The following is a 272,706-nucleotide window of genomic DNA, read 5'->3' as shown; positions in this document are numbered from 1 at the left end:
CAGACTCACATCAAACATCTCCAATCCCAAGTTAAATCTAGAATTTACTTCCTACATCGCAACAAAGCATCTTTCACTCATGCTGCCAAACATACCCTCGTAAAACTGACCATCCTACCGATCCTCGACTTCGGCAATGTCATTTACAAAATAGCCTCCAATACCCTACTCAACAAATTGGATGCAGTCTATCACAGTGCCATCTGTTTTGTCACCAAAGCCACATATACTACCCACCACTGTGACCTGTACGCTCTCGTTGGCTGGCTCTCGTTGGCTGGCCCTCGCTTCATACTCGTCGCCAATCCCACTGGCTCCTGGTCATCTACAAGACCCTGCTAGGTAAAGTTCCCCCTTATCTCAGCTTGCTGGTCACGATAGCAGCACTCACCTGTAGCACGCGCTCCAACAGGTATATCTCTCTGGTCACCCCCAAAGCCAATTCCTCCTTCGGCCGCCTCTCCTTCCAGTTTTCTGCTGCCAATGACTGGAATGAACTACAAAAATCTCTGAAACTGGAAACACTTATCTCCCTCACTAGCTTTAAGCGCCAGCTGTCAGAGCAGCTCACAGACTACTGCACCTGTACATAGCCCATCTATAATTTAGCCAAAACAACTACCTCTTCCCCTACTGCATTTATTTATTTTGCTCCTTTGCACCCCATTATTTCTATTTCTACTTTGCACTTTCTTCCACTGCAAATCTACCATTCCAGTGTTTTACTTGCTATATTGTATTTACTTCGCCACCATGGCCTTTTTTGCCTTTACCTCCCTTATCTCACCTCATTTGCTCACTTTGTATATAGACTTATTTTTCTACTATATTATTGACTGTATGTTTGCTTTACTCCATGTGTAACTCTGTGTTGTTGTATGTGTCAAACTGCTTGCTTTATCTTGGCAAGGTCGCAATTCTAAATGAGAACTTGTTCTCAACTTGCCTACCTGGTTAAATAAAGGTGAAATAAATAAATAAATAAAAACACGAGGTATGTTTATTTGTTAAACATATATTTTGTGACTGCGCGTTTTTGCACTTTTTGCAAATTGGCTGGAGGTTTTGACGCAGATGCGTCCGACTGTTGGTTTATCCTGCCTCAATAAAGCGTGCGCCTGTTCACAACCCTCTGCTCTCCTGCACCTGACTTCACTGCCAGTACACACACCCTTAACAATAGCATTGTAAAAGTAATCCAATTAACAACCCAAATAGCACTGTAACCGTAACCCAAATACAATTTATACATACAGTTTATACACCCTATGAATTTACACAAGATATACTAAGAATGATATGTACAGCAGTAGATATAAACTCAGCAAAAAAAGAAACGTCCCTTTTTCAGGACAATGTCTTTCAAAGATAATTCGTAAAAATCAAAATAACTTCACAGATCTTCATTGTAAAGGGTTTAAACACTGTTTCCAATGATTGTTCAATGAACCATAAACAATTAATGAACATGCACCTTGGAACGGTCATTAAGACACTAACAGCTTACAGAGGGCAGGCAATTAAGGTCACAGTTATGAAAACTTAGGACACTAAAGGGGCCTTTCTACTGACTCTGAAAAACACCAAAAGAAAGATGCTCAGGGTCCCTGCTCATCTGCGTGAATGTGCCTTAGGCATGCTGCAAGTAGGCATGAGGACTGCAGATGTGGCCAGGGCAATACATTGCAATGTCCGTACTGTGAGACACCTAAGACAGCGCTACAGGGAGACAGGATGGACAGCTGATTGTCCTCGCAGTGGCAGACCATGTGTAACAACACCTGCACAGGATCGGTACATCCGAACATCACACCTGCGGGACAGGTACAGGATGGCAACAACAACTACCCGAGTTACACCAGGAATGCACAATCCCTTCATCAGTGCTCAGACTGTCCGCAATAGGCTGAGAGAGGCTGGACTGAGGGCTTGTTGGCCTGTTGTAAGGCAGGTCCTCACCAGACATCACTGGCAACAACGTCGCCAATAGGCACAAACCCACCGTTGCTGGACCAAACAGGACTTGCAAAAAGTGCTCTTCACTGACGAGTCGCGGTTTTGTCTTACCAGCGGTGATGGTCGGATTCGCGTTTATCGTCGAAGGAATGAGCCTTCGACAATAAACCGAGGCCTGTACTCTGGAGCGGGATCGATTTGGAGGTGGAGGGGCCGTCATGGTCTGGGGCGGTGTGTCACAGCATCATCGGACTGAGCTTGTTGTCATTGCAGGCAATCTCAACGCTGTGCGTTACTGGGACGACATCCTCCTCCCTCATGTGGTACCCTACCTGCAGGCTCATCCTGACATGACTCTCCAGCATGACAATGCCACCAGTCATACTGCTCGTTCTGTGCATGATTTCCTGCAAGACAGGAATGTCAGTGTTCTGCCATGGCCAGCGAATAGCCCGGATCTCAAACCCATTGAGCACATATGGGACCTGCTGGGTTGGAGTACTTAATGCAGCTGGTGGCCACACCAGATACTGACTGTTACTTTTGATTTTGCCCCCCCTCCCTTTTGTTCAGGGACACACAATTCCATTTCTGTTCGTCACACGTCTGTGGAACTTGTTCAGTTTATGTCTCGGTTGCTGAATCTTATGTTAATACAAATATTTACACATGTTAAGTTTGCTGAAAATAAACACAGTTGACAGTGAGAGGATGTTTCTTTTTTTGCTGAGTTTACTAAGAATGATATGTACAGCAGTGCATATATTAGAGTGTGCTATGTCAAGCATCCAGCAAATAAATATGTGGTGTGTATAAACAGTGTAACTGAAATGCAATGTACAGTACTAGAAGTATTGGAATGTATTATGTCGAGAATACAGTATTTAAATACACAGTACAAAATCCCATGACAAAATCGATAGAACTGTAGGAACCTAGCTTCCGGACCAGAGTCAGGAATATGAATATATATTTATGTGAATGGTGGGTATAGACAAACAATCCTTTATCTGATTTTGTTTTGCTTCCTATCTAAGTTTGCTGTGGGTTTTACTTTTGTTTGCCTCTTAGTGGGCAAATTTAGTGGGCACTCGTGGTAGCTGTCTTTTAGGTTCCAGTTGTTGTTGCTAGTCAACTTTCAGTGGACACCCCCATGAGTGTCCTTCAGAACCCTTCCTACACCCCCACCCCATTTGTTAGTTTCCTCTTCTGTTTGAGCAACATTTTGGGTTTTCTTGCTGGGGAACGTAACACCCCAAAGAGCAAGCAATTTCAGATGTAGAAGCACGGTGGCTAGGTAAAACTCCGTAGAAAGACAGGAACCTAGGAAGAAATCTAGAGAGGAAACTGTGCTGCTGATCCAATCAGGTGGACTGGGGACAGGGACAACCATACGTTGTCAGGCCAGGTAGTCTTGAGGCATGGTCCTAGGTCTCCAGGTCCTCTGAGAAGGGGGGGGGGGAGAGAGAGAGAGAGAGAGGGAGGGAGAGAGAGAGGGAGGGAGAGATGGGAGAATTAGGAGTATACTTATCACACAGGACACCATATAAGACAGGAGAATAATACCAGATAGGACAGACTGACTAGCCCCCCGGCAGACAGACTATTGCAGCATAGATACTGGAGACTGAGACCAGGGGGTTGAGGGACACGGTACCCCTGGACAGAGCCAACCAGGCAGGATATTACCCCAGCCACTTTGCCAAAGTACAACCCCCACACCAGCAGAGGGATATCAAGAGACCACCAACTTACTGCCATGAGTAATGGCGGAGTATAACCCATGAAGATCTCCCCCACTGCACGAGCCCGAGGGGGTGCCAAACCAGACAAGAAGATCCCTTCAGTGACTCAACCCACTCAAGTCGAGTTTAATGAACAAATATCTGGTACGATGTGGTGCACCCCTCCTAGGGACGGAATGGGAGAGCACTAGCAAGCCAGTGACTCAGAGGGTTAGAGGCAGAGAATCCCAGTGGACAGAGGGGAGCCGGCCAGGTAGAGACAGCAAAGGTGGTTCGTCACTCCAGTGCCTTGCCGTTCACCTACTGAAGAGATGAGACTCTCACATGGATCATTCCATAAAAATGTTGCTCTAGATGGCCAGGAGATAGAAGTTGTTTTCAATCTCTCATCCCAGTTTTGATGCACCTGTACTATCTCCACCTTCTAGATGGTAGTGGGGTGAACATGCCATGGCTTGGGTGGCTGAGGTCCATGATTAACTTCTTGGCCTTCCTGTGACACTGCGTGCTGTAGATGTCCTGGAGGGAAAGCAGTGTGCACCCGCTGATGTGTTGAGCTGACCAAGGGATAGTTGTAAGCCCTTGGGATGGAGGTAACCCTGTGATAAAGTCTACGGACAGGTGGGACCAGGTCCGGCTGGGGATGGGCAGAGGTTGGAGCAACCCAGACAGTCGTTGTTGTGAGGACTTGCGTTGGGCACAGGTGGAACAGGCCGCAACAAAGGATCTCACATCCTCAATCATGTTGGGCCACCAGAATTTCCTCCTCAGGAACTCCAGTGTCTGATTTACCTCTGGATGCCCTGACAATTTAGAGGAGTGTCCACATTGTAGTACTGGGAACAGGCTGATTGCAGAACGTAAAGTCTATTAGTGGGTCTCCTGCTGGGGTCAGGTTCTCGGGTCTGGGCTTGTCGGACCGTGGTCTCAATACTCTATTTCACAGGGGCCACAATGCGGGAGCTGAAGATGATGGGATCAGAATCCCTCTCCTCATTAGAGACATCGTCTTGCGGGACAGGGCGTCTGATTTCTGATTCTGGATCCCGGGCGATAGGCTAGTGTGAAAACGAACCTGTTAAAAGACAGAGCCCACCTAGCATGGCGAGCGTTCAACCTCTTGGCTTCTTGAATGTAGACCAAGTTCTTATGGTCCGTCCAGATCACGAAAGGATGAGGTGCCCCCTCCAACCAGTGTCTCCACCCTTCAAGGTACCACTTAACTGCCAAGAGCTCCTGGTTGCCTACATTATAGTTGCATTCCGCTGGCGTGAACTGCTTGGAGAGAAATTCACATGGGTGTAGTTTTTTTGCCCTCCTCGTTCTGCTGTGAAAGGACCGCCCCTGCTCCGGTGTCCGAGGCATCTACCACAAAGGGACGAGTAGGATCAGGATGAACGAGGATGTGTCCAGAGGTGAAACGTCCCTTGAGCTCCATGAATGCCCTGTTAACCTCAGGAGTCCAACAAAAATGGGTCTGGGACTTGAGGGTTAGTACTGTGAGAGGTGCTGCCACCGCACCAAAGTTGTGTATAAAGCTCCTGTAAAATTGGCAAACCCGAGGAACCGCTGGACCTGCTTGAGTAAGGTGGGACGGGGCCAGTCGGCGACCGCCTCAACCTTTACAGTGTCCATTTGGATGCCTGCGGTAGAAATAATGTGATCCATTAAGGAAACTTGGGATACGTGGAACTCACACTTTGGATACGTGGTACTCACACTTCTTGACATATAGTTGGCTCTGCAGGTGGCATCTCAGGACTTGAGACGCTCCTGCACGGTGGTTCTTGGGAGCAGTGATCAAAAGAGAACTAAGAGTCTCTGAGTGGTTCACCCCAACCTGCAGTAGAATGGGCTGGGTCTGATATTCAACCTGGCCGGAGCCGATGGTCAGGTGGCCGGAGCCGATGGCCATCGAGAGCTTGAATCTGCAGAGGGATGGGACATTTCACGCAGGGGATTTGTAATTCTCTGGTGAAGTCTTGGTCAATGAAATTATCCGTGGCCCTGGAGTCCACGAAGGCTTGAATGTGGTGCTGATGGTTGTCCCAATGGAGGTTTGCGGGTAGTGTCAGACGGTGACTGGGTAGCTGGAGTGTAACAGCACAGCTGGTCAGGTTCCTGGTGAGCCCCTGCATTTCCTGTCAACTCTGGGCATGTAGAACGGAGATGGCCGAGACCTCCGCAGTAGAGGCAGCAGCCGCCACGCATGCACCTGTCACGTTCCTGAGTGCTTAGACGTGTGCGTTCCAGCTGCCTAGGCTCCTCAAAGTTGGGCTCAGGGGGCTTGAGGTGCTCCGGAAACTGGGATACGGGTGTGGTGTCAAAAAGGCGCTGTCTCACACATTCTCGGATGCGGTTGTCAATCCTGATGGCCTGTGTTATCAGGGACTCGAGGTCCTGGCGGCGAGGGTTCAGAACTCAATAGTGAAGTCAGCCACTGGTCTAGCCTCTTGGGGAAGGTAGAACAGTTGGCTAGCTGCTTCTCATCCGCCGACTGGCTGGTTGAAGACTCGTCGCAGCTCGGCAGTGAAAGATAATATGGAGTTGCAGGTTGCTGTTCCAACACCGCCGTTGCCCACCCCAGGACCTTGCCCGAGAGTAGAGAGATGATGTAGACAATCATGGCCCAATTGGTGTGGAACGAGGAGGACTGTAGCTCGAACACCAGAGAGCACTGAGTGAGGAACCACTTGCCTCCTCCCGTGTGGCCGCCATAATGTTCGGGGTCTGGGATCTTGGGTTACCGTTTCAGGTTCCCTGGAGGAACTAAGGCAATGCCTGTTGCACTGGGCAATGAGACTTGGGCATTGGCTCCTCCTGAGTTAGGGTTTGGCCGTGGTTGGAGGGAATCGGTAAGTGCCCGGAGGGTCTCAAATATTTGGTGAAGTTGTTCTTGCTGCCGCCCCAGCGGTGCTCCTTCTTGGGTTATAGCATTCTGGATCTGGCTGATCTCTGATGGGTCCATGTTGAGGCAGAAGCTTGCTGTGATGTGCTGAGGTTGGACCCAGGTGCAGAGAAGAGACCAGATGAGGAATCTGTGTTTAAGGATAAACATAATACTTTACTGAGACACGTTAGCTGCAGGATCACAGTACACTCGAAAACTCACTCAGGAAACGAACACACGGTAAACAATTCAAGCTTTGGACAACAGAAAACACACCTCTCTTAACCTCTCTGGGCCAGTGGGACGTTTGCGTCCCACCCTAGTCAACAGCCAGTGGAATCGCGTGGCGTGAAATACAAATACCTAAAAAATGCTATAACTTCAATTTCTCAAACATATGACGATTTTACACCATTTTAAAGATAAGACTCTCGTTAATCTAACCACATTGTCCGATTTCAAAAAGGCTTTACAGCGAAAGCAAAACATTAGATTATGTCAGGAGAGTACCCTGCCAAAAATAATCACAGAGCCATTTTCAAAGCAAGCATATATGTCACAAAAACCAAAACCACAGCTAAATGCAGCACTAACCTTTGATGATCTTCATCAGATGACACTCCTAGGACATTATGTTACACAATACATGCATGTTTTGTTCAATCAAGTTCATATTTATATCAAAAACCAGCTTTTTACATTAGCATGTGACGTTCAGAACTAGCATACCCACCCAAAACTTCCGGTGAATTTACTAAATTACTCATGATAAACGTTGACAAAATACATAACAATTATTTTAAGAATTATAGATACAGAACTCCTTTATGCAAACGCTATGTCAGATTTTAAAATAGCTTTTCGGCGAAAGCACATTTTGCAATATTCTGAGTACATAGCTCGGCCATCACAGGCTAGCTAATTTGACACCCACCAAGTTTGGGGCAACCTAAACTCAGAATTACTATTAGAAAAATTGGATTACCTTTGCTGTTCTTCGTCAGAATGCACTCCCAGGACTTCTATTTAAACAACAAATGTTGTTATGGTTCCAAATAATCCATAGTTATATCCAAATACCTCGGTGTTATTCGTGCGCTCAGGTCACTATCTGAAGGGTAACGCGCGAGCGCATTTCGTGACAAAAAAATGTCAAAATATTCCATTACCGTACTTAGAAGCATGTCAAACGCTGTTTAAAATCAACTTTTATGCTATTTTTCTCATAAAATAGCGATAATATTCCAACCGGACAACGTTGTATTCATTCAAAGACTGAAATAAAAAAATTGAGAAGTCTCGTGAACGCGCATCTCAGTCTCACTGTCCCCAGGCAGGACATTTACAAACTCTGCTGCTGTACTTTGCCCAGAGACAAGAGACACGCCAATCCGCTTTCTGAACGCTTTAGAGAGCCAATGGAAGCCTGAGAAAGTGTCACGTAACAGCACAGATGCAACAGGACAACAAATTGTCAGACAGGGCACTTCCTGCATGGAATCTTCTCAGGTTTTGGCCTGCCATATGAGTTCTGTTATACTCACAGACACCATTCAAACAGTTTTAGAAACTTTAGGGTGTTTTCTATCCAAATCTACTAATTATATGCATATTCTCATTTCTGGGCAAGAGTAGAAACCAGTTTAAATCAGGTACGTTTTTTATCCGGCTGTGAAAATACTGCCCCCTAGCCCCAACAGGTTAACAGGAAAATCCTAATGAGTAGATTGTACACACCTGAGTGTTGTTACCGTCTCTAGGACTGTCCCTGCCACCCTCTGGTGACAGGTGGAACCATGACACCTTGTGAAGGTTAACACGCTTGAATGTCTTACTCACATCGGCCACAGAGATTGGGAGGACACAGTCCTCATGAGTGACAGCGACCCTCGTCAATGGCTGGCTGTTGTTTTCCATGAGCGGCGAAGGTGTTTAGTTTGTCCCTTTATAAACCGTGATTGTCTGGAGTCCCTGCCACATGTGTCTCTTGATTGAGCCATTGAATTGTCCACTTTCCCTGTACTGTTGTTTTGCCTCTTCTATTGCCTTACGGAGGTCAAAGCTGGTCTGTTTGTACAAGTTCATGACCTTGCCATGACCTTGCTGTCGTTAAATGCGGTGGTTTGCCCTTTCAGTTTTGTGCGAATTCTGCCATCTATCCACTGTTTGTGGTTTGGATAAGATCTAATCTAATCAATAAACATCTTCTTTGCACTTCCTAATGAACCCAGTCACCGAGTTAGTGTACACGTCGATTCCCTTCCCAGAGGCGAGCCGGAACATTTCCCTGTCCCCGTGATCAAACAGTCTTGAAGAATGGATTCCGATTGGTCACACCAATGTTGAACACTCTTTACCACAGGAGATTCCTGATTAAGTTTCTGCCTATAGGCGGAGAGGTGCAGGATGGAGGCGTGATCTGATTTCCCAAAAGTAGGTTCTTGTAGCCGTCCCCAAAGGGAGAGGAGCAATGGTCAAGCGTGTTCTCTCAGGCTTTAGCACAGGATATGTGTTTGCACAGAGTCCAGTGTAGTTCCTTTAGCGCTGTTGTGGTGTCATCTTGGGGGGGAATATACACGGCAGTGACAATAATCAAGAAAATTCTCTCTGGAGGTAATGCAGTCGACATTTGCTAAGGTATTCTAGAGAACAAAATGATTTGAGTTCCTGTACGTTACCACAACCACACCGTGAGTTGTTAATCATGAGACAAACCCATCCATATCTGTTTTTCCCGGAGAGTTCGTTCTTCCTGTTATCGCAAAGAACGGAGAACCCCTCTGGCTATATGGATGGGGACAATATATCTGGAGAGAGCCATGCTTCCATAAAACAGAGTATGTTACAGTCCCTTATGTCTCAATGAAAGGAGATCCTCTACCATATTACCCAAACTTGTCCTTTCTTTGACGGTCCATGAGGGAGTGAACAAGTGCACACTTTGGCAAGGAGCTAGAGGGAGAAATGGAATTGGCCTAATGTTGCTTGCATGTTTTACTTGCAAGGCCGGAATTCAATCATAGTGTGCATACAACCTTTGCTTCAGAAACAATTATGGCACATTATGGCACTCCAGCAACAATAAAGAGTAATGTTGATATTGTCCTATTCTGGTATCCTTATTAGAAATCACCTTATAGCTAGAATCCTTTGTAGAAACAATATCAAAGCGACCACCTCGCCTCTGTTTTGGTAAAAAGCTGAGGGATAGGCCTGTAGAAATGTAGCCACTTTCAAGTTCATAGACATAGCCATGGATTCAAGGAATGACCATCACTAGGTTTCAATCCAATTTGTGATAGATTTCCACCAGAGATGTGTTCCCATCAAACTCACTTATTGTGGATACAAGTCTGCGAGTGATGAAGTAGTACATATAAAAATAAGGTTTGTTATTAAATTCCCATGTGCCCAATGAAAAATACAAGTTAAATTGGTTTCCTTCGCATTTTCAACTCTTCTGATGATTTTGTCACAAAAACGTATATAAGTATATACTATTATATATACTATAGCAAATGTGCCCACTCTAGTCTTGGCATGTGTGCTGTAGCCAAAAGCCTGCAGATACAGTGTTTATTGGCTACCAACATTCGAATATCATGGATATGAGCGTTATTGTTTTTATTTGTCCAATGGCAGCCAACCATCCATCATCATGTCACAAGAATAAGACCCTTGATATTTATTGGAACGAAACATCAGGCTCATCACTGCACTTTCACCACCCTGTGAAGTTCATCAGAACTGATTTCATCTGAAGTCCTAATAAACGGCATGGTTTCCCGAGTCATAGTGGGAGGACCACACAACATATGTTACCTAGTTCATTTTACCAACACAAAAAGATCCCACCATGTCAAACTAACAAATTGTCTGTCGGTATTTATAAAATTGTTACCCCATATCCTGTTTAATTCAGCCTAGTCGTGACTTTTTTAATGCGTTTAATGATATCAACGTTTTAGTTGTAACCATGTTTTAAGGCTGACAGTGTTTGCTTACATTTACATTGTTTACAAACGTTGGAGTAAAACAAACTTATTTTGGGTTCTAATTGGGTCAAACAGCTGAACTAAGCTCATGAGGAATGTATACGTTACAGTGAGCGCCAAAAGTATTCGTACACCCTGAGGAAGGCACAGTGATGCCGAAACATTTGTAAATACCCATTCAATTGCTGGGAGTTTATACATGGAGTGTGAGACTTTATTTTGATAGTTTATTGTTTTTCGCCATTAGTCAGCACCTCCACACAAACACATTTTTCTGGGTGTGCTCCAGCTCATGGTTTTGAATCTACGTTACAGTGAGCCCCAAATGTATTCGGACAGTGACAATTTTGTTGTTGTTTTGGCTCTTAACTCCAGCACTTTGTATTTGAACGATACAATGACTGAGGTTAAAGTGCAGACTGTCAGCTTTAATTTGAGGGTATTTTCATCCATATGGGGGGAACCATTTAGAAATGAAAGCACTTGTTGTACATAGTCTCCCCATTTCAGGGGACCAAAAGTATTGGGACAAATTCACAAATATGTGTATTCAAGTAGTCAAAAGTTTTAGTATTTGGTCCCATATTCCTAGCATGCAATGATTAAATCGAGCATGTGAATCTACAAACTTGTTGGGTGCATTTGCTGTTTGTTTTTGTTGTGTTTCTGCTTGTTTTTGTGCCCAATAACAGGGGAGGTTAGCATTTTTGGTGGTGTATGATATTTGTGCATCTGTAACGTTTTCACTCATCATTATTCACGATTCACTCAGGACTATCCGTAATCATGGTAGCATCCACATTAATGTAGAAGTGTTTAGAATGTATTATTCATTTATACGTCCCAAAAAAATCTAGCAACAGCACAGCAGATACTAGCTTTATAAATGATATTGGCATTGTTTAGTGATGTTGACTGATGTGTTCACCAACTTTCAAATTAAAACTTTTACTAAGCAATTCAGTGTTGAGTCAACAATGCTAAATAAAAATACATCTGGTAAAAATAGATAAATAGATTTTTGTTTTAATACATTTTTTAAAATAAATAATACTCAATCATTAAGCATATGTACACCATAATGAATTGGATGAATTCAAACAATTGCAAAACAATTTGAGTAGTTGTGTTACATAAATCATCAAGATACAGCAGAGACACTCTTTTACTGTGGAGCAGTTGATCTTTTGAATCTTTTCATCAAGCTCTGTTTTATATATTTAGTTTTGAAACTGTATATCAGTGGATTGATCAGGGGAGGGAGCAGGCTATACAACATGATAATAACAATACGTAAATCAGTACTGAATCTAATACCGATATTACTGGACAGATAAATAAAACACCTGGGGAGATAATACAGGGCAATGATGATCAGCTGACCACTGCAGGTAGAAAGGGTTTTGAGGCGGCCTTGGGTGCTCGCAATCTGAACAACTGCCACAATAATAGAGCAATATGAGAATATAATAAAAGCAAGAGGTCCCAGTAATACCACCATTGCTACAACAAAAGCAGGAAAACTATAAGGGGCCCTATCAGTGCATGCAAGCATTGTTATAGCGATATGATCACAGTAGCACTGCATGATTTTGTTTGAGTCACAGTAAGGAAGAGGATAGGCCCTAATTACCATCATCAATGGGCCGGCTTTCGCAACAATCCACGCAGTGGCACTGAGAATATGAATAGTGGAGTTTTTGATAATCATTGGATATCTGAGCGGAAAACAGATTGAAACATATCGGTCTAAAGCCATTATAAATAGAATGTATGAATTTACAGTTCCAAAATAGTGCACTAAGTACATCTGGACAAAACAACCTGTGAATGAAATGGCTCCTGCTTGAAACCAATACCTGGCAATAATCTTTGGTAATGTGGTGGTGCTAAAGAGAATATCAGAAACAACCAGATGTAAAATAACAAAATACATGGGTTTGTGGAGATCCCGGTCTGTTGCGAACAATACAAGAATAATAACATTTCCTACTGCAGTGCAAAAATACACCAAGAATAATACAGTTGAGGCAAGGCCGTAGAACTCTGGCTGAAGTCCAGGGAACCCAACGATAATAAACTCTGTCACAAAGCTGTGATTCCCAGCTGACATGATGATGGTCTCTTAGACAACCTGCGGAAATAAAGGATTAGTTAATTATTAAATCCAAATTTTCACAAACTTCAAAGTGTTTCCTTTCAAATGGTATCAAGAATATGCATGTCCTTGCTTCAGGTCCGATCCTTAATTAGCATCTTATTGATATTACAAGTGATATCAAGTTATTGATCACATTACATTTCCCACTACATATGACTGTCAAGATATTAGGACATGTAAAGAATATTACAAAAGTAATGAATTTTGCATAATAATTGTTTCAATACTGTTGACTGCATCGCCCAATTTGTGGCATGTCAATGCAAAAGCTGCACCTCACAACAAAGCCTTTCAATAAGCCTTTCATCTAAAAATTAGAGAACATATTCCATCTCATTCATATATTCAGAAAACACATTAAGAAGATGCATAAAGTGAGCTATCAAGACATGCCATGTAACTCCAGATCTGCATAGTAGTAAATCAGGGCTTAGCCAAGTCTGATGTCTGACACGGACACTTGCAGTGTCCATTTTATAATAACTGTTGACACCCCGTGACATAATTCTGCACCTGACCTTACTCCCTAAGGTAATTATACTCAAGGTGTTTGAGTGTTTTTCTCTTGTTCTTTGTCATGTAAACTCAGGGTCTTGAAAAAGTTTCTTTTTTTGCTGTCTTTCAAAGATCATTTGTAAAAATCCAAATAACTTTACAGATCTTCATTGTAAAGGGTTTAAACACTGTTTCCAATGCTTGTTCAATGAACCATAAACAATTAATGAACATACACCTGTGGAACGGTTGTTAAGACACTAACAGCTTACAGATGGTAGGCAATTAAGGTCACAGTTATAAAAACTTAGGACACTAAAGAGGCCTTTCTACTGACTCTGAAAAACACCAAAAGAAAGATGCCCAGGGTCCCTGCTCATCTGCGTGAACGTGCCTTAGGCAAGCTGCAAGGAGGCATGAGGACTGCAGATGTGGCCAGGGCAATACATTGCAATGTCCATACTGTGAGACACCTAAGACAGCGCTACAGGGAGACAGGACGGACAGCTGATCATCCTCGCATTGGCAGACCACACAGGATCGGTACATTCAAACATCACACTTGTGGGACAGGTACAGGATGGCAACAACAACTACCCGAGTTACACCAGGAATGCACAATCCCTCCATCAGTGCTCAGACTATCCGCAATAGGCTGAGAGAGGCTGGACTGAGGGCTTGTTGGCCTGTTGAAGGCAGGTCCACACCAGACATCACCGGCAACAAAGTCGCCAATGGGCACAAACCCACCGTCACTGGACCAGACAGGACTGGCAAAAAGTGCTCTTCACTGACGAGTCGCGGTTTTGTCTTACCAGAGGTGATGGTCGGATTCGCGTTTATCTTCGAAGGAATGAGTGTTACACTGAGTACTGTACTCTGGAGCGGGATCAATTTGGAGGTGGAGGGGCCGTCATGGTCTGGGGCTTTGTGTCACAGCATCATCGGACTGTCATTGCAGGCAATCTCAACGCTGTGCGTTACTGGGAAGACATCCTCCTCCCTCTTGTTACCCTTCCTGCAGGCTCATCCTGACATGACCCTCCAGCATGACAATGCCACCAGCCATACTGCTCGTTCTCTGCGTGATTTCCTGCACGACAGGAATGTCAGTGTTCTGCCATGGCCAGCGAATAGCCCGGATCTCAATCCCCTTGAGCAGATCTGGGACCTGTTGGATCGGAGGGTGAGGGCTAGGGCCATTCCCTTCCAGAAATGTCACATGTCTGTGGAACTTGTTCAGTTTATGTCTCAGTTGTTGAATCTTATGTTCATACAAATATTTACACATGTTTAGTTTGCTGAAGATAAACACAGTTGACAGTGAGATGACGTTTCTTTTTTTTGCTGAGTTTATTTATTTAAATCATGATGTAATGATGCAAAATATCTACACAAACAAAGACTATTCAAAGACACATTTTTATTTCATCATACTTATCAATTAAAAAAGCTTGGTAGTTACATATATGGTTACCTATCTTAATAAATAAAAACATATAATTTTTTGTTAGCTTTCTTAACCCATTTGTTCCCAGACATGCCACTATGGAAATCATATGCTATTACTAACCCTAACATGTAATCCATATAGTTTATAGTTTTAAGTTCCTTGGCATACACATCAGACAGACTGAAATGGTCCACCCACACAGACAGTGTGGTGAAAAAGGTACCTCTTCAACCTCAGGAGGCTGAAGAAATTTGGCTTGTCACCTAAAACCCTGACAAACTTTTACAGATGCACAACTGAGAGCATCCTGTTGGTCTGTATCACCGCCTGGTACGGCAACTGCACCGCCCACAACCGCAAGGCTCTCCAGAGGGTCGTGCGGTCTGCACAACATATCACTAGGGGCAAACTACCTGCCCTCCACGACACCTACAGCACCCGATGTTACAGGAAGGCCAAAAAGATCATCAAGGACAACAACCACCCGAGCCACTGCCTGTTCACCCGCTACCATCCAGAAGGCGAGGTCAGTACAGGTGCATCAAAGCTTGGACTGAGAGACTGAAAAACAGCTTCTATCTCACGGCCATCAGACTGTTAAACAGCAATCACTAACTCAGAGAGGCTGCTGCCTACATAGACTCAATAGTCACTTTAAACAATGCCACTTTAATAATGTTTACATATCTTACATTACTCATCTCATATATTTATACTGTATCTTATACCATCTATTGCATCTTGCCTATGCCGCTCAGCCATCGCTCATCCATATATTTATATGTACATATTCTTATTCCATTCCTTTAGATTTGTGTGTATTAGGTAGTTGTTGGGGAATTGTTAGACTACTTTTTACTGCACTGTCAGAACTAGAAGCACAAGCATTTCGCTACACTCGCATTAACATCTGCTAACCACATGTATGTGACCAATAAATTTGATTTGATATAGCTTTTTCTACTAAAAAGTCAAAAAGTATGTTTTATTATGACCGATGGAAACATACAGTGCTCTGCCTATAATAAAATTAAGTCCCCATTCCTCAGCCCCAATATCTGTATACATCAGCCCACTTACCCACACTCATAAACCCAATTACCCATGCACCCCAGGCCTGTCACCCCCATGTCCTAACCCTAAAACCCATATGCCAATACCCTGTTGATACAATCATGTACTAATTCACCCATATCCTAGACCTAAATACCCTATTTGTTATTCATAGACCCCAGTTCCTTTGCCAATACACTTCATTCCTGTTACTTGCTTATCTCAGCCCTTTTACCCACTTAGGCCTGTATTCCCTAAGTAACCAACAGTAACCTACATCCAGCTATTCGCTACACACCCCAACCCTGTTATTTGCATATATCAGTCCTGTGACCTCTGACCTGTATATGATAATAATTTCATATATAAACTCATAGTACAGTTTTATAACATGTGCCCAAATCACTTTTTTATTATCACATATATATATATACTACCGTTCAAAAGTTTGGGGTCACTTAGAAATGTCCTTGTCTTTGAAAGAAAAGCAATTTTTTTGGTTCATTAAAATAACAAAATAAGGAATAACGAAGATAATGATCAAATTGATCAGAAATACAGTGTAGACATTGTTAATGTTGTAAATAACTATTGTAGCTGGAAACGGCTGATTTTTAAAAAATGGAATATCTACATAGGCGTGCAGAGGCCCATTATCAGCAACCATCACTCCTGTGTTTCAATGGCACGTTGTGTTAGCTAATCTAAGTTTGTCATTTTAAAAGGCTAATTGATCATTACAAAACCCTTTTGCAATTACGTTAGCACAGCTGAAAACTGTTGTTCTGATTAAAGAAGCAATAAAACTAAGCTCTCTTGTTAAAGACACATAGTTGGTGGATGACACTCTGACCAGACTGGCATTGGATGTCTCTGAATTTAAACAATTTCTGACTTTCTTAAAGTGAACCACCTTCTCTCAGCCACTTGAGAAATCGCACGTCATGATTCTCATTAGACAACTACTGCCTATTGGTATCCAAAAACAGGTGTAAAAACTGCACACTGGAACATGCATACATGCTGATTGGCTCAAAGGCCTATAAGGCACATAAAGACTGACATATTTCAGTGACCAGCCCTGCAGTTGTCCTTGGTCTGTAATTGCTTGAATTGGACTCTGCATCCTTTCATGGGTAAACTGCAATCATTGAGGGCCAAATCCCTAATTTGATAACCCAATCTCTCTCATACTGTAAGTATTGCATTGATGACAATGGTGAATTCCATGCACAGATCTCAAGATAGGACCTATACCTGTGGGGACATTCCTTCCTCCTCCACTTTATACAGTCACCACCAAAATTATTGGCACCCTTGTTAAATATGAGCAAAAAATGCTCTATAAAATAAATAACACAAATACTAAGCTACATTGTATGCAAACATTTTTTAAATTATATTTTTTTATACTAACACAGTTGTTATTTTCTTTAACAAGTAATAAAAAAAACCTGATTGGTGTCAAAATGATTGGCACCCATAACCATTCTTTTAAATAAAATCAAATAGTCTGTTCTACTGTAAATCTCAGTTTGAAGTAGCTGTATTTTGGCGGGTTGAGAGTTTGGGCCGTACGCAGTACCCTCTGTAGTGCCTTATGGTCAGATGCCGAGCAGTTGCCATACCAGGCGGTGATGCAACCGTTCAGGATGCTCTCAATGGTGCAGCTGTAGAATCTTTTGACGATCTGGGGACCATTTGCCAAATCCTTTCAGTTTCCTGAGAGGGAAAAGGTGTTATCGTGCCCTCTTCACGACTGTCTTGGTGTGTTTGGAACATGGTAGTTTGTTGGTGATGTGGACACCAAGGAACTTAACTCTCAACCCGCTCCACTACAGCCCCGCCGATGTTAATGGGGGCCTGTTCGGCCCGCCTTTTCAAAGGATGTCAAGAATCTAGGAAGATTCTGTAAGGAGGAAAGGTCACCTCCCAACACGTTCTTCAATCTCATGAAACATTATAGAAAAAGGCTGAGTACACAAAGTATTTTTTTCTCATCTTTATCAAGGGTGCCAATAATTTTGGTTGTTAATTGATTATGTCTTTGGCTGCAACCTTTTTAATATTGCATTCCCTTGATCTCCCTTCTCTCTCAACCTTTCATACTCTGTGAGTAGGTTTGGACAAGTTGTTATTCATTAGTGCAGTCCACTTTTCACAGACAGTGCAGTGCCAGGGGATCGCTAAGGGTCAATGGGAAAGTATATCATGTATTCCCAAAGCCCATCTTGTCTAATGATATTAGTAAACCGTTTAGAAATCCCCTAGGAAGAAAAGGAAGCAGCAGCCTGTTAAACGACCCCAGAGGGGTTCCAGTATTAATCATTTGATAAAATAGGTAACATCCCCTGCGACTGTTATGAGATGTGATGTTCTGAAATGTGAGCAGACCAAGACAAGAAAGTGTGTATGAGCTTTCACAGGCAGTGTGCATCGCCCATTCATAACCATAATAGCAGCAACTTTAATGGGCTACTGTAGAAAAAGACTAACACCATGATTTGGTTACCTTATCTTTCAACATGAAAAGCCAGATAATGGTGAAATAAGGACAGGAGGAAGTCCTATTAAAAAGAGAATGCAATTATTATTTTCACTTTATAGTAAACCGTATAGGGCTTTGTTATCCCAAATCATATTATTTGATAATCCTTTCTTGGGCCTGGTAAAAGTGGTTCAAAGTCTATGGTGTAGTTATAATAAAGATACACCTTGAGAAGAAATACACTTCAACTAAACAAAAAGGGACAAAATGTAGACAAACAATTGCTTAGTTATTATGATATAGTATGTATAGAGTATGAATATAATTTGTTGAGAGAAGGTCCAAGACCATTGTTTGCACATGCATAGTGAAATCAGAACAGCAAAACAGGAACACACACACACTCCTCACTAATCACACACAAGGGAACATAGTGTATGAGAGAGACACTAATTAGACAGTAATCCTTAAAGACTTAATTTGTTGTATGTTGTTGAAAGACAGGGGTTGCCTCTGAGAAACATATACAGTACAAACAAATGTATCTGTCTAGCAAGAACATGGCACAACACATCAGACACATGTACCCTAATACATAATAGCTACTTATGTTTTATATTCAGTATTTTCACTTGAAATATATTTTTGTTGGGACAAATCATCAGAGGAAGTTTTAAGGGAACTAGAAACTTAAATGACTACTTTTCAACCAGTAGGCATCATAGGTACCTGACGATCAGGAAAGCATTAGCCTCGTATGAATGGTAAACCTACATCTCAGAGCTGTAGGTAGATGACAGGTTATCCACAATGTGGTCCTTTGTAGCTCCGTTGGTAGGTCATGGCGTTCGTAACGCTGGGGCAGTGCAAACAATTCCCGGGACCAACCAAATGTAACATAAATGCACACAAGTTGCTTATTAATGGCTAAATGGCATACAGGAATATTTAATTTAATTTCACATGATCAACCTAGTGTCCATGCAAAAGTCATGAAGTGTGACAATGAGTGACAGAGTACTGACTGGATCGACTGCCTGCCACCAGAATGACTGCATCCAACCACTCCATTCAGTTACATGCCGAGCAATACAATTAAGCAATAAGGCCTGAGTAGGTGTGGTATATGGCCAATATACCACGGCGAAGGGCTGTTCGTATACATGATGCAATGCAGAGTGCCTGGATACAGCCCTTTGCCGTGGTATATTGGCCATATACCACAAACCCCCGAGGTGCCTTATTGATATTATCAACAGGTTCCCACATAATTAGACCAGTAAAAGTTATTTTTTGTTATACCCATAGTATTTACGGTCTGATATAGTACGCCTATCAGCCAATCAGCTTTCAGGGCTTGAACTACCGGGTTTATGAGTAAGCAATAAGGCCGGAGGGGGTGTGGTATTTAAGTGATAATGGCCTCGAAGCCGGTGTTTGGAGGATATATTGACACGGTTTGCCAGCCCTCGACTTCGCCTCGGGCCTAACAACACCCGTGCCAATATATCCTCCCAATATCAGCTTCTCGGGCATTACCACTTAATTTGGCCAACTGTTAGAATTCTGAATATTGTTCTAGTTCTAGAAATTAATTTAAGTAGCATTGTTTCAATATTTCCTACATATATGTAATGTTAATGAGGCGCTAACATGGCTGCCATAGAATTTTGAAGTGTCATGTAAATGCTAATTCTATACCAGGGATGAGCAACTTTGATGGGGTGGGAGCCACAAAAACTGTAAACCCCTCAATAAGGGGCCACAGTGGATTGCGGGTCTACGTACCCACATCCATTGTCACGCCTGCACCCGCTCCCCCTCTCTGGTGCTTGAGGTCACCAGGCTGTCCATCATTATGCACACCTGTCACCATCATTACGCGCATCAGAGTTTCATTGGACTCACCTGGACTCATTGACTTTGTTGATTTTCCCCTCTATATCTGTCTGTTCCTCAGTTTGATCCCCATGTCAGCATTAATGTTTTATTTCCCCTGTCCAGATGCTCTGTTGGGGGTTGCCTTTGCCTTTGTGGCTGTTATTCCTCTCCCTTACTACCACTCAACCCTCAAATACACCTTCTGTCATTATGCTGCTTTAGTGAGAGCCACTTGTGTCAATCCCAGCTCCTATTTCAATATGATAATCATTGTCATCTTCTTTCTCCTGTTTGGCATGTTCTGTTTTATTTGCCTGTCCTACGTATGGATCATATTTGCTATGGTTATTGTCCTCCAAGAACGACAAGAGGAAGATGTACAGCACTTACTTCAGTTACTTGATAGTGGTAGTGTGCCATCATGTTCCTTTATTTGTTTGTGTAGTCTTGACCAGGCTAGGCGTGGTGCTGACCTTGGAAGAGCGTCATGGCTTGATGATCGGGGCTATTCTCGAACCCTCTCTTGTAAATCTCTTTGTATACTGTATAAGAACCAAAGAGATCAAAAACTAAATGTTGAAGATTTTAAACAAAGTTAAGCTCACTGAATAAAAAAAAAGGTTTATTGAAGTCATCTCTTTGTTGTGTAGCTTACTGTATGAGTGAATGTGTAAAAACGTGTCAGTTGCCGTGCTCTGTAGAAGCATGCTAGCCTACAGTATGTTTTCATTTCATTTTTACTATGTTCTCTATTGGCAATAACAGACATGAGGTATAAATCAATTCAAATCTGATATAAAACTTGCTTTCATGTTTGCATCAGCCTTCTGTCAGGTGGCCTAACTCTGATGAATGGAATTGGGACATATGTCTCTTCAGATTACATTCTAAGTCGTCCACACGTCATCAACCTACAGTAGCTCAATTAGCTGTGGAACACCTGAGCAGTTCTACGGTGCCATCCATTTTGTAGTATACTTCATGAAGAGTAAATAAATTGCACATAAGATTTAGTTTATTCAACCTAGGCAAAACATATTGATGTTTTAGATTTTTCCTGAGAAAAACAATTAAATTGCAATATCATATGCCATTTAGCAAATGCTTTTGTCTCAAGCGACTTACAGTCATGCATGTATACATTTAGTACCGTTGGTCCCAGGATTGAACCCACTATCAAGGCGTTGCAGAGTTCCATGCTCCACCAACTGAGCTACAGAGGAAGGGTGTTATTTGTCTTACAGTAAATGACCACTTTGATTTTGTTTTTATACATCACATTACATCTGTAAGTCATTTAGCAGACACACCATCCTGAATGACTGGCTAAAATGTAAATCCTCCCTGTCTAGGCCTAGTCCCTGCCCCTGGAGTGATTCAAGGAGTGAATAGTCAGTTAACACTCCATTATCTCATGTGTAATTGAAATCTCAGGACACCAATGGCAGCATTAGTTAGTCTAATGATTTATTTTGGGATGTATTGATGCGTGTAGTTTTCAGCATGATGTCTATTGAGACACATTTAAAAACAAAGCATGACTGTTCTTTCTGACCTGCAAACAACTTAATGGTCATGATTCTAACCCCCATATGACATGCTGGTAATATTTCAGACTTCAATACATTGTGGTGCTCATGATAAAGACATCTTAATCTGGATGTAATTTGGTTACCTGAAGTCCAATGTCATTTTGTATCAGAAATATTGTAATTATAATGTTGCAAAAGCTGACTGCAGCACCAATTTTAGTGCCGGGTTTCACACTCTTAGTTATCAAGGTAAAATAAGTGTTAGTCATTGACATTGATTCTCCATCACCCGACCTCAACCCAATTAAGATGGTTTGTGATGAGTTGGACAGTGAAGGAAAGGCAGCCAAAAAGTGCTCAGCATAGAGTGAGGGAAAAAAGTATTTGATCCCCTGCTGATTTTGTACATTTACCCACTGACAAAGAAATGATCAGTCTATAATTTTAATGGTAGGTTTATTTGAACAGTGAGAGAGAATAACAACAAAAAAATCCAGAAAAACACATGTCAAAAATGTTATAAATTGATTTACATTTTAATGAGGGAAATAAGTATTTGACCCCCTCTCAATCAGAAATATTTCTGGCTCCCAGGTGTCTTTTATAAAGGTACCGAGCTTAGATTAGGAGCACACTCTTAAAGGGAGTGCTCCGAATCTCAGCTTGTTACCTGTATAAAAGACATCTGTCCACAGAAGCAATCAATCAATCAGATTCCAAACTCTCCACCATGGCCAAGACCAAAGAGCTCTCCAAGGATGTCAGGGATAAGATTGTAGAGCTACACAAGGCTGGAATGGGCTACAAGACCATTGCCAAGCAGCTTGGTGAGAAGGTGACAACAGTTGGTGCGATTATTCGCAAATGGAAGAAACACAAAATAACTGTCAATCTCCCTCGGCCTGGGGCTCCATGCAAGATCTCACCTCGTGGAGTTGCAATGATCATGAGAACGGTGAGGAATCAGCCCAGAACTACACGGGAGGATCTTGTCAATGATCTCAAGGCAGCTGGGACCATAGGCACCAAGAAAACAATTGCTAACACACTATGCCGTGAAGGACTGAAATCCTGCAGCGCCCGCAAGGTCCCCCTGCTCAAGAAAGCACATATTCATGCCCGTCTGAAGTTTGCCAATGAACATCTGAATGATTCAGAGGACAACTGGGTGAAAGTGTTGTGGTCAGATGAGACCAAAATGGAGCTCTTTGGCATCAACTCAACTCGCCGTGTTTGGAGGAGGAGGAATGCTGCCTATGACCCAAGAACACCATCCCCACCGTCAAACATGGAGGTGGAAACATTATGCTTTGGGGGTGTTTTTCTGCTAAGGGGACAGGACAACTTCACCGCATCAAAGGGACGATGGACGGGGCCATGTACCGTCAAATCTTGGGTGAGAACCTCATTCCCTCAACCAGGGCATTGAAAATGGGTCGTGGATGGGTATTCCAGCATGACAATGACCCAAAATACACGGCCAAGGCAAAGGAGTGGCTCAAGAAGAAGCACATTAAGGTCCTGGAGTGGCCTAGCCCGTCTCCAGACCTTGATCCCATATAAAATCTGTGGAGGGAGCTGAAGGTTCGAGTTGCCAAACGTCAGCCTCAAAACCTTAATGACTTGGAGAAGATCTGCAAAGAGGAGTGGGACAAAATCCCTCCTCAGATGTGTGCAACCCTGGTGGCCAACTACAAGAAACGTCTGACCTCTGTGATTGCCAACAAGGGTTTTGCCACCAAGTACTAAGTCATGTTTTGCAGAGGGGTCAAATACTTATTTCCCTCATTAAAATGCAAATCAATTTAACATTTTTCACATGCTTTTTTCTGGATTGTTTTGTTATTCTGTCTCTCACTGTTCAAATAAACCTACCATTAAAATTATAGACTGATCATTTCTTTGTCAGTGGGAAACGTACAAAATCAGCTGCGGATCAAATACTTTTTTCCTTCACTGTACGTAGGAACCCTTTTCAAGATGTTTGGAAAAGCATTACAAGTGAACTGGTTGAGAGAATGCCAAGACTGTGCAAACCTGTCAAGGCAAAGGGTGGCTACTTTGAAGAATCTCAAATAAAAAATATATTTTGATTTGTTTAATACTTTTTTGGTTACTACATGATTCCATATGTGTTATTTCATAGTTTTTATGTCGTCGCTATTATTCTACAATGTAGAAAGTAGTCAAAATAAGGAAAAACCTTGGAGTGGGTACGTGTGTCCAAACTTTTGTCTGGTACTGTATGATAATGTATGTATGATCATGTATGTTTGGGTTGTACAATATGATAATGCATGTTTTTGGATGCATAATGTATTTTTGTATGTATGATAATGTATATTTTGAATGTATGTTTTGGATGTATGATATTGTACTGTCACGGTTGTCGTAAGGAGGAGCGGACCAACATAGAAATACAAAACTAGAACATGAACATAGAAATACAAAACATAGAAAAACACCCCCTGTCACACGCTGACCTACTCTACCATAGAAAATAACATCTTACTATGGTTAGGACGTGACATGTACTGTATGTTTCGCTAACACTGTTTCTTGACTTTTGAATTATGACTCACATTCTTGTACATTTCACGGTACACTTTATAATACATTTCATGAATAGTCTATTAGAAATATTTACATTATCGTAAATGTTACAAATGCTTCTAAATAGATTTGAAGGACTCCTATTATATCACTGGCTCATAATATTTTTTCAGCTTAAACTACGTACAGCTCTGAAAACATATGGTGTACCATGGGATGCCTTTCCAGGCTCCCACCTTCTTGCAAAGTTGATCTCCTCTAACAGAATAGCTGGACTTGTATCCTTAATTCATAAGAAATTATCTTCAGATAATGGCAACACCCTACAGTACCTTACCTATCTCATAGAAGTGAGAAAGAGACCAAGAGAACCTTGGGCTCAAATGGGACTGGCCCATGGTATGGAACAACATTTATTCTTCATCTAGAAACCTTTCCCATCAGCTGGACTTATTTCACTTAGACTGAAACTACTGCTTGTAGATAATGATCAACATTACAGATGCTCTTGTTCTGAAACAGGAAACTTTCTGCATATTTTTTGACACTGTTTTCACTGTGGATTGCTTTGGAAACACATTTCAGGTCAAATTCAAAGTAAGATATTTCCATTATGCTCTGTTCTTATGCTCTGTCCCAAACACATAACTACACTGCTCCTTAATAGTTATGTATATTTACCACAGAATACAAGAACTGCAACACTATGTATTTTTCTTTTTCTTTTATATCTTTTAATTGATTTATTCCTCGTTTTATCTCTTTTATTCCTCGTTTATCCCCTTGCGTACTGCTTGTATTAACTGCTTATATGTTACCTTATACTGAATATATTAAAAACAAATAAATAATTGTTCAAATTTTCTTTTAAATAAATTGTAGTGATTATAAAGATTATGAATGCTTACAAATGCTTACAAATAGTTACAAATATGTATTTATTAAAGGTTTATAAATCATTTATTAATCCTTATTCATGAAATGTATTAGTGTTACTCATTTTACCTTTGAACAGAGCCCTACAGTGTGTCTCTGCCAGTGAATATGTTTTTGTGCCATCTAGTGGAACTAATGAATGTATGTTATTTGATTAGAGTTGAACTCTTTCAACGTAAATACTGTAAATCTAGATACTTTGCAAAACTTAACCTCTGTGCCATAATTGTATGTGATGATCACTATATGTGACAAATACCTGTACTCACTCATCATTCCCTGTACTGTCAGTTATCATAATGATTTTACCTGGATATGCTGTACTTTTCTGTTAATAGATTTATTTTATTTTTGAAATGTAATCTTTAACTAGGCAAGTCAGTTAAGAACAAATTCTTTATGGTGGATGCAACATGAATTTTTCCAGTTATTATTATTATTATTATTATATATAAACACTCCATTATTACAGCTGTGGCATAAAAACTTGTATCTGAAAAGCACCAAAAAAATGATTTGAAAATTAGAAGTTTGAATTGTATTAATTTACCACAATAAAATATGTATATCTATTATATGCAAATATTAAGTGTTCAACAGAAGAATAGTCAGACACTGTTTTATTGCAATTATCTCAAGAGTTAGAGTGTTCATAAAACTATTAACAGAACATGTTGAAATTAAATAGATACAAAATGCAAGGGGAAAGTCACCTTACTTGGAAACTTTTCTTATATCTACAGTTCTTGAGTCTTTGCTGCAGATTTGAAAATACGATCAACAACTCCACGCAAAGTCTCATTTGTGGGAAGTAACTTTTGTCTTTACAAACAGTTTGATGATTTTCTCCCGCAGCTCCTCTGTCTTTAGGCTGTAGATTATAGGATTGAGCATGGGTGGCAGGGTGACAGACACAGTGAGGATGGCAGTCAGGAGGTCTGAGGATTGCACCAAGCGCAGGTTACCTAGGAGGGAAGGGACAAACAGACACACATCCAGTGGCTTTGAGATGTTGATTGATAGTATTAACAGTAAATGATGATATTCAGCTAAAATAAGAAGGAACTTGCGCACTGAGACATGCTGTACGCTCCCACTTGTCATAGCCTAACAACCAGACAACTCAGATGTGCGGCAGGTAGCCTAGTGGTTAAGAGGTTTGGACCAGTAACTGAAAGGTTGCTGGTTTGAATCCCCGAGCTATGTGAAAAATATGTCAATGTGCCCTTGAGCAAGGCACTTAGCATCTACTAAAATGCAATGTGCTAGTGCTCTTTTGAATGACAATTTATACAGTACAGTAAACACACACTTGGGGGCAAATTAGTCAGAGTCCTCCTTCATTCCTGATCTACACTTAGGGAGCATACAGTTTACAGCAGGTATAAAAGTTGTGGCGAAGAGCACATAAACATTTCGCTGAACCTTTTATACCTGTGGGAAACTGTGAACATGACGAATATATTTGATTTGATTTTGAAGTCTACAGTCATCCCTGTGTTTACCTAGGACGTAGGCCAGGATGATAGGGAGGTAGTACACCAGTACCAGCAGCAGATGGGTGAGACAGGTGTGGAAGGCTTTCCACCGCTGGGTAGTCGAGGCAAACTTCAGCACTGCAACCACCACCACAGCATAGGTGAAGATGATGAAGGACAGGGGGCCTAACAGGACAGCCAGAGTTTTAGCTGTTGCTAGTTTCCTGTTGAAAGAGATGTCAGAGCAGGCCAGTCTGTATACAGGGCCGTGCTCACAGCAGCAGCTCTGCACCACCCTAGAGGCACAGTAAGGCAGGCTAGAGGCCAGGGCAACAGGGTAGACCTCCAAGAGGAACGCCAGGGTCCAGATCCCTAGCAGGATGAGCAGCATCCTCAGGTTGGTGTTGATAGTGAGGTAACGCAGAGGGAAACAAATGGCTATCACACGGTCGTACGCTAGGAGAGCCAGGGAGAAGGACTCCATATCACCAAATAAATGCATGAAGAACATCTGAGAAAAACACGTCCCAAAGGAGACGTAGTTCAGGTTGAACACAAATACAGGCACCATCTGGGGGATGATAACACTGTTCAAAGAGATGTCCACCACAGCTAAATTGCACACTGCAACATATTTGGGATTTTGAAGGCTTGGGTTCATCATGAAGACTGCTAACAGAACAAAGTTACCCATTAGAGTGATGATGTATATTATAGAGAGAGCTAGGATGAGGTAGTTCTTATTGCCCAGTGTGTGGAAGGCTGTGATGTAGAATCCATCATCTGATGACCCCGTTCCATTGTAAAGCACAGAAAAAACCATTTCAGGGGCCACTGTGTGTCTGGAAGAGAAATACAGATTACTGAAATGGAAAATCAATCAAAATCCAAGTTATCCGATGTTACAAAATGAAGTGACTAAGGCAAGACCATCTCAAACTAAGCAGCCTTCCTGTTCATTTTATACCTCTCCGACACAATTTTACAATAATACTGAACACCCACTGTACCAACATCAATAATACTGAACACCCACTGTACCAACATCAATAATACTGAACACCCACTGTACCAACATCAATAATACTGAACACTCACTGTACCAACATCAATAATACTGAACACCCACTGTACTAACATCAATAATACTGAACACCCACTGTACCAACATCAATAATACTGAACACCCACTGTACTAACATCAATAATACTGAACACCCACTGTACCAACATCAATAATACTGAACACCCACTGTACCAACATCAATAATACTGAACACCCACTGTACCTCTGCTTTTAACAACGTTTTGTAAGCAGTCTTTGTGTGAACTGAAGGAAAATTAGACAAATCCACCATTATAAAGAGTTGTGATCAAGAATGCAATCGTCATTTGGGTTTAATTAGAGTGAGAAAACAAGTACATATATAAATATATATTAACGACTCATTAAAGGTAATGTTGTTAATAGATGAGGACCTAATTATCACCATCTTATTTTATCATATCAGGGCTTAATTATCTCTTTTGACTAATGTTTACACTCATTAGGTTCTCTGTTTATGACAACAACAATTAAGGATAATCTAGTTTAAACCGCTGAGTTCTGCCTCCAGGGAAAGGTTCATGACAATAAGGATAATCTAGTTTAAACCGCTGAGTTCTGCCTCCAGGGAAAGGTTCATGACAATAAACACCAACCTGAGCCTTTTGGTCTTCCCATTTGCCTTTTCTAACTCTTGTTCTGGCCTCCCTGTAAAAACATTTCAAAACCCCTGGCTTATCTTGACATCTCTTCTAAACCCATACACTATCCCTGACCGTTGGAAGGGCGTTTGAGCAATGTAAAATGAATAAAAAAATGTATGTTATGTGAACTTGCAAAACAAATGGCAGAGTTGATCAAACAACCAGTTAAAATACAGTGTTTGCTTAAAATACATATGTTCTCTATAACATATTTCCCGGTGTGCTATTCAGCAAGTTGCAATTCACTTGTCAGGGACCAGTTGACAACTAAAACGTATATTTCAGAGTCTGAAATATGCATCAAATGCATTAAACCAGGTGTAGCAATAAAGTACAGTGCCTTCAGAAAGTATTCATACCCCTTGACTTATTCCACATGTTCTATCCCATCTATACACAATAGCCCATAATGACAAACTAATAAAATGTTTTTCGAAATGTTTGCAAATTAATTGAAAATGAAATACAGCAATATCTTATTTACATAACTATTTACACCCCTTAGTCAATACATTGTAGAAGCACCTTTGACAGCAATTACAGCTGTGAGTTTGTTCAACATTGTATTGTGCAACATTTGCCCATTATTCTTTTCAAAATTCTTAAATCTCTGTCAAATTGTTTCTTGACCATTGCTAGACAACCATTCTGTAATGCGTGTATATGGGAGGCGAAGTCAAGTGCAGGAGAGCGGAGTATAATAAACAGGCACACTTTAATACCGGTTACCAAAATATAGCATATAACACATACAAGTGCCAAAAACACGGTCTAAAACAAAAGTGCAACGCCTGACAAATAATCCACGTAACAAATAACAATCACTCACAAATACAACATGGGGAACAGAGGGTTAAATAATAAACAAGTGATTGGTGAGTGAAGCCAGGTGTGATAAGACAAAGACAGAACAAATGGAAAATGAAAAGTGGATCGGCGGTGGCTAGAAAGCCGGTGACGTCGACCGCCGAACGCCGCCCGAACAAGGAGAGGGACCGACTTCGGTGGAAGTCGGGACACATTCTCAAGTCTTGCCATAGATTTTCAAGTAGATTTAACCCTTGTGTAGTCTTAACATTCTGTATACTGACCCGCGTTCACTAAACCTCTAAAATAAAGTAGCGTAATTGAATTTGAAACCCCAAATCTATTTTGCATGAAGAAACAACCTGTCATTCATCACAAACTTTGTGAAAATCTGGGTTTTCCCTCTTCACAATGCAGAAAGACTGCAATTAATCAGTGGACACCACTCGTTTTTATTACAACACACCTGTCAAAATTGTTTTCTTTACTAAAGTAGAGGTTTATTATTATTATTATTGCTAAAGGTACTGCATAGATGTAAACATACATTTTTTAGTAAGAGATAGCACTTGTATAGCCTAAGAAAGTAGCAAAAATGTGCAGAAAGTAGTTTTGAATGCATTTTATTGAAGGGAAACATAGTGATATATTCTTATATATTGTACAATGAGGAATTCAACTAGAAAATACTAGTCTTCTCCCATTTTTTTAACCATTGACCCACCCACAAGGTGTATAAACAACAACAAATAAGAAAATCAGATAAAAGATACAAAACAAAAACGTGAAGAACATAAATCAATCAACTCTAATTAGCACATGTAGGACAGTATGCAAGTGTGTGTGCATGGACTTTGCAGATGTATTTCTCACATGTGCAGCACATAGTATTTGTTTTACAGTCCTTCTTTGGGGGGCAGACATGGCATCTCCTCCTCTTGCCTGCCCCAGCTGCAGCCTCAGGTGGATCAGGACAAGATTCAGCCCCCTGAAGAGCTTTCACAAGCGCTGCAGAGGCTGCTGTGTGGGGGAGGCACTCCCTTCTTTGAATGTGTGGAGTTACAAGTGTCTTTCCCAGCTGTTCAAGGAACACCCTCCTGTTGTTCCACTTATCAGGCATCCAGGTAGGGTTGATCTTGTTCCGCTTATCAGGCATCCAGGTAGGGTTGATCTTGTTCCACTTATCAGGCATCCAGGTAGTGTTGATCTTGTTCCGCTTATCAGGCATCCAGGTAGGGTTGATCTTGTTCCGCTTATCAGGCATCCAGGTAGGGTTGATCTTGTTCCACTTATCAGGCATCCAGGTAGTGTTGATCTTGTTCCACTTATCAGGCATCCAGGTAGGGTTGATCTTGTTCCGCTTATCAGGCATCCAGGTAGGGTTGATCTTGTTCCGCTTATCAGGCATCCAGGTAGTGTTGATCTTGTTCCACTTATCAGGCATCCAGGTAGGGTTGATCTTGTTCCACTTATCAGGCATCCAGGTAGGGTTGATCTTGTTCCACTTATCAGGCATCCAGGTAGGGTTGATCTTGTTCCACTTATCAGGCATCCAGGTAGGGTTGATCTTGTTCCACTTATCAGGCATCCAGCTAGTGTTGATCTTGTTCCACTTATCAGGCATCCAGGTAGGGTTGATCTTGTTCTGCTTATCAGGCATCCAGGTAGGGTTGATCTTGTTGCATGTCACAAAGGCATTGTATGAGGACACATCAATGATGTAATGGAAGATGACCAGGGGCCAGCGGACAGTCATCCTCCTGCAGCTGTAAGTTCCAATCACCTTGCTCAGGTTGTCCACGCCTCCTTTGTTGTGGTTGTAGTCCAGGATGATGGCTGGCTTCCTGTCCTCACGATCACTGATCTCAACCGTTTTGTGCAGTGTGCTCAGGAGGACCACATTCTTGTTCCTCTTTGGGAGGTAAGAAACTAGAGTGGTGGTGGGAGTGAGGGAAAACTTTGATGAGAAGGCCTCTCTCCTCCTTGTTGCGAGGACTGCAGGGAGGAGCTCAGGCTTGTTCTTTCTAACTGTGCCAACCATGGTGATCTTCCTCTTCAGGAGCTGCTGGCTGAGTTAATAAGAGGTGAAGAAATTGTCACACGTGACATTGTGACCCCTCAGTCCATCTGTCACATCAAGCACAACCCGCATCCCCTGGTTCTTCTCCGGGCCTCCACTGGTCGGCTTCCCTGTGTAGACTTGCATCTTCCAAGCGTAGCTGGATTGTGCGTAACAGGCCACCTGATGACATACTTGGCTGGCTTGCTGGGCATATACTGCCGGAAAGGACTGCAACCTTTTGACAAAAGAGATTACTATCAGTAATTAGTATCAGTGTCACAGAAAAAGATTACATAAATCAATGATATACAGCAATACATAATAAAATTAACAGTGAAAATCTCTTACATTACAGATATGAAAATAAAAATGTACCTCTGAATGGAACCAGTTGCCCATCCACTGTTACTTCAGGCCCAGGGTTGTAGAGGTATAGCAGACGCTCCACCCACTTCTCCCAGACCTCTCTTATGGCCGCCAGTTTGTCTCTAACACGTCTTGCAGGTCTTGACTCATGGTTATCAAATCGTAGCATTCTTGAGAAAGAAAGTGTGAAAGATTTTCAGTGGCATCGTGGCACGGAAAATCACCCTTCCACTCTCTGCATCCCAGAGACTACATGTAGCCTCGCCTCGGGACCTATACACACCCACTAAGATTAGCAGCCCTATGTAGGCACGCAGGTCAATCTCATCCATCCTTTTCCAGTTGTCTCCATATTTACGGAAACCCTCCAAATTTGTCATCTCCAGGATGATTTTTTTGATGGCTGGTGTGATGAACATGTAGAATGTTGAGGTGATGTTCTGGGCATGGGCAGCTGCATGTCTTGTGGGCCCTGGGGTCATCCTTATGACATGTTGTGCTGCTATCCTGCCCTGGTTGTCATATGGTGACAAGGACCATGTTATTTTGCTGTTCTTTGACAAAAATGTCTCTTTCAGCTTGGGGCATTTCTTCTTCATCTGAAGATGATGCATCATGCTCTGGGTTGTATTCTCCCCCATCTTCTTCTTCAGGTACCTCCTCCTCTTCTAAATCATTGTTCTCTTGTTCCTCCTGGACATCTGAAAAAAACAGATCTACGACCTGTTGTTCACTGAAACGTGCACTCATGGCTTCAGCAAAGAGAGAACTGGGGGGACTGTCATCTGCAGCACCCATATAGCCTCTGACTGCATTTCCCATTAGTAAACAATGCTTTCAAGAAATGTTTATTTTTTCTGAAATTTTGTTTCTTTTATTTGTTTTTATTTTGTCTGTGAACTTGAGTCATGTGTGGGGTCGTGGAGGGGAGATGCTGCACGTGCACAATAACGTTTTAGTTTTGTCTGAGTTTAATCAGTAGCACACAATCTCAATTTCTCATTGTGTGTGTGTGTCTTTGTGGTGTGTAAATTATTTTATAACTGCCAGGTCAAAAATGACCCTAAGACATACTTTGTAACGGGTGTCGTAAGGATCAGACCAAAACGCAGCGGGAACGTGTATATTCATTTTCTTTTTAATGTTGAAGAAGGAAAACAAACAAATCACGTATACAAAAACAATAAACAACACTAAACAGTCCTGTCAGGTGTACAGTCACAAAACAGGAGACAACTACCCACAAATCCCATAGGAAAAACACCCCTCTTAAATAAGACCTTCAATTAGAAGCAACGAGGAGCAGCTGCTTCCAATTGAAGGTCAACCCCATTAACTAAACATAGACATAGAAAGACTAGAACTAACATAGAAATAAACTAACAAGAACATAGCCCAAAAACCCCGGAACACTCTAAACAAACACCCCTCTTACATAATAACATAACCCAACAAACCCCGAACCACATAAAACAAACACCCCCTGCCACGTCCTGACCAAACTACAATAACAAATAACCCCTTTACTGGTCAGAACGTGACAGTCTTTGTACCCTGGTGGTGTACAGCTTTCATGGAAATATGAACAAAGGCGATGTCTCACTTTTTCTAATGTTGAGGTCACTCTAGAAAAAGTAATACAATTTCAAGTTGAGAAAATATCATTTAGGGGGTTTTCTCTGCTGTTAAACATAGTGGCCGGTCATTTGTGACCCTTAAGACAACACAAGGGTTAAGTCAAAAGTGTAACTTGGCCACTCAGGAACATTGACTGTCTTCTTGGTAAGTACCTCTAGTATAGATTTGGCCTTGTGTTCTAGGTTATTGTCCTGCAGATATGAAAGGAATTGATTTCCCAGTGTCTCGTGGAAAGCAGAAATAACCTATCAAGACTCAGGATATGACACAGGAGACAGAAGGTTCAATACACCGAGTAGTTTATTAAACCATAGGGGCCAGGCAAAGGGCAGGTCGAGACAGGCAGAGGTTTGTAACCAGGTCAGAGTCAGATAGATACAGTACGGCAGGCAGGCTCGGGGTCAGGGCAGGCAGAAATGGTCGGAACCGGGAGGACTAGGAAACAGGAACTAGAGAAATAGGAGTACAGAAAAACAACCTGGTAGACTTGACGAGACAAGACGAACTGGCAACAGACAAACAAAAACGGAGCTATAAATGCACAGGGGATAATGGGGAGAATGGGAGACACCTGGAGGGGGGTGGAGACAAGCACAAGACAGGTGAAACAGATCAGGCTGTGACAGAACCAGGTTTTCCTCTAGGATTTCGTCTGTGCTTAGCTCTGTATTTATCCTGAAAAACATCCCATTCCTTAACTATTACAAGCATACCCATAATGTCATGCAGCCACCACTATGCTTGAAAATATGAGGAGTGGTACTCAGTTATTGTCACACCTACTCCCGCTCCCCCTCTTTGGCGCTCGAGGGCGCCAGGCTTCCCTTCATTACGCACACCTGTCACCGTCATTTCGCTCATCTGCGCTCATTGGACTCCCCTGGACTCCTTCACGTTTTTGAATGCCCCCTCTATAACTGCCTGTTCCTCAGTTGTGTTCCCCATTTTAGCATTAATGTAGTAATGTAATGTTGCTGCCCCTGTCCAGACGCTATTCTTGTTTTTGTTATATGTCCATTTTCCTTTACATGTTCTCTACCTGTACTTGATTCTCGTCTCCAGCATCGGTCCTCACAGTAATGTGTTGTATTGGATTTTCCCCAAACATAACACTTTGTTTCCAGGACAAAAATGTAATTGCTTTGCCACATGTTTTGCAGTGTTCCTTTAGTGCCTTGCTGCAAACAGGTTAGTGTTGTGGAGTAAGTACAATGTTGTTGATCCATCCTCAGTTTTCTCCTATCACAGCCGTAAAACTCTGTAACTGTTTTAAAGTCACCTTTGGCCTCCTGGTGAAATCCCTGAGTGGTTTCCTTCCTCCCCGGCAACTGAGTTAGGAAGGACTGTATCTTTGTAGAGTATTGGGTGTATTGACACACCATCCAAAGTGTAATTAATGATTTCACCATGCTCAAAGGGATATTCAATGTCTGCCTTTTACATTTTTTTTACCCATCTACCAGTAGGTGCCCTTCTTTGCGAGGCATTGGTAAAACTTCCTGGTCTTTGTGATTGAGTCTGTTTCTGTGTGGGGTACAGAGAGTTAGTCATTCCAACAATTTTTTAAACACTATTATTACTGCACACAGAGTGAGTCCATGGAACTTATTATGTGACTTGTTAAGCAAATTATTACTCCTGGAGGAGGTCAGAGTCCTGGCAGTGTGGTGCCAGGACGACAACCTCTCCCTCAACGTGAGCAAGACAAATGAGCTGATCGTGGACAACAGGAAAAGGAAGATCAAACATGCCCCCATTCACATCGACGAGGCTGTAGTGGAGTTGGTCTAGAGTTTCAAGTTTCAACAAACTATCATGGTCCAAACACACCAAGACAGTCGTGAAGAGGGCACGACAACACATTTTCCTCTCAGGAGACTGGAAAGATTTGGGATGGGTCCCCAGATCCTCAAAGAGTTCTACAGCTGCACCATCGAGAGTATCTTGACCGGTTGCATCACCGCCTGTCATAGACTGTTCCCTCTGCTACCGCACAGCAAGTGGTACCGGAGCACCAAGTCTGTTTTAAAAAATATATATATTTCACCTTTCTTTAACCAGGTAGGCCAGTTGAGAACAAGTTCTCATTTACAACTGCGACCTGGCCAAGATAAAGCAAAGCAGTGCGACAAAAACAACACAGTTACACATGGGATAAACAAACACACACTCATTAACACAATATAAACATCTATATACAGTGTGTGCAAATGTAGTAAGATTAGGGAGGTAAGGCAATAAATAGGCCATAGTAGCGAAATAATTACAATATAGCAATTAAACACTGGAGTGATAGATGTGCAGAAGATGAATGTGCAAGTAGAGATACTGGGGTGCAAAGGAGCAAACAAATATATAACAATATGGGGATGAGGTAGTTGGGTGTGCTATTTACAGATGGGCTGTGTACAGGTACAGTGATTGGTAAGCTGCTCTAACAGCTGATGCTTAAAGATAGTGAGGGAGATATGACTCTAGCTTCAGTGATTTTTGCAATTCATTCCAGTCATTGGCAGCAGAGAACTGGAAGGAAAGGCGGCCAAAAGAGGAGTTGGCTTTTGCATCCTCTGGTGGCTTATTGATTGGGCATTATCAATATCACTACAACTCAAACACCCTCTCTACCATTCTGTGCTGTGTGTGTGTGTGTGTGTGTGTGTGTGTGTGTGTGTGTGTGTGTGTGTGTGTGTGTGTGTGTGTGTGTGTGTGTGTGTGTGTGTGTGTGTGTGTGTGTGTGTGTTTAGAATCAGATACACTCTTAATTAACCTCTCTGGGACATGTGGGACGCTAGCGTCCCACCTGCGGAACACACTGCCAACAGCCAGTGAAATAGCAGGGCGGCAAATTCAAAACAGCAAAAATCTCATAATTCAAATTTCTCAAACATACAACTATTATATCCCATTTAAAGATAATCTTCTCGTTAATCCAACCACAGTGTCCGATTTCAAAAAGGCTTTATGGCAAAAGCATAACATTAGATTATGTTAGGACAGCCAAACAAGAAAAACCACACAGCCATTTTCCAAGCAAGGAGAGGCATCACAAAAACCAGAAATACAGCTAAAATGAATCACTAACCTTTGATGATCTTCATCAGATGACACTCCCAGAACTCAATGTTACACAATACATGTATGTTTTGTTCAATAAAGTTCATATTTATATCCAAAAACCCCATTTTACATTGGCGTGTGATGTTCAGAAATGTTTTGCCTCCCAAAGCTTCCGGTGAATGTGCACATCAATTTACAAAAATACTCATCATAAACATTGATAAAATTTACAACAGTTATTGAAAGAATTATTTATATACTTCTCCTTAATGCAACCACTGTGTCAGATTTCAAAATAGCTTTACGGCAAAAGCACATTGTTCAATATTCTGAGTACAGAGCTCAGCCATCAAAGCAAGCTATACAGTTACCCGCCAAGTTCTGGAGTCAACTAAACTCAGAAATAGTATTATAAATCTTCACTTACCTTTGCTGATCTTCGTCGGAATGCACTCCCAGGACTCCCACAAGAAATGTTTGTTTTGTTTGATAAACTCCATATTTATGTCCAAATACCTCCTTTTGTTCGCGCGTTCAGATCACTAATCCAAAGGCATAATGCGCGAGCACAAAAAGTCAAATAGTTCCATTACCGTTCGTAGAAACATGTCAAACGATGTTTACAATCAATCCTTAGGGTCTTTTTAACATAAATCTTTGATAATATTCCAACCGGACAATAGCGTATTCATTACAGAGGAAAAAGAAGGAGCGGCGCGCCTGCGTGACCGCGCAGTAAACAACTCATTGTTCCCAGGCTTGAGACAGCTCTTATTCTCTCCCCAGTAACAGTAGAAGCATGAAACAAGGTTCTAAAGACTGTTGACATCTAGTGGAAGCCTTAGGAAGTGAAAAATGACCCCACAGACACTGTAGTTTGGAAAGGCAATCAGTTGAAAAACTACAAACCACTTCCTGGTTGGATTTTTTCTCAGGTTTTTGCCTGCCATATGAGTTCTGTTATACTCACAGACATCATTCAAACAGTTTTAGAAACTTCAGAGTGGTTCCTATCCAAATCTAATAATATGCATATCCTACCTTCTGGGCCCGAGTAGCAGGCAGTTTACTCTGGGCACGTCATTCATCTGAATTTCCGAATACTGCCCCCTGTCACTAAAAAGTTAAGAAAGTGGGACAAAGAATAAGGGGTCTGTATAAGGGACATGAATCACGAAAGAGGATTAAAAACAGCACACAAACGTACAGGATAACTGTGATATATCAGACATTATAGGTATGACAAAGAAAAAAAATGTTTTACTGGTCTTATGTTGGTAACCATTTTATAATAGCAATAAGGCACCTTGGGGGTTTGTGGTATATGGCCAATATACCACTGCTAAGGGCTGTATCTAGGCACTCGTCGTGCAGAGAACAGTATTTAGGCATGGAATATTGGGCATATACCACACCCTCAGGCCTTATTGCTTCATTATACAATCTAATCTACTGATAACATACTAACATACTAACTTATTCTGAATATAAAAAACACATTTACATTGTGCATGTGTGTTACTGAATTCCCTGTTCACTAAACTCGGAAAGACTTGATAAGATCAACGGAGCTGTGTTAGAAGAATCATAGTGTGAAGAGAGGAGTAGGTAGAGTCTCTCAGTGAAGGTGCAGCCAGTGAGCTGTGTTAGAAGAATCATAGTGTGAAGAGAGGAGTAGGTAGAGTCTCTCAGTGAAGGTGCAGCCATTGAATGAGTAGATTGGGCTCCACATTCTAAAAGGATACCTCCCCCTCCTCATAATCTACTAACACCCCCACCTTCAGAGGCTTCTCTCTCAGGGAGAGAATAATAAAGCTAGGCCCAGAGTGAACAGAGTATTCCTTATTTTTCAGGCCCACAGTCCAGTATCCATTTGCTTTACTCAGTTGTTCACTTCCATGTCAACGGACTCTCTGTACATTCCTAAAGCCCAGCCAGTCTTCTTCTTCACCTGCACCTCATAGTAGAAACTCCCTTAGGAGAATCCCTAATTTCCTCAAACATAGCGATTATTATAAAACCTCTGTGGGTTAGCAGGTAGATTCTGAGGTAAACTACATGACCAAAAGTAGGTTGACACCTGCTCGTCGAACATCTCATTCCAAAATCATGGGCATTAATATGGAGTTGGTCCCCCCTTTGCTGCTATAACAGCATCCACTCTTCTGGAAGGCTTTCCACTAGATGTTGGAAAATTGGTGCGGGGACTTGCTTCCATTCAGCCACAAGAGCATTAGTGTAGTCGGGCACTGACGTAGGGCAATTAGGACTGGCTCGCAGTCGGCGTTCCAATTCATCCCAAAGGTGTTCATTGGGGTTGAGGTCAGGGCTCTGTGCAGGCCAGTTAAGTTCTTCCATACTGATCTTGACAAAGCATTTCTGTATGGACCTCGCTTTGAGCATGGGGATATTGTCATGCTGAAACCGGAAAGGGCCTTCCCCAAACTGTTGCCACAAATTAGGAAGCACAGAATCGTCTAGAATGTCATTGTATGCTGTAGCGTTAAGATTTCCTTCACTGGAATTAAGGGGCCTAGCCCGAACCATGAAAAGCAGTCCCAGAACATTATTCCTCCTCCACCAAACTTTACAGTTGGCACTATCCATTTGGGCAGGTAGCATTCTCCTGGCATCCGCCAAACCCAGATTCTTCCGTCGGACTGCCAGATGGTGAAGCGTGATTCATCACTCCAGAGAACGCATTTCAACTGTTCCAGAGTCCATTGGCGGCGATTCCATTTCACAATAACAGGACTTACAGTTGACCAGGGAAACTTTAGCAGGGCAGAAATTTGACGAACTGACTTGTTGGAAAGGTGGCATCCTATGACGGTCCCACGTTGAAAGTCACTGAGCTATTCAGTATGGACAATTCTACTGCCAATGTTTATCTCTGGAGAGTGCATGGCTGTGTGCTCAATTTTATACACCTGTCAGTAACGGGTGTGGCTGAAATAGCCGAATCCACTTATTTGAAGGGGTGAGATGGATGAGATACAGCATGTCTTCAAGAAACTTCTCCATCTCTTTATTGAGTGTTTTTCGGCTCTCTTCAGTCACCACACCCAGACCACTGTGAACACTGGTCTCAGACCTACATCTACATATCTACCTCAATTGCCTTGTACCCCTGCACATCGACTCGGTACTGGTACCCCGTAAATATAGCCAAGCTATTGTTACTCATTGATTTACTTGTCTCAAACAAAATAAAAATGTTAAAACCGCAACAAAAAAATCCATAGTCAAGCAACTTGTCTCATGAGTCAGAAGAATTTCCCTAACACATACTTTTAAGTTGATTATACTGGTAACACTTTACTTGACACCCAGCGTCATAACACGTTATGAGACGGTCATAACCATGTCATAATATGTCATAACAGCTGACATAACTTGTTGTAACATATATTGTATTATTTTATGGCTGGTTATGACACCTACATAAGTGTCAAAACCCATGTTTATTAAAATGTGTTTTTTCCCTGACAAAAAGTGACCTTTCGTTTTAAGGTTTGTTTCTTAAGTCCTTTGTTGTTGATGTAATTACATTCTTTACAGTCATGATTGTAAATAACATGTCATAATATGGTCATAACACTGTCATGACACATGCTGTATATTTAGACCTGTTGTGACATATAATGCTTCTTGACAGTATCATAAAGTGTATTTTCTTAGTCCAAGTAAAATGACACAGGATGGACATAATGCTGCTTGACAGTGTCATAAAGTGTATTTTCTTAGTCCAAGTAAAGTGACATTGCATGATCATAATGCTTCATGACATTGTCATAAAGTGGATTTTCTGCATGTTATTTAAAATCATGACTGTAAAGAATTTAATTACATCAACAACAAACGACTTAAGAAACAAACTTTCAAACAAAAGGTAACTTTTTGCCAGGGAAAAACACATTTTAATATACATGGGTTTTGACAATCTTATGTAGGTGTCATAACTTATATTGCGTTATTTTATGTCTGGTTATGTCAGCTGTTATGACATATTATGACATGATTATGACCAAGTCATAATGTCTTATGACGCTGGGTGTCAAGTAAAGTGTAAAGTAAAGTGTAAAGTTAAGTTGAGACCTAGTTACTTTTTGAGTTGGGCCACCTAAAAAACAAAGTACATTGTAACCAAAGCCATTCCAGCTGAGTTGTAGTTGGTCAAGTGCTCCCACTCGTTCACAGATGGCTGACTCAATAACCTGAGGCTCTTGCTGTCAACCATTCCCTAGAGGTCCATTACCAGTGCTAAGTAGGGAGGGAGGTAGAAGGACCCAGGAGGGGAGTATGTGTGACACACCCTTCCTATCAACTCTGCTGTAAACAAAGCAATCATTAACCTAATGAGCAAAGTTTCAAAGAAAGCAAACATTGTGGTTGCTACTGTATACACATGTACTCTTCAATAACAAGGCCTAAGGTGAGGAGAGACCCTCCAATGACACGAGTTCATCTAGGCAGCCAATGAGGTGCAAGCTATGATGACACCACTGTGTCTTCTAATTCCATTGGGTGCTTTGTCGGAGCAACATCTCAAAGATTCATTTCAGTTGTAACAGAGACGACAGACAGAGAGGACCTCACACTACAGAGCTCATTACAGAAATGTATCAACAGTTATATGTACAGATATATTTTATTTTCTGTTCAGGCACAGTAGAAGATGACAATACTACACATTTGCTGTCTAGTGTATACAAAGCACACTGAATAAATCCTTATGGGAGTCTACTGAATAAGAGTTCATGTTTATTCCTTTCATGGGTCAGCCGTCAACAAAACACCTTTTCAACAGTTTGTTAACTGTAATATGCACATTATGAGGCTGCAATTCACGTTGTGAACCTCATGCTCAATGTTAAGATTGAACATTTTGAGACACAATTGCCCCAGATTCAATTTACCTGTGTAACACTGCTGTTTGTAATATTTTCAAATGAGGATACTATATTTCCTCAATGACCAAGTCTTTCTATAAGCAATATATATGTAATGCATTGCACCATAAATGCAAAATAGGCATATAGTTTACAAAGGTTCTCATTAAAGCCAGGAGGTTTTATGAACGCTTATAGCAAACTATTCAACTGTCTCCTCATCTTTGGTGAAATAAGACATAAATGAACAGAAATTAGCTGACAAAACGAGAGGAAAGGCTCCACCACTCAAGACAATCTAATTAAAGTTCAATTGTTCTTTGCTGCCATCTTTTGACCTTTGAGTGTGACATACATTTTATATATATATATATATATATATATACAAAATATCGTATAAATCATGTTTTTATTTATTTATTATTTAACCTTTATTTAACTAGGTAAGTCAGTTAAGAACAAATTCTTATTTACAATGACGGCCTGTTGAATTCCACTGTAAAACCCTTGAATAAAATAGCCTATTGTAACCCAGTCTTTTCTTTATGTTTTGCTATGCGAGTGCTTTATCTGCAGGATATTTCCATGGCTTTATGTTTTGCTATGCGAGTGCTTTATCTGCAGGATATTTCCATGGCTTTATGTTTTGCTATGCGAGTGCTTTATCTGCAGGATATTTCCATGGCTTTATGTTTTGCTATGCGAGTGCTTTATCTGCAGGATATTTCCATGGCTTTATGTTTTGCTATGCGAGTGCTTTATCTGCAGGATATTTCCATGGCTTTGCTCTGACAAAGGCCTGAACAACCATGGCCCTGCCAGACCATGTCTGCAGCAGATCTGGGTTCAAATACATTTGTATTGGAGTATTTGTTAATTAAATGTTTGAGTATTTGTTATTTAAATAATTGAGTATTTTCCGTTCTTATAAATATGCATGCAACAACATGTTTCCATAAGTATTAACTCTGATGTACTGCACTGTACATCTACAGTGCAAGGCTATCAGTGATGAACAATTCCTATACATTTAAGTCAATGTTTGATGGGACTTTTTTCAACTCTTCAAAGCTGGTCTGATGCTGTCGTGAGGTTCAACACTACAGGAGGATGGGGAATCGAACAACAGATGTACTTGACAGTTTTTTTTATAACGGGAAAAATAGACGTCCTCTGAAGGGAAATATTTGACAGTCCTAATAGGCTCTCTCGTCTACACTGTTTGGTAATCTGGCTTTGCTTGCGGTTATAGCTTTACACAGAAATCGACACAGGCCTTTGTATCTGTTCCTTCTGAACTTATCCATCAATGACTTGATCGATATCAGTGCCATGATTCCAAGGGTCATGTCGGATGTATTGTCTGAGGATAGGAATATCAGTTACTCAGCATGCATGGTTCAGGCTTTCTGTATTCATATGTATGGCGGAGCAACACTTATCATGTTGTTTATCATGTCTTTTGATCTCTACATACAGTACCAGTCAAAAGTTTGGACACACCTACTCATTCAAGGGTTTTTCTTTCTATTTATTCTATTCTTTCTATTTATACCTATTATACATTTTTTACATTGTATAATAATAGTGATGAGATCAAAACTTTGAAAAAAACATATATGGAATCATGTAGTAACCAAAAAAGTGTTCAACAAATCATAAAATATTTTATATTTCAGATTCTTCAAAGTAGCCATGATTTGCCTTGATGACAGCTTTGCACACTCTTGGCATTCTCTCAACCAGTTTCATGAGGTAGTCACCTGGAATGCATTCAATTAACAGGTGTCCCTTGTTAAGTTAATTTATGGAATTTCTTTATGCGTTTGAGCCAATCAGTTGTGTTGTAACAAGGTAGGGGTGGTATACAGAAGATAGCCCTATTTGGTATAAGACCAGGTCCATATTATGGCAAGAACAGCTCAAATAAGCAAAGAGAAATGACAGTTCATCATTACTTTAAGACATGAAGGTCAGTCAATACGGAACATTTCAATAATTTTTTATGTTTCTTCAAGTGCTGTCGCAAAAACCATCAAGCGCTATGATGAAACTGGCTCTCATGAGGACAGCCACAGGAAAGATAGACCCAGAGTTACCTCTGCTGCAGAGGATAAGTTCATTACAGTTAACTTCAATGGGCTAGGTGGGACGCTAGCATCCCACCCGCGGTACACACTATCAACAGCCAGTGAAATAGCATGGCGCGAAATACAAAACAAATCTCATAATTTCATTTTCTCAAACAATCAACTATTTTACACCATTTTAAAGATAAACTTCTTGTTAATCTAACCACATTGTCTGATTTCAAAAAGGCTTTACGGCGAAAGCATAAAATGTTAGGACACAAACTTCACAAGAAAAAACACAGCCATTTTCCAAGCAAGGACATGCATCACAAAAAACAAAAATACAGCTAAAATATTCACTAACCTTTGATGATCTTCATCAGACGGCACTCATAGGACTTCATGTTACACGATACATGTTTGTTTTGCTCGATAAAGTTCATATTTATATCAAAAAAACAACATTTTACATTGGCGCGTGATGTTCAGAAAATGTATTCCCACCAAAACCTCCGGTGAATGAGCACATCAATTTACAAAAATACTCATCATAAACGTTGATAAAATTTACAACAGTTATTGAAAGAATTATAGATATACTTCTCCTTAATGCAACCGCTGTGTCAGATTTTAAAATAGCTTTACGGAGAAAGCACATTTTTCAATATTCTGAGTACACAGCTCAGCCATCAAAGCAAGCTATGCAGATACCCACCAAGTTCTGGGGTCAACTAAACTCAGAATTAGTATTATAAATATTATCTTACCTTTGCTGATCTTCGTCAGAATGCACTCCCAGGACTCCTACTTCCACATGAAATGTTATTTTTGTTCGAAATAATCCATATTTATGTCCAAATACCTCCATTTTGTTCATGCGTTCAGATCACTATCCAAAGGCATAACGCGCGAGCGTTAACCAGACACGAAAAGTCAAATAGTTCCATTACCATTCGTAGAAACATGTCAAACGTTATTTACAATCAATCCTTAGGGTCTTTTTAACATAAAACGTTGATAATATTCCAACCGGACAATAGCGTATTCATTACAGAGGAAAAAGAAGGAGCGGCGCGCCAAACGTGCCCGCGCAGTAAACAACTCACTGGTCCCAGGCAGTCCACTCATTGACTGAGCTCCTATTTTCTGCCTAGTAACAGGAGAAGGATGAAACACATTTCTTAAGGCTGTTGACAGCCAATGGAAGCCTTAGGAAGCGCAACGTGACCCCACAGACACTGTAGTTTCGATAGAAATTCAAAAGAAGAACTACAATTCTCAGATTTCCCACTTCCTGGTTGGATTTTTCTCAGGTTGTTGCCTGCCATATGAGTTCTGTTATACTCACAGATATCATTCAAACAGTTTTAGAAACTTCAGAGTGTTTTCTATCCAAATCTACTAAGAATATGCAAATATTTGACTCTGGGCCCGAGTATTAGGCAGTTTACTCTGGGCACGCTTTTCATCTGAAAATGAAAATACTGCCCCCTGTACCTTAAAAAGTTAACTGCACCTCAGATTGCAGCCCAAATAAATGCTTCACAGAGTTCAAGTAACAGACACATCTCAACATCAACTGTTCAGAGGAGACTGTGTGAATCAGGCCTTCATGGTCGAATTGCTGCAAAGAAACCACTACTAAAGGACACCAATAAGATGAAGAGACTTGATTGGCCCAAGAAACATGAGCAATGGACATTAAACCGGTGGAAATCTGTCCTTTGGTCTGATGACTCCAAATGTGATGTTTTTGGTTCCAACCGCCGTGTCTTTGTGAGACGCAGAGTAGGTGAACGGATTACTTCTGCATGTGTGGTTCCCACCATGAAGCATGGAGGAGGAGGTGTGATGGTGTGGGGGTGCTTTGCTGGTGACACTGTCTATGATTTGTTTTTTATTTAAGCACACTTAACTAGCATGGGTACCACAGCATTCTTCAGCAATACGCCATTCTATCTGGTTTGCACTTAGTGGGACTATCATTTGTTTTTCAACAGGACAATGACCCAAAAACACACCTCCAGCCTGTGTAAGGGCTATTTGACCAAGAAGGAGAGTGATGGAGTGCTACATCAGATGATCTGGCCTCCACAATCACCCAGCCTCAACCCAATTGAGATGGTTTGGTATGAGTTGGACCGCAGAGTGAAGGAACAGCAGCCAACAAGTGCTCAGCATATGTAGGAACTCCTTCAAGACTGCTGGAAAAGCTTTCTTCATGAAGCTTGTTGAGAGAATGCCAAGAGTGTGCAAAGCTGTCATCAAGGCAATGGTACTTTGACGAATCTCAAATATAAAATATATTTTGATTTGTTTAACACTTTTTTTGGTTACTATATGATTCCATATCTGTTATTTCATAGTGTTGATGTTTTCACTATTATTCTGCGATGTATTATTCTACAAACCCTTGAATGAGTAGGTATGTCCAAAGTTTTGACTGCTACTGTAGCTATCTGTCATCTGTTAAGGTACCACTCCATCATGACTGTTTGTAAGGCTCATTGCCTCTGCTTGGCTGATTTACTTTTTACTGATGGGGGCTCATGTTGCGTTTCCCTGTTTGTAAAACAGTTATCGTGAACATCTGTGGTGACAATGTGTCCCGGTTAAGACTGACCTGTGCAACAGACACCACAGTGAACAACCTCTATGGTTTATTTATCACAGGCATACTCCATAGGGAGTTTTTTTCCTGTGGTCTTCTCCTACTCATTCATTCTATTCACATGCTTTAAAAGTAGTGACTCTGATGCCAAGCTAAAGGCCTTACATACCTGTTCCACACACATGCTTGTATTTCCAATCTATTGGTTCTCAGGTATCATTGTTGTCCTTGTGTATTAAGACTAAAGAGATGACAGTGAAATTACTTCAGCTTTTCTCCATGTCAAAAGGCTCAGTTAGAGCAGTAAAAGTCAACCTTCATTCTTCATTGTTCTGTTTGTTATACACTGAGTGTACAAAACATTAAGAACTTTCCTAATATTGATTTTCACCCTTCCCTTTTGCCAAAAGAACAGCCTCAATTCATCGGGGCATGGACTATACAAGGTGTCGAAAATGTTCCACAGGGATGCTGGCCCATGTTGACTCCAATGCTTCCCACAGTTGGCTGGATGTCCTTTGAGTGGTGGGCCATTCTTGAAACACACGGAAACGGTTGAGCGTGAAAAACCCAGCAGCCTCGCAGTTCATGACACAAAATAAACTCTAGGAAAATAATACTCAAAGCATAGGGGCATCAATATATATTAGAAAGCATAGAGACATCAATATATATTAGAAACCATAGGGACATCAATATATATTAGAAACCATAGGGACGTCAATATATATTAGAACCCATAGGGACGTCAATATATATATTAGAACCCATAGGGACATCAATATATATCCATAGGGACAGCAATATATATAGAAAGCATTGGGACATCAATATATACTGCTCAAAAAAATAAAGGGAACGCTTAAACAACACAATGTAACTCCAAGTCAATCACACTTCTGTGAAATCAAACTGTCCACTTAGGAAGCAACACTGATTGACAATAAATTTCACATGCTGTTGTGCAAATGGAATAGACAACAGGTGGAAATTATAGGCAATAAGCAAGACACCCCCAATAAAGGAGTGGTTCTGCAGGTGGTAACCACAGACCACTTCTCAGTTCCTATGCTTCCTGGCTGATGTTTTGGTCACTTTTGAATGCTGGCGGTGCTTTCACTCAAGTGGTAGCATGAGACGGATTCTACAACCCACACAAGTGGCTCAGGTAGTGCAGCTCATCCAGGATGGCACATCAATGCGAGCTGTGGCAAGAAGGTTTGCTGTGTCTGTCAGCGTAGTGTCCAGAGCATGGAGGCGCTACCAGGAGACAGGCCAGTACATCAGGAGACGTGGAGGAGGCCGTAGGAGGGCAACAACCCAGCAGCAGGACCGCTACCTCCGCCTTTGTGCAAGGAGGAGCAGGAGGAGCACTGCCAGAGCCCTGCAAAATGACCTCCAGCAGGCCACAAATGTGCATGTGTCTGCTCAAACGGACAGAAACAGACTCCATGAGGGTGGTATGAGGGCCCGACGTCCACAGGTGGGGTTTGTGCTTACAGCCCAATACCGTGCAGGACGTTTGGCATTTGCCAGAGAACACCAAGATTGGCAAATTCGCCACTGGCGCCCTGTGCTCTTCACAGATGAAAGCAGGTTCACACTGAGCACATGTGACAGACGTGACAGTCTGGAGACGCCGTGGAGAACGTTCTGCTGCCTGCAACATCCTCAAGCATGACCGGTTTGGTGGTGGGTCAGTCATGGTGTGGGGTGGCATTTCTTTGGGGGGCCGCACAGCCCTCCATGTGCTCACCAGAGGTAGCCTGACTGCCATTAGGTACCGAGATGAGATCCTCAGACCCCTTGTGAGACCATATGCTGGTGCGGTTGGCCCTGGGTTCCTCCTAATGCAAGACAATGCTAGACCTCATGTGGCTGGAGTGTGTCAGCAGTTCCTGCAAGAGGAAGGCATTGATACTATGGACTGGCCCGCCCGTTCCCCAGATCTGAATCCAATTGAGCACATCTGGGACATCATGTCTCGCTCCATCCACCAACGCCACGTTGCACCACAGACTGTCCAGGAGTTGGCGGATGCTTTAGTCCAGGTCTGGGAGGAGATCCCTCAGGAGACCATCCGCCACCTCATCAGAAGCATGCCCAGGTGTTGTAGGGAGGTCATACATGCACGTGAAGGCCACACACACTACTGAGCCTCATTTTGACTTGTTTTAAGGACATTACATCAAAGTTGGATCAGCCTGTAGTGTGGTTTTCCACTTTAATTTTGAGTGTGACTCCAAACCAGACCTCCATGGGTTGATAAATTGGATTTCCATTTATTATTTTTGTGTGATTTTGTTGTCAGCACATTCAACTATGTAAAGAAAAAAGTATTTAATAAGATTATTTCTTTCATTCAGATCTAGGATGTGTTGTTTAAGTGTTCCCTTTATTTTATTGAGCAGTGTATGTACCATCCTGGATGAGCTGCACTACCTGAGCCACTTGTGTGGGTTGTAGACTCCGTCTCATGCTACCACTAGAGTGAAAGCACCACCAGCATTCAAAAGTGACCAAAACATCAGCCAGGAAGCATAGGAACTTAGAAGTGGTCTGTGGTCCCCACCTGCAGAACCACTCCTTTATTGGGGGTGTCTTGCTAATTGCCTATAATTTCCACCTGTTGTCTATTCCATTTGCACAACAGCATGTGAAATTTATTGTCAATCAGTGTTGCTTCCTAAGTGGACAGTTTGATTTCACAGTGTGATTGACTTGGAGTTACATTGTGTTGTTTAAGTGTTCCCTTTATTTGTTTGAGCAGTATATATATATATATATATATATATATATATATATATATATATATATATATATATATATATATGATGTCAATTTCAGATTCATGTAAGGTGATTGTGTTTTAAGTTACCTGAATTTCCACAAAAAGAAACAAACACATATTTAACCTTTAATATGTTTAAGTAGCAAATTCAATTTACTACACATTTTCATTTTTACTTTGGTTTTATTTATGAAAACTGTCGGCTGGAATACCACTTTTCTATTAACATCAAATTTATCATTTAAAAAAAAACATTTATTTCAAAAATGATTTCAATTTGTAAACCAAACTTTCCACTACTCTTTTCCTGACACATTTTCACTTTACATTTGTATTTCTAGCCTGTTTTAGTATTGTTTCATTTCTTTGATTCAGCCTGGAACTGAATTGAATCTGAGCTGTGATTACGGGTGTTACACAACCATCAGCAAATCTTCAGAAGCCACATTTATCCACTTGGGCTAAATCTGCCCGTCGTTTCTGAGAGGACGCTGATCAAATGCCTCTACTGGAGAATTTCCAGACTGAATCATTGACCTGAAACAACAGTGAAACACTGTGGATTCTAGGCTCTATTTTGTGCAAAACAAATACACTAGAGGGCGCTGTGAACTAATTCAGTTCATCAACATTGTTGTAATCGCTTACAACTGAAACACTAGGTCATTCATTACACAGCAGACACACTGATTTGAATATGATGTCATGTCTTTAATGTGACCAGACATAACATGACAGATGGAATGCATAGGCCGATATATAACCATTTGTTTTTGTATTAGCATTTGAGAATCCAGGGAAAGATTGCCAGAGTACTGTATTAATTGGACATTATTAAATTCAACGTTATTTTACCAAATCAGACCAATGTTGAAGATGTATATAGGAAATCAATTTATCAATTTTAGACATATTTCCACAGATCAATAAAAGTTTAGTCAAGATGAGTCCATGTCTCACGCCATCTGTGGTGTTGATCCATCTTTATACATGAATCCCCATGAACTAGGAAAGATAGGCACTATGTAATTTCATTATATTATTTAATGCATTTTAAAATGCAGACTATTATAACCATGATCAAAGATATCACAGGATGAATGACCTCTGTCATAGGGGGGCTTCAAATGGCTTTAAATGTCTCTCATAGTTTGATGTCTTTAGGAAGATCTTAATTTCACACTCCTCGTGTCCTCTCTCCTCGTCTCCTTCTCAAAACCCATTAGAGGAGAAGGTCACAGGGGAGGGACCTCTGACTTTCTCATCCAATGGGTTTTGAGAAGGAGACGAGGAGAGAGGAGAGAGGACACGAGGAGTAGGCAGTTAAGATCTTCCCATTGAAGACATGATTTACATTGTCTTGTGAAACCTTAACAATCCACAAAAAGCACAGGGTTAAAATTTATTTACGTTGACTGTTGTTGGTTGACCCAGACCGTTTTTAAGTGTATTTGTGGGTTTATTTAGTTTGTTGCAACAAAATCAGTCTCTGATTAACACTAGCATTCTAGGGCCTAAAATGAATGGCACCCAACAATGACTCTTATATAATTTCAAATCAGGTGAGTGATTTCTTGATACCCCGGGGTGTTTAATTGGTTTACTGGTTTTGGAATACAAGTGATAAATTTACAGTTATTATAAATAAAGACAACAACAATGGGTACATCAAGCTGCCACTCTGTAAAAAACTGCTAAATACCCTAAATACAATCGCACTGAGTAGATTGTGACAAATGTCAACAATTCATATAGTTTTGTATAAATGATGTAGTGGTTCTCTTCAAATCCATGTCTACTATTGAAAACATAGCCTAGGATGGAAAGATCTTTGTCTGCAAGAAATGCATTGCTTTTACTCTGATATCCTTTATTTTAAGACCATATATGATAGGATTTAAAGTTGGGGGGAAAATTAATGTGGAAACTCCTATGAGTCTCCGTAACTGCGGGGGAAATTGGCTCAGTCTGTATGAAATAATAGTGAGAAGCCCTAAACTCTCTAAGAGGAGAAAAATAATTAAATGTGTACCACAAGTCTGCAGAGCTTTGCTTTTAGTGTCAGCTGATCCTTTGTTTCTAAAACATGTGACAAGTATCTGAACGTAAGTGTAGAGAATGGTCCAAACAACTATGACCTGCATGAGGGCAGTAATAAAGAGTCCATAGATGTTATTGATTGCTGTGTTAGCACAGACCAGTTTCAACAGGGAGGGATTGTCACAGTAGGAGTGTGACATCAGAGATCTGCAGCGTGGTAATCGAAGCAGCAGGAAAAAGAGCACTCCAATCAAAAGCAAGTCACACACCCATAGCAGTGTGATGATTTTCCTGAGATGAGCATTGGTCATAGTTGTGTGGTACCTCAAAGGGGAACATATGGCAATGTATCTGTCATATGCCATAGCAGTCAGAATTAACACAGCTCCCGTTCCATAGACATGAATAAAGAAAGCTTGTGTGACACAAGCAGAGTATTGAATGGTCCCTGTGTCAAGTAAAAGCTCTTTGATGACCTGTGTAAAGAGTGCCGTGGAGCCTATAAGGTCGTTGATGGGTAGGTTTAGCAGCAGAAGGTACATGGGCTGGTGGAGACTCCTATTGAGGATGATGGTGAGAATCAGGACCAGATTACAGAAGAGAATGACCATATAGCTCAGTGTGGCGAAAACAAATGCGGAAAAGGCACTTTCAGGGGGGAGATTGAAGCCTTCTAGTGTCAAAACAGAAGACACATTTGAGAAGTCATCCATTTTCACGGATTCAGGTTTTCCTCTTCAAGCCTGTAGATGTACGACAACAACTGTTATGTTTACAATACATTTTAACAATTAAAACATTATTATAGTCACATTATGACAACTGATGAATAGTTGAGTCATTAATAAATCAATTAATCAATACATGTTAATAGTTCTAAATACTAGAACTATATAAAAAATTGACATAATTACATTACATTGACATTTATGTTAACAGAATACTGGAACAAGATTATGACCATGGATGAATAATGCTTGTTCATGGGGGGAAATCAACCTTTTACCTACAGTTGATTTTCCACAGCATAAAAATGATTTGCTTGTGACCAGGCTCCCCTTCTTTATAAAACTCAATGTAGTGAGTCATGACACCCAATTTTAAAACAAATCATATAGTGAGGAAATCACAGTAGAAAATGTATACAACTCACGCTTGACAGAAATCATTACCTGAATCTCTGAGAGAAACTAACTCTATCATATGACTTGGTAAGGTATTTATAGAGACCGTGAGGAACATTCGCCCTTCCTCTGAGATATCCAATAGTTGATCTTCAAATAATGGGTTAGTCTCTCAAGAGGGGTCATGTCTTGAAAAACATGTGTGACTCATTGTGAGGAACAACATACTGTAATTTAAACAGAAAAATAAATTAAAGTGCTTAACTATCCAGAACATAATTTTATGTTTAGCATTTTTATTTTTGTAGTAGTATGTTTTTTCAAGTATTCATTCACGCCACATCTCTTCCTCCGCATCGGCCCTACGACTGTGCTATCAACCTTCTCCCGGGCACCGCACTGCCTTGGGGGTGACTTTATTCCCTGTTGGGTCCGGAGACCAAAGCGGTGGAAGGGTGCATTGAGGATTATCTTGCTGCTGGGATTATGTGTCCATCTTCCTCCCCCGCCAGCGCAGGGTTCTTATTTGTGAAGAAGAAGGACAAGACCCTGCGTCCATGTATCGACTACCGGGGTCTTAATGACATTACGGTTAAAAAACGTTACCCGCTACCACTCATCTCCTCGGCTTTCGAGCCTCTCCAGGGGGCGGGTATCTTCTCCAAGTTGGACCTTTGGAACGCCTACTGTACCATCTGGTTTGGATACGGGAAGGAGACGAGTGGAAGAAAGCCTTTAACACGGCTAGCGGGCACTACGAGTACCTGGTGATTCCGTTCGGACTGACCAACGCTCCCGCAGTGTTCCAGGCCCTGTCCAATGCTGCGCTCCGTGACATGTTGAACCGATGTGTGTTTGACTACCTCGTCAATATCCTAATTTATTCCTGGTCAGCTCAAGAGCATGTCAAAAGCATGTCCTCCATCTCCAACAGGTCCTCCAGCGTGTCCTGGATAACCAGCTTTCGTGAAGGTGGAGAAATGTGAGTTCCATCGCTTCACCATCTCCTTCCTAGGATACGTCATCGCTGCAGGTAATACTCAGATGGACCCTGACAAGGTGAGAGCGATGGTAGATTGGCCTCAACCCACATCCAGGTTGCAGCTGCAACGTTTCCTGGGGTTTGCTCATTTCTACCGTTGTTTCATCCGGGGTTACATCACCCTTGCTTCCTCCCTCTCTGCACTCACCTCTCCCAAGGTTTCCGTTCATATGGTCTACAGCAGCTGACCAGGTGTTCTCAGACCTCAAGCAGCGATTCACTACAGCTCCCATCTTAATTCATCCGGACACGTCCCGTCAGTTCGTGGTGGAGGTCAATGCCTCAGATGTTGGAGTGGGAGCTGTACTGTCCAGCGTTCTGCCCAGGACCAGAAGCTGCATCTCTGTGTCTTCCTTTCCCATCGTCTTAACCCCGCTGAGAGGACTATGACGTGGGAAATTGAGAATTATTTGCAGTTAAGAAGGCATTTGAGGAGTGGACGCACTGGTTAGATGGGGCAGAACATCCATTCTTGGTGTGGACGGACCATAAGAACCTGGAATATCTCCGCACCGCCAAGTGCCTCAACTCCAGGCAGGTGAGATGGGCCCTGTTATTCACTCTTTTCCATTTCACTATCTCCCACCACCAAGAATGTGAAGTCTGGCGCACTCTCACGTCTGTACAGCCCCGCTACTACACCATTGGACCCCGAGATCATCCTCGCTGCACAGCTATTTTCAGGTCTCTCCAGAGATGTTCGATTGGGTTCAAGTCTGTGCTCTGACTGGGCCACTCAAGGACATTCAGAGACTTGTGCCGAAGCCACTCCTGCATTGTCTTGGCTATGTGCTTAGGGTTGTTGTTCCAGTTGGAAGGTGAACCTTCTCCCCCGTCTGAAGTCCTGAGCGCTCAGGAGCAGGTTTTCATCAAAGATCTCTCTTCACTTTAATCCGTTCATCTTTCCCTCGATCCTGACTTTCCTCCAGATGTGACGATTGGCATTCAGGCCAAAGAGTTCAATCTTGGTTTAATCAGACCAGAGAATCTTGTTTCTCATGGTCTCTGACTCCTTTAGGTGCCTTTAGGCATATTCAAAGCAGGCTGTCATGTGCCTTTTACTGAGGAGTGGCTTTCATCTGGCCACTCTACCATAAAGGCCTGATTGGTAGAGTGCTGCAGAGATGGTTGCCCTTCTGGAAGGTTCTCCTATCTCCACAGAGGAAATCTGGAGCTCTGTCAGAGTGACCATCGGGTTCTTGGTCACCTCCCTGACTAAGGCCCTTCTAAAACCTGTTTTTGCTTTGTCATTATAGGGTATTGTGTGTAGACGCTGAGGGAAACAAATTATTTAATCAATTTTAGAATAAGGCTGTAATGTAACAAAATGTGGAAAAAGGTAAGGGGTCTGAATACTTTCTGAATGCATTGTAGCTTTAAGATCCCTCAGTCGAGCAGAGAATTTCCAACGAAGACCAGTGTCTTGCAAAGAAGGGTACCTATTGGAAGATGGGTAAAAATGAAAAAGCAGGTATTGAATATCCCTTTGAGCATGGTGAACATACTAATTACACTTGAATAGGGTATCAATACACCCAGTCACTACAAAGATACAGGCGTCCTTCCTAACGCAGTTGCCGGAGAGGAAGGAAATCGTTCAGGGATTTCACCATGAGGCCAATGGTGACTTTAAAACAGTTACAGAGTTTAATGGCTGTGATAAGAGAGAACTGAGGATGGATCAACAACACAGGAGGTTGGTGGCACCTTAATTGGGGAGGACGGGCTCATGGTAATGTCACATAAATCTTCGTCGTCAGACGATATAGCGAAATCGTCGTCGGAGAACGTGGACCAATACGCAGAGGAGTTAGTGCTCATCATCTTAATTTATTAAATGAATGTGAACACGGAGAAAAAACAAGAAAACGAATAAAGACTAGTGACAGTTTTACAGGCAGAATAAACGCAGTGCAAAATACAACTACCCACAACCTACCAAACAAACACACACCTACTTATAGGACTCCCAATCAGAGGCAACTAGAAACACCTGCCTCCAATTGAGAGTCCAGCACCCAAAACTACACATAGAAAAACAAACCTAGAACCTATACCAAAACTAACACACCCCACTACACCACACACAAAACCCCACAATACAAAACAAATATACCTCTGCCACGTCCTGACCAAATATAATACAAATAATACCTAAATATTGGTCAGGACGTGACAGGTAATGGCTGGAGGGGAAAAAGTGGAGTGGTATCAAATCATAAAACACATGGTTTAATGCCATTTCATTTGCTCCTTTCCAGCCATTATTATGAGCCATCCTCCCCCCAGCAGCCTTCACTGATTAACAACATTGTAGTTACTCCACAATACTAGCCTAATTGCCAGAAAAGGAAGCCTGTACAGAAGAAAAATATTCCAAAACATGCATCCTTTTTGCAACATACCACCCTGCATCCCACTGCTAGCTTGCTTCTGAAGCTAAGCAGGGTTGGTCCTGGTTGGTCCCTGGATGGGAGACCAGTCGTTGCTGGAAGTGGTGTTGGAGGGCCAGTAGGAAGCACCATTTCCTCTGGTCTAAAAAAAAATATCCCAATGCCCCAGGGCAGTGTTTGGGGACATTGCCCTGTGTAGGGTGCCGTCTTTCAGATGGGACGTTAAACGGGTGTCCTGACTTTCTGTGGTCATGAAAGATCCCATGGCACTTATCATAAAAGTAGGGGTGTTAACCCTGGTGTCCTGGCTAAATTCCCAATCTGGCCCTCATACCATCATGGTCACCTAATCATCCAGGTAACAGTTGTCTCATTCATCCCCCCCTCCTCTTCCTTGTAACTATTCCCCAGGTTGTTACTGTAAATGAGAATGTGTTCTCAGTCAACTTACCTGGGAAAATAATGGAATACTGCAAACAATGTGGCAAAGCAATGAACTTTTTGTTCTGAATACAAAGTGTTATGTTTGGGGCAATTCCAATAGAACACATTATGTGGACTATGAATATGTGGACAACTACAAATACCTAGGTGTCTGGCTAGACTGTAAACTCTCCTTCCAGACTCATATCAAACATCTCCAATCCAAAATCAAATCTAGAATCGGCTTTCTGTTTCGCAACAAAGCCTCCTTCACTCACGCCGCCAAACTTACCCTAGTAAAACTGACTATCCTACCGATCCTCGACTTCGGCGATGTCATCTACAAAATCACTTCCAATACTCTACTCAGCAAACTGGATGCAGTCCATCACAGTGCCATCCGTTTTGTTACCAAAGCCCCTTATACCACCCACCACTGCGACCTGTATGCTCTAGTCAGCTGGCCCTCGCTACATATTCGTCACCAGACCCACTAGCTCCAGGTCATCTATAAGTCTATGCTAGGTTAAGCTCTGCCTTACCTCAGCTCACTGGTCACGATAACAATACCCACCCGTAGTACGCGCTCCAGCAGGTATATCTCACTGGTCATCCCCAAAGCCAACACCTCCTTTGGACGCCTTTCCTTCCAGTTCTCTTCTGCCAGAGACTGGAACGAACTGCAAAAATCGCTGAAGCTGGAGACTTACATTTCCCTCTCTAACTTTAAACATCAGCTATCTGAGCAACTAACCGATCGCTGCAGCTGTACATAGTCCATCTGTAAGTAGCCCACCCAATCTACCTACCTCATCCCCATATTGTTTTTTATTTACTTTTCTGCTCTTTTGCTCTCTCTCAACTAGCTTACCTGGTTAAATAAAGGTGAAATAATTTTTTTATTTTTTATTACTGAGTACCACTCTCCATATTTTCAAGCATAGTGGTAGCTGCATCGTGTTATGGGTATGCTTGTAATCATTAAGGACTGGAGAGATTTTTAGGATAAAAAATAAATGGCATGAAGCTAAGCACAGGCAAAATCCTAGAGGAAAACCTGGTTCAGTCTGCTTTCCACCAGACATTGGGAGATGATTTCATCTTTCAGCAGGACAATAACCTAAAACAATGCCAAATCTACACTGGAGTTGCTTACCAAGAAGACAATTAATGTTCCTGAGTGGCCGAGTTACAGGTTTAACTTAAATCTACTTGAAATTCTATGGCAAGACCTGAAAATGGTTGTCTAGCAATGATCAACAACCAATTTGACAGAGCTTGAAGAATTCTGAGAAGAATAATGGGAATGATGTAGCACAATCCAGATGTGGAAAGCTGTTAGAGACTTACCCAGAACAACTCTGTAATCACCGCCTAAGATGCTTCTACAAAGAAAGAAGACCCTTTAGAAAGGGTGTGAAATCTGTTGTAAATTAGATATTTATGTACTTCATTTTCAATACATTTTCAAAATGATCTAAAAACATGTTCACTTTGTCAATATGGGGCATTGTGTGTGCATATGGGTTAGCGCAGAGGCTGTTTGTCCTATTAGGAAGCCCACTCAATGCAGTTCACTATGTGTGCAGTTCACATCAGCTCAAGCACAAATATCACTGTAATGCCTACCTCTGAAAATCCTCCCAGTAAAGCAATAAAAAAATAAGAATCGCAGAAAATTGCAAAACAAATTGCCTACATTAACATATGTAGCCTAAGAAACAAAGTTCATGAAATCGATAACTTGCTACTAAAAGATAACGTTGTAACGGCCGTCGTACGTAGTGGACCAAGGCGCAGGGGTTGAGTGCTCATAATGACTTTTATTCAACACAAACGAAACAAAACAAGAAACCGATCGAACGAACAGTATTGCAGGCTAACACACAGCAGTGCAACAACAACTTCCCACAAAGGGGCAGGTGAAACAGGGCTACCTAAGTATGACTCTCAATCAGCAACAACGATGTACAGCTGTTCCAGATCGAGAGCCATACCAGGCCAACACAAAGAAATACACAACATAGAAAACCATAGAAATACAAAACAAGAACATTACCCAAAAACCCCGGAACACATAAATCAAACACCCCTCTTACATAAATACATATACCATTAAACCCCGAACCACATAAAACAAATACCCCTGCCACGTCCTGACCAAACTACAATAAACAATAACCCCTTATACTGGTCAGGACGTGACAAACATTCATATCCTGACTATCTTAATTAAGCAATAAGGCCCGAGGAGTTGTGGTATATGACCAATATGCCACGGCTAAGGGCTGTTCTTAGCCATGACGCATATCACAAACCCCGGAGGTGCCTTATTGCTAATATAAACTGGTTACCAACATAATTAGAGCAGTAAAAATTATTTTTCGGTCATACCCGTGGTACACGGTCTGATATACTATGGCTGTCAGCCAATCAGCATTCAGGGCTCGAACCACCCAGTTTATAAACTCACTTAGATAATACCTTTGACAATACAGTGCTAGCAATACATGGTTACAACATCTATAGAAAAGACAGAAATGTCAATGGGGATGGTGTTGCGGTTATTTTCATATTTCTGTGAAACTTAAATAGGATCTAGGGTCAAACGCTATTGAAGTAATGTGGCTACAGCTTCACCTGCGTCACCTAAAGCCAATTCTTGTGGGAAGTTGCTATAGACCATCAGGTGCTAAAAGTCAGTATTTGGATAATATGTGTGAAATGCTTGATAATTAGGTATATTTTCAGGGTGGCATAAATATTGATTGGCTTTCATTAAGCTGCCCACTCAAGAAAAATGTTCAAACTGTAATAAGTGCCTGCCACCTGGTTCAGGTTCTCAGTCAACCTACTGTACCAAGGTATTTACAAACAGCAGAGGAATGAAATCCTCCACATGTATTGATCACATCCTTCACTAATGCTGCAGAAATCTGCTCTAAAGCAGTATCCACATCCATTGGAAGTAGTGATCATAAAATAGTAGCCATATCTGGGAAAACCAAAGTTTCAAAGGCTGGGCCTAATATAGTGTATAAGTGTAACGCCCTGATCAGTTTCACCTGTCCTTGTGATTGTCTCCACCCCCTCCAGGTGTCTCTTATTTTCCCCAGTGTATGTATCCCTGTGTTTCCTGTCTCTCTGTGCCAGTTCGTCTTGTATGTTTCCAAAGTCAACCAGTGTTTTTCCCCATTCTCCTGTTTTTTGCATTCTCCTTTTTCTGGTCCTCCCGGTTTTGACCCTTGCCTGTTTTTGGACTTTGTACCCGCTTGCCTGAACATTCTACCTGCCTTGACCACAAGCCTGTCTGCCACTCTGTACCTCCTGGACTCCGATCTGGTTTTGACCTTTTTGCCTGTCCTCAACCATTCTCTTGCCTACCCCTTTGGATTAATAAACATTGTAAGACTCCAACCGTCTGCCTCCTGTGTCTGCATTTGGGTCTCGCTGTCACGACTCACTACAGTGATGGGTGGGTGAAGTCAGGCGCAGGAGACCACGTATATATAGTAGGGTGTTTATGTTCCTAGTTTCACAAAAATCCTTTACGGAAAAAATGAACAAGGAAAAAACGTACCAGACAAAAAACATACAATGTCCAACTCAAAAATAGTTTGAGTGCACTCCAGCAATGAAACAAACGTCCTCTACATAAAATAAATGTAGAAAACAAAAACACCCCACATAAACCCCCACGACAAGCAACAAACAAACAATCCCACACAAAAACCTAAACCCAGACAGCAAGACTAAATACCCCACTAATTACTAAACTCAAAACAGGTGTAACACAAAATCAGACAAAACCAAACGAAAAGGAAAAGAGGATTGGTAGCAGCTAGTAGGCCGGCGACGATGACCGCCGAGCGCCGCCCGAACGGGGAGAGGAGCAACCTTCGGTAGACTTCGTGACAGTACCCCCCCTGACGTGCAGCTCCCGCAGCACGCCGACGCCAGCCTCGAGGACGACCCGCAGGGCGAGGTTCAGGGCGATCCGGATGCAGTGTGTGGAACTCATGCAACAGTGATGGATCCTGGATGTCCTCCACCGGTACCCAGCACCTCTCCTCCGGACCGTACCCCTCCCAATCCACAAGGTACTGCAGGCCTCCCACCTGATGCCTGGAGTCCAAGATGGAACGGACTGTGTACGCTGGGGCCCCCCCGATGTCCAAGGGGGGTGGAGGGACCTCCCGCACCTCAACGTCCTGAAGTGGACCAGCTACCACCGGCTTGAGACACATGAGACGAGGTAGTAAGAGGGAAGCTCTAACCTATAACACACCCCGTTTATTCTCCTCAGGACTTTAAATGGCCCCACAAACCGCAGACTCAACTTCCGGCAGGGCAGTTGGAGGGGCAGGTTCAGAGTCGAGAGCCAGACCCGATCCCCCGGTGTGAACACAGGGGCCTCACTACGGTGGTGGTCAGCGCTCTCCTTCTGCCGTCCACCAGGCCGTTTAAGGGATTCCTGTACGGCTCTCCAGGTCTCCTTTGAGTGCTGCATCCAGTCCTCCACCGCAGGAGCCTCAGTCTGGCTCTGATGCCAGGGTACCAGGACCGGCTGGTAACCCAACACACACTGAAATGGCAACAGGTTAGTAGAAGAGTGGCGGAGAGAATTCTGAGCCATCTCGGCCCATGGCACCAACCTTGCCCACTCTCTTGGCCAGTCCTGGCAATAATTCTCTCAACCTGCCCATTACTTTCGGGATGAAAACCCGAGGTCAAACTAACCAAAACGCTCCATAAACGCCCTCCATTCCCGGGACGTAAACTGGGAACCCCGATCAGATACTACCGTAGTGCACCCCGTAGTGCCGGAAGACGTGAGTAAACAGGGCCTCCGCGGTCTGTAGGGCCGTAGGAAGACCGGGCAAAGGAAGGAGACGACAGGACTTAGAAAACCGATCCACAACAACCAGAATCGTAGTGTTCCCCTGAGACTGGGGGAGATCGGTGAGAAAATCCACCGACAGGTGGGACCAAGGCCGCTGTGGAACAGAGAGGGGCTGTAATTTCCCTCTAGGCAGGTGTCTAGGAGCCTTACACTGAGCGCACACCGAACAGGAGGAGACATAGAATCTCACGTCCCTTGCCAAGGTGGGCCACCAGTACTTCCCTCTAAGACCCCGCACCGTCCGCTCAATCCCTGAATGACCCGAGGAGGGTAACATGTGCGCCCACCTAATCAATCGATCACGAACACCAAGCGGAACGTACTTACGACCAGCAGGACACTGTGGTGGAGTTGGTTCTGACCGTGACGCCCGCTCGATGTCCGCATCCACCTCCCAGACCACCGGTGCCACCAAACAAGAAGCTGGAAGTATGGGAGTGGGATCGACTGACCGTTCCTCGGTATCGTAGAGAAGAGACAGTACGTCGGCCTTAGCGTTACGGGAACCTGGGATATACGAGATGGTAAAGTGGAATCTCGTGAAAAACATCGCCCACCTAGCTTGACGAGGATTCAGTCTCCTCGCTGCCCGGATGTATTCCAGATTACGGTGGTCAGTCAAGATGAGAAACGGGTGTTGCGCACCGTCAAGCCAATGTTTCCACACCTTCAAAGTCCTTACTACAGCCAGCAACTCCCGGTCCCCCACATCATTGTTTCGCTCCGCCGGGCTAAGCTTCTTAGAAAAGAAGGCACAGGGGCGGAGCTTAGATGGCGTACCCGAGCGCTGAGAGAGCACAGCTCCTATCTCAGTCTCAGACGCGTCCACCTCCACTATGAATTGCAAAGACGGATCCGGATGAGCCAACACAGGAGCCGAGGTAAACAGAGCCTTCAGTTTCCTAAAAGCCCTGTCCTCCCCAGCCAACCACTGCAAACGCACCGGACCCTCCTTCAATAGTGAGGTAATGGGAGCCACTACCTGACCAAAACCCCGGATAAACCTCCGGTAGTAATTGGCAAACCCTAAAAATCGCTGCACCTCCTTTAGCGTGGTTGGAGTCGGCCAATTATGCACGGCTGCAATGCGGTCAGTCTCCATCTCCACTCCTGACGTAGATATGCCATACCCTAAGAAGGAGACGGACTGTTGAAAGAACAGACATTTCTCAGCCTTGACATACAGGTCATGCTCCAACAGGCGACCAAGTACTCTGCGCACCAGGGACACATGCTCAGCACGTGTAGCGGAGTATATCAGAATGTCATCGATATACACCACTACACCCTGCCCGTGCAGGTCCCTGAAAATCTCGTCTACAAAAGATTGGAAGACTGATGGAGCATTCTTCAACCCGTATGGCATGACGAGGTACTCATAATGCCCTGAGGTGGTACTAAATGCTGTCTTCCACTCATCCAACTCTCGGATACGCACCAGATTGTACGCACTCCTGAGATCCAGTTTAGTGAAGAAGCGCGCCCCGTGCATTAACTCAATCGCCGTGGTGATCAGAGGTAGTGGGTAACTGTATCCCACCGTGATTTTATTTAGACCTCAATAATCAATGCACGGGCGCAGACCTCCATCCTTCTTCTTCACAAAAAAGAAACTCAAGGAGATGGGTGAAATGGAGGACCTAATGTACCCCTGATGCAGGGATTCGGAGATATATGTCTCCATAGCCACCTTCTCCACTTGCGACAGGGGATACACGTGACTCTTGGGAAGTGCAGCATCTACCATGAGATTTATCGCACAATCCCCCTGTGGATGGGGTGGTAATTGAGTCGCCTTCCTTTTACAGAAGGCGAGAGCCAAATCGGCATATTCAGGGGGAATGCGCACGGTGGAGACCTGGTCTGGACTTTCAACCATAGTAGCACCAACGGAACCCCTACGCACCTACCTGAGCACTCTCGCGACCACCCCGTGAGAGCCCTCTGTGGCCAAGAAAAAGTGGGGTAATGACTAGTTAACCAAGGTAGACCCAGCACCACGGGATACGCAGGAGAATCAATAAGGAAAATAAATAAAAAATTTGTGACCCCGCTGCGTCATCATACTCAAAGGAGCTGTGGCCTCCTTGATCAACCCTGACCCTAATGGTCGACTATCTAAGGTGTGAACGGGGAATGGAACATCCACGGGTACAATGGGGATCCCTAAAGTACGAGCAAGAGCTTGATCAATGAAATTCCCAGCCGCGCCTGAATCTACTAGCGCCTTATGCTGGGAACGCGGGGAAAATCAGGAAAAGTAACAGACACAAATATATGTGCAACAGAGGGCTCTGGATGAGAATGGTGCCTACTCACCTGGGGTGGCGCCAGAGCGCCCTGCCTGTTACCTCGATTCACAGAGGAACCCACCCGCCACCGACCAGCAGTGTGACCTCTGCGGCCACCAATGGTGCACGAGCGGGAATCCCCTCCAGTCTCCCTGTGCACCCTCCCTCCCAGTTCCATGGGAATAGGAGAGGGAGTGCGGGAGGATGGAACCACCAGACCCCGATCTGGACGTCCGCGAGCAGCCAGCAGGTTGTCCAGCCGGATGGACAGATCCACCAGCTGGTCGAAGGTGAGGGTGGTGTCTCTGCAGGCCAGCTCCTGACGGACGTCCTCACACAGACTCCAGCGGTAATGGTCAATCAGGGCCCTGTGATTCCATCCCGTACCAGCTGCCAGGGTTCTGAATTCCAGGGTGAAATCCTGGACGCTCCTCGTCTCCTCCCTCGGATGGTAGAGGCGCTCACCCACCGCTCTGCCCTCGGGTGGGTGGTCGAAAACTGCCCGAAAACGGCGGGTGAACTCCTCATAATGCTCCAACGCCGCATCTCCTTCTCCACAGACAGCGCTGGCCCATTCCAGGGCTCTCCCGGTGAGGCATGAGACGAGAGCGAAACTCTTCTCCCAGTCAGTGGGAACTGGGTGAACCGTGGCCAGACAAAGTTCTACTTCGAGTAAGAAACCCAGGCAGTTGGCAACACTCCCGTCGTAACCCTGAGGCAAGGCTAGACTGATGCCACCGGGTTCCGGTTGGCAGGGGACGCTTCGGATAGACCCCGGTTGGGCTGGTGGAGGCACTGGATGAATTCCCTGTCTCTCCCAGCGGTCCAGATTCTGGACAACGCGATCCATGGCAGCGCATAGATGGTGTAGCTTCTCCGCATTCTTCTGGATGCGCTCCTCCACCTCTCTGACCGGGGTATCTTCTCCTGCTGACTTCAATATACGGGTTGGTGATTCTGTCATATTCGTGTATTTTTTTTATTTTATTTAACCTTTATTTAACCAGGAAGGGGTCATTGAGATTTAAAATCTCTTTTTCAAGAGCGTCCTGGCCAAGATAGGCAGCGCCAAGTCATTACAAAAATTACAGACAAACAACATGAAAAACTACAAGTAATCTAGTAAAAACCATAGAATTCACAAGAGTATAACAAAATCAAAAACAGCAAATTAAAAACGTTGACATGTCAGGGAATCAGTCTCAAGATCATTCATCAGTGATTTAAAAATACCAATCGGGACAAGTTCTTCCAGTTTAAAAGTATTTTGCAAGGCATTCCAAGACGATGGCGCAGAGTACATAAAAGCCCTTTTACAAAATTCAGTTCGGACATTTGGAACAGTTAGCAGGATAAAGTCCCGCGAATGAAGAGAGTACCCACCACATTTCTGAACAATAAAAATGCCCAAATAAAAAGGTAGTAAACCCAAAATGGCTTTGTAAATAAAAGTATACCAGTGACTGAGCCTACGAGTGACTAGAGAAGGCCAGCCAAACCTGGTATACAAAGTGCAGTGGTGCGTAAGGGTTTTGCAGTTTAAGATAAATCTCAAAGTGCCATGGTAAAGGGTGTCAATTGATCTCAAACACTGAGTGGAAGCGTTCATATATAATATATCCCCATAGTCTAGTAAAGGCATAAATGTAGCTGATACTAGCCTCCTTCTGGCTTCAAAAGAAAAACAAGCCTTATTCCTAAAATAAAATCCTAATTTCAGTTAAAAAAAAATGTGTAAGTTGTTGAATATGCATTTTAAAAGAGAGGCCATCATCAATCAAAATTCCAAGATATTTATATGAGGTTACAACCTCAATCTCCTTGCCCTGACAGGTAGTTATAGGTGAAAGGTTCAGAGGTCTATTTCTTGCTTTAGAAAACACTATTAGTTTAGTTTTGTCAGTATTGAGGATAAGCTTCAATTGACACAAGGTATGTTGAACAGTATAAAAAGCAGTTTGCAAGTTCTGGAAAGCTTTTGTAAGAGATGAGGCACAACAGTAAATAACAGTATCATCAGCATAAAAAGGAAGTTGCGCATTTTGGGCATTTTTGTCTAAATTATTTATATAAATAGTGAATAAGAGAGGACCAAGTACAGAGCCTTGGGGCACACCATTAAAGTGCGGGCTTTAATGGTCCGGCGGTACCGAGTCAATGTGGGGGGTACAGTAGGTAGGGGTAAGGGTTATGGGTTATGCATAGATAATAAACAGCGAGTAGCAGCAGTGTAAAAACAAAGGGGGGTGGTGTCAATGTAAATAGTCCGGGAGGCCATTTGATAAATTGTTCAGCAGTCTTATAGCTTGGGGGTAGAAGCTGTTAAGGAGCCTTTTGGACCTAGACTTGACGCTCCGGTACGGCTTGCTGTGCGGTAGCAGAGAGAACAGTCTATGACTTGGGTGATCGGCCCTCCTTTTCCTGTAGTCCACAATCAGCTCCTCTGACCTCCTCCCTATAGTGTGTTTCATCATTGTCGGTGATCAGGCCTACCACTGTTGTCTTGTCAGCAAACTTAATGATGGTGTTGGAGTCGTGCTTGGCCACGCAGTCCTGGGTGAACAGGGAGTACAGGAGGGACTAAGCACGCACCCCTGAGGGGCCCCAGTGTTGAGGATAAGCTTACAGATGTGTTGTGGGCTTTGTGGGCACTATGGTGTTGAACGCTGAGCTGTAGTCAATGAACAGCATTCTCACATAGGTGTTCCTTTTGTCGAGGTGGGAAAGGGCAGTGTGGAGTGCGCTTGAGATTGCAGCATCTGTGGATCTGTTGGGGCGGTATGCGAATTGGAGTGGGTCTAGGGATTCAGGGATGATGGTGTTGATGTTTTTTATTTATTTATTTATTTCACCTTTATTTAACCAGGCAGGCCAGTTGAGAACAAGTTCTCATTTACAACTGTGACCTGGCCAAGATAAAGCAAAGCAGTGCGACAAAAACAACAACACAGAGTTAGTTACACATAAACAAATGTACAGTCAATAATGCAATAGGAAAATCTATGTACAGTGTGAGCAAATGTTAAAGAGTATGGAGGTAAGGCGCTCTGACAGCTGATGCTTAAAGTTAGAGAGGGAGATATACGACTCCAGCTTCAGTGAGTTTTGCAATTCGTTCCAGTAATTGGCAGTAGAGAACTGGAAGGAAAGGCGGCCAAAGGAAGTGTTGGCTTTGGGGACGACCAGTGAAATATACCTGCTGGAGCGCATCCTACGGGTGGGTGTTTGATTTGATTTTATTTTATTTGGATCTCTTTTAGTCCCCATTTGGACTAATCTTCCAAGAGTCCTTAAATATTAAAATACAATTTATATACGAACACATTTTCACATATAACACACTATTACAAACATACATAATATACTAACGTAATAAACCAATAAATAATCTATCTAAAAAATATGGATTCTTCATCTACTGTAATCCCACAACATTTCTGTGTATTATATTTAAATTGTTTTAAAATAATGTTTAAATGTATATATTGAAAGGTTTCTGGTTTGCTCAGTTAATTTATTCCATTTCTTAATTACTCTAAATCGAAATGTTCTTTTGCCTATTTCTCTTTTCTGTCTGGATAAAGCATAGATGGTGGACAATCTATTCCTAGTATTTACGGAATGTCTGTCTCTTACCAACTGATTACCGTTGTGAATTGTACTTGGCCGTTTTAAATTATGTATATTATGAAATAAAATAAGCATGTTTTTTTTTATTATCTTGTCGATTGATGACCAACCAAGAACATTGCGTATGACTGCAACAGAAAAACCATATCTCTCCACCGTAAAACTATCCTTGCTGCTTTGTTCTGTGCGATCTGCAGCCTCCTAACTTCACTTGATGATGCATTTCCCCAGACCACAGAACAGTAGTTCACTTGACTCTCAATTAAAGCTTGTGTTATTTGCTTAAGAATTTTTCCTTGTAAATATTTAGCTATCCATCTGATTATACATGCTGTTTTAATATTTCTTTTACATAGATTAGTTATTTGAGATGACCACGATATGCAGTTGTCTAGCTGCACTCCTAATAGTTTGGTTTCTGCCACTTCTTCAATTTGTACTCCTCCCATACTTAATTGTATCCCATGCTGTTTTGGCCTTTTCCTAGTGGAACAGACCAACATAACTTTGGTTTTCTTTGTGTTTAAAACAAGTTTATTCTGGCAAACCCACTCCCTAATATTCTCCAAATCTCCTTGTAAAGCTTGCTGTACCTGTTGAACCGATTGTCCTGCTGCATAAATTGTAGTATCATCTGCAAATATAGTAGCTGAGTTTCAGCTAGGGCATAGGAAAGGTCGTTGGTGTATATTAAATAAAGAAGTGGCCCAAGGCAGCTGCCCTGCGGTATTCCACAGTTTAAAGCATGAGGGGAAGAAAATGAACCATTGATATAGGTGGACTGTTTCCTGTCAGTTAGATATGACTGTACCCAATTCAATGCTACCTCCTTAAAACCATAATGCATTAATTTTGTCAAAATTATTTCATGATCCACTAAATCAAATGCTTCACTGAAATCTAAATATAGTACCCCCACAAACTTGCCATTATCCATAGCATTGAGCCACTGGTCAGTCATGTCAACCAATGCAGTGGTAGTGGAATGATTTTTGCGATAAGCATGCTGATTGGCTGTAATCAGATAATTATTTTCCATGTACTCTCATATTTGTCTACTCACAATACCCTCCAATATCTTACTGAGTGTAGGGAGTAGACTAATTGGTCGACTATTGGCAGGAGTTGTCACAACATCCACAGAAGGTGGCGCCTCTCCTTGGTCGAGCGGCGCTCGGCGGTCGTCGTCGCCGGTCTACTAGCTGCCACCGATCTGTGTTTCAGTGTCTGTTAGTTATGTCTGTTTTGTGATTGCACCTGTTTTGTGTTTGTCATTAGTGGGGGGTATTTAGTCTGTCTGTGTTTAGCTAGGATTCGTGCGGGATTGTTCTTTGTTACGTGTGGTGTTACGTTTATTGTATAGGCATTAAGGTTGCCGGGCTGCGCCCCGTCTGCCTTTTGAGCGGAGCTTCGTTTAGTCATTTTTTGACTGTTATGCTCTCAGCCATATATGGATTTTGCCATTGGATTATTAAATTAAGTTTGTTCCAACGGACCTCAGTCTCCTGCGCTTGACTCACTCCTTAAACGGTTCATCCCGCTCGTGACAGGAGTAGCAGGTTCTTTGCAGTCTTTCGGAATAGGACACAGTTTAGCATGCTTCCATACATTTGCAAACATCCCCTTTTCCAGTGACCAATTAAATATGTATCTCAGTGGAACTGCAATCTGGGGAACAGCACAGCGAAGCAAAAAATTGTCCATAAGATCATAACCTCTAGATTTCCCATCAGGTAATGACTTCAAAAGGTTTAACACCTCCTCCACTGACACCGTTTGCAGACTAAATGAGCAGATCTTGTTGCTCATAATATGATCATCAATCCATTGGACAATAGCTTGTTTGGAAGAATGTATGTTTACATTGTTGCTCAGTAAATTAATTTTCTTTGTGAAAAATTCTGCAAAATGATTGGCAATATCAACTGGTTTTGTTATTATTCTCCCATCAACCTCCACGCTAGATGGGCATGATGAGATAGATGTACCAAGTAAACCCTTAACTGTATTCCATACCTTTTTAGAATAATTTTTACAATCAATAAAAGCATTGTTGAAAAATAACTTTTTTTTCCTTCGATTCAATTTAACTGCATAATTACGCAATGTTCTATAATTCTGTTCATCAATTTCTGATTTTGATTTGGCTGCTAAGACTTTTAACATATTTCTTTGAGAAAAAGCTTCACCCAGTTCATCATCAATCCATGGAGATGGACGAGCACCAACTGTACTCTTTCTTACTGGGGCATGATGGTCCATTACCTCAGTGAGCAAATCAATAAAACATTCTGTAGCGTGATTTAAATCATCCTCTAGATAAATACTATGGTGACCAGTGAGCTGAGATAAGGCGGGGCTTTACCTAGCAAATACTTATAGATGACTTGGAGCCAGTGTGTTTGGTGACAAATATGTAGTGAGGGCCAGCCAAAGAGAGCATACGGGTCGCAGTGGTGGGTGGTTTATGGGGCTTTGGTGACAAAATAGATGGCACTGTGATCGACTACATCCAGTTTGCTGAGTAGAGTGTTGGAGGCTATTTTGTAAATGACATCGCCGAAGTCAAGGATCGGTAGGATAGTCAGTTTTACGAGGGTATGTTTGGCAGCATGAGTGAAGGAGGCTTTGTTGTGAAATAGGAAGCCAATTCTAGATTAAATTGTGGATTGGAGATGCTTAATTAATGTGAGTCTGGAAGGAGAGTTTACAGTTTAACCAGACACCTAGGTATTTGTATTTGTCCACTTATTCTAAGTCAGAACCGTCCAGAGTAATGATGCAGGTCGGGCAGGCGGGTGCGGGCAACAATCGGTTGAAGAGCATGCATTTAGTTTTTCTAGCATTTAAAAGCAGTTGGAGGCCAGGGAAGGAGTGTTGTATGGCATTGAAGCTCGTTTGGGGGTTTGTTAACACAGTGTCGAAAGAAGAGCCAGAAGTATACAGAATGTTGTCGTCTGCGTCGAGGTGAATCAGAGAATCACCAGTAGCAAGAGCGACATCATTAATATATACAGAGAAAAGATGCGGCCCGAGAATTCAACCCTGTGACACCCCCATAGAGACTGCCAGAGGTCCGGACAACAGACCCTCCGATTTGACACACTGAACTCTATCTGAGAAGTAGTTGGTGAACCAGGCGAGGCAGTCATTTGAGAATCCAAGGCTATTGAGTCTGCCCATAAGAATGTGGTGATTGACAGAGTCGAAGGCTAGGAAACACTATCACCACCGATAAATCTACGATAATCGATAAATTCAATAAGCATTTTTCTACGGCTGGCCATGCTTTCCACCTGGCTATCCCTACCCCGGCCAACAGCTCAGCACCACCTGCAGCAACTTGCCCAAGCCCCCCCGATTCTCCTTCACCCAAATCCAGACAGCTGATGTTTTGAATGAGCTGCAAAATCTGGATCCCTACAAATCAGCTGGGCTAGACAATCTGGACCCTCTCTTTCTAAAATTATCCACTGAAATTGTTGCAACTATATAATGCTAATGCAGAAAGCCACAGGATATTTAGTTGCTGGTCAAGGGCAGTCAAGTCTGGGGTGAACCAAGGGCTATATCTGTTCTTAGTTCTACATTTTTTGAATGGGGAATGCTAATTTAAGATGGCGAGGAAAGCACTTTTAAAGAGCAACCAGTCATCCTCTACTTCCGGGATGAGGTCAATATCCTTCTAAGATACCCGGGCCAGGTCAATTAGATAGGCATGCTTGCTGAAGTGTTTTAGGGAGCATTTGACAGTGATGAGGGGTGGTCGTTTGACCACGGACCCATTACGCATGCAGGCAATGAGGCAGTGATCACTGAGATCCTGGTTGAAGACAGCAGAGGTGTATTTAGAGGGCAAGTTGGTCAGGATGATATCTAAGAGGGTGCCCATGGTTATGGATTTATAGTTGTACCTGGTAGATTCCTTAATAATTTGTGTGAGATAGATGCCCTCAATCTTAGACTGTAGGATGGCCGGGATGTTAAGCATATCCCAGTTTAGGTCACCTAACTGTACGAACTCTGAAGATAGATGGGGCAGTCAATTCACATATGGTGTCAAAGAGCACAGCTATGGGCTGAAGGGGTCTATAACAAGCGGGAACGGTGAGAGACTTGTTTCTGGAAAGGTGGATTTTTAAAAGTAGAAGCTCGAATTGTATGGGCACAGACCTGGATAGTATTATACAACTCTGCAGGCTATCTCCGCAGTAGATTGCAACTCCACCCCCTTTGGTAGTTCTATCTTGTCGGAAGATGTTATAGTTAGGGATGGAAATGTAAGGATTTTTGGTGGCCTTCCTAAGCCATAATTCAGACATGGCTAGGACATCAGGGTTGGCGGAGTGTGCTAAAGCAGTGAATAAAACAAACTTGGGGAGGAGGCTTCTAATGTTAACATGCATAAAACCAAGGCTTTTACGGTTACAGAAGTCAACAAATGAGAGCGCCTGGGGAATGGGAGTGGAGCTAGGCACTGCAGGGCCGGGATTAACCTCTACATCACCAGAGGAACAGAGGAGTAGTAGTGTAAGGGTACGGCTAAAGGCTATAAGAACTGGTCGTCTAGTGCGTTCGGAACAGAGAATAAAAGGAGCAGATTTCTGGGCACGGAACAATAGATTCAAGGCATAATGTACAGACAAGGGTATGATAGGATGTGAGTACAGTGGAGGTAAATCTAGGCATTGATTGACGATGAGACAGAATTTGTCTCTAGGGTCACCAGGTGAGGTGAGGTCACCGCATGTGTGGGGGGTGAAACAAAAGGTCTATCTAAGGCATATTGGGTAGGGCTGGGGGCTCTACAGTGAAATAAGACAATAATTACTAACCAAAACAGCAATAGACAAGGCATATTGACATTAGGGAGAGGCATGTGTAGCCGAGTGATCATAGGGTCCAATGAGAAGCACTAGATGAGTCAGGGAGCCAATTCAGTAGTCGCTGCTACGCTAGGCGAGCTGGAGACACAGTGATTCAGACAGCTAGCGGGCAAGGAAGGGCAAGCAGATGGGCATCCGGTGGCGTCGCAACGAAAGTGCCTGTTAAAACCACCTCGGACGGTTACGTCGGCAGACCAGTCGTGATGGATCGTCGTGGCTCCGTGTCGGCAGTAAAGGGTCCAGGCCATTTAGCAAAAGAGGTATTGTAGCCCAATAATTGGCTGGTTGACCTCTTTGGCTAGCCGGCAGATGGCCCTAGCTCGAGGCAAGTAATGACCAGCCTTTCAAAGCATTTCATGGCTAAAGACATGAATGCTACGGGGCGGTAGTCATTTAGGCAGGTTACCTTCGCTTTCTTGGACAGCAGATAGCGATATACCTGTCATAAGCCATGGCAGTCAGGATAGTGAAGGAGCCAGCTCCTGAGCAGAGCCTGGGGGTAGCATACAGGGTAGGAGATAGACCTATTCTGCACCAGGATGCTCATCACCAGCTGAGAGAAGAAAGCTGTAGCACTCAGGACCGAGTTTGGGGAATCCTGATCTAGTTCATGATAACATTTTAAAACAACTGTATTGCAGTATTAACAGTGCTTCCAGAAAGTATTTACACCCATTGACTTTTTCCAAATGTTGTTGTTTTACAAGATGGGATTCAAATGGATTTAACTGTACATTTTTTTCAACGATTTACACAAAACACTCTGTAATGTCAAAGTGGAAGAAAAATGAAAAATGTGTAAATAATTAAAGAAAAATAAAACACTAATATATCATGATTACATAAGTATTCAACCCCCTGAGTCAAGACATCTTATAAACTGGGTGGTTTGAATCCTGAATGCTGATTGGCTGACAGACGTGGTATATCAGAACATATATCACTGGTATGACAAAACATTATTTTTACTGCTCTAATTACGTCGGTAATCAGTTTATAATAGTGATAAGGCAGCTCAGGGGTTTGTGATATATAGCCAATATACCACAGCTAAGGGCTGTGTCCAGGCACGTGCCTAAGAACAACCTTAGCCATGGTATATTGGCCATATACCACACCCCCTTGGGTCTTATTGCGTTGGCACCTTTCTGGGTAAGTCTTTACACACCTGGATTGTACAATATTTGCACATTATTCTTTTTAAATTCAAACTTTTTTAAGTTGGTTGTTGATCATTGCTAGACAGCCATTTTCATGTCCTGCCATAGATTTGATAGACGATTTAAGTCAAAACTGTAACTAGGCCACTCATGAACATTCAATGTCCTCTTGGTAAGCAGCTCCAGTTTATATTTGGCCTTGTGTTTTAGGTTATTGTCCTGCTGAAAGGTGAATTTCCCAGTGTCTGTTGGAAAGCAGACTGAACCAGGTTTTCCTCTAGGATTTTGCCTGTGCTTAGCTCTAATCAGTTTATTTCTATCATAAAAAAACTCCTTAGTCCTTGCTGATGACAAGCATACCCTAAACATGATGCAGCCACCACCATGCTTGTTAATACGAAGAGTGGTACTTAGTGATGTGTTGAATATTCCCCAAACATAACACTTTGTACTCAGGACATAAAGTTATTTTCTTTCCAACATTTTTTGAATGTTTTACATTAGAGCCACACATGTTCTACTGCTTGATCTCCTGTTCCTATTATAGAATATTAGCTCAAAAGTATTGTGGAGTTCCTGCACCTAAATATAAACAGTACCGACACCCAAAATGAGCACCGGCACCTATTTCAGTCAAAGTCAAGCACTGGTTCTACCCCTCCCATTGTTTGGCATTCAATGATGATAATGATATGTTGTGAGTAGGTAAACTAAGCCACGTTTTCGGTTGCTGACTTTCATAATCTATACACTTGCCAGTTATCTGTACACTTGAAATTTGTCTGAACTATCCTTTTAAAACCGCCCAATGTGAGTGAAACCAGTATGCATATCGGTAGACCAAGCTCAGACTGTCTAAGCTCAAAGTACTGTGGTGATTATAGATACAGCCCCGGAAGACAGGTAAACTGTGACAGAGAGACAAAAGGAAGTCCTCTTGGGTTTCCATGGTGCTGCTGTCCCGGTTGTGGAGTACAGCTGTAGTCACACCTGCCCCCTAACAGTCACACCTCCTAACCGAACAGTACACAACCACAAGGCCTTCCGAATGCCTTACTTAAAGGTCCAATGCAGCTGTTTTTATCTCAATATCAAATCATACATGGGTAGCTATTAAGTACCATGTTTTGTTTGTTTTCAATTAAAATGGTCAAAAAGAAACAAAAATAGCAAAGAGCAATTTCTCAATCAAGAATTTTGCTAGGACTGAGTCTTCTTAGTGGGGAGGGAAAAACTGTTATTAGCTGTTATTGGCAGAGATGTTTGGAACTATTTTTTATTGGTCTATTAACGAATTTACTGCCTGGTGAACAAAACGCCATCCCACCAAAACAGGCTGAAATGTTTTCAAACAGCTCTTACACTAAAAGGGCATTGCCATAATGTTCACAATTTCACAGTATTAAGTGTGGTAATATATATAAAACACAGAAAAATTACATTTTTGACTGCACTGGGCCTTTACGTCATAAACCATAAAGCTGTCTAAAGGCCTTAGTTAAATCATTGGGACTGGGTAAGATTACCAATTACACGTACAGCTGTCTCATAGTCTGCTCGAGTCCACAGACAAAAGAGGATTTCATAGACTGATGCAGTTCATTTTCAATTTAATAATTCGTAATCACATTCACATTCCTAATGACACTTATTGATAATGTGTCATAGGGTTTCTTGGCTGATTGAACAATATAACACAGCACCAAGTGGTTCAGTCTGGGTGGCTTGGGAACTACTCATTAATATGACAGAATTTTCCACGCTGAGGTCACCTTGCAATATATCAATTTATATGAAACAACTTTATGCATATATTAAAATATCACATAAAATATATGAGTAAAACAAACCTTTAAAAAGGCCACTGCCTAACATGTCCAGTTTACAAAATGAGATTGAATGGTATTCTGAAAACAAGTGAAGGAAGAATGGTATTGAACAGATGTTAGGTGTTTTACTATGACAGGGTATTGATCGGCCTACACTACATGAGCAGAGTCGATGTTGCCCCAAAACAGATTCATTTTCCATTTGATTAGCGGAGATATACGCATGAGCCCTAAGACACACAGGCAACCAGTGTGGAGCTGACATTCATGAAATGTTCACTTGAACGCTATCTTTTTCTTCCTCACCACCATGAAAAATGCTGATCTGATGTCCTTTGTTTTCATCCCATATATAATTGGATTAATAATTGGTAGGAGCAGATAGATCATCATACCGCACAGTTTCTGTGCATTATGAGGTATGTTCTGAAAGCGATATGACAGTATTACAAAGGTGGAAGTAAATTCAAAAAGGAGAAATGTCACTAGCTGAGCAACACAGGTGTTTACAGCCTTGCTCTTGGTGTCAGATTGTCGATTAATTATGCATATTACAAGAATGTTAATATAGGAAAATAGCTGAATACCAACACTGATAATCTGCATAAGCGCTGTCATAGCCAAACCATAAATGTTGTTAGCTGTGAGATCTTCTCCACATGAGAGGTGAAGTAGAGAGGGGTTGTCACAGTAGATATTTAGTATGTAAGCCTTGCACCTCTTAACTCGGGACTGAAGAGCAAACAGGGTCAGTATCATGGCCATGTCCAGGCCCCAAGCAGTTGATATAATAACACATAGTGTAAAAGGTGTCATTATCGAGGGGTATTGCAGTGGTTTGCAAATGGCAAAATATCTATCAATTGACATCGCTGCAAGTACAAAAAGCACACCACCCCCGTACATGTGGCAAAGAAAAGCTTGAAAAACACATGTGGGGTAGTACACAGAGTGAGTCTGAGTCACGATGTCTGACAACACCCTGGGTAGCATAGAGCTGATTCCTATCAGGTCATTCAGGGGGAGACTGAAGAGGATGTAAAACATGGGCTTGTGAAGAGTCCGCTGTGTGATGATCAACAGCATGATGGTCAGGTTACAGAAAATAGAGAACAGATAGAGCAGGAGACCCATGATGAACACAGGGTAGGTCATTGGGGAAGGGATGTCAAAACTGGCAATCTGCAAGTGGTAACTGACTGTTTGATTAAGAGTCTGGACCGACATCATCAAATACCTGTAAAGGAAGAAAAGCAAATCTAATGTACACATTTTAAAGTACTATTAAACTAATTGGTATTCAAATCTGACTCAATACTAGCAAAAATGTATTTAAAGCTAGTTAGCTCCAGCCTAGCTTAATGTAAGGTTCTTAGTAACATATTTACTGAATTATCAGATTGGTTATATTCAGTCATTGTAGATGGTGAATTGAAATGTAATCATATTGTAGTTTATAATTGTAAACATACATTGTCTTTATCTTAACATGTACTCTGCATTAAAGCAATGTGTATGTAAGTATACGGAATGTTATTCAGATGAGTGGTATAGCTTACCTGAGGTTTACCTGTCTGTCACGTTTTGTCTAAGAGCAAACTATGTTGCCATTCTTTCTGAACTAGTTGGAGCTGCGGCACTGGCAGAAATATTGCCCTAACTCGTTGTGCAGTAGTGAGTTATTTAAAGGAAACAGATTGATGTGATTGTAATCCCAGAGAACCACTCACACATTCTGACGTAACTCAAGACTAAGTCATTGGTTGTTGGGATGATTGCATGTTGATGTATTAATTACTGTATCTAAATACATGATGATGTCATGTTGTGGTAAATTACAGTGTAGGTATAACATTGGCTATGTGATCTATGAACACATTCTATACATACAAGACAGTATTAACATATATTTTAAACGTTAACACAAATAAAATGTCACTTTCTTTCTGAATTCAGTAATGACCTTTGAAAAGGCTTTATTGTAAAATCACAACATCAGCACATATTAACTACAACACTTCCAAAATCGCCCAAAATTACAATGGGCTCTATTCAATCAATACCAGCGATGTTCAGCTTTACTGTGTGATTGAAAATTAAAGGCAATGTTTCCGCTTTAGCGAAGACTGCATTCACAGTAAACGCTGCCTGCATACAGTGTGACGGCTGTATTGGAAATTCACTTTGACATTTATATCGCAGAATATGTTACGTTTCAGCTTTACAGATTGAATTGAGTCCAAAGTAGAAAATAAATTGTACATTTAGAAAACAATAAAATATTAAATAAAAATGTTATGTGGAAAAATACAAGCAGAATTACTCCTTGTGCTATACAAATCAAGGGCAATTTTTTTTATTTATATTATTTAATTTTAAGGGGCAATCTGCAGCTCAAACAATAACAAAGTCACAACTCACCACTGTTTTGGTAAACAGCCAACTTGCAGATGCTGTTATCCAAAGCCACTTATAGTCATACTTTCATACATTTTATGTACTATGAGTGGTCCCGGGAATCAAACCCACTATGCTGGCGTTACAAACACCATGCTTTACCAACTGAGCTAAAAAAGGGTCTGGATAACTGTAACCTTTCTCAAATTTATAGACTACGCTATAGATGCAAGAACTGACCATCCATGATATCAAAATGTTAGTTTTAACCATGAGTGTTTGTTTACAATTACATTGTTTACAATGGAGTGAAACAAGAGTATATGTTGGGTCCTGATGTGGGTACGACACTTTAACTAAGGTAATGAGGCATTTATAATTATACTGTATTCTTCAAGAACCAATGGTTATTATTAATTACGTTTAAAGTCCAAAAATGGATGTACCAATCACAGATTGGACCTTAACATATATTTTTGTAAGCGTTCCCTCCCATATTTTACCTTATTGTTTAACTTTGTATGTTTCCCTCTGGGAACATGTCTAAATGCTTTCTAAAGCTGAAAAAATGTCAATAAAAATACAAACAAAAAATACCAAGAAACCTTGAGATGTAAATAAAGATAAGGTGAAGGGATACAACTTAAAAGCACAATCTGTCATTTCAACAGCCAGTCACTTTGTTTGGTAAACTGAGAGATGGGCTGGGGATTCAGGGACTCCCAGTCCATGAGGTTGAAATGATAGTTTGATGAATGATTTAAAGCTATGGTTTACTTCAGCAATAAGGCCAGAAAGGGTGTGGTGTATGGCCAATATATCACAGTTCTAACACACGACGCAACGCGGAGTGCCCGGATACAGCCCTTAGCCGTAGTATATTGCATTTCGCTACACCTGCAATAACATCTGCTAAACACGTGTATGTGACCAATAACATTTGATTTGATTGCCAATATACCACAAACCCCCGAGGTGCCTTGTTGCTATTATAAACTGGTTACCAACGTAATCAGAGCAGTAAGAATAAATATTTAGTCACACCCGTGGTATACGGTTTGATATAGCACGACCCTCAGCCATGGTATATCAGCATTCAGGGCTCGAACCACCAAGCGTATAATGTACATTGCTTAGCAATACAAAGCACAGATATAGTGATGAACTACCAATAGGCAGTATTACGTAACTATTCCTATCATGTGTTCTGTGCAGAAACAATACACTGCCCCACATCTGGCCTAACTGTGACTGTAAACCATCATCACACACCATGTTTATAATTGGTTCAGACTGATACTTTGTTGAGAAATACTTTCAGTAGGGTGATTCGTATTTCACTTGCATTCAGCCCGTATACAATTGGATTCGTAAGTGGAGATACTAGAAAGATGAGCATGCCCATAATCTTTTGCAAGTCAGCTGAGACATTCTTGAATCTGTGTGATACAATTGTGAAGGTTCCTACAACCTCAAATATGAAGAATATGACCAACTGTGCCACACAGGTGTTCAAAGCCTTACTCTTAGCTTCTGACTTTCTTGTAACCAAGCAAGTGATCAGAATCTTCACATAGGAAAAAATCTGAATGGATACACTTATAATCTGCATGACTGCTGTGTTAAACAGTCCTATGACATTATTCAGTGTAGTATTACCACAGGTGAGTTTAAGAAGGGAGGGGTTATCACAAAACACATTCATTATGGAGGATCTACACCGGGGCAGCTTTATCTGCAGAGAGAACAGCAGTAGGATCAAGAGGAGGTCAAGACCCCAAACCAGTAAAATAATGAGCGACACATTCCTGGGTGTCATAATAGTACTGTACCTCAACGGCTGGCAGATGGCAACATAACGATCAAAGGCCATAGCCGCAAGAATAAAGAGAACCGCACCTCCGTACATGTGGAGCAAAAACCCCTGAATAACACATAGAGGGTAAAAGACAGTGTTTGTCTCAGTCACAATGTCTGACAGCACCTTTGGGAGCATTGCAGTGATTCCTATCAGATCGTTGAGAGGAAGATTGAAGAGAATAAAATACATGGGTTTGTGAAGGTTCCTTTGCATGACGATGACAGACAGTAAGGTCAGGTTGCAGAACACACCAAATGAATAGATAGCAATGCCCAGGAAAAAGATGGGATACTTTCCACCAGGTGGAATAAAGAATGGGTCCAGAGTTAACTTATAGCTGACGCTGAAGGATACGTTATCCATCAGAGCTCACCAGAGTGGTGCTGGAAACCTAGAGAGAACAATGTTGACAATGAGTCTAAGAACTATGTACATGAAATTGGCTACATGTTTAATATACAATACAATGCATCACCTTCCACGAACAGCACAGCATGAATCTTGAGAAGATGTAAGTGCCTCCAGGTTGGAGCGCTGCTTTGTACGTATTGGACTTTGAAGCGTTCTTTTATTGCTGCCTTCTGACTGCTATGACAGTCTTAGAATCCCATGAGACAGTGGAGCTTTGATTTACAGACAGGAAGCGGCTCCATGGTTGCCCATTCATTTTCATTGTAGCTAGGCGGGGGACGCAATTCTATCCAGGCGGAGAGATCGGCAGTGCTCATGCACGTGATTTATACAATATTTTTTGTATTATCCAGTAGTGAAAAAGGTGCTCAACTTTCATACTTGAGTATGAGTAAAGATACCTTCATGGGAAATGATTCAATTAAAAGTGACAGTCACCCAGTAAATTAGTATTTGAGTAAAAATCTAAAACTATCTGGTTTAAGATGTATTTAAGTAGTGTGGGGGGAAAGTACTCAATTGTCGTACTTGAGTAAAAGTCAAAAGTAAAAGTAAATTCTATACCGTACATCAAAATCCTTTAATTAAGCAAACCAAACGGCACAACAAAAACATTTTACAGGCAGACGGACACACTCCAACACTCAGACATCCTTTACAAAGACAGTATTTGTTTTTAGTGTGTCCACCAGATCAGAGGACGTAGAGATGACATTGCTTTATATTGATAGGTGTGTGAATTGGGTGATGTGGCTGTCCTGCCTAAGCATTCGAAATGTAACGAGTACTTTTGGGTGTCAGGGAAAATGTATGGGAGTAAAAAGTACATATTTTCATTAGAAATGTAGTGAAAAAGTTGTAAAAAATATACTCTTAAAATATCCTTAAAAAACCTAAGTAGCACTTTAAAGTATTTTTACTTAAGTATTTTACACCACTGGTATTATCAACTGTAAACTGTGAAACACAGAACCCAGCTCCCCTCAATGAATTTCATTAATTCATCCATTCATTTATTCATTAGTTAATGAATTCATTTATTCACTCATTAATTGATTCATTCATTCCTTACGATTACAGTAACATTTACTTTTTTACAGTACAATTCACTCAAAGTGAAACTTATACCATGACATTCAGGAGCTCCTCTACTGGGTACACGCCCACACATTTTTTATAGGCCTAATAGTAAAGACATGTCAATTAAACAAAAATATATGGACCTAATAGTAAAGACATGTCAATGAAATAAAAATATATGGACCTAATAGTAAAGACATGTCAATTACACCAAAATATATGGGCCTAATAGTAAAGACATGTCAATTAAACAAAATGTTGGGCCTAATAGTAAAGACATGTCAATTAAACAACAATTATGGGCCTAATAGTAAAGACATGTCAATAAAAATATATATATATATTGGCCTAATAGTAAAGACATGTCAATAAAAAATATGTATGGGCCTAATCATCCCCAGCTTACAATTGTCTCAGTTATCCCCCTCCTCTCCCCTGTAACTCTTCCCAGGTTGTTGCTGTACATGAGAGTCTGTTCTCAGTCAACTTACCTGGTAAAATAAGGGTCAAATAAAACAATTCATAAATAAAAATGTATGGGCCTAATAGTAAAGACATGTCAATAAAAAAACGGCAGGTAGCCTAGTGGTTGGGCCAGTAACAGTAAAGTTGCTAGACTGAATCCCAGAGCTGACAAGGTACAAATCACGTGAACAAGGCAGTTAACCCAATGTGCCTAGGCCATCATTGTAAATAAGAATTTGTTCTTAACTGACTTGTCTAGTTAAATAAAGGTTAAATAAAAAAAATAAAGATGTCAATTGACGTATTTTTTTATGTGGCATGAACACAATCAGTCACGATGTTTTCATCTGATTGTCAAACAAATCATTTAAAAAAGTAGGCTACCTGCACACGTTGGTCCACTACAAATCATTCCAGCTTCCAAACAGTGCACTGTGCACCCACCATGTGATGAATGGTAGGAGAAAGTGTGATGTCGTTCAACGATTTGCCTACACAGTGGTGTATATTCATGGGTGCCAATGGAAAATATAAAAAAATCTATTCATCTTTCTTGTCTCAAAATTGTCCTTCAATTTGCAAGTAGCTGAATCTATCTCAACAGAGAAAGTCAAGTCATGCTCCTTTTGACCAGACAGCATCCGATACATTGGCTACACATACAGGGGTGCTGTTTCTCTCACTCAAATGCGTTCTCTGGTGAGATTGACGTGTCTTGCTGTCGGCGGGCATCTCTGTCAAATGATCAATATGAACAGAGACCACCCCAATGTTTTGTTACCTGTAGAGGAGCTCATGTCTCATTCAGATGCCTTACCATCACTGCCCCTCCCCTTTCCTGTACATATACAATATCTAATAGAGTAACACATAGTTTATTTTCAAATATCACGGATATCTAAAAACAAGTTATTGATACATGTTTTATAATTATAATACTCTCTGTTACAAGTCAGGATGTCTCTTTTTAACTTTCACTGTCTTATAAAGGCCCCATCTAGTATTCCATGTTTTGACCATTATTAATCTAATACAGTTCACTGTGGCTACTTAATTCCATGATTACATCAGTTAGAAGAGACTGTGTCATCTTGGTGTAAAAAACATGTATTAATGAGCACCGTAGAGAGCTGATTAAATGATGTGTCATTAACTGTCTCTTGTTGTAATTAATCCATTGGGACTTCAGAAACCTCTTGCCAGTTATAGTTATTGGAGTCTTCATCTCTCGCTAATGAAGCATGTTGATAGAAAATACCACTGAGGCACCACGTTCAAGTTAAGCCTCTGCCTTATGGTTTGGTATTATTACACATATTTTGATTAGATAAATCATATAGATGATATCTCAAATGTCAATGCATTTCAATAGAGAGAAATGTATCTCCTAATCATAACACTGTTTTATTTAATTATCCATGCCTGTAGCCCAGGCATGCTCTAACCAGAACAGATATTAATCATAGGTTAAAAGTGAATATTGAATATCTGCTTGTCTCTATTACCCCTTCCGTTCTGATGTGTCAGGATGTCCGCAGAGAGAAACATTTATTAAGTATCTATTAAAACTAGAGGGGATAAGGGAATACGTGGACACTGACCGATGGGATTGCAGTGGAGACAAGCGGGCCTCTTTACCAAAGTGGCGTATAGAACTGGGGAATGGTCAGAAGGGATAAGTTAATCATCCCACCCAGGAGAAAGAGCCCTATTGGACAGGGAGGTGGTTAATTAATTGAATCAAGCTCTGGTCATTGTTAGAGGATGAAGGGTTAGGGTCAGGCCACCAGAACCTCTCTCATGACAGGAGGAATACTGTAGGATCCTGAGGGATGGAAGACTCCATGCCACTGACTAACTGTCCTCACTTTACCCACTGCTAGACCATCCTTCACAAACCCACTGAATTGGTGAGGAATTAGTTCTTCAAAAATATACAGTGCCTTCAGAAAGTATTCAAACCCCTTGACTTTTTCCAAATTTTGCTGTGTTACTGCCTGCATTTAAAGTCAATTCAATTTAGATTTTTTTTGTCACTGACCTACACATAGTACCCCATAATTTTCAATTATAATTGTTTTATTAATGAAAATCTGAAATGTCTTGAGTCAATATGTCACGTCGTTCGTCGGAAGGAGCGGACCAAAGTGCAGTGTGTGTATCGTTCCACATATTTTATTGAACTGTGAAACTATGCAATACATACACAAATAAACTAAAGAACGAAAACAACAAACCGTGACAAAGAGGTGCAACATACACTAACTCAAAAACAATCTCCCACAAACCCAGGCGGGAAAAACAACTACTTAAGTATGATCTCCAATTAGAGACAACGATGACCAGCTGCCTCTAATTGGAGATCATCCCAAAAAACAACAACATAGAAATACAAAAACTAGAACATAACAACATAACAACATAACAACAAAATCTAAACTAGAAAACCCCCCTGTCACGCCCTGACCTACTCTACCATAGAACGTAACAGCTTTCTATGTTCAGGACGCGACACAATAAGTATTCAACCCCTTTGTTATGGCAAGCCTAAATAAGTTCAGTAGTAATAATGTGCTTAACAAGTCACATAATAAGTTGTATGGACTTACGCTGTATGCAATAATGGTGTTTAAAATTAGTTTTGAATGACTACCTCATCTCTGTACCCCACATATACAATTATTTGTAAGGTCTCTCAGTCAAGCAGTGAATTTCAAACACAGATTCAACCACAAAGGCAAGGGAGGTTTTCCAATGCTTCACAAAGAATGGCACCTATTGGTAGATGGAAAAGTGGTGCGTGCATATGTATTCACCCCTTTGCTATGAAGCACCTAAATAAGATCTGGTGCAACCAATTACATTCAGAAATCACAAAATTAGTTAGATTGCACACAGGTGGACTTTATTCAAGTGTCACATGATCTGTCACATGATATCAGTATATATACACCTGTTCTGAAAGGCCCCAGAGTCTGCAACACCACTAAGCAATGGGCACCACCAAGCAAGCAGCACCATGAAGACCAAGGACCTCTCCAAACAGGTCATGGACAAAGTTGTGGAGAAGTACAGATCAGGGTTGGGTTATAAAAAAATATCTAAAACTTTGAACATCCCACGGAGCACCATTATAAAACAAATTGAAAGAATATGGCACCACAACAAACCTCCCAAGAGAGGGCCGAACACCAAAACTCACAGACCGGGCAAGGAGGGCATTAATCAGAGAGGCAACAAATAGACCAAAGCTACAAAGCTCCACAGCAGAGATTGGAGTATCTGTCCATTTAAGCCATGCACTCCACAGAGCTGGGCTTCACGGAAGAGTGGCCAGATAAATAGCCATTGCTTAAAGAAAAAAATAAGCAAACACATTTGGTGTTCTCCAAAAGGAATGTGGGAGACTCCCCAAACATATGGAAGAAGGTACTCTGGTCAGATGAGACTAAAATGTAGCTTTTTGGTCATCAAGGAAAACGCTATGCCTGGCGCAAACCCAACACCTCTCATCACCCCGAGGACAGCATCCCCACAGTGAAGCATCGTGGTGGCAGCATCATGCTGTGGTATGTTTTCATCGGCAGGGACTGGGAAACTGGTCAGAACTGAAGGAATGATGGATGGCACTAAATACAGGGAAATTCCTAAGGGAAACCTCTTTGTCTTCCAGAGATTTGAGACTGGGACGGAGGTTCACCTTCCAGCAGGACAATGACCCTAAGCATACTGCTAAAGCAACACTTGAGTGGTTTAAGGGGAACATTTAAATGTCTTGGAATGGCCTAGTCAAAGCCCAGACTTCAATCCAGCTGAGAATATGTGCTATGACTTAAAGATTGCTGTACACCAACGGAACCAATCCAACTTGAAGGAGCTGGAGCAATTTTGCCTTGATGAATGGGCAAAAATCCCAGTGACTAGATGTGCCAAGCTTATAGAGACATTCCCCAAGAGACTTGCAGCTGTAATTGCTGCAAAAGGTGGCTCTACAAAGTATTGACTTTTGAGGGGGTGATTTAAAAAAAAATACATATAAAATTAACCCTACCAAAATGTTAAAAAAAAAATATGTATACATTTTTTTTCAATTTAGGAACTCAACTTATTGTTGAGAGTTAGAGAATTTGAATACACAAGGTGCAATTTTGAAATTTGGTAGTTGTTTTTATAGATCTTTCAAAGAGATTATCTGGTACTTTTGTATACTTTTTAGCCAGTAGTTCTGAAAGTAGCAAGCCAAAGCGGTCTACTAAAATTGCATACTACGTCACATTATGTGCAGATATATGCACCACGTTTATGCTCTGTCTTTCCCTCTCCTGTGTGTGCATGATGTGCCTCTTACTTGCTGTCACTCATATGGCTCGTTGATCAAACTCAAATTGCTAGGGGGTTGGCCCACATGGGGGAATAATGAAGGGGAAATGGCACAACACATCTTCCTGAAAAACGGTCTCCTTCAAAGTAGGGATTTTCTGGATATTGAGGTAAAACAGTAATTCTGCTAAAATATTATTATGCATATTTTAACTTTTGTACACGTTTACACATCCAGACCAAACTGAGAGGTGTCAAACAAAAATACTTTGTAGTCGCCAAAGTTCCAGAGCATGGCATTAATACTGGTAATAAGAATGTGTTGTTAGGTGTCATGTTATACGGCTACAATTTACAGTGTGATTTTATGATTTTATGAATGCTTATTAAAAAGCTATTGTTTAAAAACCCTAAAAAGCTATTGTTTACCTTTTATATTTCTAAATACAAAATGTCTATTTGTTCGGCCCGTGGCCCACAAGCCCCAAAAGTTTGAGCACCTTGTTTTTTTTTATAAAACAGTTTGGATTATGCACGTATACTATTTTATACAGGAAATGTCGCCATACTAATTTGTTTTCCTCTCCATTGCATCGTTCCTTTCCCTGGTGGGGATTAGAGGGATCTTAGATAATCAGCCCTTTGTGTTTAGCCTGATTTGTTAAACGCTACAGTACATAGAGATCATGACGCTCATTAGTACTATAACAGCTTGACCAACAACGGAAAACAATGTCAGGTCACTATCACTTGACCCGCTGTCAATATCAAAAGTATGCACTTGCTCCACTTGGGTAATTTACAGTGAAATGATATAATTCAGAGGGCTTGCAGACAGGCGGAAATAGCTGTCATTTCACTGATCGAGGGCACAACATGATAGATCTAAGGCGTTGTTGAGAGTATGGCAGTAGGCCCCTATGGCACCATCCATAAAATTGTTACATATTTATACACATTGAGCATATAATGCATGGTCTAGTTTACCGATAATTAAACAGCATAACTTGGTTTATTGTTGCATATCTATGTACCATAAGGACTGAATAAAGCAACCAATGTACATTATCTCAGACACATACTGGGCTACAGCGGGGTGAAGGCCAGAATAATTAAATCACTTACAGTATCAGTATAAAATATCAGTATTTGATCTTACAGCTAGTCTGGTCCCAAAACTTTTTGTGATGTCTATCCAACTCCTATATGGAGTAATTGTCACACCAACCAGCCATGTTGGCCTGCATGGTGAGACAATGAAGACGGTGGAAACAGATCCAAGACCAGGCTAACAAACAGGTACACAATATCATTCAAAATCTAGTTGCCAGGTGGCTTCCGTTAGTGATCCCTCACACAATATTTTCAAAATCTTTAATGCATGACAATTTCCTTCTCAAGGGCCTCAAGATGAGTTGTCATTTCAATCAGCCTAAGTTTAGCTCTTGAGACTATGACGTGTGTCACGGTTGTTATAAGGAGTGGACCAAGATGCAGCGTTTTCGTAGTTCCACATATTTATTGACCGTGAAACTAAATGCCATACATAAATAAACTTGAATTTCAAAAGCAACAAACCGAGTCGCAGCGAGGACAACACACTACTCAAAAGACAATAACCCACAAACAACAATTAGAAACACCCCTACTATATATGACCTCCAATTAGAGGCAACGAGGACCAGCTGCCTCCAATTGAAGGTCAACCCAATAAACCCCAACCTAGAAATAGACAAACTAGAACTACAACATAGAAATAATAAACATGGAACAAACACAAAAACACCCCCTGTCACGCCCTGACCACTCTACCATAGAAAATAATAACTTATATTGGTCAGGACGTGACAACGTGAAAATTCACATGGTGATAACAGTGGAGGCTCCTCAGAGGAGGAAGGGGAGGACCATCCTCCTCAGTGATTTTCGTAAAAATAAAAATAGTGAAATGTTAAAGTTATCCTTTTTCGATAAAACTATGCTAAATATATTCACGTCACCAAATAATTGATTAAAACAAACTGTTTTGCAATGAAGGTCTATAGTAGCCTCAACAGCACTCTGTAGGGTAGCACCGTGGTGTAGCCGGAGTACAGCTAGCTTCCTTCCTCCTCTGGGTACATTGACTTCAATACAAAACCTAAGAGGCTCATGGTTCTCACCCCGTTCCATAGACTTACACAGTAATTATGACAACCTCCGCAGGACGTCCTCCAACCTGTCAGAGTTCTTGCTGCATGAACTGACATGTTGTCCACCCAATCAAAAGATCAGAGAATGAATCCAGTAGAGAAATTATAAGCTACAGCTAGCTAGCACTGCCCTGCATAAAATGTGGATGGGTAGTTGACTCAGAGGGAGAAAGACACTAGTCGAACAGTTTTAATTTATTTAAAAATAAAGGAGAAGCAGGAGAGAGAAAGCGAGAGAGCTAGCTATATTTTATTGTATTTTGTTCACTTACACCTACTTAGCTAGCGAATGCAGCTAGCTAGTTTAACCTACTCAAACACCAAACAGAGAGGGATGCTATGTTAGCTAGCTGGCTATGGCTATCCAACACTGGAACTGTTCCAAGTCAAGGTAAGCTTTTGGTTTTATGAATTTATTGCCACCGTGGCCCGCTGGTGTACCTGCTAAACTGTTTGCTGACTGCATGATTGTAGTGGGTTTACTAACACATTAGTTCTCATAGTTATATTCATTATGACGCCACTTTAGCTAATATGGTGACAACGATGTAGGCTGTGTGTGGTGGTTAGCTGATGTGACAGACAGCTGATGTGTTGTGCACTGAAGTCCACAAGCAAAGGGAAAAGATGATAGGAGGAGAGCGCGTAGATGCGAGAAGGAATTAACAAGCATGTTTGTATGTGACTGCTATGAAAGTGGACTGTGTTTTCGTGTGATCAGGGGTGTATTTATTCAGCCGATTCTGTTGAAAAAAGTTTCTTAAAATTGAAGCAACGAAGTCGGAATAAACATACCTGATTTTGTCCAATAGAAACTTCTATTTGCATCAGTTGGACTAATAATTACACCCTCTATCAGCTAGATGCAAGAGTATGTAAGGCAGGATTGAATATGTCACTGTCTATCACCTTGATTACACTCATTTTTCTCTTGACCTGTGCGTTGTAAACTTTCATTCATGGGGTAGGTTGTAACAACCTCATGATGGGTATGAGGAAAATTAGAGTGTCATGTAGTAGCCTAAACCTATCGATGTTACATTGAGCTGGGTGAATGGAATATGAATCACAGTCATCCAATATGCTGTAGTAGAAATGAATGGCCCCGACCGCCACTGGTTGATAATCACGTGACTTGATTGACATCAAATTAAGGATGTGTTTTAGATAAAAAGGATGTGGCCGATACCTGTGGCAGGATTGTCACTCTCTTCAGCAAGGTAAAGGTATGGCTTTAGAGGACTGCCTTTCTACAGGTTTTCCTCTTGACTGATTGCAGCTCTGGTACTCTTACTCACTCTGCCAAATGTGTTTATTGAGGTATTCAAAATGACTAGCAGCAATCAAAAAAGAGGATACAAACAGCATGTGCTAAAAGCTGTATTTACAATTGTTGTCTATAATAATCATTTTTATCTATATTTGTTTGTCTTCTTTTTTCAGATTCGCCCTGCATTGCTAAAAGGATGGACAACAACATGTCATTTCCAAGCCATATCCTTCAAATCCAGGGTTTTGAATTCTCACAGACATTCATGTATCCATTTTTTTTCTCCATGCTGTTTGTTTATCTCTCCCTCCTTGTGTCTAACATTGGTGTCCTGGTAGTCATCATCAAAGAAAGAAATTTGCACCAACCAATGTACATCCTCTTCTGTAACCTGTCTGTAAATGATCTGATTGGCAACACTGTCTTGTTGCCTCGCCTCATGGCTGATATTGTTTCAACTGAGAGGTTTATCACGTACAGCCAATGTGTTACTCAGGCCTTTTTCAGTCACATGTTTGGATCAGCCTCACATATGATACTGATCATTATGGCCTTTGACAGGTATGTGGCCATATGTTACCCGTTAAGGTACACATCAATAATGACAACCAAAACTGTAGTTACGCTGTCTGTGTCTGCTTGGGGGTCTTCACTTGTTTTAGTGTCTGTCCTACTGGGTCTCACCATAAGGCTATCCCGCTGCAGTTCAATCATTCGTAATGTTTATTGTGACAATGCATCATTGTTCAAGCTATCCTGTGAGAACGTTTCAATCAACAACATTTATGGACTCTTTTTCACAGTGCTGCTCTTTACTTCTTCAATGGGAAGCATAGCTGTCACTTATTTCAGGATTGCTGTGATTTGCTGGACCAAGAAAAGCAAGGAGCTGAACAACAGAGCATTGCAGACCTGTGCAAGCCACCTGGTGGTGTATCTCATTATGCTGTGGAGTGGGTTTCTAACCATCATATTGCATCGCTTTCCAGACTATCCATATTTGAGAAAACTGGCTTCTGTTCTATTTCATGTTGTCCCTGCTCATTTTAATCCAATTATCTACGGCATGCAAACAAAGTCATTGAGGCAGAAAATCATACAAATACTCTGTCGGAAAGTTACACACTCATGATACAGATATTACTTTGTAAATCAAATCGAAAGGCTTGATTATTCTGGTCCTAAAACACCCAAAACAAAATGGTTTGTATTTCAACAGATGCCAGTCTTAAAAGCTGTGTTCATGGTACTTCTCTAACATATTCATCATCTCCAGCACCAGCCCAACATCAAGATACAGTACGTGAAAATGATGCGTTTCTATGTCTTGTAGTCAAAAAGATAGAGGAAGATAAGTGTTTCCGATGACATCATCTGCTGTGTATCATGTGATTTGAACCAATTATGTGCAGGCAACGAGCACAAAAAGTTGTGGCAGCAATTGCAATATTTCCCTTTAAAGGTTATGTTTTGCCATTTTCACATATTTTGATGTTGGGGTGGTGATGGAGATGATGAATATGAAGTTTAAATAATTGTTTTATTACCCTTTAAAGGTTATGTTCTGTAAGATATTAAGAGGTATGAATGAGGGAACCGTAGAGGTGACAATGAGCACACGTTGTTAATCAGGCTTTCCTGTCTGTGTTTAGTCGTTACCTTGTTGCCAGTCAAAATGGTATCTCAATTGAGACCTCTAGTGTCTGTTAGCTGAAAATGCAGAGGGAAGTTGCAAGGATGCTCAAATCCAAGCCTGAAGGTCTGCAATACTGCTGGTTTTTAGGTGAATTGAGAGATTGTCACTGATGGCCAGAAATTCCACTCATCTGTAACGGATTCACTCTATAGAGCCAACCTGGAACAGAGAGACTGATAAAGAGCTTCCATCTCTAGCTGGCCTCCGCCCGGTACCCTGTCCTGAATCTTAGACACTGTCACTAATCGGCTACCAACCAGTACTCTACCCTGTACCTTAGAGACTGCTGCCCTATATACATACAGTAGTGAATAAATAATGTAATAATGTTTACATACTTTCTACTTTTAATATAAAGTGCCTTCAGAAAGTACTCACACCCCTTGACTTTTTCCACATTTTGTTGCGTTAAAGACTGAATTTAAAATACATTAAATTAAGATTTGGTGTCACTGGCCTACACACAATACCCCATAATGTCAAACTGGAATTATGTTTTTAGAAATCTTTACATATTAATAAAAAATTCTAAGCTGAAATGTCTTGAGTCAATAAGTATTCAACCCCTTTGTTATGGCAAGCCTAAATAAGTTCAGGAGTAAACATTAGCTTAACAAGTCACATAATAAGTTGCATCCACTCACTATGTGTGCAAAAATAGTGTTTTGCCTCTACAGGATTGGTGGGTCCCCCATGGAACAGTTGAGCTAATTTAGGCTAATGCAATTAGCATGAGGTTGTAAGTAATAAGAACATTTCCCAGGACATAGACATATCTGGTATTGGCAGAAAGCTTAAATTCGTGTTAATCTAACTGCACTGTCCAATTTACAGTAGCTATCCAGGCTGCGTCACATCCGGCCGTGATTGGGAGTCCCATAAGGCGGCTCACAACTGGCCCAGCATCGTCCAGGATTGGCCGGGGTAGGTCATCATTGTAAATAAGAATTTGTTCTTAATTGACTTGCCAAGTTAAATAAAGGATACATTTAAATAATAATAAAAACAATAATTACAGTGAAAGAATACCATGCTATTGTTTGAGGAGAGTGCACAGTTATGAACTTGAAAAGTTATTAATAAACCAATTAGGCACATTTGGGCAGTCTTGATACAAGATTTTGAACAGAAATGCAATGGTTCATTGGATCAGAAAAAACGGTGCACATACACTGCTGCCATCTAGTGGCCAAAATCTAAATTGCGCCTGGGCTGGAATAATACATGTTGGCCTTTCTCTTGCATTTAAAAGATCATGGTACAAAAAAACTATGTTTTTTAAAAATTATCTTTCACCAGATCGAAAGTATTATATTCTTCTACATTAATTTCACATTTCCACAATCGTCAAAGTGTTTCCTTTGAAATGGTATTAAGAATATGCATATCCTTGCTTCAGGTCCTCAGCTACAGGCAGTTACAGATGAAGTCGGAAGTTTACATACACCTTAGCCAAATACATTTAAACTCAGTTTTTCACAATTTCTGACATTTAATCCTAGTAAATATTCCCTGTCTTAGGTCAGTTAGGATCACCACTTTATTTTAAGAATGTGAAATGTAAAAAATAATAGCAGAGAGAATGATGTATTTCAGCTTTTAATTCATTCATCACATTCCCAGTGGGTCAGAAGCTTACATACACTCAATTAGTATTTGGTAGCATTGCCTTTAAAATTGTTTAACTTGGGTCAAACATTTCGGTTAGCCTTCCACAAGCTTCCCACAGTAAGTTGGGTGAATTTTGGTCCATTCCTCCTGACAAAGCTTGTGTAACTGAGTCAGGTTTGTAGGCCTCCTTGTTCGCACACGCTTTTTCAGTTCTGCCCACACATTTTCTATAGGGTTGAGGTCAGGGCTTTGTGATGGCCACTCCAATACCTTGACTTTGTTGTCCTTAAGCCATTTTGCCACAACTTTGGAAATGTGCTTGGGGTCATTGTCCATTTGGAAGACCCATTTGCAACCAAGCTTTAACTTCCTGAGTGATGTTTTGAGATGTTGCTTCAATATATCCACATAATTTTCCATCCTCATGATGCCATCTATTATGTGAAGCGCACCAGTCCCTCCTGCAGCAAAGCACCCCCACAACATGATGCTGCCACCCCTGTACTTCACGGTTGGGATGGTGTTCTTCGGCGTGTAAACCGTTTCCTTTTTCCTCCAAACATAACGATGGTCATTATGGCCAAACAGTTCTATTTTTGTTTCATCAGACCAGAGGACATTTCTCTCCCAAAAGTACGATCTTTGTCCCCATGTGCAGTTGCAAACCGTAGTCTGTTTTTTTATGGTGGTTTTGGAGCAGTGGCATCTTCCTTGCTGAGCTGCCTTTCAGGTTATGTCAATATAGGACTTGTTTTACTGTGGATATAGATACTTTTGTACCTGTTTCTTCCAGCATCTTCACAAGGATTGGTTTGCACTTTTTGCACCAAAGCACGTTCATCTCTAGGAGACAGAACGCGTATCCTTCCTGAGCGGTATGACGGCTGCGTGGTCCCATGGTGTTTATACTTGCGTACTGTTGTTTGTACAGATGAATGTGGTACCTTCAGGCATTTGGAAATTGCTCCCAAGGATGAACCAGACTTGTGGAGGTCTACAATTTATTTTCTGAGGTCTTGGCTGATTTCTTTTGATTTTCCCATGATGTCAAGCAAAGAGGCACTGAGTTTGAAGGTAGGCCTTGAAATATATCAAACTCAGTGCCTCTTTGCTTGACATCATGGGAAAATCAAAAGAAATCAGCCAAGACCTCAGAAAAAAATGGTTTGATTTGGAATTTGCAGTGTTGTCTAATGGTGAAATGTCTTTACCTGAACACCTATCAAACTAACTCTTATATAATCCTCAGCCTTAATAAAAAGTCATTATTTCATTATGTTATCATGTAACTTCTGTCACTCTTCAATTTAAAAAAGGTACACTATACACTGAGTATACCCCCCCCTGCCCTCAGAACATCATTAATTCATCGGGGCATGGACTCTACAAAGTGTTGAAAGCGTTCCACAGGGATGCTGGTCCATGTTGACTCCAATGTTTCCCACAGTTGTGTTATGTTGGCTGGATGTCCTTTGGGTGGTGGACCATTCTTGATACACACGGGAAACTGTTGATTGTGAAAATCCCAGCAGCGTTGCAGTTCTTGACACAAACTGGTGCGCCTGGAACCTACTACCATACCCCGTTCAAAGGCACTTAAATCTTTTGTCTTGCCCATTCACCCTCTGAATGACACACATCCACAATCCATGTCTCAATTGTCTCAAGGCTTAAAAATCCTTCTTTAACCTGTCACCTCCCAACATCTACACTGATTGAAGAGGATTTAACAAGTAACATTAATAAGGGGTCATAGCTTTCACCTGGATTCACCTGGATTCACCTGGTCAGGCTGTCATGGAAAGAGCAGGTGTTCTTAATGTTTTGTATGCTCAGTGTGTGTGTGTGTGTGTGTGTGTGTGTGTGTGTGTGTGTGTGTGTGTTTGTGTACATGTGTGTGTGAAACTACTGCATACAGATGTTCGCGTGTTCATAATAATGTCATAACAACTATGCTACTTAACAATCTATTCCTTTAAGTTACACTGTGTCCGACTATATGCTAGCTATGTAAATATATACCAGCATGTGTTTTAGACAGTGCTTCGTGGATGCATGCTCTTCGATGAAAATCTCATTCCTCTCATGATGTTTTTCAGATGTTTTTCAACCACTGGAGTTCAACATGAGCCTGTTTTCAGATTTCCTGATAGATGGACGGGAACACAGAGCTCACAGGAGATCTACACAGAGCTGGCCATCTTTCTTCTGTTGGTATACATCATGTTCGTCATCGTCAACAACATGATCATCACTGTGGTTATCATCACTCCAAACTTCACACATCAATGTATATTTTTCTCTGTAATCTGTCTCTCACCAATATTGTGATCACCACCAGTGTTCTACATAAAATGACATCAGTGTGTTTGTGGAATGATGTGTCCATTTCATTTGCAGGTCACTTCTTACAGATGTATACCTATTTGACATTCCAAACTACAGAGGGATTTCTCCTATGTGCTGTGGCCTACAACCGCTATGTTGCTAATCTGCAATCCTTTATGTTACAACAGCATTATGACAATCAAAGTGTGTGTTCCTGGCCTCAATAACATGGGCTTCCAGCATTGAATGTCATTCTTGCATCAAAACTACCTTTCCGTAGTCATCAGATAATGTATTGGTTTTGTGATTATCCTCCGACTGTTACATTGTCTGGTTGGAAACAATATTTTTGATAGATCTAGCCCTCGCATGTGCTTTATTTGTGATGTATGTTCCATTCACTGTCATAATTTGGTCATATTGTGAAATCATCAAATCCGTTTGAAAAATTGCCACATCTGAAGGGCGGAAAAAATACTTTCTCTACTTGCTCCTCTCATCTCATTGCTGTCATTACCTTCTACATTGCTTATTAATGTGTCTACATCAGTGCTAAATCATATCATATTCATCCCAATGTCATCATCTTGATGTCTATTGTCAACGGTGTTTAACTCCTCTTGTGAATCCACTTGTTTACAGTTTCAGGAACAAACAGATAGAGGCTTTTGTCCTGAAACTCCTGTCTCCAATAAAGTTATTCCATAATGCACCATGTTTACATTTCATTATTATTATTATTGACCCTGAGGAATATACAGGGATGCCGAAACGTTGGTAAATACCCATTGAGTTGCTGGGAGTTTGTATATGGATTGTGCAACTTTCTTTATTTGATAGTTTTGTCATGACGTTGGCCTGTGGGTAAGGTTTATGACCCCCCCATAAATACCTTTTTCCCTTCCCCTCTCTTTCTGACCCTACTGAAGGACTGCTGAATAGCCTGTGTTAAATATAGAGAGTCTGGGAACATCAAACAAATGGGGAAAGGAACCATATTTCAGTAATAAAACCAGTTGGAAATATGCTTTGGAACGTAATGAGTATGGATGTCAGTTCGGTTGTCATCTGAGACATTATGACTGATGACAGGACGACATAAACTGTACCTGGGAAAGTATACACCCTCTAGTTATCAGAGTCACATGGAATTGTTATGCAATTGAAATGTTTGATATTGAAATTGTTTGTTAGGAGATTAAATGTAATTTTAGCTTCCAAATGAGAGAATTAGGTTTTCATAAGGAAAGTGCCCTGCTTGATCAGTGGCCCACCCCTGTGAAGAGACAGGGGTTATAAACGATGAAACACATCCTTCCCCCTCTCCACTATATAAGCCTTTGACGAAAAGATAACCAGATGTTCCAGTACGTGAGGTCTGCAGCCTCTACGTTAGAAGGACACACGTCAAGTACAGAACTAAGCCAATCTCGGCGTGAGCTTTGGTGGCGAATGGTATGAATTTTGAGCTTATTCACTATAGGAGTGATACTTCCTAGCCGTTGAGTTAGCAGCGGTCGCTGTAGACGTGGGCTAGGAAAGGACGGACGACGGATCCAGTCTAACAAACAGACGAAGATACCACCACGTATCCAATTTACCACCAGAGACATTCTTCCGAGGACAGGAAGATCTGTTGGCCAACCCGGCAAGCATCTACGACCAATATACCAAAGCGCAGCTCAGAGTAAACATTTATTGCATTTTCCTTTTCCAAATGGGCGGTAATTTAGAATGCATAAGATAATGTATTTACGATAGCATAGCTGCTGTTTCTTTGTTCCTAAGTCTTCCCGCTCTTTCATTCAAGCCCTACCCCCTTTCCTTTGTGTAACCAGCCATCATACAGGTTTCGTCCACCAGGGACGTTTTCTGTATGACATCATTTGTATTCTGTGTATTTGTAATTCTGTGTGATTAGTTTAGGTATTTAGTAAATAAATAATTAAACCCAATTTTGTATTGCTGATTCAACTTGTTAGCCAGGGTTCGTGAAGATAGCCAAGAATTTACAACTTTCATTATGAGACTGAAAATAAGATAAGGGTTAATATTGACTGCTATCGATGTAAAATATGACTAAGTATTTTAAGAGTTTATTCGGAAGATACCGGCTCTATAAACGTTCTTCCGTGGTGCCCCGACTTTCTAGTTAATTACATTTACATGATTAGCTTAATCAGGTAATATTAATTACAGAGAAATAATTTTATAGGTTAGCATGTCATATACCTTAATCCGGCATAGCCAAAGACACAACAGTTTATAGATTTTATTATTTAACAATGAATAAGCAGGTCTGAATTGGAGAATATGATTCTGTTACTTAGACATGGTAAAAGATTTCTCCGCAAGGTAAAACCAATGTCTCTACATTTTGGGTAAAACCAATGTCTCTACATTTTGGGTAAAACCAATGTCTCTACATTTTGAGTAAAACCAATGTCTCTACATTTTGGGTAAAACCAATGTCTCTACATTTTGAGTAAAACCAATGTCTCTACATTTTGGGTAAAACCAATGTCTCTACATTTTGAGTAAAACCAATGTCTCTACATTTCAGGTTGATATTGACTTGAGCTTTCAGATTTGAAAACTATCACACACATTTAAACATCATTTTAAAAGGACATGTACAACTCCCTGCTGGCAACACAACTGTTTGTTTTATATCAGCATCTGCAGTTAATATCTAGCTAGCCAATGGAGTTTGTTAAGAGTTTGTTGAACATCTATCCATGCATATAGACATTTTAGAGGATCAAAATGAAGTGTTGGACATAATTAATCAGAAACGATGTACTCCAGTCATAAAGGAAAGGAAAGGAGGATAGCTAGTCAGTTGTACAACTGAATGCATTCAACTGAAATGTGTTTCTGCATTTAACCCAACCCTTCTCAATCAGAGGCAAAAATAATGATGCAACATGTGAAGGGCGGCACAGAAGAAAGTCATTATTATTATTTGTTTTAGCTCTGCTCTCATTTGCCACGAATGCCATGCACATATTACCAATCAATGCATGCTTGGGAGTTATTAGGCCAACTATTGTGTGAAACCCTGATTGGCTGGAATAATCCCAGGAAGCCAACTATGTTCTGAACTAGGAGAGAGCTTGCATTCAGAGGTGTGTGGAACCCCCTGGGCACTGCAGGAGAGCCATAAAACCAACAGAAACACAACACTTGTTCTCTAGATCAAGTCCACATGATGACCTGTACATTGAGATAAACTAGTCAGTCATATTGTCAACCCACTATCAGGTGTTTGATCTTTTCCATATTCCTCTGTGAATGAAGTCTTAAGTGAATTATTTTTTGCAAATTATTAAGCAGCATTGTTTTGTGTGCAGTACACAGACGGTAAGTGTTAATGTATGGTGGCAGGCATTTCAAACCATTGGTGTTGTTGGGCTAATTCAATACCAGATTCATCAATTCATCATTTGCATCAATGGCTATTCAAAATTGTTTATATTTAAATGTAGTGTATACTATAGAGATTCATTATTCATGTTTGTATGTCTTTTTTTTGTGTCTGTTCACAGAAATAGTCCAAATAATATCCAAATCTGGCGTGTCAACAACATAAATGCCCTGAATACAGCTTTCACAATGTAGAAAGTAAGTGTCTCATACAAAATAAGAACTATTTCTGTCTTTCTCAAGCAAATGCTGATATTGTGGACCTTAGTAAAAGGATCTTCCTTGACCTCCAGAAGACTCTTGCCTTCAAGCCAACGTGACAGTTGTGACTGAATTCCTCTTCATTGGGGTTGAGAGCGGGCTGAAAAACGTCTACCTAGAGCTGGCCATCTTCCTTTTGGTGGTCTACCAGATGATCCTGATTGGAAACCTCATCATACTTACCCTGGTGGCGACAGACCCCAAGCTGCAGTCAGCCATGTACATTTTCCTCAGCCACCTGTCCCTCGTAGACATTGTGATATCGACCAGTGTTCTGCCTAAGATGATATCAGTGAGTTTGTGGAATGACGTAACTATCTCCTACTCAGCGTGTTCCCTCCAGTTGTATGTGTATTTGTCATTTCAAACCGTCGAGAGCATGCTGCTGTGTGTCATGGCCTATGGCCGCTATGTCGCCATCTGCAATCCCTTACGCTACAGAAGCATTATCACTAACGCTTTGAACACACGACTGCGTCATTGCATCACTGCTGCATAACATTTTGCGCAGCTAGGCAACTATACTGATGCAGGTATATTTTGCAGATGGTCGCATGCCGGACACATGGAGGAGAGAATCATTTTCGCAGTATCCTCAAAACCGTGTCTTTTTGACACAACTGCTGACAGCTACAGGGACATAAACACAAAACATGCTGCTTGGAGACAAGTGTCCACGATAGTAGGATTGCCAGGTCAATTTAGTAGTGAGCTTGTGCTAGATGTGGCTAGTTAACGTTAGCTAGCTAGCTAACCTATCTTGCTAACCTAGCCAATGAGGTGTGTGTGTGTGAAAGAAATAGTCATATAAATTATGCTAGTTACTACCCCTGATAACTTTACCAAATAATCATGTTTGAAAGAGTGTGAATGTCAGATAAATGGTAATAGAAATGGTAGATACTACTGTACCCCTGATAATTTGGTCAGATAACCATGTATGTCTCTGTGTACAGTAGGTGACATGTTCATGATAGCTAACTAATAACTATAGTTATGATAGGTAATGGTTTGGCTTATATTATTAGAAGACTGTAGGAGGAAGTGGAGAGGACTCAGGGACAGGTATCAGAGAGAGAGAAGGGCAGAGAAAGAGAAGAAGAGGTCTGGTTCAGCAGCTTCAGGCCAGCAGCCTTGGCGCTTCTGCTACGTTCTTTCTTTTCTGGATCCATTTATTGTGCCTATGGCAACGAGTGGCAATTTTACAGCCAGACCCTCTACTACGTCATCCACAAGTGCGACCATCGCCTCCACCGGTGCAGCGAGACCCTCTACAACATCTACATGATCCACAAGTATGACCACCACCGGTGCAGCCATGGAAGATGATGAAATGGAGGAAGCACCTCTGGATCTAGGACCACCTGAGATTATTAACCTCATGGAAGTGACCACTGAACAGGATGTGGCCGTGGAGAGAAACAGAGAGAGAAACGAAGAGGAACAACTTCACACCAGGCGTCATCGGAGGTACCAGCCCCCAGATCCACTCAACTCATTTCGGCAGAGGCTCCTCCAAGCCGTCGAGAGGGATGCAGCCCAACCTGATGCTCACAGGAAGGAGGATGAAGAGACCCTCTTTGCCATGAGCCCGGTGCCAACCCTGAAGAGGCTGCCTCAGCAAAGAAAAGCAGCAGTCAAGGTTAAAATGTATCAGCTGCTTTTCGAAGCCGAGCTCAATGGTTCATTTTTTTTCTCTACATTACAGGTAGTGTCAAGTGTTGCGACAGTGAAGTAAAGTAGGTCATTTTTACAGTATACTCATGTAGGCTAATTGGTATTTCAGATCAAAGTATTAACCTCTACGGGCCACGGGGGCAGTATTGAGAATTTTGAAAGAAATATGTGCCCAGTTTTAACTGCCTCCTACACCAACTCAGAAGCTAGGATATGCATATTATTAACACATTCGGATAGAAAACACTCTGAATTTTCTAAAACAGTTTGAATGGTGTCTGTAAGTATAACAAAACTCATATTGCAGGCAAAAACCTGTGAAAAATAGATAAAAAAAAAAGAGAATTTTGTGACTGTACTATTTAGTGTCATTGTTTTAAAGATACCACAGTGAGAAAGGATTCAGTTCGCAACTCCTACTGCTTCCACTAGATGTCAACGATCTTTAGAAAGTTGTTTGAAGCATCTGTGATAAATACACACCGAATTAGAAAGCTTACAAGTTGACACGTCATCACTTCATTTTTTGCGCCTGCGCATGAATCTGAGAAGAGTGCCTTTGTCATTATCGTTTATTCTAGACACTTGATAGGTTGTGTGAAAATATTACTGATGTTTACTGATGTTTCACGTTAAAAATGGAACAAAAGATTAGTGCTAAACAACGTTTGACATGTTTAAACAAACGTAAATAGATTATTTACTAGGTTTTCTTTAGTTTTTCGACGTGACTTTACACTGCCCACCTCATTTTGTGGGAGCCTACTGAACGCTAACTATTTGGACATAAATTATGAACTTTGTCAAAAGAAACCACATTTGTTCTGGACCTGGGATCTCTGGCAGCGCCTTCTGATGGAGATAATCAAAGGTAAGGGGATATTTAGAATGTTATTATCGATATTAGATGATGCTAATGCTAACGGTATAGCTTAGCTTAGCTTAGCATATAGCTTATTGTTGTTAGCATAGTACCCAGTTTATACAAAATGTGATTTCCCAGTAAAGTTATTTTGAGATCTGGCCCTTCGGTAGCAATTACGAGATGATAATATATTATTCTTTGAATGACAATATTATAATTTACCAATGTTTTCGAATAGTAATTCCGTGATTTGTAATGCTGGATTCACTGGGTGCATTCGAGCCGAAAAAAATTCTGAATTTCACCGCGACTGTAAATGCTGTTTTTGGATATAAATATGAACTTGATGGAACTAAAAATGCATGTATTGTATAACATAATGTCCTATGAGTGTCATCTGATGCAGATTGTCAAAGGTAAGTGCATAATTCTAGCTAGTTTTCTGTCTGTTGATGCCCTTCTTTGAATTGGCTAAACATTACACGCAGCTATTGTCAATGTACTCTCCTCACATAACCTAACTTTATGCATTCTCCGTAATGCCTCTGAAAATCGGACAGCGTGGTTAGATTTAGGAGATATATCTTTCAAATGGAGGAAAATAGTTGATTATTTGATTTTTTGAAATGATTACTCTTGCAGTTTTGAATTCCCCGCCATGGTCACATGACAATGAATCCCAATACCGGGATAAGATCGGGATAAGATCCTCAACAGGTTTTAATATGAGGCAAATGTATAGCTGTTGTTTCTAGGTTAAAAAATATCCCAAAACAACAGTTTGCTGTCTAAATATTTGCCTGTCATATTCATCTTTTGATCTGAAATACAAATTCCATGAGTAAACAGCGAGTATTACCAACTTTACCGCACTGTTCCAATATTTATGCCTCTAACTACACTATACAAGCAGTATTTAGTTAACATAAATCTCACCTTTTATGGTGTTCTATTATGTTAAGCTTGTATGTGTTGTTTTTCTCTTCCCTTCCAGAGATGGAGTCAATTTAGCCGAGCAGCTCACAGGAAGGACAGGAAGAGGAGAGGAGTTGTCTGGTTGTTGTTTTGACCTCCCTTCATTGTACCTTTCTTTTCACACACGTCAGTTCCGTTTAAATTCAGTCAATTCATAAAGTAATTTGTTTATAAAGTCTTAGGATAGCATTCATTATTCGTGTTACTGTAAGGAGTGTGTACTGGCGGCAGAGAAGTCAGACGCAGGAGAACAAAAACTTTCCAAACGGCGTAGTTTAAAAACAAAAAAACTCACCGGAAAACAGAACAATCAAATAATGGGTACATAACCCGACGTACACCAGGACAGAAGTGCACAAGCACTTACAATAAACAATCACTGACAAGGACATGAGGGGGAACAGGGGGTTCAATACACAACATGTAATTGATGGAATTGGAACCAGGTGTGATGGAAGACAAGACAAAACCAAAGGAAAATGAAAAGAGGATCAGCAATGGCTAGAAGGTCGGTGACCTCGACCGCCGAACGCCGCCCGAACAAGGAGAGGGACCAACCTCGGTGGAAGTCGTGACAGTTACATAGATTTCTGAACTCACAGAATTGAAACTCATACACCGGAGAATTCACAGATGCTCTTGTTGGTCTCTTACGAGACTAAAGGTGAATATATTTCTTTCATTTAAAACCACTTGACAACCAGGGTGTTGAAACTTTTTGTGAAGTTATGTTCCATCAACTGGTCCATGACGTCCAGGGGCCATTTGTTTGTTTCGCTGTGTTATGGCTACACATTATTTTCTTTTTTCAGACACACACACACACCTCTCCTCCACTCCTCTCTGTACCTCAGATCTCCAGTGCCCTGCTCTCTCGCTCTTTATGGCCATGTCTGCAGTTCCCCTACTACATCTAGGCTTTATGAGTAGTCCCTGTATCTGTCTGCAGTTCCCCTACTACGTCTAGGCTTTATGAGTAGTCCCTGTATCTGTCTGCAGTTCCCCTACTACGTCTAGGCTTTATGAGTAGTCCCTGTATCTGTCTGCAGTTCCCCTACTACGTCTAGGCTTTATGAGTAGTCCCTGTATCTGTCTGCAGTTCCCCTACTACGTCTAGGCTTTATGAGTAGTCCCTGTATCTGTCTGCAGTTCCCCTACTACGTCTAGGCTTTATGAGTAGTCCCTGTATCTGTCTGCAGTTCCCCTACTACGTCTAGGCTTTATGAGTAGTCCCTGTATCTGTCTGCAGTTCCCCTACTACGTCTAGGCTTTATGAGTAGTCCCTGTATCTGTCTGCAGTTCCCCTACTACGTCTAGGCTTTATGAGTAGTCCCTGTATCTGTCTGCAGTTCCCCTACTACGTCTAGGCTTTATGAGTAGTCCCTGTATCTGTCTGCAGTTCCCCTACTACGTCTAGTCTTTATGAGTAGTCCCTGTATCTGTCTGCAGTTCCCCTACTACGTCTAGGCTTTATGAGTAGTCCCTGTATCTGTCTGCAGTTCCCCTACTACGTCTAGGCTTTATGAGTAGTCCCTGTATCTGTCTGAAGTTCCCCTACTACGTCTAGGCTTTATGAGTAGTCCCTGTATCTGTCTGTAGTTCCTCTACTACGTCTAGGCTTTATGAGTAGTCCCTGTATCTGTCTGCAGTTCCCCTACTACGTCTAGGCTTTATGAGTAGTCCCTGTATCTGTCTGCAGTTCCCCTACTACGTCTAGGCTTTATGAGTAGTCCCTGTATCTGTCTGCAGTTCCCCTACTACGTCTAGGCTTTATGAGTAGTCCCTGTATCTGTCTGCAGTTCCCCTACTACGTCTAGGCTGTATGAGTAGTCCCTGTATCTGTCTGCAGTTCCCCTACTACGTCTAGGCTTTATGAGTAGTCCCTGTATCTGTCTGCAGTTCCCCTACTACGTCTAGGCTTTATGAGTAGTCCCTGTATCTGTCTGCAGTTCCCCTACTACGTCTAGGCTTTATGAGTAGTCCCTGTATCTGTCTGCAGTTCCCCTACTACGTCTAGGCTTTATGAGTAGTCCCTGTATCTGTCTGCAGTTCCCCTACTACGTCTAGGCTTTATGAGTAGTCCCTGTATCTGTCTGCAGTTCCCCTACTACGTCTAGGCTTTATGAGTAGTCCCTGTATCTGTCTGCAGTTCCCCTACTACGTCTAGGCTTTATGAGTAGTCCCTGTATCTGTCTGCAGTTCCCCTACTACGTCTAGGCTTTATGAGTAGTCCCTGTATCTGTCTGCAGTTCCCCTACTACGTCTAGGCTTTATGAGTAGTCCCTGTATCTGTCTGCAGTTCCCCTACTACATCTAGGCTTTATGAGTAGTCCCTGTATCTGTCTGCAGTTTCCCTACTACGTCTAGGCTTTATGAGTAGTCCCTGTATCTGTCTGTAGTTCCCCTACTACGTCTAGGCTTTATGAGTAGTCCCTGTATCTGTCTGTAGTTCCCCTACTACGTCTAGGCTTTATGAGTAGTCCCTGTATCTGTCTGCAGTTCCCCTACTACGTCTAGGCTTTATGAGTAGTCCCTGTATCTGTCTGCAGTTCCCCTACTACGTCTAGGCTTTATGAGTAGTCCCTGTATCTGTCTGCAGTTCCCCTACTACGTCTAGGCTTTATGAGTAGTCCCTGTATCTGTCTGTAGTTCCCCTACTACGTCTAGGCTTCATGAGTAGTCCCTGTATCTGTCTGTAGTTCCCCTACTACGTCTAGGCTTTATGAGTAGTCCCTGTATCTGTCTGTAGTTCCCCTACTACGTCTAGGCTTTATGAGTAGTCCCTGTATCTGTCTGTAGTTCCTCTACTACGTCTAGACGTTATGAGTAGTCCCTGTATCTGTCTGTAGTTCCCCTACTACGTCTAGGCTTTATGAGTAGTCCCTGTATCTGTCTGCAGTTGTGCCAAAAATACATGCTCTTGTATGTTCTCTTACAGATTACAGGCTACACATTCATTTTTTAATTTTTTACACGCACACACCTCTTTCAATAGTTTAATTTTTTTATTTTATTTTACAACACACGTACCTATCATGTTCTTTCCTGTACTTGAATACTTATTAAACTATAATGTTTTCATAGTCAGTTGTTTCAGTTGTTTATTAATATCTGATTTAGACTTAATCTGCTTATTTCTTCCCTAAACCTTTGCAGATCTAAGACAAGATGAAAGTAAAAACACATTCTCTTCCTAATTTGTTTTTTTTCCACCTGTATTTTGTCAGGCCAGTGAACAGGGTGGTAAACTACTATTTATTATCCTACTAACTGTATGTCGTATAACCTTAATTAGTGCTCCTGCTCACCTGATGTACCGTGCCAGGTGTGTATAATACTGACGTTAATGAGAGAGGGAAGGGGTTAAGGTGTGGTCTTTACTCCCAAAAATATAGTTTTCAAATGAAGAGACAATGATACATAAAGTCATCTGGGGAAAAAATGCAATTTTATGGACAATGGTGGATGGTTCTTAAAATAACCTTTGTGTTATGGGGCTCTTAAAAGAGCTGTTTCACTCCATGGCATACTGCCATGGGACTTCACCTGCTGGCGATGAGAAGTAGGTGGTCAATTTCTCCCTCACCTGGAGTGCCTGTCTGGTGGCGTTGTTGGCACCTGCCCTGGTGACATCAGGTAGGTGACCATTTGGCGTGCCCATCTCCATCCGGAGCGGCTCCTGGAATGACCTCCGCAGGTAGTTGTGGAGAACACATGTGGCCTTCACGCAGGCATCGACATTTGAGGGGCTGAGACCAAGCACTCTCCGATACATTCTCCACCGGGCTGCCAGAATCCCAAAGGCGCAACCAACAACTGACCTTGCCCTGGACAGTCGTTTGTTAACCTCTCTAGGGTCGGCGGGACGAAATCGTCCCACCTACGTAACAGCCAGTGGAATCCTGTGGCGCGTTATTCAAATACCTTTGAAATGCTATTACTTCAATTTCTCAAACATATGACTATTTTACACCATTTTAAAGACAAGACTCTCGTTAATCTAACCACACTGTCCGATTTCAAAAAGGCTTTACAACGAAAGCAAAACATTAGATTATGTCAGCAGAGTACCCAGCCAGAAATAATCAGACACCCATTTTTCAAGCTAGCATATAATGTCACAAAAACCCAGAAGACAGCTAAATGCAGCACTAACCTTTGATGATCTTCATCAGATGACACACCTAGGACATTATGTTATATAATACATGCATGTTTTGTTCAATCAAGTTCATATTTATATCAAAAACCAGCTTTTTACATTAGCATGTGACGTTCAGAACTAGCATACCCCCCGCAAACTTCCGGTGAATTTACTAAAAATGTACTAAATTACTCACGATAAACGTTCACAAAAAGCATAACAATTATTTTAAGAATTATAGATACAGAACTCCTCTATGCACTCGATATGTCCGATTTTAAAATAGCTTTTCGGTGAAAGCACATTTTGCAATATTCTAAGTAGATAGCCCGGCATCACAGGGCTAGCTATTTAGACACCCAGCAAGTTTAGCACTCACCAAAGTCAGATTTACTATAAGAAAAATGTTATTACCTTTGGTGTTTTTCGTCAGAATGCATTCCCAGGAATTCTACTTCAATAACAAATGTTGGTTTGGTCCCAAATAATCCATAGTTATATCCAAACATAGGCGTTTTGTTCGTGCGTTCAAGACACTATCCGAAAGGGTAAAGAAGGGTGACGAGCACGACGCATTTCGTGACAAAAAAATTCTAAATATTCCATTACCGTACTTCGAAGCATGTCAACCGCTGTTTAAAATCAATTTTTATGCCATTTTTCTCGTAAAAAAGTGATAATATTCCGACCGGGAATCTGCGTTTAGGTAAAAAGCATGGGGTCGACTTGTGCACGCGCCTAAGCCCATTGTCCTCTGATCGGCCACTTGCCAAAAGCGCAAATGTGTTTCAGCCTGGGGCTGGAATTACATCGTTCAGCTTTTTCCCGCCTTCTGAGAGCCTATGGGAGCCGTAGGAAGTGTCACGTTACAGCAAAGATCCTCAGTCTTCAATAAACAGAGGCAAGAAGCTCAAGGAATGGTCAGACAGGCCACTTCCTGTAAGGAATCTTCTCAGGTTTTTGCCTGCCATATGAGTTCTGTTATACTCACAGACACCATTCAAACAGTTTTAGAAACTTTAGGGTGTTTTCTATCCAAAGCCAATAATTATATGCATATTCTGGGCAGTAGTAATAACCAGATTAAATCGGGTACGTTTTTTATCCGGCCGTGTAAATACTGCCCCCTACCCCCAACAGGTTAAAGATCCTTACAGGCTTTGGCAATGGCAGCTGGCGTCCAGCGTAGGGCCTCATGAGGTTGGGTCTAAAGGGAAGGCCTCGTCGTCGACGAAGACGTTGGGAACAGGTTCCAGGTCTTCAGCCCCAGGGAGTCATGCAGGTGGTGGAATCTCCAGGGTGCCATCCTGAAGTGCCTGGCCGAAGGCAGAGTCCCGGAGGGTTCCGCAATAACTTCCCTTGCCGTAAGCACCAACATCAACAACACGGAAACAGTAGATGGCATCTACTACAGCCAAGAGTGCAACTGAATATGTACCCGTGTAGTTGTAGAATTGCGAACCTGAGCACCGTGGAGCCTGGATTACTACATGTTTCCAGTTAATGGAGCCAAGACAGTTGGGGAAATTTCACCTCTCCAGGAACTCGGCAGCGATGGCCCTCCAGTCTTCCTCCTTGGGGACAGGCATGTATTCACCAACCAGACAGTCCCAAATGGCTTGTGCCACAGAGGGGACAATGCCTGCCACCGTGGACCGTCCAACTCGGAAGCTGAATCCGATGGTCCTGTAGGAGTCCCCTGTCGCCAAGAATCTGCAATATAATTCAAAATAATGATCAATATTGTGTGTAACTTGAATTCCACCCACATATTCTATCTACTCATATAGCTACCTCATTACAGTTTATTATGCTCTACTAATTATATTGTAATACTCATCAACCATCATTAACAATGCCTTGAAACAGTACAATTCAGTCTATGACTATATCAATAAACTGTAGCCCAGGCCAACTCTACTCTTAGAAAGAATGGTACTATCTACTTAAAAGGGTTCTCCGGCTGTCCCCATAGGAGATCCCTTTTTGGTTCCAAGTAGAACCCTATTGGATCCCATGTATAACATGTTCCCCAAAGGGTTATACCTGGAACCAAAAATGGTTATCTGATGGGGAAAGCAGAAGGACACTTTTGGAACCTTTTTCTCTGAGTGTATGTGAGTCCAATAAGAATGTAATGAATGACTGTAACTGTCTTGAACAACAATGGGTCCTGGAGAAGACTAGCCTACCTTCATCAGGGCAGAAGGCACCTCAACTTTCTTTTCATTTGGTAACATTGCATAATTAAATAAGGATTATAAATCAACTTTGGGAAAAGTTATAGTCCTAATGAACATTCTGTAAAAGTACATCTGATGTCAAATAGGGACTATTAACTAGAGAGCCCTTTAGCTAGCTAGGTTGAACATAAAAACAATGTATCAATATCAATCAATTATGGTATCAAAGGCTTTAAAAATGTACTAGAATGTACCTTACCGGAGAAAAATCGCCAGGCGTTCAACTGGGCTGATGGACTCCCGGTAGTTGGTATCCATCCGGGCGATCCTGGCTCCAACCATCTGGAGCAGGTGATCGAACTGGCTTCGGTCCAGACGAAAGTAACTTGGGAATTCCTCTCCAAACAGTCGAAGCTCTTGAATGAGACGGTGGAACTCCCCTGCCTGCTTTCAAGACTTTAACCATCTCTGGACCCACACAGACCTGCGCTTTCGGCGGGACTGGTCCCGGCCCAACAGCGCGATCAAGACCACCTTCCTCAACGTTGGTCTCATTGTTGAAAGATCCTACTCTGCTATCTTGACTATTTATTATTGCATTTCGCTCCAAAATTGCATTTTGTATGTCAATTAATTTGTGGAAGTCATCGAATAATAATATACTTGGCAAATAAATGAATAAAACATGTAAAGAAATTATGCAATTAAACTGTTTTTATTATGTAATCCCACATTTTTTTACTGGATATGTGTGTGCAACAGAAATTCAACATTCATATTTTGCTACGTTCTGTCAAGTCTACGCATAGAATTTGATGCATACTTCGATAAATCGATAAATCGAACGTATGCACCACACAGAACGCACTGCAACTGCCTCTGCAACACAATGCTGCAAGCAAACGCAGCGTTCCATTGGAAATGAATGTCATTCTGGTGTATCAAAACACAGTCGGTGTGATCGAAGCGTAAGAGACTGTGCGGTCTGTTGACTACAGCGGCATGGGCATCAGGACTCAGTTTTACCTGTCTTCTGTGTCATTTTCGCAGCACAATTGCCCTTCTGTAGCAACAAAATACATTTTTGGTTCTGTGACCTTCCTCCTGTAGTTTCACTGTCCTGTTCAGACACAACCTTTTTGATAGACGTGGCTCTTGTGTGAGCTTTAATAGCGATCTATTTCCCGTTCACTGTCATTATTTGGTCCTACTTCAGCATCATTGTAGCCGTCTGCAAGATTGCATCTTCAGAGGGCTTTCCCCGTGATGAGCAGGCTCATGGAAAACACCATGATGAAAAAGATCCACATGAAGAATCGGTCCAACACCTTCGCCACCTTCTTCCACTCCCCAGTCCTTTTCGCTGTGGCCCTCGTATCTCTGTAACAGTTGGCAATGTACTCAATATTTCGGAGGAGCTGCTGGTGCTGACAGGTGCACTGGGTCTTACACACCTCCTCTCTCCCTGTACTCCCTCCTACTCCACCATTCCGGCTCCTCCTGGCTGCAGCCAGCCCTGGCGAGTCCCCACAGTCCATGAACATGCCGTTTCTCCAGGCACTGTAGTGGTTGGTGGGGTTCCTCCCCAAGGAGCCGGTGGGGCTTATCAACTGATCTTCTGTCTCCTCAATTATTTTCTGGGTCATGCCATCTTGACCTCTTTCCACCTTCAGAATCAAGTCCTCTTGGACCGCTTGTCCGTTCATGGTGTAGTTGTTGTACCTCTGAGGGGTAGGTTGAGGTGGCGGGTCCGGTTTCTCAGGCTGGAAATACATGCAGTTCTCCCCTACTTCATACACAAAGCACACCCTAGCCACGTACTGCAGAATGAAGATCTTGGCCCACTTGGGCACAGGCTTGGCGTCTGGGCCACAGTGGTGGATGTTCGTGATAAAGATGGTCAGGGCCGTGGAGGCTGTTATCATGGTCATGTAGTACTTTCCTGTGGGACATTGAAAGAGGAACATGTATTATTGTCACTATCTAACATTGAATGGTACTGATGTCACTTTAAAGGTCCTGGTTTCCCCTTGACAGAGACAGTGCATGAAGTTCAATCAACTACAGTGTTACGGACATGTTCATCACTAGCTAAATGATTGCCCTCAGGGGTGGACTGGCCATTTGGCATTTCGGAAAATTTCAGATGGGCTGGTCCATTTTTAGCCGTGGGCCTGTCTCACTTGTTTTTTTTCTGCAAAATGATCATGATCTGGGTAGTAATGGGGGCCTCAAGGGAGAAAATAGTCTGATGTGGGGGACTCAAGTAAAATAATGGGCCAGTGTGTTAGAAATGTCAGGGCCGGTTTCTGGTCCCAGTCCACCCCTGATTGCCCTCACCAATAAGTGGCACATTCTCTGATGGAGGCATGGTTTCAGCGACCAGCAGCTGAAACACGGTGAGAGCCAGCATGACGGTGACGCCCAGGGACACCTTCTCCCCAGAGTCAGCCGGCAGGTAGAAGCCCAGCGGAGCCAGGAAGGAGATCATCACACACGGGATGAGCAGGTTGAACACGTAGAAGGAAGCCTTCCTCTTTAGTTGGAGAGTGTAGGTCAAATCAGGGTAAGGTTCAGCACAGCAGCCATACAGAATTATGTTCCTCTTGGCAGGCATCCCCAGCACCTGAGAACCAGGACCACAATGGCAATAAGTGATTCAGTCATTCATTCATTCATTGGGGAAAAGATGAACAGCGTTCAAAACAGAGGATAAGAAGTTAGACCGTGTTTCCCAATGGTATAAATATGTTAACTGTACTGTGTTTTTATCATCAAGGATTTTTTATTGAGTGTATTGTTGCAACTCTATGTATTTTAAATTGGTCAAATAAAAGTGATCAATTAATTCACCTCCCATTCCACATTCTCTACCAGGTCAGCCAGGTCGGCGTGGTCCATGGCATTCTGGAGGTCCATCTGGTTACCGTTGTAGGTCCAGGAGCTGTAGGTGAATCTGCACTGCTGGACATCAAACGGGAAGGATACGTCTACCTTACAGGAGCTCTTGGTGATAACCGGGGAGTCCCATATGATCTGGCCATCATAGCGGATAACCACATTAGTGTCCATGGAGCCTGTGAAATGGCTATCAGCACTGAAATACATACAGAGAGGTCACCTTTGGGAGAGGGAGGGAGGGAGGGAGGGAGAGGGAGAGATAGAGAGAGAGGGATAGAGAGAGCTAGAGAGAGGGGATAGAGAGAGAGCTAGAGAGAGAGCTAGAGAGAGAGAGCTAGACTAGCTAGACTAGCAAGACCAACCAGGCATGACTAGCAGGACCAACCAGGCATGACTAGCAGGACCAAACAGGCAAGACTAGCAGGACCAACCAGGCAAGACAAGCAGGACCAACCAGGCATGACTAGCAGGACCAACCAGGCATAATTAGCAGGACCAACCAGGCATGACTAGCAGGACCAACCAGGCATGACTAGCAGGACCAACCAGGCATGACTAGCAGGACCATTCAGGCATGACTAGCAGGACCAAGCAGGCATGACTAGCACGATCAACCAGGCATGACTTCCAGGACCAACCAGGCATGACTAGCAGGACAAACCAGGCATAACTACCAGGACCAACCAGGCATGACTAGCAGGACTAACCAGGCATGACTAGCAGGACCATTCAGGCATGACTAGCAGGACCAACCAGGCAAGACTAGCAGGACAAACCAGGCATGACTAGCAGGACCAAGCAGGCAAGACCAGCAGGACAAACCAGGCATGACTACCAGGACCAACCAGACATGACTTCCAGGACCAACCAGGCATGACTAGCAGGACCAACCAGACATGACTTCCAGGACCAACCAGGCATGACTAGCAGGACCAACCAGGCATAACTTCCAGGACCAACCAGGCATGACTAGCAGGACCAACCAGGAATGACTACCAGGACTAGCAGGACTAGCCAAAGGCACAAGAAAATCAATGGAAGAAGAGTGGATCCGTTATGAAAAGAGATAGCTCTTTTATGGGTTGCCTCCACTTTGTTTCTGCATTTTATAACCTTGATCTTTTATTGTCACATAGGTGCAGTGAAATGTGTTGTTTTACAGGCTCAGCAACAATAGTACAGCACTACTGGAGCAGATTTGTGTTAAGTGCTTTGCTCAAGGGCATATCGACAGATTTTTCACCTTTTCGGCTCGGGTATTCAAACTAGCGACCTTTCAGTTATTGGCTGAACAATCTAACCGCTAGGCTACCAGCCGCCAGTTACTTCCCAGATTCCCAGTACATACAGTAGTGTATAAAAAGCAGAAAAAAGACCAGAACACTCCCATGAATAAATGTCTTCAAGGAGTGTTCCGCTTGTCAAATCAAATCAAATCAAATCAAATTTATTTATATAGCCCTTCGTACATCAGCTGAAATCTCAAAGTGCTGTACAGAAACCCAGCCTAAAACCCCAAACAGCAAGCAATGCATGTGAAAGAAGCACGGTGGCTGGGAAAAACTCCCTAGGAAAAACTCCTGAGAAAGGCCAAAAACCTAGGAAGAAACCTAGAGAGGAACCAGGCTATGAGGGGAGGCCAGTCCTCTTCTGGCTGTGCCGGGTGGATATTATAACAGAACATGGTCAAGATGTTAAAATGTTCGTAAATGACCAGCATGGTCAAATAATAATAATCATAGTAATTGTCGAGGGTGCAACAAGCACGTCCGGTGAACAGGTCAGGGTTCCGTAGCCGCAGGCAGAACAGTTGAAACTGGAGCAGCAGCATGGCCAGGTGGACTGGGGACAGCAAGGAGTCATCATGCCAGGTAGTCCTGAGGCATGGTCCTAGGGCTCAGGTCCTCCGAGAGAAAGAAAGAAAGAGAGAAAGAGAGAATTAGAGAGAGCATATTTACATTCACACAGGACACCGGATAAGACAAGAGAATACTCCGGATGTAACAGACTGACCCTAGCCCCCCGACACATAAACTACTGCAGCATAAATACTGGAGGCTGAGACAGGAGGGATCAGAAGACACTGTGGCCCCATCCGATGATACCCCCGGACAGTGCCTTCACACTGACAACAAAGTTGATGTGTGGAATGGATTGTGGGAGCAACAGAGCTCTTTGATGAACCCAATACCAGTCCAACCTACTTGTTATATAAGACTATATCAGGTCTCCATACATAACTACTAGGTATACGGATGGTATCAAGTCCATCATAATCATCTTTACTCCAGGTGAGGTATGAGCCTACCCACACCTGTCGTATCCACACATATGCTGTTACGTCTGGTTACATCTGGTTACGTTCATCCTGCAACAGAGGGAACATGGTGAACAATGGCTTCATTTCACTAGTTATTAACTTAGCACTTAGAATATGACGTCTATTTCAAATGCCAAATGTGAATGTTAGAGATTTTTTTGGGATCTTTTTGGGAATCTCTTTATTATTGTTGTATTTCTGAAATAGCCATAGTTTAAACGTAAGAAAGCTGTTACCATGTCAATTATCTGTGAGAGGGTGATCTGCAGGGTCACATTGAGGAGGTTTTCTGTTTCCTCTACTGGTCTCAGGGCACTGGTGTAGTTAGTAAACAAATCATTCAGCAGCTTCTGGGCATACTTCCCATGAGGACACCAACAGGCTAGGACAGGGCATAGAGAACAGTCTCTGCTAAATGACTAAAATGACTCATATGTAATTTAAAAATGTATAAGAAAGAACATCATTCTCACCCAAACACCAAAACACAATCAATTTATTTTAATTTATTGAGCACTACATCATTGTCATACATTTACTCAAAAATGACAATCTGTGACAACCTGATGTCAGCCAGAACAAAGATATACAGGTAACTGACAAAATAAAGGAAACACCAACATAAAGTCTTAATAGCTGAGCCACCAGAACAGCTTCAATGCGCCTTGGCATAGATTTTACAAGTGTCTGGAACTCTATTGGAGAGATGTATTACCATTCTTCCATTAGATATTCCATCGTTTGGTGTTCTGTTGATGGTGGTGGAAAATGCTCTCATGAGCCACTTCAGAATTTCCCATAAGTGTTCAATTGGGTTTAAATCTGGTGACACACACACACACACACACACACACACACACACACACACACACACACACACACACACACATACAGAGATACATATCCCATCATGCTTACATGACCCAAGCATGATGGGGTGTTAATTGCTTAATTAACTCAGGAACAGCACCTGTGTGGAAGCACCTGCATTCAATATACAGTACTTTGTATCCCTCATCTACTCATGTGTTTCCTTTATTTTGTCAGTTACCTGTTCATGGGTAAAAGTCTCAGTGTGTCAGAGAACATGTGAACACATGGCAGATGGTGCAGAACACTGGGACATAGGGGGATTTGGGAGTAGATTACGCTTCTGATGCTATAGTAAGAGATCAAGTAAAGCTTCCATTATGAGCCAGCAGATGCAAATGAGGCATCTGTTGACCCCAAGCAGGGATATGTTGATACACACCCTAATCCATGGGACATTTGCCATATAATACCACCATAGAAAATAAACACAGATAGGCTATATTACACTCTGATAGACATACTGTACCCTGTTCTTGTAGGTTAAATGCAAAGTTTATTGTCACATAAACTGGATAGGTGCAGTGAAATGTGTTGTTTTACAGAGTCAGCCATAGTATGTATGGCACCCCTGGAGCACACTAGGGATAATTTCTTTGCTCAAGGGTACATCGACATATTTTTCACCTTATCTGCTCGGGTATTCGAATCAGCAACCTTTTGGTTATCGGCACGACGCTCTAAATGCTAGGCTACCTGCCACCCTAAAGTCCTTTATGCTGATTCTTTTTTCTTCATTTGTATAGAAAGATCAAATACTATTTGGATGAGTTTTCAACAAAATACAGTTGTGCAATCTTCTGCATACTTGGAATTTACTGGACCATTTCATTTTCTCTCCAATCTAAGATCCTGTTTCTTTGTATTATTATGTTGTTATGAGAATATATGGTTTTCCCATGTATTAAATTCTATGGTTTTTTTCTGAGAATTCATTTCAAATTCTTGACAAACATAACTGAGTTCAGAACACTGCCAGAAGCAACTGTTTACAGTGGTCTCAGTGGATTTGGGTGAGCCAGATATTACCCTGCTTCACTGTTTCAATAAAGCCTTTTGAGGAGGCTGTAGAAAAGGGCCACAGAATTAATTTACAGTACCAGTCAAAAGTTTGGACACACCTACTCATTCCAGGGTTTTTCTCTATTTTTATTCTTTTCTACATTGTAGAATAATAGTGAAGACATCAAAACTATAAAATATGACACCACTTGTCACAACACAACTGAATGGCTCAAACGCATTAAGAAGGAAAGAAATTCCACAAATTAACTTTTAACAAGGCACACCTGTTAATTGAAATGCATTCCAGCTGGTTGAGAGAATGCCAAGAATGCCAGAATCTCAAATATAAAATATATTTTGATTTGTTGAACACTTTTTTGGTTATTACATGATTCCATGTGTGTTATTTCATAGTTTTGATGTCTTCACTATTATTCAACAATGTAAACAATGGTTAAAAAAAACCCCACCTTGAATGAGTCAGTGTGTCCAAGGTTTTGACTGGTACTGTGAATAAGATGATACCTAAACAACTGGCAGGAAGATCCTGCCTCCTGCCTGGGAAACAGCTGTCTAATCAGAATCTGACTGGGACAGAGGAAATAATCAGCCACTGTAGATGTCACAATGATTCATCATTAAGAGACCATTAATAATGTAGTTTACATCAGTTACTTCAGTAACTCTTAATGTAATACAAATCCAACAAGCTATCTGTCAAGAGGCTACTCTAAACCAGTCATGAAACCATTTAAACTCTTAATGTAATACAAATCCAACAAGCTATCTGTCAAGAGGCTACTCTAAACCAGTCATGAAACCATTTAAACTCTTAATGTAATACAAATCCAACAAGCTATCTGTCAAGAGGCTACTCTAAACCAGTCATGAAACCATTTAAACTCTTAATGTAATACAAATACAACAAGCTATCTGTCAAGAGGCTACTCTAAACCAGAAACCATTTAACTCACCACTTGCCTGATGTTCACTGAAAAACCAAAATGAGAAACAATCATTGCGATTGGACTGTAAGTGTGAGTTGATATGGACATAACGTATATATTCCTAAATATGTACATTGGGAATTTACCATTTTCAACTGTACATACTTCAGCAAAAGAGACAATCTATAGCCTACCTGGAATAATATTCAAGCAGAAAATAAAACTCAGGGAACCTCGAAATCCACATAGTTTCATTTTGCTGTTACAGGTTACACTTATCTATATCCAAAAATATAGCAGATGATCATTTAAATTACGTTTATGTTCCCGCATGGATAGCTGTAGACTGCTCTTGTGCCTTGACAAAGATGATAGTTAGCGTGAGATGACTGGGGTTAGAGGCGGGATGGAGGCTCATCATGACGTACTGAGCACTATTGGAATTTACACATAATATACTTGAATAAGACGCGTGGGACTTATCCATTGACCAAAAATCATCATCCTCAACAACAAAAACATTGACTTGAGTCTTTTCCAAATACCCCCATTTTCTCAAAGTATGTATATGGTTATTTCATGAGGCAACTTGCATTGCCAGGCTGTCAAAGATAAGGCTACAGTATTTGGTGATGCGCAAGAACAGCACCACGGACAGCTCCCGTGATATAAAGTTGGCTTATCAATTATTTCAATTTCTTTCACTTCATCGTGACACTTCAGCCACCAATGATTTTTCAGTATAGACACATCGCGTAACATGACTGGTTCTTGATGTGACGACGTTTTTTTATAAGCTACTCCCATCCGGTCACTACTGAGCCAGTACCTTGCTATCTCTTCCGGTTATCGCAATACATTTTAATCCGATCTCTTCAATACTTTTTTCGCATTTCATTGGTACCGCATTTATTTTCAAACATTATTGAAGATATTTATAAAATGGCAGCTGGGGGAGGATTCAGGTTAAAAGCTTATTCTGCTTCGCGTTGATGATGCTCAGTGTTCATGTTGTGCTGGGCTGAAGGGAACATGAACAGATGCTAATGAATTAGAGACCACATTACAAATTTGTGAAATACCTGATCAAGATAAGTGGTTGTTCCACTGGATATCTTAAGGTGAATGCACCAATTTGTAAGTCGCTCTGGATAAGAGCGTCTGCTAAATGACTTAAATGTTAAATGTTAAATGTTATAAATCTGAACATAGTCAGTAGCCTATATGCGACGATGCACAGGCGTTTGTGGTGACAGTCCAATTCAAGCCAACAAAAGCCATTTCCTTCTCTGACTATGCAAGAGCTATATCTGTAAACAATTGACCTAGCTGTAGCCTACAAATAGGAGGTATGGAATCATATTCAGATCATTTTTATGCATGTTTCTGATCAAACGTATATATAGTCCTGCCTTAATGTCACTGAAAACAGCAGCATGATTTTGCAGGAGGCATGTCAAACTCTCAAACCTAGGTATTAAATCCAGAATTAGCCTATATCATTATTATACATGATTTTGTTCATATCTGAACATTCTCAGTTAAAATGCTTATTTAGTGATAAATATGGCCCTGATGTCCCAGTCTAGGATGCTGCAGGGTCCACATGTCCTGGGTCATGACAAGCCTCTGATCAGACTATCATTCACCTCCTGTGTTGTGGGCACCGTCAGTCTGCCACTGCTTGGCTTAATTACCTGCATCTTCATCTCCTCCGTGTTCCATTTCCAGGACTCCACCGACACACATTGCAAGGTAATCAATCCTGTCCCTGTTATTAAAAATGTAGCATGCATGCAAATAAATGGTCTGACTGTCTTTTTTTGGGGGGGTTTAGGTTACCAATTATCTGCCCTCCATTAGTGCCTCCATAAGCCTGAGCCCAGAGTGCCATATCTGGCGCTTCTGCATCGGCCTGCACTCTGCTCCCAGGTTCCTGGTGGCCGTGGCCTATTTTAACTTCTATAAGGGCCGCTTCTCCACAAGGTTCCTGGAATGGCTGCTCAGCTGCCTCAACTTCATGTGTGCCATCACTGAGAACTTTGGCCTCTTGCTGCTCACCTACGTGTCATCCAATGAGACATACCGTGAGTGACCTTTGACAATTAGTCAGCTGGGAATAAATCGGCATAAGGCCTGCCCTACAGCATAATATGCTGCTCATTTACATGCATTAATATGCTGCATGATATAAAATTATGTTTTTGAACAAATGACAGAATTTGGTTTGCCTATTTCTTGCAGTTATAACTAAGGCCCTGAGTTTTTCCAGATACATGACCTGACCAGGAAAAACTATGGACCCTAGTTATAAACCATATAACCTGTATCAGTGAGTGTTATGACTAATACAGTTGTACATGTATGCTTTTAGCTTTCATGTCCTTCTTTGTCCCATAGTTGTCCATAAAGAAGGTTTTGTCCTGTTCATTGCCAGTTCTGTTATCCACATGGTGTTAACCTGTCGGCTGTGGCTGGTTATAAAGAAGTACTCACTGATTCCTGAGGTAAGGCATCGTTCCTTCCCTTCAGCCCTGTACTTGATCAGGAAATGTTGAAATTGCATGAAAGACAGAAATGTAAAGGGAAGTTAGTTGTTCGGTCAACTGAATGAAGAAGTGAACTAACTATTTTGGTGGTATGATGCAGTTTCCTGGTGAAGCAGACAGTATAGTATAGTTCCTGTTAGTAGAGGGGTTTTTGGTTTTCGTGCTTCTACTTCTAAAAATTCACCTTTCCAGAAACAAGACTTTCACTGTTGCTGCTTGCTATAGACCTCCCTCTGCCCCAGCTGGGCCCTCGATACCATATGTGAATTGATTGCCCCCCATTTATCTTCTGAGCTCATGCTGCTAGGTGACCTAAACTGGGACATGCTTAACACCCCGACCATCCTACAATCTAAGCTTGATGCCCTCAATCTCACACAAATGATCAATGAACCTACCAGGTACAACCCCAAATCCGTAAACACGGGCACCCTCATAGATGTCATCCTAACTAACTCGCCCTCCAAATACACCTCTGCTGTTTTCAATCAAGATCTCAGCGATCACTGCCTGCATCCGTAATGGGTCTGCGACCAAACGACCACCCCTCATCACTGTCAAACGCTCCCTAAAACACTTCAGCGAGCAGGCCTAATCGACCTGGCCGGGGTATCCTGGAAGACATTGACCTCATCCCGTCAGTAGATGATGCCTGGCTATTCTTTAAAAGTGCCTTCCTCACCATCTTAAATAAGCATGCCCCACTCAAAAAATGTAGAACTAGGAATAGATATAGTCATTGGTTCACTCCAGACCTGTCTGCCCTTGACCAGCACAAAAACATCCTGTGGCGTTCTGCATTAGCATCGAATAGCCCCCGTGATATGCAACTTTTCAGGGAAGTTAGGAACAAATATACACAGGCAGTTAGAAAAGCTAAGGCTTTTGCATCCTGTAGTACTAACTCAAAAAGGTTCTGGGACACTGTAAAGTCCATGGAGAATAAGAGCACCTCCTCCCAGCTGCCCACTGCTCTGAGGCTAGGAAACACTGTTACCACCGATAAATCCACTATAATTGAGAATTTCAATAAGCATTTCTCTACGGCTGGTCATGCTTTCCACCTGGCTACCCCTACCCCGGTTAACTGCCTGGCACCCTCCACAGCAACCCGCCAAAGCCCCCACCATTTCTCCTTCACCCAAATCCAGATAGCTGATGTTCTGAAAGAGCTGCAAAATCTGGACCCATACCAATCAGCCGGGCTAGACAATCTGGACCCTCTCTTTCTAAAATTATCTGCCGAAATTGTTGCAACCCCTATTACTAGCCTGTTCAACCTTTCTTTCGTATCGTCTGAGATTCCCAAAGATTGGAAAGCTGCCGCGGTCATCCCCCTCTTCAAAGGGGGTGACACTCTAGACCCAAACTGCTACAGACCTATATCTATCCTACCCTGTCTTTCTAAGGTCTTCGAAAGCCAAGTTAACAAACAGATTACCGACCATTTCGAATCCCACCGTACCTTCTCCGCTATGCAATCTGGTTTCAGAGCTGGTCATGGGTGTACCTCAGCCACGCTCAAGGTCCTAAACGACATCATAACCGCTATCGATAAGAGACATTACTGTGCAGCCGTATTCATTGACCTGGCGAAGGATTTCGACTCTGTCAATAACCACATTCTTATTGGCAGACTCGACAGCCTTGGTTTCTCAAATGATTGCCTCGCCTGGTTTACCAACTACTTCTCTGATAGAGTTCAGTGTGTCAAATCGGAGGGCCTGTTGTCCGGACCTCTGGCAATCTCTATGGGTGTGCCACAGGGTTCAATTCTCGGGCCGACTCTCTTCTCTGTATACATCAATGCCCCTCTTTGGACACTGTGTTAACTAACCTCCAGATTCCGTGGCCTCCAACTGCTCTTAAACGCAAGTAAAACTAAATGCATGCTATTCAATCGATCACTGCCCGCACCTGCTCGCCCGTCCGGCATCACTACTCTGGACGGTTCTGACATAGAATACGTGGACAACTACAAATACCTGGGTGTCTGGTTAGATTGTAAACTCTCCTTCCAGACTCACATTAAGCATCTCCAATCCAAAATTAAATCTAGAATCGGCTTCCTATATCTCAACAAAGCATCCTTCACTCATGCTGCCAAACATACCCTCGTAAAACTGACCATCCTACTGATCCTCGACTTCGGTGATGTCATCTATAAAATAGCCTCCAACATTCCACTCAACAAACTGGATGCAGTCTATCACAGTGCCATCCGTTTTGTCACCAAAGCCCCATACACTACCCACCATTGCGACCTGTACGCTCTCGTTGGTTGGCCCTCGCTTCATACTCGTCGCCAAACCCACTGGCTACAGGTTATCTACAAGTCTCTGCTAGGTAAAGCCCCGCCTTATCTCAGCTCACTGGTCACCATAGCAGCACCCACTCGTAGCACGCGCTCCAGCAGGTATATCTCACTGGTCACCCCCAAAGCCAATTCCTCCTTTGGTCGTCTTTCCTTCCAGTTCTCTGCTGCCAATGACTGGAACGAACTGCAAAAATCTCTGAAGCTGGAGACTTATATCTCCCTCACTAGCTTTAAGCACCAGCTGTCAGAGCAGCTCACAGATCACTGCACCTGTACATAGCCCATCTATCTACCTACCTCATCCCCATACTGTATTTATTTATCTTGCTCCTTTGCACCCCAGTATCTCTACTTGCACATTCATCTTCTGCACATCTACCATTCCAGTGTTTAATTGCTATATTGTAATTACTTCGCCACCATGGCCTATTTATTGCCTTATCTTACCTCATTCGCACTCACTATATATAGACTTTTTGTTTTCTTTTGTTCTACTGTATTATTGACTGTATGTTTTGTTTATTCCATGTGTAACTCTGTGTTGTTGTATGTGTCGAATTGCTATGCTTTATCTTGGCCAGGTCGCAGTTGCAAATGAGAACTTGTTCTCAACTAGCCTACCTGGTTAAATAAAGGTGAAATAAAAAAATATTGGTTACTTTGTCTGCAATGTCGACAATAGAGCCCTCTAGAGTAGAAGTCAACTACTGCAGCCTGATGAAATGGCCTTGTCAAGTGCAGTTCAAAGCTGTGGAGAGATTCTCAAATGGTTTTACTTGACTCTTCGCATCCTCTTCTCCATCCTCTCCTTGCCACCTTTCGAAAACGGTCAAAGGTAATCGAGGAGAGTAGTGAAGGAGAGGAAACATGGAAACAAATGCATTTGTATGAAATTAAACTCTTCTTCTTCACTAGCACGTCATTTACAAATGACGTTTACAAGGGTGGAATCCTAAAATAAATGCCTAAAGTAGAACAAATTATTTTAGCTAGTTGTGTGAGACATTTTATAGATAAAAGGGTAATTTGTGTATAAAACATTTTATAAAACATCCTTTGAGAATACAACAGCTGATTCAAAGGGGGTGCGACAGATTTGAAAACACTTTGCACTACACATGAGTATCTTCGACTGTAGGAGGCAATTGAGGAGAGAAGCAAAGTTCTCTGTTCACATATTATTGAGTTGACACACTCGACAGCTTATCGGTTTCCGGGTCACGGAGGAGAGGAGGACAGAGGAGTATAAGAGAAGACAGAATCTCCCTGTGTCCTTTCCTTTCACTCACACTGATGCATACTGCCTGGTGACTGAGCCTTTAGTGCTCCAGTCTATTGTATTTACCCATGTCAATCGTTATAGCTAAATCTTATTTATATAGTCTCTCATTTTAAGTTCTTACTATATGGTTGAGGGACTTGAAGCACTGTTATTCTGTGTTAGGACTCCAGGAGAAATACCAGCATTTTGATCCCAACCAGATTGGTGGTATAGGGTGTTATTCTGTGTTAGGACTCCAGGAGAAATACCAGCATTTTGATCCCAACCAGATCGGTGGTATAGGGTGTTATTCTGTGTTAGGACTCCAGGAGAAATACCAGCATTTTGATCCCAACCAGATCGGTGGTATAGGGTGTTATTCTGTGTTAGGACTCCAGGAGAAATACCATCATTTTTATAACAACCAGATCGGTGGTATAGGGTGTTATTCTGTGTTAGGACTCCAGGAGAAATACCAGCATTTTGATAACAACCAGATCGGTGGTATTGGGTGGGTCTGTTCAGTCAGACTTGGAAGAAGCCTCTGGCTGTGTTTACACTGTCAGTACCTGGGCCTCTGTTCTGGAGGAACAGCTGTTTCCTGACCCAGTCTGGGGCTGTGACCAACACACTCCTCCACACAACTCATTGGGAGTGTAGGCTGTCATGTGCACCACACATGCACACACGCAGAGATTGTAGCAAGCACAAACACATTAACCGTGCTCGAACTTGGCTTGCACACTTACACATAATGTATTCATTGCATATACTTGCCTAGCCTGAGTACCAGTATCTTACATTCCCCTCTTTGTCATTGTCAAAGAGACTGGCTTTCTGCCATCTTCAAATATGAACATTCTCGAGAACAGAGGAGCTGATCCTTGTTCATAACCCTCACAGCTATCCACCAATCGCAACGATTATCCAAATATTGGAACTCGTGTATCACATTATTTTCTCCACGGAACATGTTGGTAGTTATTTTTTGGTCCGGAAAAAACAAGTCTGTCAAAAGTTGCTAGCTCACGTCTAAATTCTCAAACTAAATACATTCTGTAGCTACTTCAATTACAAACACAAAACCTGCTTTGATATTAAGCTTCAAAATACAAAAACTTGCCTAGCTAACAGCAAAATGTTTGTTTTTGATTCTAATTATATATTTTTTGAGGATCCACATGTTGTCATGGAAAATATTAATGTTATTTCCAACAACAATGAGCAACTCCATAAATCCAGCTACATTGCCGAAAGGCCAGCCTCTTGGTCGTCACTAGTTACCACAGCCACAAAGTCATAAACCCCGCCTCTTTCTACAATTACCTTCTTAAATCAGATTTTGAACCTAATCTTTTTCCTAACCCTAACCTTAAATTAAGATCAAAAAGCACATTTTTGTTTCTATGCATTTTTATGATGTAGCCAATTTTTACTTTTTGGCTGTGGTAACTAGTGTAAATCCAGTCTGATTTGGCAACGATATGGAGTGTCAAGGAGTGGAACGTTAGCTAAAAATACTGGTTCCTGTAAGGGCTGCTGGACATCGTTTGGAGATGACATGCTACATACAGCGGTGGAGGCTCCTCAGAGGAGGAAGGGGAAGACCATACTCAGTGAATTTCATTAAAAAAAAAATAGTGAAACATTATAAAAGCTTCTGTCCTCTTCTGGGTACATAGACTTCAATACAAAACCTAAGAGGCTCATGGTTTTCACCCCGTTCCATAGACTTACACAGTAATTATGACTACTTCCGGAGGACGTCCTCCTACCTATCAGAGCTCTTGCAGGATGAACTGACATGTTGTCCACCCAATCAAAAGAACAGAGAATGAATCTAGTACTAAAAGCTACAGCTAGCTAGCACTGCAGTTCATAAATAGTGGTGAGTAGTTAACTCAAAGAGAGAGAAAGACAATAGTTGAACAGTTTTGAACAAATTCATTTCTTCCAAAATTAAGGAGAAGCGAGAGAGAGATAGAGATATTTGGTTGTATTTAGTTTTTCTTTCAATTAGCTAGTAATGCAGTTAGCTAGTTTAGCCTACTCAAACACCCGGCAAAAACAGAAATGAATGCTATGTTAGCTAGCTGGCTATGGCTATCCAACACTGGAACTCTTCCAAGTCAAGGTAAGCTTTTGGTTTTATTAATTTATTGCCACCGGGGCCCGACTGTGTAACTGCTAAACTGCTTTCGGACTGTACACTGTACTGCATGATTCTAGTGGGTTTACTAACGAGTTAGTTCTAGTATCTATGATGACTAAGACTTGACAGTGATCTAGGCTGTGTGTAACATTAGCGGGCATGATATGAAGGTTTGGCTTTTTCGCCTGGTCACAGACATCTGATGTGTTGTGCACTGAAGTCCCCAAGCGAAAGGAAACGGTGAGAGGAGGAGAGCGCGTAGATAGTTACAAGAAGTAATTATGTATAGAATGAGCAAAGTGATCATGCTGTTTGTATGTGGCTGCTATGAAATTGAACTGTATTTGCAGAGTGTACAATGCGGTATTGAATGTGTCACTGTCTGTCACCTTGATTACTCTAATTACTCTAGACCTGTGCACCGACATGTACTAGCCTAAACCTATCAATGTTACATTGAGCTGGGTGAATGGAATATGAATGACAATCGTCCAATAAGCTGTATTAGAAATAAGGCCATACTCATAATGTTTTTATTTTTGTATTAATCGTCTTCCCTGATCATGAACAGCACCGACCGCCACTGACATGCAGTAGTATTAGGCTGCCACTCTGTCATACCATTTTTATGGGCAATTGCCGTTGGATAATGGTTTGATATGGGGCTTGTAATCGTGTGTCATGATAATCTATTGTGGGCATTTAAGGGTGGGACCAGTAAATAGAAAAAATGCTTTTGCTTGAGACACATGCTGCCAGTGATCTGCAGTATAAATAGTATTTGTGGAAGGATGTGGCTGAAACTGTTTTTACACCAGCTGCAATGTGTTACTGATGTTTCATCTCAAGAGTTTCTCAGAAGGGGCTTGATTAAGACTGCTCATTGTGTTCCTCAACCTAGATAAATTAAATGTTTTTAATTGTTCAAGTTATAAAGTAGGCCATTGCAATCGCATAGTACAAATACACAGTAGTTAAGTACACAATATAATTTTTTAGTATTGCAATCTTTCTCTATCAAATCGCTCTTTCTTTTTTCACACACAGGACGTGAAATCTTTCCACTGGAAAATCCGTTGCTTGATCCTCAACATCGCTTTCTGCTGCTTAGCTGCTTACTTTTATTGGAAACACAACATGTACTGTGAACAAGGGAGTAAGTATATTGTAGCATCATTATGTTAATTAAATGTCATGAGCAGTCATTCTGAAAAGTACTTTTTCTATCATGGCTAACTACCATGAAGTTTGAAAAGACAGGCTGAGTGGGCGGGGAGATTATATTCATGAGTTCGCATTGACTGACAGCTCTTTGAAACGCCTGTTAATCAACTTGGATGCAGTGAGCAGTGTTGCAGTAAAATCATCTAAAGGAAATTTGGTGATACACAAAGTAACTCAAACATAATTGAAATTGCATCAATGATATCCTTGTTACAGTTGAAGTCGGAAGTTTACATACACTTAGGTTGGAGTCATTAAAACTCGTTTTTCAGCCACTCAACACATTTCTTCTTAACAATCTATAGTTTTGGCAAGTCGGTTAGGACATCTACTTTGTGCATGACACAAGTCATTTTTCCAACAACTGTTTACAGACAGATTATTTCACTTATAATTCACTGTATCACAATTCCAGTGGGTCAGAAGTTTATATACACTAAGTTGACTGTGCCTTTAAACAGCTTGGAAAATTCCAGAAAATGATGTCATGGCTTTAGAAGCTTCTGATAGGCTAATTAACATAATTTGAGTCAATTGGAGGTGAACCTGTGAATGTATTTCAAGGCCAAACTTCAAAACCAGTGCCTCTTTGCTTGACATCATGAGAAAATCAATAGAAATCAGCCAAGACCTTAGAAAAAAATGTAGACCTCCACAAGTCTGGTTCATCCTTGGGAGCAATTTACAAACGCCTGAAGGTACCACGTTCATCTGTACAAACAATAGTACGCAAGTATGAACACCATGTGACCACGCAGCCGTCATACCGCTCAGGAAGGAGACGCATTCTGTCTCCTAGAGATGAACGTGCTTTGGTGCGAAAAGTGTGAATCAATCCCAGAACAACAGCAAAGGAGCTTGTGAAGATGCTACAGGAAACAGGTACAAAAGTATCTATATCCACAGTAAAACGAGTCCTATATCGACATAACCTGAAAGGCCGCTCAGCAAGGAAGATGCCACTGCTCCAACCCTCTATAAAAAAAGCCAGATTACGGTTTGAACTGCACATGGGGACAAATATCGTACTTTTTGGAGAAATGTCCTCTGGTCTGATGAAACAAAAATAGAACTGTTTGGCCATAATGACCATCGTTATGTTTGGAGGAAAAGGGGGGACACTTGCAAGCCGAAGAACATCATCCCAACCGAGAATCACAGGGGTGGCAGCATCACGTTGTGGGGGTGCTTTGCTGCAGGAGGGACTGGTGCACTTCGCAAAATAGATGGCGTCATGAGGCAGGAAAATTACGTGGATATATTGAAGCAACATCTCAAGACATCAGTCAGGAAGTTAAAGCTTGGTCGCAAATGGGTCCTCTAAATGGACAATGACCCCAAGCATACTTCCAAAGTTGTGGCAAAATGGCTTAAGGACAACAAAGTCAAGGTATTAGAGTGGCCATCACAAAGCCCTGACCTCAATCCTATAGAACATTTGTGGGCAGAACTGTAAATGTGTGTGCTAGCAAGGAGGCCAACAAACCTGACTCAGTTACACCAGCTCTGTCAGGAGGAATGGGCCAAAATTCACCCAACTTATTTTGGGAAGCTTGTAGAAGGCTACCCGAAACGTTTGACCCAAGTTAAACAATTTAAAGGGTGTGCAAAGCTGTCATTAAGGCAAAGGGTGATTTGAAGAATCTCAAATATATAATTTGTTTGGATTTGTTTAACACTTTTTTGCTTACTACAATGATTCCATATGTGTTATTTCATAGTTTTGATGTCTTCACTGTTATTCTACAATGTAGAAACATTTTAAAATTAAGAAAAACCCTTGAATGAGTAGGTGTTCTAAAACTTTTGACCGGTAGTATATATATATATGTATGTATATGTGTATGTGTATATATACACCATTTGGCAGGGATCTTGGGATGCAGATCACAGCAGCAATGACCGATGTGTTGACCTGACAACTGCGTCTTGAAGTTGAGTTTTGAACGACCCCTTCCCGCCTTTTGTTCCATGCTGGCTGAACACCTAGCTAGCCAGTGACTAGCTGAACACCTAGCTAGCCAGTGACTAGCTGAATACCTAGCTAGCCAGTGACTAGCTGAACACCTAGCTAGCCAGTGACTAGCTGAACACCTAGCTAGCCAGTGACTAGCTGAACACCTAGCTAGCCAGTGACTAGCTGAACACCTAGCTAGCCAGTGACTAGCTGAACACCTAGCTAGCCAGTGACTAGCTGAACACCTAGCTAGCCAGTGACTAGCTGAACACCTAGCTAGCCAGTGACTAGCTGAACACCTAGCTAGCCAGTGACTAGCTGACACAGATGAAAGGGGAAACATAGACGTATCGTTGCCATAGATGAATAGGGTCAAGTTTTAATTAGATTTGCTGACACCCTACAGTCAAATATTGGCATCAGTAGAGTAGCTATCTAGCTATATAAACCACGCCTCTCTGCAAACACAAACACGCCTTCTCCGATGTTGGTTACAAGGCGGTACTTATTTAAATAAGGCAAGAGTATATCATGCTAACATTGGTGTATTAAAATGAGAGGTAAGGTGATGTCACCTTGTCCCCTTAATAATGAATCCTAGTGTTTGACATGGGGGAGGGGACCAGTAACTTTATGATCAAACTTTATCAGTGTAGAAGCAACAGTCATTTTTCATACTTTGGTCATCATACTTTCATCTGGTTTCCTTCAGATAACAGACATTTTCATGAAAAACATTATTTTGACTGTTCATAACCTTTAAGCATTATATGATACAAAAGTATATTTTAATTTTACATTGTTTGTTAAAGTGTTCATAAAAGTCTCCTCCACAGGCTACACCTTTTTCGCCCTGTTTGAGTATTGTGTGGTGTTCTCCAACATGGCCTTCCACCTAACAGCCTTCTGGGACTTTAAGAGCAGAGAGATGGTGGTCATCTCACCAGAGGAGGGTAAAGACTTCTGACTGGGAAACAGAGGGTCAGGTGACAGGTGTTCAACCACTCAGAACACACCTAGCGGAGATGATGCTGTTGCAGAGGAGGAGGAGCAGGAAGAGAGCGCCTTCTTCCATATATTTACATGATGGCAGATGTCATGACTGTAAATAATCACTTTATTTATCTGGACTGTTCAACCTGAAAGTCAATCCTACTGTACCAACATTTTGATAATGTTGATATTAATATACTGTATGATAAATGACAGACTCAGAGTCCTCTATGATTTGGGACAGTGGGGCAACTGAGACTTTATCACCTTGACTTAAGAGTATGTCCTTCTTTAGTCATGCTCACGTGTCTATGACTTATAACTTGTGAAATTCGGGAAATGCTGACCATTGCCAATGATGTGATCCGAAGAGAGTGTCTTCAGCTCTTTGTAGAAAGTATTTTTAAATGCATCACGAACTGTGGACAAACCCAAATATGATTTTGTATATTGTCAAGTAGAGAGATACATCTTAAAGGTATTAATAGTCTAATAGTGATTTTGTTGTGTAAACATTAAGCTTTATTAAACAATTATTTCAGAACTTTTTAGTTATTTACCATACATAACATGCTTATTCTTAGTGAGTCAGTCAGTCAGTGAGGTCCACAACCTAAATGAAGGAAGTTACAAGTAAATGTACTTCCTCATTTGTAAAGACAGAGAGAGTGAGCGAGACGGAGAGTGAGAGAGACAGAGTGAGAGAGACAGAGAGAGAGAGACAGAGAGAGAGACATACACAGAGTGAGAGAGACAGAGAGAGAGACAGAGAAAGAGAGACATACACAGAGTGAGAGAGACACAGAGAGAGAGAGAGAGAGAGACACAGAGTGAGAGAGACACAGAGAGAGAGAGAGATATACACAGAGTGACAGAGACACAGAGAGAGAGAGAGAGAATGAGATGGAGAGGTAGATCCAGATAGTACTAGAGTGGGTGTTGTATACAGCCACATACAATATATACTATACTAAAACAGTAAGGACATCTATCTGTATGTCCCTCCACTGCTCTCACACAAAGAGGTGTCTTATCCAGCAGGCAGAGCAAAGGCACGGAGGCCTTATTTCACTGTCAAATGAGTCCAGTGGCCTGAGGTATGGGAGAGGACAGTGATTGTGTAACAAATGAAAATGTATGTTTCACAACTCTGTAACAGCAAGCTGGATCATTTCACTTCCAAATCATTCACAGGCAAATCAGGGGCGTCATCGTTGTTTAGCATGCTGGTTTCTATCACATCCCATGACTCCATTGGAAAGGGTTTGGCATTCTTGAAGTATTAATTTAATTGTATGCATTGATCAACACATTTATTTGCTGTTCCTGATGATAAGAATAAACACATGTCACAGTAATCTACACTACAGTTTGCACACAATTTCCATCTCTCGTTTATAACAGTACAGAAGATGTAATAATAATAATAATAATTTGGTGGGTGCTTATGTTTGAATTGGAAATTTGTTTTTTTTGCATTTCCCAACCCTGAGACACCCTCGAAGAGTGTGGTCATGGCCTTCTCAAAATAGTTACACAACATTAAAACATCTAGAACCCCAACTTAACTAAAATAGATAATAAGCTAAGGACTTTCAGAGAGAAGTTACAACCAGGTTCTATTTCTCTCTCCTCTCCCGTCTCTCTCCTCTCCTCTATCACACACACACACACACACACACACACACACACTGACTAATGACCTTCGATAGGAAAATCAGCCTATGCATTTCTTATCAAAAAACCTCTGCATTTCCTCTTTTGTGTCCAGCATTCAACGCATTCAGACAAAGTTGACTAGCACTAACAGCACACCTGATGGTGCAAAAAAACACACTTCTATGTTACAACAAAATATTTGTAAAAAAATAAAAGTATTAATTATGGGAGTATGGGTATTTCAATTCCTGATATTTTTTTATTATTTTTGTAAAGGCCATTACATGTCAGAATGTGACAACAATACAAGCACTGATAAATGAGAAAATGTATCTCCTCATCAGAAAGTCTCAGGTCTTGTTTGTCAATTGCTATAAAGGAAGAGGGCAAAATAATGGATATACAAAAGCAAGGATTCTTACAGACAGCATTTGACTCAGGCCCTTCTTGCCTACCTAACATTGGCTCAGTTTCGAGGCATCCATCTTGAGCCAATGCCTCTGCCTCAATGATCCCCTTGTCTCAAGGAAGTATTGATATGGCAGTGTTTGTTATCGGCAGTACAACAAAAACATATTTCACAATAAAATCAACTCCAATGGTTTACACACATTCAATTAATTAATATTGTTATGTTTGATTTGCATACGTGATAGTATCTCTACTGCCTTTACAATAGCACACAAGGTTTCTTGGTGGCGACAGGTTGTGGGTTGAGAAAGGCCCGTACACCCTCAGCGAACACCTCTTTGATTCCGTCTTGGTTGAGGGCAGAGCATTCGAGGTACTTGATGGCTTGGATCTGCTTGGCCAGGGCGGTGCCCTGCTGTTGGGTGATGGTCATCTGGTTCTGATCCTTAAGCTTCTTCAACACCTCCGGGTCATTACGCAGGTCCTTCTTGGTGCCCACCAGTAGAATAGGCGTATTGGGACAGTGGTGGGTGACCTCTGGGTGCCACTTGTGCTTGACGTTCTCAAAGGAGGGGGGGCTGGCAACAGAGAAGCAGATGACAAACACGTTGGTCTGGGGGTAGGAGAGGGTGCGCAGGCGGTCGTACTCCTCCTGGCCTGCTGTGTCCCACAGGTTGAGGCTAATAGTCCTGCTGTCCACAGTCACCTGGGCACTGTAGTTGTCAAACACAGTGGGGATGTACTCCTTGGGGAAGGCGTTGGTGGTGTAGGAGATGAGTAGGCAGGTCTTCCCTACTGCACCGTCTCCTACCACCACACACTTGATGCTCTGCATTCTGACCCCTTCACTGTCTCAGACACCTGGACATGAGAAACACAGGGAGAAATGCACTTTAGGCTACAATGTTCAGATGCACTTTACACCAAAAGAGAGACACTGGCTAAGGCCCAACAAATTTAAACTGTTGAAAGTGAGGTTTGTGGTTTAAATTGCTCTCACACTTTATCGGGTACGAACATTACTCTCACACCCTCATTTACACAGTACAGTTCGACACTATTTATTTATATCCGTCTTTGTTTAACTACTGGCTTTCATTTCAACTTGAACATTATGTTAATCTGTGGGCCTACTTCATTTACGGTTACAGTACATAAGGCCTGTGTTCCCCATGAATTCAAGCGTGAACACTGAAACTACAAAATATGGGTGGAGACTGAGAGTTTGAAATACATGCAGTAATTGTAATTCATTGTGAGAGAGGAAAGCTGGACTCTTCCCACTGCTCTCTGAGGGTGTTGGAGAAAATGAGAATATAGCTAAACCCAGTCTACAGGGACCCGAGCCTGGGAGCACTGAAATGTACTTCTCTGTACACTGACTGGGGATAGTTCATCAAATCCAATAAACCTTTGTATCCCTACCACCACTGCTGCATACCTTTGGCCTATCCACTGAATATCTATGATAGGTGAATTTCAGTAATTCTAGGCCATCAACGAGGCCATAGCATTCTGATCGTGTACATTTCTCATTTCATTCACCTAGATTATTAAGAAAAGGGCTATGTGTTAATAAGGCCTAATAGTAACCCTGAAATTAGAAAAAGAGTTCAACATAAATTACAGTAAAGGTTTTTCACCATTATCATCATTTTACAGAGAAAGAGCTGACTATAGTCAGCAGAGCATGCTATAACTTTGAATGGGCTAAATGAAACACAAAATAACTGTCACAAATAAATATTGCAATTGTGGATTTTAACATTGCATGGCATATCGTAGGCCTATAGAGTTTTGATATAGAATAGCGCCTACCAAAATTATAACGGCAGTTGGCTACCTCGCCTTGTGGTGCGTCACCCAAGTGCTTCCGTAGGATTATGTGTTACAGCCTACATATCTATTATACAGTAGTAGTACATCATTTCAACAATTTGACAACAAAAACATGCAAAGGTTAAAAACAAGTCAGACTCACCAAACATACTATCTTTAATGGCAGGTTTTGTATGAACATATAGCCTACAATCTGTCCGAGAGCGTCAAAGCAGTCAAGCAAAGTGTTGCTGTAGTGGAGGAAGTGTGTGTGTTCGCTGAGAGGAAGCCGCTCGAGAAATAATGGCACTGTGAGGAAGTATATTGTCTCCCCTCCACAACAGCCTGCGTTATTGTTTTAAGTATACGTTGCTGGTAGAATATTAAACAGAATTTTTAAATAAAATTGTTACCCAATGAATTACCTTATTTGACATTCAAATGTACAGAATAGGAATAACCACATAGTTGTTAGAGGCCCAGTGCAGACAAAATTCAGTGTTTCCTGTGTTTGTATCATATTGTACAACAGCTGGTGAAACTAACACTGTAGAAGTGGGAAGAAAAGGGATCAGTGTTATTCCTGATTGTTGCTGGTTGAAAATATAATCTACACAAGAACATCTAATCCTCAGGTTTGCAATGGGTTGGGAGTTTTGGCTTGCCTGGTGACATCACCAGACAGTAAATTGGTTAATAGACCAATAACAAAATAGCGTTCCAAACCTCTCTGACAATAACAGCTAGTTTTCAGTTTTCCCCTCCACACTCAGACCACTCCCAGACAGTCCTAGCAAAATTCTTGCTTGAGAAATATTTTATTGCTAAAAAAGCTATTTTTGTAAATTTTAATGGAAAACTATTAAAGTATGGTATTTAATTGTTACCCAGAAATGATTTGATATTGATATAAACATGGCTGCATTGGGCCTTTAAACTGAGAATTTATGATTTAGCATTAGCTTATGATACAGTATATTATCAGATCAAGGTGTATCATACACCTTTATTATAAGAAGTTGGGATTTATCATGATAAGGCCTACTGGCTATCCCATTGTGGCTCAGATCTGTTCTGATGTGGGGCATCAGTTCCATCAGAAGATGCCCCCCCTCTTTTTCCCCGTCAACACATCTCCTCTCCTCTTTTATTGCTAGTGTTGTGTAGCCTACAGACTCAAGGTGGCATACTTGAGCTTAGTTGTGTGGGACTGATGAGTCGATGAGCTCCACTGTTCCTTTGTTCTGATAGCCTACATAGACTTAGATAGACACCACATTATTGTATCTGTCCTATTTTGAGAGCACAGGCAGCGCCATTGAGGCCATCTCCATTTTGAAGTAGACCATTTTCTTCTTTAACTACATTGAACAAATATATAAAATATAAATATAAACATTTCAAATATTTTACTGAGTTACAGTTCATATAAGGAAATCAGCCCATTTAAATAAATTCCATAGGCCCTAATCTATGGATTTCACACGACTGGGAATGCAGATATGCATCTGTTGGTCACAGATACCTTAAAAAAGGTGGGGGTGGATCAGAAAACCAGTCAGTATCTGGTGTGACCACCATTTGCCTCATGCAGCAAAACACATGATCAGGCTGTTGATTGTGGCCTGTGGAATGTTGTCCCACTCCTCTTCAAGGGCTGTTGTTGGATATTGGAGGGAACTTGAACACGCTGTTGTATACGTCAATCCAGATCATCCCACACATGCTCAATGTGTGACTTGTCTAGTGAGTATGGAGACCATAGAAGAACTGGGACATTTTCAGCTACCAGGAACTGTGTACAGATCCTTGCGACATGGAGCCATGCATTATAATGCTGAAACATGAGGTGATGGTGGCAGATGAATGGCACGACGATGGGCCTCAGGATCTCATCACGGTATGTCTGTACATTCAAATTGCCATCGATAAAATGTTATTGTATTTGTTGTCCGTAGCATATGTCTGACTATACCATAACCCCACCGCCACCATGGGGCACTCTGTTCACAGCGTTGACATCATCAAACCGCTTGCCCACACAACGCCATACAAGCTGTCTACAATCTGCAAGGTATTGTTGAAACCGGGATTCATCCGTGAAGAATATACTTCTCGAGCGTGCCAGTAGCCATTGAAATTAGCATTTGCCCACTGAACTGCAGTCAGGTCAAGATCCTGGTGAGGATGACGAGCACATACTTGAGCTTCCCTGAAGCGGTTTCTGACAGTTTGTGCAGAACTTCTTTGGTTGTGCAAACCCACAGTTTCATCAGTTGTCCAGGTGGCTGGTCTAAGATGATCCCACAGGTGAAGAAGCCAGATGTAAAGGTCCAGAGCTGGCATGGATACACGTGGTCTGCGGTTGTGAGGCCAGTTGAACATACAGCCAAATTCTCTAAAACAACGTTGGAGGTGGCTTATGGAAGAGAAATTAACATTTCATTCTCTGGCAACAACTCTGGTGAACATTCCTGCAGTCAGCATGCCAATTGCACGCTCCCTCAAAACTTGTGACATTGTGTTGTGTGACAAAACTGCGCATTTTAGAGTGGCCTTTTATTGTCCACCAGCACAAGGTGCACCTGTGTAATGATCATGCTGTTTAATCAGCTTCTTAATGTGCCACACCTGTCAGGTGGAAGGATTATCTTGGTAAAGGAGAAATGCTCACTAACGGGTGTAAATACATTCCTGCACAAAATTATGTTTTTCTTTGTATAGAACATTTCTGGGATGTTTTATTTCAACTCATGAAACATGGGACCAACTCTTTACATGTTGAACTTATATTTTTGTTATTTGCACTTGTATGAGTTGGCAAACAAACTGAATGGGTGCACACTGCCACCTAGAGTGTGTTGTTTGAACAGGTAAAAATCCAAAGTTGGCGATTTACTGCCGCAGGTATGGAATGTTTCCTTACAAGTATAATTCATTGCCTGATCCTTCCTGGTGACCTGGATGGAATTATGTGATCATTCCTTAACCCATACGAAGTCCCACCCAGTGACTACTTCAAAATGGTGAAAGTCCTCAATGGCTATGACCGTGCTAAAATGTCTTTAGGGCGCTAGAGTTCTCTATCTATCTCTATGCCTCAAAAATCTCAACGATTTATTTGTGTGTGAGGCCAGTTTGAGCAACAGCTAGCAACAGTAGGAGATTTCCTTAAAAAAAAAAGTCCTGCGTTGATATTGCTACAAACGATCGGTATTAATTTAGATAAAATATATTTAATTTAACTAGGCAAGTCAGATAAAAACAAATTCCAATGACGGCCTACTGGGCCTACTGTTAACTCAGCTCATAGACTCGATCCAGCAACCCTTCAGTTACTGGCCAGCGCTCTAACCACTAGGCTATCTAGGTGTGGTATATGGCCAATATACAATGGCTAAGGGCTGTTGTTCTAACCACGACGCAACGTTGAGTGCCTGGATACAGCCGTTAGCCGTGGTATATTGGCCATATATCACAAACCCCGAGGTGCCTTATTGCTATTATAAACTGGTTACAAACGTAATTAGAGCAGTACAAATACATTTTTTGTCATACCCTGAATACTGACTGGCTGACAGCTGTGGTATATCAGACCATATACTACGGGTATGACAAATCATGTATTTTTACTGCTCAAATTATGTTGGTAACCAGTTTATAATATAAATAAGGCACCTCGGGGGTTTGTGATAACAGGCCAATATACTTCGTCTTAGGGCTGTTCTTAGGCACGACGGGCCTTATTGCTTAAATATTTAATAACTGTAACATAATGAGATATCCGAATATATTTTTTATTTAATAATTCATTTACACCGTTTACAGGGCTGTACAATTACTTTGAAGGATTATCAAAAAAAACTGAACAGGAAGTGATTCGTTAATATTGCTGGATTCACATGGGTGAAGCAACCCAGTCTGAAGAACATTTTCTGTGTGGGGGGGAAACCGGCTGTAGCGGACATGTAGTTAGTGTATTACAACCGCTCTGTGTTTCAATTAATCATACATACTTTTTTCTTATTTGAGTGTATTTTATCCAGTAAATTGACGTAAAAGGAGGGGGTTGTTAAGTTGCTCACGTTCTGTCACTGTAGTTAGTTCGTGTGCGGTGATTATCGGTTTAGCCATCTTCCTAGCTGCTGACAGTGCTCTGAAGGCTGCTGTCCTGTTGCGGTGGTGAGCTACCCGAAGAAGCGGCCCCCACCGTAACGTTAGCTAGCTGGCTTTATCCAAGTGTCTGTTAGTCGACCACCTCGGCCATTGCGTTGGATTGTATGCGCATTGCTGGCTGGCTAGCTAGCTACCTAACGTTAGCTGGCTAAACAGAGCGGAAAGTCATCTGTCATATGCAGATATGACAGCCAACTAGCTAGCTAGCCAGCTAACTTCGCTCTTTATCCATGGAATACAAATGGGTTTCTCTTTGGAGTATGGACCTACGATTGATGGCGTGCCTTTGAGTCTACGGTAACCCACGAGTTGTAATAAGAAAAGCATCCAATGCAAAAGTATTGAAAGGTAACTAACTAGCTACTCTCCATTTAATGGCTACCTAGAAAATCTGACTTGATTATGATGTGATAGCTATTCAGGCCGGGCTGTCAAGCTCCCAGCTGTCACTTTTTTTGTTTGATAACGTTGGTTCGCCAGACATTTATTTAGCTACTGACTGGTAACGTTAGCTATGATTGCTTGTTATCCATGTGCAGCTAATATAGGCTTGTAATGTAATATAACGATTTTATTGATGGTGAAATTGTTTGCTAGTAGTGTTATGGTTTAGCCAACCACAGATTTTTGTGATAGCCTGTATTATCTGCCTTTAGCTCTGTGACTTCTATACCATGTCTGATGATATTTGGCTTGTAAAGCCCTGTGATCTCATTTGATGCTTAAGTCCTTTTAGATTGTAATAATCATGCAGTGTCATTTTGAAATGTGTCATTGTTGTTTGAAATCTGAAGTTGGCATAGTCAAATCACTAGGCTAGTAGCTAACATTGTAGCTACGTTAATGCGTGATGTCCCTCTAACATTTCCTTTCCATCCTAGCAAACCTCCATTATGGATTTCAGCAAATCGTTGACCTTGTGGATTGTATGCTTATGCCTCCTGAGGGAAAGCTGGACGGTACAAGCCAGCTCAGACCACCATCATATTGATAATGGTGTGTCAGGTATGTAAATATCATTCAGGAAGTTCTGAACGTTATGACACACATGTAATCATTCAGCCCATATGCCAGCATGTGTATTCATACAATACTCCATACACAATGTGATCCACCCTCCTCTACCATTCCTGTATTTAGAAATTGTGCCGGCTCTAAATGTAGCCGTGCTGAGAATAGTTAGGGTATGCAATCTCCATTAAGCTCTGTCCTCGGGTGATCATGGCACACTGTCAAGTCAGGGAGTCGTGCATCTTCGTAGTGAGTTTGTTTTGTTACCTATTGACAAGTCAGTCAAAACATTTTTCACTCATCTTCACTAGTTTTGACACAGCATTCCGTGTCAGTACAAAACGGAATATGTGAAAGGATTGTCATAGGTTTTGTTTAAACTAAACTACATGGCACTGAGCATTTTAGGGACTGAGCAAAAATGTAAGGGACATCATATAGGTGCCTAAGCCTCATGTCAGCTACAATAGCAGGCTAGACCTATTCTATTCATTGTTAGTTTTCGACTGGATCAGACCCTAGATTTATGGAAATGTTAGCTGTGTTGATTGCGAATGGACAATTGTGGGAATGTCCTAACCAGTCTCTTCTGGCGTTCCCTTCCTGGTGGGTATGGATCATGCATCGTCACGTCATATTTATACAGCTGAGGGCAAATGAAGTGCATGCCCATCATTTTATCATCACTGTTTATACAGGGCTCCTATGATTACACTTGAACAGTGTTGATGTTGAACTTGTGGCATTTGTAATTTATCATGTACTGCCATGCTTCCTGTCCAAAGGGCCCTTAACTAATGTATGCCTATTCCTGAAACAATTGAGACATTTAGAAATGAATAACAGTATCTTTTGAAGACCACTCTCGGCCCTGACTTTTGTAAGTAAGTCTATTCTATACCACTTACAGTAATTGTGCCTCTACTTGTAAGGTCTTTGATTTGACATCATGCATTGAGGCCAGACTGCGTAAAGGCTTGGACAGGAGCCCAGTCATGGAGTAGTACAACATGTTTGGCTATCACAGTAACCCATCTCCAATAGAGATTGTATTTGTGGTAAAACATTACATGGTTTTAGTGGTTTTTCTGGACCTGTTGGTGGTGAGACATTCAGTGAATGTGGCCTAGCTAGTCACATGCATAATGTATAGGTTAGTGTCTGTGCTCAGCAACAGTTTTACTAGCTCGTGGCGTTTGTGTGATGAAGAGGCTCGGTGCCAGGAGAGGTTTGACTACTACAGACTACTGCCTGCTACAGTAAGCCTTGTTGGGCATCCTGGAGTCAGGATGGGAAACAGTAATTACACCGGCAGTGAAGTGGAATGTTCCAGAGGGCAAGTGCGTGTTCAATCTTCTACAGGCACACATACAGAGAGAGTGTTACATAACTTAAAGCTTTTGAAAAGGTAGTCTAGTATGTAAATACCTGATCTCCAGACCCAGTAAGTTTGCAAACCAAATGAGAAAGTGGCTGTGAGTGAGAATAGCAGGTGATAAACGTCATACAGTGAGGGAAAAAGTATTTGTTCCTCTGCTGATTTTGTACGTTTGCCCACTGACAAAGAAATGATCAGTCTATAATTTTAATGGTAGGTTTATTTGAACAGTGAGAGACAGAATAACAACAAAAAAATCCAGAAAAAGCATGTCAAAAATGTTATTAAATGATTTGCATTTTAATGAGGGAAATAAGTATTTGACCCCTCTGCAAAACATGACTTAGTACTTGGTGGCAAAACCTTTGTTGGCAATCACAGAGGTCAGTTGTTTCTTGTAGTTGGCCACCAGGTTTGCACACATCTCAGGAGGGATTTTGTCCCACTCCTCTTTGCAGATCTTCTCCAAGTCATTAAGGTTTCGAGGCTGACGTTTAGCAACTCGAACCTTCAGCTCCCTCCACAGATTTTCTATGGGATTAAGGTCTGGAGACTGGCTAGGCCACTCCAGGACCTTAATGTGCTTCTTCTTGAGCCACTCCTTTGTTGCCTTGGCCGTGTATTTTGGGTCATTGTCATGCTGGAATACCCATCCACGACCCATTTTCAATTCCCTGGCTGAGGGAAGGAGGTTCTCACCCAAGATTTGACGGTACATGGCCCCGTCCATCGTCTCTTTGATGCAGTGAAGTTTTCCTGTCCCCTTAGCAGAAAAACACCCCCAAAGCATAATGTTTCCACCCCCATGTTTGACGGTGGGGATGGTGTTCTTGGGGTCATAGGCAGCATTCTTCCTCCTCCAAACACGGTGAGTTGAGTTGATGCCAAAGAGCTCCATTTTGGTCTCATCTGACCACAACACTTTCACCCAGTTGTCCTCTGAATCATTCAGATGTTCATTGGCAAACTTCAGACGGGCATGTATATTTGCTTTCTTGAGCAGGGGGACCTTGCGGGCGCTGCAGGATTTCAGTCCTTCACGGCGTAGTGTGCTACCAATTGTTTTCTTGGTGACTATGGTCCCAGCTGCCTTGAGATCATTGACAAGATCCTCCCGTGTAGTTATGGGCTGATTCCTCACCGTTCTCATGATCATTGCAACTCCACAAGGTGAGATCTTGCATGGAGCCACAGGCCGAGGGAGATTGACAGTTCTTTTGTGTTTCTTCCATTTGCGAATAATCGCACCAACTGTTGGCACCTTCTCACAAAGCTGCTTGGCGATGGTCTTGTAGCCCATTCCAGCCTTGTGTAGGTCTACAATCTTGTCCCTGACATCGTTGGAGAGCTCTTTGGTCTTGGCCATGGTGGAGAGTTTGGAATCTGATTGATTGATTGCTTCTGTGGACAGGTGTCTTTTATACAGGTAACAAACTGAGATTAGGAGCACTCCCTTTAAGAGTGTGCTCCTAATCTCAGCTCGTTACCTGTATAAAAGACACCTGGGAGCCAGAAATCTTTCTGATTGAAATGCAAATCAATATATAACATTTTTGACATGCTTTTTTCTGATTTTTTTTGTTGTTATTCTGTCTCTCACTGTTCAAATAAACCTACCATTAAAATTATAGACTGATAATTTCTTTGTCAGTGGGCAAACGTACAAAATCAGCAGGGGATCAAATACTTTTTTCCCTCACTAATTGTTTTCATAATGGCAGTATTTTCTGAAGAAGCACTGGGCTGAAGTTCTGCAATGTAGACCCACTAGTATTTTCAAATACCCAAAACAACGTCCCAAAAGTAACATTTTTAACCACCACCATCACACACTTGGGTTGTAGACTTAACCTTTATCTAGTAGACTAGCTGTGTTCAGCACACTGACTTGGGCTGTAGACTTAACCTTTATCTAGTAGGCTAGCTGTGTTCAGCACACTGACTTGGGCTGTAGACTTAACCTTTATCTAGTAGGCTAGCTGTGTTCAGCACACTAACTTGGGCTGTAGACTTAACCTTTATCTAGTAAACTAGCTGTGTTCAGCACACTGACTTGCATGGGTTGATTTGGAGCCCCCAGCGAGATTTATGCTGTTAGGTTGCTGAATTTAAATAACAGTTTGACCTGGATTGGATTTGTCAGTCAGTTATCTGGAGCCATATTAGCAAGGAAGCTTTCGTTTTGAGCTGCATTGTTATTGTCAAACTGCCACTATAGATGGGGTTTGAGATTTGGTGCCTTCCATTGCAGCTGTACAGCCTAGTTATGGCAGAGGAAATACTGTTTCTCATCAGAAATGCTCCACCCCACTTTCTGCTGCAGTGCAGAGGCACATTTTTGTGGCACATGCTACTGCCTGTATGCTTGTGTTGAAGAGAAGGCTATACAATCAGAGAATGTTAGCATGTCTTAACAAGCAGCTCCAGAAAACCTGACAGAAAGTCAGTTGATGGATTAGCAGCTTGTTGTAGCCTACTTCCATTATTTACAGTGTATCTTTTTTCTTGTTAGAATAGAGTGGGAGGGTGTTTGAAGAAGATGCACGTTTCCTCGTGCACATAAAGGCTTCTTGAAGTCAGGAACAGTTTTACTCAAATAGAGAATTTATTTGAATAAATTGATAAATAAAACAGTTAAAATCAGGATATGAGCTAAAACAAGGATATAAGTTGAAAAAGGTAAGAGCATAAAATGCTCTCCTCTGTCCTTGTTTTCAACGACTCACACGGCCTCTCTCCCACAAACACATAAACCCCTCTGTTCAACCAACTCAGTTTGGTTGGAGGGGCTACAATCCTGACTCAACACACATTCCTCACATGTATAATTACACACTTAACTGTAGCAAACTAAATGTTTGACTGGAAGGATATGAAAAATGACTGAAAAACAGGGCCCTTTAATAAATAAACATTAACACAGTCACGCACAATGGGGAATGTATGAGTCTTTAGGTGAGGAAGTGCCAGCATCCTCACAGGGTGTCAGCTGTGGTGGTTGTTGTTGATATGCCTGGATATTCTAGAATTGATTCCACATTGGCCACCTGCCACAGCTAGGGCAGGGCAATATGGCCAAAATGTTAAATCACTCTATTTAAAAAAAAAAAAAAAATTGGACGGTATGACGGTATTTGACTGTAGTTTTGAATAATAAAAGTTGTACATTTGCTTTATGAGTAGTGAGTGATCCTAGGATGGCAACACATACATTCTTAGTGATTTCAATGAGTCTTTCTCCATTCTGATTTGTTTTATACTGTTCAATTCAACTTCAACCAAAACGAATTTCAGCAGTTTTTATAATTTCTACATTTCCTGCACTCATTTGCAGTGGTGGAAAAAGTACCCAATTGTCATACTTGAGTAAAAGTAAAGATACGTTAATAGAACATTACTCAAGTGAAAGTCACCCAGTAAAATACTACTTGAATAAATATACTTAAGTATCAAAAGTGAAAGTATAAATCATTTCAAATTCCTTATATTAAGCAAAGCAGATGGCACCATTTTCTTGTTTTTTGAATTTACGGATAGCCAGGGGCACACTCCAACACTCAGACATAATTAAAAAACAAAGCATTTGTGTTTAGTGTGAGTCCTCCAGATCAGAGGCAGTAGATGACCAGGGATGTTCTCTTGACAAGTGCGTGAATTGGACCATTTTCCTGTCCAACTAAGCATTCATGTAATGAGTACTTATGGGTGTCAGGGAAAATGTATGGAGTTAAAAAGTACAGTATTTTCTTTAGGAATGTAGTGAAGTAAAAGTTGTTAAAAATAGTAAAGTACAGATACCAAAAAAACGACTTATAGTACTTGAAAGTATTTTTACTTAAGTACTTTACACCACTGCTCAATTGAGATAATTTCCGCACTGCCACGTAGGGCTGCACGATATGGGCAGTTAATCTAGGACTTATTTTTAACCAAATGTGGAAATTGTGAATTAGAGCAAAACTGTTGGATTCATGGAAATAGAATGACTATTCTAATTCTATAGTTAGAATATAATAGTGGGCACTTTGAATACAGTGTTGTTTAAAATGCCAGGGAGGAGTTATTGTGACAGGGTAGGAACTAAAGTGTTGATAAATGTTTCCTAGGGGACCCTATGAGCTTTGGCTACATTGCATGTTTTCTCCTAGCTACATCATGTAGCTAACATTCTTGCTTTGCATATTCTTCTTTTGATTTAGAAGATACTGTTGCACAAACAACATGCTAATTTAGGTCTACACCATCACTGGTACCAGGCTGTATTAGCTAGCTATGCTTGCTCTTACTCAGTAGATTTATTAGATAGCTAACAATTAGCGTCTCACAAGATTTAGGGCAACTTGATATGAAAAGACAAACTAGCTGATGTAAGAAACACAAGCTAATAGTGTCATTATAGATCTCTTGTGGATTTATATTTAGACGCAAAGTGAAAACAGCGTTGTTGTCATCAACATTGTTGCATGTGCTGCATTGACCATGCAGACTGAACGCAAGTGTCTCGTGGTTGAGGAACATCAAATGTGCTCCTTGAGTGACGGGGCGGGGCTAGGTCTGTGTGGAAAGTGGCACGGAGAGAAAGAGCGGAGAGGGATGACTCAAGTAGCGAAGTAAACTATAAAAATGGACATTACACATGGTGTATCACATTTAACAAACCAACATTCAAATACCGTTCTAGAAGGTAAAGTAAAAACCCGAACCAGTCCCTGCATCAATACCGGTATACCGTCCAGCCCTAGTCACAGCCTGTGTAGCTGGCTTGCTCTAGCTCTTGACAGGTCAGGGTACGGTGACTTTTGTGGATCCAAACAAGTTTAATCATTTGCCCCTATGCTGTTGCCTACAGCTAGACTCCTTGATATAATGCAATTCCATATCTTCACTTTTCTGGCCTCATTGCCATTTTCTGTGCAGCATTTGCTACCTTAATTTGCCTATTTCTTTGAAGTCTTTGTCATAAATAAAGCTGCAGTAGGATTCCATGCCAGAGAAGCTCCTGCCTGCCTTGTGCTGTGCTATAAGTTGCACTCTGCATGGGCCAATCGGGGAAAGTTACTTACTGGTCTTGCCTAGTGTAGTAATACTACGAGCTACCTTGTGCAGCAAATGGGAGCGCAAGCAGGAAGTAAACACACATGGACACTTGCTGTTGTGTGCTTCCTCATGATAGATTTCATCACACAGGAAGATGCCTGATATCACATTTCTTAGTGTGAAATATGACGACATCGCACTAATGTAGGCCTTGCCCTATTTTTATTTATTTAACTGTTATTTAACTAGGCAAGTCAGTTAAGAACACATTCTTAATTACTATGATGGCCTACCAAAAGGCAAAAGGCCTCCTACGGGGACTGAGATGAAAAATATAGGACAAAACACACATCATGACGAGAGAGACACCACAACACTACATAAAGATAGACCTAAGACGACAACACAGCATGGTAGCAACACCACATGACAACAACATGGCAGCAACACAACATGGCAGCAGCACAATATGGTAGCTACACAAAACATGGTACAAACATTATTGTGCACAGACAAAGCACAAAGGCAAGAAGTTAGAGACAACAATACATCGTGTGAAGCAGCTACAACTGTCAGTAAGAGTGTCCATGATTGAGTCTATTTTATTTGTGTTTTGGTCAGGTTTCTGGGCAGGATAAGCCACACAGTCTTAAAAGCAAAAATATTTTGCACAGACTCTTCGCTTTGATCTATCTGGTCAGCTCTTTCCCTTTTAGGGACTGTTGGCTATGACTTCTTTCAGCCATTTTGCCTGTATTTTTACCCTGCTGTTTCATCATGAAGACTACATTCTTTCGACCTGAGATTGTATACTTAACTTTGAACATTGAAGCTTTCAGAAATGACACTTGGCTACACTGCAGATCTCTGTGGCTTAGAGGCAGCCTTGGTTGCCTCCTGCACATAGCCCAGAATGTCTGCAGACTGCAGCTCAGACCAAACTATGTTTTCCTCTGAGTTGAAGCGAGGCCTTGTCTGTGATCTACTGCTGCAGAGGGTTTCTAATCCCCCAGGAGAGAGGGGAAGACTGCAGGCCAGGCAGGCATAGACACACAACATAATATACAGCCTAGCCGGATGGTTTCATAACCATGACTACAGCCAGAGGTACTCCCGGCATGTGACACCATTCATACAACTTTTTTTTCAAACAACTGAATTGGAATGACTGCATAGCTGGAATTCTTGAGGTGAAAGTGAACAGACTTCTTACTAAGTATAGACCTCTATGTACGTGCTATTATGCTGACGTGTAATAATATATACTAAGATAGGCGGGTCGTTCCACGAATAGAGTACATTTTGGGTAGTGTAACTTGGTAAAATAAAAATATATAACGGTCTGTCATAAAGAGCACACTTCATAAAGATGTTTTGTAGAGGTCGACCGATTAATCGGAATGGCCGATTTTAATTAGGGCCGATTTCAAGTTTTCATAACAATCGGTAATCGGTATTTTTGGACACCGATCATGGCCGATTACATTGCACTCCACGAGGAGAATGCGTGCAGGCTGACTACCTGTTATGCGAGTGCAGCAAGGAGCCAAGGTAAGTTGCTAGCTAGCATTAAACGTATCTTATAAAAAACAATCAATCTTAACATAATCACTAGTTAACTACATATGGTTGATGATATTACTAGTTTATCTAGCTTGTCCTGCGTTGCATATAATCGATGCGGTGCCTGTTAATTTATCATTGAATCACAGCCTACTTCGCCAAACGGGTGATTTAACAAGCGCATTCGTGAAAAAAGCACTGTCGTTGCACCAATGTGTACCTAACCATAAACATCAACACCTTTCTTAAAATCAATACACAAGTATATATTTTTAAACCTCATTTAGTTAATATTGCCTGCTAACATGAATTTCTTTTAACTGGGCAAATTGTGTCACTTCTCTTGTGTTCTGTGCAACCGGAGTCGGGTATATGCAGCAGTTTGGGCCGCCTGGCTCCTTGAGAACTGTGTGAAGACTATTTCTTCCTAACAAAGACAGCCAACTTCGCCAATCGGGGGATGATTTAACAAAAGCGCATTTGCAAAAAAAGCACAATCGTTGCATGAATTTACCTAACCATAAACATCAATGCCTTTCTTAAAATCAATACACAGAAGTATATTTTTTTTAACCTACATATTCAGTTAAAAGAAATCCAGTTTAGCAGGCAATATTAAACTAGAGAAATTGTCACTTGCGTTCATTGCACGCAGAGTCAGGGTATATGCAACAGTTTGGGCCGCCTGGCTCGTTGCGAACTAATTTGCCAGAATTTTACGTAATTATGACATAACATTGAAGGTTGTGCAATGTAACAGGAATATTTAGATTTATGGATGCCATCCGTTAGATAAAATACGGAACGGTTCCGTATTTCACTGAAAGAATAAACGTTTTGTTTTCTAAATGATAGTTTCCGGATTCGACCATATTAATGACCTAAGGCTCGTATTTCTGTGTGTTAATATGTTATAATTAAGTCTATGATTTGATAGGGCAGTCTGACTGAGCGGTGGTAGGCAGCAGCAGGCTCGTAAGCATTCATTCAAACAGCACTTTCGTGCGTTTGACAGCAGCTCTTAGCTGTGTCTCAAGCATTGAGCTGTTTATGACTTCAAGCCTATCAACTCCCGAGATTAGGCTGGTGTAACTGATGTGAAATGGCTAGCTAGTTAGCGGGGTGTGCGCTAATACCGTTTCAATCGGTGACGTCACTCGCTCTGAGACCTTGAAGTAGTTGTTCCCCTTGCTCTGCAAGGGCTGCGGCTTTTGTTGAGCGATGGGTAACGATGCTTCCAGGGTGGCTGTTGTCGATGTGTTCTTGGTTCGTGCCCAGGTAGGGGCGAGGAGAGGGACGGAAGCTATACTGTTACGCTAGCAATACTAAAGTGCCTATAAGAACATCCAATAGTCAAAGGTATATGAAATACAAATGGTATAGAGAGAAATAGTCCTATAATTCCTAATATAACTACAACCTAAAACATCTTACCTGGGAATATTGAAGACTCATGTTAAAAGGAAACTACCAGCTTTCATATGTTCTCATGTTCTGAGCAAGGAACTTAAACTTTAGCTTTTTTACATGGCACATATTGCACTTTTACTTTCTTCTCCAACACTTTGTTTTTTTCATTATTTAAACCAAATTGAACATGTTTCATTATTTATTTGAGGCTAAATTGATTTTATTGATGTATTATATTAAGTTAACATAAAAGTGTTCATTCAGTATTGTTGTAATTGTCATTATTACAAATAAATAAAAAATAAATAAACTGTCCGATTTAATCTGTATCGCCTTTTTTGGTCCTTCAATAATCGGTATCGGCGTTGAAAAATCATAAGCGGTCGACCTCTGTTTTATTATCTCAAGGGGTAACAAAAAGACTATAGTACATGCCAATAATGTGCCATTAAAGTAACAGGGTTGACCGTAACAGGGTCGAGGTTTTCATCTTAAGTTAGCCATTAATCCCCTTGTGATATGGGGAATGGAAGCTTGTTTTGTGCAACAGGGAAGGGCAGTTGAATGCAAGCTTCACTTTATTTATTTATTTATTTATTTTTTTACATTGTTAAAACATTTCTAGCCCATCTATTGGTAACAGGGTTTTATGCTCAGTTTTCCATCACAAAACACCAGAAAAGAAGAGTAAATACTATGATTTGACTATTATATTTTCAATGTTTCTTAAAAGAAATGACAAAATAAAGGAATATAGTTTCACTATATTAAATAAAATGAGAGTTCAGTTGACGCAACAGGGTTACAATCATCACTAATCATATTAAATAAATGATCATCTTCAGAAAGGACAATCAAAGCAACAACATAACTTGGGCTTTACAATGACGGTGAAAACCTGAAGAAATGTTGGTTAGATCTTCCCAGGAAAGTTGGAAAAATATGACGAGGAACATGTCAAAATGCAGATTTTTATTTTTATTCATTTTATTCATATAAAAAAACCTTATTTATAGAAAAGTCCGTGGCATATTTTAAAAGGCACTTCATTAAATGTAATAGTCCTAGTAGTAGGCTTTATTCCATACTAAGTAAAGGAAAATAACATGAAGGATTTGCATGTTTTTTGAACCCATAGTTCCCTCTGGTCTTTGACTTCTCCCTCACTAGAACTCTACTTCTCCCTCACTAGAACTCTACTTCTCCCTCACTAGAACTCTACTTCTCCCTCACTAGAACTCTACTTCTCTCTCACTAGAACTCTACTTCTCCCTCACTAGATCTCTACTTCTCCCTCACTAGATCTCTACTTCTCCCTCACTAGAACTCTACTTCTCCCTCACTAGAACTCTACTTCTCCCTCACTAGAACTCTACTTCTCCCTCACTAGAACTCTACTTCCCCCTCACTAGAACTCCACTTCCCCCTCACTAGAACTCTACTTCTCCCTCACTAGAACTCTAGATCTCTACTTCTCTCTCACTAGAACTCTACTTCTCCCTCACTAGATCTCTACTTCTCCCTCACTAGAACTCTACTTCTCCCTCACTAGAACTCTACTTCTCCCTCACTAGAACTCTACTTCTCCCTCACTAGAACTCTACTTCTCCCTCACTAGAACTCTACTTCTCCCTCACTAGAACTCTACTTCCCCCTCACTAGAACTCTACTTCTCCCTCACTAGAACTCTACTTCCCCCTCACTAGAACTCTACTTCCCCCTCACTAGAACTCTACTTCCCCCTCACTAGAACTCTACTTCTCCCTCACTAGATCTCTACTTCTCCCTCACTAGATCTCTACTTCTCCCTCACTAGAACTCTACTTCCCCCTCACTAGAACTCTACTTCTCCCTCACTAGAACTCTACTTCCCCCTCACTAGAACTCTACTTCTCCCTCACTAGAACTCTACTTCTCCCTCACTAGAACTCTACTTCTCCCTCACTAGAACTCTACTTCCCCCTCACTAGAACTCTACTTCCCCCTCACTAGAACTCTACTTCTCCCTCACTAGAACTCTACTTCTCCCTCACTAGAACTCTACTTCTCCCTCACTAGAACTCTACTTCTCCCTCACTAGAACTCTACTTCCCTACACACGTGTTGCACTGGGATTGATGACATAACATCAGCACCCTTGTCATTCTGAGTGTTGACAACAATGTGTTAACAACACTCAGGTTACACTGTTGGAAAGAAAGCAGCTACCCTGCCACAACACAGCCTGGTTATAAATAGCCTCTTGCTAGGTTTAGTTATTGCCCTGCTACATTTAACACCCCTGTTGGTTTCTGCTGTGAGCAGCAAAGTTCCTAGGCCACAATGTGGTTTTGAACAAATGGCTTGCGATGGTTTCAAGGTGGACATCATTTTGGCTGTTGTTAGCCTACCCATAAGATGAAGTGTGTTACAAGCTGATTGTCACTAGACTAGGGCTGACCCCATTTAGTTGACTGGTCGATTGTTTGTTTGGTCAGTAGGCTGTTGGTCGACCAAGATTTATTTTTTGGAGCAGTGGCAAAAATACAAAAATAATTTATGGCACTCGAGACACCTGTCTGATTCATACCTGTCTGAGTGGACTAATCCATTGCGGAGGCCTGTCTGAGTGGACTAATCCATTGCGGAGGCCTGTCTGAGTGGACTAATCCATTGCGGAGGCCTGTCTGAGTGGACTAATCCATTGCGGAGGCCTGTCTGAGTGGACTAATCCATTGCGGAGGCCTGTCTGAGTGGACTAATCCATTGCGGAGGCCTGTCTGAGTGGACTAATCCATTGCTGAGGCCTGTCTGAGTGGACTAATCCATTGCGGAGGCTGTGGGGATGGCGCACCAGTATCACCAGAAGTACATTTACTGTTAATTCCCATTTCTCATCTATAGTGTTTGTTTGGTTATGGTAATTTCTCTTAATTTATTTGATTTATTATTATTATTATTATTATTATAGTCTTACCGTTGTCATTGTAGGAGTGGACACATTGTTTGCAGAGAGCACAACTTAGGCTACACTTGTTAGGAAAAAGTTGTGGTTTATTTCATTCCGTTTACTAGTTGTCAAATTATTCTTTGTCTTTTGTTTTGGAGCGCTCTTGTCAATCTTGAGTAAGGACATGCACCTGATTACGCATAGAAGTAGGCCTAGGCTACCTGGCCTGATTACGCATAGAAGTAGGCCTAGGCTACCTGGCCTGCCTGCAAATATAGGCCTATAAATGTGCCCATTTGGGGATCTGATACTATTTCTGATTGTCTTAACCATCACAAAGGAGCTTCTCAAAGAAAAAAATTATTTGCATCAAACAGCAAGTAAACAGTGTTTTTACATCCCTAGAGAATGACAATAGTTCCTCAATGTAGCCTACTTGATAAATTTTTTTGCATCTCTCTATCGATTACCACTCAGCATGACAGGGGGTAAAAAATGTCATGCTCTGATCTGGTGGAAACATCATAACATAGGCCTACCTAATTACTTCTTATCCCTTGCGCAAATAGCCTACTGAGCGCCCAGAATATTTATACAACGTTGCATGTTTGCTAGCACAAGCTTTGGGACATACCAAGTTAATAGTTGATACAATGTTTCAAGTTCCTTGCAGACAGGCCATGCGTAGCCAATGTGATTTATAGGATATTTATTTTTATCAGGATATTTTCTACCTGCAGGCTGCAATGTTTTTATTTGTTGGCTTTATGTAGGCTATTTTTACATAGTTGGCAATAAAGTTACTTTTAGATTTGTATGGTTTTAATTTAGATATCATTTTGATTAACCACATGACATTGATTTTGAGATAAGACTTTATTATAAATTAAATGAAACTGTTCCACAGAAATGTACATATAAAACTGGCACATAGAGTAGTAGAAATCGTACGAAAACTTGTCACTCTGTGGAAAAGGTTGCCGACTGCTGGTGTAGCCTTCAGCAGCCTAATGGCAGAATCTGCAAAGGCCAGCAGCAGCGGGTAGGAGGAGAACATATTTCTTTTTCTTTTTTTTCTGGGTAGGCTATATTAATCTCTGTCTACCTCTTTAGTAATTTGTATGTTTTCATTTTGAATCGCAGTGCTTAAAGCATCAGACAAGCTCAGTAGCCTACATATACCAATGTGCCCTCTAATTACACCTCTGCTGTTTTCAACCAAGATCTCAGCGATCACTGCCTCATTGCCTGCACCTGTAATGGGTCAGCGGTCAAACGACCTCCACTCATCACTGTCAAACGCTCCCTGAAACATTTCAACGAGCAAGCCTTTCTAATCGACCTGGCCCTGGTATCCTGGAAGGATATTGACCTCATCCCGTCAGTAGAGGATGCCTGGTTATATTTTAAAAATGCCTTCCTCTCCATCTTAAATAAGCATGCCCCTTTCAAGAAATTTAGAACCAGGAACAGATATAGCCCTTGGTTCTCCCCAGACCTGACTGCCCTTAACCAACACAAAAATATCCTGTGGCGTTCTGCATTAGCATCGAACTGCCCCCGCGATATGCAACTTTTTAGGGAAGTTAGAAACCAATACACACAGGCAGTTAGAAACGCCAAGGCTAGCTTTTTCAAACAAAAATTTGCTTCGTGCAACTCCAACTCTAAAAAGTTCTGGGACATTGTAAAGTCCATGGAGAATAAGAACACCTCCTCCCAACTGCCCACTGCACTGAGGATAGGAAACTCTGTCACCACCGATAAGCCCACTATAATTGAGAATTTCAATAAGCATTTTTCTACGGCTGGCCATGCTTTCCACCTAACTACCCCTACTGCATTCAACAGCACTGCACCCCCCACAGCTACTCGCCCAAACCTCCCCCATTTCTCCTTCTCCCAAATCCATTCAGCTGATGTTCTGAAAGAGCTGCAAAATCTGGACCCCTACAAATCAGCTGGGCTTGACAATCTGGACCCTTTCTTTCTAAAATTATCTGCCGAAATTATTGCAACCCCTATTACTAGCCTGTTCAACCTCTCTTTCGTGTCGTCTGAGATTCCCATAGATTGGAAAGCAGCTGCTGTCATCCCCCTCTTCAAAGGAGGTGACACTCTTGACCCAAATTGCTACAGACCTATATCCATCCTACCCTGCCTTTCTAAGGTCTTCGAAAGCCAAGTCAACAAACAGATTACCGACTATTTCGAATCCCACCGCACCCTCTCCGCTATGCAATCTGGTTTCAGAGCTGGTCATGGGTGCACCTCAGCCACGCTCAAGGTCCTAAACGACATCGTAACCGCCATCGATAAGAAACAATACTGTGCTGCCGTATTCATTGACCTGGCCAAAGCTTTTGACTCTGTTAATCACCACATCCTCATCGGCAGACTTAGTAGCCTTGGTTTCTCAAACGATTGCGTCGCCTGGTTCACCAACTACTTCTCTGACAGAGTTCAGTGTGTCAAATCGGAGGGCCTACTGTCTGGACCTCTGGCAGTCTCCATGGGGGTACCACAGGGTTCAATTCTTGGGCCAACTCTTTTCTCTGTATACATAAATGATGTCGCTCTTGCTGCTGGTGAATCTCTGATCCACCTCTACGCAGACGACACCATTCTGTATACTTCTGGCCCTTCTTTGGACACTGTGTTAACAACCCTCCAGACGAGCTTCAATGCCATTCAACTCTCCTTCCGTGGCCTCCAACTGCTCCTAAACACAAGTAAAACTAAATGCATGCTCTTCAACCGATCGCTGCCTGCACCTGCCCGCCCATCCAGCATAACTTCTCTGGACGGTTCTAACTTAGAATTTGTGGACAACTACAAATACCTAGGTGTCTGGTTAGACTGTAAACTCTCCTTCCAGACTCACATCAATCATCTCCAATCCAAAGTGAAATCTAGAATTGGCTTCCTATTTCGCAACAAAGCATCCTTCACTCATGCTGCCAAACATACCCTCGTAAAACTGACCATCCTACCAATCCTCGACTTCGGCGATGTCATTTACAAAATAGCCTCCAATACCCTACTCAACAAGCTGGATGCAGTCTATCACAGTGCCATCCGTTTTGTCACCAAAGCCCCATATACAACCCACCACTGCGATCTGTATGCTCTCGTTGGCTGGCCTTCACTTCATAATCGTCGCCAAACACATTGGCTCCAGGTCATCTACAAGACCCTGCTAGGTAAAGTCCCCCCTTATCTCCGCTCACTGGTCACCATAGCAGCACCCACCTGTAGCACGCGCTCCAGCAGGTATATCTCTCTGGTCACCCCTAAAGCCAACTCCTCCTTTGGTCGTCTCTCCTTCCAGTTCTCTGCTGCCAACGACTGGAACGAACTTCAAAAATCTCTGAAATTGGAAACACTTATCTCCCTCACTAGCTTTAAGCACCAGCTGTCAGAGCAGCTCACAGATCACTGCACCTGTACATAGCCCATCTATAATTTAGCCCAAACTACTACCTCTTCCCCTACTGTATTTATTTATTTTATTTATTTTGCTCCTTTGCACCATATTATTTATATTTGAACTTTGAACTTTCTTCAAACTACAAATCTACCATTCCACTGTTTTTCTTGCTATACTTTATTTACTTTGCCACCATGGCATTTTTTTGCTTTTACCTCCCTTATCTCACATCATTTGCTCACATTGTATATAGTCTTATTTATTTATTTTTTTTCTACTGTATTATTGACTGTATGTTGTTTACTCCATGTGTAACTCTGTGTTGTTGTATGTTGTCGAACTGCTTTGCTTTATCTTGGCCAGGTCGCAATTGTAAATGAGAACTTGTTCTCAACTTGCCTACCTGGTTAAATAAAGGTTAAATAAATAAAAATAAATAAAAAATATAGTGGATTTTATTCAAACATAGGGTGTGTCTATATTTGGGAAAATCCAAGTTTAAAAATGTAGACCAATTGATTGGTCGAAAGAACAGACGACTCTTGGTCAACCAAGATTTTTGTTTTGTTGTGGACAACCCTACACTAGATCTACTGTGTGGTGTTGGGCGGTATCCAGATACCTTCAAAACGTTCCTGTACCATACCGGGGTATACGGTATTACTGGCAGTGCATGCAAAGGGTGCTATTTCTTTCCAAACCCCCAAAAATATATACATTATTCTTTTGACACACAAAACACATTTTTGGCAGCAGGAATCTTGATCCTTGAGGAGATTGATTGTCTCTGCTCTAAGAAGCTTGATCTTGCAAGCCAGCCACTTAGCCAGCCACTTAGCCAGCCAGTTAGCTAGCCACTTAGCTAGCACGTTAGCAAACCAAATGCATAGCTGGAGCCCTGAGTTGGAAATAATTTATTTGGCACATCTTGGATAGTGTAACTTATAGTTATAAGCAGTGGCGTAGCTTTAGGGCGCCCCAAACTATTCAACATTTATGCCGGTATACAATATATATGATTTACCGCCCAAGTTCAGGTAATGTTGGGAGCCCTGTACAACTGCTGACTCATGTTGAACGTATATTTTCTCTCTCAGAACTCTGTCGCATCGATGAGCCTCGGTGCCACGATGAAAATACCATCCTCAGCTTCGAGGCCATCCGCAGTATCCACAAGCAGATGGATGACGATGCTAATGGCAATGTGGATGTGTCAGAGACGGACGGGGTGAGTAGTACCACCATGTTCCCTACACAATGTGGGCGTGTCAGAGAAGGACTGGGTGAGTAGCACCACCAGGTTCCCTACACAATGTGGGCATGTCAGAGAAGGACTGGGTGAGTAGCACCACCAGGTTCCCTACACAATGTGGGCGTGTCAGAGAAGGACTGGTGAGTAGCACCACCAGGTTCCCTACACAATGTGGGCGTGTCAGAGAAGGACTGGGTGAGTAGCACCACCAGGTTCCCTACACAATGTGGGCATGTCAGAGAAGGACTGGGTGAGTAGCACCACCAGGTTCCCTACACAATGTGGGCGTGTCAGAGAAGGACTGGGTGAGTAGCACCACCAGGTTCCCTACACAATGTGGGCGTGTCAGAGAAGGACTGGGTGAGTAGCACCACCAGGTTCCCTACACAATGTGGGCGTGTCAGAGAAGGACTGGGTGAGTAGCACCACCAGGTTCCCTACACAATGTGGGCGTGTCAGAGAAGGACTGGGTGAGTAGCACCACCAGGTTCCCTACACAATGTGGGCGTGTCAGAGAAGGACTGTGTGAGTAGCACCACCAGGTTCCCTACTTCATTACATTTCAATAGCATTTGATAGATTACAGGTGTTTTCATAGTGTGATGTGTTGGAGAGGATGTAGCTACTGTGCTACATGTCACCAGTCAAACCTGTCTATGTGAGTCACAGAAAAGTGGCCTGACGGTATCAGTACTCTAATCCCCAGTCATCCACCAGCTGGTATTCCTTCTGAAGATGGCCACAGATAATGAGATTAGTTAATGGCTGCTCGGTAATGGCTTTTACTTTGCTATTGAAGTAAGTGGTGGATTTGTGGTCCTCCTGCTTCTCATGTTGTAGCTTTAGGGCACCCGCTTGAGTTCACTGAGTAGAAACCCTGCTGGTTTTTACTATGGCGCTGGAGGAGTTGGCTCCTGTTTTACAGGCTCCTAACCAATTGCTATTTTGTCTGTTTTTTGTGTGTTGTTTATAACTTATTTTGTACATAATGTTTCTGCCATCTTTTCTTATGACAGAAAAGAGCTTCTGGATATCAGAACAGCGATTACTCACCTCGAACTAGACAAATATTTTTTCTTTAATGAGTCAGACGCGAAGGATTTACTGCTGATACCTGACCAGGCCCAAATTCCCGTAATTCGCATGAAGAAGAGACGCTGATACAGGTCCGCGGTGCCTTTTGAGAATTTGTTGGCGAGTGAATAACCTTCCTCTACCATCCGTCCTATTGGCCAAAGTGCAATAATTGGAGAATGAACGGGATGAGCTCCGTTCAAGTCTATCCTATCAACAGGACATTTAAAAACTGTAGTATCTTATGTTTCACCGAGTCGTGGCTGAACGACAACATGCATCGGCAAGACGGAACAGCTGCCTCCGGTAAGACATGGGGTGGTGGTCTGTGTCTGTCAATAACAGCTGGTGCGCGAAATCTAATATTTAGGAAGTCTCAAGGTTTTGCTCGCCTGAGTATGTCTTGATAAGCTGTAGACCACACTATTTACCAAGAGAGTTTTCATAAATTTTTCAAATCTGTCTATTTACCACCACAAACTGATGCTGGCATTAAGACCGCACTCAACGAGCTGTATGAGGCCAAAAGCAAACAAGAAAATGCTCATCCAGAGGCGGCGCTCCTAGTGGCTGGGGACTTTAATGCAGGACTTATTCATTTTACCTCATTTCTACCAGCATGTCAGTGTGCAACCAGAGGGACCATAATTCTATCCTGATTCCTGCTTACAAACAAACGCTAAAGCAGGAAGTACCCGTGAGTCGCTCAATATGGAAGTGGTCAGATGACGCAAATGCTAAGCTACAGGACTGTTTTGCTAGCATAGACTAGAATATGTTCCGGTATTCATCCGATTGCATTGAGGAGTTTACCACATCAGTCACTGGCTTCATCAATAAGTACATCGATGACGTCGTCCTCACAGTGACTGTACGTACATACCCCAACCAGAAGCCATGGATTACAGGCAATATCTGCACTGAGCTGAAGGGTAAAGCTGGTGCTTTCAAGGAGCGGGACTCTAACCCGGAGGAAGAAATCCTGCTCTGCCCTGGGAACCAGCAAACAGGCAAGCCGTCAATGCAGGACTAAGATTGAATCCTACTACACCGGCTCTGACGCTCGTCGGATGTGGCAGGGCTTGCAAACTATTACGGACTACAAAGGGAAGCCCAGCCGTGTGCTTCTCAGTGACACGACCTTACTAGATGGGCTAAATGACTTCAATGCGCGCTTCGAGGCAAGCAACACTGAAGCATGCATGAGCGCACCAGCTGTTCTGGACGACTGTGTGATCACACTATCCGTAGTAAGACCATTAAACAGGTCAACATTCACAAGGCCGTAGGGCCAGACTGATTACCAGGACGTGTACTCGGAGCATGCGCTAACCAACTGGCAAGTGTCTTCACTGACATTTTCAACCTCTCCCTGACAGTATCTGTAATACCTACATGTTTCAGGCAGACCACAATAGTCCCTGTGCCCAAGAACTCCAAGGTAACCTGCCTAAATGACTACTGACCTGTAGCACTCATGTCTGTAGTCATGAAGTGCTTTAAAAGACTGGTCATGGATGACATCAACACGATCATCCCAGAAACCCAAGACCCACTCCAATTTGCATACCGCCCCAACAGATCCACAAATAACACAATCTCCATTGCACTCCACACTGCCCTTTCCCACCTGGAGAAAAAAACCACCTACGTGAGAATGCTGTTCATTGACTACAGCTCAGCGTTCAATACCATAGTGCCCACGAAGCTCATCACTAAGCTAAGGACCCTGGGACTGAACACCTCCCTTTGCAACTGGATCCTGGACTTCCTGACGGGCCGCCCCCAGGTGGTAAGTGTAGGCAACAACACATCTGCCACGCTGATCCTCAACACGGGGGCCTCTCAGGGGTGCATGTTTATTCCCCTCCTGTACTCCCTGTTCACCCATGACTGTGTGGCCAAGCACGACTCCAACGCCATCATTAAGTTTGCCAACGACACAACAATGGTAGGCCTGATCCCCGACAACGATGCGACGGCCTATAGGGAGGAGGTCAGAGACCTGGCAGTGTGGTGCCAGGACAACATCTTCCTCAACGTGATCAAGACAAAGGAAATGATGGTGGACTACAGGGAAAGGGGTGCCGAGCACGCCCCCATTCTCATCGACAGGGCTGTAGTGGAGCAGGTTAGGAGCTTCAAGTTCCTTGGTGTCCACATCACCGACAAACTATCATGGCCCAAACACACCAAGACAGTCGTGAAGAGGGCACTACAACGCATATTCCCCCCAGGAGACTGAAAGATTTGGCATGGGTCCTCAAATCTTCAAGAAGTTCTACAGCTGCACCATCGAGAGCATCGTGACTGGTTGCATCACCGCCTGGTATGTCAACTGCTCGGCCTCCGACCAGAAGGCCCTACCGAGTACATCACTGGGGCTAAGCTTCCTGCCATCCAAGGCCCTAAATATTGCCAAAGACTACAGCCACCCTAGTTATAGACTGTTCTCTCTGCTAACACACAGCAAGCGGTACCTGAGCGCCAAATCTAGGTCCAAAAGGCTTTTTAACAGCTTCTACTTCCAAGCCATAAGTCTGCTGAACAGTAAATCAAATGTCCACCCAGACTATTTGCATTGACCCCCCCCCCCCCCCCGCCATTCACTGTTTATTTTCTCTGCATTGTCACTTTACCCCTACCTACATGTACATATTACCTCAATTACCTTGACTAACCTGTACCTCTGCCTATTGACCTGGTACCGGTAGCCCCTGTATATAGCCTTGTTATTTTATTGTTACTCTTTTTTTCTTAACTGCATTGTTAGTTAAGGCCTTGTAAGTAAGCATTTCACAGTAAGGTCTACACCTGGAGGTATTGGGACTTGTCCCGTCCTCTCTGCTGTGTAACCAGTGTCCCAGCCTCCTCTGGGACTGAGAGAGCTTGGCAAGGCAGCCACAGGCAGCACAGCATGGCTAGGCCAGTCCAGTCATTCCTTCAGTCAGAGAGAAGTCAGGGCTGAAAAAATGACACGTGTGGCCTGACCTCGCCTACCCGTAGCAGGCTTCCTCTCACACTGCAACCAGTAGTAGAACAGCCACGACCAGGCTGGGAGAGGCCTGTAGGGCAGCCACGACCAGGCTGGGAGAGGCCTGTAGGGCAGCCACGACCAGGCTGGGAGAGGCCTGTAGGGCAGCCACGACCAGGCTGGGAGAGGCCTGTAGGGCAGCCACGACCAGGCTGGGAGAGGCCTGTAGGGCAGCCACGACCAGGCTGGGAGAGACCTGTAGGGCAGCCACGACCAGGCTGGGAGGGGAGAGACCTGTCGGGCAGCCACGACCAGGCTGGGAGGGGAGAGGCCTGTCGGGCAGCCACGACCAGGCTGGGAGGGGAGAGGCCTGTCGGGCAGCCACGACCAGGCTGGGAGAGACGAGGCCTGTCGGGCAGCCACGACCAGGCTGGGAGAGACGAGGCCTGTCGGGCAGCCACGACCAGGCTGGGAGAGACGAGGCCTGTCGGGCAGCCACGACCAGGCTGGGAGAGACGAGGCCCACCTCAGGAGGCTCTGGGCTAGAGCCGTCTTCCTCTGCAGCTTCTTTTGCAGGGGCTAAGCAGTGTTAGAGAAGGAGACACTGGCTCTGCAGACATCCCTGAAGCAGCCAGCCTGTGAATTAAGCACATATCGCCAGTGTCAGTCCTGGCTCAGAGCCACCACTGAGAAAAGCTGAACAAGGCATGTAGAGTGCTTGGACCGAAACAGCTCTGATGCCTGGGATCTTCTTAGAGAAAAAAAATGTTATGATCATGTTTCATCATTTTTTTTGTGTTTAATTTGGATCTCCATTAGCTGTTGCAAAAGCAGACGCTACTCTTCCTGGAGTCGACACAAAACATGAAACATCATAATACAGAACATTAATAGACAAGAACAGCTCAAGGACAGAACTACATACATTTAAAGTGGCGCAGCGGTCTAAGGCACTGCATCTCAGTGCTTGAAGCATCACTACAGACACCCTGGTTAGATTCCAGGCTGTATCACAACCGGCCGTGATTGGGAGTCCCTTAGGGCGGTGCACAATTGGCCCAGCGTCGTCCGGGTTTGGCCGGTGTAGGCCGTCATTGTAAAAAATTATTTGTTTTTAACTGACTTGCCTAGTTAAATAAAGGTTAAGTAAAATAAAAATATAAAAAGCTAAGATGATTGAAACAGCATGTTGCAGCTGAAAAACACACCGGACCAGGATTTTTTAAAACATCAGCAATTTGGCTACGTTGCCAAAGAAACGGTATGATTTATTGCCTGATTGATTGTGAGTGTCCGCCCTGTAGTGAAAACCACCCACACTAAGCTCTGAATAAGGAAAATCAGCATCATGGCTTGTCCTGCGCCCATGTTCTTTGAGATGTTCTTTGTGGGGGCGTGTGTGTCGTACAGCAGCCAAGCTTCTTCCTCCCTGTGATAACAGCATGGGGGCTGGCTAGCGATGGATGAAACATAATGTCATCTAAGCCCTTTCACTCTGCTTCTATGTTGTTGCTCAAGAGAACTGGAGACACTTGATGTGTCCGATATTACTTAGACTGGGCTCGTTAGATTGGTGAGTGTTTAGAGTAGAAGAGGAACACCTGATTTCCTGTTTGTGTTCCTCATCAAATAATGATCTATTGTCCACTGCTGTTACAAATGGAGTTATAGGTTTGTACTTTCCATCACAGGTTCTCAGGCCAGTAAAGCTTCGGTGTAAAATATTATAGATGTAAATGGCCAAACGTATAGATCTTTATTGACATTCACTTGGTAAGACATTATCTAGGTCTTCATTGTCATTCAGTCGCAAAAGGCCATTTGTTTTCTAGCCCCTTCTCAGAGTGTGTGGTGTGAATAAAGCATAGTGTTCCTGGCTGTTCCATTAATGCTAGGCTCCTCTCTACTGCACACTGTACTACAGTAACAAGGCTGGGTGCACACAGTGAAGTGAGCCCGGTCTGCAGCAGTAAGCTTAGCTGTCTGACTGCAGGCTGGGGAAGGCTGGGGAAGGCTAGTGGGGAAGGCTGGGGAAGGCTGGGGAAGGCTCAGGGCATGCCTCTGTTGGTTATTCGCTGAGCATGCCGTACATAGATCTTTTTATCCTCCCCTGGTATAGCTGACACTTTGCAGTCTCTTAGGTCTACCTCAGCCTTGATGTAACGGTTTGATTCCATCATCTATAACTGACAGGCCACATAATCTTTTTGGCTGATTTGATTGATACCTCCCCTGTTCTTTCTTCACATCTCTCTCACTCCCCCTCTTTCTCTTACCTTCTCTCTGTCTTCCCTTCTGTCTCCCTCCATGTGACCCTGGCGACCTCCAGTTCCTGAGGGAGGACCTGAACTACCACGATCCCAAAGCCAAGCACAACAGTTTCCACGGAGACGACCAGTTCATCAGTGTGGAAGACTTGTGGAATACCTGGAAGGGTTCTGAAGGTGCTGGAACTTCGCTCTAACTAACACCGTGGTGTTACAGGAGCCTCCCGCTCTGTCTCTGCTCTCTACAGGCTAGCAGTACAAACAAGCCTCCCCTCCAGGCATGCTGTCCCACTTAGTGCATCCGTGTGCATATAAGAGAGTCTCAGACGATGAATCTCTTTCAGTACACTGTGTTCTCCTCTGAGAGCGCTGCTCTGCCCGTCCAACCCTCCTCGTTTGTGGTCTCACTGCTGACTGACACCATGTTAGCTACAGTACCAGTCAAAAGTTTGGACACACCTACTCATTTCAGAGTTCTTCTTAATTTTATACTATTTTCAACATTGTAGAATAACAGTGAAGATATCAAAACTATGAAATAACACATGGAATAATGTAACCAAAAAAGTGATAAACAAATCAAAATATATTTATATTTGAGATTCTTCAAAGTATTCACCCTTTCCCTTGATGACAGCTTTGCACACGTTTGACATTCTCACAACCAGCTTCATGAGGTATTCACCTGGAATGCATTTCAATTAACAGGTGTGCCTTGTTAACATTTTATTTGTGGAATTTCTTTCCTTCTTAATGCGTTTGAGCCAATCAGTTGTGTTGTGACAAGGTAGGGGTGGTATACAGAAGATAGCCCTGTTTGGTACAATTCCATATTATGGCAAGAACAGCTCAAAGGAAAAACAACTGTCCATCATTACTTTAAGACATGAAGGTCAGTCAATACGGAAAATTTCAACGTCGCAAAAACCATCAAGCGCTATGATGAAACTGGCTCTCATGAGGACCGCCACAGGAAAGGAAGACCCAGAGTTACCTCTGCTGCAGAGGATAAGTTCATTAGAGTTACCAGCCTCAGAAATTGTAGCCCAAATAAATGCTTCAGTTCAGAGTTCAAGTAACAGACATCTCAACATCAACTGTTCAGAGGAGACTGTGTGAATCAGGACTTCATGGTCGAATTGCTGCAAAGAAATCACCACTAAAGGACACCAATAAGAAGAAGAGACTTGCTTTGGCCATGAAACATGAGCAATGGACATTAGACCGGTGGAAATCTGTCCTTTTGGTCTGATGAATCCAAATTTGAGATTTCTGGTTCCAAATGCCGATTCTTTGTGAGACGCAGATGACATCAAAAGATGATCTCCACATGTGTGGAGCATGGAGGAGGAGGAGGTGTGATGGTGTGGGGGCACTTTGCTGGTGACACTGTCTGGGATTTATTTAGAATTCAAAGCACGCTTAACCAGCATGGCTACCACAGCATTCTGCAGCGATACGCCATCCCATCTGGTTTGCGCTTAGTGGGACTATCATTTCTTTTTCAACAGGACAATGAACCAACACCTCCAGCCTGTGTAAGGGCTATTTGACCAAGGAGAGTGATGGAGTGCTACATCAGATGACCTGGCCTGCACAATCACCCAACCTCAACCCAATTGAGATGAGTTGGGCCACAGAGTGAAGGAAAAGCAGCTAACAAGTGCACAGCATATGTGGGAACTCCTTCAAGACTGTTGGAAAAGCATTCCAGGTGAAGTTGGTTGAGAGAATGCTACGAGTGTGCAAAGCTGTCATCAAGGCAAAGGCTGGCTACTTTGGGGAATCTAAAATATATTTTGATTTAACACTTTTGGTTACTGCAGGATTCCATGTCTTATTTCATAGTGTTGATATCTTCACCATTATACAATGTAGAAAATAGTAAAAATAAAGAAAATCCCTTGAATGAGTAGGTGTGTCCAAACTTTTGACTGGTACTGTATATCAGAACTGTTCCCTGCTGTTCTGAGCCTCCCTGTGCTTTGTACTGTCTGTTTTAAAGTACTGCGTTGTTTTTACATTTGTATCATCAGTAATTAGATTTGGATTGAAAGCTTAGATTTTCTGTCTGGTTACTGTATAGGTAAGGGAGAGTATTTTCTCAGCCTCTCTGCACTTAGGCTGCCCAGCCAGAGTAGTCAAACGTGTCAATTGGTATGTCATCATTGTCAAGTGAAGTGCAGACCACTTAGGAGCTCAAGCATCCTGGCAGAGGGTGATCAGTGTACCTGTCATCAGAACACACACACACACACACACACAGATTACAACCATCCACACTGACGTACCAGCTACGCCTCCCTCTCCTTGACCTGCTGGCATTACACTCACTAGTCCCTTACCCCTGCTTTCTCTCTTTATCTGTCTCTCTCATTCCACCCTCCTCTCTCCCTTCCTCTCTTCTGTCCACCATCTCTCCAAACCCCCCCTCCCGTTTCCCTCTCTGGTTGTGTCTGAGTCTCTGCATTGCAGCTTCCTGTCAGGGAGTGCTCAGAGCAGAGGTTTGGAGCCAGGAAACTGCAGAAGCACATTAACCCAGCTAGCTAGTCAGCCTGAACCCACACCAAACCTCACTGCTGCTGACTCCCTGCCAGTCCCGTCTCCCTTCCTCTGGTTTTTATTGAGAGATGGCCAACGTGTGTAGTTACATTTAAGTGTGTTATGATAGAGGATACCTCTAAGGGTTTTTGGATACACTCGTCTCACGGCGACACTCATAAATTATAAAGCGGAGTCAAATGTTCTCTCTCTGTGTGTGGGTATGCGTTGGCTCAATGTTGGCATATAACCAGTGATGGAAATGACTGAGGCTGAAACGGTCTTTAGAGAGAGTTGAGAAGCAAGGATAGTGTGGTAATTTCATGTTTGTTTATTGCAGTGTACAATTGGACAGTGGACGATGTGGTGTTGTGGCTCACCCACGTGGAACTGCCGCAGTATGTGGATGCCTTCCGCAAGATGCACTTCAACGGCACTATCATGCCCAGGTAAATGAACCCACAGGGTCCATCCTACCAACCCTCCTATTCTCTCTCTACCTTTAACTGCACTGTAGAGTCTCAATCTGTCTGTTTCTGTCAGGCTGGCTGTGAAGAACGCCACTCTGACAGTGTCCATTCTGAAGATGCTGGATCGCAGCCATGTTCAGAAGCTGCAGCTCAAGGCCTTGGACACTGTGCTGTTCGGAGCCCCACTCAGTAAGTGGATTACTTTTATTTATTTTTTCCCAATTACATTACATGACCTATTAGTATTAGTAGTGTGTTTATCTTTCACCCAGACCGATAAAGGAGGATTTCTGTTGGATACTGAAGCGACTGTTTGTGAATGTAACTAAGAGGAAGAACAGTGTCTGTTCTGTTTGTCTCTCCAAAGAGAGACAGTTTGTAAAAAAACAACTCCAAAATGTGTTCATTAGTGTCAAGCAGCAGCTTGGCGGCGCTGGAAAATCTGTTATCAAGTTTTAATGTCACATGCACCAGTTTAAATGTCCTTATTGCAAGCTATAAACCCAACCATGCAGTAACCAAGAACAACGTAATACTAAAAATAACATAAGGTAGAACAAAAATAACAAATAAGCCCCTCCACCTATGTTTTAGTTAATCATTTGGACTACCTGCAGTCAGCCTTCTTGCTGCAGCACAGAATACAGTGAATCAGTATGATCCATTTAAATTCTGCTACAATGATAAATAACATTTTATGAGTATCACCAGGGTTACTCTGAGGCCAGAAACCACCATACTTTAGAGGAAAGCAAGTGAAGCCCTCGTTAGAAAGGCTATTCTGTGGTGCTCTGTGTGCCATACCAAAAGCTGTTCCAGCTTCAGCAGAGAGAGAGCTTTACTATTAAAGAGGAAGTGAGTTGATGCTCAGGCTGAGCTACTCTGTATTCTAGGCACACACCTCTGGTACACTGAGACACACCACACCTGTAGGACCCTATAACATCACACCTCTGATACACTGAGACACCACACCTGTAGGATCCTATAAAATCACACCTCTGATACACTGAGACACACCACACCTGTAGGATCCTATAAAATCACACCTCTGGTACACTGAGACACACCACACCTGTAGGATCCTATAAAATCACACCTCTGGTACACTGAGACACACCACACCTGTAGGATCCTATAAAATCACACCTCTGGTACACTGAGACACACCACACCTGTAGGATCCTATAAAATCACACCTCTGGTACACTGAGACACACCACACCTGTAGGATCCTATAAAATCACACCTCTGGTACACTGAGACACACCACACCTGTAGGATCCTGTAAAATCACACCTCTGGTACACTGAGGCACACCACACCTGTAGGATCCTATAAAATCACACCTCTGGTACACTGAGACACACCACACCTGTAGGATCCTGTAAAATCACACCTCTGGTACACTGAGACACACCACACCTGTAGGATCCTGTAAAATCACACCTCTGGTACACTGAGACACACCACACCTGTAGGATCCTGTAAAATCACACCTCTGGTACACTGAGACACACCACACCTGTAGGATCCTGTAAAATCACACCTCTGGTACACTGAGACACACCACACCTGTAGGATCCTGTAAAATCACACCTCTGGTACACTGAGACACACCACACCTGTAGGATCTTATAAAATCACACCTCTGGTACACTGAGACACCACACCTGTAGGATCCTATAAAATCACACCTCTGGTACACTGAGACACCACACCTGTAGGATCCTATAAAATCACACCTCTGGTACACTGAGACACCACACCTGTAGGATCCTATAAAATCACGCCTCTGGTACACTGAGACACACACACACCACACCTGTAGGATCCTATAACATCACACCTCTGGTACACTGAGACACACACACCACACCTGTAGGATCCTATAACATCACACCTCTGGTACACTGAGACTCCACACCTGTAGGATCCTATAAAATCGCTTTTGTGGACAGAATCATTGAATCCAGACATTAAAATGGAATTCAATAATAAATGTATTGAACTTATTAGAAAATGAATTTGCCCAAGATAATCATAAGACAAAATGCATCAGTGATTCATATATTCCTGTAACTTTTTGAAACAGCACAGGAATTCCTCTGTTTGTGTGTATGTCTACTTTGTGTAGCCGTTAGCGATGATGCTAATGATAACTATCTTCTGGTAGAGATGGAAAGGCTTTCCCAAAAACCTTCTCAATTAAATGTTAACTACAAAGTAGCCTGCCTGGCAGAATGACATCAGGATTATTTTCCTCAATCCAGTGGCCATTTGTTTTGCCAACTCTGCAATCACATGAGTGATGCAGGAACATTGCTAACCAAACAACTGTCTCTTGCTTGTGCGCACTTTCATTAATGAGGTGCATGTCCTAACCTGGCACTAAGTCCTACCAGTTATGCAGTTAAAAGCACATGCACTGTGTGAAAGCCCTTAGACAAGATAGGAAACAGAACATGTCCGTTGTAGTTATGTGGAGCATGATTAGTCATTCCCACAGCAGCCCTGGGCCTGGTTAAGCAGGAAACAGTTGGTTCCTGACAGCTATCTCACAGTGACATACTTCTGCATGCTGTAACAACCTCTAGTCCCCAGAGGCTGCTGCTGTATCAGTGGTTGGTAGACACACCAGTTTCCCCCGTTTTTGTTTTCCTACTGGAAATGTATGGCATTCTGTTGGTCATTCCCTGTCAGACTGGCCCTGGTGCTTGGGAGAACCTGCTCATGTCATGTCACCACCAGATGAGGTGGTTCCTGGGAATCGTACCAGTGGGTTAGCCCTGGGGAGGGAAGGAGAACCTGATGTCTCACATTCTGGGGCTGCAGTGTGTGTGTGTGCACGTGTGTTTCACTATACTTGTGGGGACCAGAAGTCTTCACAAGAATAGTCAACAAACAACAATTTGGGAAAATAAGATGTTGAATGGGACTGAATTGTGTGTCCCCACAAGGTTACTTATACAAGACTCTGTTTTTTTGCCTGATTCCGTTTTCTCTGTTTTTCCCCACTTTTTCTTTTTTTAATCTTTTTTTTCTGGTTTTGGCTCTCAGAATCACACTTAAAAAAAAAATAGAACATCCAATTTTGTTATTTTTCTAACTCTACAACAATGCTTAAACCACATCAGGAGACAAGAATCCTTGTTCAGATTATGTAAGGAAACCAGAATATGAATGTGTCCTAGGCCTTCCTCTGGCCTTGAAGTTCTGTCTGCTCTGCTCTCCATACTAGAGAAAGAAGAGGACACTGTGCAGAGAGGGGGAAGAAAGAGTCGGGGGGAGAAGAGGTGGGGGTGTTAGGGGAAAATGGGGGGAGATTTGGTTTGTTTTATAGGAAGGTTGCAGCAGGATAAGGGAGAGTTAGGGGTCTGTGTCTGGCATGTTTCATTGTGTGTGTGTTTAGTGAAGAGTCTCAGCTGGAGGAAGAGAAGAGGTCGTCTGGAGATGACAGCCCGAGCCTAAAGCCACAGGTCCTGCTGATAGTCCCAAAGACTGGCTGTGCACGGCAGCAGCACTTTAAGACACATTTCACAATGGGCCACATCAAAAATGGACACTTCTCCTTGTCTTAATGGCTGACGCATTTACCAAAGTGGACCCATTCCACAGGCCTTTTTCACAACCTATTACATGCAACTGGACTGTTTACCTGACGGAGAACCGAGAAAGACCGGTTTGAGCCAAGTCGTTCCCAGTCTAATGGTCAGTTAGACATGTCACTTTGGACTTTCTAGCCAACATTCCTGCTAATCAGCGACGTGTTTTCAGACAAAGAAAAAGCTAATGGATTGTGTTAGCTAGAGGAAAAGACCTACGGGTATCTGCCAAAAATTCCATCATTTGGTGTTTTGTTGATGGGGGTGGAAAACTCTGTCTCAGTCACCACTCCAGAATCTTCCGTAAGTGTTCAATTGTGTTGAGATCTGGTGACTGAGACACACACCTTAATGAGACCAGTCTTTCAAAGTCACTGAGATCTCTTCTAGCCATAGTAGCCAAAATAATGGGAACTGGGCATTTATATACATGACCCTAAGCATGACGTAATGTTAACTGCTTATTTAACTCTTGGAACCACACTTGCTTTGAATATACTTTGTATCCCTCATTTACTGAAGGGTTTCCTTATTCTGGCAGTTACCCGTTTTATTGTGGCAGTTACCCGTTTTATTCTGGTAGTTACCCGTTTTATTTTGGCAGTTACCCGTTTTATTCTGGTAGTTACCCGTTTTATTCTGGCAGTTACCTGTTTTATTCTGGCAGTTACCTGTTTTATTCTGGCAGTTACCCGTTTTATTCTGGCAGTTACCCGTTTTATTCTGGCAGTTACCCGTTTTATTCTGGCAGTTGCCTGTTTTATTCTGGTAGTTACCCGTTTTATTCTGGCAGTTACCTGTTTTATTCTGGCAGTTACCTGTTTTATTCTGGCAGTTACCTGTTTTATTTTGGCAGTTACCCGTTTTATTTTGGCAGTTACCTGTTTTATTCTGGCAGTTACCCGTTTTATTCTGGCAGTTACCTGTTTTATTCTGGCAGTTACCCGTTTTATTCTGGCAGTTACCCGTTTTATTCTGGCAGTTACCCGTTTTATTCTGGCAGTTACCCGTTTTATTCTGGCAGTTGCCTGTTTTATTCTGGCAGTTGCCTGTTTTATTCTGGCAGTTGCCTGTTTTATTCTGGCAGATAACTGTTTTATTCTGGCAGTTACCTGTTTTATTCTGGCAGTTGCCTGTTTTATTCTGGCAGTTACCCGTTTTATTCTGGCAGTTACCCGTTTTATTCTGGCAGTTACCCGTTTTATTCCGGCAGTTACCTGTTTTATTCTGGCAGTTACCTGTTTTATTCTGGCAGTTACCCGTTTTATTCTGGCAGTTACCCGTTTTATTCTGGCAGTTACCCGTTTTATTCTGGCAGTTACCTGTTTTATTCTGGCAGTTGCATGTTTTATTCTGGCAGTTGCCTGTTTTATTCTGGCAGTTGCCTGTTTTATTCTGGCAGTTACCCGTTTTATTCTGGCAGTTGCCTGTTTTATTCCGGCAGTTACCTGTTTTATTCTGGCAGTTGCCTGTTTTATTCTGGCAGTTACCCGTTTTATTCTGGCAGTTACCCGTTTTATTCTGGCAGTTACCCGTTTTATTCTGGCAGTTACCCGTTTTATTCTGGCAGTTACCCGTTTTATTCTGGCAGTTACCTGTTTTATTCTGGCAGTTACCTGTTTTATTCTGACAGTTGCCTGTTTTATTCTGGCAGATAACTGTTTTATTCTGGCAGTTACCCGTTTTATTCTGGCAGTTACCCGTTTTATTCTGGCAGTTACCTGTTTTATTCTGGCAGTTACCCGTTTTATTCTGGCAGTTGCCCGTTTTATTCTGGCAGTTACCTGTGCCTGTTTGTGTGTGTTGAACTGGTTGTATTCAACCACCAGTAATTGAACTGTAACAACAGGAGATGCAAATGATTTAGTTGAGGATGTCCATAGGGATCAGATATTTATCTGCAGTGTCTGGTCTTCCACAGACGGAGAGTTGGATTCTAATGCTGCAGACCCAAACAAATTGATAGCGAAGACGCTGAAATTCAATATCATGACAGCAGTGCGAGAGGGAGTTGTTTTCCTGCGGGAAGGAACAGATGATTGGCCTGATGTATATTAGATAATAATAATATTAGAAACCATGTTATTTCTCCTGTGTGTTGGACATAAGACTGTAAAATCAACAGCAAATCAGCATAGTGATTTTTAATTTAGGAAAATCTGTTCCCAAGTATTCCCATGAATAAATAGAGGAAAATGTGATCGTATCCCATTGTAATCAAGGTTTGAAATTTTTCAGTTTTGATCAAATACTATATCTGTTTGGGATTATAGTGGTAAATGTACAAATGATTTAGAACTATGTTCCGGCCCCCGAACATCCGCTCAAGGAAAGATCGGCCCAGGGCTGAGTGTAATTGGGGACCCCTGCCCTAGAGCTTTATAAGGGAAAGGGCTTGGCCACCGTCATGTGGTTCACCTTGTTGCTCTAACACTGGTCTGACACCAGTCTAGTCATAAATGTTCTTCACTATCCGGCCAAGTTCTGCTGTTAATGGCCAACTGTGTTTGTACTGGATTGTGTAGACAAGGCTACAAGAGCCCACACACACAGCTCTTGACTGATGACAGAGGGCAAGAAAACATTGCCGGCCTAATGAGCACATAACCACGCATCATTACTCTACATCAATAACCTATGTCGGTGACATGAAAGGAAGCCTTGTGTCAGTGTGGATGTTGTTTTTCTGTGAGGCGAAGGGAGGTCTTTTGTTCCTTGTCAATAACAGCCAGCCGAGAGAGCTTAGTGCGTAAGGCTTGTTTGTAAGTTGGCACGCCCTCTATGTGCCTGTATAGAGAGATGCCAGGCCCAGGCTTTAGCTCACACTCCACTTCCTCTTTTGTTTCACTCCAGGACATAAGTGCTGTGCTTGCTAAGAGGTCATGCTATGTGTTAGCTCAGATCTTGTCCCTTTACAGGCCCTACAACGGCTCGGCTTTCACAGCTTTAAGAGAATGGGCTTTGCGGTCTTCATCTCTCTGTGCTTTAAGGATGATGGATGATCACGTCTAAGGCCTCTTGGCTGATTTTACATGAGGGTTAGTTGCTGCCTGCCTGGTTGGCGTGCTGGCAGTGACTGTGAGGAATGGGACTGTTCTGAATCCATTAGGATGGCAACATTATGACAGAGGACATTCACACCTCTCTACACGGGCCGAACCGTTCGCCCCCAGAGAACAGGAAGGGTTAAGACCGAGGTTGCTGGGGCTTTGATTCGTTGCCTCTCATGTAAATAGTGCGTTAATCTGCCTTTACCTTGGTCTTTTAGCCTGGTGCCTCCTCAACGCAACCCAACTACTACCGCACATCTCTCTTGGAGAGAACTCGCCACAGTACCATGACTTGAGTTCATTCAGTTTCATACACTTTCACAACATTAGTTCACCACCAATGAATTTTGCTGGATGAAGGGACAATCCGAAAACAATATGTACTATTTTTATGTCTCTGCATCCAGTATGAAGGAGGTTAAAGAGAGTTTCGCGAGCCAATGCTAAATAGCGTTAGCGCAATGACTGGAAGCCTATGGTATCTGCTAGCATACTAGCTGTTACCATAAACGTACAATCTTTGCGCTAACGCTTGGGGAAGGACATAAAGGTCTTCATTGCCAAAATCCTGAAGTATACCTTTAACCTAACACTTTTCTCTCTCCCCAGTGAACACTCATAACCACCTGAAGGACTTCATGCTGGTGGTGTCCATAGTGATCGGCATTGGAGGCTGCTGGTTCGCCTACATCCAGAACCGCTACTCCAAGGACCACATGAAGAAGATGATGACGGACCTGGATGGCCTACAGAGGGCTGAGCAGAGCCTGCATGATCTGCAGAAGAAGTGAGTTTCTCTTTCCCTTCAGCCCATAGAAGTAGTGACTCTGAATGATGTCGTTATCCACTGGCTTGACGTCGTGGTGGCTTGACGAGAACTTGGACAGTCAGTGTTCATTTAGTCAGGAATTGGCAGAGTAAACACGTTTTTCAGGTGTGTCACTTAGAAGCCACTCCATGATACAACGGAAACAGGAAGTGAAGGTTTAACTGGTCTGAAGCCATCAGTTGAGTTCCTTATTCAGAGCTCATTCGAGAGATTGTTGCAGTCATTATGCAAGAGGACAAAATATCCTGTCCGCACATTGTGGAACTGTTCTCTATGGAATACCATTGAAGTTTCTCTGAAGTAAGTCTCACAGCTGATCACAAGAGGGACTTGGTATCTGGACTTGGACTGTCCATGGAAATGATTTTTTTATGATTATTCCGCAAACACCTTTTGAAATCTGAGCTAGCATATGGCCCTCTCTAAGCTTCAGTCCTGGTTCTGTCACTATAGAGCTCAATTCCCCTTCCTCCTCTGTGACCCTCTCTCTCTATCCTGGTTCTGTCACTACAGAGCTCAGCTCCCCTTCCTCCTCTGTGACCCTCTCTCTCTGTCCTGGTTCTGTCACTACAGAGCTCAACTCCCCTTCCTCCTCTGTGACCCTCTCTCTCTATCCTGGTTCTGTCACTACAGAGCTCAGCTCCCCTTCCTCCTCTGTGACCCTCTCTCTCTGTCCTGGTTCTGTCACTACAGAGCTCAACTCCCCTTCCTCCTCTGTGACCCTCTCTCTCTATCCTGGTTCTGTCACTACAGAGCTCAGCTCCCCTTCCTCTGTGACCCTCTCTCTCTGTCCTGGTTCTGTCACTATAGAGCTCAGCTCCCCTTCCTCCTCTGTCACTACAGTATCACGTCTGTCTCCCACTAGTATTATAGTACACCGCACAGCTGCTTTGGTGGGGTGTGTGTTTGTCGTAACAGGGGAGCAGAAAGTATGTCTCGCAGCACGGTGTATTGTTCCTGTTGAATACAGACCAACTGGCTCATTCTCCATTCTATGGCATGGCGACAAGCCAGGAGGGTCAAAATCTTTCCCTTGGCAGGAGGGTCAAAATCTTTCCCTTGGCAGGAGGGTCAAAATCTTTCCCTTGGCAGGAGGGTCAAAATCTTTCCCTTGGCAGGAGGGTCAAAATCTTTCCCTTGGCAGGAGGGTCAAAATCTTTCCCTTGGCAGGAGGGTCAAAATCTTTCCCTTGGCAGGAGGGTCAAAATCTTTCCCTTGGCAGGAGGTTAAAAACTTTCCTCCCCCTGGCGGGAGGTTCAAAATTTTCCTCCCCCTGGCAGACAGACTGCTTTGCTGACCACCCCTTTTTGATGCTGTTGTCTAGGCTTGGGCAATGCCACGGTATACGATATAAACAGTTTATTTCAAAATACCGACGGTATGATTTTCAATACCATTTAAAAACGTGCTATGCCACGTTTACGTATAAATATAAAATGTGACAAAATAAATGATATCCAGCTCAGGGCTCCAGCTATTCATTTGGTTTGCTAGGTGTCAGCTATTCATTTGGTTTGCTAAGTGCCTAGGTGTTAGCTATTCATTTGGTTTGCTAAGTGGCTAGGTGTCAGCTATTCATTTGGTTTGCTAACTGGCTAGGTGTCAGCTATTCATTTGGTTTGCTAAGTGGCTAGGTGTCAGCTATTCATTTGGTTTGCTAAGTGGCTAGGTGTCAGCTATTCATTTGGTTGGCTAGGTGTCAGCTATGCATTTGGTTGGCTAGGTGTCAGCTATTCATTTGGTTGGCTAGGTGTCAGCTATGCATTTGGTTGGCTAGGTGTCAGCTATGCATTTGGTTGGCTAGGTGTCAGCTATGCATTTGGTTGGCTAGGTGTCAGCTATTCATTTGGTTTGCTAAGTGGCTAGGTGTCAGCTATTCATTTGGTTTGCTAAGTGGCTAGGTGTCAGCTATTCATTTGGTTTGCTAAGTAGCTAGGTGTCAGCTGTGCATTTGGTTTGCTAGGTGGCTAGGTGTCAGCTATTCATTTGGTTTGCTAAGTGGCTAGGTGTCAGCTATGCATTTGGTTTGCTAAGTGGCTAGGTGTCAGCTATGCATTTGGTTTGCTAAGTGGCTAGGTGTCAGCTATGCATTTGGTTTGCTAAGTGGCTAGGTGTCAGCTATGCATTTGGTTTGCTAAGTGGCTAGGTGTCAGCTATGCATTTGGTTTGCTAAGTGGCTAGGTGTCAGCTATTCATTTGGTTTGCTAAGTGGCTAGGTGTCAGCTATGCATTTGGTTTGCTAAGTGGCTAGGTGTCAGATATGCATTTGGTTTGCTAAGTGGCTAGGTGTCAGCTATGCATTTGGTTTGCTAAGTGGCTAGGTGTCAGATATGCATTTGGTTTGCTAAGTGGCTAGGTGTCAGCTATTCATTTGGTTTGCTAAGTGGCTAGGTGTCAGCTATGCATTTGGTTTGCTAAGTGGCTAGGTGTCAGATATGCATTTGGTTTGCTAAGTGGCTAGGTGTCAGCTATTCATTTGGTTTGCTAAGTGGCTAGGTGTCAGCTATGCATTTGGTTTGCTAAGTGGATAGATGTCAACATCAAGCTTCTTGGCTTCAGCAGAGACATTCAATCCCTTCCTGGATCAAGATCCCTGTTTCCTAAATAGTTTTTAGAAATAACGCCTCTTGTGTAATACCGTATAGCCCGGTATGGTACAGAACAATATGACTGTATAAAAACCTGGATACTGCCGTACTGTAGTCTTGCCTCGTCATTTCATGTCATGCTGACTCATACACACACAGTGTCTAGGTCTCTATCCCTGACACAGGTTCCCACTACAACTAACTGACTCCTAAAGTGAGTGTCCTTGACGTAGGCCACAGGAGGCTGCTGAAGGGAGGACGGCTGATAATAATGTCCTGAATGGAGCGATAGAATGGCATCCATGTGAAACCGTGTATTTGATACCATTCCACTAATTCTTCTCAAGACATTATCACGAGCCTGTCCTCCCCAATTAAGGTGCCACCAGTGTCGGGTTCACCTAGGGGTCATGAAAAGGGTTGTACCAAAATGTTTGATGTATTAGATTTTTTTTTATTATGCTTATGTTTTATTAATAGAAGGGGAGTTAAAACACCTAGTGACAGTAAAGCAGAATGTGAAATGCCAATTTATTTATTTTTGTTGAGAGGATTGCAACTTCTCATGCATACTAGCTAATATGCATGCAGTTTTGTATTGTTGCTGTTTTGTGGTTTGTTACCTATGGGGTTATAGACCTTCATCTACAGTTGTTATACCACAGCAAACCAGAGCATTGACAGTTCCATTGAGATGCTTGCTTACCCTCCTGTTAAACACGTATTACTGTAACAGTGAATGGGAGCATACAGACTGACTGTGTGGGACTGGTGGGACAGGTCAACATGCCTCCTAAGTGAGCCCTGTAATGGAGGCAGGGGAAGAGAACATGCAAGACAGGGTGACTCAGTGTGACTAGGTGGACAGGCTGGGGTGTCTCCTGTGCTCTCGGGGAGCTGAAGGGGAGAGGGGTCATGTCCTCTGTGTCTTTTGCCGTCCCTTCTTCCTAAACCCCTGCTGGAGGCAAGCTGTAGGACTATTTCACTCTGTGTTTACTCTGGGTGCCTTTTACAACACCAGCTGGTGCCAGGCATTACCTCTTTACGCGTCACCTCCACCGCTTACTCACTCTCACGTGGACGGAGGTGGGGTGTAGTGGGTTGTATACACGACAAGACGGGTCTACTAAATGTAATCATGTGGACGGAGGTGGGGTGTGGTGTAGTGGGTTGTATGCAGGACAAGACAGGTCTCTACTAAATGTAATCATGTGGATAGAGGTGTGGTGTAGTGGGTTGTATGCAGGACAAGACGGGTCTCTACTAAATGTAATCATGTGGACAGAGGTAGGTTCTATGCAGGACAAGACAGGTCTCTACTAAACATGACCAGGATTTCTGCCACTGTCCCCAAAGGAACAAACAATTTTTCCCGGAAGCAAGTGGACCCCTGCCATCTAAACAATTTACAACGAAACAGCTCTATAACTAGCCCCAAACAACCTTCTAGGAGGAAGAGATAACTCAAGAGAGACGCAACTTTGAAAAATGTTTACCAAGCAGCAGTCCCACTGTCCTTATTGTGGGCTCATCTATGATCCAAAATGTTTCTATTAGGAAAGCAGAGACCATCTGTTACCCGGGTGCCCGGATCCAGGACACGGACTGTATGATCCCGCTACTCATTAGTAAACACCCGACTGCTTCAGCTATCACTGTCCATGTAGGGTCAAATTATATTAACCTACAGCAATCTGAGCAACTTAAAAAGGACTTTAAATCACTGATTCATACTGTAGTTAAATCAGGTAAACAATGCATTATTTCAGGTCCGTTCCCGTCTCCACGCTCTAGGGATAATCATTTCAGTCTTATACGCCAGCTACACATCTGGCTTAAAGGTTATTGTTGTTCAATAAGCATACAATATGTGGACAATTTTAATTAAAGCTTTTCTACATCGACCAAATGTATTTCTCCGGGATGGATTACATCTGAATGGGTATGGTACAAGCATTCTCTCCTCAAACCTGGCTCTCACTATAGCCTCATACAGGGCATGTGAGAATTGACAATATATAGCCATGGGGGTTGATACTCGGAATTGGTTGATTCCCCATCAGGCTATACTTACTGCTCCCCCCCATAGCTTTAAATAGTTCTACAGGTGCTGCTAACATGGATAAAACTTTTGATGGACTTTATGTTATTGTTACACTACTGTCAAGGTACCGTGTTGCCACTTCCTCGCACAGGCAGGGGGGTATTGATAGAAGTAATATCATCTCCATCCAACTCAGGCCTGTCAGTAGTCACACAAGGAAGCGTCGCTCATCTAATATTACCTTGAATGCTCCATCTGATATGAGCTCTCGAAATAGTGGCCTAGGAATTATTCATTTGAATGCTAGAAGCTTGATCCAAAAGCTAGATTTGATTGAAAAACTGGTCCCACAATCACATGCTGACATATTGATTATATCTGAATCCTGGCTCTGTGTGTCTGTTCCAGACTCAGATGTTCTGTTAGCTGGGTATAATGTCTACAGAGCAGACAGTGGGTAGAGGTGGATATCTGAATCCTGGCTCTGTGTGTCTGTTCCAGACTCAGATGTTCTGTTAGCTGGGTATAATGTCTACAGAGCAGACAGAGTGGGTAGAGGTGGAGGTATTGCCATATATGTTAAATGCAACCTAGATGTCACTGTCCATTTCAACTTCTGTTCCGAAACAGTATGAATGCTTAGTTCTAAATGTGGTCCTTGGTCATAATGCACTATTAACGCTAGCGGGAGTTTGTCGCCCACCCTCAGCTCCGATTTTTTTTGGGGTCTTTTGGATTAGGATGGGTAGGTATAATTATTAGTTGAGTAAGATTTAGTTCGTTGCAAATATCTTTTAATTTAAACGATGCTGGCATCAGCCAGTCCAGATCGAGATCTCCGATAATCAATAATTCAGAGTTTGCATAATTAGACATTAACTCAAACAATTTGCTTAGATCAGAGCTAAGCAAATTGTTTGAGTTAATGTCTAATTATGCAAACTCTGAATTATTGATTATCGGAGATCTCAATCTGGACTGGCTGATGCCAGCATCGTTTAAATTAAAATATATTATTGCTGGTGTAGTGACGCATATTTTTAATCAAACATTTGTCGTAGGAAAGATTCCTAAATCTTGGAAAACAGCATTTGCTTTACCACTCCTCAAGGGAGGTGATGGTAGTGAATTGGATAATTATCGGCCCATCTCTAAGCTCTCCTGTTTGCCTAAAATTCTAGTCATTGGTGAATAGGCAACTACAATCTTTTTTAACTGTTAACAATACTCTTTCTAGTAATCAATCTGGCTTCAGACCTAAACACAGTACTATTACGGCCACTGTACGTGTTGTTATAAATGATATTACTAATGACCTAGATAATAGAAAGTACTGTGCCGCCTTGTTCATAGATTTATCTAAAGCTTTTGACACTGTAGACCATGCGATACTTTTGGGTAAGCTGTCGTCAATAGGACTGGGATTGGATGCCTGTCGTTAGTCATGAAACCATCTAAAGGATAGAAGTCAGGCTGTTAGAGTCGACGGCATCCAGTCAGAGCCATTGGAGCTGTAAAAGAGACCTTGGTCTCAGTCTGTGTTGCTTGTTGAAATAAAGGTATAATGTGGACAGAGGTTTAGTGGGTTGTATGCCTGACAAGACAGGTCTCTACTAAACATGGTCAATAGATGATATAATTGATGGATATGGCATTCATACAGCATACACCTGGAAAGGAAATACAGTACATTCGGAAAGTATTCAGACCACTTGACGTTACAGCCTTTTTCTAAAATTGATTAAAAAAAAAAAATAGTTTTCCTTCTCATTAATCTACACACTTTCTCAATCTATACACAGTGCCCCATAATGACAAAGCAAAAACAGTTTTTTTTTTTGTGTGCAAATTTAGATTTTTTTTTAAATGTATGAAATAACACATTTACATAAGTATTCAGACCCTTTACTCAGTACTTTGTTGAAGCACCTTTGGCAGCGATTACACCCAAGAAGACTCGAGTCTATGACGTTACAAGCTTGGCACACCTGTATTTGAGGAGTTTCTCCCATTCTTCTCTGCAGATCCTCTCAAGCTCTGTCAGGTTGGATGAGGAGCGTTGCTGCACAGCTATTTTCAGGTCTCTCCAGAGCTGTTAGATCGGGTTCATGTCTGGGCTCGGGCTGGGCCACTCAAGGACATTCAGATACTTGTCCCGAAGCCCCTCCTGCATTGTCTTGGCTTAAGATCGTTGTCCTGTTGGAAGGTGAACCTTCGTCCCAGTCTGAGGTCCTGAGCGCTCTGGAGAAGGTTTTTATCAAGGATCTCTCTGTACTTTGCTTCGTTCATCTTTCCCTCTATCTTGACTAGTCTCCCAGTCCCTACCGCTAAAAAACTTCACCACAGAATGATGCTGCCACCACCATGTTTCACTGTAGGGATGGTGCCAGGTTTCATCCAGATGTGATGGTTGGCATTCAGGCCAAAGAGTTCAGTCTTGGTTTTATCAGACCAGCTAATCTTGTTTCTCATGGTCTGAGAGTCCTTCAGGTGCCTTTTGGCAAACTCCATGCCGGCTGTCATGTGTCTTTTACTGAGGAGTGGAATCCATCTGGCCACTATACCATAAAGGCCTGATTGGTGGAGTGCTGCAGAGATTGTTGTCCTTTTGGAAGTTTCTCCCATCTCCACAGAGGAATTCTGGAGTTCTGTCCAAGTGACCATCAGGTTCTTGGTCACCTCCCTGATTGCTCAGTTTGGCCGGGCAGCCAGCTCTAAGAAGAGTCTTATTGGTTCCAACTGTCTTCCATTTAAGAACGATGGAGGCCACTATGTTCTTGGGGACCTTCAATGCTGCAGAAATGTTTTGGTAACCTTCCCCAGATTTGTGCCTCGACACAATCCTGTCTCGGAGCTCTATGGACAATTCCTTGAACCTCATGGCTTAGTTTTTGCTATGACATTCACTGTCAACTGTGGGACCTTATATAGACCAGTGTGTGCCTTTCCAAATCATTTCCAATCAATTGAATTTACCACAAGTGGCCTTCAATCAAGTTGTCGAAACATCTCAAGGATGTTTGGAAACAGGATGCATCTAAGCTCAATTTCGAGTCTCATAGCAGTGTCTGAATACTGTAAATAAGATATTTCTGTTTTTGTATTTTTTCTGAATTCGCTAAAATGTCAACTTGTTTTCGCTTGTCATTATTGTGTGTAGATTGAGGAATTGTTTTTATTTATTACATTTTACAATCAGACTAATGTATCAACAAGGGGTCTGAATATTTTCAGAATGCTCTATACTAGATCCACATTCTGCTGCTGTTCATATTCCAGTTACTCATAAATGATATTGATTTAAAACTAGTCTCACTCGTAGGAATGTTATTCATACAAATCTATATCAGCCCAGTCAGCCTGGAGCTACTGAGCCTGTGCTGCAAATAGGCTTTGATGTTGTTTGCTTGTACCCTGCAGTGCAGTGGGGCTGAGCGTCTGCATCGGGCCTCTTTCAGTGGAGTGTTATACAGTGCTGTGTGCCTGCCCTGCCCTGCCATTGTTGCTGCTGAAGCTGTTGCTAGTGAATGGTAGAGGTAAGGGTCAAGAGCATTAGTGGGAGGGCCCACTGCCCACATTTTCCATCCTCAGCCCCCCAGATCACCTTTCACTGTTGCCTGGCTACCCATCCACATCACTCGGACATTTCTTCTCCATGAGTCTGGATTTGCCTCCCTCACTGACGATATCTAGAATGCGAACACATTCTGACCATTCTGATTTGTCCCAGAAACCGATGGGTTGGGCCTGAGCCGACCTGCATGATGATGTTGTCAAATTCTATATGCTGACTGGTTGGATTTGTTAGACCATCCATTCGCTGATGAATTTGTTTTGTACAACGCGCCCCGTCATTTTGAAATGAAGTCACACAAACAACTTGTAGGATGGCGGATTCAATAGAGCAGCGGAATTAAATTCAGGGTGATACTTCAGGCTACTCGTGACTGCAGCCCTCTAGAGGCCTTCTCCTCTTCCTCTGGTGGGATGAGGCTGCTCTCTGGTGATGTGAAACAGCATTACACCTCCTGCCTCTCTCATCTCAAGCTCAATTTGCCCTGTAAAACCTGCTCTCAGAATTACTGATGTATTTTTTTAACTCATGCGGGTACTCCATGGATTCAGGTTAATTTATATTAATTGAAATGCTGTTCATAATTTCAATGTACCAATTCTCATCAGATATTGATCATCTCATACATATGCTGTGACCTCTTTAAAACATAGCAAGCTAGGCTGTGTACAAGCTAAAGCAGTCTCCTTGTAGATGACATGAATATCTATAGTCCTGTTTCTCCTAGTGGGCCCTCTGTGTGTTTGAACTGTGGTCTTGTGACCGACCTCACAGGATGGCGTGATGTGACACGTACTAACCCAGCATGACACAGCCACACATCCCACAAATGGACTCCTTGTTGGTCGTTTATATAGTCATGTCTGAGGCACTGGGGACATTATACTGTGGCAGAAGAAGAGCACCATGATCCCAATACAGAACGGCCATAGAGTACTGGGCTCTGTCACCACTGGGGCCCCAGTCCTGGCCTGGCCAAGCCTTGACATCATTCAGCTGTGTGACAGCTGCCCAAGGTCCTCTGCCCTCTACACATTAGCCATTGTTTTCAGCCACATACTGTAAGATGCAAGCCCCTCATGCTATCTTTACACCCTCTCACTCACATTCTTAGCCTACTCTAAGGCTGGTGTTTAGCCAATGGCGTTATCTACAGAGCAAGTAGTATAAAGTAGTCACTTTAATTAACTCTATTTACATGTACATACTAGAGGTCTACCGATTAAACTGCATGGCCGATTAATTAGGGCCGATTTCAACTTTTCATAATCGGTAAACGGCCTTTTGGGATGCCGATTACATTGCAATCCACGAGGAAACTGTGTGGCAGGCTGACCACCTGTTACGCGAGTGTAGCGTCAAGGACGTAGCGTCAAAAGGACGTTGTGGCTACAAGCGGAGCCAAGGTAAGTTGCTAGCTAGCATTAAACTTATCTTATAAAAAACAATCACTGTTCACGTAATCACTAGTTAACTACACATGGTTGATGATATTACTAGGTTAACTAGCTTGTCCTGTGTTGCGTATAATCAATGTGGTGCCTGTTAATTTATCATCGAATCACAGCCTACTTCAACTTTGCCAAACGGGTGATGATTTAACAAAAGCGCATTCGCGAAAAAAGCACAATCGTTTCACAAATGCCATAAACATCAATGCCTTTCCTAAAATCGATACACAGAAGTATATCTTTTTTTAAACCTGCATATTTAGTTAAAACAAATTCATGTTGGCAGGCAATATTAACTAGGGAAATTGTCACTTCTCTTGCGTTCAGTGCAAACAGAGTCAGGGTATATGCAGCAGTTTGGGCCTCATGGCTCGTTGCAAACTGTGTGAAGACCGAATTGTACATAATTATGACATAACATTGAAGGTTATGCAATGTAACAGCAATATCTACACTTAGGGTAGCCACCCGTTAGATAAAATACTGAACGGTTCTGTATTTCACTGAAAGAATAAACGTTTTGTTTTCGAAATGATAGTTTCCGGATTTGACCATATTAATGACCAAAGGCTCGTATTTCTGTGTTTATTATATTATAATTAAGTCTATGATTTGATATTTGATAGCGCAGTCTGACTGAGCGGTGGTAGGCAGCAGCAGGCCCGTAAGCATTCATTCAAACAGCACTTGACTGTGTTTTGCCAGCAGGTCTTAGCAATGCTTGAAGCACAGCGCTGATTATGATTTCAAGCCTATCAACTCCCAAGATTAGCCTGGCAATACTAAAGTGCCTATAAGAACATCCAATAGAACATCCAATAGTCAAAGGTATATGAAATACAAATGGTATAGAGAGAAATAGTCGACGTGTCATAATTCCTATAATAACTACAACCTAAAACTTCTTAACTGGGAATATTGAACCACCAGCTTTCATATGTTCTGAGCAAGGAACTTAAATGTTAGCTTTTTTACATGGCACATATTGCACTTTTACTTCTCCAACACTGTGTTTTTGCATTATTTAAACCAAATTGAACATGTTTAATTATTTATTTGAGTATAAATAGATTGTATTTATGTATTATATTAAGTTAAAATAAAAGTGTTTATTCAGTATTGTTGTAATTGTCTTTATTTATATATATATATATTGCTCAAAAAAATAAAGGGAACACTTAAACAACACAATGTAACTCCAAGTCAATCACACTTCTGTGAAATCAAACTGTCCACTTAGGAAGCAACACTGATTGACAATACATTTCACATGCTGTTGTGCAAATGGAATAGACAACAGGTGGAAATTATAGGCAATTAGCAAGACACCCCCAATAAAGGAGTGGTTCGGCAGGTGGGGACCACAGACCACTTCTCAGTTCCAATGCTTCCTGGCTGATGTTTTGGTCACTTTTGAATGGTGGCGGTGCTTTCACTCTAGTGGTAGCATGAGATGGAGTCTACAACCCACACAAGTGGCTCAGCTAGTGCAGCTCATCCAGGATGGCACATCAATGCGAGCTGTGGCAAGAAGGTTTGCTGTGTCTGTCAGCGTAGTGTCCAGAGCATGGAGGCGCTACCAGGAGACAGGCCAGTACATCAGGAGACGTGGAGGAGGCCGTAGGAGGGCAACAACCCAGCAGCAGGACCGCTACCTCCGCCTTTGTGCAAGGAGGAGCAGGAGAAGCACTGCCAGAGCCCTGCAAAATGACCTCCAGCAGGCCACAAATGTGCATGTGTCTGCTCAAACGGTCAAAAACAGACTCCATGAGGGTGGTATGAGGGCCCGACGTCCACAGGTGGGGGTTGTGCTTACAGCCCAACACCGTGCAGGACATTTGGCATTTCCCAGAGAACACCAAGATTGGCAAATTCGCCACTGGCGCCCTGTGCTCTTCACAGATGAAAGCAGGTTCACACTGAGCACATGTGACAGACGTGACAGAGTCTGGAGATGCCGTGGAGAACGTTCTGCTGCCTGCAACATCCTCCAGCATGACCGGTTTGGCGGTGGTTCAGTCATGGTGTGGGGTGGCATTTCTTTGGGGGGCCGCACAGCCCTCCATGTGCTCGCCAGAGGTAGCCTGACTGCCATTAGGTACCGAGATGAGATCCTCAGACCCCTTGTGAGACCGTATGCTGGTGCGGTTGGCCCTGGGTTCCTCCTAATGCAAGACAATGCTAGACCTCATGTGGCTGGAGTGTGTCAGCAGTTCCTGCAAGAGGAAGGCATTGATGCTATGGACTGGCCCGCCCGTTCCCCAGACCTGAATCCAATTGAGCACATCTGGGACATCATGTCTCGCTCCATCCACCAATGCCACATTGCACCACAGACTGTCCAGGAGTTGGCGGATGCTTTAGTCCAGGTCTGGGAGGAGATCCCTCAGGAGACCATCCGCCACCTCATCAGGAGCATGCCCAGGCGTTGTAGGGAGGTCATACAGGCACGTGGAGGCCACACACACTACTGAGCCTGATTTTGACTTGTTTTAAGGACATTACATCAAAGTTGGATCAGCCTGTAGTGTGGTTTTCCACTTTAATTTTGAGTGTGACTCCAAATCCAGACCTCCATGGGTTGATAAATTGGATTTCCATTGATTATTTTTGTATGATTTTGTTGTCAGCACATTCAACTATGTAAAGAAAAGTATTTAATAAAATGATTTATTTCATTCAGATCTAGGATGTGTTGTTTAAGTGTTCCCTTTATTTTTTTGAGCAGTATATATATATATATAACAGCATAAATGCGTTATTCAGTGAAACTTAAGCAACAGAGAGCACAGATCATACAGTCAAGCGAGTGTGTTCTGTAAATCAAATCAAATTTGATTAGTCACATGCGCATGTGACTAATCAAATTTGATTTGATTTACAGAATACACTCACTTGACTGTATGATCTGTGCTCTCTGTTGCTTAAGTTTCACTGAATAACGCATTTATGCTGTTTTCAAGAATATCTGGTCAGTTATGTGTAAAATGTAAAGCGTGGAAATTCTCTGAATTCCTGTGATAGGCTTACAGTCCGGAACTACAAACTAGTGCTCAGCTGTTTGATGTAGTTACAAGGCAACAGGCTGCTACAGTCAGTGTACTTCCCCCTACTGTAGTTAGCGCTTGAAACCGGACCCAACCTGTAAAACAAACCATGTCTTTATCTCTGCCCAGGGAATCTCAGCTACATGTAGCATATACATCAGAAAATGATGGATCCCTGGCTTCCTTGGGCTCTATAGTGGTCATTCTTTATAGCAAGGAGCAGCAAGGTCCAAGGACATCTGGTTGGAGGATACTATGTGGACATGCCAGGCTCCCTGGAATCTAGTAGTAAAATTATACAGGCACTTCTGTTGTTTGCCCCTGATGAGTCACTGATAACGAGCACCTGTAATAAGGCCCCAAAATTCTTCCTGGTAATGCCATGTGATCAGGAAAAGAACAGATCACATCTCATGCTTTTCCTTGTCTGATTCTCTCTTTCTCTCTCTTTCTTTCTCTCTCTTTCTCTCTCTTTCTTTCTTTCTTTCTCTTTCTCTCTTTCTTTCTCTCTTTCTTTCTCTCTTTCTTTCTTTCTCTCTTTCTTTCTCTCTTTCTTTCTCTCTTTCTTTCTCTCTTTCTTTCTCTTTCTTTCTCTCCTTCTTTCTCTTTCTCTCTCTTTCTCTTTCTCTCTCTTTCTCTCTCTTTCTCTCTCTTTCTCTTTCTCTCTCTTTCTCTTTCTCTCTTTCTCTCCTCTCTCTTTCTCTCCTCTCCTCTCTCAATTCAAGGTGCTTTATTGGCATGGGAAATATGTTTACATTGCCAAAGCAAGTGAAATAGATTAATATACAAAAGTTAAATAAACAATGAAAAATGTATTGTAAACATTACATTCACAAGTTTCAAAGTAATAGAGAAATTTGTTATAAGGATGTGCAATTACAAAAGGAAAAATAAATATGGGTGTATTTACAATGGTGTTTGTTCTTCCCTGGTTGCCCTTTTCTTGTGGCAACAGGTCACACATCTTGCTGCTGTGATGGCACACTGGTATTTCACCCAATAGATATGGGAGTTTATCAAAATCGGATTTGTTTTCAAATTCTTTGTGGATCTGTGTAATCTCAGGGAAATTGTCTCTAATGTGGTCATACATTTGTCAGGAGGTTAGGAAGTTCAGCTCAGTTTCCACCTCATTTTGTTGGCAGTGTGCACATAGCCTGTCTTCTCTTGAGAGCCAGGTCTAATTAGTGGGTATCGGCCTACTCCTGCTCTGCATGCATTATTTGGTGTTTTACGTTGTACACAGAGGATGTTTTTGCAGAATTCTGCAGGCAGTCTCAATTTGGTGTTTGTCCCATTTTGTGAATTATTGGGTGGTGAGCAGACCCTAAACCTAAACCCTAAACCTCACAACCACAAAGGGCAATAGGGTTCTATAAACTATTCAATTATTTTTAGCCAAATCCTAATTGGTCGAATTTTATGTTCCTTTTGATGGCGTCTAAGGCCCTTCTTGTCTCTCAGATCGTTCACAGCTTTGTGGAAGTTACCTGTGGTGCTGCTGTTTAGGCTGAGGTTGGCATAGTTTTTTGTGTGCTCTAGGTCAACAGTGTATAGATGGAATGTGTATTTGTGGTCCTGGTAACTGGACCAGTATTTTTACTTAAATGAGATTTACTGTCAGGGCCCAGGTCTGACAGAATCTGTGCAGAAGATCTAGGTGCTGCTGTAGGCCCTCCTTGGGTGGGGACAGAAGCACCAGATCATCAGCAAACAGTAGACATTTGACTTCAGATTCTAGTAGGGTGAGGCCAGGTGCTGCAGACTGTTCTACTGCTTTTGCCAATTAGTTGATATATACAGTGCCTTGCAAAAGTATTCATCCCCCTTGGCGTTTTTCCTATTTTGTTGCATTACAACATGTAATTTAAATTGATTTTTATTTGGATTTCATGTAACAGACAATCACAAAATAGTCCAAATTGGTGAAGTGAAATGAAAAAAATTACTTGTTTCAAAAAATGCAAAACAGAAAAGTGGTGCTTGCATACAGTTGAAGTCTGAAGTTTACATACACCTTAGCCAAATACATTTCAACTCAGTTTTTCACAATTTCTGACATTTAAGCCGAGTAAAAAATCCCTGTTTTAGGTCAGTTAGGATCACTACTTTATTTTAAGAATGTGAAATGTCAGAATAATAGTAGAGAGAATGATTTATTTCAGCTTTTATTTCTTTCATCACATTCCCAGTGGGTCAGAAGTTTGCATACACTCAATTAGTATTTGGTAGCGTTGCCTTTAAATTGTTTAACTTGGGTCAAATATTTTGGGTAGCCTTCCACAAGCTTCCCACAATAAGTTGGGTGAATTTTAGCCCATTCCTCCTGACAAAGCTGGTGTAACTGAGTCAGGTTTGTAGGCCTCCTTGCTCACACACACTTTTTCAGTTCTGCCCACAAATTGTCTATGGGATTGAGGTCAGGGCTTTATGATGGCCACTCCAATGTCTTGACTAAGTTGTCCTTAAGCCATTTTGCCACAACTTTGGAAGAATGCTTGGGGTCATTGTCCATTTGGAAGACCCATTTGCGACCAAGCTTTAACTTCCTGACTGATGTTTTGAGATGTTGCTTCAATATATCCACATAATATTCCTACCTCATGATGCCATCTATTTTGTGAAGTGCACCAGTCCCTCTTGCAGCAAAGCACCCTCACAACGAGATGCTGCCACCCCCGTGCTTCACGGTTGGGATGGTGTTCTTCGGCTTGCAAGCCTCCCCCTTATTCCTCCAAACATTACGATGGTCATTATGGCCAAACAGTTCTATTTTTGTTTCATCAGACCAGAGGACATTTCTCCAAAAGTACGTATAGTATGCTCTATACCAAATTAGCATACCTCCTGAGTCTCTTCCCTGTTTCACACCTGGTAGTTTGGTGGATGGGACTACCAGCTCTCTGTAACCTAGAGGGCAACCAGTGGGTCCGTCTCCTCTATACCATGTTTCTTGTAGGATAACAATGTCTGTATTTCCAATATCTTTAATTAAGTCTGGGCTCCTGCTCTTTAGGCCAAAGGCAGATGACCTCAGACCTTGTATATTCCAGGATGAGATAGTAAAGGATTTCTCTCGTTCTCAGGCTGCAGATAGCCCAGGAGGAGCACCGTACAGTGGAGGTGGAGAAGGTGAACCTGGAACAGAAGCTGAGGGATGAGATCAACTGTGCCAAGCAGGAGGCCCAGCGGCTGAAGGAGCTCCGCGAGGGCACCGAGAACGAGCTGAGTAGGCAGAAATACGCCGAGGAGGAGCTGGACCAGGTACTGGACTGTACCACTTTGGGGAGGGACAGGTGTGGAGAACAAATGCATGTGGATGAGAAAGGGTGAATTAGTCTAGCGGGGTACTTGTTGAGAAACAAGGTGTGGTTGAGGCCAGTAACATGATCCTGTAGATGAATTCCAGAGAGGGGAGACTTGACTGAACCCTGTTAACCACTCTATATTCTAGGGAGCCAGCTATACATTTAGATGGATCAGATGCAGAATGCTATCAGTAGGCATAACTCCCACTCAGCTCTTTGCCCATCAGGGAAATGGCAGGAAAAGAAGCAGCGGTCGGCCCACACAGGGCAGCTGAGCAAAGGCCTCATGTTGTGTACTCTCTTCATTCTACTACGATCACTATGGTCTCCTGAGAACACTGTAGTCTGCTGGAGGAAGCAATAGTCACTCCTTTATCTGATTTCAGTTCTCAAGATATGACTAGAGAAAGGGCCTGAGATAGCTCCCTCCTTTTCAGCATACATGCCAACGAAGAGCTTATATATAAGAATCCAGCTCAGAATGTTTTCATATGACGTAAGGATTAGATTCACCGCTCCTGACTGCAGACAGGATTTAGAATGCTCATTTCATCTGGAGGGTTTCTCTGGAGGCCTGTTATCTTGTTGTCAGGTCCCAGTGGAGGTCAAACCAGGTCAGCCCTCATGCCTGCCTTATCAGAAAAGAGAACCACACAGATGTCACATGGCCCCATATACAGCCCTAACTCTCCCCTGTGCACATGGCTTTCAGGCCCCCTGCTCACCTAGCCCTAACTCTCTCTGTGCACATGGCTTGCAGGCCCCCTGCTCACCTAGCCCTAACTCTCCCTGTGCACATGGCTTGCAGGCCCCCTGCTCACCTAGCCCTAACTCTCTCTGTGCACATGGCTTGCAGGCTCCCTGCTCACCTGGCCCTAACTCTCCCTGTGCACATGGCTTGCAGGCCCCCTGCTCACCTAGCCCTAACTCTCCCTGTGCACATGGCTTGCAGGCCCCCTGCTCCCCTAGCCCTAACTCTCCCTGTGCACATGGCTTGCAGGCTCCCTGCTCACCTGCTCCCCTGGCCCTAACTCTCCCTGTGCACATGGCTTGCAGGCTCCCTGCTCACCTGGCCCTAACTCTCCCTGTGCACATGGCTTGCAGGCTCCCTGCTCACCTGGCCCTAACTCTCCCTGTGCACATGGCTTGCAGGCTCCCTGCTCACCTGGCCCTAACTCTCCCTGTGCACATGGCTTGCAGGCTCCCTGCTCACCTGGCCCTAACTCTCCCTGTGCACATGGCTTGCAGGCCCCCTGCTCACCTAGCCCTAACTCTCTCTGTGCACATGGCTTGCAGGCTCCCTGCTCACCTAGCCCTAACTCTCCCTGTGCACATGGCTTGCAGGCTCCCTGCTCCCCTAGCCCTAACTCTCTCTGTGCACATGGCTTGCAGGCTCCCTGCTCACCTGGCTGGTGCAGTGCTGCTCCATTAAGGCTTGTCAGTGATTTGAATCTAAGGGTGGGTGGATGCCTCCATGGCTCTGGGCTCATTTGCACAGCTCTTAATGAGGCTGTCTGGAGACAAAGAGAGTGCTAGCTTTCACAAGCCAATGAGATCACATTTCCCTCTCCCACCTCCCCATCCACATTCACACCATGGTCCAGAGAGACACTGTGGTAATGATACATTTATGCTTAACCACTTTGACTTTTAGCGTGAAGACTTTAGTGTGTTCTTTTCACTGCTGTTTTGAGTCAGAAGAAGTTATATGCTGTAGGTTGACTTCTGGACTTTGTGTGTGTGTGTGTGTGTGTGTGTGTGTGTGTGTGTGTGTGTGTGTGTGTGTGTGTGTGTGTGTTTTGCAGGTGCGCATGGCCCTGAAGAAAGCAGAGAAGGAGCTGGAGTCTCGCTGCAGCTGGTCCCCACCAGAGTCCCTCCAGAAGTGGCTCCAGCTCACCCATGAGGTGGAGGTGCAGTACTACAACATCAAGAAGCTGAACGCTGAGAAACAGCTACTGGTGGCTAAAGAAGGGGTGAGATGCCACAGGACTAGAGATATACACCGCATGAGGACTAGAGATGTACACCGCATGAGGACTAGAGATGTACACCGCATGAGGACTAGAGATATACACCGCGTGAGGACTAGAGATATACACCGCGTGAGGACTAGAGATATACACCGCGTGAGGACTAGAGATATACACCGCGTGAGGACTAGAGATATACACCGCGTGAGGACTAGAGATATACACCGCGTGAGGACTAGAGATATACACCGCGTGAGGACTAGAGATATACACCGCGTGAGGACTAGAGATATACACCGCGTGAGGACTAGAGATATACACCGCGTGAGGACTAGAGATATACACCGCGTGAGGACTAGAGATATACACCGCGTGAGGACTAGAGATATACACCGCGTGAGGACTAGAGATGTATAGATATATTTATATGCAGTGGGGGGGAAAAGTATTTGATCCCTTGCTGATTTTGTACGTTTGCCCACTTACAAAGAAAGGATCAGTCTATAATTTTAATGGTAGGTTCATTTGAACAGTGAGAGACAGAATAACAACAACAAAATCCAGAAAAACGCATGTCAAAAATGTTATAAAATGATTTGCATTTTAATGAGGGAAATAAGTATTTGACCCCTCTGCAAAACATGACTTAGTACTTGGTGGCAAAACCCTTGTTGGCAATCACAGAGGTCAGACGTTTCTTGTAGTTGGCCACCAGGTTTGCACACATCTCAGGAGGGATTTTGTCCCACTCCTCTTTGCAGATCTTCTCCAAGTCATTAAGGTTTCGAGGCTGACGTTTGGCAACTCGAACCTTCAGCTCCCTCCACAGATTTTCTATGGGATTAAGGTCAGCAGACTGGCTAGACCACTCCAGGACCTTAATGTGCTTCTTCTTGAGCCACTCCTTTGTTGCCTTGGCCATGTGTTTTGGGTCATTGTCATACTGGAATACCCATCCACGACCCATTTTCAATGCCCTGGCTGAGGGAAGGATGTTCTCACCCAAGATTTGACGGTACATGGCCCCGTCCATCGTCCCTTTGATGCGGTGAAGTTGTCCTGTCCCCTTAGCAGAAAAACACCCCCAAAGCATAATGTTTCCACCTCCATGTTTGACGGTGGAGATGGTGTTCTTGGGGTCATAGGCAGCATTCCTCCTCCAAACACGGCGAGTTGAGTTGATGCCAAAGAGCTCCATTTTGGTCTCATCTGACCACAACACTTTCACCAGTTGTCCTCTGAATCATTCAGATGTTCATTGGCAAACTTCAGACAGGCATGTATTCTTGAGCAGGGGGACCTTGCAGGCGCTGCAGGATTTCAGTCCTTCACGGCGTAGTGTGTTACGAATTGTTTTCTTGGTGACTATGGTCCCAGCTGCCTTGAGATCATTGACAAGATCCTCCCGTGTAGTTCTGGGCTGATTCCTCACCGTTCTCATGATCATTGCAACCCCACGAGGTGAGATCTTGCATGGAGCCCCAGGCCGAGGCATATTGACAGTTCTTTTGCGTTTCTTCCATTTGCGAATAATCGCACCAAATGTTGTCACCTTCTCACCAAGCCCATTCCAGCCTTTTGTAGGCCTACAATCTTGTCCCTGACATCCTTGGAGAGCTCTTTGGTCTTGGCTATGGTGGAGAGTTTGGAATCTGATTGATTGATTGCTTCTGTGGACAGGTGTCTTTTTTACAGGTAACAAGCTGCGATTAGGAGCACTCCCTTTAAGAGTGTGCTCCTAATCTCAGCTCATTACCTGTATAAAAGACACCTGCGAGCCAGAAATCTTTCTGATTGAGAGGGGGTTATAAATTGAGAGGAGGAAATAAATACTTATTTCCCTCATTAAAATGCAAATCCATTTATAACATTTTTGACATGCGTTTTTCTGGATATTTTTGTTGTTATTCTGTCTCACTGTTCAAATAAACCTACCATTAAAATTATAGACTGATCCTTTCTTTATCAGTGGGCAAACGTACAAAATCAGCAGGGGATCAAATACTTTTCCCCCCCACTGTATACTCTACCATTCAAAAGTTTGGGGTCACATAGAAATGTTCTTGTTTTTGAAAGAAAAGCTACTTTTTTGTCCATTTTTAAAATAACATAACATTGATCAGAAATACAGTGTAGACATTGTTAATGTTGTAAATGACTGTTGTAGCTGGAAACGGCTGATTTTTAGTGGAATATCTACATAGGCGTACAGAGGCCCATTATCAGCAACCATCACTCCTGTGTTCCAATAGCACGTTGTTAGCTAATCCAAGTTTATCATTTTTAAAGGCCAATTGATCATTTAAAAAAAAACTTTTGCAATTATGTTAGCACAGCTGAAAACGGTTTTGCTGATTTAAAGAAGCAACAAAACTGGCCTTCTTTAGACTAGTTAAGTATCTGGAGCATCAGCTTTTGTGGGTTCGATTACAGACTCAAAATGGCCAGAAACGAATAACTTTCTTCTGAAACTCGTCAGTCTATTCTTGTTCTGAGAAATGAACGCTATTCCATGCGAGAAATTGCCAAGAAACTGAAGATTTTGTACCACACTGTGTACTATTCCCTTCACAGAACAGAGCAAACTGTCTCTAACCAGAATAGAAAGAGGAGTGGGAGGCCCCGGTGCACAACTGCGCATGAGGACAAGTACATTAGTGTCTAGTTTGAGAAACAGACGCCTCACAAGTCCTCAACTGGCAGCTTCATTAAATAGTACCTGCAAAACACCAGTCTCAACCTCAACAGTGAAGAGGCGACCCCGGGATGCTGGCCTTTTAGGCAGTTTACAACATTACCAATGTCTACACTGTATTTCTGATCAATTTTATGTTATTTTAATGGACCAAAAAATTGGGACATTTCTAAGTGACCCCAAACTTTTGAACGGTAGAGTATATTTACCGTATGAGGTCTAGATATACAGTTGAAGTCGGAAGTTTACTTACACTTAGGTTGGAGTCATTAAAACTCATTTTTCAACCACTCCACAAATGTATTGTTAACAAACTATAGTTTTGGCAAGTCGGTTAGGACATCTGCTGTGTGCATGACACAAGTCATTTTTCCAACAATTGTTTACAGACAGATTATTTCACTTATAATTCACTGTATCACAATTCCAGTGGGTCAGACGTTTACATACACTAAGTTGACTGTGCCTTTAAACAGCTTGGAAAATTCCCGAAAATGATGTCATGGCTTTAGAAGCTTCTGATAGGCTAATTGACATAATTTGAGTCAATTGGAGGTGTACCTGTGGATGTATTTCAAGGCCTGCCTTCAAACTCAGTGCCTCTTTGCTTGACACCATGGGAAAATCAAAAGAAATCAGCCAAGCCCTCAGAAAAAAATTTGTAGACCTCCACAAGTCTGGTTCATCCTTGGGAGCAATTTCCAAATGCCTGAAGGTACCACGTTCATCTGTACACATAATAGCATGCAAGTATAAACACCATGGGACCACGCAGCCGTCATACCGCTCAGGAAGGAGACACATTCTGTCTCCTAGAGATGAGCGTACTTTGGTGCGAAAAGTGCAAATCAATCCCAGAACAACAGCAAAGGACCTTGTGAAGATGCTGGAGGAAACAGGTACAAAAGTATCTATATCCACAGTAAAACGAGTCCTATATCGACATAACCTGAAAGGCCGCTTAGCGGGGAAGAAGCTACTGCTCCAGAACCACCATAAAAATCCACACTACGGTTTACAACTGCACATGGGGACAAAGATCGTACTTTTTGGAGAAATGTCCTCTGGTCTGATGAAACAAAAATAGAATTGTTTGACCATAATGACCATCATTGTATTTGGAGGAAAAAGGGGGAGGCTTGCAAGCCGAAGAACACCATCCCAACCGTGAAGCACGGGGGTGACAGCATCATGTTGTCGGGGTGCTTTGCTGCAGGAGGGACTGGTGTATTTCACAAAATAGATGGTATCATGAGGATGGAAAATGATGTGGATATATTGAAGCAACATCTCAAGACATCAGTCAGGAAGTTAAAGCTTGATCGCAAATGGGTCTTCCAAATGAACAATGACCCCAAGCATACTTCCAAAGTTGTGGCAAAATGGCTTAAGGACAACTTAGTCAAGGTATTGGAGCGGCCATCACAAAGCCCTGACCTCAATCCCATAGAACATTTGTGGGCAGAACTGGAAAAAGCGTGTGGGAGCAAGGAGGCCTACAAACCTGACTCAGTTACACCAGCTTTGTCAGGAGGAATGGGCCAAAATTCACCCGACTTATTGCGGGAAGCTTGTTGAAGGCTACCCGAAACATTTGACCCAAGTTAAACAATTTAACGGCATTGCTACCAAATACTAATTGAGTGTATGTAAAATTCTGACCCACTGGGAATGTGATGAAAGGAATAAAAGCTGAAATAAATAATTCTCTCTACTATTATTCTGACATTTCACAATCTTAAAATAAAGTGGTGATCCTAACTGACCTATGACGAGGAATGTTTACGCAGATTAAATGTCAGGAATTGTGAAAAACTGAGTTTAAATGTATTTGGCTAAGGTGTATGTAAACTTCAACTGTATATTTACCTCATGAGGACTAGATATATATGCCGTATGAGGGCTAGATCTATATGCCGTATGAGGACTAGATCTATATGCCGTATGAGGGCTAGATATATATGCCGTATGAGGACTAGATATATATGCCGTATGAGGACTAGATCTATATGCCGTATGAGGGCTAGATATATATGCCGTATGAGGGCTAGATCTATATGCCGTATGAGGGCTAGATCTATATGCCGTATGAGGACTAGATATATATGCCGTATGAGGACTAGATATATATGCCGTATGAGGACTAGATATATATGCCGTATGAGGGCTAGATATATATGCCGTATGAGGGCTAGATATATATGCCGTATGAGGGCTAGATATATATGCCGTATGAGGGCTAGATATATATGCCGTATGAGGGCTAGATATATATGCCGTATGAGGGCTAGATCTATATGCCGTATGAGGACTAGATATATATGCCCTATGAGGACTAGATATATATGCCCTATGAGGACTAGATCTATATGCCCTATAAGGACTAGATCTATATGCCCTATGAGGACTAGATATATATGCCCTATGAGGACTAGATATAAACTCAGCAAAAAAAGAAACGTCCTCTCACTGTCATCTGCGTTTATTTTCAGCAAACTTAACATGTGTAAATATTTGTATGAACATTACAAGATTCAACAACTGAGACATAAACTGAACAAGTTCCACAGACATATGACTAACAGAAATTGAATAATTTGTCCCTGAACAAAGGGAGGGGGGCCAAAATCAAAAGTAACAGTCAGTATCTGGTGTGGCCACCAGCTGCATTCAGTATTGCAGTGCATTTCCTCCTCATGAACTGCACCAGATTTGCCAGTTCTTGCTGTGAGATGTTACCCCACTCTTCTACCAAGGCACCTGCAAGTTCCCGGACATTTCTGGGGGGAATGGCCCTAGCCCTCACCCTCTGATCCAGCAGGTCCCAGACGTGCTCAAAGGGATTGCGATCCGGGCTCTTCGCTGGCCATGGCAGAACACTGACATTCCTGTCTTGCAGGAAATCACGCACAGAATGAGCAGTATGGCTGGTGGCATTGTCATGCTGGAGGGTCATGTCAGGATGAGCCTGCAGGAAGGGTACCACATGAAGGAAGAGGATGTCTTCCCTGTAATGCACAGCGTTGAGGGATGATGCTGTGACGCACTGTCCCAGACCATGATGGACCCTCTACCTCCAAATCGTTCCCGCTCCATAGTACAGGCCTCGGTGTAATGCTCATTCCTTTGCCGATAAACGCGAATCCGACCATCACCCCTGGTAAGACAAAACCGCTACTCATCAGTGAAGAGCACTTTTTGCCAGTCCTGTCTGGTCCGGCGACGGTGGGTTTGTGCCCATAGGCGACGTTGTTGCCAGTGATGTCTGGTGAGGACCTGTCTTACAACAGGCCTTAAAGCCCTCAGTCCAGCCTCTCTTAGCCTATTGCGGACACTCTGAACACTGATGGAGGGATTGTGCATTCCTGGTGTATCTCGGGCAGTTGTTGTTGCCATCCTGTACCTGTTCCGTTGCCATCCTGTACCTGTCCCGCAGGTGTGATGTTTGGATGTACCGATCCTGTGCAGGTGTTGTTACATGTGGTCTGCCACTACCAGGACGATCAGCTGTCCGTCCTGTCTCCCTGTAGCGCTGTCTTAGGTGTCTCACAGTACGGACGTTGCAATTATTTCCCTGGCCACATCTGCAGTCTTTATGCCTCCTTGCAGCATGCTTAAGGCACGTTCACGCAGATGAGCAGGGACCCTGGGCATCTTTTTTTTTATGTTTCTCAGAGTCAGTAGAAAGGCATCTTTAGTGTCCTAAGTTTTCATAACTGTGACCATAATTGCCTACCGTCTGTAAGCTGTTAGTGTCTTAACGACCGCTCCACAGGTGCATGTTCATTAATTGTTTATGGTTCATTGAACAAGCATGGGAAACAGTGTTTAAACCCTTTTCAATGAAGATCTGTGAAGTTATTTGGATTTTTACGAATTATCTTTTAAAGACAGGGTCCTGAAAAGGGGACATTTCTTTTTTTGCTGATGCTGTATGAGGTCTAGATATATTTACCGTATGAGAACTAGAGGGGGAGAGAGGCCGTATGAGGACTAGAGAGGGAGAGAGGCCGTATGAGGACTAGAGAGAGAGGACTAGAGGGAGAGAGGCCGTATGAGTACTAGAGGGAGAGAGAGGCCGTATGAGTACTAGAGGGAGAGAGAGGCCGTATGAGTACTAGAGGGGGAGAGAGGACTAGAGAGAGAGGACTAGAGGGAGAGGCCGTATGAGGACTAGAGAGGGAGAGAGGCCGTATGAGGACTAGAGAGAGAGGACTAGAGGGAGAGAGGCCGTATGAGTACTAGAGGGAGAGAGAGGCCGTATGAGTACTAGAGGGGGAGAGAGGCCTCATGAGGACTAGAGAGAGAGAGGACTAGAGGGAGAGAGAGGCCGTATGAGGACTAGAGGGAGAGAGAGGTTAAATGTTTAAATATGGAACTATGTGAAAATAAATGTAACCTTAGCCTTCTAAATGAGAGAATTATTTTCATAGGTAAACTATGCTCACTTTGTGGCCTCGCCCAAGTTAACAGACATTGGTTGGAGAGGGATGGAACACGCCCTTCTCTTCTCCAGTTTAAAAGACCCCATGACCAAATTCACGTCAGACTAAGCAAAACCAAACCGTGAGATGTGGTTGAATATCCACTCTACATGACAAAATTTACATGAGGTGATGATCGCCACACTGGAAAGATGAATTTCTACTAGACCAGCCAGAACACAGCGCGAGCTGATTATGGCAAAATGGTATGAACTTTGAACTCTTATTCACTAAAGAAGAAGTGATACATCCTAGAAGTCGAGTTATCAGCTGCAGCTGTAAACGTACGTGGCCTAGGAAAGGACAGACAATCTCCTAATAAGAACGACAGGGTATAACGTATCCGCTCTACAACACTACGAACAGAAAGATTATTCTAAGGATAATGGCCATCTCTGCTGGGTAAACCAGTCTGTGTAAATGTATATATATTGCATTTTCCTTTTCCGAAGGGGCGGTTATTAGAATGCATAAGATTCTGTATTTACGATAGCATAGCGTCTCAAGGTCCGATAGAGACCCAATCCCTTTGTCCTTCAGTCTTCCCGCTCTTTCATTCAAACCCAACCCCCTTTCTTTGTGTAACCAGCCGGCATGTCGGTTTTGTCCGCTAGGGACTCTTTGTTTTATGACATGATTAGTAATCGATGTATGATCCATCCTGTTTATATGTAATTCTGTGTGATTATTGAGGTATTTAGTAAATTAATAATTAAGCCAATTTTTTTTGTATTACTGATTCAACCAGAGCCAGAGTTTGTGAAGATAACCAAGAATTTTACGACATTCAGATGAGACTGAATAAGGTGACGATTAGTAATTGACTGCTATATAAAATAGCCTGTCATGTAATTTAATCAGCCAGAGACACGGCAACCGTATGAATAGGTTCAATTAGATTTCCTTGTCCATGTGACTCGGAGAAACTCTGAACCCTTAGTGTGACAGAACGGGAGAGTAATGTTTTCTCGTGTGTGTGTGTGTGTGTGTGTGTGTGTGTGTGTGTGTGTGTGTGTGTGTGTGTGACTGCAGGCAGAGAAGATCAAGAAGAAGAGGAACACCATATTTGGGACCTTCCATGTGGCACACAGCTCCTGTCTGGATAATGTGGATCACCAAATTCTGACAGCCAAGTGAGTTTAATTAAAGCTGTATTGGGATTTGTCTAAGCCAATATCTCATATATCTATGTTCACATTGTGATCTGTGCTTGTATCCCTCTGTCCTTCCCGTCTCCCTCTCCTCCGGTCCAGACAAGCCCTGGGTGAGGTGACTGCTGCGCTGAGGGAGAGGCTGCATCGCTGGCAGCAGATTGAGATTCTGACGGGGTTCACCATCGTCAACAACCCTGGGCTTACCTCCCTGGCCTCCACCCTGAACCTTGACCCCAGCATCATGGGCGGCCGGGCCACGCCCCAGCACTTCATTATGTCTGATGACATGGACGACATGGACGAGGACATCATATCGCCCGGAATTCTGCAATGTAAGGGCTCGCCCGACTCCCTCGGCTCCACTGTGGGACTCGGTAGCAAAATACCCCCTAAATACACCAAGGGCCTCCTGGGGAAATCCAAAAATCAGCTCTCATATGAAAATTAGCATACAGCCGCAAAGTATTATCATTAACGATTTATCAGCAATTCTATGAATTTACAAAATGAGCAGCCTTGTTGGTGAAGGGATTCAGGGTGTTTGTCTGTGATTTGAGGGTGTTGTGTGCTTGCAAATCTAAAATATATGAATTGTAATTTCACCTGTTTTTTTAATACATGTTTTCAGTTGGTTATTTTGTTCCATTTTGGAAATTAGTGTTGCCTTGATATATGGGAATTTCACTTCTGGGATGGAGTGTAAGATGAGAACAAGGTGCACAATGTTGATATCCATTGCTGTGAAAATTGAACCTCTGAAAAAATACATGCTTCATGACACCAAATCTTTGTGCTGATCTATTTTTAGCAGTTGTCTCCAAGTCTGACCAATGGAATGTGCTGAACATGAAGTAATAGTCAGCAATATGAAAGGCCGTTGTCCTCCAGTACTCCTGTAAGCTTTATAAGGCTTTAGCTTTGGTCTAGGCCTATATTTGGGAGAGAAGAAGGCACAATGCCCTTGTAGTGCTGCCTGGAAGACTGTTTGTTTTATTTTCTCACATAGCCTTGCTTTCCATTGTCATTCCCCTGGAGGTACATTTTACACTCCATTCAGAAAGTATTCAGACCTTTTTCCACATTTTATTAAGTTAAAATTGATTAAACAGTTTTTTCCCCACCTCATTAATCTATACACAATGCCCAATAATGACGAAGCAAAAATAGGTTTTTAGATTTTTGGGCAAATGTATAAAAAAATTTTAAATGTGATATTTACATACATATTTAGACCCTTTACTCATTACTGTAAACCACCGTTGGCAGTGATTACAGCCTCGACTCTTCTTGGGTATGACTCTTGGCACACCTGTATTTGGGGAGTTTCTCCCACTCTTCTCTCCAGATCCTCTCAAGCTCTGTCAGGTTGGATGGGGAGCGTTGCTGCACAGCTATTTTCAGGTCTCTCCAGAGATGTTCGATCGCGTTCAAGTCTTGACTCTTGTTGGGCCACTCAAGGACATTCAGAGACTTGTCCCGAAGCCACTCCTGCGTTGTCTTGGTTGTGTGCTTAGTGTCATTGTCCTGTTGGAAGTTCCTGAGTGCTCTGGAGCCAATTTTCATCAAGGATCTCTCTGTACTTTGCTCCGTTCATCTTTCCCTCGATCCTGACTAATCTCCCAGTATCTGCCGCGGAAAAACATCCCCACATCATGATGCTGCCACCACCATGCATCACCGTAGGGATGGTGCCAGGTTTCCTCCAGACGTGACACTTGGCATTCAGGCCAAATAGTTCAATCTTAGTTTCATCAGACCAGAGCATCTTGTTTCTCATGGTCTGAGAGTCCTTTAAGTGCCTTTTGGCAAATCCAAGAGTCTTGGTGGTTTCAAACTTCTTCCATTTAATAATGATGGAGGCCACTGTGTTCTTGAGGACCTACAATGCTGCAGAATGTTTTTGGTATCCTACGGACAATTCCTTCGACCTGATGGCTTGGTTATAAATTTGCCAAAAAATTTGAAAAAACCTGTTTTTGCTTTGTCATTATGGGGTATTGTGTGTAGATTAGGATTTTATTTATTTATTAACCATTTTACAATAAGGCTGTAATGTAACAATATGTGGAAAAAGTCAAGGGGTCTGAATGCTCTGTATCACTTTTTGTTCAGCCACTAAGGAACTACATACTCAGGGTTTCTTCTTTTGTATTGAGAATTACAGCTTTTATTTACCAGTTACGATCTCAAAGGGAGTTATGATGCGAACAACATACTTTAGTTCTTATGTCTATTCCTAGTCTTTTGGCAACCTAAATGTATTATATTTATCACAACATAATGTTGACATATAAAGTCAATCAATGTGTACTGGTCTCCAGCTCTGATGAGCTCTACTGGGCAGTATTTGGGTTATGATTATAGCAGACCCAGAGAGAAGGACTGATACTGTCTGTCTGGGTTTATGATTATAGCTGACCCAGAGAGAAGGACTGATACTGTCTGGGTTTATGATTATAGCTGACCCAGAGAGAAGGACTGATACTGTCTGGGTTTATGATTATAGCTGACCCAGAGAGAAGGACTGATACTGTCTGGGTTTATGATTATAGCTGATCCAGAGAGAAGGACTGATACTAACTGTCTGGGTTTATGATTATATCTGACCCAGAGAGAAGGACTGATACTGTCTGGGTCATGATTATAGCTGACCCAGAGAGAAGGGCTGATACTAACTGCAGTGGTAATATGAGCTCTAGAGCTCTGTCACTACAGTCCTCTAGTAAGTCTTCTAATCCACATTAATTACATGTTCCCTCCTCCCTCACTTCCTCTCTCTCCTCCCACCAACACTTTCTCTTTGGTTTTTGGCTGCGCTGCCGTTCGTGTCTCTGGTCCACCCACAGACACCAACTGCCTCAAGGACCGGCTAGCCAGTGATCTGTAGTCCGTGGGTTCTGACAGCCAGTCCCTCAGGAAATACTCTGTTAGCTCCTTATACCCCCCTTTGTCCTGACCTCAACGCTCTTTCTCCTTAAGTCACACACCCCTGTCAAAGCCTCACAGAGCACATACTGTAACTCTCTGGCCTAGGGCAGGGGTATGTAGATGGTTATAGCTGTAACTCTCTGGCCTGGGGACTGTAGATGGATATAGCTGTAACTCTCTGGCCTGGGACAGGGACTGTAGATGGATATAGCTGTAACTCTCTGGCCAGGGACTGTAGATGGATATAGCTGTAACACTCTGGCCTGGGACAGGGACTGCAGATGGATATAGCTGTAACTCTCTGGCCAGGGACTGTAGATGGATATAGCTGTAACTCTCTGGCCTGGGACAGGGACTGTAGATGGATATAGCTGTAACTCTCTGGCCTGGGACAGGGATTGTAGATGGATATAGCTGTAACACTCTGGCCTGGGACAGGGACTGTAGGTGGATATAGCTGTAACTCTCTGGCCTGGGACAGGGCCTGTAGATGCATATAGCTGTAACTCTGGCCTGGGACAGGGACTGTAGATGCATATAGCTGTAACACTCTGGCCTGGGACAGGGACTGCAGATGGATATAGCTGTAACTCTCTGGCCAGGGACTGTAGATGGATATAGCTGTAACTCTCTGGCCTGGGACAGGGACTGTAGATGGATATAGCTGTAACTCTCTGGCCTGGGACAGGGACTGTAGATGGATATAGCTGTAACTCTCTGGCCTGGGACAGGGACTGTAGATGCATATAGCTGTAACTCTCTGGCCAGGGACTGTAGATGGATATAGCTGTAACTCTCTGGCCTGGGACAGGGACTGTAGATGGATATAGCTGTAACTCTCTGGCCTGGGACAGGGACTGTAGATGGATATCGCTGTAACTCTCTGGCCTGGGACAGGGACTGTAGATGCATATAGCTGTAACTCTCTGGCCTGGGACAGGGACTGTAGATGGATATAGCTGTAACTCTCTGGCCTGGGACAGGGACTGTAGATGGATATAGCTGTAACTCTCTGGCCTGGGACAGGGACTGTAAATGGATATAGCTTTAACTCTCTAGCCTGGGACAGGGACTGTAGATGGATATAGCTGTAACTCTCTGGCCTGGGACAGGGACTGTAGATGGATATAGCTGTAACACTCTGGCCTGGGACAGGGACTGTAGGTGGATATAGCTGTAACTCTCTGGCCTGGGACAGGGCCTGTAGATGCATATAGCTGTAACTCTGGCCTGGGACAGGGACTGTAGATGCATATAGCTGTAACACTCTCGCCTGGGACAGGGACTGCAGATGGATATAGCTGTAACTCTCTGGCCAGGGACTGTAGATGGATATAGCTGTAACTCTCTGGCCTGGGACAGGGACTGTAGATGGATATAGCTGTAACTCTCTGGCCTGGGACAGGGACTGTAGATGGATATAGCTGTAACTCTCTGGCCTGGGACAGGGACTGTAGATGCATATAGCTGTAACTCTCTGGCCAGGGACTGTAGATGGATATAGCTGTAACTCTCTGGCCTGGGACAGGGACTGTAGATGGATATAGCTGTAACTCTCTGGCCTGGGACAGGGACTGTAGATGGATATCGCTGTAACTCTCTGGCCTGGGACAGGGACTGTAGATGCATATAGCTGTAACTCTCTGGCCTGGGACAGGGACTGTAGATGGATATAGCTGTAACTCTCTGGCCTGGGACAGGGACTGTAGATGGATATAGCTGTAACTCTCTGGCCTGGGACAGGGACTGTAAATGGATATAGCTTTAACTCTCTAGCCTGGGACAGGGACTGTAGATGGATATAGCTGTAACTCTCTGGCCTGGGACAGGGACTGTAGATGGATATAGCTGTAACTCTCTGGCCTGGGACAGGGACTGTAGATGCATATCGCTGTAACTCTCTGGCCTGGGACAGGGACTGTAGATGGATATAGCTGTAACTCTCTAGCCTGGGACAGGGACTGCAGATGGATATAGCTGTAACTCTCTGGCCTGGGACAGGGACTGTAGATGGATATAGCTGTAACTCTCTGGCCAGGGACTGTAGATGGATATAGCTGTAACTCTCTGGCCTGGGACAGGGACTGCAGATGGATATAGCTGTAACTCTCTGGCCTGGGACAGGGACTGTAGATGCATATAGCTGTAACTCTCTGGCCAGGGACTGTAGATGGATATAGCTGTAACTCTCTGGCCTGGGACAGGGACTGTAGATGGATATAGCTGTAACTCTCTGGCCTGGGACAGGGACTGTAGATGGATATCGCTGTAACTCTCTGGCCTGGGACAGGGACTGTAGATGCATATAGCTGTAACTCTCTGGCCTGGGACAGGGACTGTAGATGGATATAGCTGTAACTCTCTGGCCTGGGACAGGGACTGTAGATGGATATAGCTGTAACTCTCTGGCCTGGGACAGGGACTGTAAATGGATATAGCTTTAACTCTCTAGCCTGGGACAGGGACTGTAGATGGATATAGCTGTAACTCTCTGGCCTGGGACAGGGACTGTAGATGGATATAGCTGTAACTCTCTGGCCTGGGACAGGGACTGTAGATGCATATCGCTGTAACTCTCTGGCCTGGGACAGGGACTGTAGATGGATATAGCTGTAACTCTCTAGCCTGGGACAGGGACTGCAGATGGATATAGCTGTAACTCTCTGGCCTGGGACAGGGACTGTAGATGGATATAGCTGTAACTCTCTGGCCAGGGACTGTAGATGGATATAGCTGTAACTCTCTGGCCTGGGACAGGGACTGCAGATGGATATAGCTGTAACTCTCTGGCCTGGGACAGGGTCTGTAGATGGATATAGCTGTAACTCTCTGGCCTGGGACAGGGACTGTAGATGGATATAGCTGTAACTCTCTGGCCTGGGACAGGGACTGTAGATGGATATAGCTGTAACTCTCTGGCCTGGGACAGGGACTGTAGATGGATATAGCTGTAACTCTCTAGCCTGGGACAGGGTATGTAGATGGATATAGCTGTAACTCTCTGGCCTGGGACAGGGACTGTAGGTGGATATAGCTGTAACTCTCTGGCCTGGGACAGGGTATGTAGATGCATATAGCTGTAACTCTGGCCTGGGACAGGGACTGCAGATGCATATAGCTGTAACTCTGGCCTGGGACAGGGACTGTAGATGGATATAGCTGTAACTCTGGCCTGGGACAGGGACTGTAGATGGATATAACTGCAACTCTGGCCTGGGACAGACCCTGTAGATGGATATAGCTGTAACTCTCTGGCCTGGGACAGGGACTATAGATGGATATTGCTGTAACACTCTGGCCTGGGACAGGGACTGTAGATGGATATTGCTGTAACACTCTGGCCTGGGACAGGGTATGTAGATGCATATAGCTGTAACTCTCTGGTTTAGGACAGGGACTGTAGATGGATATAGCTGTAACTCTCTGGTTTAGGACAGGGACTGTAGATGGATATAGCTGTAACTCTCTGGTTTAGGACAGGGACTTTAGATGGATATAGCTGTAACTCTCTGGTTTAGGACAGGGACTGTAGATGGATATAGCTGTAACTCTCTGGTTTAGGACAGGGACTGTAGATGGATATAGCTGTAACACTCTGGCCTGGGACAGGGTATGTAGATGCATATAGCTGTAACTCTCTGGTTTAGGACAGGGCCTGTACATGGAGAAGGAAAACTGTCAATGCTGTGTCCACGTACTCCTGGCCGTACTGTCTCAAGCTGTCCAATGGCTTGCTCTACTTTCTCTCATCCTCATCTTCCTCATCACCCAGATAACTCTTAGACCCTCTCAACACACTGTCTGATTTTACAAATGATGGAGGAAGGATTAGTTATGATGAAATATTTAACTTTTGTCCCCCCCTGCAAAAATCCTCACCAGACACCAGCCAAACGTCTCACCAGACAGTGCCATCCCTCATTTTCTCTTGTTTAATGCTATTGTATAGCTAAGGCCCAGGTAATTGAGCAGCCATCACTTGCCTTTCTCACAACCAAACGCCACTGAAGTGCTCAAAACAGGGGTCAACAACACCAATTCAGTACTGAAATGTCTCCAACACCCATGTCTCCTGCTACTGCCCTCCCAGTCTAATTCCAACCTTCCTTTTTCCCCTCAGCCTGTGTGTTGTGTTTAATCAGACTTTGGTTGTTGATAATGGTGTTGTTCTGTGTTGTCAGCAGCTCCCAGTATGATGTCCCTGCGTCAGCGCCACATGGACTCCCAGCTGGCCATGGGCTCTCAGAGGTTGGTAGAAACCTGCCTGTTGGTGGGGCAGCAGGGAGACGGCACCACCTACCCATCCAGGTCTAGGGCCACCCACCAACAGTCACACAACCAGTCCTTCCAACAGTTTGAGGCTCTCCCCCTGCCTCCCCTGTCCTCGGCTGTCTCGCACCCCTCGATCATCTGCTCCTCCCCACCTCCTCCTTACCGTCAGCCCCACTCCTTCCACTCCTCCTCCTCCTCCTTCCACGCCTCCGCTCCTCATTCCTCCCATGTCTATCACTCGTGTTATTTTCAGCCCATGGACACCATCCCAGACTTCCAGCGCAGCAGCAGCTTCGGGTACCCCTCTGCTCTCTTCCCTCCACACGCAGCGCATGCGTGTTGGTTTTTCTCCCCATCGTTTCACCTGTAGTATATAACATTTTCTTTCTATATCTGGGTTGCAGTGTTTTCTCATTTTCATTAACGATAGTTTCATCTGACTCTAACTTACCCATTTTGCAACCTGTGCATTAATACTTTTCTTTGAAAATCTTTTTTTTTTTTATTCTTTCATATTTTAGTTTTTTACATCCACTCCCAACCCGTGTCTTTCCTGGTATCCCAAACTACCCTGCCCCCTGCCTGCACTACTAACAGGAGTGGAATTCCAGTTTCTGAGTAGTGCCCACAGTGTCCTGTTGGCGAGTAGTGCCCACAGTGTCCTGTTGGCGAGTAGTGCCCACAGTGTCCTGTTGGCGAGTAGTGCCCACAGTGTCCTGTTGGCGAGTAGTGCCCACAGTGTCCTGTTGGCGAGTAGTGCCCACAGTGTCCTGTTGGCGAGTAGTGCCCACAGTGTCCTGTTGGCGAGTAGTGCCCACAGTGTCCTGTTGGCGAGTAGTGCCCACAGTGTCCTGTTGGCGAGTAGTGCCCACAGTGTCCTGTTGGCGAGTAGTGCCCACAGTGTCCTGTTGGCGAGTAGTGCCCACAGTGTCCTGTTGGCGAGTAGTGCCCACAGTGTCCTGTTGGCGAGTAGTGCCCACAGTGTCCTGTTGGCGAGTAGTGCCCACAGTGTCCTGTTGGCGAGTAGTGCCCACAGTGTCCTGTTGGCGAGTAGTGCCCACAGTGTCCTGTTGGCGAGTAGTGCCCACAGTGTCCTTGGCTTTGCAGGCGTTGGATAGATTACCTCCAGCATGCAGTGCTTTAGCTTGGATCCCCTTTTCAGTCAGGCCCAGTGCAGAAACAATTCCTAGCCTCTACCCCATAGGTACCCCATAGTTCTGAAAGGATTATAAAGGTGTAAGCATTCCATCTGGTGGTAAAACATCCACCTAGCCTATCAGAGGGGAAAATGGAGCTACTGCCATTGCTTATATCTGTCCAGTTCTTTCAGAGCTACCTGAAGTGCCTAGGTGGTAGAGGCGATAGAATGTCTCTGGACCGTACCTCACTGTCCCTCTCTTCCTCCACCGACTCTCTTCTGTTCTTCCACAGGGATCTGAACCGCTCAGACTCAGACTCCTCCCTGTCCCTCTCCCAAATTGGTGATCGTCTGTCCGCCTACAGCTCCAAGGGCCACCTGGTGAAACCCACTCCCTTCCTGTATGGCCCCCCTGTCCGCTCCGCCTCTGACGAGCCCTCCCTGCATGCCCACACACCTAATGGAGGGAATCGTGTCCATGAGGGAGGAGCCCAGACCGAGCCAGTCCCAGAGAGCCCCATCCTGATGAAGAAGGTGTACAGCATCGAGAAGTCAGCCAGCCTGGGAGAGATGGACGTTGGCCTCATCGGTATGTCCATGTCAGAGTCCTCCTGCTCCCTCAGCCTCAACTCCACTGACGCCGACACCCCCTCCCCCACGGGGGGCCAGCCTGGGGTCGCAGGGGCCAAGGGCAGCAGCCGCATCCCTCAACTCTCCTCCAAGAAGAGCCCTCTGGAAGAAGACAGCGGCTCCACGGGAGAAGACACAGACTCCGTCGCCAGTCGTAAGAAACACACCTTCAAGATCTTCAAAAAACAGAAGAAATAATGTCAAGGGCTACTGAAGACTTTTAAAGAGCTATTAAAGGTGTTTCACGTATTATTATTTCTGTTTTGGAAAACTTGTTTTGGGTTGTTCACTGGTCACAAGCGATGGCGCAAATCTTTGCCTTTAGGGTTTTCTAGGTATTTTCTCTGAGGGACGGTGGGAGCAACCAGCTATTCGATGATGTTTGCAATGGGTGGTATTGTATAGTGGAATGTAAGCACTATTTATTTAGCAGGAAAGTGTGCCAGTCGCTCAGAGGGAAACAAGTCTCCTGGGTGGATGTCTTCTGTTTTACTTCAACCTGTATCAGTTTGCATGTCTTCACATTTGTTTGACTGATATTTTCTGAATTCTCTTAGGTGTGTGCTTGGTTCTTGTCCCTATTCTGCTTAGACAACACTTAATAACTCAGCTGTTTCTTGTCGTTAATCCCCGATCACCTCCTTGTTATGTGTCAGATGGACATTGAGCACTTCATGCCAGTCAGTGTTGGTCAATGGTGAGGGGAGGGGAGTGGGGGGGGGCTGAACAATACTCGCAAAAACTTCCCGAGTCAATTGTGCTAACAAGAAATCTAGCAGTCAATGTTATCACAACTCTTCCAGTACAGCTGCAGACACAGCAAGACACACACTAGGCAAACATTTCCCTGGGATGTTGCACCTTTAGAAGTGGAAGTGCTCACTTGATTTAAACCCCTGGAAGACCCCAGCACATACAAAGCCAGGTAGCCTGTGTAACTGCCTTGTGTAATTGTCCCAATCGTAGCCCTGATCTAAGTTCCCTAACAGAGGAGGAGGTTATTAAAATGACTACTTGAACTATATGAATTTCGTATCAATGTATGTTTATTGAAGTAAACCTCTACATTTGCATATTGCCAATCATATCAATCTATGTTGTAATTGTAGGAGATATCACATGAATCATTAGGAGTGCTGGAGGAGATGCTAATCTTTTTAAGTGCCAAAACAAACACTCTGGTCCAGTGGCCTTTATTCTTCTCAACAACTATATATGTACTTTCTGTTGTAAGTTAGAGGCAGCTTTAGAATGAGTAGCACTGCCTTCTGTTTTTATCTGGGGACTCCAAACTAAAATCAGGTGATCAATTTGACATTGTCACCCACAACATTTCAAGCAGGGAGTTTCAGGCAGCATTTGTAATTCGACGACTCCCAAGTTGTGTGTAGAGCATTTTTGAGAGGTGTTTGCTACTTTAGCTTGTACTGTAGACTGCCCTGATCACCTAGATTCACATTATACAGCTCCAAAGTCAAGCACACAGTAATGGTATCTGCGGGTCACCATTAGAAACTCACTTGCCATTATTGATTTTGTGAAAGCACAAATGGTTTAGAAACGGATGTCACAATGCATTCTGGTAGTAGGGACTCTCCTAATAACTTCCTGAACAATTGACCTGCTCGACTGCTCCTGAATCTGATAACCGAAGCAGTGCTGCTAACGACCCCGTCGCCCCCCAACAGTGGTATGGATGAAAAAGAAATGTCATATTCTTTCATTGATCAGTTGAAAACATGAACTTCCTATTGGTACTTTTTAAAGTGTAGTTTGTACCTCTTCTGCACGACGAAGCTGTAATCTGGATGATGATGTCTATCAGTGAGTGTCTGTCTGTTGCCAGGATACTGCACTGAGTTGTTTTTATGCATGTCAGCTACTGTATTAATGTCTATAATGGGCTTGAGGCAGAAGTCAGCTCCAGCATCATCTCTGTCCACCCCTACTTAAACCCCAACTTCTCATTTTCAACTTCTATTTATGAATACCTATATTTGTACAGAGAAAAACAAATATTTTGCATCTTCTGTGGCGTTCTCTCGACTTTTATGGCACTCCTGCATGATAGCAATAAACTATTTTGAATGAAAGACATGGACTGTGTTTATCAGATATGAGGTCTTTGTTTGGGGGATGATGACGCTAACACACAAAACAGTAGCAAGGTATGTGCTGTTATCACAGAGTAATTGGCACTGCACAATAAACAGACATGACATACAGGGATTTAGTCATTTATTATATATGCATTTTATTTATTTTTTTACTTTCTTATCCCTGTAGTTCACAGGAAATCACAAGCGCAATATGTATTAAATGTGTGAACATTTTCGAATTCGGTAACAAATTCGGAGCAAATTTTGGGTTGAATTGACTGGACCCCGTCTCTCAAATAATCCGTAAATCTATTGGTCGTGTGACGCGTAGCGCTACCAGGTGGAGCGGTCTGCATTATTTACATAAGCACTTGTTTCGCTGGTGGACAAAGCAGGAAGCAGTGGTGGACAAAGGACAATGCAGGAAGCAGTGGTGGACAAAGCAGGAAGCAGTGGTGGAAAAAGGACAAAGCAGGATGCAGTGGTGGACAAAGTACCCAATTGACATCCTAGAGTAAAAGTAAAGATACTTCAATAGAAAATGACTCAAGTAAAAGTGAAAGTCACCCAGTAAAATACTACTTGAGTGAAAGTATTTGGTTTTAAATATGCTTAAGTATCATAAGTATATTTTTTACAATTACATTTACTTAAGTATTAAAAATATAAATCATTTCAAATTCCTTATATTAAGAAAACCAGACAGCATTATTATTTTTATTTATTTATTTACGGATAGCCAGGGGCACGCTCTAACACTCAGACATAATTTACAAACAAAGCATGTGTTTAGTGAGTCTGTCAGATCAGGGACAGTAGGGATGACCAGGGATGTTCTCTTTATACGTGTGTGAATTAGGCCATTTTCCTGTACTGCTAAACATTCAAAATGTAACAAGTACTTTTGGGTGTCATGGAAAATGTATGGAGTAAAAAGTACATTACTTTCTTTAGGAATGTAATGAAGTAAAAGTAAAAGTTGTCAAAAATCTAAATAGTAAAGTAAAGATACTCCAAAAAACTACTTAAGCAGTACTTTAAAGTATTTTTACTTAAGTACTTTTCACCGCTGGGAGGATGTTAGTCCGGGTTCTTGTGATTGGAACTTTTTCTCAGGTTTCTACCATTCAAAAGGACAGCAAACATAGCTTTTTTAAACTAGATTTGACTATGTGTCCCTTTATTTGTGTATCTACTGGTAACCTTTTAATTTGACTGATTTTAGTGTTTGTCTTTCGTGTGCTAAAATCATTTAAACCTACTTTTTATTGAGCAGTCATCTTAAACAAATTAAACACCCCCACACTTGGACCATGAACCAGCATTACTTGGATAGGTCTTTATTACTGTTTCTCCTCAGTTTACAGGTAGGCTATGTTGTACTATATCTATTTTCAAAATACACATCATACCCGCAAACAGTAATGTTTCAATTTAGCCGCTTAATTTTAAAGAAATGTATCAAGTTTGGATGTACATGCTATTATGCAGGCTATCCCCACACAGATGGTTTGGTGTTGCTGAACCCCCCCAGCTGAGCCAGTGTCTGGCTACACCCTGAAAGAGTTGTAGTCCAGTTCTAAACCAGCTGTGCTGCTGGTGGTGTCTGGTGTCTTGTGACACTGGAATAAGCGCCACGGTATTCCAGACACACTGAAACTGTGAGCCGGGTGTACCTGCCTGACTGACTGACTGGTGTACCTGCCTGACTGACTGACTGGTGTACCTGCCTGACTGACTGACTGGTGTACCTACCTGCCTGACTGACTGACTAGTGTACCTGCCTGCCTGACTGACTGGTGTACCTGCCTGACTGACTGACTGGTGTACCTGACTGACTGACTGACTGACTGGTGTACCTGCCTGACTGACTGACTGACTGGTGTACCTGCCTGACTGACTGGTGTACCTGCCTGACTGACTGACTGGTGTACCTGCCTGACTGACTGACTGGTGTACCTGCCTGACTGACTGACTGGTGCACCTCCCTGACTGACTGACTGGTGTGACTGACTGACTGACTGGTGTACCTGCCTGCCTGACTGACTGACTGGTGCACCTGACTGACTGACTGGTGTACCTGACTGACTGACTGGTGTACCTGCCTGACTGACTGACTGGTGTACCTGCCTGACTGACTGGTGTACCTGCCTGCCTGACTGACTTGGTCACCTGCCTGACTGACTGACTGGTGTACCTCCCTGACTGACTGACTGGTGTACCTGCCTGACTGACTGGTGTACCTGCCTGACTGACTGGTGTACCTGCATGACTGACTGGTGTACCTGACTGACTGGTGTACCTGCCTGACTGACTGGTGTACCTGCATGACTGACTGGTGTACCTGCCTGACTGACTGGTGTAATTGCATGACTGACGGGTGTACCTGCCTGACTGACTGGTGTACCTGCATGACTGTCTGGTGTACCTGCCTGACTGACTGGTGTACCTGCATGACTGACTGGTGTACCTGACTGACTGACTGACTGACTGGTGTACCTGCCTGACTGACTGGTGTACCTGACTGACTGACTGGTGTACCTGCCTGACTGACTGACTGGTGTACCTGCCTGACTGACTGACTGGTGTACCTGCCTGACTGACTGACTGGTGTACCTGCCTGACTGACTGACTGGTGTACCTGCCTGACTGACTGGTGTACCTGCTTGACTGACTTGACTGGTGTACCTGACTGACTGACTGGTGTACCTGCCTGACTGACTGGTGTACCTGCCTGACTGACTGACTGGTGTACCTGCCTGACTGACTGGTGTACCTGCCTGCCTGACTGACTTGGTCACCTGCCTGACTGACTGACTGGTGTACCTCCCTGACTGACTGACGGGTGTACCTGCCTGACTGACTGGTGTACCTGCATGACTGTCTGGTGTACCTGCCTGACTGACTGGTGTACCTGCATGACTGACTGGTGTACCTGACTGACTGACTGACTGACTGACTGGTGTACCTGCCTGACTGACTGGTGTACCTGACTGACTGACTGGTGTACCTGCCTGACTGACTAACTGGTGTACCTGCCTGACTGACTGACTGGTGTACCTGCCTGACTGACTGACTGGTGTACCTGCCTGACTGACTGACTGGTGTACCTGCCTGACTGACTGACTGGTGTACCTGCCTGACTGACTGGTGTACCTGCCTGACTGACTGACTGGTGTACCTGCCCGACTGACTGGTGTACCTGCCTCAGCCTCCAGTATTTATGCTGCAGTAGTTTATGTGTCGGGGGGCTAGGGTCAGTCTGTTACATCTGGAGTATTCTCTTGTCTTATCCAGTGTCCTGTGTGAATGTAAATATGCTCTCTCTAATTCTCTCTTTCTTTCTTTCTTTCTCTCGGAGGACCTGAGCCCTAGGACTACCTGGCATGATGACTCCTTGCTGTCCCCAGTCCACCTGGCCATGCTGCTGCTCCAGTTTCAACTGTTCTGCCTGCGGCTACGGAACCCTGACCTGTTCACCGGACGTGCTTGTTGCACCCTCGACAATTACTATGATTATTATTATTTGACCATGCTGGTCATTTACGAACATTTTAACATCTTGACCATGTTCTGTTATAATATCCACCCGGCACAGCCAGAAGAGGACTGGCCACCCCTCATAGCCTGGTTCCTCTCTAGGTTTCTTCCTAGGTTTTTGGCCTTTCTCAGGAGTTTTTCCTAGGGAGTTTTTCCCAGCCACCGTGCTTCTTTCACATGCATTGCTTGCTGTTTGGGGTTTTAGGCTGGGTTTCTGTACAGCACTTTGAGATTTCAGCTGATGTACGAAGGGCTATATAAATAAATTTGATTTGATTTGATTTGTGTACCTGCCTGACTGACGGGTGTACCTGCCCGACTGACGGGTGTACCTGCCAGACTGACTGGGTTGTGCCTGACACTCAGTGGGTACTCAGTGGCATGATGCGTGCCTGCGTCAGTGAGGAGGGATCTGAGGACAGTTACATGTCAGCCCAGGCTACTGCAGTGGTCAGCTTGCAGCCCACACCCCCTCTGAAGCAGCATCAACTCTGCCCTGGCTGGGCTACACAGATGTTGTGGCTTGGACCACCATCTCTCAATGCCCTGTGGGACAAGGGAATTACTGTAGTGCAGTTGGTTAGTTAGAAAAATGTCAGTCCAGAATGATACAATAGTTCACAATACAAAATTAAGATATTTACAGTAAAACCACATTGTGGACCACTCAAATAGAGTTTTGACACACTAAAATCAGTCAAAGTCAAGCAAGGTATAGTACTGTAGGACATCTGTCAGCAATTCATTTTCAACATATTTAGGCAATGAACTATAACAAACTTAATGCAAACCTTTATATCCTAGCATTTCTCATTTTATCACAAAATAATCTCCCATTCAGAGACGGACCATTTGTTGTCGTCCATGTATGCCTCAACTGGAGAGGACTTCGGCATCACCAAGATGTTAAATGTCTATAGTAACGAGATCCTGGAGTACTTGATGCTCCGATCTATTTCTTTTCCATGGTAAGATCACTACATAGTCTGTATGTGCTAAAAGGTGTGGGCTTTGTGTTGGGTGATATTAATATAGGATGATATTGATACTTTTATTCTCCTCTGTTGCCAGGTGTGTGTTCTCCACCTGGGTATTCATGGCCCAACCCTGCCAGGAAAACTTGTATGGCATCTTTCACCACGTAGACTACCAAACAAACTGCCACTCCAAATTTATTCCTCAAAAGTTCAGGTAACATAATGCTCTTCCATCCTCACTTCTCAACCATTTTATTGCCTATTTCTTTACAAAAATCTATATTTTTGTAGGTGTAGATCAGCTTTAAAATTGCAGATTGTGGTTTCCATGAATGTTATTGTCTAAATCATTTCCAATCCCCCATGTAATTATTTTTGTAAATATATATATATATATATACACAGTACCAGTCAAAAGTTTGGACACACCTACTCATTCAAGGGTTTTTCTATATTTTTACTATTTCTACATTGTAGAATAATAGTGAAGATATCAAAACTATGAAAAACACATATGGAATCATGTAGTATCCAAAAAAGTAACAATCAAAATATATTTTAGATGTTAGATTCTTCAAAGTAGCCACCCTTTGCCTTGGTTACTGCTTTACATACTCTTGGCATTCGGTTCATACTGCAGAACACAGGATGATAACAGAAGAAAGAGCCCTATAGCATTTTGAATATGGAAAGGGAAAGGGGGATACCTAGTCAGTTGTACAACTGAATGCCTTCAACTGAAATGTGTCTTCTGCATTTAACCCAAACCCTCTGAATCAGAGAGATGTGGGGGGCTGCCTTAATCGACATCCACGTCTTCGGCGCCCGGGGAACAGTGGGTTAACTGCCTTGATCAGGTGCAGAACGACAGATTTTTACCTTGTCAGCTCGGGGATTCGATCCAGCAAGAAGTGTTTTCTTACAGGTTCAGAGATCCTATACACCTGTATGACATGGACGGCTACTTTGTGGTCAGTGGAGGCCAATTTCTGAGAGGAATTTAAGGATATTATGGAGCGTTGGTGTAGTATCGTAACAGAATACCTGACTTCAGGATGGTAAGAATCACAGGCAGACACATCCAAATCCATCTTTAGTTAAACAAAACATGTCACACCTGTATTCACTCGTCTCCCACAGTCTGAAGCCTTTGTTCCAGACCATATTAGGAGTCTGAAATTGACTAGATGGCTATAGTTCTCTCAGGAGTTTCAGTTGGAGCTTTATGTCAAGTTGACTGGATATTTATTGAGAGCCAGACAGAAACAAGATTCTGGTAATGATGTGTAACATCCACTAGATGGCAAGATGGTGTATAAAATATTTAGTGGCTCCCAAAGTTAGTGTCACTCCATCCAAACTGACACTACCTGTGTTTTCCAGAGAACTGTATGGATGCTTATCATGAGCAGACATTACATATCATTGGGCTGTGACACCACACTGTGAACCCTGGACGACACCCGGTGCAACTTAAAGATGTTGTGCAGTATGACTGCCAAAGCTACTGGCCTCCAAGCATGGTAAGAGCTGGTTATAATGATACATTCAACGATTTTTACCTCCCAAGGTGTCACACCAGCTAACACCATTTAATGAGGATGTTGAAATCTCTCTAATGTTATTGTTTATACTGTATACCCAGGTGGTAGAAAGGTTGATCTGGCATAAGTGGGAAGGGCTCTGTACTCTTTGTCTCTGTTTTAACTGTGTTAACCTCTACGGGCCACGGGGGCAGTATTGAGAATTTTGAAAAAAATATGTGCCCATTTTTAACTGCCTCCTACACCAACTCAGAAGCTAGGATATGCATATTATTAACACATATTTACTAGGTTTTTTTTAGCTTTTCGGCGTGACTTTACACTGCCCACCTCATTTTGTGGGAGCCTACTGAACGCTAACTATTTGGACATAAATTATGAACTTTATCAAAAGAAACCACATTTGTTCTGGACCTGGGATCGCTGGCAGCGCCTTCTGATGGAGATAATCAAAGGTAAGGGGATATTTAGAACGTTATTATCGATATTAGATGATGCTAATGCTAACAGTATAGCTTAGCTTAGCTTATACCTTAGCTTATGTTGTTAGCATAGTACCCAGTTTATAGCAAAATGTGATTTCCCAGTAAAGTTATTTTGAGATCTGGCCATTCGGTAGCAATTACGAGATGATAATATATTATTCTTTGAATGACAATATTATAATTTAGCAATGTTTTCGAATAGTAATTCCGTGATTTGTAATGCTGGATTCACTGGGAGCATTCGAGCCGAAAAAAATTCTGAATTTCACCGTGACTGTAAATGCTGTTTTTGGATATAAATATGAACTTGATGGAACTAAAAATGCATGTATTGTCTAACATAATGTCCTATGAGTGTCATCTGATGCAGATTGTCAAAGGTAAGTGCATAATTCTAGCTAGTTTTCTGTCTGTTGATGCCCTTCTTTGAATTGGCTAAACATTACACGCAGCTATTGTCAATGTACTCTCCTCACATAACCTAACTTTATGCATTCTCCGTAAAGCCTCTGAAAATCGGACAGCGTGGTTAGATTTAGGAGATATATCTTTCAAATGGAGGAAAATAGTTGATTATTTGATTATTTGAAATGATTACTCTTGCAGTTTTGAATTCCCCGCCATGGTCACATGACAATGAATCCCAATACCGGGATAAGATCCTGCCCCCTGGCCTCAATTAAGAGTGCACTGGATCCACTCGAGTAGTTAACAGGATAATGGCCCTTCTGCTGCAAACTGGCTGTCTGGGGAACAACAGAGCTCTACACCTCTCATCAGTGCTCTACAGCAGTGGTGTAGAAGTGGAGAGGCAGGCCAATAAGGTGGGTGAATGAGTATGGGTATTCAGGTGTTTGTCTTGATGACTAGAGCCAGGAGTTTATTTATACTTTGGGCCCCCTGTTTATACTTTGCATTTTTCTTATTCTCCTCATCCTCCAGGCATGGCTACTGTCTCTGCTGTCAGCCCAGAAGGACTGGAGACTGGCCCTGCTGCGCCTTGGGCATCTGCACCAGCTGGGTGAGCTGGGTATCCCTACTACTCTGACATTGCCAAGCAGACATCCTCTGACCAGCACAAGCCCTCACCTCAGCAGGTAGGCCTTCGTGCTTGAATCAAGATCATCTCGGCTGGGTGTATTACACAATCCTAAAACAGGTCATTTAATGAAAACTGCTCCTCCTCTCCTCTGCTCTGTCTGTATTGTAGATGTTTGTAGAATCTATTTACCTGAACGAGGAAGTGCTGATGTTCCAAATCAAAGAAAACCATGATATCTTCCACTGGTTAAAACTCTAGGCCCGCAATGGAGCCGCAGATGCAGAGGTTCTATACATCTGTCTGATGGTTTTCAGTATTAAACATCATCTGACTAAATCTTTTGTGATAATGGTTGAACTGCTCTTCTATAGCAAGCTGTGGCCCGTATGCTGTTCTGGGGCCAGCAGGGTGTGTCTCCAGACATCCAGACTGCTGTGAGACACTACGAGAGCGAAGCTGTCTGCCTGCAGGGACCCAGTGTCCATGTAAAACTAGGCCATAGTCCTCATGCAGGTCCGAGGTGAAACACTTAGTTTGATGACACAGTCAGTCTCTGTAGTCATTCTAAGTTCAATGATATTAATGTCTTTTGACAATACCATCATTACATTTAAGGGCCAAGGAGTCAAGAAAGACATTCCAAGGGTAGTCACTTTCCTGAAGAAGCAGTAGAGCAGGTTGGTCCAAATTATGTTCAGAACTTTATCATTATGCATTGGCTGTAGGACTACAATGACACCTTCACAATTGCTCATCATACCATTCTATCCCACAGGGTTTCACGCCAGGGATCATTCTATCCCACATGGTTTCACGCCAGCGATCAACGCCCTTGGCTGGTGCTATGAGCAGTTTGAGAAGGACTACTATTTTTGCAAATTTATTTTTAAAAACTTTAAAAAAAAACGGAACTATCACATTTACATAAGTATTCAGGCCCTTTACTCAGTACTTTGCTGAATCACTTTTGGCAGCGATTACAGCCTTGAGTCTTCTTTGGTATGATGCTACAAGCTTGGCACACTTGTATTTGTGGAGTTTCTCCCATTCTTCTCTGCAGATCCTCTCAAGCTCTGTCAGGTTGGATGGGGAGCATCGCTGACCAGCTATTTTCAGGTCTCTCCAGAGATTTACATTTACATTGACATGTTAGTCATTTAGCAGACGCTCTTATCCAGAGCGACTTACAGTAGTGAATACATTTCATTTATTTTTTTCCCCGTACTGGTCCCCCGTGGGAATCGAACCCACAACCCTGGCATTGCAAACACCATGCTCTACCAACTGATGTTCGATTGGGTTCAAGTCCGGGCTGTGGCTGGGCCACTCAAGGACATTCAGAGACTTGTCCTGAAGCCACTCCTGCATTGTCTTGGCTGTGTGGTTTGGGTCATTGTCGTTTTGGAAGGTGAACCTTCGCCCCAGTCTGAGGTCCTGAGCGCTCTGGAGCAGGTTTTCATCAAGGATCTCTCTGTACTTTGCTCCGTTCATATTTCTATAGACAGGTGTCTGCCTTTCCAAATCATGTCCAATCAATTGAATTTACCACAGGTGGGCTCCAATCAAGTTGTAGAAACATCTCAAGGATTATCAATGGAAACAGGATGCACCTGAGATCAATTTCTAGTCTCATAGCAAAAGGTCTGAAAACATATGTAAATCGGATCTCTGTACATTTAAAAAAAAAGCAAAAACAATGTTTTCGCTTTGTCACTATGGGGTGTTGTGTGTAGATTGATGAGGAAAAAAGTAATTCAATCCATTTTAGAATAAGGCTGTAATGTAACAAAATGTGGAAAAAGTCAAGGGGTCTGAATACAAAAGTTGGATTGGTGAAACTTGTTTCCACAGTGATGATATGCAGTATCAATGCATAACTACAACTAAATCAATGAGTGACATTTCTAATAGTGAGGTTTCCTGAATCCCAGGTTGCAGTGCAGTGTATGAGGAGACACTACAACCGGACCATCCAGATACAACACCCTGATGATCCCTATGCTGAATTGTCTTTGACATAAACAGTCTGCATTGACTCTGTCATTGGAAGCATTTTATCTCCATCCATCCTCTCCAGCCCTGATCAGGATGGGTGACCTGCTGTATGAAGGACATGAGCAGGGACAGAGAGGGGTGGCAGCAGCAGAGATGTACAAACAGGCAGCACAAAGGAGTGTGATGCCGTTACCATCTCATTAAAAGAATGCTGTCACACTCATCTGCCATCATTTTGTGTGTGTGTGTGTGTGTGTGTGTGTGTGTGTGTGTGTGTGTGTGTGTGTGTGTGTGTGTGTGTGTGTGTGTGTGTGTGTGTGTGTGTGTGTGTGTGTGTGTGTGTGTGTGTGTGTGTGTGTGTGTGTGTGTGTGTGTGTGTGTGTGTGTGTGTGTGCGCGCTTTTTCTCACAGTGCTGGTACAGTGCTGGTACAGTCTTGGTGTGCTTGTTCAAGAGTTACCGTTGTCCGTCCTGTCTGAACTGGGTCTGACACAGCATTACATGGCAGATAACACTGAGCTGGCGACTACACTTTACCGCAGGTATGTACTTTGGCACTGTACACCATTCACAACGACTGCCATGCATCCATGCTGAGAGTATGATGGTACTATATTATTGTCAACTGGTTAGGCTGTTCTCACTGTACAATTCCTATACTTTTCCTTATGTGCAGAGACTTCAACGGCACAGCTGAGTCCTACTTGCCCTGCAGATTTGCGATATTCAGTGCCTGTCTGCAGTCTTTCCAAAAGACCTACAGTGCCTCTATCAAGTTATGTATGATGTTGGGATATTGAACTTGTAGTATTCAACATAGATGTACAGTATGATATGAACATTGATATTGGGCTGTTTTCTCTCCCTCAGGTCTCTGGTACTGTGGTGGTGGCAGTAGATGTACAGTATGATATGAACATTGATATTGGGCTGTCTTCTCTCCCTCAGGTCTCTGGTACTGTGGTGGTGGCAGTTCCACCAATCCTCTTCATCATCCTCTGTGTTCTCAGGGAGCGTGGAATCATGTCTTATCATCACTAGAACCAGGACGTCCATCAGCCTATCACGTCTTATCATCACTAGGACCAGGAAGCCCATCGGCCTATCATAACTATGTGTAAGATGACTTGACTGTATCAGGAGCAACTCCCAGGAAGCCATTTTTTTCAGATTGTATTCTCATTTTACAGATTTTGTTTTTGTAGCTAAATGTAAATTGTGTTTTTATCTTTGTTTTATCTGGAATAAAGATAGTACAATGTCCAAAATGTAATGTATAAATTCATTCCTATGTACTGTATGATCATGGTTTACAGAAGTATATTTTGATTGAGCAATATCAATAAAGCAAACTGATTTGACAAATCATTGTTTTTATTGACTGGGGCTCCAGTGTAGAACAGATCATCCAGGGGCTGGGGAGTGACTAACACTGCGGTGTCCCTGAACATAGTCATTTCCCAGGCCCATAGAGGACCGTGCTCTGGGCCTCTGGGCTCCAGGGCTCCTGGTAATGAATGGCTGGTCACGCCCAGGGGTTCACCAGGGCTGACACCTGTACACAGACACACTGGAGCCTGGAAAGCACACAGTTACCCTTCTAATTGAAACAACATGAAATGACTGAGTCATGAGCTGGAGGGTAACGTCACAGTCCAATCTCCCCACACACTCATAAGCAGGCAGTACATTACTCTGTCTGCATTACTTTGTCTGCATTACTCTGTCTATGTACCACATGTTTTCTTTGACACCCAGTGTCATAACCATGTCATAACAGCTGACATGACCATATTATAAACAGGTTATAACACTGTCAGCGCACATATTTATACCTGTTGTGACATACTGCGTTATTTTATGGCTGGTTATGACACCTAGACATGAGTGGCAAAACCCATAAAACCCACCACACAAGGCAAAACATTCCATTACACCATAGTCTACTTGTCAACAGTATATTTATGTTATATAACATTTTCTGAAATTCACCATATTATATTATCATTGTAATTGCTCACACATTGATGTCAGATTTCAGGAGTAGGACAAGACCACCTCTTTTTGAATGATGACTGATATAAGGGCCTATCTGGCTTATATGATTATGATGGTCATAATGCTTCATAACAGTGTCATAAAGTGTATTTTCTTCAACAAAAAAAATTTAAATAATGAAAAAAGACGACGTAAAGAATTCGTTACAACAACAAAGGATTTAAGATACAATCTTTCAAACTAAAGGAAAGTGAACACAGGTGGGTTTTGACACTGTAGGTGTTGTAACCAGACGTAAAATAATGCAATATATCTCACAACAGGTGTAAATATATGGGTCATGACAGTGTTGTGACCATATTATGACAGGTTGTCATAACACGCTATGTCATAATATGACAGGTTATGACACTGGGTGTCAAATAAAGTGTTACCATGTGTTTTTCATACCAGAGTTCTCTATATAGAGATGCTATGGTACAGTAAACGTAAATACTACATTTTAAACTGATCATCAGGTTATCCATGCAATTATTTGAATATTTTTTATACTCATAAACATGCTTTTGCTAATTGCTACATTTATGACACGCATAATCAGACAAAAAAAATATGTAAAGTTGTCCCAGGAGTGGTAGGTTTCTTACATAATGGTAGGCAATTTACATAATAAGGCAAGCATAGTTGTTTTGAATATTTACAGAAGGCTATATAGCAGGGATTACATCACGACATGATGTTAGTGTTTTCCCCCACTGTTCCCTGTGTGCAGGTACTCTCTGTTTCTCTCTCCAGGAACTCCTGCCCACTTTGGGACTCGGGGCTGATGTCTGGGGAGCTCTCGCGGTTGTTTGTGGGGGTGTTTTTCTCTGTAAACACCTCTGGGATCATTTCTGTTTTCCCCTCCTCTTTCTTCCCCTCCTCCACCCCCCCTATGATGTGCAGATTGACTCGTAACAGGTCTGGGCTATTCCCCATTGCCTCGTTTTTATCAAAGTTCTTAAAGTTGTTCTTTGCTCCTTTGATGTACTTGCCCAGGAAGTTGCCTCCATCGCTCTTTGAGCCGAAGGACTTGCTGTTCTGCAGGTTCTGATGGAGCTGCTTCATAGCAGAGTGAAGTCTCCCCACCCCCTTGTTCAGCTCTGTGATCCTGTTCCCCACATCTGTTTAAAAACAAAAACACCCATGAGAGATAGAAACACAAAGAACAATATGTAGCAGTCACTGTTCTCGACTTTAGGTCAAGGTACCTGTATAGGGCTAAACCATGCTTTACTGTGGGCACATTTAGTCCCTCTACCTTTACGTGTCGCCTCTCCAAACTCCCTGCGGGCTGCTTCTATGTAGCGCTGTACCAGCGCCTTGACCACCTGCAGGCGATATGACACTCGGTCCATCCCTGCCTCGCCACTGTTGTTCATTGTACTGTTGGACTGGAAGTGTAAAGGAAAAATATGAGTCTGAATACAAATACGTATGAATATGTATGAGTCTGAAGTGATTATGCTTCTGTGTAGTAATGTTGGTAAGATCTATCTATCTATCTATCTATCTCTATAACCCACCACAGAGGCAATAGGAGGATAGTCTGGAGTTTTCTTTTGGTTGCAACAACAGAAAAAGCCCCTATGACAAAGAAAAAAAAAAAACACTTGCCGAACGTTTTGATGACAATTTCCACTGTTTAAAGCTTGTTACAGAGACCGGTGTTGCAGACAGTGGCCAGCCTACCTCAGTAAGTAGAACAAGGCCTTTGGAGAGGGGACAAGGTTGAAGGGTACCGGTATAGTGGAGCCCTCTCTGAAGTAACTCAAGTAGAGCTTTGAACGAGCAAACTTCCATTCAACATCAGCATCATCCTGACAGGGACCAAAAGGATGGCAGTCAAAGAGGACATTGTTAAAACATGTTTTTGTTTTTTAATAAGTTTCCCCTCACATGTATCATGCACATGTTAGATATATTGATTTGCGATGCCAGATTATTATTTTATACCTCTATCTTCTGGAATGAATTAGTGATCATGGCGATAAGCATATTGAGCAGGATAATGACAATGACGAGAGTGAAGACCCCATACAGGACCCTGCCCACAAACTGAGCCAGAACAAAATCTGGCATGTCCACATAGCCTTGATTAGATGCACCAAACATGGTCCAGAAGAGAAAGTTGAAGGTTTCATTGAAGCTGAAACCAAAGGAAAAGTGCAATAGGAATGAATGCACAGAGCTCTGCAGGTTTGGAAGATTTTGGTAAAGGTTAGAACTGTCATACCGTCCAAGATGTGGAGAAGTTGCGTAGGGCACGTAGATATTATTCAGTCCACAGAGAAAAGCTGTTCCAATGATCATCAAGAGAAACATGAACCTAAAGGAGAAGAGGGAAGATTTGTTGTAGTTATTTGAACTATACAACATTAAGTACATTTTTATATTTGCGCATTACTTTCTGGAGTGTCATTTCAAAATACAAAGTGTCCTGACGTGTCCTTACATTTACATTTAAGTCATTTAGCAGACGCTCTTATCCAGAGCGACTTACAAATTGGTGCATTCACCTTATGATATCCAGTGGAACAACCACTTTACAATAGTGCATCTAAATCTTTTAAGGGGGGGGGGGGGGGGGGGGGGGGGGTTAGAAGGATTACTTTATCCTATCCTAGGTATTCCTTAAAGAGGTGGGGTTTCAGGTGTCTCCGGAAGGTGGTGATTGACTCCGCTGTCCTGGCGTCGTGAGGGAGCTTGTTCCACCATTGGGGTGCCAGAGCAGCGAACAGTTTTGACTGGGCTGAGCGGGAACTGTACTTCCTCAGAGGTAGGGAGGCGAGCAGGCCAGAGGTGGATGAACGCAGTGCCCTTGTTTGGGTGTAGGGCCTGATCAGAGCCTGAAGGTACGGAGGTGCCGTTCCCCTCACAGCTCCGTAGGCAAGCACCATGTCTTACCTCATCATGTCATCTATCATTATACCAATGGAGATCTGCAGAGTACCCAGAGACTCATGGGCAGGCAGGATGTAGGCCAGTCGTGTGAAGCTGAGCATGCTGGTCACAGCGAACAGAATCTCTGAGATCAGCTGAGGGTCCTCCTGCCACCATTCATCCCGCACTGCAATAAGCCAGGAAATAGCCATACATGAAGATTCTTAAAGATCAGTAGGATTAGACCCAATAGTGTACTTTAGGTGATTATATACCGTAACAGGATATTGAGTTGTATAATCCGTAATTAAATATAATATACAATACCGATTTATTGTTGGTACATACAGCTCACCTGTTTGGGTGAAGTAGGCACACTTCTCAACCAAGTTTTGGTCTTGGCAAACAAAGTGACCAATTGCCATGATGAGGACTCTCAGACCGAAGGAGGCCAAGTACATGCTGAGTACTATCATGTCCAGAATGTTGGACCAGTCCACGATGTAACCCCTCAGACCCTCCGCCCACACATTCTTACACTCACTCCAGAAGAAACCTAGAGGGGCAGGATCATGTCATTCCCATATTTTCATATTATGCTAATAGCATTTATAGTTAAACTGTCATCTCTAACATGCTACCTACACTGAGTATACCAAATGTTAGGGACACCTTCCTAATATTGAGTTTCCCGCAGAACAGCCTCAATTTGTCGGGGCTTGGACTCTACAAGGTGTCGAAAGCATTCCACAGGGATGATGGCCCATGTTGACACCAATGCTTCCCACAGAGTGTGAAAAACCCAGCAGCATTGCAGTTTTTGACATAAACCGGTGCACCTGGCCCCTACTACCATACCCCGTTCAAAGGCACTTACATTTTTAGTCTTGCCCATTCACCCTCTGAATGGCACACAATCCATGTCTCAATTGTCTCAGGGCCTAAAAATCCTTCTTTAACATGTCACCTCCCCTTCATCTACACTGATTGAAGTGGACCTGGATTCACCTGGTCAGTCTATTTGATGGAAATAGCAGGTGTTCTTAATGTTTTGTATACTCAGTGTATAAAGGAGCCTATACCTTACAAAGAATTTGTAAAGAGTTTGTGGTATGAGAGATTGATGAATTGATAGTAAAGAATTAAAACATAACATAGACCTACCGACCACCCAGATCATATGGAGGGAGTTGTAGAGGATGTTTTGCTGCCGGGATGCGAACTCATCGCGGTACAGCTCCATGAAAATAGACTCAGCTAGAAGGGCGATGATGAACCACAGGTAGGAGGCAGAGTGCAGCAGGAATTTGATCACAGGTATCTTCAAAGTCTTTCCAATCTGAAATAGAAACACAATCCTTACAACACATCTGAAAAACAACAATCAGGCAATGTATTTTATGCTAGGGCTGGGCTCAATCAATATTGAGGGAAGTATCGTGGTAGATCCGCGTTAAAACGTAAAGACAATTTCCGATTGAGCCGACATATGCAGTGTTTACCGTGAATGCAGTCTCCGCAAACACGGGAACATTGCCTTTAAATTTAAATTGAGATATAAACTCGGAACTTCCACAAAACTTCTGTGATATGGATTGAATCCAGCTCTTAGCTCACCTACTCTTAGCTCACCTTGGACTTGGGAGCGACCCAGTAGATCATACAGAGGAGAGGCATGGTGAAGAAGATCCCAAGAGACACCGTGAGTTTCCAGACCGTCTTGCTGCCCCTCCACCCTGGGATGTTTCCACACCAAATGGACGACAGCACTTGCTGGCATATGGGATGACTCACAAACTAGAAGAGGAGAAGAAAACTGAAAGTAACACATGCTCACATGTTATAAACGTTTATTTTTGTATTAGTTTGAAGATAATTTAGTTTGAGTATAATAAAGGTGATATTGTCACGTACTGACCAGTAAAAGAGGTTGTTTGTTATTGTAGTTTGGTCAGGGCGTGTTTGTTTAGAGTGTTTCGGGGTTTGTTGGGCTGTTAGTTCTAGTGTCTATTTCTATGTGGTGTTTATTGGGTTGACCTTCAATTGGAAGCAGCTGCTCCTCATTGCTTCTAATTGAAGGTCCTGGTAGTTATTTCCTGTTTTGTGTTCGTGCACCTGATGGGACTGTTTAGTGTCGTTTGTTGTTTTTGTATACGTGTTTCTTTTGTTTTCCTTCTTTAATAAAATAAGAAGATGAATTTACACATTCCCGCTTCGTTTTTGGTCCTACGACACCCGTGACAGGTATGGGGTAGGTAAAGTAGTTACCAGTTTCTGATTGTAATTGACTGCAAGGCGTAGGCGTGACAGGGTTGGAATCCCCTCCTCGAAGCTCTGCTTGTCCAGTTCATCTTCATTATCATCATCACAGATGTTCAGAATCGTTGTGACCTCACTCTGGTTGCGACACATGGCCAGCATCTCCACTGCGAACTCCTGACACAGCTCTTCCAGGCTCAGGTACTGGGGCTGAGGAACACAGAGACTTCATGTGAGCTAACATTCAAATTTGATTTACTCTACCATGATGTTAAAAAGTTACCATCAAATTGGCTCATTCATCCCCCCTTGTCAATACTCTAGGAGTGGTGGTGGGGGTGGGGGTGGGGGGGGGGGGGGTGAGAAGTCAGGCGCAGGAGACCAAATATGCACTAGCAGAGCGTTTATTCCTGAGTCCAGAACAGGCATAAAAACCAGACAAAATAATCCACCCAAAAGGGCCAGAACGCAGTCCAGAAAGAAACGCCAGTCCACATAAGACAAAGAAAATATAACGCAACCACGACAGGTAAAACAAACCCAACATGGTAGGGCGAGACTAAATAACCCACTAATGAACCTAACTCAAAACAGGTGAAACACAGGACAGACAAAACCAAGAGAAAAGGGAAAAAGGGATCGGTGGCAGCTAGTAGACCGACGACCGCCGAGCGCCACCCCAACAGGAAGAGGAGCCACCTTCGGTAGAAGTCGTGACACCTCTCCTCTCCCCTGTAACTATTCCCCAGGTTGTTGCTGTAAATGAGAATGTGTTCTCAGTCAACTTACCTGGTAAAATAAGGGTACAAAACTGTAAAGAATATAGTACTACGTTGTCATTTACCCACAACATCAATTAACTCATACCTTAAATTCAGGCTCTTTCTTGGAGAGCTTGCGTAGCTCCCGACTGAGTCTGAAGGCACTGAGCATGGCATCCTCTGTGGTGATGGAGAGGTATGCCCGGCTGGCCATGCCCCGGTAGGTGTTGATACGAGACAGAGAGAACTTCAGCAGGTCATACTGACGGCCGTTCCTGCACTCCAGACAGGTACAGGAGACAGAGTGAGGCAGAGGGATGGCATGACCCTTTTTAGTCAACATGGTGACAATGTCATACAGGTCTTTCTGACAGGCCAGGGTCAGCGGGGTCACTCCGGGAGCAAACTGGGAGTCGTCAATGGAGTGGTCAAATATGGCCATGGAGAAGGAGCGCACATCCATCTTGTTGCCCTTTTCCTGGTCCAGGCGGTCCAGGAGCCTCTTGACCACCCGGGGCTGGTTGGTGTCCACCGCCACCAGCAGCGCCTCGTAGATCTGCCTGAAGTCAAACTTGACGCCCAGCATCAGAGCGGAGAAAGTGTCCTCATTGCCCATGCGGATGGACAGGTTCAGGGCTTCTCTCCACAGACGGTCCTCAGACTCATCCAGCTGGCGGATGATGCCGTCCCCTGTGGACAGCAGGCTGCCCACCAGAATTGAGTTGTCTTCCTGAATGGCTGCTATCAGCGTCGGAGGAAAGTTAAGCTTTTTGTTCACAATCGCCTGCCATTGGTCTGGCTGAGAGAGGATTTAACATGACATGTTTTAATGTACAATTATCCAGAATGCTGTGTTATGAACCACAATTTTACTCAGTAATACTTTCGGCATTTATATTATATAGTAACTACAATAGTTGTAGTTTTTATCTCATAGTAGGCTATATATATCAGAGTAATCAGTTATTCAAACGTTCAGTGTTAACACAAAATGTTTGTTTACATAAAACGGTACAGCAATATTAGAGCATAGGAAGTCTTACCGTAATATTTTCCATGTTGGTTAGCAGGGCAAACTACAAATGAAATCCTCCTTGTAGAGAACCTTCATCTGTAATGCATAATGTAAGTCCACATAAGACGTATAATGGTCGCTAAGTCGTACTTGAGGAGAACAGACTGAGACCTAATGCTCCAGACAGTCAGTGCAGAGACCTGTTGCCTGCTTCTGCTTTTACCTCTGTTACTGCGTAGACCAGCACTGGGGATTTCCACCTGAGCACGTTAACGCAACAGAACAACCAATAACAGACGCCTCCCAAGAGGAGTACACCAATTATCACAGAGCACCTCATCGAGGTTTTAGGATTTGTACGGTGTCTCTTTTCTCTTCAATGTTACTATATCATTTTAATTCTGATCTCAGACCTGGAAATGGGTATCAACAATGTAGGCACTTTAAGATCCCAGAAAGGGCCCATGGCCTTGTTGCTTATAGCCTCATGTATGATTAGGTTATTGACTGATGTTCACATGGATTTTACACCTATGGTCCATCAACAAAGTCCAGGTGACCGTCTCCAATAATAGGCTATGTGCAGAGTGTACCTTGATACAAAATAATTTAAAGTATAAAGATATAATTTACATGAACATTTCTGATAGACAATGAAAACAGCAGGAACCAATTAATGAGAGGCGCGAAACCAATGCATAAAAGCCATGCACTTGACCGGCACACTCACACAGATATGGCGGAGCAAACTCACAGATATGGTGAGTGGAGACAGGTTTGAGTTTTCCCAAAAGAAATACAAACATTTCTACATAACTGGGAACTAGACTGGCGTTTGTTTGTTTATATGACTAATCATGTACAAATCATGTTTGAAGTGACTATTGGTAGAATAGTTAAGTCAGATAGCAATGTTCATAACAAACAACTAGGCTAGCCCATTTGTGATAATCCATTTCTATGGAGGGAAATATCTGACACAGAGACATCATACAGCCATTATTTTAGAGGGGGCACAAAGTATGTGAGGAGGGAGTGGGGGTGTTGTGGAGGCGGGTTCTGGAACTCAGAGAATTTAGCATTTTTTATTCTATGTTTTCGTTCTGTGTAAATTGAATGTCCCACCCACCCCTCCCTCCCTTTGCCCTCAGAACAGCCTCAATTTGTCGGGGTATCGACTCTACAAGGTAAACGGGAAACTGTTGAGTGTGAAAAACCCAGCAACATTGCAGTCCTTTGACACAAACTGCCTAGCACCTACTACCATACCTCGTTCAAAGGCACTTACATTTTTTGTTGCCCATTCACCCTCTGAATGACACACATACACAATCCATGTCTCAAGGCTTAAAAATCCTTTAACCTGTCTCCTCCCCTTCATCTACACTGATTGAAGAGGATTTAACAAGTAACATCAATAAGGGATCATAGCTTTCATCTGGATTCACCTGGTCAGGCTGTCATGGAAAGAGCAGGTGTTTTTAATGTTGTGTATACTACTCACACACTTTGTATTGCATATTTGAAATATTTACCTGAATTCCTCACCACCCCACTAAATGTGCCACTACCAAAACATAGTGGGAACGTAGCAATAAAGAGAGAACCATGCATCATTTTGATGAACCTTCTATTCTAGAAACATTTTAGAAATTATATTTGCGTTTAGCTCCACTGTTCCTCTCTAAAATGTTCAATGTTGGTGGTCAGAATCTGCACCTTGTTGATTGATGGATTTACTTAATTAATTATGTTATATGTTTAAATGATCAATTTAGCTATCTTTATTTTGGCATAATAACAGGTATTTTCAGTGTTGTGTCAATCATAGAGATAAGTAGAGGACTCTAGATGGAAATAACTTATTTTGGTATAGACATTGCCATTGAGGGCTTCCACCATTTAAAAGTTGTCAACTGGGTGTGGATTCCTCTGGGTTGGGAGTGATCAGCCAATGATCAGATAATTGTCTAAGTTAATATCAAATTTTAATAATTATTTATTACAAAAACACAAGGAAGGGGTAACATTAAAGTATTAGAACATGAAGGACAAACAATACAGCATCAAGACACTATCAAACATGTATCAGTCCTTCCGCAACAGAGCCATCCTTATGTGTGAGGGTGCATGTGCATGATAGTGATGTAAAATATATGTCATAGTTTCCTTTTTCATGATCACAATCTTGTGAACCCAAAACCTCCAAGATCCCCCCCACAGTTCCCCAATAGCTGTCCCTCAACCATTCGAGACCCCTCCCACAGTCCCCCCCGAAATAAAAAATATATAAAATACAATTAATTCCATTCCCCACTCCCAAGAATCCCCCAATGCACCAAAAACCAAGAGAATAAACTAAAGAGAAAAAAGGAAAAGACAGAAGAAAAGAGTAAACAACAATGCAAAAAAAATAAACAAAATAATACATTTAAAACAAAGGACATCAAGGACAACTGAAATCATAACAGCAATGCCTACTTTATATGTTCGTGTGCATGTCTGGCACTATTACATGTATGTGTGTGTTCTTGTATGTGTTTAGTTGAATGAGAGTGTGTGTGTGTGTGTGTGTGTATGCATGTGTACAAACACCTGCACGGCATCAGCCTCAGGCAAACTGGCATTAGTTGTAAAAACACTGCCACTTAGTGTCATTCAAATGTACTTTTACTATGTTTTATTTAGACTTTTTTCCCCCTTTATCTTTTGACCATCATTCTCTCTCTCACACAGCAACTCCACTCCCACTGGTCTCCAATTCCACATACCAACCCTCAGCTTCCCTCAGCCCATCCCATCTATCTCTGCTGGCCACCCACTTCCTGTTTCAACCCATCCCAACCCTCAGCTTCCCTCAGCCCATCCCATCTATCTCTGCTGGCCACCCACTTCCTGTTTCAACCCATACCAACCCTCAGCTTCCCTCAGCCCATCCCATCTATCTCTGCTGGCCACCCACTTCCTGTTTCAACACATACCAACCCTCAGCTTCCCTCAGCCCATCCCATCTATCTCTGCTGGCCACCCACTTCATGTTTCTACGCAACACATATCTTTCAACTATGCTATGATGTTTAACGTACAATTTGAATCTATCTAATCGAATAGAATCTACAGATTGCGTGTTGAAGATAAATACTTTTACTAAGAGTATTAGTACATTAGTAATTGACTGACCCGGTCTCTCCAGATCTCCTAACAGTACTATTTCTAGGGTCAGTTTTAGATCAATGTTATGCATTTTCAGCCATTCCTGAACCTGAGACCAGAAACAGGCTACCTGAGGGCAATACCAAAATAAATGGTCTATTGATTCTGTATCCTCACAACAAAATCTGCAGAGCTTCGATGATTTTATGCCCCAAATATTCAACATTTTGTTGGTGGCAAGAATTCTATATAATAATTTTAGCTGAAAAGCACGAAGTCTTGAATCTTGCGTTGTTTTATATAATCAACTCATACACCCTGTACCATGGAATCGGTACATCAAAAATCTCTTCCCAACTATTTTGCAATCTGTATGGCACAGTTGTCAACATCCTGGTCCTCAAATGAAACTGGTATGCTTTCCTATTTATGCTATTTGTATTCCTCCGCCAGTTTTGATCCTTTACATTGGGCAGGCAGACCAGTTCCCTACCTCCTCCAACTGCCACCCGCCTCCTCCATTTTTGGGGCAATGCTGTAATCAATTTGTCATGTCCTGACCAGTAAAGGGGTCATTTTGTTATTGTAGTTGGTCAGGACGTGGCAGGGGTGTGTTTGTTTTGTGTGTTTCGGGGTTTTTGGGTTATGTTCTATGTTTTCTATTTCTATGTGGGTTTTCTAGTTTGTCTATTTCTATGTTAGTTTTGGGAACGACCTCCAATTAGAAGCAGCTGGTTGTCGTTGCTTCTAATTGGAGGCCATATTTAAGTGGGTTTATTTTCTCTTGTGTTTGTGGGTGGTTGTTTCTTTGTAGCTGTGTAGCCTTACAGGACTGTCGTTCGGCTTCTTGTTTTGTTTAGTGTTCACGTTTAAAAAAAATAAAAGTATAAGTATGGACACTTACCACGCTGTGTATTGGTCCGATATTTCTTACTCCTCAGAAGACGAAGATTATGACACAATTGGTTGTACTCTTGGATTGAGCAGACCTTCCCGTACAATTCTGATAACTCCATGAAGGACATAACTCTACCATTAGACTCTACCATTAGACTAATAGAACAAAATACCCTTTTCAAACATCTTTCCCATAAATACAGGTATTTTATCAACCAGCACATTTGAGTTCAGCCATAATATTTGTTGTATTATTTGTTCTATCTTTTCAGGGGGTTTGAAATTGAAATTGTAGCGAGCTCTGCAATGCTTGTTTGAAAAAGACAGATACTTTGAAAAAAGTATAATTTTCAATTAATCAAAAAATCTAATTTTATTGGTCACATACACATGGTTAGCAGATGTTAATGCGAGTGTAGCAAAATGCTTGTGCTTCTTGTCACGTCCTGACCAGTAAAAGGGGTTGTTTGTTATTGTAGTTTGGTCAGGGCGTGGCAGGGGGTGTTTGTTTTGTGTTTCGGGGTTTGTTGGGCAATGTTCTATGTTAGTCTATTTCTATGTCTGTGTCTAGCTTAGTTTATTGGTTTGACCTTCAATTGGAGGCAGCTGTTTCTCGTTGCCTCTAATTGAAGGTCCTATTTAGTAGGGGTGTTTTTTCATGGGTTTTTGTGGGTAGCAACTGACCAAGCAGCGGAGGAAGGAGCAGCAGAGGGATTTGGAGTCGTGGACATGGAAGGAAATTTTGGACGGGGCAGGACCATGGCACCAGGCTGGGGAATACCGACGCCCTAGGGAGGAGCTGGAGGCAGCCAAGGCGGAGCGGCGCCGTTACGAGGCATTATAAGCGCCGATTGGCAAGTGCGAGAGGCAGCCCCAAGAAATTCTTTGGGGGGGGGGGGCACACGGGGAGTGTGGCTAGGTCAGGCAATAGACCTGAGCCAACTCCCCGTGCTTATTATGGGGATCAGTCCGGTGCGAGCGATTCCAGCCCTGCTCCTCGCACTCCAAAGCCAGCACCACGCACCAGGCCTCCAGTGCGTCAGCCCAGTCCAGTACGCCCTGTTCCCGCTCCTCGCACTAGCCTTGGGGTGCGTGTCTCCAGTCTGGTACCTCCAGTACCAGCCCCACGCACTAGGCCTCCAGTGCGTCAGCCCAATCCAGTTCGTCCTGCTCCTGCTCCTCGCACGGGCCCTGTGGTGCGTGAAAATAGTCTGGCGCCTCCAAAGCCAGCACCACGCATCAGGCCTGCAGTGCACAGTACTCCGTCCAGAGCTTCCGACGACAGTACTCCGTCCAGCGCTTCCGACGACAGTACTCCGTCCAGAGCTTCCGATGACAGTTCCCCGTCTAGAGCTTCCGGCAACAGTTCCCCGTCCTGTGCTTCCGGCAACAGTTCCCCGTCCTGTGCTTCCGGCGATGTACTACAGTCCGGAGACGGCCCACAGTCCGGAGCCTGCAGAGACGGCCCACAGTCCGGAGCCTGCAGAGACGGCCCACAGTCCGGAGCCTGCAGAGACGGCCCACAGTCCGGAGCCTGCAGAGACGGCCCACAGTCCGGAGCCTGCAGAGACGGCCCACAGTCCGGAGCCTGCAGAGACGGCCCACAGTCCGGAGCAGCCAGAGACGGCCCTCCAGTCCGGAGCCTGCAGAGACGGCCCTCCAGTCCGGAGCCTGCAGAGACGGCCCTCCAGTCCGGAGCCTGCAGAGACGGCCCTCCAGTCCGGAGCCTGCAGAGACGGCCCTCCAGTCCGGAGCCTGCAGAGACGGCCCTCCAGTCCGGAGCCTGCAGAGACGGCCCACAGTCCGGAGCCTGCAGAGACGGCCCACAGTCCGGAGCCTGCAGAGACGGCCCTCCAGTCCGGCGCAGCCAGAGTCGCCCTCCAGTCCGGCGCAGCCAGAGTCGCCCTCCAGTCCGGCGCAGCCAGAGTCGCCCTCCAGTCCGGCGCAGCCAGAGTCGCCCTCCAGTCCGGCGCAGCCAGAGTCGCCCTCCAGTCCGGCGCAGCCAGAGTCGCCCTCCAGTCCGGCGCAGCCAGAGTCGCCCTCCAGTCCGGCGCAGCCAGAGTCGCCCTCCAGTCCGGCGCAGCCAGAGTCGCCCTCCAGTCCGGCGCAGCCAGAGTCGCCCTCCAGTCCGGCGCAGCCAGAGTCGCCCTCCAGTCCGGCGCAGCCAGAGTCGCCCTCCAGTCCGGCGCAGCCAGAGTCGCCCTCCAGTCCGGCGCAGCCAGAGTCGCCCTCCAGTCCGGCGCAGCCAGAGTCGCCCTCCAGTCCGGCGCAGCCAGAGTCGCCCTCCAGTCCGGCGCAGCCAGAGACGGCCCTCCAGTCCGGCGCAGCCAGAGTCGCGCCTCAGCCCGAGGTTTCCAGTGACACGCCTCAGCCCGAGGGTTCCAGTGACGCGCCTGAGCCTTCAGCGGGGGTGGAAAGGTTAGGTTGGATACTAAGGCCGGAGCCTGATCCACCCGGTGGCCACCCTCCCTTCCCTCCCTTTAGTTTGGGATTATTTTTGTTTTATTTTTTGTATTTTTTGTTTGAGGTGCATCTGGGGTCTGCACCTTTGGGGGGGGGGGGGGGGGGGGGGGTTGTGTACTGTCACGTCCTGACCAGTAAAAGGGGTTGTTTGTTGGGCAATGTTCTATGTTAGTCTATTTCTATGTCTGTGCCTAGTTTATTTATTTCTATGCTTTGTTAATTGGTTTGACCTTCAATTGGAGGCAGCTGTTTCTCGTTGCCTCTAATTGAAGGTTCTATTTAGTAGGGGTGTTTTTTCATGGGTTTTTGTGGGTAGTTGTTCCTTGTGTAGTTGTGTTCCTTACAGGACTGTTTCTCATCATTGTTTTCTTGTATTAAGTGTTTTGTTTCGTTTTCTTCTCATTAAATAAAGAAGATGAGCATACACATTTCCGCTGCGCCTTGGTCCCATCTTTACAACAAACGTGACACTTCTAGTTCCGACCGTGCAGTAATATCTAACAAGTAATCTAACACTTTCACAACAACTACCTTATACACACAAGTGTAAAGGAATTAATAAGAATATGTACATATAATTAAATGGCTGAGTGATGGCCGTGCAGCATAGGCAAGATGCAGTAGATGGTATAGAGTACAGTATATACATATGAGATGAGTAAAGTAGGGTATGTAAACATCATATCAAGTAGCATTGTTTAAAGTGACGAGTGATACATTTTATTACATCCAAATTTGTATTATTAAAGTGGCTAGAGATTTGAGTCTGTATGTTGGCAGCAGCCATTCAATGTTAGTGATGGCTGTTTAACAGTCTGATGGCCTTGAGAGAGAAGCTGTTTTTCAGTCTCTCGGTCCCAGCTTTGATGCACCTGTACTGACCTCTCCTTCTGGATGATAGCGGGGTGAACAGGCAGTGGCTCGGGTGGTTGTTGTCCTTGATGATCTTTTTGGCCTTCCTGTGACATCGGGTGATGTAGGTCTCCTGGAGGGCAGGTAGTTTGCCCCGGTGATGTGTTGTGCAGACCGCACTACCCTCTGGAGAGCCTTGCGGTTGTGGGCGGAGCAGTTGCCGTACCAGGCGGTGATGCAGCCCGACAGGATGCTCTCGATTGTGCATCTGTAAAAGTTTGGGAGTCTGTTGCACCTTCTTCACCACGCTGTCTGTGTGGGTGGACCATTTCAGTTTGTCCGTGATGTGTTTGCTGAGGAACTTAAATCTTTCCACCTTCTCCACTACTGTCCCATCGATGTGGATGGGGGTGCTCCCTCTGCTGTTTCCTGAAGTCCACGATCATCTCCTTAATTTTGTTGATGTTGAGTGTGAGGTTATCTTCCTGACACCACACTCCAAGGGCCCTCACCTCCTCCCTGTAGGCCATCTCGTCGTTGTTGGTAATCAAGCCTACCACTGTAGCGTCGTCTGCAAACTTGATGATTGAGTTGAAGGCTTGCATGGCCACGCAGTCATGGGTGAACAAGGAGTACAGGAGAGGGCTGAGAACGCACCATTGTGGGGCCCCAGTGTTGAGTATCAGCGGGGTGGAGATGTTGTTTCCTACCCTCACCACCTGGGGGCGGCCTGTCAGAAAGTCCATGACCTAATTGCACAGGGCGGGGTCGAGACCCAGGGTCTCGAGCTTAATGACGAGTTTGGAGGGTTCTATGGTGTTAAATGCTGAGCTGTTATCGATGAACAGCATTCTTACATAGGTATTCCTCTTGTCCAGATGGATTAGGGCAATGTGATTGCATTGTCTGTGGATATATTGGGGCGGTAAGCAAATTGGAGTGGGTCTAGGGTGTCAGGTAGGGTGGAGGTGATATAATCCTTGACTAGTCTCTCAAAGCACTTCATGATGACGGGAGTGCTACAGGGCGGTAGTCATTTAGCCCAGTTACCTTAGCTTTCTTGGGAACAGGAACAACGGTGGCCCTCTTGAAGCATTTGGGAACAGCAGACTGAGATAGGATCCAGGAGCCAAGACCAAGATTTATACCAGGACATTGGTCCCAAGATGCAGACCCAGATCCGGTGAGTTGAGACTGGGTCTGGGTCAGTCAAATTACCTAGTGGCATCATGGGTGGAATGTTATTCATATTTTTCATAATAAAAACCCGCCATTATATATAAAAAAAAACCAACCGTTTTTTTTCAATGTCAAACGGTTTTGTTATATTTCAGTCGTCTGTGATGTACATAAAGTGTAATATTGAGATGCAAACTCAAAATGTAATACATTTCAACTCTATATCTGACATGATACAGGTGTCTTCTTTTTTAAGCCCATAACCATGTGTGTGAGGTATATACTTTTGGTTCAAAATAGATTTGTTGAAGACTATGAAGAAAGACTCTGTGTGACCCTGATTTAGCCCACTGCAGGAAAAGGTCATCGACCACATTTGTGATCTTGAGTGGTCAACAGAACAGGACCACTAGATCAAGAGGCCCTTTCTTATTGTAAGAAACTGAAGTAGAGTACAGCACAGTATTTAATTGTTTTATCTTTATTTAACTAGGCAAGTCAGTTAAGAACAAATTCTTATTTTCAATGACAGCCTAGGAACAGTGGGTTAACTGCCTTGTTCAGGGGCAGAACAACAGATTTTTACCTTGTCAGCTCGGGGATTCAAACTTGCAATTTTTCAGTTACTAGCCCAACACTCTAACCACTAGGCTACCTGCCGCCCCTGTAGGGTACATTGCAGTACATTATAGTAGAGCACAGTACGGTAGGGTCGGGTACTGTAGGGTTGGGTACGGTAGGGTCAGGTACGGTAGAGTCAGGTACGGTAGAGTACGGTACGGTAGAGTACAGTACATTATAGTAGAGTACGGTACGGTAGAGTAGAGTACAGTACATTATAGTAGAGTACGGTACGGTAGAGTAGAGTACAGTACATTATAGTAGAGTACAGTACATTATAGTAGAGTACGGTAGAGTACATTATAGTAGAGTACAGTACATTATATTATAGTAGAGTACGGTACAGTAGAGTACAGGACATAATAGAGTACAGTAGAGTACGGTACGGTAGAGTACAGTACATTACAGTAGTGTACAGTAGAGTCCAGTACATTATAATAGAGTACGGTACGGTAGAGTACAGTACCTTATAGTAGAGTATGGTAGAGTTCAGTACAGTACATTATAGTAGAGTATGGTAGAGTACAGTACATTATAGTAGAGTCAGGTACGGTAGAGTCGGGTACAGTAGAGTCGGATACGGTAGAGTACAGTACAGTACATTATGGTACAGTACAGTACATTATGGTAGAGTCCAGTAGAGTATGGTACGGTAGAGTCGGGTTCGGTAGAGTCGGGTACAGTAGAGTACAGTACATTATAGTAGAGTACAGTACATTATAGTTGAGTACAGTAGAGTACGGTACGGTAGAGTACGGTAGAGTACGGTACGGTAGAGTTGGGTACGGTAGAGTCGGGTATGGTAGAGTACAGTACATTATAGTAGAGTACAGTAGAGTATGGTAGAGTTGGGTACGGTAGAGTCGGGTACGGTAGAGTACAGTACATTATAGTAGAATACAGTAGAGTATAGTAGAGTACTGTACATTATAGTACAGTACAGTACAGTACAGTACATTATAGTAGAGTAGAGTACAGTACATTAGAGTAGAGTACAGTACAGTACAGTACATTAGAGTAGAGTACAGTACATTAGGGTAGAGTACAGTACATTAGGGTAGAGTACAGTACATTAGGGTAGAGTACAGTACATTATGGTAGAGTACAGTAGAACACAACAGAGTAGAGGACATTATAGATGTCTACGTTTAGTCCAAATAGATGTTAATATTTGGGCTCTTGGAGTGTTGGAGCCCCCCTGCTGGCTATGCGTCTTAATACTCCATACTTTTTCTAGAAGTATGCACTTGTCCACTGCAGACATGGTGGTCCTCTGTGGCTCAGTTGGTTGAGCATGGCGCATGCAACTTTTAATTGGAGATAGCCTCAATGGCGCTGACCATGCTGTCACAGACTCCATAATGGCACAGGTACAAAGATGAAACCTCTATATATCTCTATGGTGTCAATTGTTTCGGTTGTGACCGTTTCGGTTTGGATCATTTCTTTACTTATTGTGGACTATAAAGAATCCGCATGGCTACATATGGGTGGTTAACTTTTATTGGGACTGTATAAATACCCGTTCAAACTTATGTAACAACAAGCTAAAATGTTGCAATTCTTCCAGTTTGGCCTTAAACAACCTCAACCGACTTGGTACACTTTTTTCAGATGAAGAAATTGTCGCAACAGAGATAAAGAACAAAAGCTTAGATGAGTCCTTGCAGTAGGCCTCCCATGTTATAAATCAACTCCTCAAAGTACAATTTCTAAATTCCCTTAGTTAATCTGAATCATGCTACTGTTGGCAAAATCTCAATGCTGAGTGGATTGAAAACGTAGAAACCTACTCATGAGTTTAGTACTTTACAACTGTCTTACCCCATCATGATCAGAAACAAAGGGTTGTTTTAACCATGTCTTTGTAAAAACAGCCTAGCCTATACAGTGAGGGGGAAAAAGTATTTGATCCCCTGCTAATTTTGTACGTTTGCTCACTGACAAAGAAATGATCAGTCTATAATTTTAATGGTAGGTTTATTTAAACAGTGAGAGACTGAATGACAACAAAGAAACCCAGAAAAATGCATGTCAAAAATGTTATAAATTGATTTGCATTTTAATGAGGGAAATAAGTATTTGACCCCCTCTCAATCAGAAAGATTTCTGGCTCCCAGGTGTCTTTTATACAGATAACGAGCTGAGATTAGGAGCACACTCTTAAAGGGAGTGCTCCTAATCTCAGCTTGTTACCTGTATAAAAGACACCTGTCCACAGAAGCAATCAATCAATCAGATTCCAAACTCTCCACCATGGCCAAGACCAAAGAGCTCTCCAAGGATGTCAGAGACAAGATTGTAGACCTACAAAAGGCTGGAATGGGCTACAAGACCATCGCCAAGCAGCTTGGTGAGAAGGTGACAACAGTTGGTGTGATTATTTACAAATGGAAGAAACACAAAAGAACTGTCAATCTCCCTCGGCCTGGGGCTCCATGCAAGATCTCACCTCGTGGAGTTGCAATGATCATGAGAACGGTGAGGAATCAGCCCATAACTACACGGTAGGATCTTGTCAATGATCTCAAGGCAGCTAGGACCATAGTCACCAAGAAAACAATTGGTAACACACTATGCCGTGAAGGACTGAAATCCTGCAGCGCCCGCAAGGTCCCCCTGCTCAAGAAAGCACATATACATGCCCGTCTGAAGTTTGCCGATGAACATCTGAATGATTCAGAGGACAACTGGGTGAAAGTGTTGTGGTCAGATGAGACCAAAATGGAGCTCTTTGGCATCAACTCAACTCGCCGTGTTTGGAGGAGGAATGCTGCCTATGACCCCAAGAACACCATCCCCATCGTCAAACATGGAGGTGGAAACATTATGCTTTGGGGGTGTTTTTCTGCTAAGGGGACAGGACAACTTCACTGCATCAAAGGGACGATAGACAGGGCCATGTACTGTCAAATCTTGGGTGTGAACCTCCTTCCCTCAGCCAGGGCATTGAAAATGGGTTGTGAATGGGTATTCCAGCATGACAATGACCCAAAACAAACGGCCAAGGCAACAAAGGAGTGGCTCAAGAAGAACATTAAGGTCCTGGAGTGGCCTAGCCAGTCTCCAGACCTTAATCCCATAGAAAATCTGTGGAGGGAGCTGAAGGTTCGAGTTGCCAAATGTCAGCTTCGAAACCTTAATGACTTGGAGAAGATCTGCAAAGAGGAGTGGGACAAAATCCCTCCTGAGATGTGAGCAATCCTAGTGGCCAACTACAAGAAACGTCTGACCTCTGTGATTGGCAACAAGGGTTTTGCCACCAAGTACTCAGTCATGTTTTGCAGAGGGGTCAAATACTTATTTCCCTCATTAAAATGCAAATCATTTTCTAACATTTTTGACATGCGTTTTTCTGGATTTTTTTGTTGTGATTCTGTCTCTCACTGTTCAAATAAACCTACCATTAAAATTATAGACTGATCCTTTCTTTGTCAGTGGGCAAACATACCTCACTGTAGCTTGTTAATACTGTAGCTATTCTTGCAATTTGAGCCACGTTACAATTCTCACCTCGTGGGTTAACACTATTGGCGCAATGCGTACGGTGTTTGCCTTTCATGCTTCCCTGTCTCGCCGTTCGTTACATTAGTTTCAGAGGTTGGATGTCGGTTGTGAGGCCATCACAACGCATGGGCCGTCCGTGTGAGGGGGCTGAGCAGTTGAAGCAAGGGGGCATGCCATTAGGAGGGGCAGTGTAGCGATCCTCACAAGCCAATTTACAGTTCCCACCAAGTGGGTTAACCCTATTGGCTTGATGCATAGGGTGTTAGCCTTCCATGCCAGCGACCCGGGTTCCCTGGCGTTCGCAACAATACGTTAATCTGATCTCATGTCAGTCCTTACATCCTAATCTCCATCTTTGTGTTGAGTTATAAATGTCTTCAGCCTCATCTCCAGCTTCAGACCAACAAATCAAGCGGGGTGACTGCCTTTTGACTGAGAACAATTTCTATAGCCTATTACTGTGCCTTTGATGTACTATCCATAACACAATCCAATAAGCAGGACAGGTTTTTGCTGAGAGAGATACTGCCCAAAATGAGCCAGTATTTTTTTCTGTGAGTTCTGCTAATGTGATTCCATTGGAGGAATGTTGCGGGCCTTATTGATATTTGAAGAAACAGCACTCTGTATTTTACTGCTCTGTCACAAAAGCAATTTGCACATTTATTAGTTTGAATTTAAAGTGCATAGTCAAATGAAATCCCTATAGATTTGGAGAAAAAGTTTAAAATGGGAGGCTGGGCCCAGTGACCCACCGTTTAGGACACAATGAAAAGTATGCAGCCTGGCTGTTAAAACAGGAGGCAAAGCTTTCTTCCCTTCAGCTGTCATATTAATCAATTGACCGTGACCTTCTGACACATTTTTTCAGCTTAATTTTGAGAAGTACACCGCGTTTCTTCCGGAGCATGGCGTATTAATTACGCTGATGGACTCCAGTGGTCTTTCCAGAGTGCCTGGAGGAAGCTGGAGCGCCGGCCAGGCTGAGCTACACTACCTTTGCAATTCAAATGAGAGACACTACATCAGCCTTTGACAGGTATACATTTCATTCACTGTATAAATCTGCTGATAATATACAATAATAGGAAAAACTTGCTCGTACCAATCACACACTTATAATTTACAGCTCCAGCAGGATACATTTGCCGTGTCATGAAAGTAGATTTACTGCACAGATAACGGCAACAGGTTCAGCAATAGTACAGCAATACTACTACAGTACGTACAGTATTACGTGTTATTTGACATACAGCAAACCGTTGCCCTGGAAACGTCAAACGTCACACAGTCTGTGTGTATGATTGCCACAAATGACCACCAGACCAACAGACATAGGAAGCATTAGTGGTCAAGACACACTTCCGTCACACCAGACATACTGTAGTTAGTTCACAGTAGCTGCACCAGACCACATGCTATATTTCTACAGTACTGTACCTGAAAATATTTGAGAAAAATAATTGGACTTTAACTCCAATTAACTTCACAGCAGGACAGGTTAATTTGTGATCAAGACCTGGGGAGCCAAAATGTGAATAAATTAATGGCAAAGAAGCCAAGCAGTTTCATGGAGGAGACTAGAATCAAATCAGTTTAATTAACTCTGGTGAGATGACAGAGGCTTTTACTCCACTTGGATTGGATTACCAGGAATGCAACCCTCCTATGACAATTTACATTATCAAGGCAATCTCTCTCCCTCTCTCTCTCTCTTTCTTCCCTCTCTCCCACTCTGCCTCCCTCCCTCTCTCTTTCTTCCCTCTCTCCCCTCTCTATGCCTCCCTCCCTCTCTCTTTCTTCCCTCTCTCTCTCCCCCTCTGCTTCCCTCCCTCTCTCTTTGCCGATGGGCTGTACTTGGGCAGGGGGAGAGCGCTTTACCAGTTGTGTGAGTGCAGGAGAGGCAGAGAGAAGGATCTCCATACTCTGTCAGGCAGAACGAGAGTCCTTATTCTCTCTTCAGCTTGTGGGATATACAGCAGTGACACAGTCCTGTGGTGCCACAGCCCACAGATCCAGGTAAGACAAACGTGTGTGTGTCTTACCTGTGTGTGTCTTACTTGTTTACCACAGTAGGGTAGGCTCATGATTACCCCCTCTGGACAGGTGTGTATTAGTAGGGACGTTGGAAGCATTGGAGAGAAAGAGGATCATTTTCAGTCCTCAAATGCCACTGCTTTTCTCTCAAATTAGATATTGATTTATTGAAGAACTGTTTAGTTTGAGATAAGTACTTTGTGATATTATGCAAGATGTATGAATGTAGGTTGATTAATACCCGTTTATAGCATCAACATCAGTCAGCAGTGTTTTGGGTCAGTACTGATGTTGTTACTACCGTATCTTTGTGATTGTACATTATAAACATAATCTCTGCTTTATTTCAGTGAAGTTTATTTAGAAAATTCCTTTATTGTCCAGCCTGATACCAATAGAGCTATCCCCACCACACCAACATGTTCATCTCTACAGTAAGATAGAAAAGCAGGGATTTGTCTTTACCTTACTTTAAGTCAATTGCGTAATCAATGCGAATGTATGTTTATTGTAAAGACAACTTGAATTTGGTGGCAAAGCAATGACTCCCACAATGGTTAATGGCATGCCAATACTAAGAGGTCACTGATGGAATGGGAGGTAGAATGTTTCTAGTCACAGCATGGAACACTTTTCAATCACCTCACCTCCACTGAGAAAGCCATAATTGGTTTGTGACAATATTACCCTCTAAAAGCTTTTTTCTTTCAGGCCCACTGCTGTATAGTTTGATAATGGTATTCTGCGTTTTAGCACAAGATAGCGATGTTGGATGTGTGAGACAGCTTGCTAAAAAAAAAAATGCATAGAGTGACAGCAGTATGCTTTTCACAGACTTTTTTCCCCTCAGCGGCACAGGAGGGCTCCTGCATAATTGCATTTTGACAGCGCGTCCGACAGCACGGCTGTCTGTGCCTTACCCATGGCCAGAGTAGGACCCTCACATTGGTACTGTGGATTCAGGACCTTGGACAGTTTCCCTTATAGCATTACCCCATTTCTAGTTGAACAGATGATGGTGAATCTCTTGATGTGTTCTTTCACCACTGCTGGTCCAGTTGATGCCAACCAAGCAGCCAGATTGAGTGGGATGGGGGAGAGTAATCTCTGATAGGTTGCTGCATTACCATGTTGTGGTATCTTGCTCTTCCAGGAGACTTGCAGGCAGAGGACTAACACACTGCTGTGTCTGAATACCCATACTTGCATTCGAAATAATAGGCTTTTTGGGATTGCGAAAATATGTTTTTTAGTATGTGACCTTTAGGAAATTGAGTATGCTGTAAATACCTGGATGTAATGCTCATTTCAGTTTAACATCTAGTAGAATTCGCTGCATGCTATTGAGGAAGAGAACAGTCTTTTCAGACCCACGTGTGTCTGACAAGAGATGATAATCAGCTGATAATGATGGCAAGTATAAAAATGAACGAATGGCGGGTAACAACTCAGTTTGGCCTTAGATGACGCAATCGCAGTACAGGTGAACAGTATGTTAATGTTTATTGTTTACTGCAGACCTTTTAACTAAACAGACCATTCTAAATGATATATCACACTATTTGGACACAGTATGTTGTTTTAGTAAGTAGTAGGCAAGACAGATTTCAGACATGACCACTGACTAACGAAGCCACCTGTCGCTCCTCTCCAATCTGTTCCCCCCTGGGACTGTGTCCAGCTCAGGGCCTCTGACCACCCACTCCCCTCTCTGAATAAGACATGACTCTGACTTCACATTGAAGATTTAATAACAGTAGGTTTAAAAAGCGGTAAATACACTGTACAATGAAGTAGAAATCCTAAATAGGGATCTCAATGATTATTGTTTGTTCAATTCCATTAGAAGGATCATGATTCTACAACTTGGCTACTTTTCAGAATTCCATTACCAGATATTGAGTAGGTCTAAGTGAGTTACTAAACTGTTATTATCCTAGTGGTCCACTATGTCTTATGATAATATATCACTTACCTCCTCTTGCATAGTACTGGAGTTGGCGCCAGGCTGAAGACCTTGGAGGAGACTCCCAATGTCTTTCCACTTTCAGAAGTAAAATTGACAAAATGTTGTCCAATTCATGAGAGACAAATTATTGTATTTAATAACACACAGCAATTACACTGTCACTGAAATTACTAGTTTACAAATTATCACTTTTGACTACTTCAATTTTAGGTGAACTGTATCTGTTCTGCTTAGGCACACGTTACCATCTCCTACTTCCTGTCCTTGGAACAGCTTTACCAGCATCTGTTTCCTGTCCTTGGAACAGCTTTACCATCTCATACTTCCTGTCCTTGGAACAGCTTTACCAACTCCTACGTCCTGTCCTTGGAACAGCTTTACCAACGTCTGTTTCCTGTCCTTGGAACAGCTTTACCATCTACTTCCTGTCCTTTAAACAGCTTTACAATCTCTTACTTCCTGTCCTTGGAACAGCTTTACCATCTACTTCCTGTCCTTTAAACAGCTTTACAATCTCTTAGTTTCTGTCCTTGGAACAGCTTTACCATCTCCTACTTCCTGTCCTTGGAACAGCTTTACCATCTCCTACTTCCTGTCTTTTGAACAGCTGTGTGGTTGTTTGGCATCATGGAGATGTGTATGTAAATGATTACGCCTCACCAATAATTAATCTCTCAGAGGTGTCTAGATGAGAAGATAAATGTCTGAGATGTAAGTGTGTGCCTATTGATTTTCCTCCATCCTTTGGAAGATTGTTGTGAAATGTCAGTGACTGATAGCTCTTGGTGGACTGTGTCATGTGATGTAGTCCTACGTTATTTATAGGCCGGGCTGGACAGGGCTTAACTTTGGGAATGCGTCCTACTTCACTCTTTGCTAATACTAGTTGGTGGTACCTTCATTCTCCACCCAGATTGAGACCAGCCCCAGCTCTTACTACCAGTACAAACAAAGGAGGTACTAGGACTATGGTAATGTGTCTTTCACTCTGCAGTGCACAAATCATCCATATGGATACAATGGAGATGAGAATAGTATCTATATCACCTGGAAGCCTGTGGTCTTCAAATATATATATATATATATATATATGGAGACTTTTAGAATATACTGTACCTGTACATCGTGATGTCACAGACCCACTTCTTCTATTCACACATAGTCTCTTTGACAGAGCTCAGCAACTTCTGGGAGAAAAATGGCACTGTCCTTTTATAAATGTCAAGTTGTTAAATATCTGCTTTAACTTCAAACAACGCCATGGTTAGAAATGAGAATGGATTTTGTGTCTTTGGGGGCGGTCCTCTGACAGACATCTACCATCTGAGGAGAAACTATCTTATTTCTCATTAACTGGGGACTGAAGCCAGACCGGGCACAGTGTAGGTGTTACACAGGCTTGGGAACGTTCAGCTGCTTAATGAGCTCATCCTCATCTATCATCTGATTTTTATCTCTTGTATACTGTAGTTATTCTGGCCAGACCATTCTGCCAAGCTTTTTACTTGTTCCACGGTATATCTGCTGGCATATTTGATTCACTTGGCTCATGAAAAAAACAATACTTGATTAAATATAATGGTAACTCCATAAATTTCACCCCAGAAGTGCATGATTACAAATGTATCCTTAAGATTTGACGAATTGATGGTTTATAAAAGCTTTGTGTTTAATGAGTGGTTTATTCGGGCCAATGACTTGCTATATGTTTAGCAGTGTTACACTCAGTGAATTAAAACAGGCTTGGCTGGGTTCCTCTCATATGACAGAGTCTCTGCTTAGGAACTACTTAGCAGTATTAACAGACCTCTATCGGGATTTTACAAAAAAATAATCTGAAATATTTATTCTATATTACAAATAATTATATTGTTATATTTCAGGGACAACTGGCTCTGTCAACTCTTTTGTCATCATAATGTCTATTGAAATATTTATTGCTGCTATGACTGCTATGGTGTGTGGTCATCCACACCCCCTCCCAAAATGGCTGCTGTGCCATTTCTTCCCCTTGCATTACTTGACATGGATCCAGAAAAACTAGATGTGTAAATCTAGTAAGTCCAGAACTGGCATAGTCCATAAGGTGACCTTATGGTTTGTCTAAGTCCTGCATGCCCCTCCCACAAAAGGATGATATTTATTTTAAACAGCTAAAGAAGACAAGACATCAACTACTATGTTGTGATGCTGTATTAGGATATTATGACGTGTTCTTCTATGGTTTAACTCAGTTGGACCTTCGTGTTCCCAGAATCCAATGGTGCGATGGCCCCCAGGCAGGGCAGTGTGGGACTTATAGGTCCTCCAGCAGGCGTGCCTCTCCCCGTCCTCCCACTCCTCCTCCTCCTCTGTGGCCAGATGCTGGATGCCCAGGGTCAAGGTAAGACTTTGATTACTGTCATTGTTACTTCCACATGGCTCTGTAGGGTGTGGATGTTCAATAGGACAACACCTTTGGGAACAACATTGCTTGACTAGGGTAATTTCCAGCCATGTATCCAATGTGCATTTTGTTCCATCCAGTTGGACAGTGTATATTCCCAGGGGTCTGTGCTGCCAATTTCAGTGGTATTGCTTTTCTATGCACATCTTGTTTAATCTGGGAAACCATTTTGTGCTTTTCAGTCTTGAACCGTTGTTCATTCGTCACATAGAACTCTTCCAGGGGTAATAGTGAATTTTGCATACAGTAATTGGGTGCTTGGCTTATTACCTGGGTGCCATGTGGGCTGGGCTGGTTTTGGGTCCAGATTGAATGTGCATCTCCCAGGGAGACAAGGCCACTGTGCCCTCTGCTGTCAGAACCCTCCACTGGCTCCTACCTCTCCCTGTGGCCAATCTTATTTATAGCCTGGCGGGAACTGCCACACTAACTGGTGAGAGCACAACACACACACACATACTCACCACGCTCACTCTCACTCCAAACAATTGCCAAGTTTTTGAGGGGTGGGGGGGGTGCAGATGGAATTGAAGCAGCTACAAGGTTAATGTGGAGTGGAGAGGAGTGAGAATTTTAACATTCAGCTCTCATACAATGAGGCCTGATTAATGGGACTCAACTGTGGCACATGCCAGAGTAAAATATACCAACCGTAAAGGAGGACAGGCGAGGACCAGGGAGGAACTAGAGTGAGAAACACTATTTAGACTAATTCAAACCTAAGACGCTTTGAAACGGATATTAAAAGGAAATGCAGGTATTCTGTCAAAAAGCCTAATGTAGTCTCATTTTATTTCTGTAACTTCTGATCTAGAAAGCTTGTGTACATTAAAGGAACATTTCAGTATAGGGTTAGTTTTAGGGGAGCGTGGGGTAAGTTGAGCCATTTTTTACATTCAGCATGTCACACCAGCCTTCGCTTTGGCTCCCCCTCCTGTCCAGCTCAGGCGTTTGGCGTTGCCGGCCTTCTAGCTGCTGCCGAACCTGCTGCTGGCAAACGCCCTTCACTCATCAACCCCGGACTTGTCTCGTCATCATTACACACACCTGGTTCCAATCCCCACTCTGTCACTGTATATATACTCCCTCTGTCATTTGTCTATTTTGGTCATTGTAAATGTTACTTGTTTTCCTGAGAGGAATCTCTCTTACTATTTACTGAGTACTTTATATTTTGTACTTTGGGTTCGCCCTGTGCCTTTTTTGTTTATGAAGATATATTTTGAGCACAACAGCGTTTTTGTTTCGTCCCGCTTTAATCCATGGTGCTTAAATAAATTCTGTAGTTCTTTAACCTGCGACTGCCTCCTGCCTACTACTTTCTACACCAGTGACACAACATCACTACATCAAGGGAAATAGAGTATTCTTTCGAACAAAGATATCTACATATATTTCAGGATGTTGTGTATCCCTGGAAATAATCAGAATTTATGTAAACTTAACAATTTTGAAACATAGCGAGTCCAAAAAAGTGGTCTCTTGGCACAACTTGGTATGAGGAAAGCTGAGCATAGAGACAGGGTAAATTGAGCCGCCTTGAGGTAAGCGGGTGATGGTGTCCTCTGACAGTGGTTGATAGTGCTGGTAGGTCAACGTTTAATTCATGGAATGGGGGTGTGGTATATTGTATATCTTAAATGTATGCCTACATTCAGATATAAATCTCTGTTCAATATCACTTAACCTTCCATTTCTTGAGCAGTTGTCTGGGACAGGGATGTTGTTTTGATGTGACAATTCGTAGTTCTCTGCATTTGAGCCTAGTAAGCCCATGAAACTAGTCTGAGAATCTTGGTATGTTTATAAAGCTCAGACTCCATGTCACCAGACACAACCTTGTGTTCCTCTGCTACTCTGTCACAGCCTCTCTTTAGCACAGATACATGTTAATTGTCTTTTTTGTCAGTGTACCTCTTCAGAGTCATTCAGTCAATTTTTTTCTTCCATTGCTGCTGCTCTAATGGATTTCTTCCCTTGCTGCTGCTCTAATGGATTTCTTCCATTGCTGCTGCTCTAATGGATTTCTTCCCTTGCTGCTGCTCTAATGGATTTCTTCCCTTGCTGCTGCTCTAATGGATTTCTTCCATTGCTGCTGCTCTAATGGATTTCTTCCCTTGCTGCTGCTCTAATGGATTTCTTCCCTTGCTGCTGCTCTAATGGATTTCTTCCCTTGCTGCTGCTCTAATGGATTTCTTCCCTTGCTGCTGCTCTAATGGATTTCTTCCCTTGCTGCTGCTCTAATGGATTTCTTCCCTTGCTGCTGCTCTAATGGATTTCTTCCATTGCTGCTGCTCTAATGGATTTCTTCCCTTGCTGCTGCTCTAATGGATTTCTTCCCTTGCTGCTGCTCTAATGGATTTCTTCCCTTGCTGCTGCTCTAATGGATTTCTTCCCTTGCTGCTGCTCTAATGGATTTCTTCCCTTGCTGCTGCTCTAATGGATTTCTTCCCTTGCTGCTGCTCTAATGGATTTCTTCCCTTGCTGCTGCTCTAATGGATTTCTTCCCTTGCTGCTGCTCTAATGGATTTCTTCCCTTGCTGCTGCTCTAATGGATTTCTTCCCTTGCTGCTGCTCGAATGGATTTCTTCCCTTGCTGCTGCTCTAATGGATTTCTTCCCTTGCTGCTGCTCTAATGGATTTCTTCCCTTGCTGCTGCTCGAATGGATTTCTTCCCTTGCTGCTGCTCGAATGGATTTCTTCCCTTGCTGCTGCTCTAATGGATTTCTTCCATTGCTGCTGCTCGAATGGATTTCTTCCCTTCTCTCACTTCCTTGGCTGCTCTCTCAAGAACCTCAAGGGGGCTAGACCCCTGCTTGTTTTACGTTTGTATAAACGGGGCATGATGATGTCTGCTCTGTAACAATAAACAGTCTTGAGTTCATATGCATGACACATAGCAAAAATACTATGCATATTGTGTAGTAAACTGACTAAATGTAATCATCATTTGTATGGGGTATGGTGGCCATTGGCTCAACGTACCCTATGGCAAACATTTTGACTATATTAGCCCACACAGCTACAAGGATGCACTTTCATGCTAGGTTTATGACCTTATATTGTAGCTTATAGATCTGATGTATAAACAATCTCAAAATGATCTAGTTTGGTTTAGATACAAGCATCATAAAACTTTTAACACAATAAATGAATTTGACTTTGTGAAAATGTTTTTTTTTACCTAACTTGCTTACCAATTTTTCCGTGTGGTTTCTTCTTTTACAGACTCCATGAAATTACGACTTCTTCCTAAATATTTGGTCACGATTAGTTTAGTGTATGGTTACCTAGAAACAAGGGCTGGCCCAACTTACCCCCACTCTCCTCTACTGGATGAGATGACAATCCCACAATAACCTTCAAACGTCAAACACTGTCAGAGAGGCGATTTCTGTCTTTCTTTTGGCTCTTGTGGCGTCACAAGACTACGATTGATTGCTGTGAAGGCTCGAAGCTGGACGGCAGAGACAAGACCATAAAATCTTAGACAAAAGCCATTGTATTGAAAAATTGTATTGAAAAAGGCAGCAGGTGGGAGGGCAAAAGCCACAGAATGAAAAATACCTTTATTGTCTTGACCTGTAATGTATGATGCTCCATGAGCCAAAACCCCCTCATTCAATCCTCTGACCTTTGTGGATGTCATATCTGGATAATCAGGAATAATATGGTGTGTCATATCTGAACATGCAGTAGGGCATAAGAATGAGGATCAATCTTTGAATGTTTGAGGAAGTCTGGGTGTGCCCATGAGACCATTGCATCATGGATCCCACCATCTGCAGTGGCTGGAGCAGCTGCCTTGTGGACTAACCACATTACTGCAGATCCATCTTCCTTACCTCATCTGGTTTGGTTCCTGTGGCTCTGTTCAAACTCTCTGCTCCTTGGCTATGGTTTTAGGACTACCACACCCTTCAATGGCCATATTGGACATCATTATGGAAGTATAGTTCTCTTGGAGAGAGAGTCCTTGAGAAGATGAGTTTTAACCTTCATTGTGGTAACTTTCCTCCTCCCTCTCAGTCTGTAGTTGAGGACAAAGCTTTTAGGGATCTAATCTGATAAGCGATGAAGGCTCTTCCTCTTGCCTTGGGAAAGACATTACATTTCCACTAGCACTAAAAACACTGCTTTCTCACTCGCTTCATTTCATCACATTGTTCCTAGTGGGACCATCAGAACATGGTGACCAGGCTGACTACTTATCCATGCACTCATAGGGCTTGTGCATTTTGCCCAGCATCCACTAGAAATGTACAGATGTGGTGTAAAGTACTTAAGAAAAAACACTTTAAAGTTCTGCTGAAGGCGTTTTTTGGGGTATCTGTTCTTTACAATTTAAATTTTTACTTTTACTTTACTACATTCCTAAAGAAAGTAATGTACCTTTTACTCCGTACATTTTCCCTGACACCCAAATGTACTTGTTACATTTTGACAGGAAAATGGTCCAATTCACGCACTTATCAAGAGAACATCCCTGGTCATCCCTACTGCCTCTGATCTGGAGGACCATTTTACACACATGCTTTGTTTGTAAATGAATGTCAGTGTTGTAGTGTGCCCCTGGCTATCCGTAAATAAAAACATATAAATAAATTGTGCTGTCTGGTTTGCATAGTATAAGGAATTTGAAATTATTAATACTTTTACTTTGATACTTTTGATACTTCAGTTTATTTAAAACCAAATACTTTTAGACTTCTACTCAAGTAGTATTTTACTGGGTGACTTTCAATTTTACTTGAGTCATTTTCTATTAAGATATCTTTACTTTTACTACAGTATGACTTTTGTGTACTTTTTCCACCACTGGTTGTAGGTACATTCAATGTAGTAGTTCAGCATAGTGTAACTATAGTTCTCTACTGTCTGTTTCTGCCCTATCACACTGATGAACTGAGAGCACAGTACATGGAACACATTACTGAGAATCAACCTCTATGGACTAAGTTTTAGTTGCAGGGGTGAGATTCATTTGCAAGACCATTATAACAGTCATTTGGGCTACCAATCATGCAGTCTTTGAAGTTGAAATTGAAGCCGTTCCTTTTAAGAATGACATAGACAAGTTAATGTCCCTCAGTGTTGGAAACATTGAATCATATCCCCTACGCTGACACCAATAACATCCAGCTATAAGTATGTAGGATGGGCGTTGTACAAGTAGTATAGGAACTGTTGTTTTGTTTACTCACCATTCCTCTGCTGCCTACAACACCCATCCTATGTGTTCATTATTTAACCAGGCAAGACAGTTAAGAACAAATTCTTATTATAAATGACAGCCTACCAGGGAACAGTGGGTTAACTGCCTTGTTCAGGGGCAGAACAACAGCTTTTTACCTTGTCAGCTCAGGGATTCCATCTAGCAACCTTTTGGTTACTGGCCCAACACTCTAACCACTAGGCTACCACAACATTATTGTGTTCATTATACGAATGTGGTGTTCATTATACGAATGTGGTGTTCATTATACGAATGTGGTGTTCATTATTAGGATGTGGTGTTCATTATTAGGATGTGGTGTTCATTATTAGGATGTGGTGTTCATTATTAGGATGTGGTGTTCATTATAAGGATGTGGTGTTCATTATAAGGATGTGGTGTTCATTATACGGACGTGGTGTTCATTATAAGGATGTTGCCCAATGTGGAAGTGTGTTAAATGTGCGTCTCCTTGCTCTGTGTGTCCTGTGATTTATCTCTCTGTCACACTATCAGGCAACTCACTGCCCTGCAGACAGCTGCCCTGGCAGATGTGCTCTCTACCCCCACCCCATCCGGATACACACACACACACACACACACACACACACACACACACACACACACACACACACACACACACACACACACACACAGGTGTGCAGTATAACACCTTCCAAGGCAAGGCTTATTTTTATATTTCCACATGACATCTGCATCTGCTGTCAGGCTGGCTTTACTGCCTGGGTGAGCTGGTGGTCCCTAGACACAGGGCTGCTGATGACTAAGTCAAAACTCATCACAGTCAGGAAACAGATTGGAAGGTCCATGTCAGCAACAGAACTTGGCCAGAATACTTGTTCCTGTTTCAGAGCACTTTGTTTGCAAAGGTCTTCATTGAAAAAGGTTAGATCTTTGCATCCTGTAAAATTTCTTAGATTTTATCCAGACCACGGAAGATCTGGTTATAATGCGATTGACATTTAAAGGTAATTTCCCATTGAGCTGACATATGCTAAGTTTACCGTGCATGTGGTCTTTAAAACATGTGAAGGGGACAAAATGCAATCGTATTAAACTTGGCCCTTAAAGTGTGAAAACCACTAGAGGTCAGTAAATTGTATTTTTCAATCTGTCAATCCCACTTTCCTCGACATCCTTTCAGCTCCTTAATACTCCTGTAATCTCGTTGGGAATAAAGACATGCAGTGCACATGTATTACCTGTTTGTGTTTTTTATCATCTCCTTTTGAGAGAGATGTGCTGTGTTCTGAGTTGTGTAGTGGTGTTATCCCTGTGCAGACAGATAGTCGCTGGGGCTTCTCTGTGGCTCCTGGCTGCAGTTCCATCTGTCTTCCTCCCGCCCAGCCACACGCCTGGGGTATGGCATACCGTCAAGGTGAACTGGCTGCTACTGGGCAGGGAGACAGAGACGCTGCTGGGTTTTTTACGCTCAGCAGTTTTCTGTGTGTATCAAGAATGGTCCACTACCCAAAAGACATCCAACCAACTTGACACAACTGTGGGATACATTGGTGTCAACATGGGCCAGCATCCCTGTGGAACGCTTTCCACACCTCGTAGAGTCCATGCCCTGACAAACTGAGGCTGTACTGAGGGCTAAAGGGGGTGCAGTTGGTGTAGTATCTGTGTTTTCATGTTTTATGTACGGTCTTTTTAAACACAGGGCTAAATTAATTTCCCCCTGGTGGGATAATAAAGTTGATCTGAATCTGAATTACGAAGGTGTTCCTAATGTTTTGTACATTCAGTGTATAGTAGGCATTGCATTGACACTGACATTTATTGGGGACATTTTCTTAGACATGGCTTTAATCTTTGAGAGCAAGAACGAGAATTAGAGGCCTCACAGACAGTTATTTCCAACCTGAAAAGGGTTGAGATTGTGATTCCCTAATGGCTCTGAGAGTCTTTATAGGGGAAGTCGTCCTCTGTGAGCGAATGTGTTTTATTCCCATGGTCAGTGTTCAGCTATTGTTGGCTGGCGGACTGAGCCTCGGTCTGTCATTTCCTGCACTAACTCATCTACAGATGATTTCCAGAATTCATCATGGAAATTGCTCAGGATTGGCCATTAGGTGTTTTTTCTTTCCCTCTCTGTGAAAGAAATGGACGACTGATTGATATTAGAGAGAGGAACTGCTGTGCAATGGCATTTCAGAACAAAAACGAGTGAAAATACAGGAGCCAACATCTAATAGATGGCACGGGTAAATTTGTAAGGAGTATTGCTTTTGAGAAATGAATGTCACAGAGGCATTCTTCAAAGTGTTTGTGTCCCGGGTGGCTTCATAGACTCCATACATCTAACCCTAAATCAAATTTTTCTCTTTAGAAGGGGTAGTGGGTCAGGACTAGTTATCATGACAAATGACAGAATTATCCCGCCCCCCTCCCAGACCTCTGTTTGAGCCATGAGTCATTAACTCAATAGGAGATGATGAATTCTCTGAGAAACATTTGAACATTATCGAGCCTTTGGCATCACAGTCCCCACTGGGTTCAGGACTTTGGCATCACAGTCCCCACTGGGTTCAGGCCTTTGGCATCCAGTCCCCACTGGGTTCAGGCCTTTGGCATCCAGTCCCCACTGGGTTCAGGCCTTTGGCATCACAGTCCCCACTGGGTTCAGGCCTTTGGCATCACAGTCCCCACTGGGTTCAGGCCTTTGGCATCACAGTCCCCACTGGGTTCAGGCCTTTGGCATCACAGTCCCCACTGGGTTCAGGCCTTTGGCATCACAGTCCCCACTGGGTTCAGGTCTTTTGCATCACACTCTCCACTGGGTTCAGGCCTTTGGCATCACAGTCCCCACTGGGTTCAGGCCTTTGGCATCACAGTCCCCACTGGGTTCAGGCCTTTGGCATCACAGTCCCCACTGGGTTCAGGCCTTTGGCATCACAGTCCCCACTGGGTTCAGGCCTTTGGCATTACAGTCCCCACTGGGTTCAGGCCTTTGGCATCACAGTCCCCACTGGGTTCAGGCCTTTGGCATCACAGTCCCCACTGGGTTCAGGCCTTTGGCATCACAGTCCCCACTGGGTTCAGGCCTTTGGCATCACAGTCCCCACTGGGTTCAGGCCTTTGGCATCACAGTCCCCACTGGGTTCAGGCCTTTTGCATCACACTCTCCACTGGGTTCAGGCCTTTGGCATCACAGTCTCCACTGGGTTCAGGCCTTTGGCATCACAGTCCCCACTGGGTTCAGGCCTTTGGCATCACAGTCCCCACTGGGTTCAGGCCTTTGGCATCACAGTCCCCACTGGGTTCAGGCCTTTGGCATCACAGTCCCCACTGGGTTGAGGTTTCCTTCCGGACTTCCTAGGCCGGTGCTGAGTGTACTCCATTCGAGGTGAGAGGGGCACTGTCTAACTATGGTTCCCTTGAACCTGAAGTTACATACAACTTTTACAAATATTACAGCCCCAGTACCAGCAGTATGGGCACGTCCAGCTCCTTAGTATGTGCCAAGAGCCAGGTCCACCTTATCAGACGCCATGGAAACCTTCCAACTGCCATGCAGATAGATTATTTTATTACCGTGAATAAATGGATATTGAATCTGAGTAACGGAGTGGCCTGGCAATGACGACTCTGATTCCGAGCCCAGTGTTGGAAAGTGCAGTTTTGACGGCCAAGCTGATTCTGTGCAGTGTTTTACATTCACTCAATGGAGGGCGTCAGACTACTAGCTCTGACAATTATAGTCATTATTATTGGCAGTGAACTAAATACATCACAACGCACCTCATTTTCATTTACCATGTATATGTAGTGTGTGATCACCTGGAGCTTCTAAATGTATTTCAGAGGTTTCACTCATGTAGTTCTAAACACACTGAAGCAATATATAAGTCTATATCATGAGCCATTAGTGAGATGCAGATCAATTGAACTACCTACCTACTGGTACGTGAGTTTGATGGGAGAAATGCCCCTGTGGGATTATGATGGTAAAACAACACTCCACTGAATTGTGCCACTACTTAATGATCAGAGCATTTGGCACCTACTGTAACCATAGTGATGGGATACATTACTAATCATCATAGCATATTTAATTGAGTGTGACCACAGATCAGTTTCAACTTCATCTGTGCTTTGTCCAATGTACCAGATCAGCAGATTTAATTATTTAAGCAATAAGGCCTGAGAGGGTGTGGTATATGGCCAATATACCACGGCTAAGGGCTGTTCTGGATACAGCCCTTCGGCGTGGTATATTGGCCATATACCACAAACCCCAGAGGTGCCTTATTGCTTTTATAAACTGGTTACCAACAGAATTAAATGAATGTTTTGCCATACCCGTGGTATATGGTCTGATATATCATGGCTTTCATCTAATCAACATTCAGGCTCGAACCACCCAGTTTATAATCACTAACAAGAAATCTCGTTGATTTTATTGCATGATGAAACTAATTGAGACTTCCTCGAGGCCTTTGCTCTAATCCTCAGTATGTCAATGTTAAGTTAGAGACTGGGATCAGAATGACTGCATGGTTCCATTTTGTTTTGTAGACAGGGGTGTGGTGAAACCCATGGTATAGAATAAATACATGTGCATGGGGCAGTAACACAAACTCTGCAATAGATGGCACTATTGCTTTGTGTTGGATGTCATCGTAGGTTACAAAGAGTAGGAACTAAGTGTAGGAACAAAGCCCTGTTTTAAAATCCTTGTGTAAATCCATGGAAATGATTGTTACGATACTAAATAACAGGGTCATGATTTTCTGTTATGATAACGTTGCTATTGAAATTTGTAGCTGTATTCACAATGCTTGGTAGGCCTTCATTGTAAATAAGAATTTGTTCTTAACTGACTTGCCTAGTTAATTAAAGGTTAAATAAAAAGAAATAAATGAAAATAATTAGTGCACAACACTACCAGTATGACATCATTTAGCTTACTGATTGCAAACAGTTCAACATTCCTTTGAAATGTACTGCAAACATCTTGTTAAACATCTAAGGAGGAGAGGTCAGGGTCTGTCTGTTTGTTCACCTCTTGTTTGGCTGTTGTTTGTGTGACTCCAGTCAGTCCTGTGGGGCCGCAGGAGACCGTGTTCTCATTCCTTTCCCTGTGTAAGAGCTACTAGAGAGTCATCTAAGATTTATGGATGCCGTGCATGGCTGGGCTGTAGTCAAAAGCAATAAGGGCACAACGCAGCGGGATGCAGCGCTGCTCAGCCACAAATGAATTCAGAGGCATTTTTTGAGAACCACTATTCAGACAGTTCATTTGGGATGCCTGGTTGTTTTATTTAGATGTACTTGTTGTCACTGAGCCAGGAGACGGCGTTTGAATGCATGCTTCTCTGGTAAGACTTTTGTGGTTGTAGTGTTATGGGCTGTTCCACTATAGCTTCTCTAGCTTCAGCTCTCTTTCTCTCCCTGATGTCTGGCCATAGATGGGCTCATGAAACCTTATGGAGCGCCATAAACAGCGTGGCTCTTACATGCCCCACTACGGACGACGCAGGGGTAGAAACGCCCCAGTGGACCACAACAACATCCCATACAACCACATAGCCCCATTCGTGTCTCTGAATTCTTTAATGTGATGACAAGCTATTTTATCAAATCGATTACCTTACGTTTGATTGATTACGTGATTGAATTAAACCATGCAACAATTAACTTGTTAATAACCTGGGGCACCACGGAAGAGTTACAGTGAGAGGAAAAAAGTATTTGATCCCCTGCTAATTTTGTACGTTTACCCACTGACAAAGAAATTGGCCACCAGGTTTGCTCACATCTCAGGAGGGATTTTGTCCCACTCCTCTTTGCAGATCTTCTACAAGTCATTATGGTTTCGAGGCTGACGTTTGGCAACTCGAACCTTCAGCTCCCTCCACAGAATTTCTATGGGATTAAGGTCTGGAGACTGGCTAGGCCACTCCAGTGGCTAGATTCTTCTGCGTCAGTCAATGTTCTTTCTAGATTTGCTACCTTTCCAGCTGCAGTCTGTTAGGCTATATTCTAGGACTCACTTCTTCTTGAGTGATCAATAGTTCAGAGTTCATACCATTTTGAGTAGGGCGCAAGCTCTCACGTTTTCTGGCCTGTAGAGTTGAAATTAGAATTAGCCCTTTTGGAACTGAGGTGACTTTTTGTCATTGGGGCTTTTATTCTAGAGTGGAAAAGGAGTTGGTTCATCTTTTTCCAACCAATGTCTATTCTCTTGGGCGGAGCCACTGACTGGGCACACGTTACCATAAAACAAACACTTTTCATGTTAGAAGACTAAATCACATTGTTATCTTTTCAAAGGTATTCTTATACTTCGTCAAACATTTTATCCAACATTCAGATGCAAGCTTCAAAACTGAGGAACCTGTATAAACAGAGTTAGGGTAATGTGGCTGTATTGTCTTTCATGAGGTCACAAACTGACTTCTCCACTGACCATTTCCAGATTCTCTGAATTTTGAATAATATTTAATTCTCCAATTCTGGAATGTAGTAGAATTGGGTGGGAGAGTCCCTTTGTCTTACTGTGAAACTCTCTCTCCATACTGCATGGTCAGGGAGAGAAGAGTCTCTGCACAGAATTTATGACATTGTTGTGAAAGTCGTAAAACTGCCACTTCCTGACAGGAGAGGGGGTTCTCATCTCTGCTCGAGGGCTAGCGTCATGACGCCCCACACTGACTCCCAACACAAGGCGAGGCCCGTTAACTCTAACCCTTTAGCTACTCACTCCCAGCTCTACCACTGCCTCCTTAATGGAATTGATGATGATGTTTATTTCCATTTAAATGAGGAAACTGGCTGAGATGCTGCATAGAGAGACTCATAAGTGAATATTATGTGGCTGTGTCCTCTGCAATGTGTTTTCCCTGGTGAACTGGAGAGAGCAGATGAATGGGAAATATCATGTAGAAGGAACTGTTTTAATAGATGGAATCATTGTAAATATTATATTTGCCATTGTTTATTGTTGAAATAGCAGATTTTCTTGGTTATTTTTGCGTTTGCACTAAACCAAGGACCTGACCTGATATCAAGGCATATTTTGCATTTCATTTTAAAAAAATTTTAAGGAACATTTCTCAAAGGCTGCATTTGGTGTTAAAAATCCAAAGTATATCCGTCATTCTGAATTGTAATCTGCATTATTTTCCTCAAGAACATGGACTTTCCCTGAATAAGCACTAAAATCCAGGTGGATTTTGTGCTGTGGAAGATCACATATCTCTCTCCAAAATAAGCACAGCAAGCTATGATGGAACACGTTACTGTGATTTGACCTGCCCTGAGGGAAAAGCTCCACCGTGCCCTCTGACCTTGGCATTGTGTGTCTCTGTGTGACCCTGGCCTCCCCTGGAGAGAGTCATGTCTGCTCTCCCTCCTCTTCCTCCCCTCCTCTTCTCTCTTTTCTCTGAGGGTGAGGGCTGCCTCTGTGGTAGTCTCGGTCAGGAACAATGTTACTCCGCCCCCTGCCTTGTTTTCTCCGTAGAGACCACACCACCATTAGGGAAATGTCTGATTTGACAAATGAGTCCCGGCCAGCAGATAGTGGTGTTGATTGGGCAGAGGAGTCTATCCGGCCAGCAGATAGTGGTGTTGATTGGGCAGAGGAGTCTATCCGGCCAGCAGATAGTGGTGTTGATTGGGCAGAAGAGTCTATCCGGCCAGCAGATAGTGGTGTTGATTGGGCAGAAGAGTCTATCCGGCCAGCAGATAGTGGTGTTGAGTGGGCAGAAGAGTCTATCCGGCCAGCAGATAGTGGTGTTGAGTGGGCAGAAGAGTCTATCCGGCCAGCAGATAGTGGTGTTGATTGGGCAGAAGAGTCTATCCGGCCAGCAGATAGTGGTGTTAAATTGGGCGGAGGAATCTGTCTGTGCTAATGGCTCATCATCGTTGTGGCTGTTGAGTGGGAGGATCTCCACGTGTCCTCTGAGCGTATTGGTGAGTGGTAGGGTGTCATCTGTATGGGTGGGGCTGGGAGTCTGTCTGTTCTCCTCCAACAGATACATAGTTAGAGTGTTCTTCTTCAAGGTTACATTTGAGAAGGGTAACTTTCCACAAGGCCACAGTCAGTGTTGCAGTGAGTTGCATGAGATGAATGGGTCCATCCAACCTTCCATCCCATGTCCTTTTCCTCCTCCCTGCCTGTCAATACTCCACCCAACCTCCCATCCCATGCTATGTTCCTCCTCCCTGCCTGTCAATACTCCACCCAACCTCCCATCCCATGCTATGTTCCTCCTCCCTGCCTGTCAATACTCCACCCAACCTCCCATCCCATGCTATGTTCCTCCTGCCTGTCTGTCAATACTACACCTAGCCTCCCATCCCATGCTCTGTTCCTCCTGCTTGTCTGTCAATACTCCACCCAACCTCCCATCCCATGCCCTGTTCCTCAGGCCTGTCTGTCAATACTACACCCAACCTCCTGTCATGTTTTTGGCTATGCCGGATTAAGTGATATGAAATGCTATTCTATAAAATCCTTTCTCTGTAATTAATATCACCTGATTAAGCTAATCAGGTAAATGTAATTAACTAGAAAGTTGGGGCACCACGAAAGAATGTTTATAGAGCTGTTATCTTCCGAATAAACTCTCAAAGACCTAGTAATCTTTTACATCAGTAGCAGTCAATATTTAATTGACACTTTATTCAGTCTCATCTGAAATGTGTAAATTCTTGGTTATCTTCACGGACCCTGGCTAACAAGTGGAATCAGCAATACAACGTTTTGTTTAATTATTTATTTACTAAATACCTAAATAATCACACATAATTACATCTACACAGAATGGATCATATATTGATTACAAATTATGTCATAAAGGAAAACGTGGACGGAACAGATATGACGGCTGGTTACACAAAGAAAGGGGGTTGGGTTTTGAATGAAAGAGCGGGAAGACTGAGGAACAAAGACATTTTGTGTCTCTATCAGGCCATAGGCAGCTATTCTATGGAAGAAATACAGTATCTTATGCATTCTAAATAAACTCCCTTTTGAAAAAGGAAAATGCTATAAATATTTACTCCGAGCTGCGCTTCAGTAGATTGGTCGTAGATAGACAGCCGGGTTGTCCAGCAGGGATCTCTTGTCCTCTGAAGAATGTTTAGTGGTTAACTGGAGCGTGGTAGAATGGATACTCTGTCCGTCCTCTCCTAGCCCACGTTTACAGCTGCTGTTGCTAATGCAACGGCTAGGAGGAATCACTTCCTTAGTGAATAAGAGTTCAAAGTTCATACCAATTCGCCATACTTTAAGCTCATGCAATATTCTGGCTGGTATAGTCTAAATTCATCCTTTCGGCGTGTTGATCGTCATCTTCACGTTGAAATTCAATGCTAATTTTGTTAGGTTCTTGTCGTTCAACCAGAGCTCACGCTGAGGTTGGCTTAGTCCTGTAGGTGATCTTTGTCCTTTCAACGTGGGGACCGCAAGTCCTCACGTCCTTGGAACAGAAAGTAGAATTTTTGTCAACGGGTTTATATAGTGGTGAAAGAAGGGCGTGTTTCATAGTCTACAACCAAAGTCTGTTCACTTGGGCGGGGCCGCTGATTGAGCAGTGTTTATCTATGACAAACCGCTCTCTCATTTAAGAAGCTAAAATTACATTTTATCTTTTCACAAATAGTTTCATATTTAAACATTTAAATTGCACAACAATTCCATGTGAATCTGATAACTAGAATGTGTCGACTTTCCAAGATACAGTTTATGTCATCCGGTCATTAGTAGTAATGTCCCAGACAACAACTGATCTGAGATCATATTCATTAAGTACCAACGCATATTTTCAACTGATTGGATTACCGAAATATGGTTCCGTTTCCCACATTTCGATGTTACCAGACTCTATGTTACAAAGGCTTTACAAGAGTCAGCTCTACAAAGTAGAGATAGAGAAAAGGGGAAAGGTATTTATGGGGGTCATAAACCTCCCCCAACAGGCCAACGTCATGACACTCCCGTCCAATGCCATGCTTCTCCTGCCTGTCTGTCAATACTCCACCCAGCCTCCCATTCCACACCCTGTTCCTCAGGCCTGTCTGTCACTACTCCACCCAGCCTCCTGTTCCATACCCTTTTCCTCCTGCCTGCCTGTCAGTACTACACCCAACCTTACATCCCATGTCCTGTTTCTCCTGCCTGTCTGTCAATACTCCACCCAGGCTCCCATTCCATGCCCTCTTCCTCAGGCCTGTCTGTTAATACTCTACCCGACCATTTGTCCTGTTCTTCCTGCCTGTCTGTCGATACTCCACCCAACCTCCCATCCCATGCCATGTTCCTCCTGCCTGTCTGCCATGCTCAACCTGCCTGCCTGTCAATACCCCACCCAGCCTCCTCTTCCATGCCCTGTTCCTCCTGCCTGCCTGTCAATACTCCACCCAACCTCTCATCCCATGCCCTGTTCCTCCTGCCTGCCTGTCAATACTCCACCCAACCTCTCATCCCATGCCATGTTTCTCCTGCCTGTCTGTCAGTTCTCAACCCAGCCTCCCATTCCATGCCCTGTTCCTCAGGCCTGTCTGTCAACACTCCATCCAGCCTCCCATCCCATGCCATTATCCTCCTGCCTGTCTGTCAATACTCAACCCAGCTTCCCATTCCATGCCCTGTTTTTCCCGCCTGCCTGTCAATACTCCACCCAACCATTTAATGTCCTGTTCTTCCTGCCTATCTGTCAATACTCCACCCAGCCTCCCATTCCATGCCATTATCCTCCATGCCTGTCTGTCAATACTCCACCCAACCTCCCAATCCGTGCCATTATCCTCCATGCCTGTCTGTCAATACTCCACCCAGCCTCCCATTCCATGCCATTATCCTCCATGCCTGTCTGTCAATACTCCACCCAACCTCCTGCTCATGGAGAGGACTGGGTTTAGAATATGGAGGGGATTTTAGGGTAAAGCTTTAGGGTAAAGTTATTTACTGTGCACTATGTGGTTGTTGTGGTTGGTAACCTAATATACTGTTAGAAAAAAGGGTTCCAAAATTGTTCTTTGACTGTCCCCGTAGGATAATCTTTTTTTGGGTCCAGGTAGAACCCTTTTTGGTTGTAGGTAGAACTCTTTTGGGTTCCATGTAGAACCTTCTTTGAAAAGGCTCCTACATGGAACCCAAACGGGTTCTACCAATGGTTGGGCGGTATCCAGGTTTTTATACAGTCATACTGTTCTGTACCATACCGGGGTATATGGTATTACACAAAAGGCACTATTTCTAAAAACTATTTAGGAAACAGAAATCGTGATCCAGGAGGGGATTGAATGTCTCTGCTGAAGCCAAGAAGCTTGATCATCTAGCCACTTAGCAAACCAAATGCATAGCTGGAGCCCTGAGCGGGATCAAATGTATCTGACACATCTTAGATTTCTTATAGTTATACTTAACTTATAGTTAGTTATAAGCAGTGGCGTTGCACGCTCCCCCGAAGGCCACACGGAGCAGGGGTAACCCCGACCCCCCACAAAAAACAACAACAAAACCAACAACAACAAAGCAAATTTAGAATTGAAAATCATACGGTCTGTATTTATAAATAATCCTGGTATACAGTATTAACAGTATATATCGCCCAAGCCTAGTTCTACCTGGAACCAAAAGCTTTTACATGGAACCCAAAAGGGTTCTTTATAGGGTTCTCCTATGGGAACAGCTGAAGAGCCCTTTTAGGTTCTAGATTTCACCTAGTAATTAGTGTAGGCACGGACATTGAAGGGGAATGGGTCTTGAGAACAGATAAGCATCTGTGGGCTTGAGTAAATAATTTTGTTCGGCTGATATCATCTGGATGTACTCAGGTGTGCTAGTAGTGGGGATTCTGATATGTCATTGACCATGTATGTTATGTCATTGACCATGTATGTTATGTCATTGACCATGTATGTTATGTGTCATTGACCATGTATGTTATGTGTCATTGACCATGTATGTTATGTGTCATTGACCATGTATGTTATGTGTCATTGACCATGTATGTTGTGTGTCTTTGACCATGTATGTTATGTGTCATTGACCATGTATGTTGTCATTGACCATGTATGTTATGTGTCATTGACCATGTATGTTGTGTGTCATTGACCATGTATGTTGTGTGTCATTGACCATGTATGTTATGTGTCATTGACCATGTATGTTATGTGTCATTGACCATGTACGTTGTGTCACTGGCCATGTATGTTATGTGTCATTGACCATGTATGTTGTCATTGACCATGTATGTTATATGTCATTGACCATGTATGTTATGTGTCATTGACCATGTATGTTGTGTGTCTTTGACCATGTATGTTATGTGTCATTGACCATGTATGTTGTCATTGACCATGTATGTTATGTGTCATTGACCATGTATGTTGTGTGTCATTGACCATGTATGTTATGTGTCATTGACCATGTATGTTGTCATTGACCATGTATGTTATGTGTCATTGACCATGTATGTTATGTGTCATTGACCATGTATGTTATGTGTCATTGACCATGTATGTTATGTGTCATTGACCATGTATGTTATGTGTCATTGACCATGTATGTTGTGTGTCATTGACCATGTATGTTATGTTGTCATTGACCATGTATGTTATGTGTCATTGACCATGTATGTTATGTGTCATTGACCATGTATGTTATGTGTCATTGACCATGTATGTTATGTGTCATTGACCATGTATGTTGGTTCATTGACCATGTATGTTATGTGTCATTGACCATGTATGTTATGTGTCATTGACCATGTATGTTATGTCATTGACCATGTATGTTATGTGTCATTGACCATGTATGTTATGTCATTGACCATGTATGTTGTCATTGACCATGTATGTTATGTCATTGACCATGTATGTTGGTTCATTGACCATGTATGTTATGTGTCATTGACCATGTATGTTATGTGTCATTGACCATGTATGTTATGTGTCATTGACCATGTATGTTATGTCATTGACCATGTATGTTATGTGTCATTGACCATGTATGTTATGTGTCATTGACCATGTATGTTATGTGTCATTGACCATGTATGTTATGTGTCATTGACCATGTATGTTATGTGTCATTGACCATGTATGTTATGTCATTGACCATGTATGTTATGTCATTGACCAGATCAAACAGCCAGCCAGCGTCCCACTCCTAGCCTTACAATGCATCGGCTACATCCCCAACCCCTTGGTTTTAATTTATGACAGTGTCAAATTGGAAAGTTTAAACTGTAATTAAATGGATTAGAACTACTAATACAAGGGATTTTTATAGTTCTGAAGGCTCTAACTGCTGAGTTGGGCTACCTGCATGTGTAAATCACCCCACCCCACCCCAGCCGCCTGCCCAGCCGCCTGCCCAGCCGCCTGCCCAGCCCTGTATAGGGGATGGATCAATCTTCCCAGCACATTATTGAATGCGTTCTCCAGCTCAAGAGCAGCCCATAAATTGCGCTTGTCACAATGGCCGTGTACCTGCTCACCACAGCCTTGGAATTTCTAACGAAGCGTTGCATTTCTGCACACAACACTCAGGTCCAGAAAAAAAAAGTCACAACAGAGAGAAAACTAGAGGGGACGAAGGGAGGAGGTGCAGGAACGAGGAGGATGAAATGGGGGGTCAGAGAGAGGATTAATTGAACTCCTCAAAAGAGAACCATCTTGCTCTCCCAGAAGCTTCGCTGGTGCAAATTCAGACAAGCTCCTGCTGCTCATCTGTAGTTCTTTACAAATGTTGTTTTGAATGAATGAAAATTTTACCTACACACTGAAGAAGGCTGTAATGCCGAAACGTCTCTGTACGCTATCCCTGATGCTGTAAAAAAAGTAAAAACTTTGAATAATGAAGTAAGCTTTATGAGAACCTATTGCACCTCTTTGTTTGTGTTAATTGAACTCCACCTTGTGTTTTAATTACCCCTTTGAGTATTATTTACATAGATTACCACCTCAGAACACATTAAAGTGTCCTTTTATAACATTGAATGATGTAGATCATCTGTGTGACAGAGGTGTCTGTGGTATGATGTGGTGTAAAGTAATTAAGTAAAAATACTTTCAGGCACAACTTAAGTCGTTTTTTGGTGTATCTGCACTTTACTTTATTATTTATATTTTTGACAACTTTTACTTTTACTTCACAACATTACTAAAGAAAACAATGTACTTTTTACTCCATACATTTTCCCTGACACCCAAAAGTACTTGTTACATTTTGAATGCTTAGCAGTACAGGAAAATTGTCTAATTCCCGCATTTATCAGGAGAACATCCCTGGTCATCTGCCTCTGATCTGGAGGACTCACTAAACACATGCTTTGTTTGTAAATGATGTCTGAGTGGCTATCCGTAAATTAAAAAAAAAAGAAAATCGTGGTGTCTGGTTTGCTTAATATAAGGAATGTGAAATGATTTATACTTGTACATTTACTTTCGATACTTAAGTACATTTTAGCAATTACATTTACTTTTGATACTTAAGTATATTTAAAACCAAATACTTTTAGACTTGTACTCCAGTAGTATTTTACTGGGTGACTTGCACTTTTACTTGAGTCAATTTCTAAGAAGGTATCTATCTTTCCTCAAGTATGACAATTGTGTACTTTTTCCAGTACTGGTGGTATGCTGCACAGAGGCTGCTCTCTGGTTTGGTTCTCTCTATAGTAGCACAATCAATGGCTAAACAGTCGACTGAACTGATATGCTTTAACAAACCTCCACTATGAATAGTTCATCAGCAAGCAACACAATCAATGAGCACTCTTTAGATTCATCACCCAGCTCAGAGATTGAAACGGCTCCAGCACCTCAGATTAATTCTCCCATGCAGTCACCCGGCAGCTATATTCAACTATTTTGTTGTTGTTGTCCTAATCAATACTTCATTCACTCTCACTTATCATTGAACACACTGAAAACTGCAGAGTTTATAAAAATGTAGTGAAATCATTCTTCTTAATTTGGTCAGCGGGGAACCAATGAGAGAACCTATTCTATTTGTGTAATGTGTCATTCACCTCTAGCTAGCTAGAGTATAATGATTTCGTGAGACTATAACATGTCAGTTTGGTTGAATACGTGTGTGTTTTTTTTAAGGTCCGTCAGCATCGGTGGAATAATGAAGAGGAAGCTTCCATTCTTTGATGTAGAGCCGTGTTGTCATTGTGTCGACTCCGCCAACAGGGGGAGCTTGTACTCTTGCCATGACTAGCCCCTCCAACAGCACTTTCTCTCCACAGCTCACCCTCCTTTTTCTGTATCCTCCTGAAACCCGTTTCCTTCGAATTTTCCACACACTATTGCCTTCATGCTCTTTGTCTTCCTCCCTGTCCCTCAGGTTTTCTCTGCCGCTAATTTTCTCTCTGTTTATTTTCTCGTATTAGTCGTGTTTTGTTAGCATTTCAACAAGGTCACACAAACAATTACTCCACTTAATTACATAGTAACCGATAATACTGGTTCCCCCAAAGAAGACAGTTGATACAAGCTAAATGATGCATCTCACAATATAGCCTACTCATCTTATCCCTCCTTATTCTCTTCTGTCTCTGCTCTCCCTCAATCTCTCCTTTCTTTAGTCACTCACTCACTTCTCCCTCTATCTCCTGCTCCCTATATCCTCCCTTCCTCCCTCGCTAACACAGTTTCATCCCAGAGGTGAAGAGCAGACTCCTATAATTACCCAAGTGTCTGTGAAATGAATCATTGGGTGGCTGATTGAGCTGCATGATGGGAAACATCCATCTTGAGTGGTGTGACTGAGCGCTCACCCTCCTCTCTCCCCTCCTCCTCCTCCTCCCCGTCTGCTGACGGCCAGCGCTGGCACATGCGCATGGCTCTCTCCCTGCCACTGCTGAAGGGAAGGGGGACAGACTGGGTGTGGTCTCAGCGTGCTCTATGGTGAAGCAGCAGAGACTGTGGCAGGAGACTGGGCATGGTTGCCATGTGGTCACTGTTACAGGAGGAATATCAGTGACAGAAGCTGAGGTGTGGTCTCACTGTGGTCATTGGAAGGAGAACCAAAGGATAAGGTTGCCGTGGGAAAAGTCATGACTTGCGATGATGCATTATTTACAGATTTGTCTTCTTCTACATGATGATTGAACAATCATCAAATAATAACATAAAAATAGCAACATTGAGAAATAGGTACTTTGAAAAATAGTAACATTGAAAAATAGCAACATTGAAAAATAGCAACATTAAAAAATAATTATCAATACATATAAAAACACTTCTCACATCTCTCTTTACTCTGTGATCACTGTCTGTGTATTTGTAGCCTGTTCAAGGAGATTATCTCACAAATCTTGTTTTTCACAGGTACTCATTACAATCAAACATCTGCTGGTTCCAGTTCCATTTGGCTGGTACTAAAACTTTATGATGAGATTCATCATCTTTCTCTTGGAGGTACGATTCCAAATTACGACTCCCTGCATTGCAGGTGCTATTCACAGTCACAATCAGACACATTATGCTCAGCGTGAGACTTAACTCTGTCTAAATGGTAAATAAAGTCAGCCGTTCTCTGTGTGCTCTGCTCTCTTTGTCTGCTGCTTTGATGTTGACTCTCTCTTCTCACAGAGATGAGATAGAGAGAGAGGACCAACGGTGTGTGACAAAGGCCCTTCTCCCAGCATGGTATCAGACGAGGGGCTTTCTAGTAGAGAGAGGATGAGCGGCGTGACAAAGTCAACAGGACAGGATGATGGGGACTCCACAGGTCTGCTGTACAATGATTGTTTAATTAGCCTTTCCTCCATGCCACGCCGAGCCAAACGGAGAAAGAAGAAAACTATGCCACACATTTATTGGCCAGAGCTCAGTCTCACAGATTGCGATGGCTCATGAGATACTGGCTGAGTTGTTAATAGTGTCATTATCATTGTCAACATTTTCCTCTTCTGACAGGAGCCAAGACTCTGCAAATGGGTAGCCTAGTTAATGTTTTAATTCATTTTTGAAGGACTGGCACTGGGGCATGTCACACTGTCATTTACAGTGGCAAGAAAAAGTATGTGAACCCTTTGGAATTACCTTGATTTCTGCATAAATTAGTCATACAATTTGATCTGATCTTCATATTAGTCACAACAATAGACAAACACAGTGTGCTTAAACTAATAACACACAAATTATTGTATTTTTCTTGTCTATATTGAATACATAATTCAAACATTCCCAGTGTAGGTTGGAAAAAGTATGTGAACCCCTAGGATAATGATTTCTCCAAAAGCTAATTGGAGTCAGGAGTCAGCTAAACCTGGGGTCCAATCACTGAGACGAGATTGGAGATGTTGGTTACCCTATAAAAAACACTCACAAAATTTGAGTTTGCTATTCACAAGAAGCATTGTCTGATGTGAACCATGCCTCAAACAAAAGAGATCTCAGAAGACCTAAGATTAAGACTTTTTTACTTGCATAAAGCTGGAAAGGGTTACAAAAGTATCTCTAAAAGCCTGGATGTTCATCAGTCCACAATAAGACAAATTGTCTATAAATGGAGAAAGTTCAGCACTGTTGCTACTCTCCCTAGGTGTGGCCGTCTTGCAAAGATGACTGCAAGAGCAATGTGCAGAATGCTCAATGAGGTTAAGAAGAATCCTAGAGTGTCAGCTAAAGACTCAAAGACATCTCTGGAACATGTTAACATCTCTGTTGACAAGTCTACGATACGTAAAACACTAAACAAGAATGGTGTTCATGGGAGGACACCAAGGAAGAAACCACTGCTGTCCAAAAACAACATTGCTGCACGTCTGAAGTTCGCAAAAGAGCACCTGGATGTTCCAAAGCACTTCTGTCAAAATATTCTGTGGACAGATGAAACTACAGTTGAGTTGTTTGGAAGGAACACAGAACATATGTGTGGAGAAAAAAAGGCAGAGCACACCAACATGAAAACCTCATCCCAACTGTAAAGTATGGTGGAGGGAGCATTATGGTTTGCGGCTGCTTTGCTGCCTCAGGGCCTGGACAGCTTAGTATCATCGACGGAAAAATTAATTCCCAAGTTGATCAAGACATTTTGCAGAAGAATGTAAGGCTATCTGTCCGCCAATTGAAGCTCAACAGAAGTTGGGTGATGCAACAGGACAACGACCCAAATTCAACAACAGAATGGCTTCAACAGAAGAAAATATGCCTTCTGTAGTGGCCTAGTCAGAGTGACCTCAACCCGATTTAAAATGCTGTGGCATGACCTCGAGAGCGGTTCACACCAGGCATCCTAAGAATACTGCTGAACTGATACAGTTTGTAAAGAGGAATGGTCCAGAATTCCTCCTGACCGTTGCGCCCGTCTGATCTGGAACTACAGAAAATGTTTGTTTGAGGTTATTGCTCCAAAGAAGGGTCAACCAGTTATTACATCCAAGGGTTCACATACTTTTCCCACCCTACACTGTGAATGTTTACACGGTGTGTTCAATAAAGACGTGAAAATGTATAATTGTTTGTGTGTTATTATTTTAAGCAGACTGTGTTTTTCTATTGTTGTGACTTAGATGAAGATCAGATCAAATTTTATGACCAATTTATGCAGAAATCCAGGTAATTCTAAAGGGTTCACATACTTTTTCTTGCAACTGTAGCAACCTGGCTCTACCACCTTATGCACTCCGGTCCCCTATTCTGTCCCCTATCCTGTTCCCTATCCTGTCTCCTATCCTGCCCCCTATCATATCCTCTCATGTCCCTTATCATGTCCCATCCAGTCCCTTCCTATCCCCTATCCTGTCTCATCCTGTCCCTTCCTACCCCATATCATATCCCCTCTCATGTTCCCTATCCTGTTCCCTATCCTGTCCCCTCCTGTCCCCTACCCTGTCTCCTATCCTGTCCCCTATCCTGTCCCCTCCTGTCCCCTACCCTGTCTCCTATCCTGTCCCCTATCCTGTCCCCTCCTATTCCCTATCATATCCCCTATTCTGTCCCCTATCCTGTCCCCTATCCTGTCCCCTCCTGTCCCCTCCTATTCTCTATCATATCCCCTCTCATGTCCCCTATCCTGTTCCCCATCCTGTCCCCTCCTGTCCCCTACCCTGTCCCATCCTATCCCCTATCATATCCCCTATCCTGTCCCCTCCTATCCCCATCATATTCCCTATCATATCCCCTATCATATCCCCTATCCTGTCCCCTCCTATCCCCCATCATATTCCCTATCCTGTTCCCTATCCTGTCCCCTCCTGTCCCCTATCATGTCCCCTCTCATATCCCCTATCCTGTCCCCTCCTGTTCCCTCCTATTCCCTATCATATCCCCTCTCATGTCTCCTATCCTGTCCCCTATCCTGTCCCCTCCTGTTCCCTATCCTGTCCCCTATCCTGTCCCCTATCATGTCTCCTATCCTGTCCCCTCCTGTTCCCTCCTATTCCCTATCATATCCCCTCTCATGTCCCCTATCCTGTCCCCTATCCTGTCCCCTATCCTGTCCCCTCCTGTTCCCTCCTATTCCCTATCATATCCCCTCTCATGTCCCCTATCCTGTCCCCTATCATATCCCCTCTCATGTCCCCTATCCTGTTCCCTCTCATATCCCCTATCCTGTCCCCTATCCTGTCATCCCCAAGTTCACTGTGACCCAGTAGTCTTAGATCTAAGTGTCCCTGCCTGTGGTGCTGGTGCAGGCCAGTGGACAGACCTGCCTGTGGTGCTGGTGAAGGACAGTTGACAGACTTGACTGTGGTGCTGGTGCAGGCCAGTGGACAGACCTGCCTGTGGTGCTGGTGAGGGACAGTTGACAGACTTGACTGTGGTGCTGGTGCAGGCCAGTGGACAGACCTGCCTGTGGTGCTGGTGAGGGACAGTTGACAAACCCAGGCCCAGAGCTGTACATAATCTCTATATGTGACTCTGGACAGGTCTATTTCTGTCTCTGCCTCTGAAGTGCACATGGACAGTGCTGGTCTCTCTCTCTTCTCTCTCCTGAGCTCTGGCTCTGCTACACTAACTGGTATGAGCATCTGATAGAGAGAGATCCCTTTCAGTATTAACCCTTCTTACCAATGAGGCCCAGGTCCTGGCTGGCTGTGTGACTGAGCACAAGCCACTCTGAGCCAAAGTAATCCAACAGGATTGGAACCATGGATGGGCAGGCTGGAGATCCCCACAGTTCTTGTAGTGAAACCGTTCCCAGGCAGCAGGGAGATGCAATCAGACACAGACGTTTTCGAGGGTGGTGAAATTGATGGATGGAATCAATTAAAACATGTGAGGAGTGAAATCACTATGGCCACATGTCTGGGTTGTTTTAATGATAAGATTACTTTCACCCCTCCAATGAGCTTGACAACAGCAGAAAGTGCTGTGGTTTTCCGTATAGGCTTGTAATGCACTCTCAACACCTGATTTGCTACAGATTGGAGAGCAATTTCCACCTGTCTGGGAGAATTGACAGCGAAGGTGTGATGTGACATCTGTTTGTCGTCCCTGGGAACTCAAGGTAATCCAGTCCATTTGTAGTGAGCAGCAGGCTGACCGGTCTGGTGTCTCCCAGCAGTGCGACAGGGATTATGGCTTCACTGTGGTTATACCTGACTATTGTCAGAACTGACACCCCCACCCACACTCAAACACAATTTCACCAAGCCTTCACAGGTGGAAGGAGAAAAATAATTGACTTTTCTCCCTTTTGCAATTCCCCCCCTCTCTCTCTCTCTCTCCAATGGAGCTTTACTGCCAAAGCAAGTGAAATAGATAACAAAATATTTTGTTTACATTTATTTTACAGTAAACATTGCACTCATTAAGGTTTCAAAATGATACAGACGTTTCAAATGTTATTATCAGCAATGTACAGTGCTGGTAACAATGTGCAAAAAGTTGTACTATGAATAGTAGAGGAAGATAAGTAAATAGATAAATATTGGTTGTATTGGTTGTATTTACAATGTTGTTTGTGCTTGTGGTTGCCCTGTTTTCATGGCAACGGTCACAAATCTTGCTGCTAGTATTGCATATTGCGACATTTAGAGTAATAGATATGGGAGTTTATCAAAATAGGATTTTTTTTTCAAATTCTTTGTGGGTCTGTGTGATCTGTGGGAAATATGTGTCTTTAATATGGTCATACCTTTGGTAGGAGGTTAGGAGGTGCAGCTCAGTTTCCAACTCATTTTGTGGGCAGCGGCTTCTCTCAATAACACGTACAGACTGTAGAGACTCTCACTGAGGCTCTACATAGTCAAGAATTTTCTTAACTTTGGGTCAGTCACAGTGGTCAGGTATTCTGCTACTGTGTACTCTCTGTTTAGGGCCAGATAGCATTCCAGTTTGCTCTGTTTTTTGGTTGATTATTTGCTGAGTGTCAAATAGTTATCTTTTTGCTTTCTCATAATTTGGTTGGGTCTAATTGTATTGCTGTCCTGGGGCTCTGTGGGGTCTGTTTGTGTTTGTGAACAGAGACCCAGAACCAGATCCTGGCTGAGGCGACTCTTCTCTAGGTCAATCTCTCATGTGGTGGAATGTGTATCATCACTTCCTTTTAGGTGGTTGGAACTCTTTTCTGGATTTTG

General features: G+C 42.9%; 10 protein-coding genes, 1 long non-coding RNA gene and 1 pseudogene across 15 annotated transcripts; 4 read left to right on the top strand and 8 right to left on the bottom strand.

The window, feature by feature from the left end:
* Positions 1-11,751: 11,751 nt before the first annotated feature.
* Positions 11,752-12,718, bottom strand: LOC115206851 (olfactory receptor 2AT4-like). Its single transcript, XM_029774029.1, has one exon. It carries the CDS (start codon positions 12,697-12,699, stop codon positions 11,752-11,754), a length of 948 nt encoding a protein of 315 aa, XP_029629889.1. The 5' UTR covers positions 12,700-12,718.
* Positions 12,719-25,936: 13,218 nt separating this feature from the next.
* On the bottom strand, positions 25,937-27,441 carry or40a1 (odorant receptor, family 40, subfamily A, member 1). Its single transcript, XM_029770532.1, has 2 exons — positions 26,644-27,441; positions 25,937-26,103 (listed from the first exon to the last, which is right to left on the bottom strand). Exons 1-2 carry the CDS (start codon positions 27,437-27,439, stop codon positions 25,937-25,939), a joined length of 963 nt encoding a protein of 320 aa, XP_029626392.1. The 5' UTR covers positions 27,440-27,441.
* Positions 27,442-50,475: 23,034 nt separating this feature from the next.
* Positions 50,476-51,419, bottom strand: LOC115204955 (olfactory receptor 52B2-like). Its single transcript, XM_029770531.1, has one exon. It carries the CDS (start codon positions 51,412-51,414, stop codon positions 50,476-50,478), a length of 939 nt encoding a protein of 312 aa, XP_029626391.1. The 5' UTR covers positions 51,415-51,419.
* Positions 51,420-74,658: 23,239 nt separating this feature from the next.
* On the bottom strand, positions 74,659-75,672 carry LOC115206850 (olfactory receptor 52J3-like). Its single transcript, XM_029774028.1, has one exon. It carries the CDS (start codon positions 75,652-75,654, stop codon positions 74,659-74,661), a length of 996 nt encoding a protein of 331 aa, XP_029629888.1. The 5' UTR covers positions 75,655-75,672.
* Positions 75,673-77,883: 2,211 nt separating this feature from the next.
* Positions 77,884-79,140, bottom strand: LOC115204954 (putative gustatory receptor clone PTE01). Its single transcript, XM_029770530.1, has one exon. The coding sequence runs from the start codon at positions 79,001-79,003 to the stop codon at positions 78,068-78,070; it is 936 nt and encodes a 311-aa protein (XP_029626390.1). The 5' UTR covers positions 79,004-79,140; the 3' UTR covers positions 77,884-78,067.
* Positions 79,141-88,565: 9,425 nt separating this feature from the next.
* On the top strand, positions 88,566-89,629 carry LOC115206572 (olfactory receptor 52E4-like). The gene has a single exon (XM_029773704.1). It carries the CDS (start codon positions 88,575-88,577, stop codon positions 89,508-89,510), a length of 936 nt encoding a protein of 311 aa, XP_029629564.1. The 5' UTR covers positions 88,566-88,574; the 3' UTR covers positions 89,511-89,629.
* Positions 89,630-108,240: 18,611 nt separating this feature from the next.
* Positions 108,241-115,936, bottom strand: LOC115206573 (neuronal acetylcholine receptor subunit alpha-9-like; annotated as a pseudogene).
* A 474-nt stretch (positions 115,937-116,410) lies between these two features.
* LOC115206570 (post-GPI attachment to proteins factor 2) lies at positions 116,411-128,584 on the top strand. Of its 4 annotated transcripts, none has more exons than XM_029773702.1 (6): positions 116,411-116,708; positions 117,172-117,342; positions 117,425-117,674; positions 117,988-118,094; positions 124,914-125,022; positions 127,884-128,584. In XM_029773702.1, exons 2-6 carry the CDS (start codon positions 117,178-117,180, stop codon positions 128,012-128,014), a joined length of 762 nt encoding a protein of 253 aa, XP_029629562.1. In that variant the 5' UTR covers positions 116,411-116,708; positions 117,172-117,177; the 3' UTR covers positions 128,015-128,584. The 4 variants fall into 4 exon arrangements, with proteins under 4 accessions (XP_029629562.1, XP_029629559.1, XP_029629561.1 ...); XM_029773699.1 differs by having other exon boundaries at positions 116,411-116,724; XM_029773701.1 differs by having other exon boundaries at positions 116,411-116,936; positions 117,177-117,342.
* Positions 128,585-129,336: 752 nt separating this feature from the next.
* LOC115206571 (rho-related GTP-binding protein RhoG) lies at positions 129,337-132,245 on the bottom strand. The gene is made up of 2 exons (XM_029773703.1): positions 132,092-132,245; positions 129,337-130,971 (listed from the first exon to the last, which is right to left on the bottom strand). Exon 2 carries the CDS (start codon positions 130,943-130,945, stop codon positions 130,370-130,372), a length of 576 nt encoding a protein of 191 aa, XP_029629563.1. The 5' UTR covers positions 130,946-130,971; positions 132,092-132,245; the 3' UTR covers positions 129,337-130,369.
* A 3,579-nt stretch (positions 132,246-135,824) lies between these two features.
* On the top strand, positions 135,825-208,304 carry LOC115206568 (stromal interaction molecule 1). Of its 2 annotated transcripts, none has more exons than XM_029773696.1 (13): positions 135,825-136,452; positions 136,986-137,109; positions 153,960-154,090; positions 160,492-160,606; positions 163,311-163,419; positions 163,514-163,629; positions 170,705-170,882; positions 186,715-186,892; positions 188,742-188,909; positions 197,118-197,218; positions 197,339-197,571; positions 204,349-204,415; positions 205,871-208,304. In XM_029773696.1, exons 2-13 carry the CDS (start codon positions 136,998-137,000, stop codon positions 206,403-206,405), a joined length of 2,043 nt encoding a protein of 680 aa, XP_029629556.1. In that variant the 5' UTR covers positions 135,825-136,452; positions 136,986-136,997; the 3' UTR covers positions 206,406-208,304. The 2 variants fall into 2 exon arrangements, with proteins under 2 accessions (XP_029629556.1, XP_029629557.1); XM_029773697.1 differs by having other exon boundaries at positions 135,826-136,452; positions 204,352-204,415.
* Positions 200,571-202,134, top strand: LOC115206569 (uncharacterized). The gene is made up of 3 exons (XR_003880818.1): positions 200,571-200,614; positions 200,779-201,331; positions 201,496-202,134. It is a non-coding gene; the product is annotated as an uncharacterized LOC115206569 (long non-coding RNA).
* Positions 208,305-220,612: 12,308 nt separating the features above from the next.
* On the bottom strand, positions 220,613-226,886 carry trpc2a (transient receptor potential cation channel subfamily C member 2a). Its single transcript, XM_029774027.1, has 13 exons — positions 226,872-226,886; positions 225,935-226,627; positions 225,077-225,277; positions 224,441-224,605; positions 223,973-224,147; positions 223,164-223,364; positions 222,833-222,995; positions 222,162-222,254; positions 221,882-222,074; positions 221,618-221,745; positions 221,452-221,512; positions 221,187-221,319; positions 220,613-221,049 (listed from the first exon to the last, which is right to left on the bottom strand). Exons 1-13 carry the CDS (start codon positions 226,884-226,886, stop codon positions 220,613-220,615), a joined length of 2,658 nt encoding a protein of 885 aa, XP_029629887.1.
* Positions 226,887-272,706: the final 45,820 nt, after the last annotated feature.

Source organism: Salmo trutta, chromosome 13 (assembly GCF_901001165.1).
Source record: "Salmo trutta chromosome 13, fSalTru1.1, whole genome shotgun sequence".
Classification (NCBI taxonomy): Eukaryota; Metazoa; Chordata; class Actinopteri; order Salmoniformes; family Salmonidae; genus Salmo; species Salmo trutta.
Note: the sequence above shows the minus strand (reverse complement) of the source record. Positions and strands in the feature narration are given on the sequence as shown.

Bases quoted from the DNA above. Each gene is read 5' to 3' on its own strand.
- LOC115204954 (XM_029770530.1), bottom strand. From the start codon at position 79,003: ATGGATAACGTATCCTTCAGCGTCAGCTATAAGTTAACTCTGGACCCA.
- LOC115206570 (XM_029773699.1), top strand. The intron at 117,343-117,424 runs GTAATCAATCCT...GGGGGGGTTTAG, and splicing joins CCACCGACACACATTGCAAG to GTTACCAATTATCTGCCCTC. The intron at 118,095-124,913 runs GTAAGGCATCGT...TTTCACACACAG, and splicing joins AGTACTCACTGATTCCTGAG to GACGTGAAATCTTTCCACTG.
- LOC115206568 (XM_029773696.1), top strand. From the start codon at position 136,998: ATGGATTTCAGCAAATCGTTGACCTTGTGGATTGTATGCTTATGCCTC. The intron at 154,091-160,491 runs GTGAGTAGTACC...GGCGACCTCCAG, and splicing joins ATGTGTCAGAGACGGACGGG to TTCCTGAGGGAGGACCTGAA. The intron at 163,420-163,513 runs GTAAATGAACCC...TGTTTCTGTCAG, and splicing joins AACGGCACTATCATGCCCAG to GCTGGCTGTGAAGAACGCCA.
- or40a1 (XM_029770532.1), bottom strand. From the start codon at position 27,439: ATGGTTTTTTCTGTGCTTTACAATGGAACGGGGTCATCAGATGATGGA. The intron at 26,104-26,643 runs GTAAACACAGGG...CTTCCCTCCTAG, and splicing joins CATCCTGGCCTACGTCCTAG to GTAACCTGCGCTTGGTGCAA.
- LOC115206571 (XM_029773703.1), bottom strand. From the start codon at position 130,945: ATGCAGAGCATCAAGTGTGTGGTGGTAGGAGACGGTGCAGTAGGGAAG.
- LOC115206851 (XM_029774029.1), bottom strand. From the start codon at position 12,699: ATGTCAGCTGGGAATCACAGCTTTGTGACAGAGTTTATTATCGTTGGG.
- LOC115206572 (XM_029773704.1), top strand. From the start codon at position 88,575: ATGGACAACAACATGTCATTTCCAAGCCATATCCTTCAAATCCAGGGT.
- LOC115204955 (XM_029770531.1), bottom strand. From the start codon at position 51,414: ATGGATGACTTCTCAAATGTGTCTTCTGTTTTGACACTAGAAGGCTTC.
- trpc2a (XM_029774027.1), bottom strand. The intron at 223,365-223,972 runs GTAGGTCTATGT...CTGCCCCTCTAG, and splicing joins CCATATGATCTGGGTGGTCG to GTTTCTTCTGGAGTGAGTGT. The intron at 221,320-221,451 runs GTGGGTTATAGA...TTACACTTCCAG, and splicing joins ATCCTCCTATTGCCTCTGTG to TCCAACAGTACAATGAACAA.
- LOC115206850 (XM_029774028.1), bottom strand. From the start codon at position 75,654: ATGTGTACATTAGATTTGCTTTTCTTCCTTTACAGGTATTTGATGATG.